The sequence below is a fragment of the Stomoxys calcitrans genome, chromosome 4, assembly GCF_963082655.1.
Source record: "Stomoxys calcitrans chromosome 4, idStoCalc2.1, whole genome shotgun sequence".
Lineage (NCBI taxonomy): Eukaryota > Metazoa > Arthropoda > Insecta > Diptera > Muscidae > Stomoxys > Stomoxys calcitrans.
This window is the reverse complement of record NC_081555.1, coordinates 183,905,088-184,193,445: the sequence shown is the minus strand read 5'-3', so window position 1 is coordinate 184,193,445 and position 288,358 is coordinate 183,905,088. Positions and strand designations below refer to the sequence as shown.

Genomic DNA, 288,358 nt, shown 5'->3' with positions numbered 1-288,358 from the left:
CATTTACAATCCCAACCGACCTACACTAATAAAATGTATTTGTGCAAAATTTCAAGCGGATAGCTTTACTCCTTCGAAAGTTTGCGTGCTTTCGACAGACATACAGACGGACGGGCAGACGGACGGACTTGGCTAGATCGACTTGAAATCACATGACGATCAAGATTTTATACACTTTTTGGGGTCTCAGATCCATATTTCGAGGTGTTACTAACAGAATGACGAAATTAGTATACCCACATCCTATGGTGGAGGGTATAATAATAAGGAATCATAAGTTGACATGACAACTGAAATGTTTCATTCCCTGTAGGATATGTCCTGGCTCGGACCCCACCCAAAATTGTTTTGTCCAAATAAAAAAAAATTAAATTAGACAATTCTGAACAAAAAATTTTAGTAAAATTTTCATTAATGACAAATTTTCATATTTGTAATATTGTATAAAGTGAAAATTTTGCTCCAGTCAGGGCTAAATTAATATTATTTTTCTTAAGGACAAAATTGTAATGAAATTTTTACTAAACTAATAACAAGGCACAGCCACCAGCGGCACAGTCTTGGATTGACGGAATCCTAGTATTGTCGTCTGGAAGACCATGTTACACGGATGGATCAAAGATAGGCGAAAGAGTGGGCCATGAAGTCTACATTGAGAACCCGAGGGCGGAGATCTGTTTTAGACTGCCTTACCATAATACTGTCCTGCAGGCAGAGATCCGGGCGATCACGGAATACGTGAGGTGGTGTGATACTAACGCGGGGACGTCAAGCGTGATCATCTTTACTGACAGTAAAATGGCCATAAGGACAATAACAACACGGACGGTAATAAACTCCTTACAGTCTTGGACTGTAAGGAGGAGATTAACGACTTCTCTGAGGATGGCACAATCCGCATCCTTTGGGTGCCGGGCCATAACGTAGTAAGGGGAAATGAAGGGGCAGACGATTTGGAAGTGCGACAAGTGATAGCATGTGGGGAGGATGATAAGACGTTGGAGCATTACCTATGTCATTGCCAGGCCTTTGCGGCTAACAGACACCGGTACTCAGGGGGGACACGATACCAGACTTTTTAGTATCTTAGAGTACATAACAAGCCGATTACTGGCTTAGGGGTATGTCTATAGTGGCATGGGGCAGATTACTATCTGCACCCTCTTTTCAACGTAACCTAATCTAATAACAAAAATTTAATGAACATTTTTCTAAACAAATATTAATAACAAAATTGCAGCAGAACTTTGTCTAACGAGAAAACTTCAGCCAAGGCTGAACAGCCTCCAAATATTTTTTTTTAAATTAAAATTTCATTACAATTTTCTAAGCACAAAATTTTTGTATACTTTTGTAAACTTTAAATTTCTTCTAGAGACTTAATTTTGATTATTTTTATACCCTCCACCATAGGATGGGGCTATACTAAATTCGTCATTCTGTTTGTAACTCCTCGAAATATTCCTCAGAGGCCCCATAAAGTTCATATATTCTTGATCGCCATGATATTTTAAGTCGATTTAGGAATGTCCGTCCGTTTGTCCATTCGTCTGTCCGTCCGTCCGTCTCTCCGTCCGTCCGTCAGTCTGTCTGTCGAAGACACGCTAACTTTCGAAGGAGTATAACAAGCCGCTAGAATTTTGCACGAATGCTTCTTATTAGTCAGTTGGGATTGTAAATGGGCCATATCGGTCCACGTTTTAATATAGCTGCCATATAAACCGATCTTGGGTCTTGACTTCTTGAGCCTCTAGAGGGCGTAACTCTTTCCGGATTTGGCTGAAATTTTGCATGAGGTGTTTTGCTTTGTTTTCCAATAACTGTGCTAAGTGTGGTTCAAATCAGTCCATAACCTGATACAGCTGCCATATAAGCCGATCTTGGGTCTTGACTTCTTGAGTCTCTAGAGGGCGCAATTCTTATCCAATTTGGCTGAAATTTTGCATGAGGTGGTTTGTTCTGACTTCCAACAACTGTGCTAAGTATTGTTCAAATCTGTCGATGATCTGATATAGCTGCCATATCTTATCCGATTAGGCTGAAGTGTTTTGTTATTACTTCCAACAGTTGTGCCAAATATGGTTTTAATTGGTCCATAGCCTGATATAGCTGCCATATAAACCGATGTGGGATTTTGACTTCTTGAGCCTCTAGAGATCACAATTATTATCCTATTTGGCTGAAATTTTGTATAACGACTTCTCGAATTACTTTAATTGACATTTATACTTTTATAGGAATCGTCGATTGCTTGGAGTAGAAGTTCGACAAATGTTTTTTGTTGTAATAGTTGGATGTAATCGTTTGGTGGAAATATGAGAAATCGGCAAATAAATGCTCCTTTTATGGGCCCAACCTTATGGGCCTTATACAACTCACCTTCCCAAATTTCATCAAAATCGGATAATAAATGTGGCTTTTATGGGCCTAAGACCCTAGATCGGCGGATCGGTCTAAAAGGGGGCTATATCAAGATATAGTCTGATATAGCCCATCTTCGAACTTAACCTACTTAAGGACAAACAAAGAATCTGTGCAAAGTTTCAGCTAAATATCTCTATTTTTAAAGACTGTAGCGTGATTTCAACAGACAGACGGACAGACGGACAGACGGACGGACATGTCCAGATCGTCTTAGATTTTTACGCGGATCAAAAATATATACACTTTATAGGGTCGGAAATGGATATATGGGGTCGGAAATAAATGTATAAAAATGTCATCAAAATACTGAAGCTGATTCACTAAAACTATCACTACAAAAGCAAAAAATTCGCAAAGACTAGCACATTTTGAAGAATTGAAGAATTTGAAAGATTAGGATTGGCCTATAAACAGTGTGATGGCAAGCAGTATAAAATTTGGCTCTGACTTTATAACCAAATGTCACCGGGTAGGGGTCCGTTCCTACGCCCAGTAGCAACCACAATTGTCAATACAAAATTGAAGGCATCTTTATAATTTGACAGTAACAGAAACATTTTGGAAATTTTTTAATTTAAAAAAAAAAAAAAATGAAATGAGCCCCACGCCAAAATAAAATCTCCTCTGCGTCCCTGGCTCCCATAAAAATCGATTTCCCGATTTGACTTCTTGTCTAAAAGTCACAATTATTATCATATTTGAATGAATTTTTGCCTGTGATGTTCTCTTCTTGTGGACTTTCATCATTCAGGCTTAGTATGAATTAAATCAATTTATAGACCGTTATAGCATCCATATAAACTGATCTCTCAATTTGACTTCGTGAGCCATTAGATGGCGCAACTACTATCCAATTTGAATGATGTCTGGCTACAATTTCCAATATCCATGCTGAGTATGAACGAAATAAGTCTACAACTTGATATAGTTCCTATACAAGTCCACCTAATTATTTGGAAAATACATTCAAAAAACTCCTCGAATGTAATCCACTGTGTAGGGTATGTAAGACTCGACTCGAGCGAAGTTAACCCGGTTTTTCGCATTTTACACCAATTGGGATGACTAAAAAATTTTTAAAAAGCTCGATGACATGAAATTTTAATTCACTCTTGCCAATGTTTAATAATTGAAACGCACTCAACAACGTTAATAAAATTTTTAGTAGATTTTGATAACTTTGATGTGTTCAGTCGTTTAGCAAACAAAGCGAACTACTACACGGACAATTGAAATGACCGATATGTTCGACACATCAGCCATGTGACAGTGACACTGCGGTTTGGAAACCACAAAAACAGCTCAACACATCAAATGTGGGTGCATGCTTGAGTAAGGGTTCAATTTCACGTCCATTTTCGCGGCATTTATGTGGCGAGTTTTTATTTACACAGACCATTTGTCATTCGGTCCGCAGGAGGAAGATATGAACGCTTTAATTATGGCCGCAGGCATGTCGCGTTCAAAGGATTGCTGTTGGGCGTCATAAAAAATGAAAGTGATTTCGGATTCACAGCCAATTATTTGTACATTTGGTGACCAATTAAGAATGGTTGTTGTATTTGTGCCACCGCCGACTTCTCTCTTCGTCCCCCAATGGGGTGCCAAGCAAAAGTGTGAATGTGTTAAACGTGAACAAGGATTACATGGTGCGTTGTGTCAACAACAACTAAGACCCCATCAACGGATGCAAGGGGAAAGCAACCCCTACGGCATTAGGCTCAGTGCGTGTGTGTGTGTGTGTGAGTGGGTGAATATTTGATTCAACTTTTCCACTCGCCACAAGACGTAGACATTCCAACAAGAATGGTGCGAAATAAAAATGAATAAATAATTGTCCTCGCTATCACTGTGCTCTCGTACTAATTGTTAAACTTGTTAAGGAGATTACATAATTTATTAAAAGGAAAAAAAAAGAACTGAAGTGTGAAAAAATGCCACAAACCGGAAGTTCAAGGGTTAAGCCCCTTTCCACGCAGAAAACCACCGGAAAGTCCTGAGAGGGGGTTACGAAGTTGGAGGGAGGCAACGCCATGGCATAAATGGGTGTTGGTTGGGCTGTTTAGTTGTTTAATGTGCATTAAACATTCATGGAGCTTTTACAAGGCTTACATTAAACATCAGTGTGTGTGTGTGTGTGTGTGTGTATTTGTGAAAATGCGTATGCAAAAGTGTGCGAACAGGGTGTTTGCGTGTCACGTCGCATAGCGTCGGCCAACAAAAGAAACACAACCAACACAATAATGTTGGCACGTCTTACAACGTGTGTTTAGGCGAGGCATGAGCACAGAAAGGTGGAATGGTTGAGTTTGTGTAACGCAGTGACAACATTTCGCAAATTTGTTCGACAGCCATATCATCGTCATCATTGTCGTCATTATCCTCATCATTGGCAAGGAAAGCAGGAGATTGAACGAGTATTTGAAGTATGGATATGGAGCGCGTTTTCATTGAAATTGCTGACGCTGACGCTGACGCTGACACTGCCACAGTCCACTGACTCCAAGAGACTCTCCCCCCCCTGGGTCCTCTCGTCTGCTGTGATCAAGACCCGCATCCAGAGCACTAATACTTCGATATCCTGCTGTGTCAATTTGCCTAAACGTTGAATGTTGTCTCTGTTCGAACATTCAATGTCGTCTCATTTTCTGTTTCCACTTGGAATCAGCCATCATCGTTTGTCTATGTCTTGTTTGTCCGTCCTTCCGTCCGTCTGTCTGTCTGCTTGCCGGCTTTTCCATTTGTTGTCCTTGGTACGAGTAAGACCTAGTGCCTCTGTGCGATTGACTTGGTGAATTTGTTTAACTTATTTTAATGAAGTTGTCAACATGTGCATATTGTGGGGTATTTATTCCGTCTCTTACTCACTTACACACTCTCTCGCTTTCTCCTTCGGAATGTATTTGTCTGTGTGTGGATGAGTGTGTGTGTGTGTGCTTAAGTTAGTTAAGCATATCGCTCGACTTCCACCATACTGAATACTCTAGGCAACATAAAATTTTGCACTTCACTCAGTAGAAAATTAGATTTATTTTGTAGGGCCAACTTGTTTAAATACAAATTTTAATTTTGAGCGGACGTGTTTCAACAAAGGGATGTACACACAAAAATGTAGTACAGCGTGCATGCAGTTGAGATGGCAGTTAATTTTATTATCGTTGATTTGTTGCCTTACAAAGTCAAAATCTTAAAGTAGTAATGGAAATAGAAAAATTACATATTAAGTTACTCTTGCATAACACATGTTTGTATAATTTAAACTTTATGTATGAAGGAAATTGGCTCAAGGGGGGATGGGAATGGATTTTCATGGATTCATTTGCAAAAATAAATTTCTTTCAGAAAACCCGCTATTTTAGTTTATTTTCGACGCATTACACCTAAAAAGTAACAAGAAAGACTGAACCTTCAAATTTGTTTGCTGTTACAAGGCGTGTTTAATGATCAACATATTTAAGGAGTTCATCCTCGGATACCCTTAGGTGTGGAGGCTTCAAAAGGCGACCATTGGTAAGCTGTACTCATATCGATGTCATTACGAATACCACAGTATCCAACACTCTTGTCACACTAGCTGGCTCTCTCAAATTTTATGTGGTTCAGTATTTGGCACTCAATAGACACTTGTGTTTATTTCGCATGCCACCTCAAAAATATGTTACATATCCCAGCAAAAACTCCTATTACCAAATAACCAGAAAGGTAAGCTCATTTAAAAACTAATAACTCATTATTTTTAGGTATCGTTTCTAATTTCTTTTACATGGCGATGTCCTAGGGGGAATGTCCTTCCCCACAAGAATACCAATAGTTCAAAAATAAGTACTTATGTTTATGCATACTAGTTGTCAAAAAATAATGGCATATTATCTTAGTTGAAAGTTGCTAAAAAATAACTACTCAGACTCAAACATATTCGCTCCTTCTCCCACCACTAAGTTCTCAATGCTCAGTTTCTTTGAAGACAAATTTGATATGCAAATTGCAAATGTTGCCCATGAACATTCCACTAAGAAGCAGAGGTAAACTTCTCACATATCAATGAGTGGAATCCGATTCAAGTTTAAGCTCAATGATAAGGGGGCTCCTGCATACCGCAGAGCGACACCTCTTTGGAGAGAAGTTTTACATGGCATAGTACCTCACAAATGTTGCCAGCATTAGGAGGGGAAAACCACCGCTGAAAATTTTTTCTGATGGTCTCGTCAGGATTCGAACTTAGGCGTTCAGCGTCATGGGCGGACATGCAAACCTCAGCGCTACGGTGGCCTCCTCAAATTTAATATGAATAATTCACATTATAAATAAAATTAAAACTTTACCTTCATCGAAGCCGAGAGTTGAACTAAGAACCTTCCGTATTCAAAGCAGACGCTCTACGCATTCATCCACATTACTATTGTTTGAATAATACACTATTTTTATACCCTCGACCATAGGATGGGGGTATACTAACTTCGTCATTCTGTTTGTAATTCCTCCAAATATTCGACTAATACCCCATAAAGCATATATATTCTTGTTCGTCATAACATTTTAGATCGATTTTACCATGTCCGTCCGTCCGTCCGTCCTTCTGTCTGTCGAAAGCACGCTTACTTTCGAAGGAGTAAAGCTATATCGGTCCATGTTTTGGTATAGCTGCCCGAGATCGATTTAGGGTCTTGAATTCTTGAGCCTCTAGAAGGCGCAATTCTCGTCCGATTTGACTCAAATTTTGCACGTGGTGTTTTGGTATAACTTCAAACAACTGCGCTAAGTATGGTTCAAATCGGTCCATGGTCGCAATTCTTGCCCGATTTGGCTGAAATTTTGCATGAGGTGTAAGCACAATATGTGCTAAGTATGGCGCCAATCGCAATATAAGCTGATATATTTGCCATATAAACCGATCTGCGATCTTGACTTCTTGAGGTGCAATTCTTATCCAATTTGGCAGAAATTTTGTACAACGGCTTCTCTTATGACCTTCTACATACGTGTTTTATATGGTCTGAATCGATCAATAGCCTGATACAGCTCCCATATAAACATAACTCCCGATTTTGGTTCTTAAGCCCCTACAAGGCGTAATTCTTATCCGAACGAACTGAAATATTACACAATGACTTTTACAATGTTCAGCATTCATTTATGGTCCGAATCGGACTACAACTTGATATAGCTCCAATAGCATAACATTGCTTATTCGATATTCATTGTTTGCCTAAAAAGAGATACCGCGCATAGAACTCGACAGATGCAATCCATGGTGATAATTTAGTTAGTAACAAGTAAAAATGCGTTAAGTACGGCAGGTCCGAACTTTGGATACCCACCACCTCGGGTATATATGTAAACCACCTTTCTTCAAAATCGAAATAATAAGTACAAGTAATTGTTCAATTGTGTATAACGTAATATTGGGCTTTTTAGTAGGTATATCTAAAAATAAACCAATCTGAACCATAAACGTCACAGATGTCGAAAAGCCAAACATTAGTCACTGTGTCAAATTTCAGTGAAATCGGATTATAAAAGCGCCTTTTATGGGGCCTAGAATCCCATTTTGAGAAGGGGGCCGAAAAATAATTTTTTTACAAAATAATCCAAAATATTGAATTGATGCAAGTTCGTGCAACTGAAATTTACCGTTTTTCATTAAAAACACTTCACTGGAGAACACTGAAAAAGAATACTGGTGCCCCAATTCGGCCCTTTTTAGGTCCACTAAGCTGAAAATTTAAATTTTTACAGTTATTGCTTTATTTTTGCCTCTTATTAAAACAAACCGTACTAAACATATGTTCATGTCTGTGACACCTGCCGCTGAAAAAAACCTGTGAGTTATGTCCGTTTTAAAATCTTATTCTATTTGCGTTCCCCAATTTAAAAAAAAAAAAATCAATTTGCTTACATAAACAAAAGTTTTAATTTTTTGAAGAAAATATTTAGCATATATTTGTTAAAAAAAAACTTCGTACGAAAACATCGATTAGTTGGAGGGGGATCTCAAATATTTGCTTAAAAGAAAAATTTCATAACAATTTTCATTTTCGATTTTTGCATTTTTGTGCACACTGTACGCCGTTCGGACTCGGCTATAACAAGGAGGCCTTTGAACATTGATCTTAAACTTGAATCGAACAGCACTCATTGTTAAGTGAGATGTTTGCCCCTGTTCCTTAATGAAATGTTTATGGGCAAATTTGCATTCGCATAGAAGCCACACTTCCACCACATATTTCTCTGTTCGATTGCAGACTGCCCCTATAACCTCACCTATTTTTCTATAAATCCGAACATTTTCTAGATGCCAAGGCAGACCCAACATCACCTGTGTGATTGTGATTAAACCATTTAATCACAAATAAAATTTCTTCATAAACTATGTGTTTGGAATGATAAATTGTTGTTAATTGTGTATGTGTTGCTGAGTGTTGCAGATGACGGTTTGTTTATTGCCGATATGGGTATATTGTGGTGTAGATTGAATTCGAAAGTGCCCACATGTACGTGGTTGGAGCTTTGCAAATTTACCGAAACATTTTCATTGAACTTAACTTTGTCCATCTGCGTAACATGTAAACGAAATTTATTTATTTCTCCTCAGAGCTCAAGCATATCTGACTGCCAGAATGATAGGCCGAGGGAAAATTGATTTACTGTGTCCCTTAATGTAGTATTTGCTGTATAGGGTGGCCCAACGCTCGCCCATCCATATGCGAGTGGGGGAGAAGAAGAACATGCAAATTTGTTTTCTGATTGTCTCGTGGAAATTCGCCATCAATGATAAGAAAACATCAATTCGGCATAAAGTCTAGTTCTTCGAAATTATAGAAGGTAAACATTTAATAAATTTGAATAATTCATGTTGGTCCTTGTTGTCGAGTGACTAATGATTGTTGGTCGTTTACATGTCAGATATGACTTCTGGGACATTTTGTGTAGTAATGAAAATTAATATTTAGTTCGATTTAAGAACATAGATATTATTAATTTATAAGTTAATCTCAAGCAAAGACTTTTTGCCTTCCTACTAATAAAATTTGCAAGAGGTGGTCTAGTCTACACTAAGCGATTTCATATATGATATATTGCCGTAAAATGGATATGATAAAATAATTTCACCGAATAACCTTTAAGAGAACATTTTCCATTTCAAGCTTAACAAGTAAAAAGGCGTTAAGTTCAGCAGGGCCGAACTTTGGATAACCACCACCTTTCGTCAAAATCCGGTGAAAAATGTATACCTTATGCCCCATAGCAGCGATATAGAGAAATATGTTCCGATTTGGACCAGATACTAATAAGTGCAAGTCAATATTCAATTGTGTATAAACAAAATATTTGTTTTTTAAGTAGCTATATCTAAAATTAAACCGATCTGAACCATATACGGCACGGATTTCGAAAAGCCTAACATAAGTCAATGAGTCAAATTTCAGTAAAATCGGATTATAAATGCGCCATTTATGGGGCCAAGACTTTAAATCGAGATATCGGTCTATATGGCAGCTATATCCAAATCTTGACAGATTTGGGCCAAGTTTCAGAAAAAAGTCGAAGGGCCTAACACAACATACTGTCCCAAATTTCGGCGAAATCGGACATTAAATGCGCCTTTTATGACCCTAAAACCTTATATCGAGAGATCGGGGTATGTGGCAGATATATTTAAATCTGGACCGATCTGGGCCAAATTGCAGAAGGAAGTCGAAGGGCTTAACCTAAATGACTGTCCCGAATTTCGGCGACATTGGACAGTAAATTCGTCTTTTATGGGCCAAAAACCTTAAATCGAGAGATCGGTCTATATGGGATTTATGGGCCTAAGAGCCCAAATCGGCGGATGGGTTTATATAGCAGCTATATCCAAATCTGGACAGATTTGGGCCATATTGTAGAAGGAAATCGAAGGGCTTAACCTATTTCACTGTCCCAAATTTTGGCCACATCGGACAATGGGCCCAAAACTTAAATCGAGAGATCGGTCTATATGGCAGCTACATTCAAAACTGGACCCATCTGAGTGAAATTGACGAAGGATGTCGAAGGGCTTAATGCAACTCACTGTGTCAAATTTCAGTAAAATCGGATAATAAATGAGGCTCTTAGGACCCTAAATCGGCGGATCGGTCAATATGACAGCTATAACCAAATCTTAACCGATCTGAGCCAAATTAACGAAGGATGTTGAAGGGCCTTACACATCTCACTGTCTCAAATTTCAGTAAAATCGGATACTAAATGAGGCTTTTATGGGCCTAAGACCCTAAATCGGAGGATCGGTCTATAGGCAGCTATATCCAAATCTGGACCAATCTGGGCCACATTGACGAAGGATGTCGAAGGGCCTTACACAACTCACTGTCTCAAATTTCAGCAAAATCGGATAATATATGTGGTTTTTATGGGCCTTAGACCCTAAATCGGCCGATCGGTTTATATGGGGGTTATATCAAGATATAGTCCGATATAGCAGATCTTCGAACTTAAACTGTTTATGGACAAAAGACAATCTGTATTTGCACAGATTGTCTTTTGTTCAGATCAATATCTCTATTTGTAAAGACTGTAGCGTGATTTCAACAGACAGACGGACAGACGGACAGACGAACAGACGGACGGACATGGCTAGATCGTCTTAGATTTTTACGCTGATCCAGAATATATATACTTTATAGGGTCGGAAATGGATATTTCGATGTGTTACAAGAGGAATGACAAAATGAATATACCCCCATCCTTCGGTGGTGGGTATAAAAAGAGTTGGATATCGTCTCACGATAGCGTTCACCATTCACAGTTATGTTACGATTCGCATCATATTTGAAGAACTACAGTCCAATGATGACGCCAGACCATAAACCGCACCATACAGTGACTTTTCCTGGATGCTTTGGTAGCTCTGGCAATGTTTCTGCATTCGGAATCATTGTTCGTTTGTAAGATGGTTAAATTGTCAACCAAACCGAAGATGTTTGTCAGTGAAACCAAACACGAAACGTGCATGAGCTTTTTTAACCAATGGTGACAAAATAATCTTAAATTCAATAATATCTTAAATTCACCCTTGATATTGGTTTTTATTTCAATTGATTAAAAATTGGTCAGGTGTATTTGAAAAGGCTCCTTAGAAACCCATCAAGCAAGGTCGTTACCCACTTTTTCACCATCTAGAATTTACCTTATTGGAATAGTTTTTTTTTTTCAAGGCTTTAATAATCAGGGTTTAAACGATTCATGTTTATGTTTACGAAAACTGCAATATATATTTAAACTGCACCCCAAGGAGATTTTCTGAGCCTAAAATGCATTATTTGCAAACAAATGCATGCATCCACACATCCTTAAATGATAGTTTGCATAAGTTATTTTCGCAAACGAGCATAAAGTCCATCAATGGGTCTTTTGATAGCTTTTTTTGTGAAATCAAGACCAACATTAGGCCATGGGTATAACCATTGTCCAAAAGTGTTGCAATTAAACGAGCATACACACACACACATCATTCTTGAGGCATCATCGATGTCAGTTTCCGGATTCAATAGAACTTTGTTCTTTCATCAAAATGCAATTTTTTCTATGGAAATAAAAATCTACTACCAGGTAGATGGCCATAGTTGTATATGATAAAGCCAAATCGTCAATTACAGGAACTGAAAGAATGAATAAAGAGATACTGTTTGCACAAAACCTAAGAACATTTGGTTTGATGGTACCATATGATTGTGGTTGCCTTACCAGTTTCATTTCGATACATTCATGGACTGAGGCAAAACTATTTACCCATACCAATACACAACACACTCACACTCTCAGAAAACACCTGGGTGGATTTTAATCAAAGATAAAATCCCATTTCGTTATATCTGACCAAGAAGTTATCTTCCAAAACGATTGGATTGATCGAATTGGACATCAGCTTAAAAGAAGTTTACCTTTGTGTTTTTGTTGCATGCTGCAAAATGCCTCAAATAACTGAAACTGAAAGGATACACACAGATGCACACTCACTCACCCACTTAACAACTGTTTCGTTGATGGAACAGAAACCAGTTTAACCTACAAGTGAAATATTATCGAAGGACAAAAAGGAATATTCAAATCAGGGCATAATCAATCAAGAGATAGATTTTCATGCTATCTTATTTAGATAACTATCATCATCCCTGCTGTCGAACGGAGTGCAGAGATGAATTGTATTTGAAGAACTATCGTCTTAAGCCATGAATCTTGTAATTTATTTCCTCAAACAGATGGAAAAACGAAATGAATTTCGGAAATACCTTGGCTCCCTTACTTGACCCAAAAATGAACTGTTGTCATGGGGCAAAAACGAACTTCAATGTTTCCTTTGAATTTTGAGTGGGAAATGGAGGAGGGGCTGTTGACTATTGGGAGGGCCATAAAGGTAAACGGATGACAGAGATTCCTTCTTGCATTTCAATTACGCTTTAATACTTTTTTTGTTCTATTTTATTTTCTTAGTTCATGTTACGCCAATGTTATTTGCCTGTCACAAAGTCAACGAGGTTCCCAAGTACCCAAGTATCAAGAAATCGAGATATGTATACATTTCAAAGGAGATGAGCTATAAATATTAAAAGCATCTCTCTCTCACTCTCTCTCTCTCGCTGCCAGCATGCACCGAACGACCGACTGACTGACTAAGTACACCAGACAACAGGTTGTTGCCATGGCTGCGACAGTGTCAATTGTTAAGGTTATTTATGACCTTGTTCGGTGATTCATTTCTTGGGGGAATCGACCGTAAATCTGAAATTACCTTTGTATTGGTATTGAAATGGAAAACCATCCATCTGCAGCTGGCGACAGTGAGACATGCCCGCCCATGCCCCCCATGAACTGGCAAAGGGAAATGGATCTCGGTGGGTGGTATATCTAAACAATCGTAAATATGTTCGATAAGCATCGATGTCAATATGTTTTGGCTTTGGGTGTGTGTGTCCGTCAGTTTTCAGGGGAAAACCCATGGCACAGGGAGGGAGTAAAATGCTTTCCGTATAAAAACAATTTAACTTTCTTATATGCCCAAAATAAGAAATTAGAAAATGCCAGAAGCACAAAAAGTGGTGAAAGCCAATTTGAAACGGATCAGCTTTGGAATATGAAAATAGTTTTCAAGATCCTACTTTTTAACGATTTTTATAAAAGCTTCAGTTGGTTTGGAGCAATAATATGTAGGGATATGACATGTTGGATTGACATTGCAACATTTCCATAAACCTTTAGGAAAAAATTAATAGGCGTTAAGTTCAGCCGGGTTGCAACTTACCCTTCACCATAAATTGTATTATTAATTAAGTTTTTTAATAGAAATTTTATAGGCAGATTTAGTGGTTTGTAACGAAGCAATAAAATAAGTTCGATTTGGACTATACTTATCATAGTTGTTGGAAGTCATAATAAAAATCTTTTTGCAAAATGTCACACAAATTGGATTATAAGGGTATTTTAAAGCAAGATCGGGAGAAAGGTTTAATGGGACAGACAGATGAATAATCGAAGAGACAGACGGATAAGGCTAGATCAACTTATAATGTTAGTAAACAGAAAAAAAAAAATAATATTCGGTTTCAATCACGAAATTAATTGATCAAATTAATTTTTAATTGAAACTGCTTCAATCACGAAACATTAATATCAATCATTGTTTTTGAAAAAGTGATTGAAAAATTTTTTGAATAAAAATTGCATATTTTTAGTTTTTTAATTGATGCAATTAAAATTGATGCAATTTTAAAAATGATTCAGACTTTTGAAATATCCAATTAATTCTTTAATTGGATCAATTAAAAATGTAAATACAAAAAATTCAAACTTTTAAACTATTTAATTTTTTTGCGAAAAGCGAGCTATATAGGGCATACCCTCGATTCATCGTGGTTCACATATGTAAAACTCCTAAAACACGAATTTGAGGTTTATGTTTGGGTCCATGATCGCTCCTTAGAAACAAACACCTCCGGGGAGTTTTGAAGCGAGAAATATTGTTTCTCGAATTATATAACCAAGTTAAAAGGCGTTAAGTTCGACAGGGCTGAACTTTGGATACCCACTACCTCGGGTATATATGTAAATCACCGGTGAAAAATGCATACCTTATGCCCCATAGCAGCTATATCAAATACTAATAAGTACAAGTCATTGTTCAATTGTGTATAACAAAATATTGGTATTTTAAGTAGCCATATCTAAAACTAAACCGATCTGAACCATATACTACACGGGTGTATAAAAGCTTAACATAAGTCACTGTGTAAAATTTCAGTGAAATCGGATTATAAATGCGCTTTATGCGGCCAAGACTCACTGTCCCAAATTTCGGCGACTTCGGACAATAAATGCGCCTTTCATGGGCCCAAGACCGATCGGTCTATATGGTAGCTATATTCAAATCTGGACCGATCTACGCCAAATTGAAGAAGGATGTCGAAGGGCATAACACAACTTACTTCCCAAATTTTTGACAAAATCGGACAATAAATGCACCTTTTATGGGCCCAAAACCTTAAATCGATAAATCGGTCTATATGGCAGTTATATCCAAATCTGAACCTATCAGAGCCAAATTGAAACATGTCGAAGGGCCTAAGACAACTCACATTCCCAAATTTCAGCAAAATCGTATAATAAATGTGGATTTTATGGGCCTATGACCCTAAATCCGAGGACCGGTCTATATGGCAGCTATATCCAAATCTGGACCGATGTGGGTCAAATTGACGAAAGATGTCGAGGGGTTTAACACAACTCATTGTCCCAAATTTCATCAAAGTCGGAAAATAAATATGGCTTTTATGGGCCTAAGACTCTAAATCGGCGGATCGGTCTATATGGGGGCTATATCAAGATATAGTCCGATATAGCCCAACTTCGAACTTAACCTGCTTATAGACAAAAAAGAATCTGTGCAAAGTTTGAGCTCAATATCTCTATTTTTAAAGACTGTAGCGTGATTTCAACAGACAGACGGACGGATATGTCTAGATCGTCTTAGATTTTTACGCTGATCAATACTTTATAGGGTCGGAAATGTATATTTGGATGTGTTGCAAACGGAATCGTAAATAACACCATCCATCGGTGGTGGGTATAAAAAATTATGGAATCAGTTATTCTTTTAAATCAAAATTACGAGATTTCAATCACGATCGTAATTGAAAAAAAAATCGAGTTTCAATTAAAAAAATGATTGAATTATAAATGAAAATTGTCAGAATTTCAATCACGATCGTAATAGAAAAAATCTGGATTCAATTAAAACGATTAAAATTATTGATTATTTTTTGAAAAAAATTTCCTTATATTTTTTTTGTGTACGATCAAAAATACATATACTTTATGGTCTATTTTTTCGAAAATCTACAAACGGAATGACAATTATCCGTTTGTAGCGCTTTGAACTATGCTAAGTTAGGGCATGCGGATGTTCAGTTCACTTGATGTTGGCCGTATATTGTTTCGCTTAGGGCATCATAATTACTAAATTTTGGATTTCGATACAAAATTGAACTTAAGCCATCTGTTTTTTGTATCGCCTATAAATATAAGAAATATTCACAGTTTTGCACAGATAAGTTTAAGTGGTATACGACGTTGGGTATTTTGCAACTTGGCCACATCGGTTCAAATTTATATATAGCCCTCATGTAAGTCGATTCTCGGATTTTCGGAAGCCTCTAGAAGTCTCAATGTCTGTTCTTATTGGCTGAAACTTGGTGTGTTTAGTTAGTTTATAGCCTGCAACACCAACATCAAATACCCTACAGATATGTAGGTCCATAAATAGATATAGAACCCATAAGCATGGATCCGGAGCGATTACTTTTCTTATCCGATATGGTTGAAATTTTGCATAAAACTTTCTATCCGTTTCTAACTTGATACGAGTATTGCAAATTTGTCCGCCTCCACCCGATATCTAAAAATTAAATAGCCTATGTTTCCTTCCTGGAGGCCAAAGTAGCCCAGAGGTTAGCATGTCCGCCTATGACGCTGAACGCCTGGGTTCGAATCCTGACGAGACCATCAGAAAGAATTTTCAGTGGTGGTTTTCCCCTCCAAATGCTGGCAATGCCATATAAAACTTCTCTCCAAAGAGGTCTAGCACTGCGGCACGCCGTTCGGACTCGGCTTTAAAAAGCTTAAAGAGCTTAAAAACTTGAATTGGACTGCACTCACTGATATGTGAGAAGTTTGCCACTGTTCCTTAGTGGAATGTTCATGGGCAACGTTTGCAATTTGCATGTTTCCTTCCACACAAACGTACACAATCTATGAAAATTGTAAAAAAAATCAGTTCAGCCAAGTACTGTATAGTCATAGTGGGTAGGATGGCATTTTTGAGGGGTGGCTTGAACCCCTATACTTCGATCTGATTTTGTATACCATTTTCGAAATCTATACCGAATACCTTTCATTTGAGCCTCATATGGAAATAAACGTCCAATATGTCTGTTTGGGGGAGTTTTGGTGTTGGGGCGGCCCGATGGGTACTTAGACTCAAATTTTAATACCATACTTGTATTCTACTCTCCAATACCTTTCATTTGAAACCTATATTGTCCCGATCGGTCCACTTTTGATTTTGGGTGGTGTATTTGGGGCAACGGTGGAGGGTCCGACCCCTTCCGTTATCAATAAATTATAAAACCTTTTCCTACTTCCTGACCACATTTGTAATCTACCCCAAATACCTTCCATTTGAGCCACATATTGTCATGATCGTCAAATAAACCTATTTTAAGGGGTTTGGAGCGCCCCCCCTCCCAGGTACTTAGGCCCAACTTTTATAATGAACCTTTCATTTGAATCCCATATTGTCCCTATCGGTCCACTTTTAGTTTTGGGTAGTACTTTTGGGGTAAGAGGAGGGCCCCCCTCCCGATATCAAAAAATTATATAGCCTTTGTTTTCTTCCAGGCCAACCTACACAATCTGTGAAAATTTCAAGGTAATCGGTTCAGCCGTTTTTCAGTCTATACGGAACAAACAATTAAATTCTAACAAAATAACTGGAAGATAGATGAAAAACATGCCAACACATGCAGACTTATTTTTAAAAATTATTTTCAAAAATTATTTAAAAAGTGCAAAACTGAGTGCATATGCCAACTTTGTTAACCATTTTGTGTAGGGATTTTTCGTTAATTTTTTAAATCGACTAAGAAAATGTTATTGATTTTGTTCTATTTTTGATTTTTAATATTAAAAAGAAATGCAAGAAGTGAATGATCCACTCGGTTTTGTTTCCCACTGTACATATATGATTATCTTTTTCGAATTGATATGACTATTGAAATTATGATTTAAATGTCTTTTTCGCCTTACTCGTTTATTGAGTGAATATATGTATATGGTATGAAGGGGGTTTCTGCTTCAATTATGCGGATTGAAGAGTATGGTATGCATTTTCATTGAAATGCAACACATTTCTATTGAGTATAACCATGAGAGAGTGTCTTTCTTCACAATGTTCAGCCTTTTGTTTGTTTTTATATTTCTTCCAGATTTACACCACTTTAAAATTTTTGTACGATACTTCAATTGTTGTACTGTGCAATATGTATAAGAGAATAAAGTGGATAAAAACTCTATTAAGAATTATAAATGAATGCATTATTGCAAAAAGTTTGATTTATTTGTAAAGTTCAAACAAAAGATGAGGAAAGAAATGGCAGGTTGTTAATCGGAAAGAAGAAATTTCTATTTAGTACACCTACACCAAGGAACTTGATTTTTTATTTGCTTTTACATTGTTTTCTTAAACATAAAATTATAACTCAATCATCAAATTTCAATATATAGCCAATGAATAAGTTGTGCGCTCCCTTTTATTTCTTTACTTCGTGAAATGCTAGCTCATCCATAATTGTTCAAGTGAAAATGCTATTAATTTACTGACTAAATTTACGGAGAATCTTGTAAGGGAAAAGAGGGAAAACAGTTTTACTTGTTCTTAATGCGAGTTGGTATTTGTCCTTGTCGTATAGATTAGATTTGCCAAATATTTCGGAGAATCCTTGTATGTATGTCAGTGATTTATAAATTTGTCCTTTTGCATTCTGATTTCCGTCAATTATTTTCCCAAGACCTTGCTTAGCTTTATTTAATAGTGTATTAATTGTCCAAATGGGGAAGAAGATTTTCCTTTATTTTCCTCTCGTTTTCTGGACAAAAGTCTGGATCTCTTATACTAAATACTCTTCTAATAAAATTCGTGGCCGTGTTCATTATTACTCTTTTGTGGTGTTTGGAAGAAAAATTAATCAATCTTCCAGAGGGCGTCGATTTTTGATACCAATCCACTTTCAGCTGTTTGCCATGTCTATAAACTTAAATTGCGAATTTTTGCAAATGTAAATGCAAATTTTGCCCATGAACATTCCGCCAGGATTCGAACCCAGGCGTTCAGCGTCATAGGCGGACATGCTAACCACTGCGCTACGGTGGCCTATAAACTACTGAGTCCAAATAAGGTAGTTTGCCATCATATTCCTCTTTTTTCGTAAATTGAATGAATTTGTTGAAGGAATTGAGTGTCTTGAGTGTATCTGTCACGTCTGATTTTTTCACAATCGCGAAAATGTCAATATCCTAGTTTTTACCATTTTGTCAAATGTGTCATTCAGAAGTTCCTCCATTACAATATCAGCAATAATGGGAGAAGCGGGGGATCCCATTGGCATTCCTCTAAGCTGTTCATACAGCTTGTCATCGTATTTAAAATATTTACTGTCCTTCATGTAGACTGTTAGTAATTCTTTGAAAATTTCCCGTGGTATATTGGTATATTTCTCAATCTCTTCCCATTTATTCTCAATTGTCCTAAATGGCAAATTGATTGGAATACTTGGGAACAAGGACACCACATCAAAAGATACTAAAACTTCGTCATTGTCTATGGTGATATTTCTTATATTCGCTTTAAAATCCACCGTGTCTTTAACATTATATTTGGAATCCTTTGTGATATTTTTCAGAATTTTTACCATGTACTTACATAGATGATAGGACAGTGCGTTTATTGATGAGCATATTAGTTTCAACGTTGTATCCTCTTTATGGATCTTTGGGAAGCCATATATTCGAGGGGCCAATGCGGTCCTGCTGGTCAATTTATTCTTTTCCTGGATATTTATGAGGTTCAAGTTGTAAAGTTTTTCCACCAATTTGTTGTTCCTTGTCTGCAGCTTAGATGTTGGGTCAATCTTTAACCGTCTATACATACACATATCATGTATAATTGCCTTCATTTTATTCCCATAGTTAAACTTTTATTCAACATGCTGTGTATGGTGTTATCGCCAAATATTTTTCTCAGTGTATATACTAATATCTTTCACAAGGACTGATGCCATTGTATGTGTCGTCGAAGATTGGTGGTCGTAAGCTATGTATTGAAATGTCTGCCACATGATACGAGTATTAATTTGAACAACAATACTTGACATCATAATAGCACATAGGCCATACATAGATGATGTGAGGTCGCATCTTGACGTGTGCATTCAGGTATAATTTGACAACTATTCCTACATTAACATTATTTGTCTCGGAGATGTTTGTGAGAAGGATACCGTAAAGAAATTAGAGATATTGAGCTGAAACTTTCCACAGATTCTTTTTTTTTTATCCATAAGCAGGTTAAGTTCGAAGATGGGGTATATCAGACTATATCTTAATATAGCCCCCATACAGACCGATCCGGCGATTTAGGATCTAAGGCCCTTAAAAAGCACATTCATTATCTGATTTTGCTGAAATTTGAGACAGTGAGTTGTGTGAGGCTTTTCGACATCCTTCTTTAATTTGGCACAGATCGGTCCAGATTTGGATTTAGCTGCCATATAGACCGATCTCTTGATTTAAGGTATTGGGCCCATAAAAGTCGCATTTATTGTTCGATTTTGCCAAAATTTGGGGCTGTGATTTGTGTTAGGCCCTTCGACATCCTTCTTCAATTTGGCCCAGCTCGGTCCAGATTTGGATATAGCTGCCATATAGACCGGTTTTTCGATTTAAGGTTTTGGGGCTATAAAAGACGCATTTTTGTCCGATGTCGCCGAACCTTGGGACAGGGAGTTGTGTTGGGCCCCTCGACATTCTTCTTCAATTTGGCTAAGATCGGTCCAGATTTAGATATAGCTGCCATATAGATCGATCTCTTGATTAAAGGTTTTGGGACCATAAATGGCGCATTTATTGTCCGTTAGGCTCCTCGACATTTTTTTGAAATTTGTCCCAAATCGGTCCAGATTTGGATATAGTTGCCATATAGACCGATATCTCGATTTTAAGACCGATATCTCGCCATGAAAGGCGCATTTATCATCCGATTTCACTGAAATTTGACACAGTGACTTATGATAGGCTTTTCGACATCCGTGTCGTATATGGTTCAGATCAGTTTATTTTTAGATATAGCTACTAAAATGACCAATATTTTGTTATACACAATTGAACAAGGAATTGTACGTGTTAGGATTTGGTCCAAATCGGAACATATTTCGATATAGCTGCTATGGGTCATAAGATTTGCATTTTTCACCGGATTTTAGCGAAAGGCGGTTTACATATATACCCGAGGTGGTGGGTATCCAAAGTTTGGTCCGGCAGAACTTAATGCATTTCTCTTGTTTTTGTTTTTGCTCGTCGTAAAATTCGTATTGAGCTGAAACTTGGTACCGACAATTATTTAAACAATTCATATACTAAACTAGAGGCCGTGTTTCTTAATGGATTGTTCGTGGGCAAATATACATATTAATCACGAAGATGAGTTATATACCACATGCCTTAACATAGCCCTCATTTCTAACATATTGGATTCATAACAGACAAAAGACTTATTCGATTAAGCTGAAATTACAGATTAATTAGTTCTCCCAACATCTATACGAATAAGATCTCAATGGCGCTGTATTTTGATATTACTACCAATTTAAGATCTTTGTCACTTTAAGAAGCATTTCTATGCGACTGTAACCAAATATGGATCCTCCAGTAATTTTGGACCCTGCGACATTTTTGCTGGAATGGTCTTGAATAGACTATAGTTTGATACGAGATCTACAGCAAACTATTATTTGATACGAAATATCGTAAACTTTGATTTTTCGCGAACTACATATGAACGGTTTGCGATTGTTTTGTGACGTAATAGGTATTGGTACTCATATCCCTCAGACATGTCAATACGGAAATTCTTCCTGATTCGGCTTAGCCAGGTCCTTCGGTCTGTGTAACTCTCTATGCAGTTGATCTTTCGTTTTATTGTTATCAATATGAAAATCGCATTTGGTAACCAATCATCATATGTAGACATAGTTCTCATACTTATTTTTATCGTCTATTCGACACGCTCAATGCTACAATGATTTAATTGAATGTACAATAGTAGTAGGTACAGCCAGTGGTATATGGTGGTGGTGTTATATAATCGGCACTTTCTTGTGAAATCTGAACTTAATACCCACCTTTACACTAACGATGCACAAGAACATTTTGCATTCACAATATTTTGGTAATATGCAGCTTTTGGAGTTCACTTGAAGTTTAGTTTTGCTTTATAATAAACATAAATATTCCTCTCTCCAAAGAAAGTACTCTCATTAATTTACCACTCAAAGTATCTTTTGAAATAAGGACTTATCTCCTCAGTGTATTTGTCAAGTGTTATAGTCAAATTAAACTTTCAAAGAAATCAAAGGCTGTAAACTCTATTCAAGGCCTTGTCTTCCATCTTCAATGGAAATTAAACTGGTTGCTTGCTTTTTAGCCTTTAGTTTCTAGTCCATTATGCCACACAGGGAAAGCCATTTCAACAGTTGCACCGCTCCCTAATACAATTTAAGCCCACCAATGGAGGGGGTATTAGAGGAGTATTCTTTAGCCCTTCCACTTTGTGCAAAAGCCGTAAAAAGCATTTTCATTCCAAACTAATCTTCTTACTTGGCTGTAAAATAAATCTTTAGTGTATTTTATAAACTCTTTCAATATGCTAATTAGCATTGTGTGCTCGGTGAAATGGGTATGGCCAAGCCCTCTATCTTACCGAGATTCGCTATATTAATCATTAAACTGGTCGGTCGTTTGGTCAGTTGGCCAAGAGGTCGAAAGCACAAGCAGCAGACACCAGACAAACTCCAAAGGGTCGTTAAACAATTTGTGAGGCCTTAAGTAACCACATTCACGGCAATTGTGCCAGGGTTTCCTTCTTCTAAGACTACGCACACACACACACAGGCACACACGCATATTCACATAGGCCAGACTGAATCGCTACCCAAAAGGACAACAAAGGTCAGGTGCTTTGAGCACAAGTAAATCGATAAATGATGAGAGCTCTCGAGCGGACAGAAGACCGTGTTGGACACCCATGTATCTTGGTGTCGATGTAGAAGGTAAGCTCCACGAGAAGTGTCTTCGGGCCAAGTAATGAATATAAAATGCCATAACATTTATCCTTTTTAACTCACTCCATTAATTAGTCGAAGCCATCAGTTAAACGTTCATAATGAACTCATTCAAGGTTGCATGTACTTCCCCTCCGCCGCCCCCAAATAATGGAAGTAATAAGGGTATAATCTAAACCTACATCTTGACAAACGCAACGACTTCATGTGGAGAAGAAAGCTGAGGGAATCTGCTGCAAGAGCCCCTGTAAATATGACAGATGTTCAGCCATCTGTAATCAGGTAATTACTGTTAACAAACATTGAGTTAATGATACCCCATTAGAGCATAAGCGGCATCCGTACAGAAGAGTCATTTTGAAATGGGATCATAACCCCATAACCCAAAGAAATAGGCCACTGATAAAATTTCTCCCTTACTGCTTGGCCTGGCTCATAACTAAGAATAAAAACAACACTCACCCATGCACGCACACGCACACGCACATACAATGCTAGGCAAAGAGAGTGAGATGGCACAGCAACCCTCATCTATATCAAGAGTACAACACTTGGCCCCAGCATTCACTCATTCATCCTTCCCAGTGGCAGAAGCAAATGTCCGTCCGACCGCTCTTCTGCTTCCCAAATGGTTCTGCTTCCTCTCCATGTAAAATATCACCATAAAGTTGCGTTCAAAATATTAAATGGGAAATCTCAGTTATAATTAATTTACTACAATACAATAATGAAACACAATAAAAATAGCAACACTAACACCAGCATCGACTCGAACACCAACACCAGCCCTCAGACAGACAAAAAGCTACAGCACACAATGGCCAAAGCAGATACTGAAACAGAAGCTCCACAGTAAAAGCAATCAGCCGCCCGGGCCAAAACAGTAGCCGCGGCATCAACAATAACGGCAATAATAACAATAATGGCCATAACAGAGACTACGGCTGAAGGAAGCATCAAGCAAAGCAACTCCAATAATAAACCGTAATAAATGCTAATGAAGACAATTTCAAAATCGAGCAAAACAATAGAATTCGCTGCTACATTGCACGGCATCTCGACGAGTGGTCCGGGAGGGGCCTTGCTGTCGAGCGCGCACATCCGGCATCAATGAGGACGATAAACGATGATAGCGGTGGTGATCCTTTAACCGTTGTTACCGCGAAGCCCAACACCAGCCGGTGCACATCAATGCCGTAATTTGTAGGGTGCCGAATATGTATTCAATTAACACCACACATTTACGCGCCTTTGTGCATTTGTGTTACTTAACGAGGCAAAGTCCCAGACCCAAAGTTGAAACACCCCCCCATCTACCCCACAAAGTCGTAGTACAATCACATGTTGTTACAATAACTGCCACACAATCAAAGTGTGTTATTCCACGGATTTCGATGGCGGATGCCGGCATTAAAGCGCACACACACACACACACTCACTGCCACATACGCAACACAAATTGCATTACTCTGATTGCCAATTTTATAACACCGCTGGTGGTGGTTTTGGTCTGTCAGAGAAGTCGTAGGCCCCGGGATGGATGACCACAGTTTTAAATTTTACATGGAAATGGAAATTTAAAGCAATCGGCACAATTTCGCATTGCATCTCAGATTGCGGGGAGGTGGGTGTTAGTTTGCTAAAAACCAGTAAGGTAAGGCAAAAGTCGAACGGATTCGACTTTATAATATCCTTCACCACTGAGTCTACCATCTACTTTTAAAATATGGAAACTATGTTAAATTCTAGTCAGATTTAAATTTTGCACACCTATTGAATGATTGAGTAAAACCTTGTAGAATTTTCTTACGAAAGGATGGAAATTGTGGCTGCTACAGCCTTAAAGGGTCATATCGGATGAAAGATATATAAGGAAGCTTTATCTTAATTTGGACCGATTTTGATGAAATTTTGCACACGTACTACGACTTTTAACAAAACACCTCACGTTAAACTTTATAAAGCGCAAACTAAAATTTTAGCTTCTATAACCTTAATAGGCCATATCGGATGAAAGGTATAGATGGGAGCTATATCAAAATCTGATCCGATTTTAATAAAATTTACCACACGTATTGGGATGTCAAATAAAAAATCTCGTCCTAAATCTTGTAAAGATTGGACCAAAATTGTGGTTACTACAGCCTTAAAAAGCAATACAGGATGAAAGATATATATGGGAGCCAGGAGCGTAGCCTGAGGCGGGGGACCTCGGACCCAAGTCTCGCCTATTTTTTAAAATTACGAAATTTCATATTTATAATATTCTACAAAGACAACATTTTGCTGATGCCAGGTCCGCCTTAAAATTAATTTTCTTAAGGACAAATTTGTAATGAAACTCTTATTAAAAACTAAATTTTAATGAAATTTTTCTAAACTAATTTAAATGAAATTTTTCTAAGACAATATTTTCTGCGTAATAATATTATTTTATGACAAAACTTTATCACGGGCCGGACCACCCTCAAAATTATTTTTTAAAAAGGCAAAATTTTAATTAAATTTTTTCTAAAGACAGAATTTTTATTAAAAAAAAATTAAATTAAATTGGGATGGACAGACAGACATAGCTTTATCGAATCGGAAGTGATTCTGAGCCGATCAGTGTTCTTATCAATGGGTATACCTCGTCTCCTTCTTAGCGTTGCAAACAAATGCACAAAGTTATAACACCCTGTACCGCAGTCGTGGGGTAGGGTATAAATATGATAAAGCAAGTAAATGGCAGCCATATGAAGATCTCAACTGTGTTAAATAAATGCAAAATGTTCTTTATTTTGCTTATTTATTATTTATTCGGAGGATATAAAATGCAACAAATTTTTCTATGGACATTGCATTTAGGGATACTTATCGCATATCCATTCCGATTAATGTTTGAGCTAAATAAAAGACAATTCCTCGTACAGGAGTTTTATTCTTGGCTGGATACCTCAAAAATATCCAACGCATTACTGAGGGGATAACTATAGCTGACATTTTCTTCTGATGTCCGGGACTCGAACTCAAGCGCTCGGCGACATAGGCGAATATGCAAATCTCTGTGTTCTAGAGGGGTGGTTTCTTTTGATATTTATGGTATATAGCAACCACATCTCTAGTTTCTGCGCGTTGCGCTTGCAATCACTATCCTAGGTTCTTTACTTATTAACCCGAATTCGCTGAAATTTGAAACAGTGGGTTTTTTTTTGAGCCTCCCGACCTAAATTTGGTTTACATCGGACTATATTTGGATATAGCTGCCATATAGGCCGACCTCCCGATAAAGGGTCTGAAGCCCATAAAAGCTTTATTATACCCTCCACCATAGGATGGGGATATACTAATTTCGTCATTCAGTTTGTAACTCCTTGAAATATTCGTCTAAGACCCCATAAAGTGTATATATTCTTGATCGTCGCGACATTTTATGTCGATTTAGCCATGTCCGTCCGTCCGTCCGTTCGTCTGTCTGTCGAAAGCACGCTAACTTTCGAAGGTGTAATGCAATCCGCTTGAAATTTCGCACAAATTCTTCTTATTAGTGTAGGTCGATTGGGATTGTAAATGGGCCATATCGGTCCATCTTTTAATATAGCTGTCATATGAGCCGATCTTGGAACTTGATTTCTTGAGCCACTAGAGGGCGCACTTCTTATCAGATTTGCTTGAAATCTTGCAGGAGGTGTTTTATTACTACTTCCACAGGAATCGCCTGTGCCAAATTTCGTGAGAACCTGTTGACAAAGACCACATTATGGCAATATTAGCCCAAAGAGATTTCTGTAATAAATTTCAATTTGATGCAATTAAAATTGGGGTTTCCAAGAAACATTTGTTGACAATTTGAAAAATTTTGGAAAAAATTTTGCAACAAAAAGAGTTAATTGAAAATTTAAATAAACCAATAACAGATTGGTATTTAAACCAATTCCAGTTCGGTGATAAGGCTAGTACCAAACTGTACTAATCACTTTATAAATCATCCATACTGTTCGTGTACAAACCTTTTGTTTTTTCTTTCCAAGGAATGTACAATTGGCACTTTTAATTTTCAGTTCACAAATTTATTATGTATCAAAACGATGGGTAAGTGCAATATAGTAACAAAGGTGCAATATAATTTGGGTTAAATCAATTCGTGCAATAATAGTTTTAATAATTTTAACTTTCAACAATTTAAGCAAAAAAAGTTAAGTTTTAGCAGACTAGGCAACACTTAGCAAGAATTAACAATTCAGGTAAAAATTAATTTGTCTTTTTTTGTATTTTTAACTTTTCTTTCAGATGGTACATTTGGGTGAGTATTTTTGTTCAACAGTGTAAATGGCTTCTTTAATTTTTATGTATTTATGGTTTAACATATATAAGTAGGTATAGGCATGTAAGTACACAGGCAGGTAAGTGTATAGCTTGGTAAGTATATAGGTAGGTAAGTATATAGCTTGGTAAGTATATAGGTAGATCTCTTTTTTTAACATAGGACAAGTGCAATTATAGGTTAGATTTTTATATATTTTAACACTTAAAATTCAAGGGAAAGTGCAATTTTGATATGGGGTTTCAAAGGTATTTTTTTTCACTTTAGCGTATAAAATTCATTTTCATTTTTTTTGTTGTAATTTGAGATTTTGAACTTTGTTATTTTCCAATTTTTGTCTTTTTATTAAACTTGTTTTCTTTTCTTTGGTTTACAAAAGTTGATTTATGTACATTTTCTTTTTTATACACTTGGTTTCACATTCACATTTGTTCTTAATTTTCAAAAATTCTAATTCCCTTTTTTGTTGCTTTTGTTTGTTGTCACGGGGAGAGCGAACGTTTTGTTTAAGGTATCGATCACTAATAATTATTTTGACTTCTTCTTTTGTCACTGAAGCCGGCTGCTGATTGAATTCAGCAGACGGCAACAACAACCATGAGATGAAAAAACTTGTAACTAGCGGCTGCTGACACACACACATACATTGCATATGCATGCAGTGACAACCCGCTAGTTATAGTTATGTGCAAAAGTTTAGCACTACAGTGCTGAGCAAAAGTTTAGCACTATGCTAAACATCTTGCCCCCCCGTGACAAGTGTAATTCTTCTAAAATGTTAGCTTAGTGTCTAGGCATATTCCGGATGGGGCCGACAAAGACGTAGCCAAGAGTGGTCTGGAATGCGTTGACATCCCCAATGCCGGCAAAGACATGGCCATCCCTCTGCAGTCTCGGATAGACATCCGCGCCCAATTCTAAGTCTATTGACGTGTTGGCTCTAGGGTCTGTATCAGCAAGGGTGTCTTGCGCTAAATCACGGGTCGGGTCCTCCAAAAGTGGGTCTGAGTAGGGTCGGAAAGGCAATGCATCTGTGATGAGTGCATTAATCTTAAGTGCCCAGTTGCTATTTGGGCTGCGATGCATCAATCGGAAGGTTGTAAACCTGTTGCCCTGGTATGTACACGATCGTAGTCCAAGTCGCCGGAATGTAGAATAGGCCAGCCGAGACATTGTAGATGATTGATTGATCAACGCTCGCACGGTGGTCCAAGTATCGACCCCATCCTCTGCTATTCGTACCATGGCAGTAGGCACAAAGACAAGATCCCACTTAAAGGGTGGGGATGCTGTGGGTGCAGGTCTGGCGTTGTTGGCAGGAGCAAAATCATCGGCGGGCCTCTCCATGTTTTCAAGCTGCGGTGCCCCATGCAGCAGCGTGTGATGTCGCTCCTCGCAGCGACGGCAGCCTGCGATGGACTGGCAATCAGGTGCAAGATGACTGCGCGCCAAGCAATTACGGCAATACCCCCGCCGCTCCACAGTTTCGTAACGTTGGTATGGGGTCTGGTCCCGGAATCGGCGGCATGTGCTCAGCGCATGGTCATCTTGGCAGAGACCGCAAGAGTACTGCCAGAAAGTGGGTCTTCCGCGCCGATCTACATGATCGCGGTCGCGATTTCGAGACGGATTTCGTTGGGGCCGGGGTTCCGCTCCTCGTTCGTCCCGATGACGACGCTCTTTTCCTTGAGGCCGCTCGTCTTCTGGACGGGGCAAGTAGGCTGCCATTCCTGAAAATAAAAATTTTGGAGGAGTACTTTGTTTTTTGATTACTGGGCGAAAGCCTAGTCAGGCGGAAAAAAGTTTGACCAGTTTCGTGATGGGTCTGCTCAAGGTGCCGTGAGATGTTCTAACATCGACAACGCGTGTATTTTGATCGGATCCAGGATAAGTTTTTTCCACGCGACCCATTACCCATTCGGTTGGAGGGAATCTGTCGTCTCGGATTACAACTAGGTCATTTAGCGCGATGTTCTCTTGTGGATACTTCCACTTAGTTCTACGATGTAGTTCCTTCAAGTATTCTGACTTCCACCTTTGACAAAAATATTGCGAAATTATCTTCAGTCGTTTCCATCTATTGGCGAACGAGACATCCTGATCAGAAACATCAGGTTCCGCTGGTGCAAGAAGCGAAGTACCAATTAGAAAGTGGCCTGGGGTTAAAGGCGAGAAATCATTTGGGTCGTCGCTGGCTGGACTAAGGGGTCTAGAGTTTAAACAAGCTTCTATTCGAGTCAAAATTGTGGTTAATTCCTCGAACGTAAAGTTCATTTTTGGTATAAACTTGCGCAAGTGGGATTTAAATGATTTGACACCCGCCTCCCAAAGGCCACCCATATGAGGGGCACCCGGCGGTATGAATTTCCAAACAAGGTTTTGATAAACGTTTTGTTGGGAAGCTTGATTTTGGAGAGTTTTCAAGAAGTCTAGGCGATCCTTTTTCAGTAATTCTGAAGCGCCTACAAAGTTTTTCCCATTATCAGAATAGATGCAGGCCGGACAACCCCTGCGACCGATAAAACGTGCCAAGGCTGCTAAAAACGATTGTGTAGAAAGGTCCGTAGTTGCCTCCAAGTGTATGGCCTTTGTCGCGAAACAAACAAAAATACAAACGTATCCCTTTGTGATTACACAAGCTCGACCTGAATAGTTTTTAATGTTAAAGGGTCCAGCAATATCAACCCCTGTATTGGTAAAGGGTCTTGAGAGTAAAGTCCGTTCGGGAGGAAGGGATGCCATTATTTGTGATTGCGCATGCTTTTTGTACAAAATACAAGTTTTACAATTATGTATTACTTTTTTGACAAGAGGCTTTAATCTGAATATCCAAAATTCAGAGCGTAAAATCCGAGTCATAAGTTGATTTCCGCCATGGAGAGTTATTCGATGGGCGAAATCTACTAGAAGTTGTGTGAGTCTTGCATCGTATGGTAACAGAATGGGATGTCTCTCGTTATAAGTTAAAACAGGACACTGTACAAGGCGCCCATTAGCCCGCATTAGTCCACTTGAGTCTATAAATGGATTAAGACCTAAGAGGCTGCTACTGGGTGAAATTCTAGATTCCTCTTGTAATTCGTGATATTCAGAGGCGAAATAATGTTTTTGGGTCACAATCAGTAGACGGCGTTTTACATCTTGAATTTCCTCAGCTGTGATCTCCAAAGATGAAATCCTGAGATGCGATCGGTTGGGCCCCGTATTACGCCAGATTCGTAAAACATAGCTAATCACCCTATAGGCGCGCGACAAAGAAGAAAACCTAACTAATGGGTCTTCAAAGGTTGAAGTAGCAAAAACCTTTATCGCTTTCGCCTCCAGGTTTGTGTCTTCAGGAACTTGATAAGTTGGCCATCTGTCTTTCGGAAACTTTAACCACTGTGGGCCATGCCACCATAAACAATACTCCTTTAAGTCTGAAGGAGTGCATCCTCTACTAGCAATGTCCGCAGGGTTGCTCTCGGAGTCTACGTGGCGCCAATTTTCATTGCCAACATTCTCTAAAATTTCTGAAACGCGGTTTCCAACGAATGTACTCCAAGCACAAGCCGGTTTCCTAAGCCACGACAAAACGATTGTGGAATCAGTCCAAAACTGGGTCTTAAAATTCATAATCTGAAGATTGTTCATGGTTGCTGAAGCTAATTTTGAGAGAAGTACTGCCCCACAAAGTTCGAGTCTCGGCAAGGAAATCTTTTTGATGGGAGCAACGCGGGTCTTTGCAGCTAATAGAAAGGTGTCGGTTTGGTGGTTGTCATGTTCCACCCTAATATACAATGCTGCACCATATGCACTTTCGGAGGCATCACAGAAACCGTGTACTTCCACTTTGGAACCAGGTGTGAAGCGTATCCACCTTGGGATTTTAACCGATTCCATTGCCTCTGAATTTTTAACAAAATTCTGCCAATTTATCAACGTTATTGACTTTAGCGTATCATCCCAGTCGATTTTGTCTAGCCATACCTGTTGCATGACTAGCTTTGCTACAACAACAATTGGGGCTAGCCACCCACAGGGGTCAAACAATTTTGCTATGGCCGATAAAACTTCTCTCTTCGTATAAGACTCTCTGATTTCTAATGCCGGTTGTGTAAAGGTGAAATAATCCCCAGAAATATTCCACCGGATGCCAAGAGTCTTTGTTGAGGAGTCTTCCGAAAGCTCCAGCCAATTTACTGGAAGAAGTTGTTCTGCCGGTAAGTCTTGTATAATCTTATGATCATTAGATGTCCATTTCATGAGCTGAAATCCAGCCGAGTTCAAGGCCGCGATCAACTCTTTTCTTGAAGTTATGGCTCCATCGATCGTGTGAGCCCCGGCTAACACGTCGTCAACATACAGATTCTCCCGAATAATCTTTGATGCAAGGGGGTATTTGTCCGTCACGTCTTCCGCAAGTTGAAGAAGTGTCCGGATTGCAAGGAAAGGTGCGCAGTTTACTCCAAATGTTACAGTCAAGAGCTCAAAATCCTCAACTGGGTCCTTTGGAGATTTTCTAAAAAGTATTCTCTGGAATTGTGTCTGACTAGGGTCGAGAAGAATCTGTCTATACATTTTTGTGACATCCGCATTAAATACGTATTTGAAGAACCTCCACTTCAAAATTTGTAAAACAAGATCTTGCTGCAGAATGGGTCCAGCAAACAAGTTATCATTTAGGCTCCTTCTGTTCGACGACGGACTTGACGCGTTGAAAACTACCCTAAGCTTTGTAGTGAGTCGGTCTGGCTTAATGACAGCATGATGCGGCAAATAGTAATTCGGAGTCTTTGTTATCTCCTGTGCCGTAATTTTCCTTATGTGTCCTAGTTCCAGATATTCCAGAATGGCATTGTCGTACTGTTCCTTGATCTCAGGTGTCTTTTGGAGCTTTCTTTCCATTCTGTAGAACTGTGCCATTGCGATATTCCTCGAGTTTCCCAACTCTTCACAGTTCCTAAAAGGGAGGGTCACAATATATCTCCCATTAGAGTTGCGCCTTACAGTGTCTTTAAAGTTTTGTTCGCAAAACATGTCCTCTTCTGACCTCAAAATCTTTTTGGGGGCCTCCTCCACCTCCCAAAATCGTGTGAGTTTTCTTTCTATTGAGATGGTGTTGTGAAGAGAAACTCGGTTACCACCCGCAGCTTTCTGTGCAATGGGTCCGCCAACAATCCATCCAAAAACTGTGTTTTGTGCTAGTAGTGCACCGATTGATTTCATCGGGGACCCAATGTCAAAAATAAGGGGTCCTATGTCCATTCCAATTAGAAGATCAACCGGTTGGCTAATGTAGAATTTCGGATCTGCCAAATCTAGATTGGCAACATCTCGAAGTTGTGCTAGGTCTAAGTTATGAGGCGGTAAGTTAGAAGGAAGGGTCTTCAAGACAGGCGCCCAAACTTCTAACTCAAATCTAGGTTCTATACGAGAGCGTAAGGTGAATAGACAAGCCTTATTTGAAGTCTCAGCTACAATTTGGCTAAGTCCTGTAACGTGTACTAAGTTTCGTTTAGTTGGAAGACTCAACTTGTTTTTGAGTTTTTCCGTAATGAAAGTGGACTGCGATCCAGAGTCAATAATTGCCCTGGCATCGAATAGCTGTCCTCTAGATTCTATTTGCACTATAGCAGTAAAAAGTAAGGTTCCCCCAGGATGATGCTCACAAATTCGATTATCCTGAAGGGTCAAAGTTGCAATGTTATTCTGTTGTGTGTCTGGTGTGGACTGTATACGAGTTGTAAGAGCTGCAGCACTAGTACTAGGTTGTGCTGCATCTCTAGCTGAGTCTTGATTACAAGGTTGGTTCTCTTGTCCCTTATGTAGCATTGTATGATGTCGCAAGTTGCATTCGCGGCATGTAAACTTGCTCTTGCATTCCTTTACACCGTGATTCGTCGACAGACAATTGTAGCATAAGTGCGAAACTTTCACTACGTGAATTCTGTCATTGATATTCTTTTCAATAAATTTCGGACAATCCCTAATAAAATGTGTGGCCTTACAAATTTGGCAGCATTTTGTATTTTGGGTCCGAATTGTTGTATTTTGCTGTGTATTGCCGCTATTGTTTGTACCTGAGTTTTGTGTCTTTTGTGAAACATTGGTGTGAAAACTGTTGACGAACTTATTATTTTTGTAGTTATCTTGCCTATTATGGTTTTGCTTACTGAAAGACGGCTTAATATTCCCGACAGATTCGAGTGTCTTAAATTTGTGGGTCAGAAATTTATCAAATTCTGCCCATTTTGGAAGGATCTTGCAATCTTCCAGTGAATTCTCAAACTCCTCTAGAAATTGCCTCGGTAATTTTGCAGAACAAAGATAAATCAAAAGTGGGTCCCATCCTTTAACATCTACTCCAAGTGTCTCCAGTGTCTGTAGACTTGTGTTAACAATTCGCTGTAACTTCTGAACCGTTTGAGAGGAGTCTATTGTAACGTTTGGCAGGTTAAAAAGATTTTTTAACTGTTCGTTGACTTGCATCCTTTTGTTCTCATACCGATCAGTAAGATTGGCCCAAGCTAACAAAAACCCATCATTTGTAAGAGGAACATGACTTATTATTTCCCTTGCTTCCCCAGAGGTCTTCTGCGTAAGATGGAAGAGCTTCTCAACATTACTCAGCTTTGAGTTCTTGATGTAAATGGCACTGAACAGGTCCCTAAAGGTAGGCCATGCTGTGTACCCACCTTTAAAAGTGTCTGTGTCACAAGGTGGAAGCCTTGAAACTGGCGTGAAGTCCACATCCTGCAAAGATTCCCTCTCCTTCTTCTCTTGGTTCGCCTGATCCTTCAAAGCCATAATGTCCGCATTTAGGGCGCCTATGGCTCGCATGTAGCATTCCCGCGCGTCCTTGTAATGAGATCGAAGCTTGTTCTTATCTATGGCGGTCTCTTCCGCCGCGGTGATATGATCGCGACTGTCTAAGTACGATTTCTTGACGTTGTCCCACAATGAATCTAACTCCACCCTTAGAGCCTCAAGACTATGTATATTATCATCGGACTTTGCAGCTGCAAATGTGTTGTCGAAATCTACTAAATCGTTGACGCTATTCGCAAATCTATCGCTCTTAGACTTTGCCTTCTCCATTTTGTTTAAAATTTCTTCCTTCAAGCTTTATTTTTATCCAAACCAAAGAATGAGAAGACAAAACAAAATGTTAATCTCAGTCGGTGTATGACCACTATTCAGAAATTTACTTTTTGAAGGGTCAGATCCCGATTTCTAGGCACAAAAAATGGAAAAATTTATTCAATTTTCGCCTTGGTGGGTTAGAAGTAGGCTTTGGAAAACGTATCAGGTATTCTACTTCACAATGTACAAAAACAGAAGATGTAAAACCAGAGTGTCAGCAATCACATCAAACAATCAGAAGAATGAGTTCGGTAGAAAGGGTCACATAAACATCAATTCCAAAAATTCCGCACAGGAAACGAAAAAGGTTCCTCAGATTTGTAATCCGAAACAAAACCACAACAAACAAGTAAAAGCGTGCTAAGTTCGGCCGGGCCGAATCTTATATACCCTCCACCATGGATCGCATATGTCGAGTTCTTTTCCCGGCATCTCTTCTTAGGCAAAAAAAGGATATAAGAAAAGATTTGCTCTGCTATTAGAGCTATATCAAGATATGGTCCGGTTTGGACCACAATTCAATTATATGTTGGAGACCTGTGTAAAATGTCAGCCAATTCGAATAAGAATTGCGCCCTTTGTGGGCTCAAGAAGTAAAATAGAGAGATCGATTTATATGGGAGCTATATCAGGCTATAAACCGATTCAGACCATAATAAACACGTATGTTAATGGTCATGAGAGAATCCGTCGTACAAAATTTCTGGCAAATCGGATAATAATTGCGACCTCTAGAGGCTCAAGAAGTCAAGATCCCAGATCGGTTTATATGGCAGCTATATCAGGTTATGAACCGATTTGAACCATATTTGGCACAGTTGTTGGATATCATAACAAAATACTACGTGCCAAAATTCATTCAAATTGGATAAGAATTGCGCCCTCTAGAGGCTCAAGAAGTCAAGACCCAAGATCGGTTTATATGACAGCTATATCAGGTTTTGGACCGATTTGAACCATACTTGGCATAGTTGTTGGATATCGTAACAAAACACGTCGTGCAAAATTTCATTTCAATCGGATAAGAATTGCGCACTCTAGAGGCTCAAGAAGTCAAGACCCAAGATCGGTTTATATGGCAGCTATATCAGGTTATGGACCGATTTGAACCATACTTGGCACAGTTGTTGGATGTCATAACAAAACACGTCGTGCAAAATTTCATTCCAATCGGATAAGAATTGCGCACTCTAGAGGCTCAAGAAGTCAAGACCCAAGATCGGTTTATATGGCAGCTATATCAGGTTATGGACCGATTTGAACCATACTTATCACAGTTGTTGGATGTCATAACAAAACACGTCGTGCAAAATTTCATCCCAATCGGATAAGAATTGCGCACTCTAGAGGCTCAAGAAGTCAAGACCCAAGATCGGTTTATATGGCAGCTATATCAAAACATGGACCGATATAGCCCATTTACAATACCAACCGACCTACACTAATAAGAAGTATTTGTGCAAAATTTCAAGCGGCTAGCTTTACTCCTTCGGAAGTTAGCGTGCTTTCGACAGACAGACGGACGGACGGACGGACGGACGGACGGACGGACGGACGGACGGACAGACGGACGGACATGGCTAGATCGACATAAAATTTCACGACGATCAAGAATATATATACTTTATGGGGTCTCAGACGAATATTTCGAGTAGTTACAAACAGAATGACGAAATTAGTATACCCCCCATCTTATGGTGGAGGGTATAAAAACGACGCCAATAAAAATGTTTGATTTGGGTCACTTCACCATATAGTATAAGGCAAGTGCATACGTGGGGTCGCTATGAAATTCTTTCACGAAGTTACAAATTTTCAAAAATGAACTTTATTTTTTGTTAAAATATTTCTTTAATCTCGGCGAAATGTCCTCTTTACCAAACGACCATGATGGCGGTGTCTGTCCCAAAAAATGTTTGCGAAAAGCAATTGTGATAAGGTTAGTTCGTTTTATATAAAACCACGCAAAAGTCACAAAAAACAAATTCAAACGTGGCAACTTTAAGACAAGGGTCAAGGATTTTTACCGCAAAAATTTATGTATACGGGTCAAACAAATTTCCAATTTTAAAAACTGCACGGGTCAAACATACAAAATATACAGGGTCAAGCAAAGGGCAGGAACAATTCCATCCATACAAATGTAGGTGGAGATTTTTCTAGCAGCAACCAGTATATTTCGTTGGCTTGTCGCGCCAAAAACGAAAAACAAGCTTGTACTCACTTTGATCTCTTTGTGTCTGTGTGTATGTGTAAGAGAGTGTGTGAAGCTCCTTTGGTTGCAGTGGCTGAATTAGCGGTACTGTGGTAGCGGAGCTGTAGACTCTTCTATACTCTTCTAGAACTCTTCAATGTTCAATTTTTTGTAAATTTTGTTGTTGGGTTTTACCGAACCGTACCGCGTTTGGTTAAAGTGGCTTTGAATTAATTTGTTCCGCTTTTTGCAGCACTTAAATTTCACTTGATCTTGTCTGGCTGTTGCCAGCTCAGACTCACAATGTTTTTGTTTTTGCACTTTTCACGAATTCTTGAGGTAAGTAATTTTTTACAAATTTTGCAGGAAGGTTATTATAAAATTTGGTAAGTATCAACTCTTTCAACAAGGTAAGTAACTTTTTAACAATTTTATATATATATATATATATATATATATATATATATATATATATGTATTTTTATTTTTAGATAGAAACGTAAGTGTCACCGTTTTATGGGGTATGTATATGTATATTTTTTTGAACTGACTATATAATTTCCACACAAAAAATTAAACGCACTTGTACATTTGTTGTAAAACAAATTCACTTATTCGGCTTCGAATGGACCAAAAATGTTCGTGTACAAACCTTTTGTTTTTTCTTTCCAAGGAATGTACAATTGGCACTTTTAATTTTCAGTTCACAAATTTATTATGTATCAAAACGATGGGTAAGTGCAATATAGTAACAAAGGTGCAATATAATTTAGGTTAAATCAATTCGTGCAATAATAGTTTTAATAATTTTAACTTTCAACAATTTAAGCAAAAAAGGTAAGTTTTAGCAGACTAGGCAACACTTAGCAAGAATTAACAATTCAGGTAAAAATTAATTTGTCTTTTTTTGTATTTTTAACTTTTCTTTCAGATGGTACATTTGGGTGAGTATTTTTGTTCAACAGTGTAAATGGCTTCTTTAATTTTTATGTATTTATGGTTTAACATATATAAGTAGGTATAGGCATGTAAGTACACAGGCAGGTAAGTGTATAGCTTGGTAAGTATATAGGTAGGTAAGTATATAGCTTGGTAAGTATATAGGTAGATCTCTTTTTTTAACATAGGACAAGTGCAATTATAGGTTAGATTTTTATATATTTTAACACTTAAAATTCAAGGGAAAGTGCAATTTTGATATGGGGTTTTCAAAGGTATTTTTTTTCACTTTAGCGTATAAAATTCATTTTCATTTTTTTTGTTGTAATTTGAGATTTTGAACTTTGTTATTTTCCAATTTTTGTCTTTTTATTAAACTTGTTTTCTTTTCTTTGGTTTACAAAAGTTGATTTATGTACATTTTCTTTTTTATACACTTGGTTTCACATTCACATTTGTTCTTAATTTTCAAAAATTCTAATTCCCTTTTTTGTTGCTTTTGTTTGTTGTCACGGGGAGAGCGAACGTTTTGTTTAAGGTATCGATCACTAATAATTATTTTGACTTCTTCTTTTGTCACTGAAGCCGGCTGCTGATTGAATTCAGCAGACGGCAACAACAACCATGAGATGAAAAAACTTGTAACTAGCGGCTGCTGACACACACACATACATTGCATATGCATGCAGTGACAACCCGCTAGTTATAGTTATGTGCAAAAGTTTAGCACTACAGTGCTGAGCAAAAGTTTAGCACTATGCTAAACACATACCATGCGGTAATGATTTGTAACCATACGGTGTTGCTTTACCATCAACACCGTATAGTACTGAAATGAGCACGTTTGGTATCAATTTTTCTCTGGGTGTAGAGAGTTGGATTCACAAACTTTATTAATAGGCCAAAAGAGTGTTTGCAATTTAAGTCTAAACATGGTCTAAGAATAGAATTTTCGGATGCTATTCGAATCAAATTCGTCTTGTTTTAAAAATAAAAGTTGACATTTAAATTTGTTCTCAAGTTTATTCTCCTTTGACAGACTAAATATGAACGGTTATCTTATAAATGGCCTTTGGTGTATGGAAGAGCTACCAATTTGTCTCTAACCAACAAAAGATACCTCTTTTCCAAATGAAAAATGGCCATTATAACAAGTATGCTTGCATCGCTTTTGTGTTGTCATTATTTTGATAGTGGCTAAAGGGTATAGGAGAAACTTTCTAATTTTTTGAAATTGGATTGTTTCCCTCGTCCTTGTTGCTCGCGCGCTCCTCTCTCCTCTCTCCTTCTCTCTCTCTCTCTCTGAGCTCTTCCGCTTAAAGTGGGGCTTATGAAAGGATGCTATGGTGCTGAAGTTGAATGTGGATTTGTGTCGATCTGGAGCCTGGAGCTGAATGTTGAAAGAGTTTTCAATTTCATCATCGTTGTGATGGACAGGACCAACAGCAAAGCCTTGTTCAAGGGAAGTCAATTTCCGCTTCCTTTGGCAGTGAGCCTCGAACTACATGCGCATACACACAAACATACATCAAGAAAGCCGGCTTTTCCCATTCAACATTCAGCATTCGTCTTGCGTTTGGTTTCGCTTGGATATTCTTGCCTTTGTTTGAAATTCTTATGGTTTTTGTGCCGGGTTGTCATCCTTTTTTTGTTTCCTCGAGACGAATTGCTATGTCCTTGATTTAATTTTATGATTTAATGGTTTTTGTGTGGATGTGTTCCATTTCGTTTGGTATCCTTTACGCTTCCTTTCGCCTTGGGTCGCACTCCCCCTCCTCCGCCCTCGCTTGAACTTCTATTTGCAACTTATAATTAGTTTGATGAGAGCATGAAAGTAGACTTTCTACAGAGTTTCTTAATAAAGTTTTGTTATTTCAACAAAGTCACAGTGTGCAAAAAAACACACTCACACACACACCTACCACCTTGTACACCGACACAATGTCCAAAGAGTTCGCTGAGGCAGGATGTAAGAGGGTTGACATGCCATTGGTCTACTGTGGACAAATGTTGGCACTCATATATACACACACGTAAACACATTGCGTTAACGCCGAACACTCAACCTCAACCCTAAAAACTGTTCCAGTTAGGAAGTGTTACTGCTGAGCCACATGCTTTGATTTCCTCATCCATAACGGCCGATGTCCCAGAGAGCTGATGACTAGTGCTGTAGTTGACTGTGACGGTGGCTGCCATGGTGCTGTTACTATTCCAGAAATGGATCATCGAGAGCGTTCGCCTGTTTCGCATTTATTGCGAAATTTTTAATTAAAACTCATTACTTTTACTTGGATCACTCGCTCGGAGCCCTTGCCGTTCTTTGTGTCGCTGCCATTGCTGTTGACTTGCAAGTTGCAATTTTTGCAAACGCTTTGTTTTTGTCTTGTTTGCTTACTCGTATAGGGGGGCATGGATGGGAGTTATAGCCCCCAGGGCTGCTCATGACTTTCACGAGATGGTGTGCATTTAGTGTGGCTGCACCAATATTGGGAATTTCGTCTCAGTCCTTTGTTCCAAGAGATCGCTTCCAATAAAATGTATAATTTTTGTAATAAATTGCTGGATTGTTTACCTTTTTGTAAAACTTGTCGTTTTCAATGCTTTTCTGTCCATATTGTTGCGTTCCAAGTTTCGAGTTCACTGCTCAGCCACTCATTCATTTCAATGGCAAACGAACGTTTGCGTGAGTTACATCCAAAGTGCCTTTGGGGACTCACCAAATGGGAGCGACAACAACAATCACGTGCATATATTTTTAATTGAATTGTCAACTCGGATGGATGTTGACTTCAATGGTGAGGTTGGGGCCCAATAGCGAGGGGCTGCTGCTTTATTTGTGAAATTATGACTGTTTAAAAAGCAATCAGAGAAAAGTTTCTGCATTGCCTGCCTCACGTGCATTACGATTCCATTTCCATTGAATTCAATTCGATATTGCAACAGCAAATGGCATTTGTGGCAAGCGAGAAAGTTACTCTTATTGAAATGTAATTATTTGAAGAACAACTTTGCCCAAAATGTGCCCGCATGGGGCGTAAATGGGTATATATACAGTGTACATGGTACAATAGAGTGTCCCAAAAAAAAACTGTTTTTTGTGGGACACTCAATTTGATCCACATAAACAAAATACAAACTGTGGTGATGATCAGTTAAGTTTAACACGTACCGACCCGACGCACAGTGGGGTGGGGAAAAAAATTAAATGAAATCAGTGTGTCATGTTTTAGCGGATAAAAATGTCTCCATGAAATAAAAAATGCAGTCCTCTTGAATGCGCGCGGACCCATTCATAGTTGATCACTTCGGCCCTACAACATTTCGTTTTTTTGGAATTATTTTGGATTTTTTTTTTAAACAAACAAATCAAGAAACCAGTAAGGAAGGGCAAAGGTCGGGCTGTGCCGACTGTATAATACCCTACACCTACCCTATAAGTACAATGTGGGACCTATATCCAATTCCGAACCAATTGTGATGGACCTCGGCGAGCAAATATGTTCCAACTGTAAAAACTATGGTAGACAAATAACAACATTAGGGCAAATAACCCAAAATCTGACGAACGTATATATGGGAACTATATCTAATTCTGAAGGGATTCCGAGCAAACTTCTCAGAAAATGTGGTAGTCGTCGAGGAAAGCGTTGTGCAAAATTTTGGCAAGATTGTTCAATAAATGCGCTTGCAGTGGCTCTTAAATCGGGCGATATACATATATGACAGCTATATCTACATTTGGGTCGATTTCTGTAAGAAAGTCCTTCCTGCTAAATTTCAACAGAATCGGATAACAAATGATCACTTTTTTCCAATATTACTCAAAATCAGACGAACATATTTAAATCTGAACCGATTTCTATGAAATTTACCAGTAATATTGAAAATCGTTCCTGCCAAACTTCGAGAGAATCGGTTAATAAATGACAATGACTTATTACCGCAAATAGGACTAACATATATATGGAAGCTATATCCAAATCTGAACTGATTTTTTTTCCAATTTCAATAGGTTTCGTCTCTAGGCCGAAAAACATGCCCATACCAAATTTGAAGACCATCGGATGAAAATTGCGACCTGTAGTTTGTACACAAATTAACATGGACTGACGGACAGACAGACGGACATAGCTAAATCGAATCAGATCAGATTCTGAGTCGATCGGTATACTTATCAATGGGTCTATCTCTCTTCCTTTTGGATGTTATAAACTAATTCACTAAGTTATAATACCCTGTACCACAGTAGTGGTGTAGAGTATAAAAACAACCAAAAAGGCGACCGAACATTCGATTCCCACTACCTCGGGTACATATGATGTGCCCCCATAGCCACTTTATCGAAAAATGGTCCGATTTGGACCAAATTTGCCGCGGACATTGACAGTATAAGTCATTGTTCAATTTTGTAGAACAAAATATTGGTCTGTTTGGTAGCTATATATAAATATAGACCGATCTGAAGCACATAGGACATGGATATCGAAAGGCTTACATAAGTAACTATCCCAAATTTCGGCGAAATTGCGCCTATAAATGGTCCTTTTATGAGTCCTTCAATCGAGATATCGGTCTATATCGAGATATCGGCAGCTATATCCAAATCTGGACCGATCCAAATTAAAGAATGATGACGAAGGGCTTAACACAACTTACTGTCCCAAATTTCGACGACATCTGACAATAAATGAGCCTTTTATGGGCCCAAGACTTTAATCGAGAGATCGGTCTATATGGCAGCTATATCCAAATCTGGGCCGATCTTAGCTAAATTGCAGAAAGATGTCGAAGAGCCTAACACAACTCACTATCCAAACTTTCAGCGAAATCTGACAAAAATGCGCCTTTTATGGGCCCAAAACCTTAAATCGAGAGATCGGTCTATATGGCAGCTATGGCCAAATCCGGACCGATCTAAGCCATATAGAAAAAAGATGTCGAAGAGCCTAACACAACGCACTGTCCCAAATTTCGGCAACATCGGACAATAAATGCGCCTTTTATGGGCCCAAAACCTTAAATCGAGAGATCTGTCTATATGGCAGCTATATCCAAATCTTAACCGATTTTAAGTAAATCGGACAAAAAATTCGCCTTTTATGGACCCAAAACCTTAATCGAGAGATCGGTCTATTTGCCAGCTGTGTCCAAATTTGAATTGATCGGGGCCAAATTGAAAAAGAATGTCGATGGGCCTAACAAAATTCACTGTCCCAAATTATGGCAGAATCAGGCAATAAATGCGTCTTTTATGGGCTCAAGACCTTAAATCTAGAGATCGGTCTATATGCCAGCTGTGTCCAAATCTGAATTGATCTGGGCCAAATTGAAAAAAGATGTCGAGTGGCCTAACACAACTCACTGTCCCATATTTCAGCAAAAACGGATAATCAATGTGGCTTTTGGGCCTAAGACCTTAAGTCGGTGGACCGGCCTATATGGGGGCTATATTAAGATATAGTCCGATATAGCTCATCAACGAACTTAATCTGCCTATGAAAAAACAAGTAAGAGAGTGCTAAGTTCAGCCGGGCCGAAACTTATATACCCTCCACCATGCATCGAATTTGTCGAGTTCTATGCGCGGTATATCTTTTTAGGCAAACAAAGAATATTGAATAAGAACTGATATGCTATTGGAGATACATCAAGTTATAGTCCGATTCGGACCATAAATGAATGCTGAACATTGTAGAAGTCATTGTGTAATATATCAGTTCATTCGCATAAGAATTGCGTCTTCTAGGGGCTCAACAAGAATCGGAAGATAGGTTTATATGTGAGCTGTACCAAGCTATTGATCGATTCAAACCATATTAGACACGTATGTTGAAGGTCATGGGAGAGGCCGTTGTACAAAATTTCTGCCCTATCGGATGAGAATTGCGCCGTCTAGAGGCGTAAGAAGTCAAGATCCCAGATCGGTTTATAAGGCAGCTATATCAGGTTATGTACCGATTTGCATCATACTTAGCGCAGTTGTTGGAGTTATACCAAAACACCACGTGCAAAATTTCAGCCAAATGGGATGAGAATTTCTCGCTCTATTGGCTCAAGAAGTAAAGATCCAAGATCGGATTATATCGCAGTTATATCAAAACATGGACCAGTTTGGACCATTTGCAATCCCAACCACTAAAAATAAGTATTTGTGGAAAATTTCCAGCGGCTAGCTTTACTCCTTCTAAAGATAGTATGCTTTCGACAGACAGACGGACGGCATGGCTAGATCGACATAAAATGACATGACGATCAAGAATATATATACTTTATGGGGCCTCAGATGCATATATCGAGGTGTTACAAACAGAATGACGAAATTAGTATACCCACATCCTATGGTGGAGGGTATAAAAAAGAATCTATTCAAAGTTTCAACTCAATATCTCGATTTTTAAAGACTGTAGCGTGATTTCAACAGATAGAGAACAGACCGAGGAACATGGCTAGATCGTCTTAGATATTTCGATTTGTTGCAAACGGAATGACAAAATGAGTATACCCCCATCCTTCGGTGATGGGTATAAAAATAGGGTATACGATTCCCTATTTGAAAAATCGAAAAAAAATTTAGTGTGGGAGAGTTTAATGAAAATATATATTATTTTGCTAGGAGCGCGATTTTCTATGCCTCATTTATACAATGCCTTCTTAATCAAAATTCCAAAACGATTTAGACATGTGCGTCCGTCTGTGTGTCGCTTAAGACATCATTAAATTTAAAAATACACTTTTCAAGAAGAAAATATTGACTTAAATTTTAGTAAAATTGGTTTTGCTAATGATCCAAATCCGACTATTTGCAAAAGCTTCTTTAATTTTCATATATCTTGGTTATTATGAAGATTTGGTTTTTCGGTTTGAAAACGTTTGTAAAGTTCTTTGATAAGGTAAAGATACTTTACCAAAACACGTCTTAATGCAGTCTGACTATCATTGAATATACAGATCGCTCGTTAAGATGGAGGCCATTCCGAAAATGCTGAAATCGTGCCGCAAACAAAGAGCAAAAACCGATGTTGAGATTTTCGCAGTCATGCTCTTCAACCATCCATTTTCAATCCAATTATAAAATGTAGTACAATGAATGAATGGCTTGAACTTAACACTGTTTTATAACCAATCAACTCAATGTCAATGGGTCAATGGGTTTTGGAAATTTTATGTCTACAGAATGTAGTTCAATGTTCAATTGAATACAAGTCTTTGCTATGATATACTATGATAACTGGTGGAAAACATCGCCTTGGTTTCTTAAGAAATTTATCTTCTTTTAATCTTCACCAAAAATCCATTCGATTTCTGCAGCAATTGATTATGTATCAATCAACACTTTACCCAAGTTTCATATTACTTTATCAATAAAGTTTGTTAATTTTTTGTATCAACAGGTTTGCTGGTGATACAAATTTGCAGAATTACATAACTTTTCTAATATATTTCTAAATAATTTTGAGAAATAACTTGGAAGGAGAAACATTGGTATTTACTTAAACTTTTTGCGTGCCCTTATCTAAAATGGATGCTCGCCTTCGCTTCGGCTCCTTTACTCCCAATAAAGTGGAGAAACTAACTAGGGGGTAAATAAGGAATTCCCAGTAATCTCTAATAATTCCATAAAGTAGAAAAAAAAAAAAAAATAAAAAAAACTATGAGAATATATTGTAAGCGAAGAGTAAACTTTATATTGAGCTCAATAATTGATTGTGGTTTTTGTCGCACACCTATCATTTTTGTATGCAAGCTGAAGGCGCACATACATATGTTGAATGGTGATGTAAGCAAGTGTTGCTGTTGCCGTTGCCGCAAGCCTTAAGTATCAAATCGAGTTGAAAGAGGCAACCGCGGCTTTTCACTTTCATTTAAAATTCGCTTAACTTTTTACTTCAGTTTTCCTATTCCACAGAACATTTTCGGTATCCAAGGGAAGGGATCTACCTCAGTCCAACGTGTGATTGTTTACCTTTTGATGGTTGTGAAAAATTAACGATGTACACATCCATTTGTTGCTTCATCAGCGGACGCAGACCGCAGTTGAGTGATTTTCGGTGTAAAACAGAACTCCTAGATGTGTTTGGGTGCTGCGAGTGCCAAAGAGAGTGAGTGATTGTATTTAAACGCAGCTCATTTAATTGGCGGTTGACGAGTTTACCGGCATTTCTGTTGGCGGTGATATCTCAGTGTGATGGAGTTGTGCGAATTCCATGGCACTCATTTTTAAATCTTGAATAGCGGCATGAATGGAATGCCTTTAGAATACATTTCAAGGCAAAATGCTTCATTATGTGTAACCAAATTTAACAACATGTTCATGGTGACAACAAAAGGAAGCCGACTAATGCCCACAGAAAATCATTTCTACATTTAACCGTTATGTAATCTTTGAAATGATACCCTTTCCAGGATTCTTGATCAACTTTACCCAACATCAAACACAAGTTGTTCAAAAAAGTAATGATTTTAAATAAAATGTAGGAATTTCCTATACAGAAGTGATTCTGTGTGATGGCCATGACAATATGAATATTTATACCGCATAGATAGGCAGTTACGAAGTGCTCCTGTGAATGAAAAAATACAAGGAAATTGACACACTTCACATCTTATCTCTATGTGGAGTGTCTAGATTATTTATGTAGAGAACTAGCCGGTACTAGCCCAGCAAAAAATTATATTACTGGGTCAGTCCGTGGGTATCCGGAAACAAAATTCTGTAACCAATTACTTTCAAATCTTTGAGGACAGAAATCTAAAATGAAGGTCAAACTGTGCGACCCTTCGTCTGTCTACCGAAATCACTATAGAGGTCGAACGAATAAACCTACCAACGGTTCATATTTGGATGTAGCCCCATAAAAACCGATCCATCAATTTAACTTTTTGGGCCTTTAAGGAGAGCTATTATTATCCGATTTGGCAATAATTATTTTGTACAATGACTTCTCCTACGAGCTCCTGCATCTGTGTCAAGCTTGGTGTTAATTGGCCCATAATCTGACATAACTCCCATATTAACCGATCTTCCGATTGTACTTATTGAGCCCCTAGAGGGCGCATTTCTTATCCGATTAGGCTAAACATTTTCACAACATCTTCTAAGTAGTTGGAACGAAATTGGTTCAGATTTATTAATTTTTTTTTAGATTTGTATTGAACTTCCATACACATGACCCTATCTGCACATTTAGAGCTGTACACAGAAAAAAAAAAAATTGAAAAAAAAATTTCAATTCAAAATTTAATTGATTCTATAATTTTTTAATCGGATATGAATTTTTATACCTACTACCGAAGGATGGGGGTATATTCATTTTGTCATTCTGTTTGCAACACATCGAAATATCAATTTCGAACCCTATAAAGTCTATATACTCTTGATCGTCGTAAAAATCTAAGACGATCTAGCCATGTCCGTCTATCAGTCCGTCTGTCTGTTGAAATCACACTTTAGTCATTAAAAATAGAGATATTGAGCTGAAACTTTGCACAGATTCTTTTTTTGTCCATAAGCAGGTTAAGTTCGAAGATGGCTATATCGGACTATATCTATACCCCATTTAGAACTATCCGCCGTTTTAAGGTCTTAGGCGCATAAAACCACATTTATTATCCGATTTTGCTTAAAATTGGGGACAGAGAGTTGTGTTAGGTCTTTCAACATCCTTCTTCAATTTGGCCAAGATCGCTCCAGATTTGGAAATATCTTGGGCCCATAAAAGGCGCATTTATTGTCCGATTTTGCTGAAATTTGGGACAGTGAGTTGTGTTATGCCCTTCGACATCCTTCTCCAATTTGATTCAGATTTGGATGTAGCTGCCATGTAGACCAATCTCTCGCTTTAAGGTCGTAGGCCCTTGAAAGGCGTATTTATTGTCCGATTTCGCCGAAATTGGGGAAAGTGAGATGTGTTAGGCCCCTCGACATCTTTCTGCCATTTGGTTAAGATCGATCTTTCGATTTGGATCCATAAAAGGATCATTTATTGTCCGATTTCGCCGAAATTTGGGACAGTAAGTTGTGTTAGGGCCTCTGACATTTTTCTTCAATTTGGCCTTGATCGGTCCAGATTTGGATATAGCAGCCATATTGACCGATCTCTCGATTTAAAGTCTTGGCCCCCTAAAAGGCGATTTTGCTGAAATTTGACACAGTGACTTATGTTAGGCTTTTCGAAATCCGTGTCGTATATGGTTCAGATCGGTCTATATTTGGATATTGCTACCAAAAAGCCAATATTTTTTTTCTACAAAATTCAAAAATGACTTGTATTTATTAGACTACTCAATGTCCGTGCCGGACCATATTTCAATACAGCTGCTATTGGGGCATAAATTATGCATTTTTCACCGAATTATGACGAAAGGTGGTTTGCATATATACCCGAGGTAGTGGGTATCCAAAGTTCGGCCCGGTCGAACTTAACGCCTTTTTACTTGTTTTCAATTATAGTCGTGATTGAACATTTTGCCATTTCATTGATTTATTGCCAATCAATTGAATCAGTTAATTTTTTAATGGAATCTGAAAAATGTTTCAATCACAATTGTGATTGAAAATTTTATAATATTCGAAACAACTGCATTTTTGAGCACTCAACACATCGATTGGATGAGTCATCCGCCGTATAACCCTGACTTGGCACCGAATGACTTCTTTTTATTCCCGTACTTAAAAAATAAAATGAGAGGTTAACGTTTTTCGACATCTTAAAAAGCGGTTGATGCGTTCAGAATGCATTTCTTGGAGATACCGCAATCAGAGTGCCAAAAGTACTTCGACAATTGGTTTAAATGCTTCCAAAAGTGTAGAGATCTTAATGGAGAATATTTTGGGAAACAAAAAGGTGATTTTCTATGATTAATATTTGTTTATGTGTTCTCTAATCCCAAAATATTAGAGGCAACCCTCGTATCTCCCTAAGTCAACCGGTAATACGTCATCAAGGCCTGGTCACTTAAAGGAGTCGAAACTTCTTATTGCCCAAAGGATTTTCGGCTCACACATAATTTCCCTAATAACCTCCGACGAATGCATACAAGTTACAACCTCCTGTGTATCAACTAGTAGTTCTAGTGCTATCTTACTAGACATTGTCCATACATTCTCCGACTTCTGAATATATCCCACAGTAATAGGTCTAGAGAACAGAATCTTCCTTAGCCTAGAGGCCTCCAAAGTAGCTGTAGCGGAGCTGCAGAATTCTACCCAGGATTTGGTCTGAGCCTTTCTCGGCTCGCCTTTATATTTTCTTAGCTCAGCCTTATAGAGCTAAGAAAATATAGATTAACCAAGATTAGTGACGACTGTCCTCTACCATTCACTGCCTTTCATTCCCCATTACTCCGCTATGGCCATGCATCCAAACGATGCAGATCGCGTCATTCTCAGAGAAAAATAGCAAGACTGTTCTTGTTATCGCCCCTATGTGCTCTTGTGGCTTTCGCTCTGTTGAAGAGTTTTCTGCAGTCCTTCCCTAGATCATCCATCTCTGGTCCACCATGGGGGTTGCTGTTTGCCCATTAGCACTAGGACATACTAATAACAGCAAGTCATTCAGGGCCTTCGTGATCCCGTTGACCACTATGTCTACATCCTCCGCAGTTTCCTCTTCCTTTTCTGGTCTCGAAAGGAGAGACGTGCAGAATTTGTGCCAAAAAATCGCAATCCGGCTTTCTTCTGTTTGGCCGAGCGACCACTTCTGCAGTATTTTCTCCAAAGTTGAATCTTATATAACGATGATCAGAGAAGCTGTGGTCATCCCAGTCGCATATTCTTGCGCTTATATCTTCCGATACATAGGTAATATCTAGTTCCTGCTGTCTGTTCTTGGTAATAAAGGTCGGTTTATCCCCTTTATTACAAATCGCCAGATTGCAACTCACCCCTTTCGTTGTCATCCGAACTTCCCATATCTGGTGATATGCATTGGCATCACTTCCTAGAAAGAGGCTCTTTTTCCATGCAGAAGCAGCTTCAACAAGCAACTTACGGCTTCATCTCTGAATCATGTGCCCTATATAGGCAAACCAGCCAGTTATGAAAGTAATTTATTTCAAGGCTGGCTGCTACTGAATGTTTAAAGCTTAGCGACGGAAGAAGAAACACATTTAGCCTACTCTTTGCAAGAACACAGTCTCTGTGTCTCCCATTTCCCGTACCCTTGAGTAGTTTAAATCCCGGAATTCTTAGTTTACGAATCATTCCTCCTCCCACCCATGGCTTTTGAATAAGAACCACAGAACCACGTCAAATCCTCTTGTCATCAGAAGCACCTTAGTGCCGCCGAAGCGGCCTTACAATGATGGAGATTTATCTGCCGAAACCGCACCATAGTCGGGATTCAGAATTTCCACCACTGCGTTAGCCTCGGCTTCTGATTCCGTCAGGAGTTCATCTTCACAAGATTCGTTAGATCTTGTCATGATGAGCTTCCGTACGCATCCAGGGGCAGGTGAGAAAGTAGCGGAACTACTCTTCCTCAGGCCACTGGACATTTGCGGTGTGGACGATATCTCCTTAGATGCTTCAATAGCTGCTGCTGTCGAAGTACTTTTTGAGTGTCCTTTCACAACCGGAGTCCAGTCCAACTGGATGACCCACCCACACAGGGCTTGTCGGGTCCTCTTTCGATGCCTTCCCCTCCTGTTTCGATGGTTTTAGAACATAATACTAAACAAAGACAAACCATTGTCAGCTCTAGGGAAGAAAAGAAGAGAGAAGAAAATGTTGTTGTATTGAAAGAAATAGAGGGACGGAAAATTCAAAATTGGCTCTATTGCTATCCGATTGCAGCGGTGACAAAGATGTCATTTTCAGAATGTCCTTTATGGGCATTTGACTATCAGTTCGTGGAGGAATGAGTCTCGCCGAGCTTTTCAGAATCAAATGAGGTCTCAGAAATGCAGTTCTGTCGGCCCACTGGATGCTCTACAGTAGTCAATATTTTAAAAAAAGCTGTTTGTGCTTTTTGGGCATTGCATAAAATTTGGCCTCATGGCATTCAAAAAAACAAGTTTAATAGGACTTGAAGCGTTATACGTGTTTTTTTAAATGTAGTATATTTGTTTTTCTGCACAATATGGTCGGATTTCAAAATTTTTACGAGCCTTAGTTAATCAAATTCATCTACTAAAGGATAATCAACAAGGCTGTTAGATTACTTTGATGTTAGAACAATTTGCTCCACTGTCATCCAAACTCCTTTTTCATCTCTCATTTGACAAAAGGTATGCAAGGAATTAAAAAAATGGTCGAAGTGACAAATTTGTGTATGGAAAAAATAAATACGAGTACGCTCGTACCTCTTTGGCCAAAGAAATGTTTAATTTGGACACGGGATTACATTAGAGGTGACACTATAATGATGATGTTAGAGCTATTAATAGACAAATTTCTTAACGTTTGGCTTCAACTTCTTATTTATTACTATCTGCATGCCTCAAAGTAGTCGAGTGTGGCAAATTTAATGAGGAGGACATAAATTAAAAGTACACTTTGTAAAAGCCGCAACGGTGCTTTCGTTACGCAGCATCTCTCGACGGAGCATATGTGAATGGTAAGCGCCGTGAGTTATGGCTACGTTTAATGTGCGGAGTGAATTGTAGCCGAATAGGAAGAAATAATGAACAGCTTGCCAAGCAAAACCCCTAAGCAGACTCTTGCAATAGTGAAATAGTTTATGGTGACTTGAGATTCTCTCTTCAAGATACCTATGTGTGTTTGGGTGTGTGTGTGTGGGTGCGTTTTGCTTAACTAGTACATAATGATGGCGATGATGACGATCTTGAAAATGTAGGTGTCGCTGCGTTAGTCGCAAACTTAACAGAATGCAAAATAAATTATCTGTTCACAACACAACATGGAGAGATGAATTTGGTAATTTGTTGCCATTTTGTTGCTGGCTGCCTGCCTTCATTCGTGGCACATACGCCAGTCTGAAATGTATAGAACAACAACACTTGTAGACAGTGTTGCCACTGATTAAGACAAATCTACATTGAATGAAACCGTTTTTATATATTTATACCCTACACTAGCACTGTGATACATGGTATAATAACTTTGTGCATTTGTTTGCAACGCTTAGAAGAGCTAGACCCATTGATAAGTATACCGATCGGCTTAGAATCACTTCTTAATACGATTTAGCTATGTCCGTCTGTCTGTCCAAGTATTCTTGTGATCAAGTTATAGGTCGCATTTATTGTCCGATTGTCATGAAATTTTGCGCAAGTCTCTTTATTGGTTCAAGGACGAACGCTTTTGATTTTGAACAAAATCGGTTCAGATTTAAATATAGCTCCCATATATATCTTTCATCCGATATGGCGCTTTAAGGCTGTAGAAGCCACAATTTTTGTTCGATCTTTACGAAATTTGGCATGGGGCGTTTTATTTAACGTCCTTATATGTGTGCAAAATTCCGTCAAAATCGGTCCAGAATTAGATATAGGTCCCATATATAACTTTCATTCGAAATGGAATTTTATGGCTATAGGGGCCACAATTTTGATCGGATCTTTACAAAATTTTGCACGAAGAGTTTTTTTTAAGTTTCAATACGACTGCAAAATTTTATAAAAATCGGTTCAAATTTTGATATAACACCCATACATATTTTTTATCCAATATGGAGTTTTAAGGCTGTAGCAGCCACAATTTTACTCTTATCAAAGAATAAGAATCATAAGAATCGGTTCAGATTTAGATATACCTCCAATATATATCTTTCATCCGATATGAACTTTAGAGGCTGTTGTAGGCACAATTTTGGCCCGATTTCTACAAAATTTGTTGATATGTTTCCAAACGAGACGACCAGTTGGGTCTGGTCATATCGAGATGGAATGGCCAAGATATAATGTCAAACGACGATTGGCATAAATATCTGCTCAGACAGCCATTAAATCTCTAAGGAACATATTTCGGAATTCAAAAACAGCCATCGAATAATTCCAACACATTTTCCAATGCATATTCCTCTCTTCCTAATGCTTCTATTAAAAATAATTTATTATTTTGCTGTATCGATTGTAGTGATGTCATATTTGCACTTGCAAAATCAAACGCAGTGGATGAACTACTCCAATTTGCATAAATCATTTTATACTGAAAATCGTACCTAGTATAACACATTTGCTAAACAACATAATTGCATTGTCACTACACTTTTCCTAGTAAATGGAAACTAGCTTAAATGATCCCAATACCCAAATAAAATAACAAAACCATAGCAATTTTATAATTTTTTCTAAAGTATGAGAACTCTTGGATAATCTCGTTACTTAAAAAGGATAACTTATTGACTGAAAACTAATCAGGATTCAGGATGAAAAGAAGCTGCACCAGCACTTTTTACCATGTCAATGATGATTTTCGCCAAAACCAGGATAATAACATGACATCCTTGCTCGTTGTTTTAGATCACAGCAAGGCCATTGACATGTTATCGAAACTTAAGAAACTCTTTTATTTTACCGCTTTAGGGTTCTAGGGTTCCATTCTCGATGCTTTGTGGTTTACTCTTTATATGAATAACCTTCCCGACGTAACTGATGCATGAAATATACAAATGTATGCTGATGATGTACTGATTATACGCAGTACTAAAACCGCCAATATTGGCAATTGTATTACAAAAATGAACAATGGTTTGAATGGGCAAATAATAACTGGTTGAATTTTAATCCATCAAAATCGAAGCTGATAGTTATTGGTAAAACTCAAATCTCCAAATATAGAATTAAACATGTCGCACTCTGCAATAGAACGAGTGGAATCTTCCTGCAAACTGGGTTTAACTCTCAATACAAAATTGGCATGGTTTTGTGCGAGCTTCTGGGAATGTATATGGCATGTTAGGAAATTTGTAGGCTGTACGGTCTTGCACTCCTCAAAATATTCGGATGCTGCTTGCTTAGAAGTATTTCCGTGGATATTTGACAAACCAATATTTAACGCTTTCACTTGTTCCTGTGTAGTTTCGGTACTTATCCATGGTTTTTGCGATCGTCTAGCCATGCTTATGAGTTTGCCGTCTCCGTACATGTTGCTGTTGTGCTATGCTGTTATGTCGACCCATGTCGGTGATTTATTGTAGCTTCTCGGTCAATGCTGTCTGGTAATTCGTGGACGATTTGATTACGGGTGTTCGGTTGGGGTGTTCAGTTGTACAGCATTGTACCATAGATGTTTTGCGGAAATTTGAATTTAATCTGGTTGCCATGATGTGCTCACAAATGACATTGTATGATAGAAGAGCTCGCTTAGCTTTCGGCGACAATAAAAGACCGACCATATTTATTCTTTCATTGCCTGAAAAAATTAAGTGTAATCGTGTTTTAAATGGATGGCAGATTGAGCCAAAGCATCGGTACCTAATATTGGGGCCTCCAGCGATCTTCAAGGCCGCACTTTTTTAATGGTAATTCTTTTGAAAATCTTCAAGAGCCACCATTTGGCATTTCTTAGCCTCATTCGTATTCGTGCAAGCGGAATACCCCCTGCTTGTGTAAACTATTTGGTTCGCCCCGATAACTGTATTACCTGTATTAACTGTGGTACCCATATATGTATATATCGCCCGATTTTCACTCCTAGAACCACTGTGGATAGAGGAAAGCTCATCAGATATGACGGGTACCGCAGAAATACAGTTTTCGGGGCGAACCAAATAGTTTACACAAGCAGGGGGTATTCCGCTTGCATGAATACGAATGAGGCAAAGAAATGCCAAATGGTGGCCCTTGAAGATCTTTAAAACAATTACCATTAAAAAAGTGCGGCCTAGAAGATCGCTGGAGGCCTATATATATATATATATATATATATATATATATATATATATATATATATATATATATATATATATATATATATATATATATATATATATATATATATATATATATATATATATATATATATATATATATATATATATAAAACTATATATATATAGTTATATATATATATATATATATATATATATATATATATATATATATATATATATATATATATATATATATATATATATATATATATATATATATATATATATATATATATATATATATATATATATATATATATATATATATATATATATATGTAAAACGGATACTTTCGGGACAATTTTTCTGTATAATGTATGTTTCGAGGACATTTGTATACTTTGGGGACTGTCCCCAAAATTTCCGTCTATATTATGGATGTTTTGAGGACACCGATACATTGGGGACACTTTTTGCTTTACGATTTTATGACTTTTTCTAGATTCTCCATAATTTTTATCATTAAAATAACACTTATTTTTCATATATACTCTTGTTTTCTATAAAAAATAAGTGGTTTTTTAATTTTATTTTTGCTCATCGTGTTGCCAGAATGGTATCGTGTAAAACAGCAACCTACAAAATCAACCCTGTTGTTTCAATGTTACCACCTCAGGGTGGTAGTTCAGAGTATTGCCGCAATGTCGCCAAAGTCACACAGATTTAATATTGGAATAGTTCGTGTACTCGCCGCCATTAAAACAGAGCGCTGTAATGAATTCGGCTATTTTAGTGCCACGACATCTACTTTTTACACGTGTAGATTTTTTGGGGCTCATTGTAACTATAACATAGAAAGCAGAATCGCTCTGTATATAAAAGTCATAGTGTGTTTCCTTGTCTGTTTATTCGAAACTCGAAAACGACCAAACCGATGTTCTTGAAATTTCCACAGATTGTGTAAAATGGTCTGGAAGGAATAATAGGCTATATACATTTTTGATATCGAAAGCGGGTCGGAGCCTTTCCCTTACCCTAAAAATAACCACCAAAATTAAAAGTGGATCGATTTTAACAATGTTGGACTCAAATTAACGGTATTTGGGAGTGGAAAATAAAACATATTAAAATTTCAAGCTAACCACAATAATCCCAAACGCACATATACACCGATCGAGGCAACATACAGTGGGATAGAACCGAAAAAAACTAGTAGGAATTATGCCATGTGAGATCGGATAGAGAAAACTATTTGAATTTTAAAGACCAAAAATAAAATCTGCTCGAAACTTTCTAAAGAGAAACGCATAATACCCATTTTGGGCGGAGATAGTTTCCAAATCGGAATTTTTTAGTACATTTTCTGTGAAGGTCGCCCCTCCACAAAAACCTTGAACGAACATATGGACCGATCGAGGCAACATACAGCGGGATAAAATCGAAAAAAAAAACTAGTAGAAAACATGCCCTATGAAAACAGATAGAGATAACTATTTCAATTTTGAAATGGTCAAGGCCCTACGTAGTGTAAGCGTTTTGCCGCAAGACCCTTAAGTTGGTCACCACGGAATTAAGAAAAATTGTTCGGGCTGCCAAATCATCATTTGTGGTCCAACTTCCAAAATTCTTTTTTTTTTTGCTAATTAGCGCTGAAAAATTCTAAGAAAAACAAGTAAAAGCGTGCTAAGTTCGGCCGGGCCGAATCTTATATACCCTCCACCATGGATCGCATTTGTCGAGTTCTTTTCCCGGCATCTCTTCTTAGGCAAAAAAAAAGGCTATAAGAAAAGATTTGCTCTGCTATTAGAGCGATATTAAGATATGGTCCGGTTTGGACCACAATTAAATTATATTTATGTTGGAGACCTGTGTAAAATGTCAGCCAATTCGAATAAGAATTGCGCTCTTTGTGGCCTCAAGAAGTAAAATAGAGAGATCGATTTATATGGGAGCTGTATCAGGCTATAGACCGATTCAGACCATAAAAAACACGTATGTTAATGGTCATGAGAGAATCCGTCGTACAAAATTTCAGGCAAATCGGATAATAATTGTGACCTCTAGAGGCTCAAGAAGTCAAGAGCCCAGATCGGTTTATATGGCAGCTATATCAGGTTATGAACCGACTTGAAATTTATTTGACATAGTTGCTGAAAGTAACAATAAAAAACGTCTTGCGAAATTTCAGCCAAATCGGATAGGAATTGCGCCCTTTAGAAGCTCAAGAAGACAAGTCCCCAGATCTGTTTATATGACAGCTATATCAGGTTATGAACCGATTTGAACCATATTTGGCACAGTTGTTGGATATCATAACAAAATACTACGTGCCAAAATTCATTCAAATTGGATAAGAGTTGCGCCCTGGACCATACTTGGCACAGTTGTTGGATATCATAACAAAACACGTCGTGCAAAATGTCATTCCAATCGGGTAAGAATTGCGCACTCTAGAGGCTCAAGAAATCAAGACCCCAGATCGGTTTATATGGCAGCTATATCAGGTTATGGACCGATTTGAACCATACTTGGCACAGTTGTTGGATATAATAACGAAATACGCCGTGCAAAATTCATTCCAATCGGATAAGAATTGCGCACTCTAGAGGCTCAAGAAGTCACGACCCAAGATCGGTTTATATGGCAGCTATATCAGGTTATGGACCGATTTGAACCATACCATATTTTAAATACACTTATATCTGGAAATATCAAACAGAATTATTAAGATATCTTTATTTGTTTTTTTATACCCTCCACCATAAGATGGGGGGTATACTAATTTCGTCATTCTGATTGTAACTACTCGAAATATTCGTCTGAGACCCCATAAAGTATATATATTCTTGATCGTCGTGAAATTTTATGTCGACCTAGCCATGTCCGTCCGTCTGTCTGTCGAAAGCACGCTAACTTCCGAAGGAGTAAAGCTAGCCGCTTGAAATTTTGCACAAATACTTTTTATTAGTGTAGGTCGGTTGGTATTGTAAATGGGCCATATCGGCCCATGTTTTGATATAGCTGCCATATAAACCGATCTTGGGTCTTGACTTCTTGAGCCTCTAGAGTGCCAAATTCTTATCCGATTGGGATGAAATTTTGCACGACGTATTTTGTTTTGATATCCAACAACTGTGCCAGGAATGGTCCAAATCGGTCAATAACCTGATATAGCTGTCATATAAACCGATCTTGGGTCTTGACTTCTTGAGCCTCTAGAGGGCGCCATTCTTATCCGATTTGAATGAATTTTTGCACGAAGTATTTGTTACGATATCCAACAACTGTGCCAAGTATGGTTTAAATCGGTTCATAACCTGATATAGCTGTCATATAAACCGATCTTGAATCTTGACTTCTTGAGCTTCTAGAGGGCGCAATTCCTACCCGATATGGCTGAAATTTTGCATGACGTATTTTATTCTTACTTCCAATAACTGTGTCAAATAAGGTTCAAATCGGTTCATAACCTGATATAGCTGCCATATAAACCGACCTTGGATCTTGACTTCTTGAGCCTCTAGAGGTCGCAATTCTAATCCGATTTGCCTGGAATTTTGTACGACGGATCCTCCCATGACCATCAACATACGTTTTTATTATGGTCTGAATCGGTCTATAGCGCGATACAGCTCCCATATAAATCGATCTCTATATTTTAAATACTTCTTGAGACCCCAAAGGGCTCAATTCTTATTCGAATTGGCTGACATTTTACACAGATCACCAACATATAATTTAATTGTGGTCCAAACCGGACCATATCTTGATATCGCTCTAATAGCAGAGCAAATCTTTTCTTATATCCTTTTTTGCCTAAGAAGAAATGCCAGAAAAAGAACTCGATAATTGCGACTCATGGTGGAGGGTATATAAGATTCGACCCGGCCGAACTTAGCACACTTTTACCTGTTTCAATTAAGAATAAATAATGAAAATACTCTTTTTGACCAAAAAATGCAAAAAACTATTTTTGCGCATTCTTTGATTTTTAAGCTGTATAACTTTTAACTGAATTATCGCATGTGGACACTTTTTGCAGCAAGTCATTGTAAATTTTGTCACCAATCCAAATCAAAATGAAAATCAATCTAAAAATACCGTTTTAATGTTACTACCTCAGAGTTGATTTTTGCACTAGTTCAGAGTATCGCCGCAATGTTGCCAAAGTCATACAGATTTAATATCGGATTAGTTCATGTACTCGCCGCAATAAAATCAGAGCGCTATAACGAATTCAGATATTTTAGTACCACGACATCTACTCTTTAACGCGGGTCAATTTTTTTGGTCCCATTATAACTATAACATAGAAAGAAATATCTCTCTATATACAAAAGTCATAGTGTGTTTACTTGTGCGTTTTTTTGAGATTCGAAAACGACCGAACCGATTTTCTTTAATTTTCCGCATATTGTGTTGGATGGTCTGGAAGGAATAATAGGCTACATAAATTTTTGATATCGGAAGCGGGTCGGAACCTTGTCCCAAAAATTACTACCATAAATTAAAAGTGGATCGATTGTAATAATATTGGACTCAAATTAACGGTATTTGGGAGTAGAAAACGAAACTTATATTAAAGTTTGAAGCTAATTCGCCATAAATAAATTCTGGCCAAAACTATTTACAGAAATACCCAAAATACCCATTTCGGGCAAAAATAGTTTCCATATCGGTATTTTTTAGTAAATTTTCTGTGGAGGCTATAAATATGGTTTGGTTCAAAAAATTTTTTCCATGAGTTTAGGAAACATATGAAGTAAAAAATATTAGCCCTGCGGGAGACTTAGCTGAAAACTCGCGGGGTTTTTCTAATTGTTTTAATAAAAACTTGCCTATTTTGAGGCATATATTGCACCCGTTTAGGTTGACATATTTTGTTCAAGTTTCACTTGAAACGTATCTATAATATGCTTTTTTAATAAAGACTAATCAATGAAAATACTTTTTATGACCAAAAAAAAAAAAACGCAAAAAAATCATATTCTTTGATTTTAATTTTAAATCCACCAGTTCAAATCATGCATCAAAATAAAAATTAAGCTAAAAATCGTTCAAGTTACTCTAAACAACACAAATATCGCTCGTATGTCGAAACGTTCTGAGTACGTATATCTTCAAAAATGTCAAGCTTTACGATAGAGCTGTCAGTTGGGAGATTACACCACAAGGGTTGTCCAATCCCGAAATATAAAAGACAACCCTCGTATGCAACAAGTGATGGGAACGTGGTCTAAAGAAAGAAAGGGCGTTTGAGTGAGTCTCTAGATGAGATATTGTTGGAATAGAATTCTGGGCGAACCGTGTAGGATTTGGAGGATAATAAACATATACACAGGACTGATTTTGATATTTATAAAGTACGTTCCCGTCGGTGTTATTCATTACACAATTCCAGCTTGTATGCTGTGCGTTAAAGTCGCCAAAAATTAAAACATAATTTTTTTGCTATTTAACTTTATTAAGTCATCTTTAATGTTAGGCTTCTAATGTGGGGTATAAGCAGATGTTATTAGAACATTGTTCCCATTAATTAAATGTATCTTTAGCCAAAAAATTGTGCTCTAATTCCAATGAACACACAGCCGCCATGAGTTAACCGATCATTACTGTAGATTTTGTAGCCTTCCATCTTGAATTTATGATGAGGTTTGAGAAATGTTTCATTTAAGAGAAAAACATATGATTTTGTTGTAAAAAGCAAAATTCAGCTGCTTAATTGCTGCATTTTGTCGTTATGCCTTGGCAATTTCTGTGTATAACATGAATCTGATTTATGTTGAATGAATTATAAAGCATGACGCAACATCATTCCTAAAACTCTGAATTTATCATACCTATTCTGCACTGTTGTAGGCGATCAAAAGCTTCAAAGTAAATATCATCATAACAAATTCATCATCGTTAAGTCGTCCGCATCGTCTACTTGACTGCCTTGCCTTGTAACGTTAGAGTATAGGTTGCAATTGCCAAATGGTTGAGTACTAAAATTTCTAGCTGATTGACGGCCAGCTGTTTGAACGTATGGGGTTCTTAACCCACTAAAATTTAACCACCCTGTGTTCTAGATTAACATGTTGGACTATCAACAGCTGATCGAGAAGACAAACCTTTGTTTTTGTAACCAGCTTGAGGGAAATCATCTGGTTCTATGTAATATTCATACACATCGTGTACCACAGGAAATTTTAATCCTAACTCGATTACGCATTTGCATGTAATCTTGTCTACATGGACATTTTGGATCATCAGCCTTATGGTTCACATTATTTGGGTTTCTCTTGGAACAGTTAAAATATTTATACACAACAGGACCATCGCGTTGAGTCTGATTTAAAGTACAAACTGGGAGATCATGGTTACCGGCGCATGCAGGACAGACAACTGTTCGGTGACAATTCCTAGAGCCATGACCAAACATTGCACATTTCGCAAATTGTGTGGGACCTTTCTTATTTTTAATTGGGCCACTTCACAACGATTCCATAGAAAAATCTAATTGTGCGGATTTCCTTTTTTGAAATTTGATGACGGCCGTATTCATTCATATATATCTCGTCGTCTTGAAATTACTTTTGTTCCAATGGATATTTTTTGGAGCTAGTACTGCGACCTCAACCAAGCGATTATTTTAGAAAAGATCATAGTTTGGCCAACAACAATTGGTGAAAACGTATCTCATGTTATAGTAATTTCACCATCTTCTTTACTTGCTTATTCCATATCATCTCTATCGAGCGCTTGATATCGATTGGCCGAATCGAGAACTGTAGCTTTTTTTAGATATTTGAAAGGCATTCGTTGGAAACAAACGCAACTCTACGTTTATTATTTCTTAGAAATACCATAATTTAATATTTTAAGGAAAACATTTTTAGCGCAGAAAAATTAACATGTGGTATCAGCTGATTACCAGAAAGGACTGTGATATTTTCATTTAAAATTCAGATAATTTATCTGATATTAAGATATTGGACTTGAAATTCAGATATTCCATTTGAATATCAGAATACCTCACTTTCAAGTGTAATTAAGAAAATACCAATTAAAATTTAGAATTCCGTTTGTAATTCAGAAATTTCATTTAATATTTTGAAATTTCATTTGAAATTCTAAATTTCATTTGAAATTCAGAAATTTCATTTGAAATTCGGAAATTTCATTTGAAATTCAGAAATTTCATCGGAAATTCAGAAATTTTTTTTTGAAATATAAAATATTTAAATTGAAATTCTGATACTTTATTTGAAATTCAGAAAATGTCAATTAAAATTCCGAATCTTTCATTTGAAATTTAGAATATTTCAATTGAAATTCAGACTATGCCACTTTCAAGAGTGATTCAAAAACTAACAATTTGAAATTCAGAATATATTTTTTGAAATTCAGAATATTTCAATTAAATTTCAGAATATTTGAATTAAAATTAAGAATATTTCAACAGAAATTCAGCTTACACAACTTTGAAGTGTAATTCATAAAATACCAATTGAAATTCAGAAACCCATTTCTTATTCAGAAAATTAATTTAAAATTCAGATATTTTATTTGAAACTCAGAAATTCTATGTGATGTTCAGACACTCTATTTCAAATTCAGAATATGTATTATTATAAGGGGCTATGTTTTAAATGCTGTGGGAAAGTTTTTTTTAAAAAAAGTTCAGAAAAATGCATTAAATCTTTACTTGGGTCGATAGAACGGTCCATATAATTTATTTCATGCAAACCTTGACCGTGGCTGCGCCTCAAATGGTTCATCCGCTTAGTCTAATTTTGGCATACTCTTTCCAACATTTGGCCGGTATCTCACGAATAAATGATTTAATGTTGTCTGTATAGACATGACATGCGTTAAATCGCACGATATAGGCGGCCAATTGACCGGTCCCGAACGTGAAATAAAGTCCTTACCTAACTTGCCTCTCAATAAGTCCATTGTTACGCGTGCTGTTTGGCATGTGGCACCGTCTTGTTGAAACCATATGTCATGCAAGTCAAGCTCTTGTTTTTTGGGCAAAAAATGTAGCGCTCACTATTTACATGTACGTTGCGATTCGCATCATCTTTGAAGAAGTACGATCCAATGATGCCACTTGCCCATAAACCGCACCAATTTTTGACTTTTTCTGGATGCAATGCTTCTGGCTGATCTTCACTCCAAAATCGACAATTCTGCTTATGACGTATATAACGTATTATAACAACGTATATAACGTATTATAACAGTTGTTATAATACGTTATATATTATAACAGTTGTTATAATACGTTATATACGTTGTTTTTTTGCAATACGATTCATGGTTAAATTGTAGACCAATCTGAAGATGTTTGACAGTGAAACAAAACACGAAACATGCATGAGCAGTGAAAACCAGTGTTGTCGAAGAGATAATAGTTAAAAAATCACCATTTATTGTATGAACTTCAAAATATTTCGATTGAAATTCAGATATTTTGAATTTCAAAATATATTATTAAAAATTCAGATATTCCATTTGATATTCTATTCCAGATATTATATTTTATATTTAATAATTTCAATTAAGATTGCGATAGTTTTTTGAAATTCAGAATGTGTTTATTAAAATTCAGACATTCCATTTGAAATTTCAATTAGAATTCAGAATATTTCAATTGAAATTCAGACTCCATAAAATACCAATTGAAATTGAGAAATTCAATCTGTAATTCAGAAGTTCGCTTGAAGTTCAGAAATTCCGTACGATATCTATACAGTCCTTTTGAAATTCAGAATAATTCATTTGATATTCAGATACTTCTTTTGAAATTCAGAATATTTCAATTCAAAGGTAGATATTTTATTTGAAATTCAGAATATTTTATCTAAAATTCAGAATATTTCAGGTCAAATTCAGAATAGTTTAATTCAGACTGGTGTAACTTTCAAATGTAATTCAGATTAAACCTACAGAAATTGATAAATTCCGTTTAAATTAAGAATTTCATTTAAAATTCAGGTAGTAAATATTTGAATTTCAGAAATTCCATATAATATTCAGATATTTTATTTGAACTTCAAATACTTCATTTGAAGATCAGATATTTTATTTGCATTTCATAAATTCCATTTGAAATATTAAAAATTAAAAAATTTCAATTGAAAATATTCCATTCGAAGTTCAATTATAATTTATAAGATTCCAATTGGAATTCTGACCACACCACTTTTAAGAGTATTTCAGAAAATACCAATTTAAAAATTAACAAGTAAAAGCGTGCTAAGTTCGGCCGGGCCGAATCTTATATACCCTCCACCATGGATCGCATATGTCGAGTTCTTTTCCCGGCATCTCTTCTTAGGCAAAAAAAGGATATAAGAAAAGATTTGCTCTGCTATTAGAGCGATATCAAGATATGGTCCGGTTTGGACCACAATTAAATTATATGTTAGAGACCTGTGTAAAATGTCAGCCAATTCGAATAAGAATTGCGCCCTTTGTGGGCTCAAGAAGTAAAATAGAGAGATCGATTTATATGGGAGCTGTATCCGGCTATGGACCGATTCAGACCATAATAAACACGTATGTTGATGGTCATGAAAGAATCCGTCGTACAAAATTTCAGGCAAATCGGATAACAATTGCGACCTCTAGAGGCTCAAGAAGTCAAGATCCCAGATCGGTTTATATGGCAGCTATATCAGGTTATGAACCGAATATTTGGCACAGTTGTTGTTCATCATAACAAAATACTACGTGCCAAAACTCATTCAAATCGGATAGGAATTGCGCCCTCTAGAGGCTCAAGAAGTCAAGACCCAAGATCGGTTTATATGGCAGCTATATCAGGTTATGGAACGATTTGAACCATACTTGGCACAGTTGTTGGATATCATAACAAAACACGTCGTGCAAAATTTCATCCCAATCGGATGAGAATTGCGCACTCTAGAGGCTCAAGAAGTCAAGACCCAAGATCGATTTATATGGCAGCTATATCAGGTTATGGACCGATTTGAACCATACTTGGCACAGTTGTTGGATATAATAACAAAACACGTCGTGCAAAATTTCATCCCAATCGGATAAGAATTGCGCCCTCTAGAGGCTCAAGAAGTCAAGATCCAAGATCGGTTTATATGGCAGCTATATCAGGTTATGGACCGATTTGAACCATACTTGGCACAGTTGTTGGATGTCATAACAAAACACGTCGTGCAAAATTTCATTCCAATCGGATAAGAATTGCGCACTCTAGAGGCTCAAGAAGTCAAGACCCAAGATCGGTTTATATGGCAGCTATATCAAAACATGGACCGATATGGCCCATTTACAATACCAACCGACCTACACTAATAAGAAGTATTTGTGCAAAATTTCAAGCGCCTAGCTTTACTCCTTCGGAAGTTAGCGTGCTTTCGACAGACAGACGGACGGACGGACGGACGGACGGACGGACGGACAGACGGACGGACGGACGGACAGACGGACGGACATGGCTAGATCGACATAAAATTTCACGACGATCAAGAATATATATACTTTATGGGGTCTCAGACGAATATTTCGAGTAGTTACAAACAGAATGACGAAATTAGTATACCCCCCATCTTATGGTGGAGGGTATAAAAATTCCATGTGGTGTTCAGATATTCCATTTGAAATGAAGAATATTTTATTTTCAATTAAGACACCCCATGTGAAATTCATATATTTTATTCGAAATTCATATATTGTATTTGAAATTCAGATATTTTATTTGAAATTCAGAAATTTTATTTGATTTTCAGGATATGTAAAATGCAATTTAGATATTCCATTTGAAATTCAGAATATTTCTATTAAAATTAGGAATATTTCAATTGAAAATCAGACTACACTTTTAAATATAATTCAGATATTCCACGTACTAATTGAAATTCAGAAATTCCTTTTATAATTCAGAAATTTCATTGAAAATCAGATATTTTTTTTGAAATTCATTTGATATTCAGATATTCCTGTTGAAATTCAGAATACTTCTTTTGAAATTCATGTACTTCATATGAAATTCGGAATATTTCAATAGAAATTCACTTATTTCATGAAATTTTAAATATGCTAATTAAAATTTAATATTCCATTTGAAATTCATCATATTTCAATTTAGAATATTTGAGTTGAAATTCAGAATATTGCAACGAAATGGGGTGGTCTGACACAATTTTCAAGTGTAAGTTCGAAGAAACCAACTATAATTCAGAAACTGCATTTATTAATCAGAAATGTCATTTGAAAGTTAGATATTGTATTTGAAAGTCAAAAATTCCGTTTCATATTCAGATATTCCACTTGAAATTCAGAATATTTTATTTGAAATCCGGACACACCATTTGAATTGAATATTTTATTTGAAATTCAGAAAATCCATTTGATATTCAGATATTTCATTTAACGTTCATATACTCCATTTGAAATTCAGAAATTTCAACTGAAATTCAGATATTCCATATCTTAATTTGAAATATTTACATTGGAATTCATAATATATCATTTGAAATTCAGTTCAAATGTTTCTATTGAAATTCAAACTACACCACTTTCAAGGGTTTTTCTGAAAATGCCAATTGAAATTCAGAAACTCCATAAATTCTGAATAATTCGTTGGGAAAATTATGCATGCAAGACGAAACGCGTCCCATAGTGGTTGGTGTGTGTTGCTATCTTTGGCTTTCCTTTTCCACTTTCAATTTCTGACCATTCATCTCGTCTCGAAAGAGAAACAAACAAAAAATTTCTGTTAAAATTCAGATATTCCATTTGAAACTCAAAAAATTTCAATTGAAATTCAAAAATTGCATTTGATTTTCAGAATATGTTAAATAAAAAATCTTAACTCAAGACCCAAATCGGGCGCAGATTTCCATGCAACTTATTGTGCCAAATTTCAGCGAAATTTATCAATAAATGCGGCTTTTTGAACAAAATACCTTTAATGTGGAGATCAGTCTGTTTGGGCGCTATAGTGAGATACAGTCTGACTTAGACCATACTCAGTAAGGAAATTGAAGATTGTACCGCAACTCACTGTGTGTGGGAAATCAATGCTACTTTTATGTAAGTCATTAAATCGGGAGATCGGTCTACATTAAGATATAAGTAGTCCTTCATCGAAGGACAAAAGAGACAAAATTTGACACGCTGTATCTCTACCTATATTAAAGTTTTTTGGCCAACAATAGCCAAGAATGAAATTTGGAACGGCGAGACCTATCTACAACTGTGCCGAATATGGTCTTAATGGTATTTATTGCGTAAATAATGCGGTCGGTTTTTATGTGTAATGATGACGGCAACAAAAACTAACTGGTCTATAATTTAACCATGAACCGTCTTACAAACGAACAACGCTAGCAAATTATTGAATTTTATTATCCATACTCTATTAAATAGGTTCATCGTGCGCTTCTTCGATTGAGCAACGAAGATAATTTTTGGCTCAATGGGTACGTAAATAAGCAGAATTGTCGATTTTTGAGTGAAGGGCATTCAAAAGCATTGCAAGTGCTACCAATGCATCCAGAAAAAGTTTATGGGCTGGTGGCATCATTGGACCGTACTTCTTCAAGGATGAAGCGCATCGTAACGTAACTATGAAAGGTAAGCGCTACTGTGAGGTGATACCCAACTTGTTTGACCAGAAATGCATGAACTTGACTTGCATGACATGTGGTTTCAACAAGACGGTTCTACATGCCAGAAAGCACGGGTAACAATAGACTTATTGAGAGGCGATGCGGTGAGCATTTTATTTCACGTTCGGGACCGGTCAATTGGCCGCCTATTTCGTGCTATTTTACGCCTTTAGACTATTTTTTGTGGGGCTATGTTAAAGCTTTTGTCTATACAGAAAAGCCCGGTTTAATTGACGCAATGGAAGACAACATAGAAGCATTTATTAGTGAGATACCGGTCGAAATGTTGGAAAGATTATGCCAAAATTAGACTAAGCAGATGGTCTATTTGAAGCGCGGTCATGGGCGACATTTACATGAAATAATCTTCAAACATTAAATTATATGGATCGTACTATCGATTCAAATAAAGATTTCAAGAATTTTTTTTTTTGAAAAACTAAAGCTCTTAAAAAATTACCCTTTATGTGGTTACCCTTTATTTGGTTTTTAGCAGTGACAATTTATTTATAACGTATTTTAGTTACCACGACCTCATTTATGGCTGGGTTATGGCGAAACATTTCTTAAATTGTTGGAAACATATTAACATTCAAGTTAAAATAAGAAAATCACCGTGAAACTTTTGAAATGAAGTAAAAACAAGTAAGGACGGTCTAAAGTCGTCCAAAAACGACCTTTTGATACCATACACCACATGGGGTATGCAGTATAGGCGAAGTCTTCGAAATTTAAATTTGCTTACAATTGAAGTGACGAATTTCGACCAAACTTTTGTTTGAAAATCGGTTCATAAATGAGCTTGCAACGGCCCAAAAACTGAAAATGAGGAGATATATATAAATGTCACATATATCTAAATCTGAACCGATTGTTATTATATATACTAGTGATCCGAAGAGTTGCAAATAACACAAATAATCAAATTATTGCAGTATAAGTCAAGATTGGACAAAACTTTATATGGGAGCTATACCTAAATCTAAATCGAACAAAATCGGCACACATAGTAAAAAAACAGTCATAAAAGTATGCATTGTGCCAAATTTTGAAAAAATCTGTCAAGAAATACGCTCACCATGGCCTTAAAAGTAACAAGTAAAAGCGTGCTAAGTTCGGCCGGGCCGAATCTTATATACCCTCCACCATGGAGCGCATTTGTCGAGTTCTTTTCCCGACATCTCTTCTTAGGCAAAAAATAGTATAAGAAAAGATTTGCTCTGCTATTAGAGCGATATCAAGATATGATCCGGTTTAGACCACAATTAAATTATATGTTGGAGACCTGTGTAGAATGTCAGCCAATTCGAGTAAGAATTGCTCCCTTTGGGGGCTCAAGAAGTAAAATAGAGAGATCGATTTATATGGGAGCTGTATCGGGCTATTGACAGATTCAGACCATAATAAACACGTATGTTGATGGTCAAGAGAGGATCCATCGTACAAAATTTCAGGCAAATCGGATAATAATTGCGACCTCTAGAGGCTCAAGAAATCAAGATCACCGATCACAGTCATAAAAGTATGCATTGTGCCAAATTTTGAAAAAATCTGTCAAGAAATACGCTCACCATGGCCTTAAAAGTAACAAGTAAAAGCGTGCTAAGTTCGGCCGGGCCGAATCTTATATACCCTCCACCATGGAGCGCATTTGTCGAGTTCTTTTCCCGACATCTCTTCTTAGGCAAAAAATAGTATAAGAAAAGATTTGCTCTGCTATTAGAGCGATATCAAGATATGATCCGGTTTAGACCACAATTAAATTATATGTTGGAGACCTGTGTAGAATGTCAGCCAATTCGAGTAAGAATTGCTCCCTTTGGGGGCTCAAGAAGTAAAATAGAGAGATCGATTTATATGGGAGCTGTATCGGGCTATTGACAGATTCAGACCATAATAAACACGTATGTTGATGGTCAAGAGAGGATCCATCGTACAAAATTTCAGGCAAATCGGATAATAATTGCGACCTCTAGAGGCTCAAGAAATCAAGATCACCGATCGGTTTATATGGCAGCTATATCAGGTTATGAACCGATTTGAACCATACTTGGCACACTTGTTGGATATCATAAAAAAACATGTCATGCAAAATTTCATTCCAATCGGATAAGAATTGCGCACTCTAGAGGCTCATGAAGTCAAGACCCAAGATCGGTTTATATGGCAGCTATATCAGGTTACGGACCGATTTAAACCATACTTGGCACAGTTGTTGGATATCATAACACAACACGTCGTGCTAAATTTCATTTAAATCGGATTAGAATTGCGCACTCTAGAGGCTCAAGAAGTCAAGACCCAAGATCGGTTTATATGGCAGCTATATCAAAACATGAACCGATGTGGCCCATTTACAATACCAACCGACCTACACTAATAGTATTTGTGCAAAATTTCAAGCGGCTAGCTTTACTCCATCGGAAGTTAGCGTGCTTTCGACAGACGGACGGACGGACATGGCTAGATCGACATAAAATGTCGCGACGATCAAGAATATACATACTTTATGGGGTCTCAGAAGAATATTTCGAGTAGTTACAAACAGAATGACGAAATTAGTATACCCCCCATCCTATGGTGGAGGGTATAAAAATCGGGTGATACATATATATGTTAACTATATCTAAATCTGAACCGATTTATTTAAAACACAACAACATTGTCAGGAGTTATAAGGAAAAACTACTTGCCAACATTTTGGGAAAATGGTATAGCAAATGACCACATTATTGCAACATCATTCCAAATCGGACGAACATATATGGGAGCTAAAAAAGATCTGAAATCTGAACCGATTTTAATAAATTAACATGCATGGATGGACAGACGGACATAGCTAAATCGAATCAGAACGTGATTCTGGGTCGATCAGTATGCTTATCAATGGGTCTATCTCTATTCCTTCTGGGCGTTACAAACAAATTCACTAAGTTATAATACCCTGTACCATAGTAGTGGTGTAAGGTATAAAAAATGGCCATATTGCCTTTAAGATAAAGGGGTTGTTTGATTTTGAAAAGATTTAAATTAGCATTTAAAACTTTTCCAATTGGCTCCGCTTTATAAAAATGGAAAATAAAAACGTTAATGATTTGATAACCAAAGTTTACGAAAACTTCAAGTAAATAGAAGTATATTTTATGGAAAATTTTGCTAGTTTTAGAAAAACAAAATGTCTTTCATGTTAAAAACGATGCCATATTTAAACCGCTAAATATATTGGAATGATAATTTTTTTATATTATCTATACTATACTGGCACAATTTGGGTGAAACTTTCAGTATATAGCTAAGAAATTGACGGAGTTATAAAGAAACAACACTGAAGAAACCAATGCAAAATTTTGATATTTGAAAACTAAACTGTTCATATCTCCCCAACGCTAAGCGATGGCATAGGACATTTTGCATGTTTTTTTAGACCTCGTCAAACTCTTTCTCCAGAGTCCTAAACCATGCATATCGGTACAGTAGATCAAAAATTATAAATCTTGAAAGGTTGGAGAAGTGGAAGTGGTTTATTTTGACAACCTGCATCTCACCCAGTTTCAAATATATTGACCTATATTTTCCATTTTCCTGAAAGCCTATGTACCCTATATACTCAAATGTCTAGAACATTTTTTACCGCTCAGATCAACAAATAAAAAGTAGCTGATTTATTTAAATTTTTTTTTGCCGCTTGGCCCAGTGTGCAACGCCATCTTGCGTTTTAAATTATCCATAAAAGACTTTTTCGATAGATAAAGGTTGAAAGGCAGAATAAATTAGAACGCAAAGTTGATAATACAATGGCTGAAAACTTGACTAAATGGATATGCAATGATGTATGGTTGCAGACTAGACTAACTGATAAGGCAGAGTTGATTTTTTGAAAATCAGAATGTATAAGTGAAATGTGGCAAATTTTTCACTTGTTAATAAAGTGTATACATCGAGGACATGTCCCGGAAGTAAACATTTTATATAATAGTGTCCTTATAGTATACGTTTTATAATAAATCTGATATATGTTGACATTTTGAAGTGTTAGAGTGGAAAAATGGGCATACGTCGCATGGGAAAATAAAAACGAAGCGATGTATGCCATAATTTTCATAGGTTTTTTCTGTCCCCAAAACATCCATTTTACATATATATATATATATATATATATATATATATATATATATATATATATATATATACATATATATATATATATATATATATATATATATATATATATATTTATATATATATATATATATATATATATATATATATACATATATATATATATATATATATATATATATATATGAGAGCTATATCTAAATCTTAACCGATTTCATGGTATTCACCAGTAATCGAGAGTCGTAAAAAAAGCCTTTCTGCCAAATTTCGCGCGAATCGGTTAACAAATTACCATTCTATTGCATTATTACTGAAATTTGGACGAATATATATGGGAGCTATATCCAGATCTGAACCGATTTTTTCCAATTTCAATAGGTTTCGTCTCTAGACCGAAAAACATGCCTGTACCAAATTAGAAGACGATCGGATGAAAACTGCGTCCTGTACTTTGTGCACAAATTAACAAGGACAGAGAGACGGACGGACAGACAGACAGAGAGACGGACATAGCTGAATCGAATCAGAAAGTGATTCTGAGTCGATCGGTATACTTATCAATGGGTATATCTCTCTTCGTTTTGGGTGTTACAAACAAATTCACTAAGTTATAATACCCTGTACCACAGTAGTGGTGTAGGGTATAAAAACAAAACAAAAGAGGACATGTTGCCCTGCCACTAGTCCTGACAGGCCAACATATTCACGAATCTATACAATTCTTTGATATCGGAAGGGGACGGATCCTTCCTCTTACCCCAAAAGCACCACCCAAAATGAAAAGTGAACCGCTGGGGACTAGATGGGACTCAAATAAAAGTAAGTTTGGAGTAGAATACGAATTTGAAATGAAATTTGTCGTCACAATTCAGAGTGGTCGCCCATCCCATGGGCACTCCAAGAACTCTTTAATCTGACATGGAGACTGATCGGGATAATATGGAGCACAAATTAGAAGTTTTGAGTGTAGAATATGAATCTGATACAAAAATTTACCGTCACGTCGTACGTAAGAGGTATTTGAGAATAGAATATGAATTTGATATCAAAATTAAACATCAAATATCAGGGTGAAACCACTTCCTTAAGATCACCCTCCACTAATAGTGTCCCTCCCTTTAAAGCCTCCCAAAAAGAAAAGTATTTTGATTAGGGAATAGGGGACTCAATTGAAAGGTATTAGGTTGTAAGTAAATTTGGCTTCCAAGTTAGGGAGCTCATTGACACCAAATTAACACCATTGACATCCACATAAATATCCGGACAGCCGCCAAAAAACCGAAAAAAAACTGATATGTAGGTCTACGGGAACAATATGCACTCAAAGAAATTAGTCTGTTGATATCAGCAAAAACAGTCTGCTATAAAAATTTGAAATTTTTGAATGAATCCACCCAAAATTTTTAACTTCTAAACAACAATTGGGGTATTTGCTATATATTAATAAAGCAAATTTGCCAATTTTGGGGGTTGATTTTTTGTTTAAAAGCATAAATATATTTGTAGTAGTTATTTTTTCTGCTGCTATTGAAATTCGTTTAAAACTTAGGAAATCATAGAAAATTGTAAAAAATGTTACAGATTACGTCTGTAGCATTGAAAGATAAGATGGAATATTAAAATTTTTGAAATATTTATTACACTTTTAAGCCTTTTTTATTTAAGTTAATATCATTTGAAAACAGCAGAAAATGTTTGCTGTTTTAGCAAAATATTAATGCTTTCCCATTTTCATCAGACTTTCTGCTGGTACAGCAAACATTTTTGCTATTTTTACTAACAAATTTCTCTGAGTGTGCACTTAAAGGAAAGCAGAGTACGGGACTAAGTGTCGGAGGTCCGACAAATATCCCGCAAACACTCATACAGAATGACCGAAAGAGCGTTTGACTTAAATGTAAGATTTTTGGGGATATGTATGAATCTGACATCCGAATTAGGAGACGGGTATACGGAGTTCACAACAAACCCCGTTATTAGGGTTTATCTTCTTCGGGACAAAATAGCATCCAAATTAATAATAAAATATTTTAGTAACAGTGAATTTTGCCACCAAAAAATGTGTCTGGCAACTGCATGGTAGGAATCATTATAAACGTCAAAATCATTACAAACGTCAGAACGGCAACACTACTTGTAGTGGAACAGAACAAACAAACATACACACCGATTTAGTGTTGTTAGCACACATTTGTTCAGACAATAGTCAAACATGTGCTTGGTCAGAAACAAAAGGCACAGAAGAGAATAGTCTGTGCTGTGCGGCACCATGTGCTAGTTTGGACGTAAGAGAAGACATGGGAAAATGCTTTTCTCTTAAGCTGATTTGAGGAAAATACTGGGAAATTGTGACGGCAACATCAACATCAGTTTCAGCATCCTCGTGTGTGTCTGTTGTGCCTCACAGATGTTCCATCGATTTTAGTTCGTGTTGGATGCTTTAAGCGAAACGTTGTTGTCGCGCGACAATGCTCCAATGATACGCGTCGTGTCTCTTGTACTTCAACACTGGAATCTAAATTTCACGCAACAACGACGAGCCATTCGACAAGACACAAACAAGTCAAGCATTTAAGATCATTGCTCGTTGCAAAATTAATTAAAATTCTGTAAGTGTTCGTGTGTGTACGTGTGAAAAAAGTTTGCGGGCGCATTTATGTCTGTGGGTGTTCATGTGTGCGTGTGAAGCAATGCAAGTTGCATTCCTTGAGGGGACACACAACCAGAGAAGAATTGCCATAGAGAACCATCCATGGGTTGGATGATACAGTGAATGTGGCGTCAAGTGAATTAGACAAACATTAAAGCGTCGCACTCATAGCGTCCCTTAGATGGTGGCACCTTCAAGGTTGACTTTGCAGTTGCTTTCACAAGTTACGAACAAGAAGCCTAAGTTCAAAACAAACAAGAAAATTGTCTGTGTGTAGGTTGCGGTTCATAATGGTGATAGTATGCAAACATTTCCATGTCCCTACAGTTTTTTTCCCCTTGTTGAATCACATTGAACCGTTACTCGCTCGTTGGTTTGTTTGAAAGTGCCAATGTTTAGTGAACGCATTTGAAAGCAAATACAACAACAACAACAATAAAAGCTTTTTGGCCGGCAGCTCGAACAAATTCTTTCGAAATTACGTCGCGTGCTAATATTTCGCGTAGGGAGAATGAGAGCGAAACTATCTCAACATTTTCGGATTCTTGGCCTGTTTATCTTGAGTGTGGCTGGCAGGCGGGCTGAGTGTGTGTTGTCGGTCGGTGGCGTTTGGTGGGCTGTGTGTTGTGTAGTGCCTTCATAATCGATGGCGTATTTTTAGTAAATTGTGAATCTCAACGCGCCGCGACATTTTGACGACATCGCATTTTGGGTTCAAAAAGGAAGAAAGAAAGATAAAGGAAAATAAAAAACAAACAAACGAAAATAAACCCAAAACGAATTGAATTTTCATTTTATTCGAAAAGGCAACAAAATCAAAGTGGAGCGGAATATTATGCATCTGCAGTTCTTCTTTTTTTGCTCATCTTGGAATTGATTTATTTATACGTGCAGTTATTTGCTACCCTCCCATATGTATAAAAAATGTATATGGGTATTTTTTGAAGATTTATTTTAAACACACACACACACACCCATTTGTGTGTGTGCGACTTGGTGTGCAATGGAAATGTCTCGTTGTGTGTGTTAAAGTGCTAAAGTTTTTGTATAAATCATAGCGAAATTCATTAAATAAATGTACAAATATTTATGGGAATTAATTCAAAAGTGACCACAAGAAATAATGAAAGTGTAAATAAATGAATTTATTGCCGAGAAAGCACAACGACAACGACGACTACATCTCAAAGAAAAAGGCACAGTTTAAAGGCTTTCATTCTTTCACAATTCCAAAATCTGAGCATCTTTTCTTATTCACACTCACATAAGTGAGCAACGACGACACACTCCCCTTCTGCCCCACAGCGACCTTCTAATGCTTACAGTGTGCATGTGTTTATGTGCGTGCGTGTGTGTGTGCTGTACATAATAAATAAATATATAAATAAATAAACTACATAAATATTTATATCACACACTCAGCTTGTCTGTGACATCTCAACGGCTGGCTGCATGTATGTGTGTGTGTGTGTGTGTGCGTGTGTTTGGCTATGGCAAAAATATGTCTGTGCGTATGATTTTTTAATGGGCGAGTGTGAGTGCCACCAGTCTTATTGGCATCATTTCTCAGATTCAGAATCTAGTTCAAGTGCCAACGAAAAATAATAATGTGAAGAAAAAGTCTATGTCGAAGAGCCGCCACATAAAAAACAGCGACCAAAAAGAAGAAAAGAAAAAAAAAAAAAAACAACAACAAAATATAATCAACAAAAAAGTGTGAAGAAATAAATAAATACAAATAGCAAAACGTCTGTCGCTTCAATTTCCCCTTACCTCCAAGACTGAGCAGTGGGCACTCATTACATTTGTATGACATTAAATGCTAATCTATGTCCTCGTAGGAATGTTTGTATGCGTGTGTGTGTGTAAGGGTGGCTCTCACTTTTGTGAATGAATGACCTCAGCACAATTCAAAGATTGAATAAAATAAAAATCAGTGCACCTGCTGCCAATAAACGAACGCCATCTATGCCATTACATTTCCTTTGGCTAGCAAAAGCAACAACAACAACAACTTATACAACGACATTAACATCAATGCTCAAAAGACCTTGTGAGACATACCGGCGAAATCATTAACCCGCACACTAAGTGGCGTTATTGCTCAAATACCATATCAAGACCACGAGAACAACAGCAACAGACAGCAAAAGAGAGGGAGAGAAAGAGAACGCTTCCCTTACTGCACCGGATGGAATCTCGGGTATGTCAACTATTCAATGCTGAGTAGGTCCCCCATGTTGGGTACTTTTGTAAATGTCTCTGTAGTAGTGGCCCATTGAATGACTTTGATACAGTTTTGCACTTCCTGACCCACTGCAGTCACAGTCACAGTCGCTGTTGCATTCAATTGTATTGAGTTGAGTTCAGGAAACGGAAATGCTTAAATTAACTTTTAAATGCTTCTCACAACTTCATCCCAAGGCTGCGGCGATGGCATTTTAAAAGTAAATGAAAATCGTTATTGAATTTTCCCCAACTATTGGATAAGTCATTGAGGTGAACAAAGGGTAGGAGTATTTTATTGCGGAAAAGAAAAGTTGTAAGTTGTTAAGTGCTCTGAGGATAGTATAAATAAACGATTTCTTTTGGAAGAATAGAAAATGATTTGAAAACCATTAAAAATGCAAAGCACGATGGGCCACCGCAGCTCAGAGCCAAGCATGGCAGCCTTTGACACTGAAGGCCTGGGTTTAAATTCCGTCGAGAATAGCAGAAGGAAAACTTCACAGCGGTGATTATCCCTTCCTAATGCTGGCGACTCTTGTGAGGTATTTACCTTAGGTAATCATCCGTCTAAATTTCGCTACTAAGAGGTGTAGCTCTGTGGCAAGTAGTTCTGATTCGGCAATAAAAAGGAGGTCGGTTATCATTGCGTTGCATTAGACAGCACTCATTGATATGAGAGAAGCATCACTGCAGTTTAGTAATGTTATTTTCAAGGACAAGTATTATTAGGCATTGCCTATTTTCTTAAATTAAGCACATAAAAGCGTGGAAAGTTCACGGCCCGGCCGAATCTTATATACCCTCCCCCATGGGTGGCTTTCGTCAAGGTGTTTGCCCGATTTTTGGACCGATTCATGCTGTACTTGATTTGGATGTTGGAGACCATTGTGGAAGTCATTGAGCCAAATTTCAGCCAAATCAGATAAGATTCGGCAGTTCGGCTTATATATGAGCTATATCAGGCTATAAACCGATTTAGGGTATACTTCTTCCAATAAGACGAAACAAAACACTTATTGCAAAATTTCAGCTAAATTGGTTAATATTTGCTCACACTAGAGTTTATGAATCGATTTAGACCATACATGTCACAGTGGTTGGAAATCATTACCAAACACCTCGCGCAATATTTCAGCAATAGCGGACGAGAATTACGCCTTCGTAAGGCTCAAGAAATCAAGTTCCAAGATTGGTTTATATAACAACTATACTAAAACATGGACAAATTTGTCTCATTACGACTGTCTGGCTCTCGAAAGCATGCTAACTTTCGAAGCCACCCGCTTCAAATTTTGCACAAATACTTCTTATTAGTGTAGGTCGGTTGGGATTGTAAATGGTCCATGTTTTGGTATAGCTGCCATATAAACCGATCTCGGGTCTTGACTTCTTGACCCACTAGAGGGTACAACTCTCATCCGATTTGGCTGAAATTTTGCACGAGGTGTTTTATTACGACTTCCAGTAACTGTGCCAAATATGTTTCAAATCGGTCCATAACCTTATATAGCTGCAATATAAACCGATCGGGGATCTTGACTTCTTGGGCCTCAAGGGGGCGTAATTATTATCCGATTTGGCTGAAATTTTGTACAACGGCTCCTCCCACAACGTCCAATATACGTGTCAAACATGGTTAGAATCGGTCTTTAGCCTGATACAGTTCCGATATAATCCGATATCCCTTTTTTACTTCTTGAGGCCCTAAAAGGCAAAATCCTTATTCGTGGTCTCCAACATTCAATTCAATTAGCACAATTCTTTTCTTTTATCCTTTGTTTGTCTAAAAAGAGATACGGAGAAAGAACTCGACAAATGCGATCCATGATGGAGGGTATATAAGATTCGGCCCGGCCGAACTTAGCACACTTTTACTTGTTAATATTTTTATTTTACGGTCGGCCATATGTTTTGATTACTGTGGGCATTTTTTACAAATGAAGTCCAGCTAAAGAACATCTGAAATTATGTTGAAAGAGAAGATTTTAATTTGTGGAATATTACTGAAATGAAATTATCTGTTCAACAGATCCTTGAACGCATAGACAGTGTGGGTGGATGTATTTCAAACTATTTTTGAGTTTGATATCCCTGCAAAATTAATAAAACTCTGCAGGATGACACTTGCTGACACACGTTCCTCAGTGAGAATTGGAGAGTCTCCCTCCGAACCATACAATACCAAACGAGGTTCATGGCAAGGAGACAGCTTAACGTGTGATTTATTTAATATCCCGCTGGTGAAGATTATTCGAGATGCAGATGTGAATATATATGGCACACTACTCACAAGACATCACATGCTGCTTGCCTATGCCGACGACATCGATATCATGGGTCGGCCACTGCAGCCTTTGAAAAAATTGAAAGGGAATCACGATGGTACACGCAAACCGGGAAGGCCAGAATGATATTGAGAGGTTGAGTGGTGAAGACACCTCGAACCTTATTATCAGAAATCATGGAAGATGCATAGAAGATCGAGGTGCTTGGAATTATTTTCAAAGTTCAGCTAAGGAACAAATGTTCTGTCAAAGCCAATTAAAGTAAAGCATTATATCATCAGGACTATCAGTGCTTTCATCAAGCAGTTGGGTCAGTCGAGTGGAGTATGCCGTTGTTGTGTTTTCAATGTCCAACTTTCGGGCAGTGTCAGATAGTGCTCTTCTCGCCATACTCAACTTGGTATTCTCTCTCTAGACGCTCGAAGAAAATATCCTTGGTCTGCTCGTCATTGTCTTCCGTCGGGGCATGGACACAAATAAGGCTGATGTTGGAGAATTTGGCTTTTATGTGGATTTTGACTAGCCTCTCATCCACTGAAGTAAAGCTGGAGACATGGTGTATCAGTCTCCGACTAACCACAAATCCACAACCAAATTCATGCCTCGTGTTATGGCAGCTATAGTACAGTTCGTCACATTTTGGTGTTGCCATGACGCCATTTCCGGTCCATCGAACTTTCAGTAAGGCGGTAATATCTGTCTTGTACTTTCCCAATACATCCGCTAGTGCTTATACTGCACCTTCTCTATAAAGAGTATGGACATGCCAGGTGCAGATCCGCAAATCATGGTCTTTTTTTGCATCCCTCATTTGCGTGTGTCTTTAACGTTAGGGTAGTTCGTTTTTTTTATACACACCACCGAAGGTTGGGGTATATTCATTTTGTCATTCCGTTTGCAACACATCGAAATATCCGATCCTCCGATTTAGGGGTCATAGGCCCATAAAATTCACATTTATTATACGATTTTGCTGAAGTTTAACACAATGTGTTGTCTTAGAACCTTACACATCTTTCTTTAATTGGCCCTGATCATTTCAGATTTGGATATAGCTGCCATATAGACCGATCTCTCTATTTAATGTTTTGGGGCCATAAAAGGCGCATTTATTGTCCGATGTTGCCGAAATTTGTGACAGTGAGTTATGTTAAGCCCTCCGATATGTTTCTTCAATATGGCACAGATCGGTAAAAATTTGGATATAGCTGCCATATAAACCGATCTCTCGGTTTAAGGTTTTGGGGCCATAAAAAGCGCATTTATTGTCCGATGTCGCTGAAATTTGAGGCAGTGAGTTGTGTTAGGCTCTTCGACGTCCTTCTTTAATTTGGCTCAGATCGGTCCAGATTTGAATATAGCCATATAGACCGATCTGTCGATTTAAGGTTTTTGGGCCCATAAAAGGCGCATTTATTTGGGACAGTGAGTTGTGTTAGGCTATTCGACAGTTTTTTGCAACTTGGCTCAAATCGGTTCAGATATAGCTGCCGTGTAGATCGATATCTCGATTTAAAGTCTTGGCTCCATAAAAACACATTTATTAGCCGATTTCACTGAAATTTAACACAGTGACTTATGTTAGGCTTTTCCTTGTCGTGTATGGTTCAGATCCGTTTTTTTTTTTTTCAGATATAACTACTAAAAAGACCAATATTTTGTTATACACAATTGAACAATGACTTGTACTTATTAGTATTTGGTCCAGATCAGAACATATTTCGATATAACTGCCATGGGACATAAGGTATGCAATTTTCACCGGATTTTGATGAAAGGTGGTGATGGGTATATATGTATACCCGAGGTGGTGGGTATCCAAAGTTCGGCCCGGCCGAACTTAACGCCTTTTTAGTTGTTATTCTTTTGTTTCTTACAGTAATTCTCATATTAGGTTGCCTAAAAAGTAATTGCGGATTTTTTAAAAGAAAGTAAATGCATTTTTAATAGAACTTAGAATGAACTTTAATCAAATATATAATTGCCATTTTGTTCGATAACCTTTTGCCATCTTCCTGGCAAATTTAGTATTCCACGCTCATAGAACTTCTGGCCTTTATCTGCAAAAAAACTGAACCAAGTGCGATTTTATAGCCTCATCATTGCAAAGATCGAAATAAATGGTAGACTGATGGTGCAAGGTCAGGGCTATATGGTGGATGCATCAAAAGTTCCCAGCCAAGCTCACTCAGTTTTTGGCGAGTGACCAAAGATGTGAGCGGTCTAGCGTTGTCCTGGTGGAATATGACACCTTTACGATTGACCAATTCTGATCGCTTCTCCTTGACGGCTGTATTCAATTTGTCCAATTGTTGACAGTAAACATCCGAATTAATCGTTTGGTTCCTTGGAAGCAGCTCAAAATATACCACACCCTTCCAATCCCACCAAACAGACAGCATAACCTTCTTTTGGTGGTGGTTTGAGCTGGTTCACAATGCTTGGACCATGATCGTTTTCGACTAACGTTGTTGTAAACAATCCATTTTTCATCTCCAGTTAAGATTCGTTTTAAAAATGGATCGAATTCATTGCGTTTAAGGTGCATATCACAAGCGTTGATTCGGTTTGTTAAATGAATTTCTTTCAATATATGTGGTACCCATATTAAAATTGACGCCAAACAAATAAATGTAAACAAAATTTCGCGCACTTTTTTTCTAAAGCAAGCTAAAAGTAACAGCTTATAACTGACAGAAGAAAGAATGCAATTATAGAGTCACAAGCCGTTGAAAAAATTTGTCAACGCCAACTATATGAAAAATCCGCAATTACTTTTTGCGCAACCCAATAATTTTTCGAGGGCGTGCTACTGCCCCAGCGCCCCAACCGCATGGGTTTTGTGGGATGGCAAGTGTATCCCTTGATGTCGCGAACCGCTTGCTGCAAGATCTGATGCTCCTCTCCAGCCTCTCCCAATCTATGAAGGCGCCAATAACACGCCATGTCATCTCGAGTTTCATTGGTACTCACAACAAGAGCCAGTGCCACCTGCTCCTCTCCCCTCGAAATCGCTGTCCGCGGCCGCATTTGCAGCTACTTCGCATAAAAACGAAGCTTTCCACCAACCGCAACATGCGGACGCGCCCGGTAGCTTTCAGCTACGCTTCCCGTGATAACCATGGACACCAGTCGGAGCTCAAAGTTCTCGAGTATTTTTTTTTTTAAATAATACAAATCCAACACAAAATGCGTCAAGTCTCAAAACTCTGGTCCAACATTGATATAGCTCCTGATCGTTGGATTTGACATTTTTTATTAACGCATTTCTAATATCATTTTGAATGATATTTTCCACTTAGTGGTTTGTTATGACTTTCAACATGCATGGTGAGTACTGTCCAAATCGATGTATGCCCTCATACAACTCCCATATAGATCATCTTAACTGCTTATGGATATATCGTTCCAAAAACTTGATAAGCGCGATCCATAGGGGAGGGTATGCAAGATTCGACCCGGTCGAACTCCTAAGATAAACATATATTGGGTTGCCCAAAAAGTAATTGCGGATTTTTCGCAGCTTGTGACTCTGTAATTGCATTCTTTCTTCTGTCTGTTATCAGCTGTTACTTTTAGCTTGCTTTAGAAAAAAGTATAAAAAAGTATATTTGATTAAAGTTCATTTTAAGTTTTATTAAAAATGCATTTACTTTCTTTTAAAAAATCCGCAATTACTTTTTGGGCAAACCAATATAATCGGGCCTTGATATCATATTCGTCGCCGCTGTATGGTTCTTTGATTTGTCTTAATCTCAATGAAACCAATTTCAATAAAATGTTGAAGTTTTTGTTGAAAGTACTTATCAAAGTGGCTCACAGGCTGATGATGTGAGAGAAATCTTTCCGATGTTTCTTATTGGAGTATTTGAATTTTTAAACTTTTCTATGTTGAGTATGACAAACATTTTCAATTGATTGCTATTTGTTTTAATCGTTACAACACCAAAATTTACCAATTAGTTGATAGGGGACCAAGCGAATTTATGTATGGACTATTGGTCTATATGCCAATACCCCTGTATGGTTTATTCTCTTGCCATTTTGAGTTAACTCCTTCCTTTGCAACAACACTAAGTTAGGTGTTAATGTATCTTGGAAAGTAAAAGCATACTGTGTTATCCGTTGCAAAGGTTAGTTCGTCATCGCAATGCTTGAGATTACCTAAATTTTTAACTGCCAACATTAACATTAAACCCATGAAGAGCATAAAAAATTAGTTGCTCACATCACTCACGTACTCTGGAATTCATCACAAACAAATTGAGTTTTTTTAGGAGTCCATTTTGAGCAACTTGGCCAACACACAACCCCTGCACAAAGGCTACATTCATTCGTTCATTCGTTGTTGAGGATAGATTTGGGTGTGTATGTGTGTGCGTCTCATTTAGTGGCCATCTACTACACATATAACAATTGTAGGTAGTGTAGTCATGTCCATGTAGTACAAGGTAGGCATGTGAATTGCCGTGTGTCTGTGTAAAGAACTTTTTTGTTGTGGTCGTATAGTAGTGGTGGTGGTGGTTGGTTGTGCTCGTGTTCGTGTGGTCGCAACTAAAACTAAAATTTCTTTTTGATACAATTACTCATAGAATTAACCGCAAATAAAACCACTTGTTATTGTTGCTTTTATGCTTGCTGTTGTGTTTATTTTGTGTTAGTGTGGATGCTCTTTTTATGGCATGGACATCCCAGGACCCGTAGTACTAGGTATTCATCACTGGGCCATTGAATGAAAAATAAACTAAAAGTACATTGGTGTGTGTGTGTGTGTGCGAATGGCATGCAAGTGGTTTGTTGATGTTGAATGGAGCACAACTATTCGTACATCACATCCTTTTTGGGGAGAAGAAGATGAGAGGACATAAAATATTTGATACTTCTGACATTTTCATTATTTTCTTTGTTCGAGACTTACCCCCTACTTGCCACTACACAAACTAAAGAACTGGTGGTGGCGAAGAGGAAATCTACTCGCTTCGAGTGTTTGTCTAACCGATACACAAAGGACTCTCGAGTAATTTGTTGTCTTAGGCAGAAAGGATGGTTAACTCCATTCGTTCGCCAAGCAGTCAGTTCATAATACGGTCGTAATCAGATTTGGAGTCCGGAGGCTGACAGCACTCTGGGGAAGGCGGCGAATGACTTCAATTCTTGGTAATAGTTGAAGTTACCGTTTTCTTCCCATTCCGAGTTCAAAAGCTGCTATTTGAATAAAAAGTTTGCCCCAACGCAAACATTTAAGTGAATTTGACGAAAACGTGTTTAAGGTCTAAACATCAAAGTTGCTCTGTTCTGTTGCTTGTTGCTCGATAGGCCAAGTCTTTAACGTCATAAAAAGTTGGCAAAGAAATAATAAAACGCCACCTCTTCACACCAACAACGTGGCATAAATGTTATCCTGGCTTTGCATGGTTGTGGGCTGGGGGAATGGGGTTCCTTTGATTGTAGCAAAGCGACTGATGCCAATGACGATGTGGTGGAATGACAAGAGCATTGGCCTTCGCTCTTGCCAAGCGTCTCCTTGAATGGAATAACTTTTGTTTTAAACACTTAATACCTCGCGGCATCCACTCGCCTGCTCGCTCGCTTGCGTCGTTGCCTCGATTGTCGCCCATTGTTGTGCCGGGGTGCTGAGTGGGATAATGAAAAACTACGGCGTGAATGTAATCACCGAGGAGGCAACGCAGCAACGAGTGCGACCGAAAGATAAACACCATAATGTTCTGTGCCTTATCCGTGTCATCTCATCTCGTTTTCTATCGCTGCTTGAACAATAGAATGTCGCGTGTAAAAGCGAAAGTTGTCGCTTATCCGGTCGTCCGTTCATCCGTCTTGGTGCAGACATTCTAAGCGTTGCAATTCATTACGGCGAATAACAAGGCCCATAAACATAAACGGCCAGATGTGACACAGAAGGACATTGACAATAGAAACCACGACAGCAAAAAACAACATAAAAAGAAAAAAAAAAACACAATAATGAATATAACCACATCAACATGAAGTGTTTTTAGACACTCTGACTCTTGGATATTCCTCTTTCACACACACATACACGTACAGAAAAACGCACTCAGCATGTTTGTCTGTTTGTTCCTTGCACCAAGTTTAATAATTAGTTGAAATTGCCCAAGCATGAATTCATTTACGGCAAACAACAAACACAAAACTCTCTCCAATTGGCAGTTACTTGTTACATTCTATGGACATTGGCGCTCAGCTGTTACGAATCCTGCACCACTTATGTATGTAAATAAATGGCCAAATGGACACATGAACAGTCCAGCAATTAAAGTAAATGAGTGAGAACTTGTGGATGGATTTTTGGACAAAATTTGCCTCTACAAATCTGTGGCAGGTGGTGCTGGAGACGTGAGTTGGAGTAATTAACATTCTCTCCCGCTCCCTCAACTGCCAAATAAACACTTGCCAATGTCAGAGCCTACGGAAGTAAATGGGCCATTTTTGTTGGAGAGATTTAGGTTTTAAGAGACCAAATGCACAAATTCATGACATGTAGTTAACTTTGAAAGCCATGAAAACTAAACGAATTTCTGAATTGCACATGCTGTTTGGTCTTAAGAAAACGGTATTCAACAGCAGAAAATGTAGATCTGTATTCGTCTCTTTAAAGTTAAATCTTAAACTTGATTTTCCAAATGTGGCATTCTGAGAAGTTAGTACAAATTAATCTGTACTACGACCTATAACTGTAATTTTTATACCCTCCGCCATAGGATGGGGGTATACTAATTTCGTCATTCTGTTTGTAACTCCTCGAAATATTCGTCTATGACCCCATAAAGTATATATATTCTTCATCGTCATGACATTTTAAATCGAACTAGCCGTGTCCGTCCGTCTGTCCGTCCGTCCGTCTGTCTGTCGAAAGCACGCTAACTTTTGAAGGAGTAAAGCTAGCCACTTGAATTTTTGCACAAATACTAATAATAAGTGTAGGTCGGTTGGGATTGTAAATGGGCTATATCGGTCCACGTTTTGGTATAGCTGTCATATAAACCAATCTTGGATCTTGAGCCGCTAGAGGGCACAATTCTTATCCAATTTGGCTGAAATTTTGCATGAGGTGTTTTATTATGACTTCCAACAACTGTGCTGAGTATGGTTTAAATCGGTCCATAACCTAATACAGCTGTCATATAAACCGATCTGGGGTCTGGACTTCATGAGCCTCTACAGGGAGCAATTCCTATCCATGTTTTGTTATGACTTCCAACAACTGTATAAAGAATGGTTCAAATCGGTCCATAACCTGATGTAGCTGCCATATAAACCGATCTGGGGTTTTGACTTCTTGAGCCTCAACAGGACGCAATTATTATCCAATTTGGCTGAAATTTTGCATGAGGTGTTTTGTTATGACTTTCCACAACTTTGCTAAGAATAGTTCAAATCGGTCCATAACCGATCTGGGGTCTTGACGGCTTCTCTTATGACCTTTAACATACGTGACGAAAATGGCATGAATCGGTTTATAGCCTAATGCAGCTCCCCTATAAACCGACTCCCTATTTTACTTCTTCAGAGGTCGTAGTTCACTCCAAGACGAATTTCGTGAAGGTCGTCAAAAATCAGTTTTTGTTCCAAAAACCATTGATGCTGTGCACCAACTGTTATTGCAAGATCGTCCTGTGACCTATCGTGAGATTGAGACATCCTTAGGCATTGGTGGGACCAGCATACATTCAATATTGCGTGAACATTTCACCGTCAAAAAAATTTTTTCGCAATTTGCCAATCGCTCAAAAAAAGGCTCGTGTCGATTGGTCCAAAGAAATGCTCCAAAAATACGAAACAACTACATTTTTGAGCACATTTTAAGTCGGTCTAACTATGTCTGTCCGTCCGTCCGCTTATCCGTCCGCTTGTCCGTCCGCTTGTCCGTCCGCTTGTCCGTCCATCTGTCCGTCCGTCTGTCGAAAGCACGCTAATTTTCGAAGGAGTAAAGCTAGCCGCTTGAAATTTTGCACAAATACTTCTTATTAGTGTGGTCGGTTGGGATTGTTAATGCGCTATATCGGTCCATGTTTTGATATAGCTGCCATATAAACCGATCTTGGATCTTGACTTCTTGTGCCTCTAGAGGGCGCAATTATTATCCGATTTGGTTGAAATTTTGTACAACGGTTTCTCTCGTTCCTTCAACATACTTGTCAAATGTGGCCTGAATCGGTATATAGCCTGAAACAGTACAACAGAGATACCGGGAAAAGAACTCGACAAATTTGATCCATGGTGGAGGGTATATAAGATTCGGCCCGGCCGAACTTAGAACGCTTTTACTTGTTGTTAATGTGTTCTCTAATCCTGAAATATAAAAGGCAACCCTCGTATCATTACATTTAACCCAGGTTGGAAAGGAATTGCTCTCTCTATAGACTCAAGAGGACAAATCGGCAATTCGGTTAATATGGGAGCTATATAAGGTTATGGTCCGATTCAGACCATACTAGGCATCAATCATTGTGTTATTGTGCAAAATCTCAAACAAATCGGATAATCGTAATAATAGCGCCCTCAAGGGGATTAAGTAGTACAATCGGGAGGTCGGTTTATATAAGAGCTACATTAGTTTATAGATCGAAATAGACCATACTTGCTAAGGGTATTGTAGATCATAAGATATGTCATTGTAGCCGACTAGGGTAAGATTTAAGCCCACTAGGGGCTCAAGAAGGCAAATTAGGCTATCAGTAAATATGGCAGCTACATATTAATATGCACCGATTCGACCAATTTACAATCCCCAACGACTTACTTTCGTATGCAATACCTGTGAAAAATTTCAAGCGAATGGGTTTATTCACGTAAACGCTAGTATAAGTTTCACAGACGCACGGAAAGACTGACAGAAAGATCGAAGGACTGACTAGATCGTCTTAAAATATCATGTTGATCAATATCGGGTAGCAGATCAATATTATCAATATATGGAAAAAATAAATGTCTATTCCCCCACTCTATGGGCGATAGCATACAAATGATAAAAATTTAACATAAGTATATGGCAAATGCTTTTATTATCGTTAAGAAGTTAAACAAGTAAGAGCGTGCTAAGTTCGGCCGGGCCGATTCTTATATATCCTCAAACTATGCGAGTTATATGCGCAGTATCTCTTTTTAAGCAAACAAATACAATAAACTGTTTTGCCATTGGAGCTATATCACGTTATAGTCCGATTTGGATCATAAATGAATGCTGAACATTGTAGAAGTTGTTGTGTAATATTTCAGTTTATTCGGATAAGAATTGCGCTTGTAGGGGCTCAAGAAGCAAAATCGGGAGATCGGTTTACATGGGAGCTGTATCAAGCTATTGATCGATTCAGACCATATTAGACACGTATGTTGAAGGTGTCATGAGAGAAGCCGTTGTACAAAATTTCTTCCATATCGGATGAGAAATGCGCCCTCTAGAGGCTCAAGAAGTCAAGATCTCGGATTAGTTTATATGGCAGCTATACCAGGTTATCGACCGATTTGCGCCATACCTATCACAGTTATTGGAAGTGATACCAAAACACCTCATGCAGAATTTCAGCCCAATCGGATGAGAATTGCGGCCTCTAGAGGCTCAAGAAGTCAAGATCCAAGATCGGTTTATATAACAGCTATACCATATTATGAACCGATTTGTTGGAAGTGATAAATAAATTCCACGTGCAAAATTTCAGTCAAATCGGACGAGAATTGCGGCCTCTAGAGGCTCAAGAAGTCAAGACCCCATATCGGTTTATATAACAGCTATATCAGGTAATGGACTGATTAGAACCATACTTAGCACAGTAGTTGGAAGTGATATCAAAACACCACGTGGAAAATTTCAGTGAAATCGGATAGGCGCTCGAGAAGTCATATAAACCATATAAACCGATCTTGGGTCTGATTATATGGGAGCTATATGATTGGTTTATATGGTAGCTATATCAAAACATGGAACGATTTGGCCCATTTACAATCCCAACTGACCTTCACTAATACAAAGTATTTGTGCAAATTTTCAAGCGGTTAACTTTACTCCTTCGGAAGGTTAAAATTTATTTTGTCCAATTTTTAGAAAACGTTCTGGAATGCAAAAATGAAAAGGAATTTACAATTTTTAACACTGCTTAATTTTCTAGCTTATAAAAGCTTCTCAGCTATTGTTATTATTATTCGAATTTTTTGAGGAGCTTTTGCCTAACATTAATTTGGCCTAACAGAATATCCAATATGTTTGAGCCACCCTAATATAAATTGCTTTCTTTAAAGAAGGTGTAAAAGAAAAAGTCAGTCTGACTGTCTATGCTGCTGTTCGAAAATGCACATTAAATGCTCCTGATTATGTTCACAGCCATTCATAAAACAATCTTCGTGCAGTTGCTAATAGGAAAGTCGTTAAATATTAACACAGAATATTGCTCATTTCCTGTAGGGGGTAACTCTGTTCCGCAACATGCCAATTGGCGAAGCGATGATGTAGGCTTCAATTTGTAATTTCCTGAGCGCCCCATTCATGAGCCAGTCAGCCAGCCATCCAGTCAACCAGTAGTCAAGTCAGCAAGACAGCAGAATAAGACATTTAATTTGTTTTTCCAAGGTCGGCACCGAAAGGGAAATCATTAAAGTGTTTGTGTTAGCTTCTACTATGCCATTTCTAATAAATTTACATTTCGGAAAGGAAAACAAGTGAGTTTGACTCGAAGCAGGAGGATACTCTACCATTTTTGGCCATTCATATTTAATATAGTCGGAAGGAACAGTAACAGTAACAGTTTGGTGAATAAATATAATTATTAATATTCATGAGATGGTAATGAAAACACACTCCCAGGAGATCTTCTTGGGATGTGCTTCAATCAACAAAGTCTTCTTTTCAATCGAACTGAACTAGAATTACAGTTGTGTAAACACTTCCTCAGAGTTTAGATTCAAACAGTTTCTCTGCAAGTGGGGTGTGAAATTGGTAATGTTTGTGATAATTTTAAAATATATTGAAGGCATTTAATTTCCGTGTTAGATATTGGGCTTAGTTTCTCCACCCACAGTCAAGACCATTACAATGGGATGTGGTATTTAGGGGACAGTTGCCCCACATTGTAGTCCCATATTGTCATAGTAGGTCAAATAAGCCATTTGACTTATCTTTAGGAGGAAAAGCGCCACCTAGACTTGAACGCCAAGTTTCATTTTCGTAATCTACTCCCAAATACCTTTTTTTTGAGTCCCATTTAGCCAAGGTCGGTTAATATGTTAATATGTACCAATATGGCTAATGTTTTATGCCATATTTGTAATCTACTGCCTAATACTTTTCATTTCAGTTCCATATTGACATGAACTTGGAATATATCTGTTTAGAAGAGTTTTGTGGTTGGGGGAGGGGGATCGGCCCGCTGGGTACTTGGACCCAAATTTTAATACCATATTCGTTTTCTGGTCTCCAATACCTTTCATTTGATACCCTTGTTGTGTTTGATACCCTTGTCGGAACACTTTCGGATATGGGTGCCGTTTTTGGGGTAAGGGGTAGGGTCTGCCTCCACCTGATATATAAAAATTATATTGCATATGTTTTCTCCTAGACAAGCGAACACAATCTATGAAAATTTTAAGAAAATCGGTTCGGCCAAGTATCATCTAGTCATAATGGGTCTAATGGCGTTTTTTGAGAGGTGGCGTGACCCCCTATACTTCGATCTGATTTTGTATGCCAGATTCGAAATCCACTTCCGAATACCTTTCATTTGAGCCCCATATTGAAATGAATATCCAATATGTTTGATTGGGGGAGTTTTGGGGTTGGGGCGACCCGATAGGTACTTTGATTCAAATTAATATATTGATACCATATTCGTATTCTACTCTCCAATACCTTTCATTTGATACCTATATTGTCCTGATCGGTCCAATTTTGATTTTGGGTTGTGTTTTTGGCATAAGGGGGAGGGTCCGTCCCCCTTCCGATATCGAAAAATTATATAGCCTTTATTTCCTTCCAGACCACCATACACAATATGCGAAAATTTCGAGAAAATCGGTTCTGCCGTCTTTCTATACGGTCTATACGGAACAAAAAACCGAGTCCCATATATCCGTGTTTGGCTAATGTGTCCAATTTGGGTGTTTTTAAGTGGGTGGGTGACCCCCTATACTTCGACATGAATTTTTTATGCCAGATTCGTTATCTACTCCCGCATTCTTTTCATTTGATACCCATATTGTCGTTATCGGTCCACTTTTGATTCTGGGTGGTATTTTTGGGGTATCGGTGGAGGGTCCGCCCCCTTCCGTTATCAATAAAATATAAATCCTATTCCTACTTCCTGGCCATATTCGTAATCTACTCCTGAATACCGTCCGTCTGTCTGTTGAAATCACGCTACAGTCATTCAAAATAGAGATATTGAGCTGAAATTCTTTTTTTGTCCATAAGCAGGTTAAGTTCGAAGATGGGCTATATCGGACTATATCCTAATATAGCCCCCATATAGACCGATCCGCCGATTTAGGGTCATAGGCCCATAAAAGCCACATTTATTATCCGATTTTGCTGAAATTTGGAACAGTGAGTTGGGTTATGCCCTTCGACATCTTTCTTCAATTTGGCCCTGATCGGGCCAGATTTGGATATAGCTGTCATATAGATCGATCTCTCGATTTAAGGTTTTGGGCCCATAAAAGGCGCATTTACTATCCGATCTCGGCGAAATTTGGTACAATGAGTTAGGTAAGGATCTTCGACGTCTTCCTGGAATATAGCACAGATCGGTTTAGATTTGAATATAGTTGCCATATATACCGATCTCTCGATTTAAGATCTTCGCCCCATAAAAGGCGCATTTATTAACCAATTTTGCCGAAATTTGGGACAGTGAGTTTTGTAAGGCCCTTCGACATCTTTCTGCAATTTGGCCCAGATCGATCCTGATTTGGATATAGCTGCCATATAGACCGATCTCTCGATTTGAGGTTTTGGGCCCATAAAAGGCGCATTTATTAACCAATTTCGCCGAAATTTGGGACATGAAGTTGTGTTAGGCCCTTCGACTTCATTCTTTAATTTAGCTCAGATCGGTTCAGATTTGGATATAGCTGCCTTATTGGCCGATCTCTCGATTTAAGGTTTTGGAACCATAAAAGGCGCATTTATTGTCCGATTTCGCCGAAGTTTGGAACAGTGAGTTGTATTAGGCTTTTCGACATCCGTATCGTATATGGTTCAGATCGGTTTATTTTTAGATATAGCTACTTAAAAGACCAATATTTTGTTGTACGCAATGGAGCAATGACTTGTACTTATAGGTATTTGGTCCAAATTGGAACATATTTCGATATAGCTGCTAGGGGCCACAAGGTATGCCTTTTTCACCGGATTTTGAGGAAAGGTGGAGGGTATCTAAAGTTCGGCCCAGCCGAACTTAACGCTTTTTTACTTGTTTATCTTATAATTGAGTTTTAGTTTGAATCGGACAACACTTTTGTGATAAGTTTACCCTTCTTCCTTAGTGGATTATTAATCTACGATTTTTTTCGTTAATACGTGGCATATGTTCCAGTGCACAAAGAGACGAATTACCTAAGTAATCTTAAGAGTAATAAGGGTATCCTAACTTGGTCAGACAGATAACGGACTAAATCGAATCAAGAAGTGATTCTGAGATGATCCGTTTGCTTATCAATTTTCTTCCTTTTGGTGTTGCAAACAAATGCACAAAGTGCTAATACCCTATACCCATTAGTAGTGTAAGCTATAAAAATGTCTAGTAGTGGCTAACCCCTCACTTATGCTCGCACCATTGGTGAGGTCTTCAGCCATGTAAAGGTTTCTCTACGATTTTGTTTCGCTTGGTTAGTGAAAAATACCTCAGCTTTACCTTAATGGAATATTCTTGGGCAAATATGCGCAAATATATAATCCACATATAATTCATACGATTTTGTGAATTTCACATTAAAAAAAAAACCAAACGCTTGATAACATTCCAACTATTTTGTAGGCCACATTCCTACGTCATTGTCAAAGATTATTGCCTATTTGAGTTTATCTCTCTAGGATTGAAAATCCATATTGCTATGATCGTAATTTCCTCGATGTACTTAAAATGATTGCATCTTCGTCTATGCACTCTTAGCAAATATTCGTATATGGACTTTTAGGCCTGTGTGCCGTATTGCTGAAAGTACATTTCAAGATTGCAATTTATATGGGTATGGTAAATTGAATTTTTCCATATTAACCACACATTTGGAAACTTCATTGGACTACTGAGACCATATTTTGAAGCCAAAATAAGAGCTGGCATTTCTATGAGCAAAAACTTCCACTGTCCGTCCTGATGCATATTTGGCCAACAATAATTGACCACAAGCAGAGTGAAGTAAAATGCTTGGCATTACCTGTATTTGTCGCTCACAAAGGGACGAGGGACTACTAGACCACAGTTTATTGGATGGGGTTTCTTGCATAAAGTTTTGGTCCATAATTGCCCCCCTTGCATTGGACGTAATGAAAAATGGGAACAAATTTTTGTTTGAGTGTTTCCTTCGGAAGTGCTTTTACGACGAGTTGGGCATTTTACAAATTAAAGTTCGCCTCAAGTGGAGCTCTTAAAATGACCATTTCTTGTAAAGCTAGTAAGGCCCAACAAACATTATTTTTGAATTATTGCCGGGCAAAAGAACACAAAGTGCAACCTTTTTGCTGTTTAGTTGGGCGAAGGGAAATGCGAGTGTGTCACCGGCCCCCGGCCAACTTCCGTTGGTTATAAATGAATTTTTCAAATACTTTTAATGTAATTTTGCTCCGATGCCTGGTCCTTTTTTACTCTTTTGCATGCACAGCAAGTAGCCCAAGAACGATCAACAATTTGTTGTTTTCCTTTTAATTATGATTTACATAGCATTAAAAAGCCTTGTGACACACTCCAGTTTTTTCCTCTCCCACCGCCTTTCAAGCCTCGAGCCGATGTGGCATAGGCCCAATGATGCTGTCCGACAAGATGATGGGTTTCATCAGGGCTGCCAAAGCAAAGAGCATCACTGGACCTTTTTCGAGTGACAAAGTAAAGATTTTGTATTTTTTTCTCGCTCAGTTGCTGTGGGCCTGGCCGAAATGACAAAAACTTTCTCCGCTTTCTGTGTATGAGGAAGAATGACATCCTTTTTTGTTGCTAAATGAGATAACTTCCGCAGGAGACGTTTGGGGTAAAGGTGGAAATGGAAATGGTTGTGCCAGGGAATTAGGAGTAGGAAATTTATCATAAATCCAAATATGTACATGCACACGCCGACAAAGTTGGATACACAAAGCGTATTCAAGACCTAAAAAAGAGTCTGTTTGTGTGCGCGCGCGTGTGTGTGTGTGTGTGTGCGAGTCGCAGGGTTGGTAATGCCATTTCTTGTTGCAGCCGGCGACGGGTTTAATGATTTTCCATGGTAAAGCGAAACACAAACTCTCAACACATGCCAATTATGGTTATCATTATATTTTTATATTTTATGTCTACGCCAACTCGCTTCGTTTCTTTCCTTTTATATACCCTCCACCATAGGATGGGGTTATATTCGTGTTGTCATTCCGTTTGCAACACATCGAAATATGCATTTCCGACCATATAAAGCACATGTATTCTTGATCGTCGTAAAAATCTAAAACGGTCTGGCCATGTCCGTCTGACTGTCTGTCTGTTGAAATAACGCTGCACTCTTTAAAAATGAAAATATTGAGCTGAAAATTTGTACAGGTTCTTTTTATGTCCATAGGCAGGTTAAGTTCAAAGATGGGAGATATCGGGGTACATCTTGATATAGCCTCCATATAGACCGTGTAAAGTATAGTCCACATCGGACCATTATTGAATATAGCTGTCATATGGACCGAAGACCCTTTAAGTATTTAGGTCCAAAAAAATCCCATTTATTATCCGATCTCGGTGAATTAGATATATTAGACTTTTCAATATCCGTGCCAAGTAGAGTCCAGATCGGACCATTATTGAATATAGCTGCCAAAGATCCGATTTAGGGTTTAGGGTCCAAACCGTATTGGGTTGATAAAAACAGCATTGCCTGGTTTTGTTGAAATTTAATACAGTATTCATTCATTCAACTGATGTGGCAAGTGTAGTCCGAATCAGTTTAAAACCATTTATAACTACCATATATAACAATATCCCGGTTATATTTCTTGAGCCTGTAAATGGCGAATTTTTTATACCTTCCACCATAGGATAGGGGTATACTAATTTCGTCATTTTGTTTGTAACTACTCGAAATATTCGTCTGAGACCCCATGAAATATATATATTCCTGATCGTGGTGACATTTTATGTCGATCTAGCCATGTCCGTTCGTCCGTCTGTCCGTCCGTCTGTCCGTCCGTCTGTCCGTCTGTCTGTCGAAAGCACGCTTATTTTCGAAGGAGTAAAGCTAGCCCCTTGAAATTTTGCACAAATACTTCTTATTAGTGTAGGTCGGTTTGGATTGTAAACGGACCAAATCGGTCCATGTTTTGGTATAGCTGCCATATAAACCTATCTTGGGTCTTGACTTCTTGAGCCTCTAGAGGGAGCAATTCTTATCCGATTGGAATGAAATTTTGCGCGAAGTGTTTTGTTATAATGTCCAACAACTATGCCATGTATGGTTCAAATCGGTCCATAACCTGATATAGCTGTCATATAAACAGATCTGGGATCTTGACTTCTTGTGGTTCTAGAGGGCGAAATCAGTTCAGTTTTAGATATAGCTCCCATATATACGTTTGTCCGATTTGCAATAATATTGCAATAAAATGGTCTTTTGTTAACCGATTCTCTCGAAATTTGGAAGGGAGGAATTTCTTATGACTCTCGATATTACTGGCGAATTTCATAGAAATCGGCTTAGATTTAGATATAGCTGTCATATATATATTGGGTTGCCCAAAAAGTAATTGCAGATTTTTCATATAGTCGGCGTTGACAAATTTTTCCACAGCTTCTGACTCTGTAATTGCATTCTTTCTTCTGTCAGTTATCAGCTGTTACTTTTAGCTTGCTTTAGAAAAAAAGTGTAAAAAAATTATATTTGATTAAAGTTCATTCTAAGTTTTATTAAAAATGCATTTACTTTCTTTTAAAAAATCCGCAATTACTTTTTGGAAAACCCAATATATATATCGCCAGATTTTCACTCCAAGAGCCGCTGCAAGCGCATTATTTGACATATCTTCTCAAAATTTTGCACCACGCTTTCCTTGATGACTACCACATTTTCTGAGAAGTTTGCTTGAAATCGGTTTAGAATTAGATATAGCTCCCATATATATGTTCGTCAGATTTTGGGTCATTTGCAAAAATGTTGTCATTTGTCAATCGTATTGTTTGACCACATTTGATCGCCGAGGTCCATCAAAATTCCCATCCCACATTGTACTTATAGGGAAGGTGTAGGGTATTATACAGTCGGCACCGCCCGACTTTTGCCCTTCCCTACTGGTTTGTTATTGCCACATTGGTTTGATGCCTTACATGAACGTTATTTTTATTGGGAACAAAAAATGCTAGAGAGTTGGCGGGGTGATGAGTGTCCCACACTCAGGAAAAGTTCTTAAGTTGGGACGACTTTGCATCCGGTTGTGTTGTTGTTTGCTTGGCGTCGGTTTGTGTGTGTGTGTGCGTTTATTATAAAATCATATCCTGCTTAGGAAAATTATTCAAAAAGTTGTAATGCGCTGCGGAAACAAATTTTCAAGTTACAATTAACAGGAACTTGATTAAAATGTTGTCAACAATGCACGCATCTGCGTTTGCGGATTTGTGACGGTAATTACAGGGAAAATAACAGGGCAGGAACCGGGTTTGGATAATGAATAAATTATGCCACAAAAACTTGTTTCAACATTCCGATGACTCTGTTTGTGTGTGTGTGTGTGTGTGTGGGGTGGGGGTCTTATAACACACATCCACTTGTAATAATCTTTCATTCACTTCCGACCTTGTTCCAATTTCATTTGCCACAGTTTTTTTGCACAGGAAGCCTGCGAATGCGTTTCTGGTATTCGCTTCCTTAGATTTTCAGTCTGGCCTAATTTGTGTATCTTTGGCAAAACATTGCCGTGTCATGGTGGGGAAGATAATCACAACATTTCAGCAGTCACAAAAAGGTACGGTTTGTGTGTGTGTGTGCATTGAAAGGTTGGAGCTTCTGCACCACAGACACTCCTGCTTACTGACTGTATCATGAAAGTTGGCTCACAATAACAGGAAGTAATGCTGCCGTTGAACGCAGCGAGCAGCGAGTTGTTTATAAGTGCCAGAATAAATATCAGTCAGAGCCGGGGCGATGGAAAAAACAACTACAAATAAATTATATAACTACTACAATGTACAAAATCAACTTTAACAAAAATGTTTTAAGAGCAAAAAGAGAAGACCTCAAATGTCTACAAAAAAAAAAAAAACTTTGATTGCACACGTTCTTTGGGCAGGCATACCTTGCAGTTGGGTGAGATTAAATAGCAGTTCTTGATTTGCAGTTGAATGCACCATTTAACTGCGATCAACATATTGTTGCCTACCACTTATAGAGATATTTTTATTGACAGCATTCTAAAACTCTTTCCCTAAGCATGGCAAATGTAATTTTAATAAGTTCTGGAAATGTTTCAGCAATTCGATATGATACTTTAGATATGAGAGAACTTTTTCAGAACTTTATACCCTATCAAATCGACTTTCTAAATTCTTAAATGTATTCTGATTTTGGTTTCACTTATTTAAAATGTTATTTATTTTATTTCAGCTAACTCGCAGGCGACCTCCCTCATGCTTTCAGTGCATTGCGTTGGCAAGTGAAAAAATAGGAATTAGAGAGGGAAGGCCGGGTCTACAGCCTCTTCGTTTATAGACATTAGTTTAAAATATCTGAATGTCATAGTTATTGTGAGATGCGTTTCAACAATGTACGGTCTTTGAAGCCTCCACATGCAATGAGGTTAACAAGTTCCCACAAGGGGCGAAATGCGTCTCAAAATAATGGGTGTGTGGTTACCTCTAGCTTTTCTTTTCCATTGCAAGCAATTTTAGATTATCAAGCAAAAATGACCGCCCTAGATTTGAACTTGGAAGATAAGTGTAACATCGAAAGTCATTGCCGTTATCTCAGCGTTCAAAGTCATTAATACAACTTTCAAAAGATGTACAGCGAACATGTGTATACCATGGAAGCATTTGAAGTTAAATGGACAAAATATCCTTCCTTACAACTCAAAAATATGCATTGGAAAGACACAGCTGTTATAACAAGGTCTTAAACTTGACAAGTGTTGTACTCACCTTCAACATTAGTGGTGAATTTCATAGAAATCGGTTTAGATTTAGATATAGCTCTCAAATATATATACATATATCGTCCCATTTTCACTCCTAGAGCCACTGCAAGCGCATTTTTCGCCAATCTTGCCAAAATATTGTACAACTCTCTCCTCGATGCCCATCACAATATCTAAGAAGATTGGTCAACATCGGTTCAGATTTAGATGTAGCTCCCATAAATATGTTGGCCAGATTTTGGCTAATTTGCTCGAAATTTGATTGTTTTTGCAGGAAGGATTTTCTTATGACTCTCAATATTACTGGTGAATTTCATAGAAAACGGCCCAGATTTAGATATAGAGCCACTGCAAGCGCATTGTTTGACCAATCTTGGCAAACGACGCTTTTGTCAACGACTACCACATTATCTGAGAAGTTTGCTCGAAATCGGAATTAGATATAGCTCCCATATATATGTTCGTCAGATTTTGGGTAATTTGCCATAATGTTGTCATTTGTCAACCGTAGTTGTTATAGTTTGAACATATTTGCTCGCAGAGGTTCATCAAAATTGGTTCAGAATTTGTACCTATAGGGTAGGTGTAGGGTATTATAAAGTCGGCACCGCCCGACTTTTGTCTTTCCTTACTGTTTTTAAACAAAATTTTGTGATTTTGAAACCAATCCTGATTTCACTTAGGCCCAAATGATCTTTTAAAATGGTTTTCCCTGATCCCTTCGATATCTCAATGTCGAAATTCGAACACCAATTTCTTGATTTCATTGACATGTTTATCATGAGTTGATGTTGATGATTCATCGTCACCTCGACTTCTCTATAAATGAATTGTACCAAACCAAAACACTTTCTCGCTACATACATTTATCACCGAAGCCATTTTGCAACATTCGGAACGTGTCGATACCAGATATTTCATTCCACATTCAAAATTTAATTGAACGATTTTGTTAAATAATTTCACTCATAGTAAAAATCGCCGAACGCACTTGTTGTGCTTCAGAAAGACAAGCGTATACTTAATATAAATGGTTACTTTGATGTTACATGCGGGTGTCACAATCACACATACGTAAAATCATACCAATGTAGAAAAAACAAGTAAGGGCGTGCTAAGTTCGGCAGGGCTGAATCTAATATAACCTCCACCATGGATCGCATTTGACGAGTTCTTTACGCGGTATCTATTTTTAGGCTAATAAAGAACTGTTCTGCTATTGAAGCTATATCAAGTTATAGTCCGATTCGGACCATAAATGAATTGAATGCTGAACATTGTAGAAGTCATTGTGTAATATTTCAGTTCATTCCGATAAGAATTGGGCCTTGTAGGGGCTCAAGAAGCAAAACGGGAGATCGATTTATGTGGGAGCTGTTTCAAGCTATAAATCGATTCAGACCATATTGGACGCGTATGTTGAAGGCAATGGGAAAATCAGTTGTACAAAAGTTCTGCCAAATCGGATGAGAATTTCGCCCTCTATAGGCTCAAGAAGTCAAGATCCCTTATCGGTTTATATGGCAGCTATATCAGGTTATGTACCGATTTGCGCCATACTTATTACAGTTGTAGGAAGTCATAACAAAACACATCATGCAAAATTTCAGCCAAATCGGACAAGAAGATTGGTTTGTATGGCGGCTATATCAAAATGGACCGATTTGAACCATACTTAGCACAGATGTTGGAAGTGATACCAAAACACGTCATGCAAAATTTCATTCCAATCGGATAAGAATTGCGCACTCTACAGGCTCAAGAAGTCAAGACCCAAGTCCGGTTTATATGGCAGCTAAATCAAAACATGGACCGATTTCGCCCATTTACCATCCCAACCGACCTACACTAATAAGAAGGATTTGTGTACAATTTCCAGCGGCTAGCTTTACTCCTTCGAAAGTTAGCGTGCTTTCGACAGACAGAGGGACGGACGGACATGGCTAGAACGACTTAAAATGACATTACGATCAAGAATATATATACTGTATGGGGTCTCAGACGCATATTTCGAGGTGTTACAAACAGAATGACGAAATTAGTGTACCCCCATTCTATGGTGGAGGGTATAAAAATGTATATTAAACTTGATTTTACAACGTGGTGGACTTCATGCTGACATGACCTCAAAATATTTATCAGTAAAAACCAGTAAGGAAAGGCAAAAGTCAGGCGGAGCCGACTATATAATGCCCCACACCACCGAGTATACGTAATACTTTTAAATGATAGCACTCATATCCAAATTTAGTCAGACTTTAATTTTGCATACCTATTGAAATATCGAATAGAACTTTATAAGATTTTTTTACGATGGTACGAAAATTGTGCCTTCTACAGTCGAAACACATAAAAGATATATATGAGAGTTTTATTTGAATCGATTTCGATGAAATTACGCACACATATTGGGATATAAATTAAACCATCTCATGAAAAATTTTGTAAAGTTCGGATCAAAGTTTTGGCTTCTACAGCCTTAAAAGGCCATATCGGATGAAAACTATATATGGGAGCTATATATAAATATGGACCGATTGTTATGGAACTTTGCACACATATGAGGACGTTGAACAAAACGCTTCCATGCCAAATTTTGTAAAGATCGGACCAAAATTGTGCCTGCTACAGCCTTAAAAGACATTATCGGATGAAAGATATATGGGAGCTATTTATAAATCTGATCCGAATATGATGAAATATTGCACACATATTGGGACGTCACGAAAAGCACTTCGTGCCAAATTTTGTAAAGATCGGACCAAAATTGTGCCTTCTACTGCCTTAATAGGCCAAATCGGCCGAAAGTTCTGTATGGGAGCCATATCTAAATCTGAACCGATTTACCTGAAATTTTGCACACATATTGGGACGCCACAAAGAGCACTTTGTGCCTAATTTGGTAGAGATCTCACTAAAATTGTGACCTATAGCTTTAAAAGGGCATATCGGATGAAAGATATGTATGAGAGCTATATCTAAGTCTGGACCGATTTCAATAAAATTTTGCAAGCATTTTGGATCGTTAAAAAAAGCAGTTCGTGCCAAATTTTTTAAGCATCGGATCACAATTGTGGCTTCTACAGCTTTAAAAGGGCACATCGGATGAATGATATGTATGGGAGCTATATCTATATGTGGACCGATCCTTGGACCAAAAGGAGACTTATGCAAAATTTTATGAAAATCGGACAACAATACCTTGATTACAACAATTCATAGACAGACGGACATAGCTAAATCGAATCAGGAAGTTCGACTCGAACTAGTGCGCTGTTAAGGAAAAGTCTATAGTTTTGTTTCAAAATTTAAAACCCTTATGAAGATCACTGGCGGTGGTCGAAATATTGGTAAAAATTCAAAATAAAACAATTATATGAAACACCAACACCTGTTTTTGTAAATTTTTCGATGACCTCGAGCCAAACCAAAAAGATAAAGTTACAAAATCTATTATCTTAAATATTGGCTTTGTCGCGAAACGCGATCTTAGTACCAGCCTTTATGGGTTATGGAAAATGTATTTACATCTTCATTTTTTTCCAGTTCCTTTTAGTGTGTTAATACGCGATTTGGCCTTGTATCTTCAGAAGTGGAAAAATGTGGCAGGATAAGCAAATAGCATGACTGTTATTATGAAATTTGGGTGTTTGGCCAAAAATGCAATCAACAAATACAAGGCAAGAAAAAATGATGTTTTGTTTAAAGTTTGCGATGGGTGCTAAGCATGAATCAACAAAATTCATTCACATAAATCCTTTCAAAATGTTGAAGTTTTTTTTTTCTTTGGCATTATCTGCATAAACAAACGGTCTTTGTAGTCCAATTTGAGTTTAAAACCATTTGTGCTACAGCAATCACTTTGCTATGCGTAACACAAACGTGCCAGGTGGGAGGGGAGAAGGCAAGACTACGAAGACGACGACAAAAAGATTGTTTAGTGTACTTTTATCCTTTCATGCGAATGTTGTTACATAAATTTATGATGATGCGTTTCTCTTAGTTTGAAAAAGAGTTTCTTATTTTTTATTCCGAGAAGCGGGAACAGCAGGAGCTGCAAATGCTGGGAAACAGCAAAAAGCAGACACTACTTCTGAAAAACATTCCGATTTCAGCTTTGGTTTGAAGCGCAAACGGAAATGGCAACTGGGCTAAGTGTGTGTGTGTGTGTGTGTGTGTTAGCCGTGCCAAAGGAGCTATGGCACAAGAAGGATAGCAAAACACTTTACCTTGAGTATTATTGCTGAAGATGAAACAACAATTTGCACTGCATATCTATACACACACTGACACATGCACACATGTACATTCATGAATGTATGTGACTTGGCGTGTTCCTTGGCTCTTAGACACATCTTACCAAAATCGTAATCGGTTTACGGATGAGAAGACACCCTTCACTCTTTACGAGATTTGTCTTGAAGTTGCTTTGGGACTTTCATCATCATTTAAGGGCGATTCTCTCCTTGAAAAGCAAAAAAATTCAAAATCAAATAGGGATTACTTTAAATTTAGCGGTTTCTTGCAAAAGGACATGTAAATGAAAAAATAAATTTCACTTTTGATTTTATTAAAATAAACATAACGGATGCTCGCCACATTCGACCACATACACATTTCCATTACTTTTAATTATGAATATTTTTTTTTTTTTTAACTGGTACCATCTATAGGATCTTAGCAAAACGGGACGCCTTTTTCTCTTAACAAAGTTTCAAGGATTTATTTTTTAGGCAAAACTTGAGCAGAATACTTTGTGACCTTTTGTGGCATGTATAATGAAAGTCATAGCGAAATTCATTATGCCCTCCACGCTCTCCAGAAGTAAAATTGGAAAGTCAAATTTCATGGGAGCTATATAACAGTTGATAAACCATTTTGGGCCCTATTTGGTGTGGATGTAGGAAAACGAGTGGGTGTTTTATATTAAGTTGGTTCAATTCGGCCCCATTGATTGAGTTTGCAAATGTGATTAGAGGAAAATTTTCCAGAAACAATCCATTCAGGAAAAGTTAATTGAGTTTTTTTTTATTAATGAGTGCTGCCTGAAGTTTCAAGTTCTCAGTTCGGTTATATGGGAATTTTTATTGAAGTGAAATTTTGTAACGCTGAAAACTGCCTTAATATTCTCTCTTAGAATTAAGCGTCCAGCGTTTAAGGCGAATATGCTAATCACCGGTGGATCGAATGTTTGCCGGTCATCTGAATTAACTTACACAGAAGAAAAACGATTTTTGCAATGAAAACGAACCAAAGAAGCAAAACTTTAAAATAAAGATGATACCTTTAAATTTGATTTCCTATTTATCAAAGGACGCGAACATCCGTTTCATTCTCCAATTATATTTTTTTTTGAAAAATTCTTATTTTAACTTAAAAAATTTGGATGTGTTCTTTGCAACCTACTCTAGTTGGGTTGGTATGTAAAGCACCATGATCCATTTGACAAACTCTGCTGATGAAGATTTTTGGCGAATCAGAAATCGCGATGCAGATACCAGGTCAAATGCTTTTAAAGAACATCATACATTTTGCCTTACTTTTTAAAGGTTTTTTGCTTTGCTTTCCTTGAATAGAAAGCATTGAACGAAATGGTCTATAGCCGAACAATATCCCGCAATGGAAAACTAAACATTTTAAGGCGCTCTTATATGTAAGGCTGTTTTGCGATTTTAACCAATCTACACTGTTCTCTGTGCCAAAGTCAATTTCCTTATTATCAACGATATTTTGAACTTCAGGTTAGTTTTTTGTCTTTACTAACAAGACTCAAAGTTAAAAATTTATTAGGTTCTGTAAGGTTGAAAAGAGGGTGCAGATATTCATCCGCCCTATGCCGCTATGGACATACACCTAAGCCAAAAATCGGCTTGTTGTGCGCTCTGAAAACTAAACCATAACCTTGAAAAAGAAAATGTTAAGTTAGGAATTTCGTGCTATCATAAGGTCAAAACTTTGTTCAGTGTAAATATTCTCGGAAAGCGTTGATTTTTATCTGATTATACTGACATTTGGTAGGTTTTGAGTATTTATGCCTGAAAATAGCGCATACCCGAATAGCGTGAGCCGGGGAAGATTCTGCGGATGTCTTAGCGTTTTGAAGATATCAATTGGATAGAAATAAGATCGTGCTAAGTTCGGCCGGGCCGAAGCTGTATCAAACTATAGATCGATTCAGACCATATTGGACACGTATGTTTAGGGTCATGGGAGAAATCGTTGTACAAAGTTTCTGCCAAATCTGTTGAGAATTGCGCCATCTAGAGGCTCAAGAAGTCAAGATCCCAGATCGGTTTATATGGCAGCTGTATCAGGTTATGAACCGATTTGAACCATACTTAGTACAATTGTTGGAAGTGGTACCAAAGCACCACTTGCAAAATTACAGTCAAATCGAATAAGAATTGCGCCCTCTAGCGGCTCAAGAAGTCAAGACCCATGATCAGTTTATAAGGCTATAAGGCTATATCAGATTATATACCGATTTGCGCCATATTAAGCAAAGTTTTTGGAAGACATACCAAAACACCACGTGCAAAATTTCAGTCAAATCGGACGATAATTGCGCGCTTTAGAGGCCCAAGAAGTCAAGGCCCAAGATCGGTGTATACGGCAACTATATCAAAACATGGAGCGATTTGGCCCATTTACAATCCCAACCGACCTACACTAATAAAAAGTATTTGTGCAATATTTCAAGCGGCTAGCTTTACTCCTTCGAAAGTTAGCGTGCTTTCGACAGACTGACGGACGGACGAACGGACGGACATGTTTAGATCGACTTGAAATGTCATGACGATCAAGAACATATATTCTTAATGGGGTCTTAGACACATATTTCAAGGTGTTATAAACAGAATGACGAAATTAGTATACCCCTATCCTATGGTGAAGGGTATAAAAAGAGTTGACATATAGACCGATGGGGAGAATATGGGACGCAAACGAACAATATTTCGGTAGAAGAGTATGAACAAGACATCAAATATTTAGACTTGATGATCTGGTGCCTCATTGCCCCTAAAATTCCTATTGGGACAATGTGGAAATTAAATGAGAAATATTTGGTGATGGAGGCCACCGTAGCTCTGAGGTTAGCATGTCCGCCTATGAAGCTGAATGTCTGGTTTCGAATCCTGGCGAAACTATCAGAAAAAATTCTTTCTGCGGTGGCCTTCTAATTCTGGCTACATTTGTGAGGTACTATGTCCAGTAAAAACTTCTCCCCAAAAAGTTGTTGCACTGTGGCACGCCATGCGGACTCGGCTATAAAAAGGAGGCCCCTCATCATTGAGCATAAAAACTTTAATCGGACAGCACTTACTGATATGTGTGAAGTTTGCCCCAGCTCCTTAATGGAATATTCATGGGCAAATTTGCAATTTACATTGTATTTGGTGATAAAAATGGCATTTTACCTTAGGCGAAGGAAGGACTTGTGGGTTTTGAATATTAAAATATTCATATTAATATTTTAACAATATTACCGTTTGTTCTGGCTGTGAACAAATGTTAACTGAAAATCACTTTAATTGTATGCCTCGTTTGATTTCTCTGGATTGAAGCCTAAGATTTCGGCGATTGCATCCGAAATTCAAGTGTTACAGGGAAATGCTTGCTTCTCTTTATTTTGTCCCACTTATGCTATGCGACTGTGGTTGTGTATGTGTCATTCACTCATTAATACAATGGCCGCCCATTGTATATGTGTGCCAGACGATGGAAATGTTTGTGCGTTTAACTACATGGTAAATTTAAATATTTAAATCAAATGTTGAATTAAAAAAAAAACAACAAAATGAAAGTTTGCCTTTCTTCTCGTTTTGTCTCTGTCGTTGTCGCATGCCAAAAACACTCACAGACTTTCACATACTCGCTGCCAGAGATGTATGAGCAATGATGAACCTACAAAGCCGCTTTATTATGGCTTATGAAATCGCACTCACGTGTGAGTGTGTGTAAACACAAAGTTTGGTCTCTGCGAATGCCCATAGTGTGTGTGTGTGTGTGTGCGGGTGTGTGTCAGTATACGACCAACAAAAAAGGGGTAACTGCAGATTTCGCTGGCTGTCGGTGTATATATATTTCAACACGCAATAAATTTAAAATAAATTGCTTAAGAGCTCTTAAGCGTTGCCGTGAAATTCACACCGACAAGGAATGTGAGACTCTAGAATTTGCTTCTTTCGGGTCTGGGGTCTGGTGTTCTCAACATACATGTATATCATGGAGCAGCGGTACCAAAGTTGGCTTGCACAAACGAATAACGTTGGTAATTGTGGAAGATGATCACGCCGATGATGCTAAAAATGATGGCGTATGGAGTCATATATTCCCACACACGGATGCTAGCCCCTCACACTCCCACACACAGGGTATGCTTGCTGCTGGCTGGATTTATTGTCGGGTTGGGGGTAGAAAGCAATCCGATTAAACAAAGCAGTAAAACAGCAACGTGTATTACTGTCACTTTAAGTACAATGCAACATTCATTATCCTCTTTTTTTCGTTTCACGAAGAAAGTGCTAGGATAAATGTGATGGTCCGCAGGATAGCGTAAAAGTAGGTGTTTTTGTTGCCGTTGATATGGATGTGGATGTGGATGTTGCTGGTGCTGTTGTTGTATGAATAAATGTAACTACTTAAATGTATAAAATAACCCGGCAGCAAGCACGTTTATTTTACCATAATATAAATTTAAGCGACAACAACAAACACACACACACACACACACACATGTGTCAGCAACAGCCACTGTGTTGTATGTCGCTTAAGAGAAGCAAACTCGACATAGCATGCCATGACTTGGCATGTTATGGAATTCACTTCCTCGTCTTCACAGTTGCCATCACTTGTCTTTTATAGGTGTGGGTGGGTGTTGCTGAGCTGTCCCAATCGGTAGGAGTATCACTGCGAGCAGACCACATGGCATTCAACATATCCAGCTTACACACTCACCACCACAAGCTTACAAACTCTACGATTGTTTTTATTTACGATTACATGGCAGTTGGTTTCATATGAAAGTTACATTTGCTGTTATGCTGCAGGCGAGAGTGTAAGCGCGCACTTGCACACACACACACACAAACACCCACGCAGGCAAACACTCACTTTGTGACATGAGTGTGACATCACAAATTAATCTCATATAATATGTAGCCAAACAGTTTTTATCCTTTTTTCCAAAAGCAAAGCAAAGCAAAGGAAAAGTACTGAAACTCTCAAGGATACGTAGACGGCTACACTATGACCCCTTAGACATTCTTATGTCGATACAATTACCTCAACTACACAGTAGGCTACCATGCCGATATACTGCTATGTACCTTGTATGGTGAGACAATGTGAATTTTATGTGGGGATGTTAAAGTTATGCTGCATTGTGTTACACATAACCATAAACTTGAATTCCGATATTTCATTTATGCTAGATGTGAGATTATGACAGCGGAGATGAGGAGAAATTGAACTACCAGGAGGATAGAAACACATCTCAACTATACTAAATGCTAATCAACTAATCGATATGGGCAACTTCAACTTTTCACACTTTCATATACTTAATGTGATGAAGAGTGAAGAAGAATAAAAGCTAGAGATTGTCAAACCAAAAAGGGTATGAAGAGAAGTCTATTAAGATTTAAACCCATTAATGGCGAATGGGTAGAAAAAATAGCCAACAATACCGCTGTCTTGGAGAAATTCTAGCTCGAGCTAGGGAAGAGGTGTTTTAAAGGATAGGATAAAGTAAACGAATTAAACTGGTTAAATAAATTTTTTTCAAAATTGTATGCAATACTCTTTTCTACAACTACCACAATGTGTATTGGTTTCGTTTTAAATCAGTTTTGATTTAGACCATTCGGAGTCCGAACGTGCCGCAGTGCAACACCTCATTGGGGAACATTTTTTGCCTCACAAATTTCGCCACCATTTAGAAGGGATAAGCACCACTGACAATTTTTTCTTATGTTCACTCCAGGATTTGAACCCATGTGTTCAACGTCTGAAGCAGACATGCTTACCGCTGTGCTACGGTGGCCTCCTCCCATACATATATATGCATCGACTGAATTGGATATATAGTTCATACAATCATATCGTTCAATCTATACATAAGGATAGGTGAAGGTTTTTTTTACAGTGGGTACTGCCAGACTTTTGCCCTATCTTATGTGTTTTAATTGATATGCTATTCCCTTGCCCTTGTATTCATGCTAATGTCGTTTCATTATTTCTCATATGTAGTCATAGGCTCAAACTGGGGTTTTTATAACCCAAAAATTGCGTCCGTTATGGATATATTGACTTTAAACTAAACAGCTCAGAATACGCTTTTTGAAGTTTTAAATTTAGGAACCTTTTTTCACGTTCTAAGTTTGAAAAATTTTATTTTAAAGCTAACTACAAAGTTGAAAAGAAAAGAAAAACCTCCAAATGCGTTCGTTGATGGATCACCCTTAATCATCTCAGCTAGCGGATCCCACTTCAAGTGAATAGATGCATGGGTTGGAAGGCAATGGAGGGCCAAAGCTTTCTTTCTTTATGCCCATTGCTGGCTGAGCATTTCATTAAAAACTTCTGTGTCTGGCTGTCCAACACGCCACCTCCAACATGGTCCTGGGAACATCTTGAGTAGAACAATGAAATAGATTCGCAAGCAAAACTCATGGATTGCGTGCATTCTTTCATTTCAAGAAGTTTGAGCTGATGACGACAATACCATATCAAATGATTTCACATGTGTTCCTTTCTTCTCCTAAATTTTCAATAAAAACCGAGGCAGAGAGATGGTGGGAGAAAAATTTGCCAAATATGAAAAAGTTTCCTTTTGCTAAAGGCAAAGCCAGAAGACTGTTATTCCTTTCGTTTTGTTTTTTCTCTTTGCTTCAAACTGGAAATTGAACCACAAGCAAGGAAAACAATGGCAAAGTTACAAATAAACATACTCCAGCATTGTTATGTTACTAATATTTGTTCGTATATTGAGTTGCTTGCAAACAAGAAAATATGCTGCCACCCATCCATTCGATGTTATAGAGAAGAGAGTAAATAAATATTTTTGGTTAATGTCCCAAAGAAACCATGTGAAACTTACTAACCAGAAAGATGTTTTAAAAGTAAATGATGTTGCAATTGATGAATTGGATTTAAAATGGCAATGCAGTGTGATTCAATTTGCGGCATTTTAAATTTAAAAAGTTTCCCTAATTTATTGTTCTGGATTTATTGTATTTTATTTATAACTCATCAGAGGTGATGCAACTATCCTCCGTTTTAGTTGTTGGTCGGGCCCGCAGTTCTCTTTGTCTTAAAAGCGGCATCACAAATTTTAGTTTTTTATCAAATTATGACTACTTTGTGACTTCCTTTAAATATCCAAATGCTTCAAATTGGTTTAAAACAAGTCTCATCTCTGCATGAAGCAAAGAAAAGAAATCATACGAAATGTTTCTCTCCTGTGTTCTTCCTTTATGGTGCTAAACCTAACTCTGCTCGGTGATGAATTTCACTTTTTTGCCATTCTTCCAATGCAGTTCGTTTGTTATCAAACACTCAATAGGTTCCCTTTTTTTCATACAACCTGTTTTCGCTTTGAAAGAAAGTGCTCTGGGCAAAACGAAAAAAATCACCTGCTAATTCAAAGGACTTATTCTTGGATGTTTCACATTCCTTACATATCAAAATGAAGAAGGGATGGTGGGTGTTGGAGGTATTCGATACCATATCTTCAACCGATATGCTGTTGGCAAGTTTACAACCTTTGGACATGTTATGAACGGCTTCTACAGCTGTAACTTAATATGAAAGAACTTATATTGCTTTAATACAAGTCGATCTGCCCCTCGGCGAATCTGCCAAAATGCGGTATTTCTACAAGGAATTAAGCTTCCCACAGCAAATTTAGCTTCAATAGTTATTTTTGTTCACTCTACAAGGTATTATAACATAGTGAATTGGTTTGTGGCTCCAAGGAGAAGGAGAACACATAGATGCAAATTGCAAATTCGCCCATGAACATTCCATTAAGGAACAGTGGCAAACTTCTCACATATCAATGAGTGCTGTCCGATTCAAGTTTTAAGCTCAATGATAAGGGACCTTAATTTTATAGTCGAGTCCGAACGGCGATATAATGTTCTCGCCAGGATTCGAACCCAGGCGTTCAGCATCATAGGCGGTCATGCTCACCTCTGCACTACGCTGGCCTCCACTAGACTTAGGAAACTGCTCTAAAGCTTAGGAGAATGTGTGCATAATTTCAAACTATTTACTTATTTACTTACGCCCAGAGAAATAAGTCTGCTGATATCAGCAAACACTGTCTGCTGACATTAAATTTAAAACTTTTGAATGAATCCATACAACATTGAACGTCTTAACAACAAATGAGGCATTTGCTATGTACAAGTAAAAAAAAATTTTCATTTAAGGCGTTCATTTTTGGTTTAATAGTATTTATAAAATAGTAATAGTTTTTGTTATTTGAGTTCGTTCAAAAATTAGCAAATTGTTGAAAGTTGCAAAAAATTGTACGTTATATGCATGTTAAATTGAAAGATAAGTTGGAGTATAAAAATTTTTCGTTTTTTTTTTACTTTTTACCATTTGCAAACAGCAGAAAATGTTTGCTATCTCTGAGTGTACTAATTTATTTATTTAGGACCGGCGATTAAGGCTACTGGCTTAACCAATTGGATGGGGGTATACTAATTTCGTCATTATGTTTGTATATATATTATTCATCGTCATGTCCTTTAAGTCGATCTAGCCATGTCCGTCCGTCCGTCTGTCTGTCGAAAGCACGCTAACTTTCGAAGGAGTAAAGCTAGCCGCTTGAAATTTTGCACAAATACTTCTTTTTAGTGTAGGTCGGTTGGGATTGTAAATGGGCTATATGGTTCCCTGTTTTGATATAGCTGCCCTATAAACCGATCTTGGGTCATGACTTCTTGAGCCTCTAGAGGGCGCAATTCTTATCCGATTGGAATGCACGACGTGTTTTGTTATGATATCCAACAACTGTGCCAAACCGATCTGGGGACTTGACTTCTGAGCTTATAGAGGGGCAATTCCTATCCGACTTGGCTGAAATTTTGAAAGCTAAGCGCTTGATAATTTGTACAAATAGGTCAGTTGAAATTGTAAATGGACTAAATCAGTTCATGTTTTGTTCCCGAGTAGATTTCTTTAGCTTCCATGGGGCGTAATTCTGACAAAAGTATGACTTCCAACAAATGCGACACGAATGGTCTAAAGCTCTGCCATATAAACCGATCTACCAATTTGATTTTCTGAGTCTCTGGAGGGTGCAATTTGGTTATAACAAATATACAAATTTTATACCTTGAATACTATATACGCAATTTTAAGACGGGCAACATAAATTCTCTCTTACTTCCTGTCATTATCATATCAAAAAATCGTTTCCCATAACGATAAGTGAAACCCCAGCATACATAGTTTAGCAAGAGTGATAAGTGGAAAAATTCTCTAGTTTACCTAACTTGTATGCCATTCTGTACGAATTCTCCAAGCAAAAGGAAGAAATCAGCAAAAAAAAAAAAAACTCAAAACACCCTGCCAAATGCCATCAGAATGTAGCAAAACAACATTATTAATTGAAGATAACTTTCATTTCACATCAAAGATCTGTTCAAACTTTCGTAGTTTGTGTCCTGTTATGATTTGGACACGAACACTATCCTTGTGCAAGGAGATGAAAACTTTTTCTGCAGACGTGTGCTGATAAAGAACTTCTGAATGAAACTCTCCGCCTCAACTTCTTATGCGCTTTAATTATTCAGCACAAATTTTTAGTTTTGCTCAAAGAGGGAAAGTGGGAAGAAAGAATCAGCATGCAGTTGCTGGTACGAATTGGAAATGTAATGCAAAAACTGGAAAAAAAAATTGCATGGCGAATGAAAATCTTTTTGTTCTATTCATGTATATTTTGTCTGCTGATTAATATTGGATTGTTGATGCTTATGCTGATTGTATTGTTGTTGTGCTGAGTTGCTGCTACTTATTCTACTCCACTTCCATTCTCGTCGCATTGGTGGGTATGCAATGATTTCAACGCTACACCGTTGTATGTAGAATGTGTGTATGTGTGTGAGTGTGCGTGTATGTGCTGGCTCTGTCATCGTAATGGAATTGAAATGAAAGGAAAAATTACGTGGAGAAGGGGAAAAATGTCCAAAAAAAGCAGAAAAAACAAATTCCAACTACCAGCATCGTTCTGCTTGTGGATAATTTAATATGACAAGGTTAACATAGCTGTCCTGTAAGCCAAATTGAGAGGAGAAAGTAGAGGAATGTAAAGAAGACAGTCAGCCAGGCTGGCACAGGCATAGCATCACAACATCATTTGTGATTACACCCAATCTCATTATTTTCAAAGTCACCAAATCACACCACACCGCATTCAACAAGACTGCCAGACCCACAGCATGTTTATTAACAATGAATAAGGTGGTGCGAGAGGGAGAGAGAGTGGCGTAAATACTTTGACTGTAACGGTAAAATGCCTCATGTGCTTTCTTTAATCAAATTAAGGTTTTGTCTTTACACAGCATTCCTTTCCCCCAAAGTCCTGCCAAGCCTTAGGCATCTTCGTTTTTTTTTTTTGCTTTTTTGGTTTTAGGCCATCCTGTTGATGTTTAGATTGAAATTGATTAAATCGCCCAACAAAGACATCCACAGCATTCGATGTGTCTGTCCTAACAATCATGGGGCTCATCCTGTTTGTTTTTCCTTCGCCACAAACCGCAGACATTTGCCATTGAAGCCGCCCTCATTGAGTGGCGATGGTCAACAAAGTTTCCTAGTGGCCAAGAATGTTCTTGACATTGGAATTGGAAGTATGAGAGAATTAGTATGGCATGTCGGCATTTCTGGATATTTGTTTTAAATTTAAGGAAGCATGCAAACAAACGATGCGCTATGGCAGCTTAAATTATATGACAGTCATAGCAATTAATATTTTTTCTATTGAGATTTTCCCAAAAACTTACAAAGATTGGAAGCAAAGATCCTTTGAAAAGCTTAAAGCCCACAGATTTAAAATATTAGTAAATCATGCCATCAGTTTATGATTTTGTTTGTTTTTGGAATTGAAAATATTTATTTTATTATTTTTGTTTTTTGCGAAGATCACAATTGGTTAGTTTTCTCTTTCGATTCGAGCTTAAGTATTATTGTATATTTTTCTCCAAAGAAAATCGAGATTAATGAGCATGAGAATTTAATTGAAGGGAATGATACTAAAAAGCTAGAGGACCCCACTGTGTTTTCTACATTGAGGGCGTCTACATTGAGAACTGAATCTGTTTTAGACTCCCTGACCATAATACGGTGCTGCTGGCGGAGATCTGGGCGATCACGGAATGCCTGAAGTGGTGTGGTGGTAACGCGAGGACGTCGAGTGTGAACATCTTTACGGACAGTAAACTGGGCATTTGGAGGCCACCGTAGCGCAGAGATTAGCATGTCCACCTATGAAGCTGAACGCCTGGGCTCGAATCCTGGCGAGAACATCAGATACAAATTTTCAACGGTGGTTATCCCCTTCTAATGCTGGCGATAATTGTGAGGTACTTTGTCATGTAAAAACTGCTCTTTAAAGTGGTGCCGCTCTGCGGCACGTTGTTCAGACTCGACTATAATAAGGATTCCCCTTATTATTCGGTTTAAAATTTAAATCAGTCAGCAATCGGTGATATGTGAAAAGTTGGCCCATGTTCCTTGATGGAATGTTCATGGGCTATTCATTTCATTTAAAAACTGGCCATCAAGGCCATAACAATCAGAACGATAAGATCACGAACAGTCTTCGAGTGTAAGAAGGAAAACAACGTATTTTCTGAGGATGGCACGATCCGTTTCGTTTGGTTGCCGAGCCATAGCAAACAAACGACACGGTTTCTATGACTTAAATCGAATTGCGTTGAACCGAAAGGCTTAGGGCAAACCGAGTTAACTAACGGCAGTCTTCTAGCCTTCAGCGTCAAATCGTCTGCTCTTTTATGCCCTCCAACCAGACTCATGTCGTTTGGTTGGAGGGCATAAAAGAGTAGACGATTTGACACTGAAGGCTAAAAGACTGCCATCAGTTAACTTGGTTTGCCCGAAGCCTTTCGGTTCAACGCCATTCGATTTAAGGGCGTGGGGGAAACGGTCAGTAGGAGGACGAAAATCCAGTCGGGAGATCCGTATCATGAGAAGATGAGGTTATTACAGAAAGGATGTAACAAGTGGGTCAGAATAGCTTTCGGAATCATAACGGTCCACATAGGACTACGAGCTTACTTATGCAAAATTGCTCCGGCAAGTGTAGGAGATGTGGGTAGGATTATGAGACGTTGGAGCATTTCCTAAATCATTGTCCGGCTTTCGCTGCTGACATACATCGGCACTTATGTGGGGACACAATATCAGACATGATTCTACTTAGGGGCGTGTTATGGAAAACAATTAGGAGTTTTGTTAGTAGCATGGACTTTTATTTTTCGAAGTTATTTTTCAATATTTACTGGCTTAGGTGATCCTTGAACATAGACACAGCAGCCTTTAGTAGACTTTTGGAAAGATGGCTAGGCATTCTTTTAAAAAGCACTGATATTGAAAATTAAAGCTTAGTCATCATTTTAATTTTGTTCTCAGAGGAAATTGTATTGAAAATATATTCTTAGAACAAATTTTAAAAAAACTAATTTGAAACTCATTTCCTGCTTAAAACTAAATTTTACATTAAGACCGCACTTCACGAACCGTGTGCAAATAATTTATTCCTAATTTGACTAACTTGTACATTGAGACTACGTTTTTTGAATCGAGTGCAAATAATTTATTGTAATTTTTTTTAGCCACGGTTATGTTGAAAACGGTTTTAGTATATCTAGGAACTATTATATAAAAATATACTTTCTGTTCTTAGTTGACATGTTACTTTTATCACTAACTTTTTTCGCTGAACAAAAATTGAGTTTATATAAAAATATTATTTAAGTTTTTTACTCCTTTCTCATATCTGAAAGGTACTTCCTTTCAGTATAAACATTTTGTTTTATATTGATTTGCCATAATGTCATCAGTAGTGGAAACGGTTCTAGCTTACGGTTTTATAGTTTAATTTGTATTGAAAATGGCAACATGGTAACTGAGAGCCAAAGAAATTCCATTGGAGCCTGGGTAGTTCTATATTTTAGTTACTTTCGTGTGAGACAAAGTGGTAGGAGTATGATTAAGTGCTGTCATTAATTATTTCTGTGGTGCTCCTTTGGAAGGCTGGAAGATTGATTACATGTTTCAAGCATTCTTTTAATTTGCGTTGTGAATGAGATGTTTGGTCCTGTGACACAGTGTAATGATGCCACCAATAGTCCAGATATTGAGAATCATTAGCAAAGTCAGCAATGACAATGATGGTATTATTCAGGAATGTAAATATTTTAATGGATTCAGCAAAAACGTGGCAATGTGCCAAGCATAACAATGAGCCTTACCCCCCGCTCCTGCCACTTTACCTATAAATTATTAATGCTTTTTTTGTTGGAGTTGGCCAGCAAAACAAACGCTTTAACAAATAGAGTTCATTATATTCAAACGACGTTATGAATTTGTATTATATTCAAATAACATCCATTCATTTGTGTTAAGGTGTTTTCAGAGCAATGGTCAGAGAAATGTGTCCTCAGAAATTTCCAAATAAATTAACTTGTGTTTAGATACAACATTTAGTTAAAACATTACTAAATAAATTAAAAATTAAATTATTAATTCAATTTTAAATGTTGTTTATGTAAATGCTGTAAATTCAATTTGCCAAAATAGAAATAACAGCTACAGCTGATTATTGTTTTTACAAGTCATCATACGCATTTGCTTCTGGGTTTATATAAAATGATAGTTATTAGAGGCTTAAGCTGATTGCGTTATATGTGGCTGGGAAATCACAATCGGCTTTTGTTGGCGAATGAAAACACCTCAAAGGGGACAAAATGTTTTTTTTTATCGCACCATAAGTCGTTACAATGATATTGTCAAACGTCATGGTGGTGGTGCAGAAAGAACTGCAATAACACTTTAAATGGTTCGATCAGTCAATCATCGAAATCCAATCCGAATTTTTCCCGTTAAAGCATACAACGTGTATTAAAAAAACGAAAGCAAAACAAGTAAAAAGGCATTAAGTTCGGCCAAGCCGAACTTTGGATACCCACCACCTTGGGTATATATGTAAACTCTATTTCGTCACAATCCGGTGAAAATTGGATAACTTATGCACCCAAATTCGCCACGGACACTGAGTGGTCTAATATATATGTCCTTATTCAATTTTGTAGGACAAACTATTGGTCTCTTTGGCAGATATATCCAATTATAAACCGATCTGAATCATTTTGAGGTCGGATATCGTGAAGCTCAAAGTCCCCTTATCGGCAGATCGGTTTATATGGCAACTATATCTAAATATAGTCCGATCAGAACCATATTTAGGTCGGATGTTGGGAGGTCTTAAGCTACTCACTGTTTCAAATTTCAGCCAAATCGGGTAATATAGATGGCAGCTATATCTAAATAAAGTCCGTATTTAGGTCGGGTGTCAGAAGGCTAAAAGTAACTAACTTTTTTAAATTTTTGCGAAATCGGTAAAAAATAAAATTTTTATGGGCTTCAGACCCTTTATCGGGAGATCGGTATATATGGCAGCTATATCTAAATATCGATCGCTCTGTACCGTATTTGGTTCGGATGTTGGGAGGCTTAAAACTGCACACTATTCTAAATTTTAGCGAAATCCGATAAAAATTAAAGCTTTTATGGCCTTTAGACCCTTTATCGGGAGATCGGTCTATATGGCAGCTATATCTAAATAAAGTCCGATCTGAACCATATTTAGGTCAGATGTCGGAAGGCTGAAAGAAACCCATTGTTTTAAATTTCAGCGAAATCGGGTAATAAACAAAGCTTTTATGGTCTTCAGACCCTTTATCGGGAGATCGATTTATATGGCAACTATATCTAAATATGAACCGATCTAATCCATATAAAGGTCAGATATCGGGAGGCTTAAAATAACCCACTGTCTTCAGACCCTTTAAATTAAATTAAACCTTTTATGGCCTTTAGACCCTTTATCGGGAGATCGGTATATATGGTAGCTATATCTAAATATAGTCCAATCTGAACCAAAGGTCAGTTGTCGGGAAGCCTTAAACTACTTCCTGTTCAAATTTCAGCAAAATCGGATGAAAAATAAACTTGCCCCACGTTTTAGAAAAATGTCGAAGATCCTAACACAACTCACTGTCCTAAATTTCGACGAAATCGGACAATAAATTGGACTTTTGTGGGCCCAAAACCTTAAATCGAGAAATCGGTCTATATAGAAGCTATATCCAATATTGGATCGATCTGGGCCAAGTTGAAGTCGAAGGGCCTAACACAACTCACTGTCCCAAATTTCGGCGACATCGGACAATAAATGCGCTTTTTACTGACCCAAAACCATAAATCGAGAGATCGGTATATATGGAAGCTATAACCAAATCTGGACCGATCTGGGCCAAATTTGAGAAGGATGTCGAAGGGCCCTACAAAACTCACTATCCCAAATATAGACAATATCGGATAATAAATGTGGTTTTTATGGACCTAAGACCCTAAAACGGCGGATAGGTCGATATAGCAGCTATATCCATCAATCTGGACCGATATGGGTCAAATTGAAGAAGGATGTCGAAGGGCCTTATATATCTCACTGTTCCAAATAGCAGCATATCGGATAATAAATGTGGCTTTTATGTGCCTAAGACCTTAAATCGTCAAATAGGTCTATATGGGGGCTATATCAAGATGTAGTCCGATATAGCCCATCTTCAAACTTGACCTGTTTATTTTGGATATATATGGGTATATACCCGGGTATACAGGGTGGCTGATGAAAGCCGCTACCAAAAAAAAAATGTAATAACTTTTTTTCTATTTAATAATAATAATTTAATAATTAATTTAATTAATTAATTAATTAATTTAATTAATAATAATTTAATAATTAATTTAATAATTTAATTTAACATGAATAAAAGAAAAATGTATTCCATACACCGAAAAAAAAATGTAGCAATATTCATCATTGTAGCAATATTCATCAGCCACCCTGTATAACCAATTTACCATCGCCTATCTCTATCCATCAGCTATACAAAGTTATCACTAAATCAAAAAATGTGATGGCGTGGAGTGGGTCTAAACCAAACATCATTCTTCAATTTGTTAAAATTTAAAATTCGCATACAGTGTTATTAAATGGAATTTCTCTTTCCTCTTGTGTAAAGTCGAACATAAAATGTCCATATGCCATCCTTAGATTGTCTTAAGATATTTCACGTTCTCATGAATTCTTACAAACAGAAAATACCCATATTTTTGGCTTAAACCGAAAACAGCAGTATATTCCCTCTCTACTCTAACTGGTTCTAAATAAAACTCAGAGTAATGTCCATTGGGAAAATTTACTTGGAATTAATCTTATGCTTCTGTCAAGGAGAAACACATAATTTACAGCGAACTTGCTCGAAGGAAATGGGAAATTTTTACGAAGAATCGCTGTTCTTTTAATATTTTGCAAGTGAGCAAAGAGTTCTCATGGTCGTACTCGTTTCGCCAACCAAGGCCTTGGATTGACAGATTCACTTTGCCTTTGGCTTGAAATATAAAGTGTAGTTTTTATGCGCACCTCTTAGAAAACAAAACGTGAAGCCACCACGTCGAAGGCCATTGAATTTTTCTTGGTTTTTTCCCGCTTTCCTCAAGTTACTCCTAATCATGCCCAATTTGAACTATGGAAACACTTGACATTTTAATGAAGGGACCATGGAACCATTCCGTGTGTTCATTGTTTTGTCTAAATGTAACGTTTACTCGCAAATATTTATGTGGGGTATAAGAATATAATTTAATTCCTACATGTGAGAAACAATTCTGTGGCGGTATTTGTCGTGTCTGATGACAAAACACTGCTGTGTGTCTTTACGGCATCAGTTTATTATTTAGTGATGTTTTTTGCCGTTGCCGTTGGCGTTTGTCGTTTTTTTTTTTCATTTGTTTCGTACGCACAAAATGAATTTCAGTGTAATTGCCCCAAGGTCTTTGAGCAAGGAGCCAATGTTGACATGGCCACCTCATCTCCCTCACTTGCTGGTCCTCACTCATTTGCAGGTACGAGTGTGTGAGACATTTCTTCAATGAACAAACATAAAATTCTTTAAATGAACAAACATAAAATTGTTCAATACGACAACTAAACGACAAACATATAGCCAAATACTCACAAATACGCACGCACATGTGCTTGCACATTCCCTCCAAACATTTTCTATCGTGCGAGTCACTAAATCTGCACTCAAGGAAGTTGAAAACAATCTCAGGCGATATCATTTTTTACCCTAATTAGTGTCTCGGTACGGGAGAAAACGTGCCACTTGGCGATACATACCCATGAGTGACTAAATAGGGACTAAAAAAAGTGTAAAATTCGATTATCAACGTCATTTATAAAAATAAATTTTTATTTGCCAAATGTTTTTTTTACCTTTTAGAGTGAGGCTAATTTTTATTTCTCTTTCAAATTTATTTCTTTTCCAAATCAGGATTAATAATCGAAGATTTTATTTGCAATGATTTTCCCTGACTGGGATTTGAACAGCCAACCTTACGATTGTGAGGCGTATGCTATCCCTCTGTGCTACCGGCCTTTCTTCATTACAGAAGGCTAAGTTAACATACATTCTCTTGTTTGGGATTTTTTGAGTTAGCGTCCAAAACAACAACAAAAAATCTATTTTTAAATTTGCAGCAATAACAGTTGATTATGAGAAACTAATTAGCGAAACATGAATGATAGAATTCCGACACTAATGTATTTTGTTGTTGTAAACCTTGAAATCTCTACAAACTATCATCCAAAAGGACCTAAAAAGTGACTATTCTGGGAGGGAGTGAGAAAGTCACTTCCAAATGTTTGGAGGGTTCGCAAAAGTAAAACTGTGTTATTTATGTCTGTGTGAATGGCAGGCCGACTCTATGCTGCTGCTTTACGTGTGTCTGTCTCTGTGAGGCTTTATGCGGTGTATGGTAAACAAAATAAATTATGGCAACTTTATAATCATACGCATCAATAAAAATATCAAATAATTTCGGCACAACCATGTACATTTGAATTGTGGACAGCAATTTCTCTCCCTCTCTCTCTCTGCTCCTTTTTTGTTTGATTTTTTATGGAGAGTTTGCAAAACGGATATTGAAATTCCTACTTCTTTGATCTGATACTTCCCTTAGGTTAGGTTGAAAAGAGGTTGCGGTTATTAATCCGACCCATGTCACCCGCATGGGAGGCCACCGTAGCGCAGAGGTTAGCATGTCCGCCTATGACGCTGAACGCCTGGGTTAGAATCCGGGCGAGACTATCCGGAAAAAAAGTTCGGATTTGGTTTTCCCCTCCTAATACTGGCAACTTTTGTGAGGTACTATGCCATGTAACCGACACCTCCAATGAGGTGTCGCACTGCGGCACGCCGTTCGGATTCGGCTATAAAAAGGAGGCCCCTTATCATTGAGCTTAAAACTTGCATCGGACTGCACTCATTGATATGTGAGAAGTTTACCCCTGTTCCTTAGTTCATGGGCAAAATTTGCAAAAAATTTTTAGACGTGTATTAGGGCCCTTTTTGTATTATAACCTTAACGGAGGACGGGCCGTGCCTAATATTATTCGATATATATTAAACTAGCTGACCCGGGCCCGCTCCGCTGCGCCTTTTTTTTACTTTATATGGAACAAAATTTTCCTTTAAATGTTTATTTTCGACAATTAAAGAGCTTTTAGTGAAATACCATACTACGAAAGTAGTATATAGCTTGACTAACAGTTTAACAATATAAGTGCCTTAATCTGAATCCCATATAATCTTTATTGGTCTACGAATTTAAGTTTGCATGTAAGTTGTACTTCATTCTTAAATTACTTTGTTTCTGGCCGATATTCCCATGATGTCCGATTAAGGGGTATTTTCGGGGTTGAGGTGGTCCCAGAGACATTTGGCCTTGAAAAATATCAGCATCGTACTCTTCTCTCAAATACCATTTATTTAAACCCCATATTGTCATTGGTTTAAGGGGAGTTTACACGAAGAGGCGTCCCCCAAACACATGACCCAAAAATTGGGTATCAAATTGGTTTTCTAATCTCAAATACCTTTAATTTAAGCCACATATTGACATGGTCGAAAAATATTTACCCTTTTGGGGGGTGTTTTGGGACTACCAAATACCTTTATTTGAGCCCCATATTGCAGTGGCCAGTAAAAAATTGCTGTTTGTGGGGTATTTTGGGAAAAGTGGTCTACCCCTTTTCTTAAAGAAAAGTGGGTATTAATTCTTGCTGTACCCACAAATAGCTTTCCTTTAAGACCCACATTGCACGTTCGGTAAATATGCCCGATTTAGAGGTGTTTTGGGAAGTGGGGTGTTCCCCCAAACACTTATCCCTGAAAATATATCAGCAACATGCTCCTTTCTCATATATCCATATATATTTTTTTTTGCCATTGGCCTCAAAATTGGATATCAAATTCGTTTTCTAATCTCAAATATCATTCATTTATACCCCATATTGCAAAAGCCAGCAAATATGTCCGATTTGGGGTATGGGCCCTAAAAACTATGAATATCGAGCTCCACTGTCTTGACTGTCCACTGTCCTATTTGGGGGTTGTTATGGTGGTGGAACGTCACCTAGACAGTTGGTCCCGAATGTTGATATCAAATTCATGGTTTACTCCCAAATACCTTTCATTTGAACCCCATTTTTTCATAGTCGGCAAACATGACCGTTTTGGGGGGTATGTTGATGACTTGGCCCTGAAAATATATATCCGATTCGTGTTCTACTCTAAAATACTTCTTATTACAGCCCCATATTGAAATGGTGAGCAGATATGTCCTATATGGGTGGGTGCCCTATATGGTGGTGGGGTGGCCCCAAACACACTTTTTCCCGAATATTGATATCAGATTCATGCTTTACTCCTAAAGATCTTTTGTTTGAGCCCCGTATTGCTATTGTCGTAAATTTGTCCCCTTCGGAGTTTGTTTTTAGTCCCACATTTGGATATCAGATCCGTATTCTACACATAAATACCTTTTATTTGAGCCCCATATTACCATAATCAGTTAATAAGTCCCGTTTAGGGGTGTTTTGCGGAAGGGGTGCACCCCCAGAAACTTGGTTCTACATTTGGATACCAAATTCGTTTTCCACTCGCAAATACTTCTCATTTGAGTCTCGATTAGGGGTGTTTTGGGGGTTGGGGTAGTCCCCCAAACACTGGGTCCGACAATTGGATAGCATATACGTTTTCTACTCTTAAATATCTTTCATTTGAGTCCCATATTGTCATGATTGGTCCATATATATATTTGTTAGGTTTTGGAGGTGGGGCTGCCCTCCTAGGTACCCCATCCGAAATTTGGATACCAAATTTTTTATTTTTAGGTGACTTCATGGAGTACGCAAAATTTCGCTTAAATCGCACTACCCATTACCGAGAGTGGGTCTGCCCTCCCCTTCAGATATCAACATATTAAGTACCTTTTCACCACGGGATCACTATGCACCATAAAAATATGACAAAATTAAGTACCCGATTTTCACCACGGTATCATTATGCACCATCTGTGAAAATTTCAAGAAAATCGGTTCAACCGTTTTTGAGTCTATAAGGAACACACTAACAAACATACAAACAAACAAACCGACAGACAAACTCAAATTGATTTTTATACCCTGCACCATAGGATGGGGTTATACTGATTTCGTCATTCTGTTTGTAACGCCTCGTAATATGCGTCTGAGTCCCCATAAAGTATATACATTCTTGGTCGTCATGTCATTTTATGTCGATCTAGCAATGTCCGTTGGGATTGCAAATGGGCGAAATTGGTCCATGTTTTGATATAGCTGCCATATAAATCGATCTAGGGTCTTGACTTCTTGAGCCTCTAGAAGGGACAACTTTCATCCGATTTGGCGGAAATTTTGCACGTAATGTTTTGGGATCACTTCCAACAATTACGCTGAGTATGGTTTAAATCGGTCCATGTTTTTTTATAGCTGCCATATAAACCGATCTTGGATCTTGATTTCTTCAACCTCTAGAGGGCGCAATTCCCGTCCGATTTAACTATTATTTTGAGCGTAGTGTTTTGGGACCACTTTCAACAACTGTGTTAAGTGTGATTCAAATCGATCCATAACCTAATATAGCTGCCATATAAACCGATCTGGGATCTTGACTTCTTGCGCATCTAGAGGGCGCAATTTTTATCCGATTTGTCTGAAATTTTGTACAACGGCTTCTCTCATGACCTTCAACATACGTGTCTAATATGGTCTGAAGCGATCAATAGCTTCATACAGCTCCCATATAAACCTATCACCCGATTTGCTTCTTGAGCCCCTACAAGACGCAATTCTTATTCGAATGAACTGAAATATTACACAATGACTTCTACAATGTTCAGCATTCATTTATGGTCCGAATCGGACTATAACTTGATATAGCTCCAATAACATAACAGTTCTTATTCAATATTCTTTGTTTGCCTAAAAAGAGATACCGAGCATAGAACTCGACAAATGCGACGATCCATGGTGGAGGGTATATAAGATTCGGCCCGGCCGAACTTAGCACGCTCTTACTTGTATATATATATATATACAAGATATGGGTTGCCCAAGAAGTAATTGCGGATTTTTCATATAGTCGGCGTTGACAAATTTTTTCACAGCTTGTGACTCTATAATTGCATTCTTTCTTCTGTCAGTTATCAGCTGTTATTTTTAGCTTACTTTAGAAAAAAAGTGTAAAAAAGTATATTTGATTAAAGTTCATGCTAAGTTTTATTCAAAATGCATATACTTTCTTTTAAAAAATCCGCAATTACTTTTTGGGCAACCCAATTTATATATATAAGATCTCCTATTTACTTACGGACATGACCATCCGTTTCATAATTGGTTCGCTGATTGATTCCTATTTCCCAATAGTGTTTATGCATCAGTGAACTTTTTTTAAAGTGTTCATGCAGACTGAGTGTTGTGTAAAGTCTACTTTAAGTTGCTTATTCCATTTGATTCATTTTAGTTCGTTTTCGCATTTGCCATCTAATCTGCTGCAATTTGTCCTTGAAGTGAAGATTGGATTATCTATTCCCTGGCCATTGCACACTCCATTGAGAATAATTTTTACAACTCAATTACAATTTGTTGGTATTAGTTACGAGCGAGCCTACAGACTATGTTCGAGTAGAATGTGCACATTTCTTTGGAATTTCTTGTGACTGGGCAACAAGGCACACTTGCACTATGCCCGTGTTCGTTGTGACACATTTTAGAGCTTCAATCATTTTTTCCCATACAAAGAGCATTCTTAATATACTTTTCATTTATGTAAATGTCTTGTACACTGTGACCTAGATTTCATGATGTGACTTTAATATGAAGTGGATTAAACATTTCGTGAGATTTCTTCTTATACATTGAATTTATGAAAAGCTCCTTTTTATTACCAAGCTAATTTAATTAAAGACAAAGAAAAATTGTGTCAAATAAAATGAAACCATTTTGTCATGTGCATACTTTAACAGATAAAATAAAATTTAAAAGAAATCCCATCCTTGAATTTCAAGAATGGGATTTCCCTTAGAAGTACAAAATGTGTGTTGAATTTGTGTGTGGTACGAAGAAGAAGAAAAACATTAAATTTTGTTTACGATAAAAGTACATGTTTTTGCGATAAATTCTTTTTTTGTGACAAATATAGTTTTTTACAATGTTATTCGGCGTCTCAACTACTGTTTCTGAACTTATAAATTAATTTAACTTTATGAATGTATATACCTCAAGTTCAATGTATTGTTGTACATATTTCTAACTCAAATTTTTACCAATTGTAAGCAGATTTAAGTTGGTAATTCAAACTCTTTTAAATTATATTTGAATTTATTTCGATGTGATGATACACATTTATATTAAAAGTCTTTGATGTTGCTCTAATCATTCTTGTCATTGGACATACCAATGGCGAAACTTTAAAAATTGTCAATTTGCGAGTTTCCATTCGTTTAAGTACTCATCCTCTCCCTCTCTCTATTTGTAGAGGAACAAGAGAATAATTATTGGTATGGTGAACGAATAATCGTTTGCGGCTATCGAAATACTTTTGCCATTAAAGAGTTTTTGGTTTTACAACAAAATAAAGGTACTTTTACCGTAGGCGAAGTTGCTAAAGGGTTTACAATAAACAAAGTTAGTAACATTCAATAATGCTACGTCTCTGGCTACCGTTTGATATGTTGAGGCGAAACGTTACATAGTTACAATAAAATAAAAACTTCGTAATAAAAGTATTTTGTTTCTCGTTAAATATGTGGGTATCCATTGTTCGGCCCATCCGAACTTAATGCTTTTTACTCGTTTCTTTAATTTGTATTTTTTTTATTTTTTTATTAAATGATATATTTTCTATGAAACGGTTTGCATTATTTGGATGCCTTTAATATCTCGGTATTGGACCAATTTTGTGTTGCAATCTGCCAACTGCCAACTCTATCGTAAAGCTTGACATTTTTGGGGTTATACGTACTCATGACGTATCTTGCAATATCAGTTGGCACTCACCATCAATGATTTTCGGAACAACAACTGATTTTGGACGACCTTACGATCAGACGATCTTCGGCCATCGATGTACTGTTGTTGAGTTAATCCACGTCGAAAGTTGTAAAAAACAATCGCACGAAAATGAATAAGTTACTATAAACAACACAAACATCGCTCGTAAGTCAAAAGTTGGTAAATCAAACCCTTTTGACATACGAGCAATAATGCGATTTTCGTTGTTGGTTTTCTTTTTGTGTTCTCTAATCCCGAAATTTAAAAGGCCACCCTCGTATATATTATTACTTTTCTTTGTGTTTCCTGTTGGGCAAATATTTTCTATTAATCGGTACCAATAGTCGTTTAAGTCGATAGTAAAAGGTCAACCACAAACGAATAAATCCAAAATAGTCCCCTTTGCTGCACGGGGAATGATACAAAGAGCCACAAGGCATCTGGGATTCGTCTTAAAAGAGTATTTTTTCCGCATCCAAGGTTTTTGGTGGCACCCACAGTACATTTGTGAGGGCGTCACACAATTCCTTCATTAGCAAGTCTAGACATAAGATGTTCAACGTTTGGTCTAACCTGCCCAACTGTTTGCGAGTAGACAAGTGGTGGCATCACATGAAAGAGACGTTTGGATAAGCAACCGGTCGTTTATGAGAATTCCAGCAATCTCTGCACATTTTTAACATATTTCCACATATCATTTGTTATTAGAAATAAACTTTAATGGAAATATTTTCCCATCCCTGCCACTAAGGGTTGAGGATGTGTGTACAGTGATAGTGAAAATATTAGAATGCCCCACTCAATTTGATCTGAGACAATTTTTTTTTTTTTTTGTTTCAATACCCACCACCATAGGATGGGGGTATACAAATTTAGTCATTCCATTTGTATCACCTCGAAAAATGTATCACAGATATTCTTGATCTGAGTCGATCTTGCCATGTCCGTCGTCTGTCGATATCGGCCAAACGCCTAAAGCTAGGCGCTTGAAATTTTGCACAGATACTTAATATTAATATAGGTCGTTGAGAATTGCAAATGAGCTATATCGGTTCAGATTTAGATGTAGCTCCCATATAAACCAATGTCCCAAGTTGACTTCTCGACATTCATTAACTATGCCAATTACAGTCTAAATCGGTTCATAACCTGATATAGCTCCCAAATAATCCGATCTACCGATTTGACTTTTTGAGTCCTTACGAACCGCAATTTTTTCCGATTTACCTGAAATTTTGCATACGGTGTTTGGTTACGACGGTCCAAATTAGTCTATTTCCTGATATAGCTCCCATGAAAACTGGTCTCTCGATCATCCCTGTTCGGTTCCTCGAAGCTTTAATTTTTGCTGGTTTAACAGAAGTTTGACATATAGAATAAAATTATGTTCTTTAACTAAATTGATTTTGTTTACATTTTTAGCAGAATCCATGGCCCGGCCGAGCTTAGCACACTTTTACTTGTTTATTATAAATATGTTAAAGTTTTTGAATGGGAAATATAAATATGTTGAAATATTGAATAGTTAGAGCTTAGGTATTAACGAGGTGATCTGGGAGTCTCTTAGTAGGCCCATAAATCCCAGTGATCCGATCCCAAAATACCAATTTTAGATGGAAGTTAGTTTCCCAAACGGCCTAAAATGGTTGTTTAGTGCAAAACAAAAGCGTATTTTGACGTTCATGTGTAAACAATAAAAACAAGTAAAAAGCAGTTATGTTCGGCCGGGTCGAACTTTGCACCTCCTCGGGTATATATGTAAACCACCTTTCGTCAAAATCCGGTGAAAAATTAATACCTTATGTCTCATAGCAGATATATCGAAATGTTTTCCGATTTGGACCAAATACTAATAAGTACAAGTCATTGTCCTATTGTGTATAACAAAATATTGGTCTTTTTAGGTCTAAAAATAAACCGATCTGAACCATATACAACACAGACGTCGAGAAGCCTAACATAAGTCACTGTGTCAAATTTTAGTGAAATCAGATTATAAAAGCGTCTTTTATGGGGCCAAAACCTTAAATCAAGATATCGGTCCATATGGCACCTATATTCAAATCTGAATTGATCTGGGCCAAATTGAAAAAGGATGTCCAAGGGCTTAACTTAACTCACTGTCCCAATATTTCGGCGACTTCGGATAAGAAATGCGCCATTTATAGGTCCAAAACCTTAAATCGAGACATAGGTCTATATGGCAGCTATATTCAAATCTGAACCGATCTGGGCCAAATGAAAGAACTCACTATCCCAAATTTAACTCACTGTCCCAAATTTCGGAAGAATGTCAAAGGGGTTAACTTAACGCCCTGTCTCAAATAAACGCGCCATTTCAAGGTCCAAAACCTTAAATCGAGAGATCGGTCTATATGGCAGCTATATCCAAATCTGGACCGATCTGTGCCATATTGCAGAGGTATGTTGAGGGGCTTAACGTAACTCACTGTCCCAAATTTTGGCGACTTCGGGCAATAAATGCGCCTTTCATAGGCCTTTCATAGGCAGCTATATCCAAATCTGGAGCGATCTGGGCCAAAATGAAGAAGGATATCGAAGGCCCAAACACAGCTTACTGTCTCAAATTTCAGCAAAATTGGATAGTAAATGTGGTTTTTATGGGCTTAAGAGCCTAAATCGGCGGATCGGTCTATATGGGAGCTATACCAAGATATAGTCCGATACAGCCCATCTTAGAGCTTTAGCTGCTTATGGACAAAAAAAAAAGAATCTGTGCAAAGTTTCAGCTCAATATTTCTATTTTTAAAGTGACTGTAGCGTGATTTTAACAGACAGACTGACGGATTTTCGATTTTATCCCACTGTGTGTCTATGTAAGCTTCTAAATATTTATTAGTAAAATACAAGAAAAATGTAAAGATGACTTTATTAAAATTTTGTGTTAAATTTTATTTTTGTTAAATATTTGAATAATTTTGTTCGTTTGTTATCTATCAAGGAACCTTTACGAGTATTTATTGGAAAATGTAGAAGGCACTCCAATATACATATCAATGTGCCCATGAGAACACATTTACTCATGCGGAATGACCGGAATGTGAATGGCTGTAATGAGGTTTATTGGTGTGAGCGTGCGTGTGCGGTCGACATAAATGGGTGAAAACCAATGTTTGTTCTTCTTGCAATCCTTGACATAAAATTTCATTTGGTCCATAAAGATGGCTATGACAACAAAGTTAGTGCCTGGACAGTGACTTGAAATAAAGTTAAAATGTTACTGCGAACAATTGATTAGAATAAGTATTTCTCAGTCAATATTTCATGGAAAGTGATGTTCCAAGTTATTTGCTCTCCCTCTCTCTATTTTCTCTGGGGAGCAGAGTCGGGAGGGCTTACATGGATTTGTAGAATTAAACCAACATTTTTAATACCCATTGTGTGCAGGCAAGGCGAGATTATCTATTATCTATTCAATAGTGTAGTGTAGTGTTCTGGGTATCTAGAGTCAAGGTTCATTGAAACATGCTTTATTGCCTCAGATGGCACGTTTTCCAAATGAGCTTTAATGTCTATTTTTAAAAACACCACCTCCACTTTGTTCGAATATGGAAATTTCCATCTTCCCCGCACACCGTTAAGTATTGCAAACCGAAACACATTTCACCTTTGTGGGTTTTTTGAATTGAAGCTGAAACGAAAACGACCTTTTTGCTTTTTTTTTCTTTTGAAGGGAGCACATTCGGGGTCCATTATCCCTACTCGAATTGGGAATACATTTTTAACAAGATAATGTGACACTAAACTTTTCTCCATGTGTTTTATGTTTTTACAAAACATTTTATGTACCTATGTCAAAGTCTTGTTGTTCTTTGGAAAGGTGTTTTTGTTTGCTTTCTATATGGCACACTTGCCGGAGAGATAGGGGACGGGATATTTTGCGGAATATTCGAGGGTCTGTGTAGCAAAAGTAAATGAGACGAAAAATTAGAGGACTAACCCTAATGCCACTACAAAGTCGCGCAGAATGCGCCTGAGATTTTGGCAGATTTTGTTGTCACTCCATTGGAGGAGGCATCAATCAGTCGTTAATTTACTGATTTCATCAATAGCCTTTTGATTAGAGCCGGCAGCGTCAAAATTGAGCCCTTTTCACAATTGCTTATGTCTAATCCCATTTTTATGGGGGGTCCCTCAAGTGTGTGCCTAATATGTTAAACATTTTCACAAAGCGAAAATGTGGCATAAGTTTCTGCTTCGGTAGCTTAGTTAAGACTTGGGCTAAGCTCCTTTATCTGTGCCTTTCGTTGCGTCTCCATTTTTTCTCTTGTCATATGGCAATGACTACAACAACAGCAGCAACAAGACCACATCCCATTGCCATCTTTCATGTGTGGATTTATGGCATCGATTGAAGCAACAGCCCTAGCTGCCAAAGCATCCTTTTATGCTTATATCCCCATTCGCATGAGAATCCCAAACACACACACACACACACACACACACACGTCTAAACAATCACAGACATGCGTTGTGCACTCATACCCTTGGCGTTGACGCCGAAGATGTTTGATCTTCTAAGGAGCTTATAAGGGTCAGCAAGTAACACGCTTGAGAGGGCGGCTAGCATGGAGACCCAACCGAAATCAGGGTGGATAATGTGGCTCTTCGGCAGGCGTTAGGAAAGCTATCCCCTAAGATAATCACATTTGGCTTGATCAATTCGGGGTTTTATCGATTTGTAATCAATGCCATAATTCGAGAAATCATTTTTCCCAGAATATTTTGCTTAAAAAGATACATGGCAATATGGCTCTTATCCAAAAGGGCTTAGAATATGCGAACAAAACTGAATACACAAAAAAAGAAAATATGCACAATTTTAGCCAGATACAGGTTTAAAACATAAAAAGAAAATAAAACAACCCTTCTCATCGCTTAGACGATATATAGCACAATCGGAATAGGTCATCATTATGCTTAGTTTAGGATAGTTTTCTGAGCTCTAGCAGATTTGTAGCTTCGTGATGCTAATATTTTAAAGTCCCTATGCCGAATTCCTTTGGTTATACTTACAGATATCAACAAAATGAGAAGATACTAAGGCATACAAATGTCGAAGTCACCCTTTCACCACTACCGAGTAGATGAAGGCTTTCTTAATGCATTCCTATAAGAAGATATTCATGAAATATTATTGTGAACAATTAGGAAGAAGCAAACGACGAACGATTTCTCAACGGTTTTTTTCGGTTGAATATGGATTGATATCAGCTTTTTGCAACGTTGAAAACCAATTTGTTGACTTTGCGACCCTATTCTCAAATAAAAAATCCAATTTGTGTCTGTTTGTTTGCATTTTTGATTGTTTGTCGGTTTGGTTGTTTGTTCCGTATAGACTTAAAAACGGCTGAACTGATTACCTTGATATTTTCACAGATTGTGTAGGTTGGTCTGAAAGGAAACATAGGCTATATAATTTTTGATATCAGGAGGGGGACGGACCCACCCCTTACTCCAAAAGTACTACCCAAAAATAAAAGTGGACCGATCGGGACAATATGGGATCCAAATGAAAGTTATTCAAGAGTAGAGTACAAATTTCAAAAAAAAGTAGGGTCCAGGTACCTGGGGGCTGCCCCAGCCCCAAAACCCCTTAAAATAAGTTTATTTGACGATCATGACAATATGGGACTGAAATGAAAGGTATTCGGGAGTAGATTATGAATATGGTCAGGAAGTAGGAATAGGCTTTTGATAAGCTATTGATAACGGAAGGGGTCGGACCTTCCACCGATAACCCAAAAACACCACCCAAAATCAAAAGTGGACCATTAAGGACAATATGGGTATCAAATGAAAAGTATGCGGGAGTAAATAACGAATCTGGCATACAAATTCATATCGGAGTATAGGGGGTCGCCCCACCCCCACAAAAATGCCAAAAATGGGCACAATAGCCAATCACGGATATATCGGACCCGGTTTGTTTGTTCCGTATAGATTGAAAAACGGCAGAACCGATTTTCTCGAAATTTTCGCATATTGTGTAGATTGGCCTGGAAGGAAGCATAGTCTGCATAATTTTTCGAGATCGGCACAATATAGGTATCAAATGAAAGGTATTGGAGAGTAGAATACGAATATGGTATTATAATTTGAGTCTAAGTGCCTATCGGGCCGCCAAAACCCCAAAACTGCCCGAACAGGAATATTGGACGTTCATTTCAATATGGGGCTCAAATAAAAGGTATTCGGGAATAGATTTCGAATCTGACATACAAAATTAGATCGAATTTCTTAACATTTTCATAGATTGTGTACGTTTGTCTGGAAGGAAACATAGGCAACATAATTTTTAGATATCGGCTGGAGGTGGACCCTCCCCTTTACCGCCCCCTAAACTCAACTTCATTTCCGTTGGGAATAAAGAACGACTTTGATATATATTTTCAGTAAAAAGGGCCAATGGCCGCCCCAGCCGCAAAACACCCTCCAAACGGTTCATATTTACCATCCATGGCAATGTGGGGCTCAAATAAAAGAGATTTGGAATTGCAGCACGAATTTGATATACATATTTGAGTCTAAATGTCTGAGGTGTCATCCTCTAATGAGAACATTACCTCCAGGAAGAACATTACCACCAGGAACCGAGAAAGGAAAAATTCTCTCAATGAGTGCTTTCCGACTCAAATTCAAACTCAATGATAAGGGACCTTTTTTTATAGCCGAGTCCGAACGGCGTGCCGCAGTGCATCACCTCTTTGGGGAAAATTTTTCAAATGACCATGCATGGCATTGTACCTCGCAAATGTCGCCAACATTAAGAGGGGATAAACAGGCTACAATGGCACGAATTCGATATCCGCATTCAGGGCGAAGTGTTCCCACCCTAAAAAGATATTAGAGAGTTAAAGAAGGCGCAGCGGAGCGGGCCCGATTCGGCTAGTAATATATATTTTCTTGATTGTCGATTTATCCATGCCCGTCCGTCCGTTTGTCCGTCTGTCTGTCTGTTGAAATCACGCTGCAGACTTTAGAAAAGAAGATAATTAGCTGAAACTTTGCACAGATTCCTTCTTTGGCCATAGACAGGTTAAGTACGAAGACTTACCTCCCGATTTAGGGTCCTGCACCCATAAAAGGCGTATTTATTACCTGATTTCGCTGAAATTTGGCACAAGGGCCTATGTTAGGATTTTTGACATCCGTTCAGATTGGTCTGTTGTTAGACATAGCTGCCATTTATACCGATCTTTAGTCCTTGGATACATAAATGCAGCGTTTTCGCTGAAATGTGACACAGCCTTACGATATCCGCATTCCATATGGCAGCTATATCCAATTTAAGACAGATGGGGGCCAAATTGAATGCGGATGTCATAGCGCCTAACACAGCTCACTGTGTCACATTTCAGCGAAAACGCTGTATCTCTCAATTTAAGGTCTTGGCCCATTACTGACACACTTATTATCCGATTTCACTGAAATTTGGTATAGTGACCTATGTTAGGCTTATATATCGGTTAATATTTTGTTATCATTGCATTTATCATTGCATTAAGAATGTTGCAATTTTTAGTGAATTTTATCAAAATGGATTCATGTTAGGACATAGCTTCATATGTATTTAACGCGTTATTATAACCGTAGTTATATTGTAGTCCGGACAGATTGTTTCATTACCTATCTGAAAGCTTACAGTATCCATATAGTGGTTTTGCACAATTTCCACTTAAAGACGACCTATTTTAAAGTGGCCACCGCTTGACTTTTGCATTTTCTTACTTGTCTCAATTCTCATTGCGTAACATTATTGTTATGAAATTATGGTCCCTTATTTAAGCAATGTTCGTAAGATCGCTACCATTATGTATTGTGGCCACCAGCGAGCAATGTCTTATTTGTCCTTGAAACTTAACATACTATAAACAATAAAAGTAAAATAAAAATCAGAAATTTTGGAATTTTGGGATTTTTTAAATTCAAAAGATTTTAACATTTATCCCTCACTCTCCGTGTACATGGGCTCCCATTGTTCGATTTTCTTTTTTCATTTGGGATTTTATAATGCTACTTCTCGCCATGTATCATTTAGTGAAACTTGTGAAACAAATTAATTTTAGATTACCAAGCAAATGCTTTATTGGCCAGCTTGTTCTTTACGATGAGACCAATTTACTCGTTTATTTTGCTTTCGCTTGCCTTCTTGCATTCCAACTTTGATGTATTTTAAATAAATATAGCAAAAATACTCTAAATTCAATTTGGGAATTTGGCATTAATGTGCCTTTCGAGGAAACAAAATATGTTAATTTTCCATTCGATTCGGTGGTTCGGTCGTTCCCCTTGTCGGCTGATCCCTTTTTGATTTCATTACCATTCTATCTGTGTGGGGGTCCACTCACTCACTCATCCAGCCCCACCAAACTTGGTCTGGCCAATGTAGCACCCGTTTTTTTTTTTACTTTTGGCTTCAGTTCGAAAACTTCTCACTTTAACAGTTTAAAGACACAATGATTAACTTTTTAAGATGTAAAATACACAAAAAATACTTGGAAAGAAGTTTCGTCTACGTTTTGCGAAGCTCCGCCAGAAAGCGAAAGGAAACAGCAAAATTCACCAAAGAAAATGGATGGAATCTATCCTCCGCTCCTTCCCCTGTTTCTATAAGTTGTGAAATTGTTTATTCGTGACCAGGGCGGAGAAGAAAGTCAAGAGAAAATATTTATTCGCTCGCTCACATTTGTGTCCAATACAACAGTTTGTTGGCCATAAAATTCATTGCCAAGTGAAAATTGTATTTATGAAACATGAAAAATTCATTCATAACAAACGAAATCAAAGCGGACAGAAGAAGCTGGAAGGAATCGGATGGAGCGGCACAGTGTCGACAGTCATTGGCAGAAACACCAAGCCAGAATGAGGAGTAAACAACAGACTATGGCAGCATAAAAAATGTATGGATAGATGGACGTTCTACTTGCTGGAGAATTTTTGTATGGGTGTAATAGTGTGTGTGTGTGTGTGAGTTTATTCAGAGCCTCAGCTAAAAGAAGATTCCTGCGTCGTAACACATTTTCAGCCTTGGTCAACTCTCTTACACACACACACACATTGGCAGGACAAACATTATGTATCAATCGTCTGTTAGGCATGGCAAGGATAAATGCTTTTTGTATCCTTGCACCAATTCTGGGAGGAGGAAATGACAACGTAGTTAGAAGGAAGCAACCGAATTGTTATTCAAACAACCCACAAAGATGGGCAACAAGCAAAGCCCCCCCCCCCCCCCCCATCACTGCTGGCACAAGTGCGGATGAGCGTTGTGAGAATGTGAGCACAGTGGAAGTATTAAACCTTGCCTAAACCTCAAGGATATATATATATTTTTTTTTTTTACTTATTTACGTCCTTGGCATGATATGCTTTACGGCCCTTGCTTTTCTAAGCAGACCGGCACATAGAAGTGACAGAATGGACAATTACGTCTCGCACCATCATTGACACTTACAAATTATCCGCTGTTTCTTAAAGCCAAACCCCTAAAAAAGAAACACAGCCGTCAGCAAGACCAAGATATTTAGGGATTTCCACAACGATCACAAATGACAGGAACAGGTTATAGCTACCAAAATCTGTGCAAACCAATGAAAATCTTTACGTATTTACATCGGAACACATAAATTTGCTTCAATGAATTGTAAACGGGATTTAAGAAAACATAATTTGGGAGCTAATAAAATATAATGAAATTTTTTCGTAGTAAAAACATGAAAGATTTAAATCAATTTTGATGGCTCAAATAGATGTTTAAGATAATCGAAGCAATTTATTTTGTTTATTTCTTCAAAGTACAACAGGCATTTTGTCCTTCGAAATTGATTTGTTAGCTGTCAGTTTTGCTTAGGGTATTACATGTTTTCCTTTGGCTTTCCTTTGAGATCGTTAGGTCGATGGACTGTTGGAGGTTGGAGCAAATTCAATGTTATAAAATAACAGTTGTTTCTTGCAGAACAAAAGTTTGTCCAAACAAGTGAGTAAGTGAAGGAAAAATTTAGGGTATTCTGTACCGAACTGTTACCTATTCAAACCAAGAGAATTTTGTTGTGTGAAAATATTTAATATTGATTCAAAAGACAAAAATTTGTAGATATTATCGATATTTCAGAATCCATTCACATTGGCCTAATATGGCCACCGTTTGCCTTGACTATTGCTCTGAGTCGGTCAGAAACGATTGTAATCGCCGATATTTTGGTCAATTTCCATGCAATGGCTTTTGCCAGCACATCCACACTGTAAGTCCAACTGGCTGGCTCCTGCAAAATGATGTGCGAAATATGATTTTTGTTTACAAGTACGTTTTGTATCTGTACCTAGTCTTGATGGCCTCGACCATGATCTACGACCGAAATGTTTGCGTAACCAAGGCTCCAAAGCAGTTTTCAAAATGTTTTCCCGACAACAAGTCGCCTTAACATTGACGCCAGCTGGATGAAAACGATTGTCGGTCACAGCTTCTATCATTTGAGATGAAAAATTCCCTCGGGTGGCCAGTCGCAGGCTCACATTCTCGAAAGTGGGCTCAGTGGAGTAATCAGGATCATTTTGGAAGTTGACGAAATTCGGAAGTTTTTCGCATCAGAAAACTCGAGGCTCAGAATTTTACCATAATCATGCAAGCGCATTTTACCATAATCATGCAAGCGCAAGTCCTACTTTTCCGAGTCTAACTTTTTTTGCTTTGGTTTAAAATCGTGTGTCCCATTCTAAGGCTTTACCTTGAGCTCGTTTTAAGCAGTATCGTGAGCTTCATCACGAAGAAGTATATTTTTAAATAAACTCAGAAGCAAATGCTTTTGGTGGCTTGTAAACATTATAAAGTGCTGTCAAAAAAACAAAAAACAAGTAAAAGCGTGCTAAGTTCGGCCGGGCCGAATCTTATATACCCTCCACCATGGATCGCATATGTCGAGTTCTTTTCCCGGCATCCCTTCTTAGGCAAAAAAAGGATATAAGAAAAGATTTGCTCTGCTATTAGAGCGATATCAAGATATGGTCCGGTTTGGACCACAATTAAATTATATGTTGGAGACCTGTGTAAAATGTCAGCCAATTCGAATAAGAATTGCGCCCTTTGTGGGCTCAAGAAGTAAAATAGAGAGATCGATTTATATGGGAGCTATATCAGGCTATAAACCGATTCAGACCATAATAAACACGTATGTTAATGGTCATGAGAGAATCCGTCGTACAAAATTTCTGGCAAATCGGATAATAATTGCGACCTCTAGAGGCTCAAGAAGTCAAGATCCCAGATCGGTTTATATGGCAGCTATATCAGGTTATGAACTGATTTGAACCATATTTGGCACAGTTGTTGGATATCGTAACAAAACACGTCGTGCCAAAATTCATTCAAATTGGATAAGAATTGCGCCCTCTAGATGCTCAAGAAGTCAAGACCCAAGATCGGTTTATATGACAGCTATATCAGGTTATGAACCGATTTGAACCATACTTGGCACAGTTGTTGGATATCGTAACAAAACACGTCGTGCAAAATTTCATTCTGATCGGATAAGAATTGCGCACTCTAGAGGCTCAAGAAGTCAAGACCCAAGATCGGTTTAAATGGCAGCTGTATCAGGTTATGGACCGATTTGAACCATACTTGGCACAGTTGTTGGATGTCATAACAAAACACGTCGTGCAAAATTTCATTCCAATCGGATAAGAATTGCGCACTCTAGAGGCTCAAGAAGTCAAGACCCAAGATCGGTTTATATGGCAGCTGTATCAGGTTATAGACCGATTTGAACCATACTTATCACAGTTGTTGGATGTCATAACAAAACACGTCGTGCAAAATTTCATCCCAATCGGATAAGAATTGCGCACTCTAGAGGCTCAAGAAGTCAAGACCCAAGATCGGTTTATATGGCAGCTATATCAAAACATGGACCGATATGGCCCATTTACAATACCAACCGACCTACACTAATAAGAAGTATTTGTGCAAAATTTCAAGCGCCTAGCTTAACTCCTTCGGAAGTTAGCGTGCTTTCGACAGACAGACGGACGGACGGACGGACGGACGGACGGACGGACGGACAGACGGACGGACATGGCTAGATCGACATAAAATTTCACGACGATCAAGAATATATATACTTTATGGGGTCTCAGACGAATATTTCGAGTAGTTACAAACAGAATGACGAAATTAGTATACCCCCCATCTTATGGTGGAGGGTATAAAAACAATATCATGAAGGTGTGAAGTGCGAACTTGGTAACACTTCGTACCAGCTATCTTGTATTGTAATGACCGTTTTTAAGTAAAACCAGTAAGGAAAGGCAAAAGTCGGGCGGTGCCGACTATATAATACCCTACACCACCTAGTGAATGCAGTATTTTTATATGTAGAACTTATCTCGAAATCTAGTCAGACTTTAATTTGAATACCAATTGAAATAGCAATTTAGAACCTTGTAAGATTTTAGATGTGACCAAAATTGTGGTTAAAAGTCCATATCGGAAGATATATATACATTGGAGCTATATCTTAATCTGGGCCGATTTAAATGAAATTTTGTGCACGTATTGGAACGTCAAATAAAACTTCTCATGCTAAATCGTACGAAAATTGTGGATTCTACAGCCTTAAAAGGCCATATCGGATGAACTTGGTGAAGAAATTGGTGAAGATCGGACTAAAATTGTGGCTTCTACAGCCTTAATAGTTCAAATCGGATGAAAGATATATATGGGAACTACATATAAACTTGAACGGATTTTGATGAAGTTTTCCAGATATGTTAAGACGAGTAGCAAAAGAGTCCGTGCAGATCGGTTGGCTATTGTAGCTTCTACGGCCATTTAAGTGCAAATCGGGCGATACATATATATGGGAGCTATATCTAAATCTGGACCGATTTTTATGAAATTTTGCACACATATGAAGACGTCAAATAAAATACCCCATGCCAAACTTAGTAAAGATCAGTAAAAATTTGTGGCTTCTACAGTCTTAAACGGCCATATCGGTTGAAAGTTTTATATGGGAGCTATATCTAAATCTGGGCCGATTTTCATGAAATTTTCCACACATATTAGGACATCAAATAAAATACCCAATGTCAAATTTTGTAAAGATCGGTAAAAAATTGTGGCTTCTACAGCCTTAAAAGGCCATATCGGATGAAAGATATATATGGGAGATATATCTAAATCTGGACCGATTTTCATGAAAATTTCCACCCATATTAGGACGTTAAATAAAACACCTCGGGCAAAATATTTTAAAGATCGGACTAAAACTGGCTTCTACAGTCATAAAAGTCCATGTCGGATGAAAGATATATATGGGAGCTATATCTAAATATCTAAATCGGAACCGATTTTTATGAAATTTTAAACACATATGTAGACCTCAAATAAAATACCCAATGCCAAATTTTGTAAAGATCGGACGAAAATTGTGGCTTCTACAGCCTTAAAAAGACATATCGGATGAAATATATATATGGGAGCTATATCTAAATCTGGGCCGATTTTTATGAAATTTTGCACAGATATTAGAACGTCAATTAAAACATCTCGCGCAAAATACTTTAAAGAACGGACTAAAACTGTGCCTTCTACAGCCTTAGAAGTCCATATCGGATGAAAGATATATAAGGGAGCTATATCTAAATCGGAACCGATTTTTATGAAATTTTCCACACATATGTAGACCTTAAATAAAATACCCAATGCCAAATTTTGTAAAGATCGGACTAAAATTGTGGCTTCTACAGCCTTAAAAAGACATATCGGATGAAATATATATATGGGAGCTATATCTAAATCTGAACCTATTTTTTTCAAAATCAATAGCTTTTGTCCTTGAGCCAAGAAAGTGACATGTGCAAAATTTCGTTACAATCGGACAACAAATACGACCTGCACTTTGATTACAAGAATACATGGACTCACAGAAGGACATGGCTAAATCGAATCAGAAAGTGATTCTGAGTCGATCGGTATGCTTATCAATGGGTCTAGCTCTTCTCCGTCTTAGCGTTGCAAACAAATGCACAAATCCATAATACCCTGTACCACAGTGGTGGTGTAGGGTATAAATATCACCTAAGGAAGAGGGTATCTCCACAGAACCCGGCGATAACGACAACTACAAATAGTTCAAACGTTTTATGCTTTAAAATATTTCCGTGTTGCTTGTGTTAGAGGTAAACACCAATACCTTTTACGTTTCATATGCACTAGCCACGATTGAAACAATAGTGAATAGCTTTAAATGTTGGCACATGGTCATAATGCCCTGCAACTACGGAAATGGTTTCCAAACACCGAGTATTGTTTGTTGCATTTTATTTTAGTTCTATCCAGTGCAAGTCAGACGTATTGAATTGAATTGCAGCGCAAAGTTGAACTGGATGGTTATTTATATCATTCGATAAATAATAAAAAGTGATTTGCAATGTATGGTACGAAAATGGATCATCAATTTAATATAAAGAATATTTTAATATGCTTTGAAACCATTTCACTAGTTACACTTTCGAATGCATTTCCTGAAATCCCCACACAATTGCGTTTCCTCTGTATCTGAATCATCCCATTAACAGTGTGATGAATTTCATTTGTCCTCTTTTAAGCGAACGCCAATTCTGCGAATGGGTAACAGTTCAGATTAACCAACTTTGTTGACTGTCTCCGCGCTTTTCTTTGTAACAACTTATTGAATTGGATATGACACAGAGAGACACAGAGCAATGGAATAAACAAAAAAAAGAAAAAAAAAAAACAAATTGATCCGAGTTTGATATGAATTTCATTACATTCCATTTGTCTCCATTTTGGTCGGAAAGAGTATTGAAGTGAATCTAAAAAGAAGAAATAAAAATTCTTGCAAAATTGATTTCCATATGTCCGCATTTTTCATAAAGCCACATCAACATTTGTTAAAGTAGCAACAAAAGGCAACTGCTGGATTCCTTCAGAATTCCCAGTGTCGACGACAACAATAAGCTAGACAAGAAAATCCTTTCTTGTAAGGATATGCATCAAGCATCTCTCTGACACTTGTGTATTCAAACACAAACATTCGTGAATACAACGGAGAACACCTACATAGTCACATGGGAAACTGGGATTATTCGTTGCCACATTGAATTCTAGCTTTTTGACAACATTTGAGAAAGACAGAATATTAAGTGGAGGTCGTTTTTTTTTTTTTTTGCGGGGGGGGGGGGGGAGGGGGGATATTTGTGTCATTTGGTTGATGTCTGAACGTAAATCTTAGACTCTTTATTTGTTTTTCTGGGTTGCTTTATTACAAAAAAACGTCTAAGAAACACACAGCTCTGTCCTTTTGTGGTATTCTTTTCATAAGTATACGATTTGTGAAACATATCGCTGCAGTCATGTCATTTTGTCAATACGCCATTGGATGAAATTGGAGAACACAGCGATTTTATTTTGTAATGAATTTCAAGAAATATAGTTTAGGGTATTTTTATTGAAGGACAAATTATGATTGAATGCGTAATGAGGGTGCGTATAAGCGACAATTACTTTTAACATGAAAACATAATTCATACGCACCGATGTACAAATACTTTGTCCATATTTTGAACTGACTCTGAGGTTGTTTTTACCCATGCAATAATGTAATAATTATACCCTACACCATAGGATCGGGGGTATACTAATTTCGTCATTCTGTTTGTAACACCCCGAAATATTCGTCTAAGACCCCATAAAGTATATATATTCTTGATAGTGATGACATTTTAAGTCGAACTAGCCATGTCCGTCCGTCTGTCGGTCGAAAGCAGGCAAACTTTCGAAAGAGTAATGCTAGACTCATGAAATTTTGCACAAATACTTTTCATTAGTGTATTTAAGTTGGGATTGTAAATGGGCTATATCGGTCCACGTTTCTTTAGAGCTGCCATATAAACCGATCTTGGGTCTTGACTTCTTAAGCCTCTAAAGGGATTTGACTGAAATATCGCATGTGGTGTTTTGGTATCACTTCCATAACTGTGCTAACTATGGTTGAAATCGATCTACAACCTGGTAAAGCTGCCATATAAACGGATCTTGTGTCTTGACTTCTTGAGCCACCAGAAGGCGCAATTCTCTAACGATTTGCGCGAGGTGTTTTGTTATGACTGCCAACAACTGTGCTAAGTATGACGCAAATCGGTATATAATCTGATGTAGCTCCCATATAAACCGATCTGGGAACTTGACTTCTTGAGCCTCTAGAGGGCGCAATTCTTATCCGATTTGTCTGAAACTTTGCATGAGGTGTTTCGTTATGACTTTCAACAACTGTACTAAGTATGGCGCAAATCGGTAGAAAATCTGATATAGCTGCCATATAAACCGATTTGGGATCTTGACTTGACTAGAGGGCGCAATTCTCATCCGACGTGGCAGACATTTTGTGCCACGTCTTCTCTCATAATCTTCCATTAAAATGTTTTAAAAATTTTTACCGACAGCTTTCTTCGTAGTTATGAGCAAAGCGATTCTCATTTAGGGATTTTTTGCCTGAGCATATTAAGTTGTTGATTGTCGGCATAATTTGCCGAAGAATACTGTTGATGAAGGAACGGAACCCCAGAAACAACAGTCCGCTTAACCTTTTGACCAAATTGTTGAAAACACATCTAATTTAAAACCAAATGGAGATTTTATTAATTAATAAATGAAATCACCCACATTTGCCAACTAATTCGTAGTTATCCATTGGCTTCGTAGCTATCCCTGTGGTAAATGCCAAACAAAACCATATGCTCTTATAGTTTCTTTTTTAAACGTTAACTTTGCGGTTATTCAACTCTTGGCAACACATCAGTTTGTTAGTCTTCCTATTTAATGCTCGTCGGCCTGTGTTCATCGTTCCCATCTGCCTTTTCCAAGAATTTATAAGTTTCAAGTGTGTTGGTGAAAAGTTTTATGGAATTTTTTTAGTTTCTAAGGGCAATGTGTAGGAACGATGTTTAACAAGTTGAGAACATTAAAAGGTTTCTAGGGAAACGCCACACAAAACGTTGCGAAATTTTCCGCATGAATTAATGTGCGACATGTTAAAGTTGGTTTTTTTTTTTCAAAGAATTCATTAATATTGTCGCCAAACATAGGGCAGTTAATAAAAAAATGGTTTTGATACGATTTTCTTATCGTTTCCGTTGGGTATATATTTATAGTTGGGTGCATAAACATCTTAAATGGTACCATACTTGTGCTTAATGTAGTCGGTAGGTAGCACTTATATACATATGTCAAAATTATTAGGAAAATGCGTCTGCGAAATGTACACGACACTTTACAACTTTGAGTGCTTGCCATCCAAGATGTCCATTTGTACATACAACTACGAATAATTCCATGGCATGGAATTTTTTTCAACTTTTCGCCTGCAACCTGCTACCCGACCACTGTAGTGTGTAGCACACGGAGATCCTTGAAATTAAAGAAGTGGTGGAATGACTATGATTTAATATCATAACGACGATTTGGCATAAATATCTTCTCAGAGAGCTAGGCAACCATTAATTATTCTGGGAACATTTTTCTGCAATCAATAACCGCCTTCCACGGTCGCAGATCTCTCAAAGAACAACATTTCAAATTTGAACTTCTGAACATTTGACAAGTAAGAGCGTGCTAAGTTCGGCCGGGCCGAATCTTTCATACCCTCCACCATGGATTGCATTTGTCGAGTTGCTAACAAAAAATATTCAATAAGAACTGTTATGCTATTGGAGCTATATCAAGTTATAATCCGATTCGGACCACAAAATGAATGCTGAGCATTATAGAAGTCATTGTGTAATATTTCAGTTCATTCGGATAAGAATTGTGCCCTGTAAAGGTTCAAGAAGCAAACTCGAGAGATCGGATTATATGGGAGCTGTATCAAGCTATTGATCGATTCAGACCATATAAGACACGTATGTTGAAGGTCATGAGAGAAGCCGTTGTACAAAATTTCTGCCAAATCGGATGATAATAGCGCCCTCTAGAGGATCAAGATGTCAAGATCCCAGATCGGTTTATATAGCAGCTATATCAGGTTATGTTCCGATTTGCGCCATACTTTGCACATATATTGGAAGTCATAACAAAACATCTCATGCAAAATTTCGGATGGGAATTGCGCTCTCTGTTGGCTAAAGAAGTCAAGATCCAAGATCAGTTTATATGACAGCTATACGAGATTATGAACCGTTTTGAATCATACTTAACACAGTTGTTGGAAGTGATACCAAAACACTACGTGCAGTCAAATCGCACGAGAGGCTCAAGAAGCCCTCTAGAGGCTCAAGAAGCCGAGACCCAAGATCGGTTTATATGGCAACTATATGAAAACATGGACCGATTGGAATCATACTTAGCGCAGTTGTTGAAAGTGATACCATAACACCACGTGCAAAATTTGAATCAACTTATGAATTGTGCCCCCTAGAGGCTCAAGAAGTCAAGACCCAAGATGGGGTTTTATGGCAGCTATATCAAAACATGGATCGATTTGGCCCATTTACAATTCCAACCGAGCTACACTAATAAAAAGTATTTGTGCAAAATTTCAAGCGGCTAACTTTACAGCTTTGATAGTTAGCGTGCTTTCGACAGACACACGGACGGACGAACATGGCTAGATCGACTGAAAATGACATGACGATCAAGAATATATATAGTTTATGGAGTCTCAGACGCATATTTCGAGGTGTTACAAACAGAATGATAAAATTAGTACCCCCATCCTATGGTGAAGGGTCTAAAAATTCCCCTGTTTTGAGTGTCGGGCCACAGAGATATCCCTGGGAATTGTAGAATAGACGAGCTTGTGGGACTAGCTACTACCTAATACATTCCAGGGGAACTGGAAACTATGGGTATACATCTCTCGAGGGAGTCACTAAAAAATTATGCGGCTTTATCTAAACTTGAAGAGGTCTACACCGCTTTTCTGTCACTGATTAAAATATTTTTCTCTTTCTGGATAAGCTGAGTTTATTTATTTGTCAATTTCTACACAACAAGACAAATATCTTAAAAATGACAGTGAAGTTTCATAAGTATAGTTACAAAACCAATAAAAGTTAATATAAATTAAATTTAAAAGAAAAACTAAAACTTCAAATATAAAGGAAATACATTTTGGTACTAAATAAATTCTGGTTTGGTAAAAATTACATTTGCGAATAAATTATATTTTGGTATAAATAATCAAGTACGAAACAAAAACAAAACATGTAAATAATTTTTTGCTGTAATGAAGGTCTGTAATGGTCAGCTTTAAAATCGCGTTCTCTGTATGCTATCCAATGCAATTATAGCACACCATATTTTGCCTTAAGTTTTTAACACTAGAAAAAAAAAATTAACACTAAAAACAAAATTGTAAAAAAATGCTTTGTAGCAAACAAACCGTTTCGTTGCCATTGCTGTTTTGCAGCTTACCACTCTCTCAGTTCAAACATTGTAAAGTTTTTATTTAATTAAGAAAATTAAATTTTTATGCAAAATTTAAGACCTGGTATGCTGAATGCAATTTTCCCACATCCCACCCTGGTTGGGTGCCGACATCATAAGCAAATTGAAAATTGCAAATGCGATATCCATTAGGTGATTAACTTTCAATCTTTCAAAAGGATTGCTTTGTGCAACTGAAAACTCTTAAGCCATTGAGAAATGTCGTTAAAAGCTGTTCAATGCTGCAAATTAAATGTGCTAACAAGTCTTAAATATATTTTAATGCAAAAAGTATCTTCTTCGGATGTGTCCTTTGAAAAATATTCTCATGAATTATAAACTCCTACTCGAAAATTGATTAAAATAAATTATGTGTAAGTTCATTCCAGTTTTTTTTTTCTCCAAGTTGATGCCCTGAAAATAATTTACTTTAAAGCCCATTATGCTTTTGGACACGTATACAATAATGAGCAATAGTATGTCTGTATTTGCCCACCACTGTTAAACTTTACGATAGGTGTATGTACATACAGAATTGCACATTTCTGTGTAGAACATAAGCCCACTGGTATTGGAAACAATGTGCACATGTGATTGTATGTTTATCATTGCTTTAAAAGCAAATTTATCTCTATACACAAAAAAAAAGGTTCCTTTCACATAAAAGAAAATTTCGCCAAGTGAAATTTTTTCCGAAAAACGTTGGATTTTGCTTACGACAAAAGTTGAATTATAACGTAAACAAGTAAAAAAGCGTTTAGTTTGGCCGGGTCGAACTTTGGATACCTACCACCTCGGGTGTATATGTAAACCACCTTTCATCAAAATCCGGTGAAAATTCCATACCTTATGTCCCATAGCTCTTATATCGAAATATATTCCGATTTGGAATTAAAAATTAATAAGTACAGTAGCTATACCTCAAAATAAACCGATGTGAAACATATACTACACGGACGTTGAAAAGCCTAACATAAGTGAAATCGGATTATAAATGCGCCTTTTATGGGGCCAAGACTTTAAGTCGAGATATCGGTCTATATGGCAGCTATATCCAAATCTGAACCGATTTGGGCCAAGTTGCAGAAAAATGTCAAAGAGCCCAACTAAACTCACTGTCTCGAATTTCAGCGACATCGGACAATAAATGCGCCTTTTATGGCCCCAAAACCTAAAACCGAGAGATCGTTCTATATGGCAGCTATATCCTAATCTGAACTGATTTGGGCCAAGTTGCAGACAAATGTCGAAGAGCCCAACTAAACTCACTGTCTCGAATTTCAGCGACATCGGGCAATAAAGGCGCCTTTTATGGCCCCAAAACCCAAAAACCCAGAGATCGGTCTATATGGCAGCTATATCCAAATATGGATCGATCTGCGCCATATTGTAGAAGTATGTCAAAGCGCTTATCTTGACTCACTGTCCTAAATTTCGGCGACATCGGACAATAAATGCGCCTTTTACGGCCCCAAAACTTTAAATCGAGAAATCGGTGTATACGGTAGCTGTATCCAAATCTGAACCGATCAGGGCCAAATTAAAGAAAGATGTCGAAGGGCCTAACGCAACTCACTGTCCCTAATTTCAGCAAAATCTAATTAAAAGTGTGGCTTTTATGGCCCTAAAACCCTAATTCGGAGGATCAGGCTATATGGCAGCTATATCCAAATCTGAACCGATCTGGGCCAAATTGATGAAGGATGTCAAAGGACCTAACACAACTCACTGTCACAAATTCCTGTAAAATCGGATAATAAATGTGACTTTTATGGGCCTAAGACCCTAAATTGTAGGATCGGTCTTTATAGCAGCTATATCCAATTCTGGACCGAACTGGGCCAAATTGATAAAATATGTCGAAGGACCTAACACAACTCACTGTCCCCAATTTCAGCAAAATCGGATAATAAATGTGGCTTTTGTGGGCCTAGGACCGCAAATCGGCGGATCGGTCTATATGACAGCTATATCCAAATCTGGACCGATCTGTGCCAAATTGATTGAGTATGTCGAAGGGCTTACACAACTCACTGCCCAAATTTCAGCAAAATCGGATTCGATCGGCGGTTCGGTCTATATGGGCGCTATATCAATATATAGTCCGATTTAGCCCATCTTCGAACTTGATTTGCTTATGGACAAAAAAATTATCTGCGCAATGTTTCAGTTTAATTTCTCTATTTTTAAATAGTGTAGAGTGATTTTAACAGACAGGCGGACAGACGGATGGACATGGCTAAATCGTCTTAGATTGTTACGCTTATCAAGAATACGTATACTTTATAGGGTCGGAAATGGATATTTCGATGTTTTGCAAACAGAATGACAATATGAATATACCCCCATCCTTCGGTGGTGGGTACAAAAAGCGTGCCACACAAAAATTTCTTAATAACTTAATTTTGAAGTAATATGTTACTAATTTCTGTGGTGGCATGCTAATCAAGCATAGGTGTATATTGACTGTTTTTCATAAGTGTCTATTTACTTTGCCTTAATGTAGCATATTTTCCTTGCTATTCCTTATTTAAAGCTCAAACTTATGTTTTGCTCATTTAACGATTTAGTAACATGGTAATGGCTATTTATTTCATAATGCCATTATTCCTTTCGTGCCGCAGTGAATACATCATGGGAATGGCAAATCACATAAATAACGGAAAGTGCAGTCGCGTATTTCCTTTGTTCGCCTACACATCTCACGATGGTAAGGAGAAGGAGGCAGAGGACGGAGGCGTACCTAAACATTATTTCTTTTTATTAACTAAACAAAACCAATCGGACGTGTCTTAGTTTTCCCAGGTCGTTACGCGAGTATTAAAATCAAATTGAATGAGGGTAATGGCGCGGAACTGTCGAACATTTAATAGCTCATTTAAAATGAATCAAGGTTGTTGCTTTTGCTGTCGCAGTAGCAGTCGCAGTCACCGCGCCACCGAGGAGAAAGAGCTTATTATTTATTTCAAATATTAATGCAGTAAAAATGCTTTAATGCGTCTCAGTAAGTGCGAGCGTGTATGCTGCGAGAGCACAAGAATGTCTTCATATTGCTTCCTAATGACTTTACGCTTCCATACTGCTTTGTGCTGGCGACGCGATGCCTCGCCCCGAGAGATGAGCGGATATTCCCCAGCAGCATTTTGTTTATGACTTTTAAGCTTGTTTGACATGCTTGCCATCAGGATTAAATTTTAAGTTGCTCTTCTCGACTAACAGGAAAGAGAGCACCACAAAAACAAAAACAAAAAAACTTCATTCATTAATGTTTCAACGTGGAGCATCATCTGAATGCTTGTTGATGCCAGGCGGATGTAAGAAAATGCACAGGTAGGGGAAACTCGAAATCTGCCACAAAATAAGAAAAAAAAAATCCCAGCTTCCTGTGTTGGCCATCATTGTGGGGGAAATTAATTTTCTTTTTCACCTACATTTGATTTATTATGGCCTTGCAAAGCATTTTCAAGCACTTGCACCTCATCGGCGTGTTAATATAAATTGCCGATGATACCCTACGGAAGTCTGCAGTCAGTGTGGGCTAAGGCAAACAGCAAGGCAATAATGTGCCATCTTCCTGTTAGTCCATTTTTTCCCGTTTCTTGTTTTTCCTTTAATGCGGCAAAGGCCAAAAAGCAAAGCAATCACTTACAGATTACCGCCGATCTGGATTTTATGTAGACCTTCGCTTTGAGAGTATTTGATTCGCTGCGCAAAAAGATGTGGCGGACTTAAACGATTATCTGTATTGAACCTCCTACGTTAATAAGTTAATGAGATTATCACTTTGCTTTAAAGGAAGCCGTTCTCTGTATTTTCGACCTGAATACATGAATCGATTTTTTTGTGTATGTGTGAGTGAGAAGAAGCAAAATCGAGTGATTGCTTCACATATTTCATTTCCTTCGAATATTAAAATTCAAAATAGAGCAAAATCAATTGCTGTTTTTTAGTCTAATTCTCTTCCCGTTATCACATTTTGATAATAACTACTGAAAATGGGTAACATAAAAGAAAAGTTCCTGCAAAACAGGTATTTACGAAATTGGCACATGCACTCAGTTTTGCATTTTTTCGATAATGCTATGTTGAAGAACCGATCCTACACAAGCTTTATAGATGAGCAAAGTTGTTCTGGTCCATACGGGGCAGTTAGTCAAAGCCATTTTGTAAAATTTCCGTCAAATCTAGTAAGAATTGCGCACCGTAGGAGCTGAGGAAGTAAAATAGGGAGATCGGCTTATAGGGTAGCTGTATTAGGCTATAACCCAATTCATGCCATATTCGACACGTATGTTAAAGGTCATGAAAGAAAAAGGCTGTACAAAATTTTAGCCAAATCGGATAATACTTGCGCCCTTTAGAGGTTCAAGAAGTCAAGATCTCAGATCGGTTTATATGGCAGCTTTATCAGGTCATGTACCGATTTAAACTATTCTTAGCACAGTTGTTGAAAGTTATAACAAAACACCTCATGCAAAATTTCACCTAAATCGGATAATAATTGCGCCCTCTAGCGGCTCAAGAAGTCAAGATCCCAGATCGGTTTATATGGCAGCTATATGAGGTTATGGACCGATTTGAACTATTCTTAATACAGTTGTTGAAAGTCATAACAAAACACGTCGTGCAAAATTTCAGCCAAATCGGATAGGAAATCAGATAGGGATTGCGCACTCTAGACGCTCAAAAAATCAAGACCCCAGATAGGTTTATCAGGTTATGGACCGAGTTCAACCATACTCGGCACAGTTGTTGGAAGTCATAACAAAACATCTCATGAAAAATTTCAGCCAAATCGGATAAGAATTGTGCCCTCTAGCGGCCCAAGAAGTCAAGATCCCAGATCGGTTTATATGGCAGCTATATCAAAACGATATAGCCCATTTACAATCCCAACCGACCTACACTAATAAGAAGTATATGTGCTAAATTTCAAGCGGCTAGATTTACTTCTTCGAAAGTTAGCGTGCTTTCGACAGACAGACAGACGGACGGATGGACGGACAGACGGACATGGCAAGTTCGACGTAGAATGATATGAGGATCAAAAATATATATACTTTATGGGGTCTTAGACGAGGAGTTACAAACAGAATGACGAAATTAGTATACCCCCATCCTATGGGGGAGGGTATAAAAAGAGAAACGCAGAGAGAGAATGATCTAGTTGACCACTTTATGGAACGAAGAAATCCGTTTGTTGTTGTTGTTGTAACCTCATTTGTATGTTGAAGTGCCGATCCTCCTCAAGCTTTATAAGTGAGCAAGGTTGCTCTGGTTCATGCGGGGCAGTTAAGACCGTCGGTTTTTTAAATTCGCCAATAACTCGGCTTGTCATATTTAATATCACAGACATTCAATACTTAAGCAAGAGCCGGTTCCACCCGGCCCTTCACTAAAACTCTCCACTCGATACCGCTAATTGTTCGCGACTGCAGTTTTAGTTACTCCGCATACAGAACATTTCACTATTTGCAGGATGTGGACGCGGTCGCAGCTCTCAGCTAAGTTTCTCGAGATTACGATTAACATTCCACAAATCGGAGATGTGTTCCCAACCGTGTTATGTTCTTAGCCATCCAGAGCCAGGCTGATTTAATTCATTCTCTTCAATCAGTGGTTCTCATAGCCTCTTCTTCAGTCAGTGATTCTCATCGCCACAGGTTCTCCTGCTCGAGAGAATTCGACATTATTCCTTATTTTTTGCATTGCAAGTCTACGTTAGGTAGGTTAGGTTAAAGTGGCGATCTTCCATCAGACTCACTTAGACGTTTTCGTCCATTTTGACGAAAGAGGGAATATGCCTTCTAGTTCTACGTTAGGTTAAAGTGGCGATCTTCCATCAGATTCACTTAGACAGTTTCGTCCATTATGACGAAAGAGGGAATATGCCTTCTATTAGTTCCTACTGTTTAACCATGCAGATCGCTTTAAAAAGCCTAACAAATTGCGAATTTTCACATCCACTAAATCAGACAGGTTCTCAAAGAAATGAGATTCTAAAGTGGAACTCCTTCTGAATGCCATGCGGAACACACTCACAGAACGTGTTCTATAGTCTCGTCTTCTTCGATGTCCTTACAGCTTCTGCAAAAGTCGTTGCTGGCAACCTTCATTCTGTCATCATGTTTTCCGATTAGACAGTGACCTGTCATGACGATCATAATGACTGAGACGTCTGTTCTTGCCAATGACAGCAAACCGATAGACCTCTTCATGTCGAGATTAGACCGTATAGTGTTGAAATGCTCACAGACCCCTCTTTGTGGCCATCTATCATTCGTTGTCTTTCGGGCCTGGTCCTGAAAAGATAGCTTACAGGTCGATATACACCCCAAATCCCACCAATCATCAATCATCCATATAGAAGTCTATGTAACTTCTATTACCAGGGATATCTTAGTTCCAATCGGTTCTATCACGAATAGTGGTACAGTACTTTTTATCAAAAGGCGGCTCAGATAGAGTGCAATCCACACTGCCTGGATTACACCCTGCACGTAGAGCTTCCTGAAGTATATCTCTTGGAGCGCTGGGAAACTTTCCCCTAACCGCAACTGCCACGTCATCGGCATACGCGACCAATTTTACACCTTTTTTTGATCCATAATCGGCAGATCGGTTTATATGGGAGCTATATCCAAATATGGTCCGATTTGGTAACATGTGGGCAGCAAAAAGACGTATCTGTGCCAAATGTCAGCTCAATATCTCCATTTTTTAGGGATGTAGCGTGATGACAAAAGACGAATAGACAGACACGCGGACAACGGTTAATCGCCTTAGAATTTTACGAAGATCGGAAATATATATACTCTGTAGGGTCCAGAAATGAATATTTTGATGTGATGCAAACGGAATGATTAAATGAAGTGGTGGGTATAAAAAGTTTATAAAATTTTGTCTGCAGAGAATGGAATGACAAGAATAGTCTGCCGCTTTTATATGGTGGTGGCTTTTATAATAAAAAACAAAAAAGATTATGTATTTTCCTTTCAAATAAGCAACCAAAGATTTATAATGAAAATAAACACTGCGTCCATATCATGTTTGTGGGAGGAAATTGATTAAAAATGATTTTTCCCATTATCTTGAGTGGAGTTGTAGGAGATATTTTTCCACAACGAGGAGGATCTTCCCCCCAGGGTACTTAACCTTTACACAAAGTGGTTTAAAAGTCACTTCGTTCATAATGTTAGCATTTACATGTCTCTTCCTGAACTATTTATAGGGTGCACTACTGTTAATGGCCAACCCCAAACGGAGGCAAATGTAGTTTTTTTCTTTCTTTTTGTTGCCTTTCCCCCTCTTTCTATAGCAGCAATGATTTTTTCATAATTCTCCCGTCTTTTTCTTGTATTATTTATGTTTTGCAGATTATACCACCGCAGGCAAGGCAATAACGCAAGGAAGAGATATTAATTATGAGTCAAAGGATAAGAAGTAGACGTGATGAGGAGCTAACCAGAGAAGCTGCCGCAAAAAGTCCAAAGCAACACTAGACGACGGCGCCATAATTTTCCAGCCAACATAGCACAAAGTGATAATTATTTCATGCAACGAGTTGCAGGAAGTGCGAAATCATTGTGTGGCACCATCAATTAAGCCATACGCAAAGAGCGAGAGCCAATTTTGCAAAAGAAGTTCCGGGTATTACGTGCAAATTTTCCCTCATCGTTGTAGCCACGAAAGCATCTCTCAATCATTTCTAAGCCATTCACACCAATCAGCCATAAAATTAAGGAAATCTTAAGAAGAGAATAACCAACCGATCACTTGTGGCGTATTCCATGGATGGTGGCCGTCCACCAGTTGCAATTGACAGACAAAAAATAGGGGACTAGAAGAGCTCTGCAATAAAACTATTACTTCCGCCAAGGACAATCAGACTCATCAGTAGAACTGATAGCGGGACGGACGCACATAACCATTGAAATCTTTTGCACACGCATCCATTAACGCCTACGAGCAGTGTTGAGTCTGTTGGATGATAGTTCGTCACTGGCAACTGAGGGTGTCAAAACCAGACAGCCAGTCAGTCGGGCAGGCAGCCAGCATCACGTTTGCCTCTTCTGTTCTTAATACACTCCATAAATTGCAAGAGGATCCCGCGTTTCGAGCGTTTGCTCGAAGTGAATGAAAAAACGAACGGATGTCTTAAGTGTCCTCAAGCCTTTTTGTGTGTGAGGGTGTGTGTGTGTGTGAGTTTGTGTGTACGTGTTGGCCTGCCAAGCTGCCATTATCAGGGAATTGCAATTGTTTTAATACATCAGCCAACCATTCAGCCAACAAAGTGGACCACTATTGGTGGTGGTGGTCGGGCATTGATTGTCCTCACCAAGGGGCTTTTGGAGAAGTACAAGGCGGCACCTACGAGTGTGTGTAGGCTGGAGCTGGTGCCCATCGCCGTGTACACAGGGACCCATTGGCACAGTATAGAGGCGTTGGTGCGCACTTACCGTCAAGTACCGGGAGTCGTCAGACTGTGGTCGAAGCTGTGGCTGACTCCTGTCAGCAGTGATAGTGGGCCGTAGTGCGCGCGTGCGAGCGTGCTGCGTGTGTATTAGCTTGCTGATCCACATCGAAGTGGCGGGGGAGACAGCACACACCCGCTGGCGTTGTCTCACAAATAATGAAGCTCAGCAGTAGCGCGTCGTGTGGTTGCTGTTTCTGTTGCTACTGCCGCAGTTGGCTGATGATGCTGTTAATGGTCTCCAGTGTTATTCACGGTAAGTGATTCCTTCCCTAACACTTCCCTTTCCTCTTCTCCACACCGCATTGTTTTTCTTTTGGATGTGTTTTATTGCACACTCATGCAGGGCATTTCCCCTTTGCTTTACTTTAGTTTGGACATAACTTCTTGTCTGCTGTGCATTGTTTCGTTGAATTTATGACTACAATTACGGGCGTACCAAACGAGGGTTGGTTGCACTGACACTGGGAAATTTGTGCCAATGTTGCGTGCAACAAGGATTGTGTAGCAAAACTACATTAAATATTTATTTTGATTTATTTCTCATCACTCGATATGAATACCTGGTGTTCTCAAATCTCTATGTTTAGCATATTATGCTGATTTAAAGCTTTTAGTTTTGACGGTTCAAACCATGGGTATCTACCCACTCCGAACGGAATGTGAAAGTAAAGTTTTTTCAGACTGAAGTATATTTGTTTTTGTCCTAATTTTTGAAGCGTTAGAAAAGGAACTCGGAGGCCTTCCCGGCGCAGAGGTTGGCAGGTCCGCCCATGAAGCTGAATGCCTGGGTTCAAATCTTTGCGAGAACATTCGATAGAATTTTTAGCGATGGTTATGCCTTTCTAATGCTGGCGACATGTTTACTATGCCATGTAAAAACTAATTCCCAAAGTTGTGTTGTACTGCGGCACGCCTATAATCGACTACAATCGGACAGCCCTCATTGTTATGTGAGAATTTTGCCCCCCGGTCCCTAATGGAATGATCATGGGCAAATTTGTAAAATATATATACAATAAACTCATCAGTAGGCCCAGGATAAATTATGGTAGAGGACCTATGCACCATAGGTTAACACTCCTGCTATTAGAATCTTTTCGTTTATTGCTTTCCTTTCGACCATTCCATTAAGAAACTCTTCCCTCATATCAATGAGTGCTAAGGAAAGGCGTGCCGCATAGCGTCAGCTATTCGTCGAGAAGTTTTAGTCGACTGAATACCTCACAAATACCTCCCCACGCGTTAGCAAGGGGATAACCACCATTAACCACCATGTTTCTGATATCCACGACGGCATTTGAACTCCGTACTCCAGAGCCATAGGGGATCATGCTAACCTTTCAGGCATGGTGGCCCCGATCGATTTATGATATTGAGACCATAAACAGCAGGCTTAGTTTTTTTTTTCAATAGAGCTGACCCTTTTGGCTTCCGAGGCAAGTAAGGATAGAAAAATATTTCTCACATTTAGGATAATTTTTATGCCCTCCGCCATAAGATGGGAGTATACTAATTTCGTCCTTCGGTTTGTAACACTTCAAAATATGCATCTGAGACCCCAAAAAGTATATATATTCTTGATCGTCATGTCATTTTAAGTGGATCTAGCCATGTCCGTCCGTCCGTCCGTGTGTCTATCGAAAGCTCGCTAACTTTCGAAGGAGTTAAGCTAGCCGCTTGAAATTTTGCACAAATACTTTTTATTAGTGTAGGTCAGTTGGGATTGTAAACGGGCCAAATCGGTTCATGTTTTGATATAGCTGCCATATAAACCGATCTTGGGTCTTGACTTCTTGAGCCTCTAGAGGGCGCAATTCTCGTCCAATTTGACTGGAATTTTGCACGTGGCGTTTTGGTGTCACTTCCAATAACTGTACTAAGTATGATTCAAATCGGTTCATAATCTGGTATAGCTGTCACATAAACCGATCTTGGGTCTTGACTTCTTGAGCCTCTAGATGGCGCAATTCTCATCTGATTGTAATGAAATTTTTATTATGACTTCCAACAACCGTGTCAAGTATGGTTAAAATCGGTTTATAGTCTGATATAGCTGTCATATAAACCGATCTGGGGTTTTGAATTCTTGAGCCTCTAGAGGGCGCAATTCCCATTCATTCGATTTGGCTGAAATTCTGCATGACGTATTTTATTATGACTTTCAACAACTGTGCCAAATAAGGTTCAAATCGGTACATAACCCAATATAGCTGCCATATAAACCGATGTTGGATCTTGACTTCTTGAGTTTCTAGAGGGCGCAATTCTCATCCGATTTGGAAGATATTTTGTACAACGGCCTTCAACATACGTGTCCAATATGGTCTGAATCGATCTATAGCTGGATACAGCTTCCATATAGACCGATCTCCCGATTTTGTTCTTGAACCCCCCACAAGGCACAATTCTTATCCGAATGAACTGAAATATTACACAATGACTTCTACGATGTTCAGCATTCAATGCATTTATGGTCCGAATCTAACTATAACTTGATACAGCTCCAATATCATAATATTTCTTATTCAATATTTTTTTGTTTGCCAAAGAACTCGACCAATGCGATTCATGGTGGAGGGTATATAAGATTCGGGCCAGAACTTAGTACGCTCTTACTTGTTTTTATATGTTCTGCGGTAAATTTATTTGGTCTTGATATAATTCATACAATCGGATATTGCAGGTTGCAGACCATAGGGTAATCTGTTTCTATTACAAATAGAAAACAAAAACCCCTTGCTTTCAAAAGTTATACAGATGTATGTGTTTTTTGCTTTGTAATAGCATTCGACTGGATTCCTAGATCGCGATTTCGTTTGGAACCACCCAAACTCGTAGGTGGGATTTGGCAAAAAGTTCGAAAATGTGTTTTTGCTTTGTAGTAGCATATGACTGGTTTTATAGGTCGCAATTTCGTTTGGTACCACTAAACTCGTCAGTTGGATTTGTCAAAAAGATATGTCTTCTAGGTTGAAACTATATTCTTAAGAGTATTTTCCCTGCTACCAAATTAAGACATCCAAAGCACACTTGCACAACTGCTTCTCTAAACAATCGTCGATTGCCATAAGAGTAAGTTTTCAATGTAAGCATATTGCAGCCTACACTGATTGCGGTGTGCCGTTCATTCACACGTTTTGCGCTAAATTTATTCGGCCTTGAAATAATTCACACAATCGGATATTGACTGGCTGCAGAAGGTTGCGTTGTCTGTTGATACTACAAATAGAAGAGCAAAAACCCCTTTTTTAAAAATAGGCAGAAAATGTGTTTTTGCTTTGTACTAGCAGTTGACTGGTTTCCTAGATTTCGATTTCGTTTGGTAACACCAAACTCTTTTTTTTCAAAAAAATTTCTTCTACAAGCAAGAATACATTATCAATTCCATTATCAGCCTGGACAATTCTCGTCCAGGTTCAAACAGAAGCCACTGACGGATATACTAACCTCTGCTTCGAGACATTTTTAACATTCGGATGAAATCACCATAGTGTAACGATAAACATTCAGACAGACAAATGAAGACACTCGTATATGGGTTTCAATCTACTGTCACATCATATAATTCCATGTTGGTTTTACTATCTGTTAAATGCATATTTGTAGAGATATTAAATAAATGGATTTTTTTAAAAGAATAAAACGTTTGCTGTCATACTCGATATCTCAACTTCAAAATCGATTTACTGTAGTCGGAAGTTGTCTGGAAGTGTTTGCAATTTTTTGTGTAACCAAGTTTATCTATTCATACTTATCTTTTGCCCACCTAACCTTTTAGGGCCACAAGCTTTTAAGAAAAACATTTTATTTTCAAAGTCTGGTAATCTGATTGCAGATTCTGTACGCCCTCGCCTATCTTGAGCATTTTGCTGGTTAAATGCCATTATTTAATAGACTTGCTTCCGCTGCAATGGTCTTAATTGAATGATTCAATTTTGCCATCAGTCTTGACTTTTTTCCTTGTCACCTTTCCAGGAAAATGGGGAGAACGAAACGAACGAAATACTTACACAAAGAGAGCGAATGTCTGTGGTGTTGTGCTGAGCCGAGAGTTTGATGTAGCTACCAGGCTATGTAGTTGTGTGTGTGTGTCCTCTGTTAGTGCTTGCACGATTTTTGTTCTTACGAGATAAAAGGGAATAAAAAGGAATAATTGTTTGGTAATTAATTCGTACTTTCTTATGCATCGATGAAAATGCTTCGCCATTAGCTTCAACGTATTCTCATTATTATGGATAATAATTAAAATTTCAAATTTTTGTTAATCTCTCATCAACGGATGGGAGGTAATGCGATTGTGAGGGGAGAAGAAGGAAGAAGCTAAAGAATTAAGCTGTGTATTGTTTGCGTGTATGCAACAAATTCAGCCACATTGTGCAAGATGTTACAAACGGAGTGACAAGCTTTGCTTGGGTACCTCAGTTGGGGCCGCACGTGCCTCGCACCATGGTGGCAGGGGCTGGGAGGACTTGACTGGTTGGCGATTACTATGTTAACTGTGGCATAAAATGCTTTGAAATTAAATCTGCTTCGGCTAACATAATTTCCATCTCAAACCATTTTGGCATCAAGGATCTTTGCCTTTCTTGGTGTGTATGTCTCCATCTCACCTGACGTTTATGGCTAAACAAGAGTTTAAATCTACCTCCCTATGTGGAGGCGAAGGATGCTTGGGGAGGGGGCGCGAAAAACTGTTGCTGTTAAAAGTTTCACTTATTTTTTTGTTTCTTCTCAACTTTTGGGGAGTAATGAATAAAAACACCCACAACATACCTCACAAGTACGGCTCCTTTTGCTGTGGCTCGCACACGGTTTCTTCCCAGTCTTGCTGGGTGAATGACAGGCACACGGATGACTGCTTGGATGGGTATACCACATCTTGGAAGGAAATTGAAAATGTTACAAATTTGATTAGGATATTGTACGTAAGACACATACACTTAAGCCCACAAACACAAACAAACAAGTCTTACAACATAGACCGTCAGTCACTCTCTGTCGGCATGCCGGATGATATGCAAATACGTTCGTGTTCCATTACACAACCCCTCACGGAACTGCTCACCTTGGAAAATGGAAAATTTCTCTTCTCCCAGGGAATTCAGTTTTCGTGCTTTTGGCCACTTAGTTGAAATGAATTGCAGACTCATAAATACAAAGTCCATTGTCGATGCACACAAGCACACGAAAAGCAATTGCCATACCAAAAAACGAACACAAACTTAAACTACACAAAGCGAAAAGAACATCAACATCAACTGTTATTAGCTACAGCATATTTTCTAATTGCTCCTCCATTCGAAGATAAATAGCAAACACAAACATTAATTTATAATAACACCCAGTGTGCTTAACGCCTTTAAACTACTCAAATGTCCTTCCAACAATGCTATAGAATGGCAGTCTTTACCAATTCCCTATTACTAAACAACAAATAAGCAGAAGAGAAAGAAGATCTTGCAGATGTTATAAAGAAAGGTAAAAGTCCTTTAGGACTTAAGTCATCGACACAGTGTTGCTTGCGCAAACTTGCATTTATACACTTTGGTCGTGTGTGAACCGTCGTAAACGCCCTCTTTCCCTTTTATACCCACCATCATTGTGGGTATAGTCATGTTGTCATTCCGTTTGCCACACATCGGAATATCCATTTCCGACACTACAAAGTATATGCATATCTAACCATCGCAAAATCCCAAACTCTTTAACGATGCTTGTGTGCCTGAGCATCCGTCAGTTGTAATCATGCATTCAGCCCTAAAAAATTGAGATATTGAACTGAAAGATCTACAAAAATCCATATTTTCCATATGCAGGTTATGTTCTTAAACCGGTCATATCGTACTACATTCGGAATAGCGGCCATGTAGACCGATCTGCCGATACAGTGTCTTAAGTCCTTAAAATCTTCACTCATTACTCAATTTCTCTGAAATTTGGAACAGAGAGTTGCACTAGACTCCAATATGGTCTATATTGAACCATATTTGAATAAAGCTGCAACATATTTGAAAAATATTTCGAATGCTTCGACGATCATTTGATTACCAGTCTTTGAATTCCGTTGAAGTACAAGTCATTTTTAACAATTGAAGAAAATTTTTGTCACTGCTTCAGACAAAAATGAAACTAAGCTCAAAGTCAAGATACGTATTGGAAATTCCCAATCCATCTGACAACTGCAAAGTTTATATTTTTATCCTGATATAAAAAGAGTGAATGCAATATGAACAGGCAAATGAGAGTTCCGTTTGCAAGCCTGTCCCCTTTCAACAACCTCCAAAGGATGGGGGAAGATTCGCTTAATTTGTAACGCAACAAGAAATACATTTTTTTCGACCCTATAATATATAAACCATCTTAGCGCAGAGGTTAGCATGTCCGCCTATGATGCTGAAAGCCTGGGTTCGAATCCTGGCGAAACGATCGGAAAAAAATTTTCCAGCGGTGGTTTTCCGCCGCCTAATGCTAGCGACGACTTTGTGAGGTACTATGCCATGTCAATCTCTCCAAAGAGGTGTCACACTGCGGCACGTCATTCGGACTCGGCTACAAAAAGGAGACCCCTTATCATTGAGCTTAAACTTGTATCGGACTGCACTCATTAACATGTGAGAAGTTTGCCCATGTTCCTTAGTGGAATGTTCATGGGCAAAATTTGCAATTTGCAATATATATATATAGTTTGTAGTTGTTGAAAAATCTAAGACGATCTATCCATGTCCGTCCGTGTGTCTGTTAAAATCACGCTACAGTCTTTAAATATTGAGCTATACAGCTCAAAACTTTGCTCAGATTCTTTTTTGTCCATAGGAAATTTTTGTCCATGAGAATATTTGTTGCCCTTCGAAGATTGCATATATATCGGACTATATCTTCACAAAGCCCTCTAATAGACCGATCTGCCGATTGAAAGTCTTAGGTCCACTAAAACTGCTCCACAGTGTTACACAGCGTTCGTAGCCCAAATTCTTAACTCGTGCTGCGTCGACCCGAAATGCTTGGGGTTAACCAAGTTTGTTGACGGTAGTCCTCTGACCTTCACTAAAAAACGTCTGCATTTTAATTCGCACAGCACCCAAACGATGCGGATCGTGCCCTCCTCAAAGAAGACGTTAATCTCCCTTTTACATTCCAATTCTGCTCGTGACCTTACCGTCTTGGTTGTTTTTGCCCTTATGGCCAGTTTACTGTCCGTAAAGATGTTTTACACTCGACGTTCTTGCGTTAGAACCACACCACCTCATGCACTCCGTGATCGTCCGAATTTCCGACTACAGAACCATATTATGGTCAGGCAGTCTAAAACAGATCTGTCCCAGGGTTCTCATGTAGACCCCAGGCCTACTCTATGCTCTAGATTCGATCCATCTGTGTAACATGAGCTTTCAGATGGCAATACTAGGGTTCCGTCAATCCAAAACTGTTCCGATGGTATCAGTGCCTCGTTCTCGATCTCAAGTGTCATCTTAGGTATCCGATCGGAAACCTCTTCACCTCCTTCCAGGTTTCCTATCGTGGCCTCGATTAAACCGCGATGGCATGACCTGCTCCTATCCTCTATTCATTCTCCCAACGCCTAAAGTCTCATAGCCGCAATGGCTGCCTCTCACTGTATCTGTATGTCCATGGGTCGGATATCTAGAATAGTCTCCAATGCTCTAGTGCGCGTGGTCCTCAACGCTCCGCCTATGCCAAGATAACATGTTCCCTGAACCTACTGAGACGTTAGAAAGTATCGGTCTAATCACGTCCCTGTAGAGCCTCGGATTCACGCCCCATATCGAGCCTACGGCCCGTTTGTTACGACGACATTATAATAGTCCTAAGGGATAAGGATCCAAACCAGCTATACAGAAGGGCCGAAAGGGTCCTGCAGATGGCATACGACTGGACTAGACCCAGGGGTCTCAATGCAAACGCAAAAAAGACCAAAATCTGTTTGATCACGAGGAAGATAAAAGTGATAAATTGGTCCACCATTGTCTTCCTCGTTTCCTCAATAGAAGGATTTCGATATCTGACATGGTCAAATACTTAAGAGTGATCTTGTACGAGAAACTAAACTTGAAGTGTCATATTCAGGAGCGTACGGAAAAGGCTCGCTCACTCCCCATATCGAGCCTAGTGTCCAACATCTGTGAGCCTTCTCGGTCCGCTCCTGAATATGACACTTCAAGTTTAGTTTCTCGTCCAAGATCACTCCTAAGTATTTGCCCTTGTCAGATATCGAAATCCTTCTATTGAGGAAATGAGGAAGACAATGGTGGGCCAATTTATCACTTTTGTCTTCTTCGTGAACAAACAGATTTCGGTCTGTTTTGCGTTAGCATTGAGACCCCTGGGTCTTGTCCAGTCGTATGCCATCTGCAGCACCCTTACGGCCCTTCCGTATAGCTGGTTTGGATTCTATCCCTTAGGAGTATTATAACGTCGCCTGCGTAGCAAGCGGGTTTAAATCCCTCCACAGTCAGCAACCGTAATAGGTTATTTATGGTGTTAACCCATTGGAGTGGCGATAAAATGCCGCCATGTGGCGTGCCCTGAGCCTCATTTTTCCTTATATTTATGTTGTGCGACCCACAATTTCTCCATTATCTATTAGTATGTTCGTTGATATGCCAAAAAAGGTGTCATATAATCGATCTCCCGATTTAATGTCTAAGGCCCATAAAAGGCGTATTTAGTAACCGATTTCACTGAAATTTAGTATAATGAGTTGTATTAGACCTATCTCGACATGGTGGAGATCAGACTTTATTGAGATATAGCTGCCATATGGTCCATCAAATTGTTTTTCCGTCTAGATCAGTGAATTGTATTAGACCTTGTTTAGTCAAATTGGGACCATATTTCGATATAGCTGCTATGGGCTTATAAATGATGCATTTTTCACAAGATTATGACGATATATCGACTTAATGCCTCTTCTCTAGTATTTGCTTCGTTTTCTCTTAAAATTTACCTAATTTGACTTTATTCAGAGTGCTAGGTGGACTGTCAGTTTTGATTTCCCAGGCCTATTATTATGAAAATATTTAATAAAGAATTCATTCATCAGCACCATTGTCCCTTGACAACAATTTAGACAAATCTTTGCTGAAAATGGCATGTTTTGCGCCAAGACTAATTAAACTAATTCCTAACTCATTTCAATAAGAGGTTGGTCAATTTTTCACTTGGTTGCAATCACGTTTACCAAGGGATCAGTTTTCGCTACACACCAGTGCATATGTACACATTGACAGCTTGCATCGAGAAATCTGGTTGTTCGTTTAAATTCGCTAGGACATTATGCAGTGACGTGTCTGTTTCTATTTTGGCTTTAAAAGCTCAAAAGGATGTACGTGCCTGGGTTATTTCCGCAACTGAAAGTTCATGCAGTATTCAAGAACCACCGGAATTGCCCTTGGACCGTTTGCTAGTCCTTCCCATCATCATCGACAGAGGCGTCTTTATTTAGTAAATTGTTCTTTACACTCGTTCATTGGGGAAAATGTCAATAATGTTGCCCCACAGCCAACGACACATCATAAATTTACATTTACAACAACCCACTAACAAAAGGAAGAGCAATAACCACCGAGGAATAAATTCTGAAGTGTCCCATTCTCGATCGTCTACACAGCGATGTGTGTTTTTCTAGCACCAACTCGTATCTATTTGCTTGTATTTGTTTTGCTCAATCCTTAAATGCGAGTATATTTCAAGTTATATGTGTTGGAACAAAGTGTGTTCTTCAATATGCACATATATATGGACGATTGTACATTGGGTGAGGTCGAATGCTAGCATAGGACAAAACAAATATCAGAAACAAGGTTAAAGAAATTTGTGAAACAAAACATAATTACAATGGGTGAAATATGTTTGGGTCTATGATAACTCCAGAGACAAAAAACATCCCCGCAGATGTCGGAAGAGTGTTGATATAAATTTCAAGTTTCTTGCCTGTTAGGGCGAGATCTTTAAATTTTACAATTTTGGTTTGTTTCTCTTTCGAGACGAGCTCAATGATCGGAGATTGCAAATGAAGAAGGAGAGCCAAAAATAGCAACACGCAATTGAAAAAATTTTCGTGATATTTTTTTTAGTGTAGTGACTCAAAGTGCAGGAAATCGAGACATTCCTCTTCCTTATTAGTTCCAAGTAGCGATTGGTTAATTGCGTCGGGAAATTGTTCTACAACTGTGACACATGATCTTATAATTTAGGGCATGGATTTGTCAAGTAGTTAGGAAAAACATATCCAATAGAGTACCGATAGGTTCAGATTTCCCCATGTCTAGAGATGGTCGATGGGTGGATACCTAAAAGATATTAGAGCGGTAAATTTGGTAAATACCCAAAAGCTGGGTATTTATAATTTGGCAGATATCTTTGGTATGAAAACATTTTCTAAACAATATTTGAAGATTTCTTATTCTTTGTATATAAACTAAACCTTCTAATCTCATAAAATCGGAATTTAGTTACATATAGCCGCTATGACTTATCTCCAGACTTAATGTCTGAGGCAATAAATTGGTAATTTTTCATTCGATTTCGATGAAATTTGGAACAGTAAGTTCTGATTGGTAGACCTCTACCCTTGCACCTTTTTGTTGAGTATCGCGCAGATCGGACCATATTTGAATATTGCTGCGATATAGACTGATCTTCCGATATAGAGTATTGATCTCATAAGAGTAGCATTTTTCATCCAATTTCGGTGATATGTGTCGCAGTGAGTTTTGGTACTCCTCTACACCTTTTTGTTGAATATCGTCCAGATCGGACTGTACATGTACTCAAAAAAAAAAAAAGGAGTAAAGGGGTTCCAAATCTCATTGTTTTAAATTTCATCGAAATCAGTTGAAAAATGCTCCTCTTATGTGCTCAATACTTTATATCGGAAGATCGGTCTATAGTATGTATCCGGTAGCTGTATCCAAATCTGAACAAAATTCAACAAATAGGTGTATAGATAAATATCGGAACTCAATGCGCCAAATTTCAACGAAATCGGATGGAAAATGACAAATTTATTGCCTCAAGACTTTAAGTCTGGAGATCTGTCTATATAGCAGCTATGTATGTTTATAGCTATGTCGTGTTTATATTCAAGGTATACGAAATCTTCAAAAATTAATAAATATCCAAACAAATACCCAAAAAAAGGTATTTTTTTGGGTATATCCATCCCAGTGTTCACATGTACCAACACTGGAATTTGGGTTTGTGGTTTATTTATGTGGGATTTTATCCTTTTGTCGTGCTACGTACAGAATAACAATGGCCAAGGACTGAAGTGCAAACAGCATAGAAAGCGAAGCTACAAAAATCTCCAATAAATGAAACCTGCCCTAAAAACAAGACATCAAAGGAGAGAAGGAGAAAGTGAAGTGAATTATATGAAATGATTCAGGATTAAAGGCAAATTAGGAAGTATTCACTGTTGAATACGTCTAAGTAAACACAATACTCATGTAATGATGTGTGAGTGTATCGATATATGGAGTCGCCCATCATAGCAAAAGTCAACAGTGGCGGAGAGGGATAGAAAAAATGAAAGCTATGTTGACTCCATGGGAGATGCCATGCCACGGTGTTCGTTTATTTTCCCCTGTGCATTGAGTATGGAATCATGTGAATTGTGCAAATCGAGAAAAGCTAAATTTTCCCATGGATTCCATTGAAGTTGCATTCCACAGCGCCATGGGGAGCCTTTCTTAATTCTCTAGAAACTGTTCACTTCTAATAAGACTACCTTTGTGAATTTATGATTTTTGATGGAATTGGAATTTTTTTTCTATTTTTCTTTCTCTTGTGTGTGACATGCGTTTGTCTGTGTTCAAATGAGGAAGAACATGTTCATTTCAAAAAATCTTGTTAACCATTCTTTTTTTTTCTTGTTGTGAAAAAAAACCGAAAATCCTATTTTGCGGCAAATTAAAACAAAACGATATGACTTGCTTTATATATGTAAAGATGACGCGTTTATTTTGTGGTTACTTTGAACACATCTGAAGTCTCTAAAAGAAAAAGAAGTAAATTTGTTAGAATTTGAGGGTTTGTTTCAATGTGTTATTTATATTTATTACTAGCTGGACAGGGCCCGCTCCTCTGCGCCTTCTTTAACTCTCTAATATCTATTTAGGGTGGGGAAACTTCGCCCGAATGTCGATATCGTGCTACTGTAGCCTATGACCGCTTATGACTCTGAACGCCTGCGTTCGAATCCTGCCGGAACTTCGGACAAAATTTAAAGCGGTGGTTACCCCCTTAATGCTGGCGACATTTGCGAGGTGCCATACCAGGCTATAAAAAACGCCCCTTCTCGTTGGTAAACTCAACTTAAATCGGAAAGCACTCATGAAAGATTGCCCCTGCTCGGTTCCTTCTACTCCCAAATGCCTTTCTTTGGAGCCCCATATTACTGTATTGATAAATATTTCGGGTTAAGGGGGTATTTCGGGGTAGTCACTTAACCATCAAAGTAAATATAAGATTCGTGCTCTTCTTTCAAAAACATTTCGTATCAGTCCCATAATGGCATGATCGGTAAATAAGTTGTGTTTTAAGGTGGGGTGGACCCTAGGGTCTTTGTCCCGAAAATGAATATAAATTTCCCGAAAATCAATAAATTTCCACCCCACATATCTTTTATAAAATAGGGAGGTATTTTAGGGTAGGGCGGCTCCCCAAACACATGGCCCTATATTGTCGTGATTGGTCTATATGTAAACTGGGCAGTGGATATCAATGGATATCAAATTCGTTTTCTACTCTCAAATACCTTTTATTTCCCACATTACCATAACGGGTCAATTAATCTATTCGACGTATTTTTAGGAGGAAAAGAGCCACCTTGACTTCAACGCAAATTTTAATGTCATATTTTTTAATCTACTCCCAAATATCTTTCATTTGAATCCTGTAAAGCCATGGTCGGCTGATGTGCCCATTTGGGGGTATTTGGGGTGAGGCTACCTCCTATTACTTGGACCTAATTTTTTATTGCATATTTGTAATCTACTGCCGGATACTTTTCATTTGAGTGCCAAATTGATAGGAACGTCGAATATTTCTGTTAAGAGGAGTTTTTGGGTTGGGGCGGCCCGCTGGTTATTTGGACCCAAAATTTAATATAATATTGATTTTCATTTGATACCCATATTGTGCCCATCAGTCCACTTTTGGTATTGGGTGGAGGTTTTGGGGTAAAGGGGAGGGTCAGCAATCATCCGATATCTAAAAATTATATAACCTATGTTTCCTTTTTTTGATTCTACGAAACAAACAAACAAACCGAGTCTCATGATTGGTCATATGCCCATTTGGGGAGTTTTTAGGGGGTGGGGTGACCCCCTACACTTCGATTCGTAATCTGCTCCCGAATACCTTTCATTTAAGCCCCATATTGCTATGGACGACCAATTTGTCTGTTTTTAGATATTTTGGGGTTGGGGCGACTTCCTGGGTACTTGGACCCAATTTTAATACCATATTCGTATTCTACTCTTCAATACCTTTTATTTAATATCCATATTGTCTTTATGGGCCCACTTTTGATTTTTGATTTTGGGTGTTTTTTTGGGGTAACGGGGAGGATCCGCCCCTTCCGAAATCAACAAATTATAAAAAATTTTTCTTCTTTCTAACCATATTCGTAATCTAATCCCGAATACCTTTCATTTGAGTCCCATATTGTCATGATCGTCAAATAAACCTATTTTTTGGGGCTTGGGCGGCCCCCCAGGTACTTGGACCCAACTTTTATTATGAAATTCGTACTCTACTCTTGAATACCTTTCATTTGAATCCCATACTGTCCCGATCGCTCCCTTTAATTTTTGGGTAATAATTTTGTGGTAAGGGAGAGGGTCCGCCCCTTTCACGATATCAAACAATTATATAGACTATGTTTCCTTCCAGACCAACCTACACAATCTGTGAAAATTTCAAGGTAATCGGTTCAGCCGTTTTTGAGTCCATACGGAACAAACCGACAAACAAACACAAATTGAATTTTATATATAAGACTAGCTGAACCGGGCCCGCTCCGCTGCGTCTTCTTTCACTCTATATTTAGCAAAATTTTCCTTTAAATATTTATTTTCGACAATTTAAGAGCTTTTAGTGAAATTCCATGCCACGAAAATAGTATTTCGCTTGTTTAACAGTTTAACAATATAAGTGCCTTTATCTGAATCCCATATGATCTTTATTGGTCTACGAATTGAAGTTTGGATGTAAAATGTACTCCATTCTAAAAATACTTTATTTAAGCGCCATATTCTCTTGATATCTGATTTAGGGATGTTTTCGGGGGTGAGATGGTCCCCCAGACACTTGGCCCTGAAAAAATATCAGCATCGTGGTCTTCTTTCAAATACCATTTATTTAATCCCCATATTGCCATTGGTTTAGGAAAGGCGTCCCCCAAACACATGACCCACGTTTTCTGATCTCAAATACCTTTCATTTGAGCCACATATTGGCATGGTCGAAAAATGTTTACCCTTTGGGGGGTGTTTTGGGTTAGGGGTGATGCCCTAAATACATGGTCCTACATTTGGATATCAAATTCGTATTCTACTCCCAAATACCTTTATGGTATTGTTTGTGGGGTATTTTAGGAAAGGGGTATACCCCCAGAATATTAGTCCCGAAAGTGGGTATCAATACCTTTCAGTTGAGCTCCACATTGACATTGTCGGTAAATATGCCCGATTTAGGGGTGTTTTGGGGATTGGGGTGGTCCCCCAAACACTAAGCCCGGAAAATATATCAGCAACGTGCTCTATTCTCATATAACTATATATCATTTATTTGACCCCATATTGGCATTGGCCTCAAAATTGGATATCAAATTCGTCTTCTAATCTCATTTAAACTCCTTATTGTAAAAGTCAGCAAATATATCCGGTTTGGGGTATTGGCCCCAAAAACTATAAATATTTAGTTCCACTCTCTTTAAGACCCAAATTGTGTTGGTGAGCAAATACTTCCTATTTGGGGATTGTTGTTGTGGGGAGACGTCCTCTAGACAGTTGGTCCCGAATATTGATATAAGATACGTGGTCTACTCCCAAATATCTTCAATTTGAGCCCCATATTTCCATATTCGGCAAATTTGACCAATTTGGGGGGTTTTTGGAAATATATATCGGATTCCTGTTCTACTCTAAAAACCCTGTTATTTAAACTTTATATTGCAACTGTCAGAAAATACTATTTCGGTGGTGTTGTTGGGGTGGGGTGGCTCCATAGACACTTTTCCCGATATTGATATCACATTTGTGCTTTACTCCCAAAGACCTTTCATTTGAGTCCCATATTGCTGTGGTCGTAAATTTGTCGCCTTTGGGGGATGTTTTTGCAGAGAGGCGGGCCCCAAGCACTTGGTCCCATATTTGGATATCAGATTCGAATTCTACACTCAAATACCTTTTAATTAAGCCCCATATTTCCATAATCAGTAAATGAGTCCTGTTTGGGGGATGTTTTGGGGAAGGGGTGGACCCCCAGAAAAGTGATCCCACATTTGGATATTAGATTCGTATTCTACTCGCAAATACATTTCATTTGAGTCGCATATTGACATGGTCGGTAAATATGTCCGATATAGGGGTGTTTTGGGGGTTGGAGAGATCACAATAACACATGGTCCGATAATTGGATTTTAGATACGTTTTCCTATTCTAAATGCCTTTCTTTTGAGTCCTATATTGTCGTGACTGGTAGAAGTATATGATGTGTAGTTTTTAGGATGGGGCGGCCCCCCTAGGTTCCCCATCTGAAATTTGAATATAAAATTTTTATTTTTAGGTACAAAATTTCGCTTAAATCGCATCTCCCATCTCCGAGATCTGACGTTTCTAAAATTGGGGTAAGGGGCAGGGTCCGCACACCTCCTCCCCCTTCAGATATCAAAAAATGTAGTACCCTATTTTCACCACGGGATCATTATGCACCGTCTGTGAAAATTTTAAGAAATCGGTTCAGCCGTTTCTGAGTCTATGAGGAACACACAAACAAACAAACAAACAAACCTACAAACACAAATTGATTTTTATACCCACCAACGAAGGATGAGGGTATATTCATTTTGTCATTCCGTTTGCAACACATCGAAATATCAATTTCCGACCCTATAAAGTTTATATATTCTTGATCAGCGTCAAAATCTAAGACGATCTAGCCATGTTCGTCCGTCTATCCGTCTGTATATTGAAATCACACTACAGTCTTTAAAACTAGAGATATTGAGTTGAAACTTGAACAGATTCTTTTTTTTGTCCATAAGCAGGTTAAGTACGAAGACGGGCTAACTCGGACTATATCTTGATATAGCCCCCATGTAGACCGATTTAGGGTCTTAGCTACACAATTTGATACAATTTGGATCAGATCGGTTCAGATTTGGATATAGCTGCCGGTCTGGTCCTCCGATTTACGGTCCTAGGCCCATAAAAGCCACATTTATTATCCAATTTTGCTGAAATTTGGGACAATAAGTTGTGTAAGGCCCTTCGACATACTTTATTAATTTGGCCTAGATCGGTTCAGATTTGGATATAGCTGTCATATAGACCGATCTCCCGATTAAAGGTTTTGGGCCCAAAAAAGGCGCATTTATTGTGCAATGCCGCTGAAATTTGGGACAGTGAGTCGTGTTAAGCCCCTCGACATACTTCTGCAATGTGGCATATATCGGTCCAGATTTGGATATAGCTGTCATATAGACCGATCTCTGGATTTAAGGTTTTGAGCCCATAAAAGGCGCATTTATTGTCTGATGTCACCATAATTTGGGACAGTAAGTTGTAGTAATACTTTCGATATCATTCTTCAATTTGGCCCAGAATTGGATATTGCTGCCATATATTGTAGACCGATCTCTCGATTTACGGTTTTGGGACCATAAAAGGAGCATTTATTGTCCGATTTTGCCGAAAATTGGGACAGTGAGTTATGTTAGGCTCTTCGATATTTATCTGCAACTTGGTCCAAATCTGTCCAGATTTGGATATGGCTGCCATATAGACCGATATCTCGATTTAAAGCCTTGGCCCAATAAAAGGCGCATTTATAATCCGATTTTACTGAAATTTGACACAGTGACGTATGTTAGGCTTTTCGACATCCGTGTCGTATTTAGTTCAGATCGGTTTATTTTTAGATATAGCTACTAAAAAGATCAACATTTTGTTTTACACAATTGAACAATGACTGGTACTTATTAGGGTTTGGTCCAAATCGAAACATATTTCGAGATATCTGCTATGGGGCATAAGGTATGCATTTTTCACAGGATTTTCACCGAAAAGTGGTTTACATATATACCTGAGGTGGTGGGTATCCAAAGTTCGGCCCGGCCGAACTTAACACCTTTTTACTTGTGATATATAAGAAGATTATTTAAATGCTTTATTGATGGAAGAAGACACGAGTTTGAGACGATAGATTTATAAATTGGCTCTACATGACAGTTAGTTTAAGTGGAAGAGGTAATACTAATTGGCAAAATAGTTGCCAAAACGAAAATGTATTGGGACCTTTAGAATTCAAATCGGTAGATCGGTTTATAATGAAGCTACATCTAAAGGTCGCCTAAATCTAAATACTCTTCATCGATTTGCCCCGTTTAAAATCCCGAATGACCTGCATTGACAAGAAGTATCCGTGCAAATTTTCAAGCGAATTGCTTTATTCCTTTAGGCACTATCACATTTTACACAGGCGCACATGGTTAGATCGACTTAAAATGTCATGACGATCAACATTATATATATATATATAATTTAAAGGGTTACAGATTTAATAACAATCTTTAAAATTTATAAGGAAACATTTTATATGAGCAAAGATTTTTAAGTTGAAATTAAGGATTTTTTTTCTTAAATGGTAATTATTACACTGTGAACGAATTGCAGGGTCATGATCTGGGAAGTCAGTACTCTATTCCAATGTGCGTGGTACGTTATTTCAATTTGCTATGCCTCAAGAACCACCTGTACTAAATTTCAAAAAAATTCAAGTAAAAGGTGGAATCTGTAAGTTACAAATTCGAAACAGGAAGTGAATCGGAATCTGTCGGTGTGAGTGACCAAGGGTCTATTTCATCCCATTTTGGGTGTTACAAGCAATGTTACTACTAACACAAAAACAAAAATAAAATCGATTTCAATCTCGAAATTAACTGAACCATTTAAATTTCAGTTTAAACTGCTTCAGCCATGAACATGAATATATCAATCATAGTTTTTTGTAGAACGTGATTGAAAAAATTTTCATTTACAATATTGAAACATCAATTAGAAAAATTATTGAAAATGATTCAAATTATCTATTAATTAGAGCAATTACTAAATTAATTAAATACATTGGAAATATGCAAATTAAAGTCGTGCACAATTATAACTGAATGCACCCGTTTGGTCGTTTTTCAACTTACAGTGCATATAAATAAGTAGAACGTTGTTTCAGTTGCCAGTGATTACTGTCATATTTCAACGAAATAAAGAGTGAGTGAGTAGAGAGAAAATGAGAGCAACAAACCTATTTTCCTATGGTTGCTCAGATAGGTTTAAATAGATGTCGGTGGTGATACAACAATTGTTTATTGTGGCTGAAGTTAGAAAAGCGTTTTTATACCTACCACCTAACACCAAAGTAAGGTGTATATTAATTTTGTCATTCCGTTTGCAATACATCAAAACATCCAGTTTTGAGCCTACAAAATATATATATTCGACATAACGGCCTCTGGGGTGTGGACTAAGCACCCAAGAGAAGTTTTAGTCAAAGGGATGATATTTAATAGTTAATATGTTGCAAGTTTTGCTATAACTTTTGCGTTTCCAGTGATATTGAAAATAGCTGGATTTAATATTACGCCAATACTGTTAGTTACAAATCAACCTTCTTATTGATAAAATAAGAAAATATTCACCATGATATTGCGACGTTGTGATAATGCCACTCATTTCAGTTCTTTCCTTGAGTGTTACATAATGTCAATTATTTTCGGTTCATGCATTTCATCATTTGTTTGGAAATTGTGTTCATACAGGATTTCATTACAATCTCATTGGTTATATTTTTTTTCTTTTGTCTCTTTGCAGTGTCAACGGATATTAGGACAACAACCACAACAACAACAACAACAAATACTGATTTAAATAATTACTACAAAGCCATGATTAAATCTGCAAAGTTCAATACAAAAGTATCTGGTCGAACGAGAGGGACCATAGATGCTTCACCGACTGCAATGACCCTTCTTTCAGATGCCAACAAAGGCAGCAGGAGCAAGAACATTCACGAATTTCATACTGCATTGCAACTCAATGTTGTTACCACAAAAGCCAGAGGGCAAGCACCAACCGTCAGTGTCAGAACACCAGCAGAAACAAAGACAACGATATCATCTGCACCTGAGTCCATTGCAATTCAAAGTCAAAGTTTGCACGAAACATCACCAAGCCGGCCCCGAGTAGAGAGCCAAAGGTTTGCACACAACCAGGTTCAGGGGCCATCAAGTGACACCTACAGCCACAGCTTAAGCCCTTTGCCCACGGGTGATAATTATGACGCTGTTATCCCAGCAACACATGCAACAGATTCTTTGCCCCAAACTACAGAGAAACTGAGAGGTGTTACTGCAACGAACCATGTACAAATCACCATCCTCAATGGTGACATCATCAACAATGACAGCAAAACCCTTAAATATCCTAGAGTAGAATCAAATGCCAGAGAATATCATGGAACAGCAGAAGCATCAACAGAAATCTCCACCACAAGGCAACATACGAGACGTGCCACCAGCAGACCTGAGGGTATTCATGCTGTGCATGAAACAAATCAGAACTACAACAATGGACAAAAAGGACGAAACTCCAAACCAGAACTGGCCATCAAAGCAAAAAACTCGTCTATGACAAAAACTAACCCTGCCACCGTAATCAGTAGAAGCAACAGCAACAGGAACAGCATTACCCATGTAACAAGCACCAATAGCTTTGACGACGATGTCATCCCAGAGATGACCAGCATCAGCACCGCTGACGACAGCTTTTTCGTTACACATACGCCGGAGGTGTATTCTCCTCATCTGCAGAGTCGCCACACAGAGTTGCTGCATTTGGAGTACAATCAATTAAAAAGACCAGCCCTTCTAGCCTCCACCTCTCCATCTATTTCGTCGTTGCATCGACGAGTGAGACAAGTGGAGGAAGATCCGGTGGACAAGTGCCGTTTGTTTGAGCAGGGCGATCCCGAAAAGATGGAGCTTTACAGCCCAGATTATCCCAATGTCTATCCCAAGAATATAAATTGCACGCGTGTCATAACAGGTGAGTGCCTACAGCATAGCCATGAACATCAACCACAATAGCCTTTTTGTGGGGCAGGTTCATGGAATCCCTCATTACCCATAACCTAATCCTTTGTGGTGAACTCGCGATGCATTTCCCTGCGAGACCAAATGCAAGCAAGCTGATCTTAATTAACATAACAACGAAAACATTTGCATTCCATCTGTACTTGTCCCATGTCATAAGCCTCACAACTGTCAATGCCTTATGTGGGCCTTTTGTCAATGTTGGTACAATAATAAGAGCTCTAAAGCTCTTATACTTTGCAGGTTTAAGTGCAATTAGTTGCAGGTTTATGGCCGCTTGGATGCACACTCTCTGCTTATGCATTGACGATTGCGTTTCCTATGGAAGTCGAATGTGCAGAGAAACCCAATTTTAATTCAATTGAAGCACAACAAAGATAAATAGCTCTTTGTCGTACTCGAATGGCAAAGATTGAATTAGACATAAAGAAGTCAAACTGCATTTAATTACAACCATGAGGCTAGCTTGAGACCACACTTAACAGGGTGGAAACAACAGATTCTGGCAATGCATTGTTACAATACATACAAGTCCTTTGTTTAAAGTTGGTAACAAAGTGTCGAAAAACAAAAGTTGGTTTTGGGATTTTGAAAATTTCAGTTCAATTCAGTTCTAGTCCAGCCTCTTGATTCACAATAAGTCAAAACAAACGATTATTGCATAAAAATATATGCATACATTAACAGTCTCATTTGAACTACATTTGCTGCAAGTTTTAGACCGTGTAATTTTCCTCTTACTGCACTTCCAATTCGTATGTTCCATTGCGATTTTTGTCTTCCTTCCGACCACTTTATTGCTAATCGTAACATTTTCCATCGCGCGCTAAATATCTTGCCAGAACACACCAAAAAGTGTGAGTGCGAAAGAGGAAGCACCCGCTAACGCCCGTGCATATTTAATCGGTCCAATATTGGTCTATATTTTGTCTGTGTGGGGATTGAAAATAGGCCATATCGTTTCATATTTGGATATAGCTCCCATATATACGGATCAACCGATATGACTTCTAAAGTCCCTAGAGGGCGCAATTATTACCTGATTTCGCTGAAATTTTGCAGTTCTAACTTTGACCATACATTCAAAGGTTGGTCCAATCCAAATCTTTACCTCTATATAGCTCTCACATGTAGCGATTAACCGATTTGAAGTCTTGAGCCCCCAAGGACGTAATTTTTATCCAATTTGGCTGAAATTTTGCACGATGACTTCCGTTATGGCTTTCAATGTACATGCCAAGTTTAGTCTGAATAGGTATATAACGGTATAATAACCTAGCTAAGATTTTACAACCGTTGACTACCGATGTCCACTTTATGACTATTTCAGAATAAACTACATTCACAGTCGTGGTCGTTTATATATGTAAACCACCTTTCATCAAAATCCTGGGAAAATTGCATACCTTACGTCCCATAACAGATATATTGAAATATGTTCCGATTTGGACCAAATATTAATAAGTACAAGACATTGTAAAATTGTGTATAACAAAATATCTAAAAATAAACCAAACTGAACCATATACCACACGGATGTCGATACGCCTAACATAAGTCACTGTGTCAAATTTTTTGTGAAATCGGATTATAAATGAGCCTATATGGAGAAAAGTTGCAGGAAAATGTCGAAGAGCCGAACACAACTCACTGTCCCAAAGTTCCGCGAAATCGGACAATTAATTCACCTTCAAAACCTTAAATCGAGAGATCGGTCTATATCGCAGATATATTCAATTCTGGGCCGATCTGGGCCAAATTGAAGAAGGACGTCGAAGAACCTAAGACAACTCACTGTCCCGAATTTCAACAAAATGGGATAATAAATGCGCCATTTATGGGCCTAAAACCTTAAATCGAGAGATCGGTCTATATGGCAGCTATATCCAAATCTGAACCGATCAGAACCAAATTGAAGAAAGCTGTCGAAGGGCCTAAGACAACTGACTGTCCCAAATTTCAGCGACATCGGATAATAAATGCGCCTCTTATGGCTCCAAAACCTAAAACCGAGAAATCGGTATATATGGCAGCTATATCCAAATCTGGACCGATCTGTGCCATATTGCAGAAGTATGTCAAGGAGCTTACCTTAACTCACTGTCTCAAATTTCGGCGACATCGGACAATAAATGCGCCTTTTGTGGGCCCAAAACCTTAAATCGAGAGATCGGTCTATATGGCAGCTATATCCAAGTCTGAACCGATCACAACCAAATTGAAAAAAGCTGTCCAAGGGCCTAAGACAACTCACTGTCCCAAATTTAAGCAAAATTGGATAATAAATGTGGCTTTTATGGGCCTAAGACCCAAAATCGGAGGATCGGTTCAATCTGGTTCAAATTGACGAAGGATGTCGAAGGCCCTAACACAACCCACTGTCCCAAATTTCAGCAAAATCGGATAATAAGTGTGGCTTTAATGGGCCCAATACCATAAAACGAGAGATCGGTCTGGGCCAAATTCAACTGGGATGTCGACTGGCCTGATACAACTCACTGTCCCAAATTACAGCAAAATCGGATCATAAATGGGACTTTTATGGGCCTAAGACCCTACATCGGCCAATCGGTCTATATGGGGGCTATATCAAAATATAGTCCGATACAGCCCATCTTCGAACTTAACCTGCTTATGGACAAAAAAAAAAAAGAATCTGTGCAAAGTTTCAGCTCAATATCTCTATTTTTAAAGAAGTCACGCTACAGACTTCAACTGACAGACGAACGGATATGGCTAGATCGTCTTAAATTTTTACGCTAATCAAGAATATATATACTTTATAGAGGGTCGGAAATGTAAATTTCGATGTGTTGCAGACAAAACGAATAAACCACCATCCTTCGGTGGTGGGCATAAAAAGATTTTCTTCGAAATTAATAAAAAAATTGCAAATTGTCAAAAAATAAAAATAGATTTTTTTTTTTTTTTTAAAAAATATTATAAAATCAACAACATTTTAGATATAAAGCAAGAAAAAATCAATCTTAACAATAGTGCATCATAACATTTATGTAGGAGTGTGGAAAAGTTAAATTACCACAACATCCCAACTAGTGTGACCGGTTGAGATGTTTTTCCAAACGACATAAGGCAATACAAATTTCATTGAAAATTTTTAAACAAAAATTTATTTAAATTTTCTCAACAGAAAAAAATTGTATTCAAATTGTTACTTCGAAAATGTGATTTCAAGTGGCCCAGGGCCCTCGCCAAATTTCCAAAATGGTGCATTTTTTTTTAATTAAATTTTGTCCTATGTAATATTTCAATGAAGTTTTGTTTGTAGAGAAAATTTCATAGAAATTTTGTGTGTAGAAAACATTTTATCTCAATTTTGCCCTTAGACAAAATTCCTTGGCTACGTCCCTGATGGGAGCAATATCTAAATCTGAACCAAATTCTATGAAATTCACTTGCGATAAGAAGACTCATGAAAGAAACCTTCGTGCCTAATTTCGCTAAGATCGGTTGACAAACTACGATAAAATTCCAGTTTTAGTCCAAATCGGACAAACAAATGTATATGGGAGATATATCCAAATCTAAACCGACTTCTCCCAATTTCAGTAGGCGTCATCTCTAAGTCAAAAAATATGCCTGTAATAAATCTTTACACAAATTAAATCAACATAAAGACAGACCCACGGACGGACAGACAGACTGACATAGCTAAATTGAATCAGAAAACGATTCAAAGTCGATCGGTATGCTTGTTAAATGGGTATCTCTCTTCTTTGTAAGGCAGTAGTGGTGTAGGATATAAAAATATTAAAAATGTGCACCCTTTTTTTGAATGAGCTCAGATTTAAAACAGTTTGAAAGTCCATACCCAGAATTGAGGACGAAATAATTCTTAAGTATTTTAAAATTGTTTAGTATTATAAAGTAAAATAAATCTGGACCAAATGACCCATTTGCAACGGCCTACATCAATAAGAAGTCTCTATGAAAAATTTCATACGGACGGATAGCCTCTTTCGTTCGAACGCTATCGTAATTTCGGGTATCTGTTGAACGGATGGATGAACCATGACTTAACCCATTAACGACGAATGGGTAAACAAATAGAACTGTTTTAGAAAAATTCGGCCGGGCCGAATCGTATATACCCTCCACCATAGATCGCATTTGTAGAGCTCTTTTCCCGATATCTCTTTTAGGCTAACAAAGGACAAAAGAAAATAATTGCTATAATATTGGAGCTATATCAAGTTATCGTCCGATTCGGACCATAATTGTTATGAATATTGGAGACCATAGTAGAAGTCATTGTGTAAAATTTCACTTAATTCGAGTAAGAATTGCGCCCTTAAGGGGCTAATGAATTAAAATAGAGAGATCGGTTTATATGGGAGCTTATCGGGTTTTAGACCGATTCGGATAATACTTAATACGTAGGTTGAAGGTCAAGAGAGATGCCGTTGTACAAAAATTCAGCCAAATCGGATAATAATTACCCCCTCCGGAGTCTTGAGCCTCCTCAAGATCCCATATCGATTTATATGGTAGTTATATCAGGTTATGTATCGATTTGGACCATATTTGGCACAGTTATTAAAAGTCATAACAAAACACGTTATGCGAAATTTCAGCCAAATCGGATAAGAATTGCGCCCTCTAGTGGCTTAAGAAGTCAAGATTCAAGATCGGTTTATATGGCAGCTATATCAGATTACGGATCGATTTGGACCTTATTTGGCATAGTTGTATGAAGTATATTTTGTTATACAAAACACCACATGCAAAATTTCAGCCAAATCGGACTAGAATTGCGCCCTATAGACGCTTAAGATGTCAAGACCCCAGATAGGTTTATGTGACAGCTATACCCGGCTATGGACCTATTTCACGCCACTCAGCACAATTGTTGGAAGTCATAGTAAAATTCCTCATGCAAAATTTCAGCCAAATCGGATAAGAATTGTGCCCTCTAGCGGCCCAAGAAGTCAAGATTCCAGATCGGTTTATATGGCAGCTATATCAAAACGTGGACCGATATAGCCCATTTACAATCCCAACCGACCTACACTAATAAGAAGTATTTTTGCAAAATTTCAAGCGGCTAGCTTTGCTCCTTCGAAAGTTAGCGTGCTTTCGACATACAGACGGACGGACGGACAGACGGACGGACATGGCTAGAACGACTTAAGATGTAATGACGATCAAGAATATATATACTTTATGGGGTCTTAGACGAATATTTCGAGTATCGAATATTTATACCCTCCACCCATCCTATGGTGGGGGGTATAAAAATTTCATATCATAAAGGGTGATTTTTTTGAGGATAGGATTTTCATGCATTAGTATTTGACAGATCACGTGGGATTTCAGACATGGTGTCAAAGAGAAAGATGCTCAGTATGCTTTGACATTTCATCATGAATAGACTTACTAACGAGCAACGCTTGCAAATCATTGAATTTTATTACCAAAATCAGTGTTCGGTTCGAAATGTGTTCATTCACCGTAACGTTGCGTCCAACAGCATCTTTGAAAAAATACGGTCCAATGATTCCACCAGCGTACAAACCACACCAAACAGTGCATTTTTCGGGATGCATGGGCAGTTCTTGAACGGCTTCTGGTTGCTCTTCACTCCAAATGCGGCAATTTTGCTTATTTACGTAGCCATTCAACCAGAAATGAGCCTCATCGCTGAACAAAATTTGTCAAAATTTGAACACATTTCGAACCGAACACTGATTTTGGTAATAAAATTCAATAATTTGCAAGCGTTGCTCGTTAGTAAGTCTATTCATGATGAAATGTCAAAGCATACTGAGCATCTTTCTCTTTGACACCATGTCTGAAATCCCACGTGATCTGTCAAATACTAATGCATGAAAATCCTAACCTCAAAAAAATCACCCTTTATAAGCTCATGATTTGCTGAAAATTGGCTTGTCGAAAATCGGCAGTTATAGCTGAAAAATCAAACAAAAAATGTTCTCAAATTTATTAAGAGTGAGATTTTTGGAGTCTTGTTGCATTTGATGGTTTATATATAAAAAAACTTAATTAATGACTGCAAGCTTACTGCTTTTGAAAGCAGTAGCGGTTTATGTCAAAGTCAAAGTTTCCTTAAATAGTTGAAAAACTGATAATCATTCAATTAAGTTTGCTTATCTTTGGCTTGTATCATTAAAATTTTTCAGTGCATACACCACTTTAGTTGGGGACAATCTGTAGCTGTCAATACCAATATTCGATTAGATACAATTGTAAACTTTTTTTTCTTAACAGTTTTTTTACTTAATTTTTTTGCAAAATACTTTTAGTTGTTGAACGTGCGAATCGCTGTATTTTTGCTTAAAGGCAAACAAATTAATTATCGTCCTTTTTAATTGCTCGTATTAAGCAACATAAACGGAAATGTTTTCATTTTAATTAATTTGCAATTCGCACAAGTGCGTGTATGTCATGTCTCTCTCTTATTAATGAAAATGCAATCGAATGACAAAATCATACCGACAGCTGTCACAACATTTTATTGGATTTTTTCCATCGTAGGCATTGTTAGTGGGATATATGACGTGCTATCACGCCCTTGCTAAACGGTTCCCTAGCAAAGCATTTTAAAACGCCAACTACAGCCTTAGCCTCGAGACAAGCATCTCCACGAACTTGCATAGTTGCATATTTGACATCTGATCACGGTGCTTGTTGTTGGACACAGAGACCCATACTTGAAATATTGAAAATCAATAATTATAATAGACGCCAAAGATGAATGAGTGAATGAAGAATTATGACCATATTTTTAATATTTTATTAAAAAAGTTTACGATAACATATTGGAAGTGTATTTGTAATCGTGTGTTTGTGTGTGTTTTTCTGTCAAGTGGCGGCATTCTTTTGTGGTTCCACTCCAAAGACTTTTGCGGCGGTGGCGGCATCGAACGAGGAGGAGAAGAAGACCATAAATCAATTCATCCAATGAAAAATCCATATCCGTCAGGCTCCTCCAGATACGATGACAGTGTTTATTGAAATTCATTGTTGACATAGAAATGATACAAGGTATGGATCCATGAGCGTGCACGCACACAGACTCCTGCAGACTCCTACACCCGCACAACACATCAACACAATCCAATACATTCGAAATTGTTTTATGGCAAAATATAAAGATGAGTAAAAACAATAAATTTTACATATGCTCATGTGTTAGTGTGTTAGACGGCACGGCACGGCACGCCACGACACGTCTTTTCCAATTTGACGCAAGGAAAGACGTTTGTTCCCATTCAACATTAAATCGGCGGAAATGCGACGAAACTCCCCCCTCGTTAGATGTCTGAATGGAAAATGTTGTGAGTTTTCTATACTCGCATGCCTCCAATTGGTGGTATTGGTGTTAGGGCGGTAACCTACATATGTATGTATGTACGGAGCATGCAAGCGAAATACTGGAATGTATGCCAAAAAGCGATATGTGTGTGTATGTGAATACTCAAATAAGCTAAAGCGATATTCAAATAGGCTTCATATTGTTTCGCAGCAAGTTCACATTACACATTCGCCCTCAAAATTAAGTTTCTCCCTCAAAATTAACTTTCTTTGAAGGGGCAAAGAGCAATTTATTTGAAACAATATAAACTGATTGAACTGATGCTTGAGGACTGAAAAAGATGTTTTGCCGAATTCGCTGCAAAATAAGCTGCCAATCGCACTTTACCACCTAAAGTGTGTGCAAAAACAAATAAAGCCATAATTCAACCTTCAAAATAATATCATAGGCTTATTAGGTTACTTGAAATTACAAATTCATTTTTAGGAGGAAAAATCATAAAATACGTGTCATTATATTAGTACAGAATTTTCCCTCTAGTGGGGCAAATATAATGAAAAAAGGCAAGTAGACAGCGACTAGACGATGAAGCAGATTTACGTTTGAGACAAACGATCTCTCCGCTGCCTACATTGACCTCAATTGTATATCTTCAACGGTGGAAGTTTCATGTTGAATTCATTGAACCCGCAAGACCGATTTCTGCGTTTCTTTTCATTTGGTTACTGTGCTGCTTTGGACCGCACAATTTCATGCTTCGAATTGTACATAGAATAGCGATAAGTTTTTTATACCCTCCACCATAGGATAGGGGTATACTAATTTCGTCATTCTGTTTGTAACTCCTCGAAATATTCGATTAAGACCCCATAAAGTATATATATTCTTGTTCGTCGTCACATTTTAAATCGATTTAGCCATGTCCGTCCGTCTGTCTGTCGACAGCACGCTAACTTTCGAAGGTGTAAAGCTAGTCGCTGGAAATTTTGCGCAAATACTTCTTATTAGTGTAGGTCGGTTGGGATTATAAATGGGCTATATCGGTTCATGTTTTGGTATAGCTGCCATATAAACAGATCTCGGGTCTTGACTTCTTGAGCCACTAGTGGCCACAATTCTTATCCGATTTGGCTGAAATTTTGCATGAGGTGTTTCGATATAACTTCCAACAACTGTGCTGAGTATGGTTGAAATCAATCCATAACCTGATAAAGCTGCCATATAAACCGATCTCGAGTCTTGACTTCTCAAGGCACTAGAGGGCGTTTACTTCTTGAGACCTTAAAGGACACAATTCTTACTTGAATTGGCTGAAATTTTACACAATGACTTCCACTATTGTCTCCAACATTCAGTTCAGACCGGACCATAACTTGATATAGCTCTAATATTATAGCAATTCTTTTATCCTTTGTTTTCCTAAAAAGAGATATCGGGAAAAGAACTTGACAAATGCAATCTATGGTGGAGGGCATATTAGATTCGGCCTGGCCGAACTTAGCACTATTTTACTTCTTTCAATTTTAAATGGATCAGAAAATGGATGAACATACTTACACCCAATCACTTTATTTTTAATGAAATATGCAGTGGAAGCATGCCTTTTGGAATTGGAATGTAGTTCTTATGAGTATAAATATCATAAATTTTATTTAAACTTTTTGGGTATATCCATTAATTTGCCGATAGAAAGATCTCCAAAGCAAAAGGAGTTGGCAACTTTACTTTGGAATATGACCGTTGTTGTTTCTAAAAAACATGGGCATGAAGGTTGGCCGAGTGCAGATCTACAATTTTATTTCATAACGAACTTTTGCAAAATTGGCTATTTGATTGCATTCGATCAAAAGTTAAATCGTGAATACTCCACTTTCGTGGAGGCCACGGTAGCACAAAGGTTTGCATATCCGCCTATGACAATGAACGCCTGGTTTCGAATCCTGGCGAGAATATCATAAACAAGTAAAAGCGTGCTAAGGTCGGCCGGGCCGAATCTTACATACCCTCTACCATGGATCGCATTTGTCGAGTTCCTTTCCCGGCATCTCTTCTTAGCCAAAAAAGGATAAAAGAAAAGATTTGCTCTGCTATTAGATCGATATCAAGATATGGTCCGGTTCGGACCACAATTAGATTATATGTTTGAGACCTTTGTAAAATGTCAGCCAATTCGAATAAGAATTGCGCCCTATAGAGGCTCATGAAATAAAATAGAGAGATCGATTTATATGTGAGCTGTATCAGGCTATAGACCGGTTCAGACCATAATAAACACGTATGTTGATGGTCATGAGAGGTCCCCAGATTGGTTTATATGACAGCTATATCAGGTTATGAACCGATTTGAACCATACTAGGTACAGTTGTTGGATATCATAACAAAATGCTACGCGCAAAATGTCATTCAAATTGGATTAGAATTGCGCCCTCTAACTAAATACCCAAGATCGGTTTCTATGGCAGCTATATCAGGTTATGAACCGATTTGAACCATACTGGACACAGCTATTGGAAGTCTTAGCGAAACACGTCGTGCAAAATTTCATTCCAATCGGATAAGAATTGGGCCTTCTAGAGGCTCAAGAAGTCAAGACCCAAGATCGGTTTATATGGCAGCTATATCAGGTTATGGACCGATTTGAACCATACTTGAAACAGTTGTTGGATATCATAACAAAAAACGTCGTGCAAATTTTCATTGCGCCTTCTAGAGGCTCAAGAAGTCAAGACTCAAGAACGGTTTATATGGCAGCTATATCAGGTTATTGACAGATTTGAACCATACTTAGCAAAGTTGTTGGAAGTCATAGCGAAACACGTCGTGCAAAATGTCATTCCAATCGGATAAGAATTGCGCCCTCTACAGGCTCAAGAAGTCAAGACCCAAGATCGGTTTGTATGGCAGCTATATTAGGTTATGGACCAATTAACCGAAAGATAGCGTGCTTTTGACAGACATACGGACGGACATGGCTAGATCAACATAAAATATCATGATGATCAAGGCTATATATACTTTATGGGGTCTCAGACGAATATTTCGAGTAGCTATAAACAGACAGGGTAAAAAAATTATCAGCGGTGGTGTTGCATCAAATTGCAAAACTTGAATAATATTGAATTCTTTGCAGTGAAAATCCGTGTAAGGATCTTTCATTTATTAATTTCAAGCTCTTATAATCCGCCTAACTCGATATCTATATTGCATAGTAATCACATTTCGCCATTATTCAATGCTTTTAACTCGTCGAAACTTCATTCCGTTTGTAACACATCAAAATATAAGAGGCGGATTTATTATCCGATTTCGCTGCAAATTGGCATAGTGAGTAATATTAGGCCCGCCGAAATCCGAACCAAAAATGGTGCAGATAGTGTTACATTTAGATATATCTGCCATAGAGGCCGGTCTTCAGTTTTTAGGTCTAAAGATCACAAAAGGGGCATTTATTTTCCGATTTAGGGTCTTAAGCCTATATAAAGCGCATTAATTACCGGATTTCGCTGAAATTCAGAAAAATGAGTTTTATAGCCCCGCCGATATCCGAACCAAAAATGATAAAGATTGAAACATTTTTGGATATAGCTGTCATATAGACCGATCCGCCGATTGTGGGTCTTATGCCTATATAAGCGCATTTATAACCCGACTTCGCTGGAATTTGGATCAGTAAGCTGAACCAAGACTCCACCCTTCAATTCGGAACATGGTTCAGATCGGGCTATATTTAGATATAGCTTCCATAGGGATCATAAGTGAACATTTATTCTCCGATTTTGCTGAAATTTTAAACAAAGAGTTGCCCTAGACATCCGACCTGAATGGTGTATATCGGACCATATTAACATATAGCTGGCATATCGAACGATATGCCCATTTAGGGTCTTAAGCCTATAACAGGTGCATTTATAACCCGATTTTGCTGAATCTCAGAACAGGCTTATAAGAAGCCCATTTATTACCCGACTTTGCTGAAATTTGGAACAGTGAGTAGTAATAAGACTCCCAACATCTATCCCGAGAATGGTCCAGATAGGGCTATAATTAGATATAGCTGCCATGGAGACCAATCTTCAGCTTTAGAAACTGAAGACCATAAAAGGACCATTTATTCTTTGATTTTGTGAAATTTTGAAAAAGTGAGCTGCTTTAAAACTCCCAGCATCCAAACCAAATATAGTCCAGATAGGACCATATTTAGATATAGCTGTCATAAAGATCACATGAACGGCGTACTTGTTATCCGATTTCGCAGAAATTTCGAACTGTTCCTTGTATAGAGCTTTATTGGATATTAATATGGATATGCAAATGCAAATTTTACCCATGAACATTCCACTTAGGAACAGGGGAAAACTTCTCACATATCAATGGGTGCAGTCCGATACAAGTTTTAAGCTCAATGATAAGGGGCCCCCTTTTTATAGCCGAGTCCGAAAAGCGTGCCGCAATGCGACACCTCTTTGGAGAGAAGTTCTACATGGCACAGTACCTCACAAATGTCGCCAGCATTAGGAGGGGAAAACCACCGCTGTAAATTTTTCTGATGGTCTCGCCAGGATTCGAACTCAGGCGTTCAGCGTCATAGGCGGACATGCTAACCTCTGCACTACGGTGGCCTCCATTAATATGGATATAGAAGTGTTATAACGAATATGTCCATGGAGGTGGGCATCACGGAAATTAATCATTTTTTACTTGTTTTATATAGAATCCATAAAATGCAACAAATCTAAAGACTATGAAAGACCATCACCAAAGAATTTTCAGTTTCATTCCGCCTTACGCCAATATAAACTTCATTGAAACGCAGGATGCGCCATAGAAACTTAAATAATAAGTTTCTATGGCGCAATCTGCATTGATCGGTCAATAAAAGCAAAAGTCATTCAGTTACTGTTTTAATTCTTTTTCCAGTTTGAGAATACAATAACCCAGTACCCATTTCAAGTCTATTGGTGGGTATTTTTCTACTCATACCTTGTTGATGGGTTAAATATCACGGAAGGTTCTTAATCTACCATAAAAATAACCTCAGATATTTTTTTTTGTTGGTATATATTTTATGAATATCTTTTTATTTGGTATAGTCACCGAAAATAGAATCTCTTTCAAATGTGTTGGTATCAAATACAATAAATTTTCTTCTATTCTATTCAAAGCATAATGTAATATTTTGAAATATCATTCAATTTAATATAATCGTTTAAGGATAAGTCAAAACTCAGAGCATTATTGGTTATCATCAACCTTAAGAGGAAGACTTGCCATGGCTTTCGAGTAATTGTGATCTTTTTCCCAAAATATGATTTTGTTTTTGTTACTGAGCAGCATTTCTAAAAATTAATAGAAAAATAAATAAAAAAAAAACAGAAACCGTAAACCTTTGCCGTTGGCTTGTGGCAACAATAAAACCGCATAATCTGCTTCCCATTCCCGCACTTTGGGAAAACCATGAATTGTAATCAATCCTGACATTTTTGTTTTCGTAAACGCCGTTGGTGGTCTTTGATATATAACAAATATGGGATACAAAACAAGAGAGTCTTTAACCAAAAGTAAAGAGCATAATAATAGCAAAAATACAAGGGAAATGTAATCTCTAACATGAAAATATGTTCTTGTTTCTCACAAAAAGTGTGTATCACTTCAGGTTAATTTTACCATAGAAAAAAATTAGATAGAAACAAGTAAAAGCGTGTCGAGCCGAATCTTGTATACCCTCCACCATGGATTGCATTTGTCAACTTCTTTGCCCGATATCTCTTATGGGCAAACAAAGGATAATGGATAGGAATGTGCCATTGAAGCTTTACCCAGTTATGAACCAATTGGGCCATACTTGGTTCGGCTGCTGTACCAAATTGGAAGCATTGTGCAAAATTTCATCCAAATCGAATAATAATTGCGCTCTCTAACGGCTCAAGAAAAAGGTTAATACAGGAGCTATATCAGGTTATAAGCCGATTTAAATCACACTTGGCACAGTTGTTGGAAGTTATAACCAAACACTTCATGAAACATTTCAGCCATATCGGATAAAAATTGCTCACTTTAGCGCCTTAGGAAGTCAATATTTGAGATCGGTTTATATGGAAGCTATATCAGGTTAAAAACCGATTTGGACTATACTTGGCATAGATTTTTGAAGTTATAGCAAATCACTTCATACTAAATTTCAACCAAATCGGATAAGAATTGCGCTCTAGCGGCTCAAGAAATCAAGATCTGAGATGGGTTTATATGGGAGCTGTATCAGGTTATAAAGCGATTTAAACCATACTTGGCACAGTTTTTGGAGGTTATAACAAAATAATAATAGGATAATAGTTGCACCCTCAAGCGTCTTAAGGAGTCAAGATCTTATGAAGCGATTTGAGTCATACTTGCACAGTAATTGGAAGTTATAACAAAACATTTTGTACAAAATTTCAACCAATAATAGTTGCGCCCTCATGTGCCTTAAGAATTCAAGATCTAAGATCGGTTTATATGGTTGGTTTATATGCACAGACCTAAATCGACTTAAAATGGCAAGACGATCAAAAATATATATATACTAACTGGACAGGGCCCACTCCGCTGCGCCTTCTTTTACTTTATATGGAACAAAATTTTCCTTGGAATATTTGTTTTCGACAATCAAAAAGCTTTTAGTGAAATGCCATACTACAAAAATAGTATATCGCTTGACAAACAGTTCAACAATATAAGTGCTTTTATCAGGACCCCATATGATCTTTATTGGTCTACGAATTTAAGTTAGGATGTAAGGTGTACTCCATTCTTATTACTTTATTTCAGCCCCATATTCTCATGATGTCTGATTTAGGGGTGTTTTCGGTGGTGAGGTGGTCCCCCAGACACTTGGCCTTGAAAAAATATCAGCATCGTGCTCTTCTCTTAAATACCATTTATTTCAACCCCTTATTGTCATTGGTTTTGGGGGGAGTTTACAGGATGAGGCGTCCCCCAAACACATAGCCCCAAAATTGGTTATAAAATTCGTTTTCTAATCTCAAATACCTTTCATTTGAGCCACAATGTTTACACATTGAGGGTGTTTTGGGGAAAGGGTGATGCGCTAAATACATGGTCCTACATTTGGATATCAAATTCGTATTCTACTCCCAAATACCTTTATTTGAGCCCCATTTTGCGATGGTCAGTAAAAAATTGCTGTTTGTGGGCTATTTTGGAACAGGTGTAGACCCCCAGAAAATTGGACCGAAAGTGGGTATCAATTCTTGCTCTACCCCCCAATACCTTTCATTTAAGCCCCACATTGATGCGTCCGTTTTAGGGTTTGGATCTTAAAAACTGTGAATATGGAGCTCCACTCTCTGGAAGACCCAAATTATCTTGCTGAGCAAATACGTCCTGCTTGGTGGTTATTATGGTGGTGGGACCTCCCCTAGTTTCATGGTCTACTCCCAAATACTCGTCAATTGAGCCCCATTTTTCCATAGTCGGCAAACATGCTCGGTTTGGGGGTGTTTTGGGGGATGGGGCGGCCATTCAGTGACTTGGCTTTGAAAATATATATCAGATTCGTGTTCTACTCTAAAAAACCTTTTAGTTGAGCCTCATATTGTAATGGTCAGCAAATACTCCCAATTTGGTTGGTGTTATGGGGGTGGGGTGGCACCATAGACACTTTTCCCGAACATTGATATCAGATTCGTGCTTTACTTCCAATGACCTTTCATTTGAGCCCCATATTGCTGTGGTCGTAAATTTGTCTTCTTTGGGGTATGATCTCGGGGATGGACGGCCCCCCAAACACTTGGTCCTACATCTGGATATCAGATTCATATTCTACACTCAAATACCTTTTTTTTAAGCCTCATATTGCTATGGTCAGTAAATAAGTCCTATTTTGGGGGTGTTTTGGGGAAGGGGTGGATTTCCAGAAACTTTTACCCAAATTTGGATATCATTTGGATACCTTTCATTTGAGTCCCATACTGCCATGATCGGTAAATATGTCCGATTTTGGGGTGTTTTGGGGCTTGGGGTGGTCCCCCTGGCACTTGGTCCGACAATTGGATATCAGATACGTTTTCTTATCCCAAATACCTTTCATTTGAGTCCCATATTGTCGTGATTGGTCTAAATATATGTTTGGTAGGTTTTATTGTGGGGCAGCCCCCCTAAGTACCCCATCCGAAATTTGAATACCAAATTTTTATTTTTAGGGTACTATATGAGAGCACACAAAATTTCGCTTAAAACGCACCACCCATCTCCGAGATCTGGCGTTTCTGAAAATTACGGTAAGGGGGAGGGTCCGCCCCCCCCCCCCCCTTTACAGATTTCAAAAAATTTAGTACCCTATTTTCACCACGGGGTCATTATGCACCATCTGTGAAAATTTCAAGAAAATCGGTTCTGCCGTTTCTAAGCCTATATAGGGAAGACACAAACCTACAAACAAATACAAATTGATTTTTTTTATATAATATATATTTTTGGGCCTCAGATCAATATTTCGACGTATTATAAACGGAATGACAAAATTAGTATACCCCCACCCCCATGGTGGAGGGTATAAAAAAGTATTATGGAAAAAAGTTTTTTACACGATCTTGTTTTTGCGTAAACAATTGTTGCAGTTGAAATAAAAATAGAAATTTGTAATGAATATAATCTGCAATGTAAAGAAGGGTCCAGTTACGGGTAATTTGTTTTAAATTTTTTTTATTGAATTGCTCCTTATAATTAGCTGCACAATTTTCCCCTTCTGGCCATATGTGTATAAAACATTTATTTATTTTTCTGACTAAATCAAAACATGTGGTGTCCATTTGGAAAAGTACATTTTATTAAATCACATAAAAAACAAAATGTAAAGCTTTCATTAGCTTTAAACTTTAAAAGGGTTACGCAGAATTTCTATCAGTAGGAGGTCATCACGACGAAATATGTCACCAAATTTCTACTTATTGAGCTGTCGCTACTGAAAACTAAAAACTGCAATAAGAGCTAAATCTGAACCAATGACGAAATGCTGAAATTTAGCAGAGTCTTTCAGATTGGTAATGATGCGTTGAAAATTTTATTTACCCTGTCCTTGTAAAAGTAAATTGAGCGAATTAAACTGAATTGGAAGTGTCACATTCAGGAGCGTACCCAGAAGGTGTGCTGTTTCCCGTTACAAAATCTTCTGCTAGTCGCCTTGGCTGAAATCCTACCATTGGATATTGGATTTCCCCGCCGCAATGGCTTGTGCCGATGTGACTGGCCTCGAATCAATTGCTGGCACATGTGAATTGATATGGACTTTTGTAAATAATTGGAAAATATTTAATATTTATGCTAATTGCGGTTCAAACATTGTTAGGCTTCAATGTAAATTATCTCCAGCATGGGTAAATTCACTCATGTGTAAAATTACACTACCAATTCCTGGGAGCTTTATGGGGTGTCCGAATATGTTATTCTGTAATAGTATCAGGTCCCCCTTGCTCGCTCCATCGTCTGCATTATGTTGTAGGTCGTAAAAACAAATTTGTTTGTTTGCTCCAAATATGTTTACGTCAAAATGATTTACAAATCGATCTATTTGTAGTGCCTGCAGACGTGTGCATTTCATTTAATAGACTCGTTTTCCCCCCTGAATTGGCAGACAAACATGTATGGATGTATGAAAACATGGATATATTTAATAAAACCACAATCAAAAGGCCCACAAGCTTACACACATAGACACATACACGTAGTATGTCTGTAAATGGGGGCTTTCGTGCAAAAAATGATGTGGGTTTCTATTGAACAACATAACCGATTGAATTGTATGAAAGTCCTTTGGGTCTAGTAGGCGATATAAGCCTCACACAATTTTCACTTGGCTTCTTTTTAAATTCCTCAACTAGTCGCATGGCTACGTTCCTTTGCTGAGGGAGAGAGCAAATTGTTGGGGGGGCAAAACATTTGTTACCGTTGCGACAAAGGCTCCCTTGAAAAGCGTTTCTCACAACGCACGCACACACACAGACTCAAACATCATAAAACTAGAATTTCCACAAAACTCCACAAAAAAGATATACGACTGTAACTGCTGACAGTTTATTTTATGCGATTTTAAGTACAAAACCAACATATGGACCCTTACGAGTGGCCAGAAATGAACTGGGCTGGTTAGTATGTGTGCTGACATTGCATGTAGGCCGCCTCCATCCGGTTTGGGACGGCCATACATTTGTCTCATGACAACCCAGTTAAGGCATGGCCATGTCAACAATGTAACTCTGGCGCCGTTACTTCAAATGCAAATGACCTTAAGAAACTTAACAAATGTTTCGTCTTAAGAAAACAAGCAAATCCAAGAAAAGGGAAGGTTGTTTAATTTTGACATTGCATCTAGCGATAATATTTGCATTTATATTCATCTAGAAAAGTATTGTCAATTTTAAGGACTTTTTTAACTATTAATGCTCAACTTTTAACAGCAAACTTTGTGTATTAATACATTTTGCATTCTACCTAAACATATGTGAACACAACATGTCGCATTCAACATTCTTGCAGAGTGCTGAAATCACCCAAGTGTCCATGTGCGAGCCAACACGTTTTGCATAGACAACAAATTTAAAGTCTGCGTTGCAGTTAAACAACCAAATCACAGAGAATTTGGAGAAGTGTAAGCGATATTTTAAATCCTATGACATTGAATGTGATTGCAAATGTTATATTTAAATCCTTCGATGATGTTATATACCATTTGTTTAAGATTCATTACAATCTCGAATGCAAAATTCAATACACAGCACAGATACGTAAATATGCCATAGTTTAATTTCCACTCAAGAGTCAGTTACCTTTACTTACTCATATTAACTTATTCCGTCCTTCTCGGAATTCGCAGTGTAGTGGCTATTGCAAAGCCATTTTAAGGAAACTTTAAGTAATTCCACACATATGTTTTATTAGGCGATGGTTGTCGTTTAATGGGTCGAACTTGTCGTGACTATTTGAAGTCATAAGGAAATCCAATTTTTGCCATGAACATTTCACTAAGAAACAAAGGCCAACTTCTCGCATATCAATGAGTGTGGGTCCAATTTAATATTAAGCTCAATGGTAAGGGGCCTCCTTTTTATAGTCGAGTCCGAACGGTGTGCCGCAGTGCGACACCTCTTTGGAGTGAAGTTAAGGCATAACACCTCACAAATGATGCCAGCATTAGGAGGGGAAAACCACGGCTGAAAATTATTTCTGATAGCGTCATAGGCGGGCATGCTAACCTCTGCTGTACGATGGCCTCCAAATTAATCATAAAAAAAATACTGCCACGATTAACATTTACCCAAATAGTTGTGCCCCCTAGAGGCTTAAGTAGTCCAAATAAGTATATAATCTGATATAGCTTCAATATAAACCATATTGGTCCTATTTGGACCATACCTTACATATCGGGAGAAAGCCAAAGCAAAACTTTACATGCTAAATTTCAGCCAAATCGCGATGTAATCGAACCTTGTAGAGGCACAAGATGTCACTATAAATATCGGTTTATATAGCAGCTAATCAGGTTATGCAGCAATTTGAACCATTCTAGTCAAGAGCCTAGCTTTATACCTTAAAAAGTTAACGTGGTTTCGACGAACGGACGGAGGGACGGACGGTGGGACGGAGATGGCTAAATCGACTAAGAATGTCAAGTCGATCACGAAAATATATACTTTGTTATGTCTCACAGTAATATTTCGATGTGTTACAAACGGAATGACGATATAAGATTTTTTTTGCACAGTTTTTATACCCTCCCCCATAGGATGGGTGGTACTATGGGGGTGGGTATAAAAACTGTACAAAAAAAAATCAAATATACTACGTTAATATAAATGCTTTAAGTAATGAATCCATGAAATTTCATTAAATTGAGACAAGGGAATCAAGAGTTCCGCATTGTTGTATTAAAGACAAATTTTTAGCGAAATTTTTTCTGAAGGCCTTTTATTAATAAAATTAGGCAAATTGGTTTAGAGGCCAAATTTTACTGAAATTTTCTCTTAATCAAATCTTCAGCCAAAAAATGGTGGAAATTGTAAATTATATTCCTCATAATTTCCTTTCATTGAAGTTATTAAGCAGAAAAATTTTTATTAGTAGTAAAATCCTTCCCAATAGGAGCAAACTCAACCACAACACACTTAAATGTTGTTGTTTTGAGAAATCGAATATGGTACAACATGAAGTAGCATCAGCATGGTTTCTTTCAATTTTCCTAAGAATCGCTTATTTCCTAGCAAGCGCTTTATCGAAAAGACGTCATTCTCTAACAAAAAAAAAGTTTTTATTTCCATGGTTTAATGGGAGATATAAAAGGAAACAATGACACGTGAAATAAATTGTGATTTAGCTGCCATGGCAACATTAGTAAATTTTGCCCCTCCCTAATGTTCTTTTAATATTTTATTTTAGAATTTCTTTTGTTAGCCCAAGCCCCCTTCCCTATTAGATTTTACATCGTTCATTATTCTGTCATTTTCTGGGAAGCTTATTGTCTGTATGCAACCAGTTAACGACTTTCTTCATACCTATTTGCCTAAGCCCAATCCCACTTGTAGAGGATAACGAAGGTGGTTTTGTTAAATTTAATGCGGAATTCTACATTTTGTATGGTTATTCTTTATTTTACTTGGACATAAGGGAGCTCTGACAGTTTTTGTACGATTACTCACTCGTGCACAGTCATTATTGACCAATGTTTGTTCTTAAATTAAGGGAAAACAAGTAACGGAGCTTAAAGTTCGGATGTTTGGAAGAATCTTCCAAATATTCCATGTTGAATGTGAAAATAGAAGTCATTGTGCAAAATATCAGTCATATCGGACTAAAATTGACTAGGTTCTTAAGAATTAAAACCAAGGTTGTCGTATAACCACTTTTTAACCAAAAATGTTTTTTTTTGAAAATTTTATATACTGTTGTAAGAACAACTATATTGCCATATTGCTAACAAATGCCCCATCTAATAATTTTGTTTCTTACCCTAATAGACACTTATACAATTGCGTTTCAGCCATTTTCTCATATTTTTATTGTACTCCTTTTATATCTTTGTAGCACAAAAGGGGCAAATAATTCGCCTGGACTTTCGCAATTCATTTCACATAGAAGAGAAGGAGGACTGCAAATTTGACTTTTTAGAGGTAAGTCTGCTAAAGCTCAAGCATAGAAGAGGCAAATGGTACCATGTGTATTTTAAACTAAATTTCTCTCTAATGCCGAGTTCATTTACGCCATCGAAAAAACAGCCTTGGTTCATTGACTTAAAAATCCTCATGACTTAGTACTTCAGGGTTTTGGGAAAAACAGATTAAGAAACCAGTAAGGAGGGGCAAAAGTCGGGCGGTGCCGACTGTATAATACCCTACACCTACCCTATAAGCACAATGTGGGACCTATATCCAATTCCGAACCAATTTTGATGGACCTCGGCAAGCAAATATTTTCAAACTGTAAAAACTACGGTTGACAAAATGACAACAAATTTCTCAGATAATGTGGTAGTTGTCGAGGAAAGCCTTGTACAAAATTTTTGCCAAGATTGGTCAATAAATGCGCTTGCAGTGGCTCTTAAAGTGAAAATCGAGCAATGTACATATATGACAGCTATATCTAAAGCCGATTTCTATGAAATTCACCAGTAATATAGAGAGTCATAAGAAAATCCCTCCTATAAAATTTCGACAGAATCGGATAAGGAATGATCACTTTTTTTCAATATTTCTCAAAATTAGACTAACATGACATGAGAGCTATATCTAAATCTGAACCGATGACCAAACTCTATATATATTGTGGTAGTCATCGAGGAAAGCGTTGTGCAATATTTTGGCAAGATTGGTCAATAAATGTGCTTGCAGTGGCTCTAGGAGTGAAAATCGGGCGATATATTCAAATGAGAGCTATATCTAAATCTGAACTGATTTCCATGAAATTAGCCAGTAATGTCGACAGTCGTAAAAAAATCCTTCCTGCCAAATTTCGTGAAAATCGGTTAACAAATGATCATTTTATTGCATTATTACTGAAAATCGGACAAACATATATATGGAAGCTATATCCAGATCTGAACCGATTTTTACCAATTTCAATAGACTTCGTCTTCAGGCCGAAAAACATGTCCGAACCAAATTTGAATACGACCGGATGAACACGCGACCTATACTTTGTACAAAAATTAACATGGACAGACGGACAGACAGACGGACGGACAGACAGACAGACGGACATAGCTAAATCGAATCAGAAAGTGATTGTGAGTCAATCGGTATACTGATCAATGGGTCTATCTCTCTCAAACTAATTCACTAAGTTATAATACCCTGTACCACAGTAGTGGTGTAGGGTACAAAAATATTAAAACCAAATGACACTGATCGACAAAAACGTAAAAGTTGGAAATTTTGGGAAAAAAGTGACCCTGGGTGCTCAAGAGATCAAATGCAAGGGTGTCGATTATATGGAACTTTGTCGTTTCTATTGAAGAGAAGTATATCTTTGCCAAAATTATGCTCCATCCATATTAATGGTAGATGGCATAAAAAAATTAAAAGTTTCTGCAGCCACTTCGAAGTGAGTACATGTTTTCCATCGCAATCAATTGTGGCAGTTACAATTCAAACAACCTTAACTGTAGGCATGCCTAAATGGAAGTTTCTGCCATTGTGGGTGTAATAAAATGATTGTAATTCTTTTTTACCCCCCTCCCATTTCAAATAGAAACTAGTGCTGCTTTTATTTGGAAATGTTTATTTGTTCAAAACACCAACATTTCAGACGCTTTATTTCCCAGCATCTTGGCCGTGTTGCTCCGCCTTACCCTTGCCCGTTGTTTAGCTCGAAGGGTTTGTTCTCTAAGTTTGCTTGCAAATGGGGCCAAGAGAGTCGAATGAGTGTGGCGCAGCGTTTACCCGTTTTAATGGAGCAGCCGAAGAAGCCTTTCAAAAGTTGCCATTTTTACAAGCGCTGAGTGGGTCAAGGATTCTTCGGAGTAGAAGGCTACATAAAGAAAAACAAAAAAAAATGGATGTTTTTTGAAATCTGTTGAAGGAAGGGAGGATTATGCCTGTCGTGAAAATGGCTTGGGAAACTAGAATATAGTCCATGGCGCTGTATCAGTGCAGTGGCGCTTTGCTTTTGGATGATATTTTGTAAAGGGATTTGTAGGCACATTTTTTTCTTGGTTTGCTTGGGAAATGCCATTATTGGCCAGGGGCTGTGGTGGTCTATCAGGAAATGATATCTCTTTTATTACAACTCTTCAAGTAACCATTAGAGAGGAACACAGCTGAATACTTTTTTTGTGGTCAATGGAATTTCTACAAAGCCATCTCTTTGTGTTAAGCCTTAAATTTACAAAATAATAAAATGAAATGAAAAGCTAAATTGCTCATTCATTGAGATTTTGCTCCTTTTAATGCAACTTGTTAACTTCATTGGGATTCAATGCTGTAGAGTTTACCATTTGTTTGGTTTGCCTTTTTCTTTGTGACAAAGACGGTTATGCAAACATTGACTGAGGGAGCGTATAAGCAACCCTTGTCCGATTATGTATACGCCATAGAGTTGGATAAGGGAGAGTTTTAATAATCTGTGCATTAGTATTAGCGTTATGGTAGTTGAGTTGATGGCCCACGGCCACTGGTTTGTTGGCAAATGTTTAATGTGTTTTACTTATCGACCCTCTGGGGCCCATTTCTCTTTCTGTGACTAGCCATTGTAATACATTAAAAGCATAGTTTAAACACTAAACAACGGTTCTATGGATCAAAGACAAACGAAGCAAGACCCACTCAACAATTATTTCGAAATTGTATATAAAATTATCTCAAACGCTTCGCAATGGTTAAAAATGTAAAAATTTGTATTGGATTTTGTTATAATAAGACTATGATACAAAACTTAAAAACAAATATTCAGGGGTTTTGATATGCCAATTCTGTTTTGTTGGAGTTCATTGAAACTGGAAATACCTTTGGTTGTTTTAGGCCACCTTATAGGATGTGCAAGTGAGACTTGCATAAGGCACTCATTTTAACTAATTTCTAAAGAAAGAACAAATAGGTTCAACACAACAAATTGCATAAGTCATCTATTTTTTTTAAATAATTTTTTTAATATTATCCACTTTCGAAAGCTTGTTTAATTTTCTTTCTCATTATATTAAAAATACGTATGAGGCATTCTCATAAGAAAAAGTGATCATATTGTTTTTTTGGCAATTATATATGTTTTAGTACAGGTAAAAACCAAAAAAGAGCATCATTTTAAGTCCGTCTAATGCAGGTAATTTCGAACCGCTATAGCTTTAATACAAATGAGTGGATTTAGGAATTTCTATTGAGCTGCTTCTGCAAATTTTAAAATTATATATCACAAATTAAAAAAAACAATTAAGAGCGTGTTAAGTTCTTCCGGGCCGAAACCTTTATACCCTCCACCATGGATTGTATTTTTCGAATTCTATGCGCTGTATCTCTTTTTGGCAAACAAAGAATACTGAATAAGAATATGCTATTATGTAATATTTCAGTTCATTCGGATAAGAATTGCGCCTTGTAGGAGCTCAAGAAGCAAAATCGGGAGATCGGTTTATATGGGAGCTGTATCAAGCTATTGATCGATTCTGAGAGAAGCCGTTGTACAAAATTTCTGCGCGCTCTATTGGCTCAAGAATCCAAAACCCCAGATCGGTTTATATGGCAGCTGTATCAAATTATGAACCGATTTGAATCATACTTAACACAGTTATTGAAAGTGAGATCATAATATATATATATCCGGGGTGGTGAGTATCCAATGTTCGGCCCAGCCGAACTTAATGCCTTTTTTCTTGTTAATCCTATGAGGAGCAAAGAGCCGTTAAAGCTTTCAATAATCATGGTTTTGAGACCAGTGACTCATTGGGCCAAAAATTCGATCCTGGTGTTGGGGCTGCCAACAGCGCAACCAGGTTTGCTTTTAGGGTTAATCCGCCCAAGGTCGGACGAAAGTGCTTTGTTAGCGTTAACAAGGGACACCAAGTCCTTACAGGACAGTGGGTGAGGTTGTCTTGGAAAGGAAAGTTTGTAGATATGTGATATTCGTGCTCGCGTCACTCTCCCACTTATATATATAGGGCCCCTATATACCGATCTTTCAATTTGGTTTCTTGAGCCCTAGAAGATCCAATTAAGTCCATTACCTAATAAAGCTCTTGAGTGCCTGAAGGAAGCAATTCTACTCCAAATTTATAGTACAAAGTCCATGGGATTTATTGCTTTACCTCCCATTATTGTTTAGTTTCTACTTTTAAAATGAAATCCTGCAAGAACTTCACGCAAGCGACCCATGGTAGAGGGAATAAAACATTCATCCTGGTCGATCCTAACACGTTTTAATTTGTTATTTTTTAATTTTGTTGACATGTGACTATTCCTTTGCTAATATTCCTCTAATCCTTCATCTTTCTTTTTCAGATTCGTGATGGCCAGTATGGATTTTCCAATCTCATTGGAAAGTTCTGTGGTACAGATTTCCCCCCGGAGATAACATCAAAGGAAAGATACCTGTGGCTACATTTTCACTCGGACGAAAGTATAGAATATACAGGATTTACGGCGGTATACGAATTTATGGATAGAACACGTGATGGTAAGTTTTTTAGTAACCAATTCAAACATAATGGCTCAAATCATCATGTCTTCATCATATTTGTTTGTTTTAAGGGACCCTTTTGCCTACAGCTATGTAGGTTCATTATTTATTGTATTTATATTGAAGATCTTCCGATCTTCCCACAATTTTGCACAGCATTTTGTGTCCAACTATTTCTGAACCCATACATGTGTAGTACTCGATTTGCCTTTTTGAAGTCATAGAACGCACATTTATCACCTCAGCTTCGCAAAGATTTTTACAGAAATCCCCTTATGTCTCTCTGCCGCTACAAAAAAATATTGCATTTCAAATTTCGGTATAGCTGTCCCATTCATATATTCGCTGCCTAATTTTTAGTTACGTAAAATTATAAAATTATATTCCACTAACCTCCTTTGGACTACTTCGACTTACAATCACTGTGGTGCAAGATATCAATAGTTCAACTTTAATTAACTTTAGGACTATCATACTGATTTAATATTATACTACATTGTGGAACGCAACAAAAAATATCAGAAAAAATTGCACTGATTATAAAAGAAGAGCTAAGCAAAAAAGGCACGTATATCGGCGTTTTGAAAATTTACGTCTAAAAGCAACCTCCTTAGATGGGGAAAGTACACCCAATCTGGACAATTTTGTAACTATCCGGGATACGATTACTAGTAACCCTTTCATTTTATGAATGCAGTGGCTTCGGCGATATTACTTCCAAGGTTGCAAGAAAAAGGTGGTAAACTTTAACCCCCCAATCAACTCACTTAAGTGGTATTTTAGGGCTCTTTTTTAAAAAGATTTAAAAGCTCATCCAAAATTAATTTGTGTCTACAAAAGTATTTGCTATGAAATTTTACAATACAAATTGTAAGAACAGGGACAAACTTCTGACATATCAATGAGTGCTGTCCGATTCAAGTTTAAGCTCCTTTTTAAAGCAGAGTCCAAACGGCGTGGTGCAGTCGGACACATTTCTGGGGAGAATTCAAAAACGAAAATGTTCCCTTTATAACATTTGCTTAAATTTCTGTCGTACTTTTTACGACTTTGTGCATGAAAGCTACATGAAATTTCATTTAAAATGGATCAAGTTAAAAAAAAAATATTTTGCATCAAATTTCACTGTTAGTCATAAAATAGAGCATGACAAAATTTGTACTAGTCAATTTTTTTTTAAAGTAAAATACTCCAAAAAGTATAGAAAAATGCATGTGGTATACAATTGCACAATATTCATAAATATTTTTATACCCTTCACCATAGAATGCGGGTATACTAATTTTGTCATTCTTTTTGTAACTCCTCGAAATATTCGTCTAAGACCCCATAAGCTTGACTTCTTGAGCCTCCGATTTGGCTGAAATATTGCACGACATGTTTTGTTATGACTTGCAACCACTTTATTAAGAATGCCATATAAACCAATCTGGGGTCTTGACTTCTTGAGCCTCTAGAGGGCGCAATTATTATCCGATTTAGCCGAAATTTTTACCAATTGTGATCAGATCTCAGTTGGTAATTCAAACTTTTTCAGAGTTTATTTGGATTTATTTCGATGTTATGGTTTACAATTATGTTAAAAGCCTTCCATTTTCGCACAACTCCATTACGCTTTTGAATTATGATCTGCTGCCTTCGTTATGCAATAAATAAAACCAAAAAATACTTATGGGAGTTGCTGTTTTCGCACATGCAAACTTCATGTACCTGGCAGCCATTTGTCTGTTGCTCTAATATTGTTTGCCATTGGTCATGGCCGCATTTTTGTACCCAAGGCGAATTGTCACTCTCCAAGTTTACCATCTGCACTCGACCGAGCTGCTTCATACACTGACTGCTCTTTGCTTAGATAAAAAAAGTATGTTGTGTGTGAGAATGTGTCTACCCCAATGACGAGAACATTGCAATTTTTTCGATTAAGCTGATATCCCAAGATATGTGCGTTACATATGTGTTTTTTATATTCATAAGATTTTCCTTATATACGTCAAAAACGAACAAAGTGCGTTCTAATCGACATGTATTCTCATATGTATACATGTGAATGTTGCACGAAATAAGAGTCAGTTTTAATCGAAAAAATTGCATATTTATTCGATATTTCATTTTTCATATTAAATTTTTCGTATGTATCACACGATATGTACAACATTCACAGTTTCTATCTTTGAAAATACATATGACAATACAGATCGTGTAATAGAAACTTCAGGATTATTTTATGGTGTATGAACACAGTAATTTACAATAGAGTGAGTAGTCTAGTCAATAAGAAGAAAATATTTATTCCGGTAAGCGAATAAACGTTTGCTGCTATCTCTTTAATTGCTTCCGCAAAGAGTTTTTGATTTTACAACAAAAAGGTCCTTTAACCGTGGGTGAAGCTGCTAAGGGTTAGTTACGTTCAATATTGAATGTTCAAACGAAATGTTACACAGTTGCAATAAAAGGAAAACTTCGTATTTAATTTAGTTAGATTATCGTAATAATGTTCCAAATTCATTTTAACTGAATATTTAAACCTTTTTTAAACACGGGACCTAAAAGACTCCTCTAGTGAGTCAATTGAGGGCTAAAATGTTCCATAACAATATTCCTGGCAACTTGGCCAGTAATAGTTCCGAAGACGACATATTCATATGAAATGAAAGGATTACGAATAATTGTACACCAAATATTTTCATAAATTTCCAGAAGGGTGAAATTTCCTCCTCTTGTAATATGCTTCTCTTTTTGGCTCTTCTTTCACAATGTGTTCAGTTACTTTCTGATGTTTTCGAAAAAATTCAGTTTTGTTTCACTGTGTTTTTATAGCCAATTATGGCATGGACATAGACATCTGCCAATGTCATGTTATTGAATTTTCACCCACACACTAAACAATGCCAATCACTGTAAAAATTTGTTTTTTTTATTTAAACAAAATATTATGAGCGTTCATATTGAATTTGGCCTAATTGTGGGTGGGGGCTTTATAAAGCATTTTCTTTGGCGGGGGGAGGTGAGGTTCTTATCATCACATATGCATTGAAGTTGACAGTATACAAATGGCATACACTTAAGGGACCATAACCACTGAATGGAAAATATTTTATTGGCTACTTTGTCAACTCTGTGCACCCACACATTGTGAAGCCATACGCCCTTGTACGCTCGAGCTCTCAGCGTCCCTTTTCGTTGGATGTATGGAAGTGGAATATTCCACAAATCTTGACAAACAATGGAAAAATCAACGAAGCAATAAAACATAATTCTCTGAAATAGAAAATCCAAATCTCACAATTCGTTATTCAGGAGAAGAAAGAAAGGCAGAACGCAACGCAAAGTCCTTATTGGAAATTGATGAATATTTCATTCGCCACATATTTTGGTAAACAAAATTGGGGCCATTCGTTACGATAAGCCGGTATGCACAAACATGAATTATCGCTCGCAAACGTACCCGAATCATCTGTATTATAAAGCCATTATGTCTATGAAAATAAAACGGCATTCTCATGCAAATGTCTTTAATAATTCTTTTGACACTTTCGTTAGCTCCAAGTACGGATTTGAACTGCACCATCGAGAAGCACGGCGATGAGGGTTTCGTCAACAGCACCGATGTACCGACAGAGATCAGGGAAATTGTAGCAGCCAACAAAATTGCCTTAGACTGTATGTGGCGCATACAGGTGCAAGAGAAGTGGAAGGTAGGTGGAAGATAGTCGGCGACATCACCATCGACGTTCATATGCTAATCGAAAGTGACAAATCTGTCGCATGGTATACATCCATTTGAATTTCAATTATGATTGTTTTGCCACATTCGCAGCCTTGTGCTCGGCTGCAAACACACATGAAACTTAAAATTCTTATTGATTTGTATGGTAATATATATATTTTTTTCTTTTTTAATGCGTTCTCGCCACTATTGACGTCCAAACCAGATTCAGGTGAAGTTTATAGACTTCAAATTATCAAAGCCCAACGATTGTGATGTGAATTTTCTCGATATTTTCCCTGAACAAACGGTTATGCCTCTGAGGTGAGTACGATTTACAAATGATATTTGCATAGCACATCATAATGCAAGCCTAGCCAATTTTGTGGGCTTTCATGTATAGACTTAATATTGAATTAAATGCTTTCAATTATGCTGAACTTGACAGCTGGAAGTGTTGCAGAAATCCGAGCAAATCAAGTTGTATTCGAATCACTCGCAAATTTCATTAAAAACGACTCCAAAGGACCAAGTGAAAATGACCCTGGTTTACCAGTCTCACACAGACACAAATGGTTGTTAGTATTGCCAGCAAATTGATAGAATGCCCGCAGATGTCAAGGAATACACGTCACTGGGGTGCACCGTTGACATATATTTTGTTTGGTTTAACATCAGTGTGTTGTTGAAGTTTGAATAAACTCCAAGAAGCCAGCCAAATGAGCATCTTAATTTTTTTCGTAAAATAACATAAAAATATATAAGACCGCTATAAGAATTAAGTAGCCAACATCCTAGCCAGCGCATGGGTGAAAGTGTAGACCTACCAGAACACAAATTTCAAAGACAACTTCAAACTTTTCAAATGTATACTGCTCTGAAGTAAAACAAACTCATTTTGATTGAAAAATGTATTTAAGTTTCATTTTCAATTTCTTTAATTAATTTCTTTGATAGTAAAATAGTTGTTCCATTGGCCATAATTGGAAATTTGCAAAACGAAACATAATGTTATTCAACAATTGGTTTATTAAATGTGGTTGCATTTCGGTTCAACCTTATATCTCATCATAGCTACAAGCAGCCAACATTCAATCAAATTCTATGTTGTCGAGAAACTATTCCGACAGTTATTCAAACTGCTTGGATGTATGCCAGGCAAGTGGCACTCCAGTTCAAAACTATTGCTGCAATAGGGCTGACAACTTTAGCATCTGCACCAAAGGCATTCATAGTTTATCGCCGCTCTGATTGATGGGGGCGCAAACAAGCAAACAAAATATCAAACAAGAGCTTTGCACTGTTGCTCACACCGCTGCCAACCAGGGCAACTGCCAATGTTGCTTTTTGTTGCTCGTTGCGTTTTGTGCAAAACACAAAGTTCACTTGATAGCATCGTCTCAAAATCACGGTCTGACCTTTGCCCATGGAGTTGGTAGGTCTTTGCCGTGGTCATTGGTTCACGCCCGCTAAGGAGAAAGAATTTGCATGAGTTGCACTCGTTGCAGTGATTGCGAATAATCCGCTCACCCACATCGTTGTTTCAATTTATTTCTCTTTTTTTCTTTCCGCCATACTTGCAGAGTGAAAAACTTTTGTGGATCGGCGGGAGAGGGCATTACCTCGGAATCGAATGTTTTGCATATGCGCTTCTATGCGGAACAACAAGCCGTCAATTCAACATTTGCCATTCTGTATACCGCTTTTCGAGAAAAGGGCAGTGGAAGTAAGTAAAAAGGAATCTGTGTGTGTGTGTGTCTGCATGTGTGAGTGTAAACTAGTTTAACTGTATTATGCGAGAATGCGTACGATTGATTGTGTGGAGGAGTATACCTAGTGTGATATAAAAAACGAACTTTCAGAGGACTAAAATTTTTCATGATTTTTGATCATGATTATTGATAACTGATCATTAAGATTCGATTAAAATACTGGATTACATAAAAAACTTCAAACATTGACTATTAGCCATATTCTACTTATAAGGACTCTAAAACAAGAATAACGAATTAAGGATTTGTTCTACGTTTAAGGCTGATGACCATTAAGAGTATTGAAAGTCCAACGGAACTTTAGCAGGCGAATGAAGGGATTTGTATATACACATACAGTGGCACAGAAATGTCTACATACTTCACCCAACTACACAGTTTAGCAAAAATGAAATCGGCATGTGATAAAAAATTCACTTAATAAATAGAGTATAGCTTATTAAAATAAATTAAAGTATTCATAAAGACTTGTAAAACGTTCTTTGATAAAAATAAGAAAACTTCCTTTTTAAGACAGAGAATAGTCTACACGAATGAATTTTAACAGTAAATTAGAGATATTTTAAAATGTATGGTTAATGATTGTATGTCTTTAAAAGGTTCTTAGTACGAGCATATAGTAAGTCCGCCATTCAGAGTTAGTACGTCACTAATTCTGTTTTTCATTAAAAACATCATCTTTCAGTTACTTCTTTTGTAATCTCATTTCCTTTTTCACTCTGAGCATTTATTCTAGATCCAGCTTGCTTGTTATTAGTCGATTTCGAATACGATGTCCCAATTCACTCCACAAATGATCTATGGAATTTAGATCCGGCGATTGCATTGAATAATGTAGTTGAAAAGGAACATTATATTGAAGACATTCCTTTACATTCGTCTACAATGGAAGACTCCGCTCAGAATTTAGACATTTTTTTCCGTCGATTGCTTGAAATACATCTCATTCGTGTCGATAAGCACCATACATTTAATTCCAGCCGCAGATATGCGAAACCATGATTGTGTTATGTTTAAAAGTGGTCCAAATATCAAAAGTTGATATAACTTCTCAATTATATATCTATTTTTCTAAGCAGTGCAAAATATATTTTTATGCCCTCCACCATAGGATGGGGGTATACTAACTGGGTACTTGGACCCAAATTTTAATACCATGTTCATTTTCTAGTCTCCAATACTTTTCATTTGATACCCTTGTTGTGCCCATCGGACCACTTTCGGATATGGGTGGCGTTTTTGGGCTAAGGGGGAGGGTCCGCCTCCACCCGATATCTGAAAATTATATAGCCTATGTTTTCTTCCAGATAATCGTACACAATCTATGAAAATTTTTAGCAAAATCGGTTCAGCCAAGTATCATATAGTCAAAATGGGTCTAATGGCATTTTTGAGGATTGGTGTGATCCCATATACTTCGATCTGATTTTGTATCTACTACTAAAGGTAATCTACTCCCGAAAACCTTTCATTTGAGCCCCATATTGTAACGAACGTCCAATATGTCTGTTTGGGGGAGTCTTAGGGCGTCCCACTGTGTACTTAGACTCAAATGTTAATACCAAATTCGAATTCTACTACTCCAATACCTTTCATTTGATACCTATATTGTCTCGATCGGTTCAATTTTGATTTTGGGTTCTGTTTTTGACATAAGGGGGAAGGTCCGTCCCCCATCCGATATCGAAAAATTATATAGCCTATGTTTCCTTTCAGACCAATCTACGCAATATGTGAAAATTTCGAGAAATTCGCTTCTGCCGTTTTTCAGTCTATACGGAAAAAACAAACCGAATCCCATATATCCGTGATTGAGTAATGTGCCCATTTTGGGCGTTTTTGTGGGGGTGGGGTGACCCCCTATACTTCGACATGAATTTGTATGCCAGACTCGTTATCCACTCCTGCATACTTTTCATTTGATACCCATATTGTCCTTATCGGTCCACTTTTGATTTTGGGTGGCGTTTTTGGGGTAACGGGGGAGGGTCCGCCCCCTTCCGTTATCCATGAATTATACCGCCTATTCCTACTTGAGAAATATAGGTGGCAACATTTGTTGCTTACATTACTGTTTTATAAATTTTTATGCTTTGGCAGTGCTATTGCCTTTCGGTGGCTTTTGCCTAAATTGTCCTTAAATAAGTATTATTTATTTTACCCAAGGATTATTCCATATTCCGTTTCAACTGTCATGAATTCCATTAGCACCTCCATATCCCACAAATCTATGCATGTACATAAAACAACACGCGGTGTGTATTAAAGTTAATAAAAGTTGAATTTCTGTGGCATTCTAAACTTCTTTTTTTGACTTGCGTGAGTGAGTGTGGTTTTGGTTTTCTTTTTCAGAGTGTACCGAAGACGAATACGATTGTGAGGATGCCACCTGTATTGCTGCCTACCTGAAGTGTAATCAGCGCGATAATTGCAAATTCCGATGGGACGAAGAGAGCTGCGAGGTATGTATGGTTAAAACGGATCTACGGAATTCTTTTACATTCAGTTTCATTAGTCTAGACCACAGCGAATACGGGTTTGCCATATAAGTGGTATAGCATTTCCTCCATCAATTGGGAAGGTGAATATTCATGGACGACGACGAGTATTGGGAAAAATCTTAATTCGAATTGACGAATAAGAGCTAATTAGAGAGCAGGGAGCATTTCTGTGGTAATTTTCCAAACGCAACACCATGGCAATAGTCTTAATTGAATTTTGTCAAACTCATTTTTGTTGTTTTTTTTTTTTTGTATAGAAAGAAATACACACCGTAGGAAGGGGAAGAGATCTAAACCGAATAACAAGATAAGCATATTTGGCTTAAAGTTTTTGAAAGATGATACTTTTAATTAAAGCGACTACCTTCACAGTCACACTAAACTCAAAAGCATAGCTTACTGATGATTTGCATATGAGCCATTCTCATTAAGAAGGGAATGAAGAAAATTTATGGGACTTTTGTTGACAACGGTCACGTTTTAGAAGCAAAAAAAAAGGACATGATCTTTCCACATAGGAACAAAACTAAAATATCCACTCCACAATTAAAAGCTCAACAAACTTTTGATAAAACATCATACCAATGAAATTTAAGCAATTTTATCATTTTTTTTATTACTTCCACATGGAAGCTATTGTATTATTTTAGACATTTGTTTAGTTCCCAAATAAAACAGGATGATGTTTGGAATTTTAATTAGTTGATTACTCTTTTAATTGACTTTAAGCAAACAAATAAAACATCGCAATTTACTCTATCCACATCAACTACTGGAGATTTACATTTAGGTTTTATCGATAGTTCAGTTAATATGTCAGCTTTAAACAAGTAAATTCTGATTGAGACCATACATAGGACATAATATCATCAATAACGAAGGAAGGAAAAAAATCACTTTTTCAGAGTTTGAGACATACACATTTTAAGAATTAAATCCGTCCGTCTGTCTCTCTGTCAAAAGCATGCAAACTTTCAAAGGAGTAAGACTAGATGCTTGAACTACAATGTGTTGGGATTGTAAACAAGCTTAACCGGCTAATGCAATTGATTTTATTAACTTCCACAATCCGTGCAGAGTATTGTCTGAACTGGTACACAATCCGATTAAGCTCTCGTATAAACCGATCCACGTTTTGATTTTATCATCGTTTTCAGATCGTAATTCTATTCAAATTGTATGCCTTGGAAACTTTGTTATGAATGCCAACTACAATCGTTGTAATGTTTGTCTACAAAAAAAGCCTCTGTAAAAACTTCAAAATGCAATCCATGGTGAAATGTATTGAGTATCTTATCTAAAAACATATGAAATATTACAGCCATGTTTGTGACTGCTATAAATATGGCTCTACATGACTTCCGTGGCTGCAAGCATGTTAACTCACATGCTATTATCACCTTACTATCAATTATTTTCTCATTTTTCATGAATGCTTTTCTGTTTGCATTCGTACAAATGTGATTTGCACATTCTGAAGCCGATATGACAGTCTACCTGTCTGCATTAACTTCGCTCACAATGACGAAGTCATGCCTCTGTTGCATAAGAGAAACCTGAAAAGAAGACTAAATCACTTAGACATCCTTGGATAGCTGTGATATCCTCCCGCCTGACAAGCCGTCATGTAAAGTGTTTGAAAACCATGTAAGGATACAGACACGTTCGCAGCGAAGGCTGGCACAGCAAAAACACGTATCGTTGGAAAAACAAACAGAAGTCAACAATGTAAAAATGCTCCTTGGCACAACAGAGAAACAGAGGAATGAGAAATAGATACACAGACCGGGAGTGCAGGGCGGTGTTGGCGACCATAAAATGTGGTCACCCATATTTACAAATCTATTGCTTTTTCCCTGTCCTAATCGTATTCGTATTCCAGCGACAACAATTTATTTCAATTGTATTTCTACTACGTGTTACATCCGCATTCTAAACGATTTCATTTCATTTTATTTTCCTTTTGTCTCTTCTCCCACATGTTCATCCTCCATGTGCTGCTAATGTCTGCGATGGTTGTCGGTGGTCGGTGTTTAGCCTGAGACTAAGGGACAATCGGAACATATGACTATTATCATCACCGTATTTGGCTTGATCCTGGGCGGAATGGTCATAACATTCCTGGTGAATTGTGTGCGCAAAATTATGCATGACCAAAAGATTATACGGGTAAGTTATCATTTCATATCTTTGTGGTAGATATCCTTGTATGTCTGTACGTCGTACAACCCCCCCAACTCCTCTCAGAACTCGTGTGTGTGTGTGTGTGTTATCCGGCATTTGTATCTCTATTTGTCAAACTATTACACAATGTACACAGCCATAGACAAACTCAGCGTCCAGATGCAGATATGCAGCGACCTTGCAGCAAAAGCGATGACAACTTCCTTTAGCGAATAGAATATGAGAAAAGTTTTCATATCATGTTTTGCTTTGAAAAATTAATTATTAATTAAGTTATAAATTCATAAAGGAAAGATTTTTTGAAAATTTCCTAAAGCTCACCACATATCATTGAGCTTAAACTTGAATCGTACTGCAGGCATTGATATGTGAGAAGTTATGGAATGATGTCACAATATTCTATACAAAAGATGTAAGTGGTCAATAGTGGGAAATTGCAAATCAAAGGTAATTTTATCATGTGCGTAATGCGTAGACATATTGACAAGGTCTTTTGATTTTGTTGTAACCAAACACAGGGTTTTCTTAGAATGGTAGATTACCTTAGAAAGTTTAAACTCATTATGTTTGCAACAAATCGACCCTGGAAAGTATTAAATTTTGATAGCCGTTAAACTCTAAGATGATCTGATGATGCCTATAACTATCTGTCTGTGGTTATACATCGCACTTTTTGTAGGTGGGTATAAAAGCAAACCATAACATTGACATAGAACTAATTATATTCAAGATTATCGACAGAAAAGGATTATTGGCGAAATGTTTTGTAAACAAACCAATTATCCTCCGCTTTGTAAATGGTTGGATACGTTCTTAAGAAGTAAACCGCAATGTCTGCATCTGTACGTGTGTTTGTGCTCTGACTTTAATGTGTATGTCGAAAGTGAAATCAAATCATTTGGTGTTTAGATAGCAAAGCACTGTCTTTCTTAGAATCCTTCCGTAATGCACCATTCCTAAACAAAAGCAATCGGGGAAAAAGAATATCGTCATCGACCATTTCTCCTTATAATCATCCTCTTAGCATATCTCAATTACTTAGACTTAAGATTACAGCCATGAAGACAGTAGCAATTCATCAGTTTTGAAGTTTCATTCATGGTTCCAGAGGCAGCAACAACAATAGATATGTGTTCCATAGGTGTAACAAGCCTAAATCGTATTTTTTTCCTTTTCTTATTTAATAATTTTATTGCTTCTATTAAAATAACGCTTGGAATAAATTATGTTGTACGTTGTTAAGTTTGATATATTCTATTGACTGTTTAGTATACAGAATAGAATATTTAATTCATGAATTCTGTTGTGATAAGAACACTTTACATTTACACAAACAATTACTGACAATTGGATTCATAGAAAAATTCATGGAAATGAGAACTAAACTTGGAATAAATTACCAAATTCAATTCAAAATTGGACTAATTGGACATCAATACCAATTACGCAAATTGAAGTAAAAATATTCGTACATACATTATTAGTCTTTAAGAATAGAAGATTTTGTGTAAGATCTTTTTAATTTATTTATGAACTTTCATATTTGTAATATTTTTATGGAGTAAGAGAAGCATAAGGACATATCGCCCATGTACTTGAAGAGTGACATTGATTAAAAAATGAATTTTCTAGTTAATTATTTATAAATATGCTCAATATGCTCCGCACAATGTTTTACCTTGCGTAAAAGATTCAACTTTTTATACCCATCACCGACCTTTTGTATGTTATGCTCTGCTATGACCTCCAACGATCGTAACAAGTATGGTACAGATGAAGCTGTAATTTTTTGTGCGATTTTGCGCGTTGTGTTCTTTTACGACTTTCAACAATCGTGTCAAGTACGGCTCAAATCGATTTTTAGCCCGATATATTGGGTTGCCCAAAAAATGATTGCGGATTTTTTAAAAGAAAGTAAATGCATTTTTAATAAAACTTTGAATGAACTTTAATCAAATATACTTCTTTTACACTTTTTTTTCTAAAGCAAGCTAAAAGTAACAGCTGATAACTGACAGAAGAAAGAATGCAATTACAGAGTCACAAGCCGTGAAAAAATTTGTCATCGCCGACTATATGAAAAATCCGCAATTACTTTTTGGGCAACCCAATAGATCCCACATAAACCGAACCCCCGATTATCCTTGGTCGGCTCCTTGAAGTTTTCATTTTTGCCTGGTTTGGCAAACATTTGGAACGTAGAGAAAAATTATGCCGTTCAACTAAAGTTATTTGGTGTAAATTTAGGCAGAGTTCCTTTATGCAGCCCGGCCGAACGTAGCAAATTTGTACTTGTTTTAATTTTCTTTTTTTAGAGTTGACATTTTAAAATGCATTTTCTGCAAAATTGATATTTGAATTATGTCACTCTTCAAATAGCCACTATAGAGTGGAAGGCATTTATTTCAATCTAATTAAGTCGTTTCTAGCACATGCAAATATTAAACCACAAAGGATATAGATTTTTGGTAGTACTAAAATCGTGTGACTGCCTCACTGCCTGCCTGTATGTTGTAATCGCGCTGCACCTGTCTCTTGAAATCACTTGGTAGATATGCATTTTAGAATGTCCTATAAGACTATCTTAGAAGATTCGTGAACACTAGACTGCACAAACAATTTGACCAAAATATTATTTTTGCATAAATGTTGTTCAATTTGAAATCTTAATAGAAATTTTTGTATAAAAAATAAACTTAAAAACAAATTATTTTAATACCTAACACCGTCTATCTATTGTACTTTTAATACATGGAGTCCATGTCTACACCTGGTCCGGCTTAAATTTTTTATACCTATTGATATATTGAACAGAACCTTTCATGATTTCTTACGATCGGATCTAAATTGTGGCCAATAAAGTCTAGAAAGCGCATACCCCTTCAAATACGTATGGATTTGTGAGCTAAATGTATATATGAACCGATTTTGATGGGCACACGTATTGGGACGTCAAATAAAGGTCCTCCTGCAATATGTTCCAACGATCGGATTAAGTTTGTGACTACAATTTGCTACAGTCTTAGAAGGCCATATCAAATGAAATAAATGTATGGGAGCTATATCTAAATCTGAACCGATTTTGATGAAATTGTGCACACATATTGGGGCATTGAAGAAAACGTCTTGTGCAAAATGTTGTAGAGATTGGACCAAAGTTGTGATCAGTGCATCCTTAATGTGCTATATCAGATAATATATATAAATGGGAGTTCTATCAAAATCAATAGCGTTCGTCCTTGGACCATAAAAGTGACTTATGCAAAATTTTACGACAATCGGACAACAATTGCGACCTGTACCTTGATCACAAGACTACATGGATGGACAGACAGCCGGACTTAGCTATATCGAATCAGGAAGAGATTCTAAGACGATCGGTATACTTATCAATAGGTCTACATGAATAGACAGACAGACAGACGGACTTAGCTAAATCGAATCAGAAAGTCTTTTCCTTCTTAGCGTTGCAAACAAATGCACAAAGGCGACAAACTCAGTGCAAGAGTAAAGACAAAAGGCGGTCATATCGAGCAAAAGTAAATTGATTTTTTGAAGTCAATGTGGCTCGAAAGCTTGAACTCAAACTTTTTGTAACATCACCAAACACTCTAGGAAGTTAAATATCCACGTTGTCATTGGAGAGTTTGAATCTTAGTGGGAGGTTGTCCTTGTTGCGGCAGGAGTAATATAAGTCCTGCTCCGGGCTATGTTGATTACAGATTCAACTTTTTTCCAGTGTGTCTTCAAGCATTTGACAGCTTTAGGATGTTCATTCAGAGCTACAAATAGTTCTTCAAAATCTTCAGCGTGAAAAAATTTACTTCTCCACCACTGATCACCCCATGTGAATAACCTGTTCCGGGTTTCAGACGTCAGAATAAACGCATGATGAACAAGAATGGCAAGAGAGAGTTGCAGCATGCTTTGCAGATGTTTGGGATCTGGTTAAGCTTTAACAAAGGGAATTCACTACTCTCAGTGAAGTGACAGAGGACACGAGTGTGGTGCAAGAGAAGCTTTATGTCGTCTCTCCCGCAGTTTGTTTGTTCCAGTTTTTCCATTTCTGAAAGCTGCTTTGAATTCATCATAATTACTCATCAATTCCTGCACAAAAAAGTACTGAAAGTTTGGTGATCTAGTTGAATCTTAGAGCAACAACGCGAAGAACGCTATCCAGCACCTGAAGCTGGCAACTGATGAGCTTGGGTGTGGGGTGACCTTTCTTTTTCGAACTAAAACTCCTGTCTTTTTGCCGGTATTCACGCTTGTTGTATCGGCAACAATCATCGCAATTGATCCCCAAACATTGAACTTATCTAACATATTTTGGAGTACTTCTGCGATTGTTTGAGCTTTCCCATCCTTTAGTGCAGTCAATTTTATTTCTTTGGATTCATTCTTGAGGACCACGACCTGACATTTAACGTTCTCAAGGTGTTAGCCGTCAAAGTGCATGCTTCATTTCTCCAGATAAAGCGAGCTTACCAATTATTTGTTCATCCGAACTGTTTTTTCGTTGAAAAAATCATATCTTTTGAACCGAAAAACATAATTGAATGATTTAAACGGCATGAGAAGACTGCTAAGACTTGTAGGTGCTAAATTACTTTAAGTTATCAAAAAAAATTTATTTTTTTTTTATTTTCTAAAATATTGTTATCACAATTCGTTATTTAGTTTTTTTCGGAAATTTTTAGTTGTGAAGCGGATAACTTTAAGTAGCAAAACACAATCTTTCAGTGTTGTAGATAATCTAGTAGTTGTAGATAATCTAGTGTAGTGTTGCTCTCTAACCTCCCGAGAAAAATAGAAACGATATTGGCACATGAAAAGATATTGATCCAAAGGCTGCAGGAATTAGTTTGTGGTAACCAGGGACAGCGAGTTGTGTTAGGCCCTTCGACATCCTTCTTCAATTTGGCCCAGATCGGTCCAGATTCGAATATAGCTGCCATATAGACCGATCTCTTGATTAAAGGTTTAGGGCCTATAAAAGGCGCATTTATTGTCCGATGTCGCCGAAATTTGGGACAGAGATGGCAGTGAGCACTTTGGCCTAGATCGATCAAGATTTGGATATAGCTGCCATATGGACCGATCTCTTGATTTAATTCCCAAAAATCAAGATTTTTACTAATTGATGTTAAATGCCCCAGCGGCAAACGTAAATATAATATAAAACTTTCTCTCATAGAAAAATCTGATTACTGGAATTTAAAAGTCTGATTACTGGAATTTGACTCATCAAATTGCCTTAAAGTTTATCGTACATTACTCTTAAGAAAATCATTATTCGCAAAATATTTCATTGTAAAATCATTTTCTTGGAAGAAATTGAAAAATTTAACAAATCGAAAGAGGAACAAACAAAATTGTAAAATTTAATGATATTCGCCCTAACAGGCAAAAAACTTCAAAAAAATCAAAAAATTAAATTTTGAAAATTTTTAAAAAAAATTTTCACTGTGCCCTAATATACGGTCAAAGCATACAGAACTAATATATTTGTACGAGTATGAGCTCTGCTTTCTATTGACTGGTAGATATCGACCCTTAATCACTACGAGCTCCGTAACAATTGTCTTAAATACTGTATTGTGAAATTCCAAGAAAAACAAACGAAAATTTTTGAAATATTATTTAAAAATGTAAATTAATCAGGGTCGTTTTAGCTTAAAGAGCATTTTAACAATTTTTTATTTAAAACTTTTTAAGTCAAAACTTTTATCTTTTGAAGGAATTACACTGCGATTCGGTCTTTAAAGAAAATTTTATAAAAATTTTGTATTTAAAAACATTTTTTTGAAATTTTTCTTTAGCAAGTTTTTTGAAAAGATGCTATTGAAATTTATTGAAATTTTCGTTTTGCAGAATTTGGCAGAATTTCATTCATTCGTGCATCAGGAAATAATTTTTAAGAACAAAGTCAAAAAAGGTCATTACCCTAATGTACATTGAAAAAATGTTTGTCATAACTTAAAGACTCTAGCCAAAGACAAGCAAACTGTATTTAAAAATGATAAATTTTCCAACTTTTAAAGAAACTTTTCCTTTGGAGAAAGATATTTTCCTTGGTATGAAAGATTGGTAGGTTAATAAATTCTAAAAAAAAGGTTCAAATGTCAAAATATCGTTAAAAGTTAGGAAATTTACTTTGGGATAAGACAACAGTGTACTTTAGTTAAAGACGCAAAATGGTTTTACAAGTTTGAGCGTCTTTAGATTTTTTGTATTTTTTCTTTTAGATTACGATGCTTAAAAAATGAATTTTTCAAAAAATAATAATTGGACAGTCATTTGTGTAGTAAAATAATCTGTCAGCGATCGAAACTTACAAGGGATGTTCGTGTCTGTTAGTAAATAGGAAATTTAATTTAAAGATAGCATCTTTGTTTTAAAGTTTCGGTTCTTTGGCTCATTTTCATTGCAAAAATCCTACGAACATGGAAACATCTTGAACATTTTTCAACCAACGTTTTTTCTGTGTTGTAAAAGTTGCCACAACTTTCAAGCTTACATAACAAACTTTTTGTGCAAATTTTTTTACTTTGTATCTGGATACATAAGCTCATTAATATGGAATTTGGTTCCTATTTTTGTTTTCATTCGATTTATACAAACATTTACTATATTTATTGTCAATATTCCAACATTTCCTATGATACCCACAAATATAATGTAGGGTATTGTATGGTCGCAACCGCCCGACTTTTGAATTTTCTTACTTGCATATGTTTTCAAAAACTCGTTATTAAACAAAACCATTCTCATATTCCATACAGATTAAAGAGTTCATTTCTTCTATTTCTCCTGGAGTCATTGTATATTTTTTGTTGTTGAGTTATTTGTCTTAGTAAGAAGCTTATGGAAGATGGGCCATTGTTCCATCTGTCTTCCTCGTGTGTAATGGATCACCTGAGCACTTTATATGCCATCACTTGTTATTAAGGTTATGACGAACGGAATTATATTTACATACCTACTGGCATGAAGTAACGAATGAGTTGTTGTTCCAGCAAACTTATTAAAAATATATAAACAGTCTTTTGAAATGAATATTTGTTTATTTATCGTTTTTTAAAACAAAAACCCCAAATATAAACAACAAAGTTGAAGAAATAAATAAAATAATTACAAGGCAACAATAAATGATGATATGTGTTGTCCATAGTGAGAGTGAGAGAGATAATACATCCTGAAGAATGAGTTTGGTCTTTAGGCTCATTGATTTTGTTGTCTAAATATATAAACAAAGGTGAGAAAATAAATAAAATAATAACAAGGCAACAATGAACGATGATATGCAAAGAGGATTGAAATAACTGAGAAATGTTTGTGCTCTTAAAATTTTACAGCAAATGTCAAGTTTATAGGTGTCGGTAATTATATTATATTTTCTTCAAAACAAGAAGCTCTGCCGAAAAAATTAAAAAAATCATGTTTACAGAAAAAGAAAAAACAAAACAAAAACACAAACACAAAAATAAACATTAACATTATGCATAAAGGATAAAGGATATTTTACATATGATGAGAAAAAAAGAAAGGCATGCCAATGGGCGATAATCGTCCATCTCTCCGATAATCGCCGATATTGTAACGGAAACCTTACTAGAAGCTTCAATTGAGAAAATGACAACAAAATCAAGATTTCTGACTAAATACGTGGATGATATATTTTGTGTATTGGAAAAAACGGATGTGAGAAATACTCTACAAGTTCTTAGTTCCTTCCACCCACAAGTCCAGTTCACAATGGAATGTGAATCAAACAACAAATTGTCATATCTTGACACCGTCGTCACCCGACATCAAAATAAGTTAAAGTAAAATTGGAATCAAAAAGAAACAGCATCTGGGAGACTTATAAATTTTTATTTAAATCATCAGAAAAGAATAAAAATAGAATCAGTGATAAAATATATCATCAAGAAAACGAAACGAAAATTCAACAAATACTTCGATTAAATGACTTCCCAAGCAAAGCTATTATGGACCTTTTAAAATTCGTCAAGAATAGAACAGCGAACAACGAAGTTGAACCAACACCAAAAATCTTCAAGAAAACAACGTATATCCCAGGGTTTTTGGAAAGGCTTACCAATTCCAATATATACACCAGCTTACTTTAAAAAGCCACAACACACTTAACAGTATATTCAGCAGGACTAAACCAAGTATGAAAAAGAGAACTAATCAAATGTAGTTTATAAGATTAAATGTAATGGGGATGAAACTATTTTATGTCAAATGACATATGTAGGAACAACCAAAACTAAATTAAAAACATGATTATTATCTCACAAAACTGCCAGAAAATGAAAGACAAACCTTTAAAATAAAAAAAACTGCACTTGCAGCACATTGCACTTTAAGAGGCCATACACCAAATTTTAAAGACGTAGACATACTAGCACAATAATCCAATCAGAAAAGACGAATTACATTAGAAATGTTAGATATTATTGACACCCCTACAAACAAACGTATGAACTTTAAGAAAGACGCAGACCATTGTGCTCAAATTTACAGGAATTTGGTACAAAAATACAGACAAAAATGAGAGAGCTTTAGTCGAATTAGTGCGCTGTAAAGGAAAAGTCGATAGTTTTTTTGCGAAATGTAATTATTTTTATACCCACCACAGAAGGATGGGGGTATATTCATTTTGTCATTCCGTTTGCAACACATCGAAATATCTATTTCCGACCCTATAAAGTATATATATTCTTGATCAGCCTGAAAATCTAAGACGATCTAGACATGTCCGTCCGTCTGTCCGTCTCTCTGTTAAAATCACGCTACAGTCTTCAAAAATGGAGATATTGAGCTGGAACTTTGCCCTGATTCTTTTTTTGTTCATAAGCAGGTTAAGTTCAAAGATGGGCTATATCGGACTATATCTTGATATAGCCCCCATATAGACCGATCCGCCGATTTGGGGTCTTAGGCCAATAAAAGCCACATTTATTATCCGATTTTGCTGAAATTTGGGACAGTGAGTTGTCTTTGGCCCTTCGAAATTCTTTGCCAGTTTGGCTCAGATCGGTCCAGATTTGGATATATCTGCCATATAGACCGTTCCTTCGATTAAGGGTCTTAGGCCCATAAAAGCCACATTTATTATCCGATTTTGCTGAAATTTGCGACAGTGAGATGAGTTAGGCTTTTCGATATCCTTTGTCAATATGACCCAAATCGGTCTAGATTTGACCAGATTAAATAAAACTCCAACACCTGTTTTTGTAAATTGTTCGATGACCTCGAGCCAAACCAAGAAGACAAAGTTTTAAAATTCCAAAGGTCAACAATAATTCCCATGAATTCCCATGGCACAATGCACGTATATAGGGTTTCGGCAGTTGTAGCTTCCAATATATGTATCTTTATCTTTTTGCTGTAAATTTGATGTTTTTTTTTATATTTTCGGCAGAGCTGCTTGCTTTGAAGAAAAATAAAACAGTATCCTATAAGCTTGACATGTGCTGTCTTTTTGAGAGCACAAAATTTATTTCAATCCTCTTTGAGAGAAAACATCCAGAAGAATAAGTTTAATCTTTAGATTCATTGATTCAAAATTATGCCATACTCCTATTGCTTGCAAATGTGATTCTTTTATTTGCCTCTTTTACTTTTGTTTCGTAAGCAATTTCAATTAATACGCCTGTCTGAAGGAAACACTTTCATAGCAGCACTATTTCAAAATTCTTAATCATGAAATTATTAACTTTGACCAGCAATTAGAACTCCCATTAAAAACTTTGCATGGACCATTAACATTTAGCATCTGCAAACATGGTTCTCCTTCGGCCTTCGTGTGAGAAATTAAAAGGTGAGGTGTTTTTGCTTCCGCTGCCGCTGCCGAATGTTATGATTATACATTTTAAACTTTATACGCATTTGGGCTTTGAAATGGCAACTTTGAGAAACTCTGCCGGCGTTCTCACCGATCGGTATAAGTCATTGTCTGACATCTTCGCCAGCAGATATGAGCCGTTTTAAGTTGCGCCCCTGTTTTGCGATTTATTTGAAAAAGTTTTACTTAGGGGTTAAGCTGTTGCTAATCGTCTTTATATGGAAATTGTAATGAAATTGAAACTCCCACCCATGTTATTCTCAACATTTTGCTCGTTACCAAACATTGTAGGATTTGACCAACTTTTTAAATGCTTTTTAAACTTTCACTGCAGTGGTGGCTTGTCCTTAACGGAGCATATTTGCTCTAAGGGACCGATGTGTTGTCAATGAGGCTGATGGCCATCGGCCATCGATTAAATTTGTATCCTCATTCCCCGGGGGTCTTTGAGGATGGCACAGTTACACTTGCTTTAACAATAAAACAACCCCATCCCAAAGGCATGCAGACAGCAACTTCAACAAAGCCAATGACCAGCCAACGTTGAATAGCCGAACTGTTGAAGAAATTCCAATAGTCCTGCCAAACTTTTAATTAAAGTCAATACAGTTGTCAGAGCTGGTATAACTTTCAGTAAAAATAGAGTATCTTGAGACTGAATACTGTCATCGAAAGAAATATGCGGATGCTAATGCTATAGGAACGATGATTTCAAAAGGCAAATTCAAATGGAATAAAAAATTTAATTATGAAAATTAATTTGTAGGTAATATCAAAGAATGATAATAAAATGACAACTACAACTTTATGGAATATAAAACTATTAATAAACCAGTGAAAGCGTGCTGAGTTCAACCGAGCCGAATCTTATAGGTCTTATTCACAAAACTTAATGTAGATTTATTACTATATTTTTTGATATTTTGATATTATTTGATATATTTCCTTTATAGAACTGTCAAATAAACCTTTTTTAAAGCTTCATAAAGTTTGGTGAATAAGGCCGAATATATCATGCTTAATGGATATGATTTATCATGTTCCTTGCCAGGTATCTCTTTATAGGTAAAACAAGTAAAAAGGCGTTAAGTTCGGCCGGGCCGAACTTTGGATACCCACCACCTCGGGTATATATGTAAACCACCTTTCATCAAAATCCGGTGAAAATTGCATACCTTATGTCCCATAGCAGTTATATCGAAATATAATCCGATTTGGACCAAATACTAATAAGTACAAGTCATTGTTCAATTTTGTTGAATAAAATATTGGTCTTTTTAGTAGCTAAATATAGCTAAAAATAAACTGATCTGAACCATATACAACACAGATGTCGAAAAGCCTAACATAAGTCAAAGTGTCAAATTTCAGTTAAATCGGATTATAAATGCGCCTTTCTTGGGGCCTAGACTTTAAATCGAGATATCGGTCTACGTGGCAGCTATATGCAAATCTGGACCGATTTAAGACAAGTTGCAGAAAAATATCGAAGAGCCTAACACAAAGCACTGTCCCAAATTTCGGCGAAATCGGACAATAAATGGGCCGATTATGAGCCTAAAACCTTAAATCCAGAGATCAATCTATATGGCAGCTATATTCAAATCTGGACCGATCTGGGCCAAATTGAAGAAGGACGTCGAGAGCCTAACTAAACTCACTGTCACAAATTTCAGCGACATCGGACAATAAATCCGTTCAATATGGCAGCTATATCCAAATCTGGACCGATCTGTGTCATATTGGAGAATTATATCAAGAGGCTTAACTTAACTCACTGTCCCAAATTTCGGCGACATCGGACAATAAATGCGCCTTTTATGGGCCCAAAACCCTAAATCAAGACATCGGTCTATATGGCAGCTATAACCAAATCTGGACCGATCAGAGCCAAATTGAAAAAAAAAATGTCGAAGGGCCTAACACAACTCACTGTCTCATATTTCAGCAAAATCGGATAATAAATGTGGCTTTCATGAGCCTAAGACCTTAAATCGGAGGATCGGTCTATATGGCAGCTATATCCAAATCTGAACCGATTTGAGCCAAATTGACAAAGGATATCGGAGGGCTTAACACAACTCACTGTCCCAAATTTCAGCAAAATCGGAAAATAAATGTGGCTTTTATGGGCCTAAGACCCTAAATTGGCAGATCGGTCTATATGGCAGCTATATACAAATCTGAACCGATCTGAGCCAAACTGACGAAGGATGTCGAAGGGCTTAACATAACTCACTGACCCAAGTTTCAGCAAAATCGGATAATAGATGTAGCTTTTGTAGGTCTATATGGCAGCTACATCCAAATCTGGACCGACCTGGGCCAAATTGACAAAGGATATTAAAGGGCCTAACACAACTCTCTGTCCCAAGTTCCAGCAAAATCGGATAATAAATGTGGCTTTTATGGGTCTATGATCCTAAATCGGCGGATCGGTCTATATGGGGGCCATATCAAGATACAGTCCGATATAGCTAATCTTCGAACTTAACCTGCTTATGGACAATAAAAAGGAATCTGTGCAAAGTTTCAGCTCAATATCTCTATTTTTGAAGACTGTAGCGTGATTTCAACAGACAGACGGACAGACATGACTAGATTGACTAAATAGGGTCGGAAAAGAGAGTACTTTTTGTCATTTTCCGTTTGGAATTATCAGCATATATTTCAACTCAACCCACAAAATTGGTATTTTGACCTATGAGTAATTTGAAGTTCGATTAACGTCAATGTATTACTGTGTTTGGGGTCAAACTAAGGGTTTTGCCTTTCGAAATAAAAAATCAGAGGGAGAATTAGGTTTAAAATTCAATGCTGTTGTAATGGTTTATTGTGTTTGTTGCTCATTTCATTATTTATAAGTAGTAAATCGAATTCAGTCTTTTGTTGTAGGTAAATTTAGATAGACAATTGTACATGTAGCATTAAGTAGTTAATTTCTTTTAGGATGAAGTAGCACAATTTATTCTTAGTTTAAGTAGCGAATTTTACTTTTAGTTTTGGATAGGAAATTTTAACTTTAGCTTTAAGTAGGAAAATTTAATTTTAGAGGGTAAGTAGGTTATTTCACATTTTGATTTTGGGTCTAAGGATATAGGAATTTGTTGATGGTGTGTAGAGTGGCCCGCACTTGTGTTTATTTTTGGTGTCCCGCACTTTGATGGTTTAACCATGTGTTGTGTTGATTTTGGGTCTTCTTGTGGGTTTATGTTGTATCTTAGTGTCTTCTTCACGTCTGAAAATTGAGTTTGTTAATTTTTGTTTCACTGTTTGTAATGTTCTTTTCTTTAACGATTGTTTATATGTATATATGTAAGATCACTTTTTTGCTTTTCACTTCACTTGGGTTCACTTTGAGGGGGAGAGAATACGATGCGCGGGTTTGAGATTTAAAAGCGAGACTGATCTTTTTTTGGTTGTTGCTTGTCACTTGGACCCCGCGAAAACGGTCAACTTTCCAAGCTACAAGCAACAATTCCAGGTAAACAAATATGAAGTCAAGGCGGAATCAGCGATTAAGAACTTACTTCAATGTACCGTTATGCACAGTGGGTCATGTGCATACGTGAACGCATGTCTGCACATGGGTGCACATGACTTCATGTTCAAACGTACTTTGAACATTCTCCCCCTCCAAGTGACGAAGTGACATCTTACCTTTTTAATTTTGGTTTCTTGCCTGTGAGGTGACTGGGCCGACGAACACGTATCCCCAATCTGTCTCCTGGGCGAAGACGGCTCCCAATCCGGGTTGTACAACACCACTCCTCCGGAGGTGGGCGTAGGCATCGGCCCCTACCTCTACATCGATTGGTTCGTTGCCCCTAGGGTCAGCATCTGCCAAAGAAAGGGATCTTAGGCTGCTTGTGGGGTCGGGAATGATGGGATCTGAATAGGGTCGTCGCGGCAAATCCCGGGTCACCACTGCCCGGATGGTATACATGGTCCTCCTCGACGCATGCCTTGACCGAAGTCTTATTGTTGCCAGACGGTGCCCTCTGCGCTCTCTCGTTGGTATCCCCAGGCGAGTTACTGTGGCTGCCGCGATTCGGGTGATGGTCGATGCCTGGCACAAAAGTACCCGTACCCCAGCCCAATCGTCCTGCTCCTCGGGTGCCAATTCCACCATCGCCGTGGGTACAAAAACAGTGGCCCGGCTGTAAGGTATCTCGACCGGGGGAGGGCCTTGGACGATGGGCATCTGGTTGGCTGGTTCGATTGCAAGTTGCCGTGGGTTGGCAATCTCCATTGGGGGCGGGCTGTAGCTGCCGTATGTCTCCCTAAGCTGTGGGGCTCCATGCAGCATTGTGTGATGGCGGTAGTCGCATGTTCGGCAGGCAGTGACCACGGGGCAGTCTGGGGCCAGATGGCTGCGCGCCAGACAGTTCCGACAGTAACTCCGTCTCTCAACTGTCTCGTATCTCTGATACGGTGTCATTTGCCGGAACCGCGGGCATGACCGTATGGCGTGGTCCTCCTGGCAGAGGCCACAGGCATACTGCCAAGATGCGGGGCGATACCTGGGTTCCCGTGGGTCGAAGCGAGGGCGTGTGGGTCTGGCGGGTCGTGGGGACTCTGGGCGAGGTAAATATCCGGCCATTATCTGTAACCAAAATCTCGTGAGTACCGTGTTTTGATGTGATTATGAATTGCTAGGGGTGTCTGAGAATAATTTGACAATCTTAGTTATGGGTCGACTGACTATGCCATTGGAAGTTCGAATATCTACAACTCGAGTGTTCTGATCAACACCGGGGTATGTTTTAAAAACTCGTCCTAACTTCCACTCGGTGGGATATCTCTCATCCCTGATGACAACTAAATCATTGACCTGTATGTTATCTTGCTGATACTTCCATTTGTATCTACGGTGAAGCTCATTTAAGTACTCTGACTTCCACCTCTGACAAAAGTTTTGGGATATAATCTTTAATCTCTTCCACCGATTTGCAAGCGTTATGTCCTCCTCTGAGATGTCGGGTTCTGCCGGGGTCAAAAGGGAAGAGCCTATAAGGAAGTGAGCTGGGGTCAAGGGTGCTAAATCGTTAGGGTCTTCAGAAGCTGGACTAAGGGGTCGTGAATTGAGGCAGGCCTCGATACGTGCCAATATGGTTGACAGTTCTTCGAACGTGAAGTTCATTTTGGGCATAGACTTCTTAAGGTGTATCTTGAATGATTTAACTCCTGCCTCCCACAATCCCCCCATATGGGGAGCTCCTGGAGGAATAAATTTCCACTCTAAATTCTGATGAGCATGTTGCTGAATGGCGCTGCTCTGTAAACTTTTCATAAACTCTTTCTGATCTTTCTTGAGCATTTCTGCTGCGCCTATAAAATTCTTTCCATTGTCGGAATATATCTTTTCTGGGCACCCTCTCCTTCCTATGAAACGAGCTAATGCCGCCAGAAATGATTGAGTCGATAAATCACTTGTTGCTTCTAAGTGGATGGCTTTTGTCGCAAAACAAACAAATATGCAGATATAACCCTTGGTTATTAAACACGCTCGTGCTGTTAAGCTTTTGATTCCGAAGGGTCCTGCAAAATCTACCCCTGTATTCGTAAAGGGTCTGGATAAAGTAGTACGCTCGGGTGGAAGAGATGACATAATTTGGGTCTGAGTCTTTAATCGATATAGGGTACAAACTCTGCAATTGTGTATAACTTTCTTGATCAACTGTTTCAATCTGAATATCCAAAACTCCGTACGGATGAGCCGGGTCATAAGTTGATTGCCTCCGTGCATTGAGACTTTATGAACAAATTCCACTAGAAGGAGTGCAAATCGCGAATCATATGGGATTAAGATTGGATGACGTTCGCTGTACGTCAAAGCTGGCGATTGAACTAAACGACCATTGGATCTAATTACTCCTTTTCTATCTATGAAGGGGTTGAATGGTAAAAGACTACTTCTAGGTGAAAGCCTTTTCTTTTGGGTCAAAGAACTGTATTCCTCAACGAAGTAATGTTTCTGAGTTGCCACTATAAGACGCATCTTTGTGTCTATGAGCTCTGGGCTGGTTATTTCTTGCGATGAAATTTTAAGTGAGGATCTAGTTGAACCTGTGTTACGCCAGAACCTAACTGCGTAAGACAAAACACGATATGCTCTAGCTAAAGACGAAAATCGAGTCAAAGGGTCATCAAAAGTGCCTGTTGCGAATACTTTAACTTGTTTTGCTTCAAGATTAGTGTCTGTATTAACTCGGTCTTGCGGCCACTGATCATGCGGCAATTTGAGCCACTGGGGTCCCGTCCACCATAAATTATGAGATATTAAGTCGTCAGGAGAACAGCCACGACTTGCTACATCTGCAGGATTATATTCTGAGTCAACATGTTTCCAATTCTCACCACCGACGTTCTCTAATATCTCTGAAACCCTGTTACCAACGAAAGCGCTCCATGAGCATGGTGGCTTTTGTAGCCAGGCTAGAACGATTGTAGAGTCGGTCCAGAAATGGGTCGTAAACTTTGATAATCGAAGCTTAGGCACAATGGCATTTGCTAACCTTGACAACATAACTGCACCGCATAATTCTAACCTTGGCAGAGAGATTTTCTTAACTGGGGCTACTCGGGTCTTGGCTGCTAGAAGAAAAGTGTCTACAGTTTTATCGATGTGTTCAACGCGTATATAAATTGTGGCTGCATATGCGCTTTCTGACGCGTCGCAGAATCCATGTATCTCCACAATACTAGCAGGTGTAAACCGAACCCATCTTGGTATCGATACAGTGTCTATAGAATGGCTGCCTCTCACAAAGTTATTCCAGTTCATTTGAGTCACTTGCTTCAACGAGTCATCCCATTCTACCTTATCTAGCCAAACCTGCTGCATGATTAACTTGGCTACAACAATTACTGGCGCTAACCATCCACATGGGTCGAAAAACCTTGCTATCGTTGATAATACTTCTCGCTTGGTGCTCATTTGCTTTTCTTCAACTGTAGGGGCCGTAAAAGTGAAATTATCACCTGATATATTCCAACGAATTCCTAGGGTCTTTGTCGAAGAAGCTTCGGAAATATTTAACCAATCTATTGGAAGAAGCATGTCTTCATTTAAATCCTTTAACAAACGTGTGTCATTTGACGCCCATTTTCTTAGCCTGAAACCAGCTGATTCTAATGCGGAGGCTAATTCTTTCCTAGCTGCTGTAGCTTCTTCTATGGAGTGTCCGCCCGCTAATACATCATCGACATATAAATTTTCTTTAATAATTCTTGATCCTAACGGATGAGAATCTTTCACGTCTTCTGCTAACTGGAGAAGGGTCCTAATCGCTAAAAATGGGGCGCAATTTATGCCGAAGGTAACAGTTAAGAGTTCGTAATCCTCAATTGGGTGGTTTTCTGATTTGCGAAAGTGGATCCTTTGAAATGCTGTTTGATTGGGGTCTACTAAGATCTGACGATACATCTTTGTCACGTCTGCATTGAAGACGTACTTAAAAAATCTCCAGTTCAACACTTGTACGACAAGGTCTTGCTGAAGTATGGGTCCTGTATGTAAGATATCATTAAGACTTTTCTTGTTTGATGTTGGGCTAGATGCGTTAAAAACCACTCTAAGTTTTGTGGTAACCCTATCTGGTTTGATAACTGCATGGTGAGGTAAGTAGTAGTGAGGGGTCTTGTATACGCTGTTTGGGTCTACCTTCCTCATGTGTCCTAATTCCAAATACTCTAATATGGCTGCATCATAATGTGCTTTAATATCTGGGGTCTTAGACAACTTTTTCTCCATTCTATGAAACTGTGCCAATGCGATGTTCCTAGATGAACCGATCTCTGAACAGCTTTTAAAAGGTAAAGTTACGATATATCTCCCCGCCTCATTACGTCGTGTTGTATTTTTGTAATTATTTTCGCAATAAATATCTTCTGCTGACCTCAAAACCTTTTTTGGGGTCTCTTCCACCTCCCAAAAGCGAGTGATTATCTTTTCTAATGATGATGCACTATAAAGTGTGATTTGTCTGTCGGATTTAGGGTCTTCCGTAATGGGTCCTCCTATGATCCACCCAAAAACGGTGTCCTGCGCTAAAAGTGATCCACAGGATTTCATAGTACCGCCTTTTGTGTATATAAGGGGTCCAATATCTAATCCGATTAACATGTCCACGGGTCGACTTTCAAAGAATCGAGGGTCCGCGAGACTAAGGTGTGCAAAATCTCCAAATTGATTTTGCCTTAAATCGTGTGTTGGTAAATGAGAAGGTAGGGTCTTTAAGACTGGTGCCCAAACCTCCAGCTCAAAACTAGGATTTACTCGTGAGCAAAGATTGAAGACGCAAGCTTTTGTCGATGTTTCAGAAACTGCGTCGTTTAAACCTGTGACGTGAATTAAATTCTTAACTGTTGGAAGTTGTAGTTTGTTTCTAATTTTCTCTGAAATGAAAGTTGATTGTGACCCAGGATCGATGATTGCCCTGGCATCATATCTATGTCCTCTAGATTTGATTTGAACTATTGCTGTGAACAAAAGTGTCTCTTTGGGTTGCGGAGTGGGTCTGATTTCCTGAAGTGTCAAAGTCTTTGAACAAGGTGCTTCTAAACAAGGTGTGGACTGTATATTTGGCGATACCGATGGTTGTACTAGGGTGGTTAAAGCGGCAGCACTGGTACTAGGGCGTGCGTATTCGCTAACCGGTTGAGCTAGGGTGGTAGGATCAGTAGCACTGGTGCTAGGTCGTGCTTCCTGTCTACCGGGTTGAACTAAAGTGTTGAGAGCGGCAGCACTTGTGCTGGGTCGTGCTCCGTCTCGTTGGAGTGTGCCTGTTGTAGGGTACTGGGTCTGGTTGCCTTTATGTATCAAACTGTGGTGTCGTTGACTACATTCCCTACAACTAAAACGACTTTTACACTCCCTGACTCCATGATCCGAAGAAAGGCAGTTATAGCAAAGATGACTGGTCTTAACAATGTTTATTCGATCGTTGATCGACCTTTCTAGAAATTGAGGACATTCTCGCAAAGAATGATTGGATTTACAAAGTTGACAAACCGGTTTGTTATTCTGAGCATTATAGTGTGATTGTGTGTTGTTGCTGGGTCTTGAGCCCGTGTTCTTGAAATTGGGATTTACATTTGTTTGAAAACTATTAACTCGCTTTTCCCGCTTATCGTACTCCGATCTGGGTTGATTATATCTCGAATATTGTGGCTTGATATTGCCGACTGATTCTAGGGTCTTGAATTTATGGGTCAAAAATACATCTAGTTGATTCCACGATGGAAGAGACGAACAATCTGCTAGGCTGCTTTCGAATTCTTCTAAAAATATTCTTGGTAGTTTGGTTGACACAAGATAAACTAAGATTGGGTCCCATCCCCCCGTTTCTACTTCAAGGGTCTGTAAAGTTTGGGTACAACTACCTATAGTGCGCTGTAATTTCTGGATTGTTGACGCGTTATCAACGGAAACCGAAGGTAAATTAAAAAGAGCTCGCAATTGCTCATTTACCTGCATGCGTTTATTTTCGTACCTATGAACGAGATTTCTCCACGCTATGTCGAAACCCTCATGGGTCAGTGGAACATTGGAAATTATTTCGCGGGCTTCTCCTGCTGTTTTCTGGGTTAAGTGAAACAACTTCTCGACTTTACTTAATTTTGAATTGTTAATGTAAATTGCTGAAAATAAATCCCTAAAGGTAGGCCATTCGCGATATCCCCCTTTAAAAACATCTGTGTCACAGGGCGGCAATCTTAGAGCTGGTGAAAAATCATTAGTGTCTCGCTGTTGGGTCATCGATATTCTCTCCTGTTTTTCTTGATCTTGTTGCTCGTTAAGGGCCAAAATTTCTCCGTTAAGAGAGCTTAAACACCGTTTATAAGTTTCTAGTGCCTGTTTGTAGCTATTTCGAAGCTTAGTTTTATCTATAGGTGTCTCATCCTTTTCCGGAATGCGATCCCTACAATCTAAGTATGCCTTCTTGATTTGATCCCATAAAGAATTGAGTTCTACCCGCGTGATTTCTAACGAATGTATATTATCATCCGACTTAGCCGCGGAGTAAACGGTCTCAAAATCCACTAAATCATTCACACAGTTTACAAATCTTTCGCGTAAATTCTTATCCATTTTGTAATTGGCTTGTATATGTTTTAAATAGGGTCAAAAAACTATAAAACCAAGGAAAATTTTACAACAAAATGTCCTAAAAAAAAACTGGTTATTTGTAGAAATCAAATCTATTTCAAAAAAACCTAATGCGAGGAAAAAAAACGTGTGTCTTGATGATGGGTCAAATATCTAAGGGTCAAACCTGAAACTTTTTACAAAATTCGTAATAAATGTTTTATCTGGGTCACTAGAAAAAAAAACAGGTTAATATTTCTGATGATATCGATTATACAATAGCGGCAAAAAATTGTAAGAAAAATTTTCCTTTCAAATCGCAATACACCAGCAATTTAATTCCGCTCGAATTAAAGTTGCAAAAAAAATTTATTTTTCTCCAAAAAAAATTAAACTTTCACTTTTCAAAATTTGGCATACAGAACTAGATGATTCTTTACAATAATACTGCTTTGACTCGTTGGGTCAATTTGCTTTCTGTATAAAAAACAACAAAGGATTGCACAAACAACCACAGTCCTTTCCGACCGTTTCCACTTAAATTTGTGCAATAGAATGAAGTTTTAAAATTTCGAAGACAAATGAGGCCAGCACGCAATATTATTTTCGTTATTTCTCACACAAAAACAATTCTTGATAAAAAAAACTTCTTCTTTTCTAAAAGCACTTCGATTTTTCTTAGACACTTTTCCTTTTCTTTATAAAAAATTTCAACAAAAAATCTCGTGGATGTCTGTCCCGAAAATCCTACACACTGCCTTGAAAGTAGGGTCTGCTATATTGGGTCAAATTCACTTGGATCAAATTAATTTGGGGCAAAATTAATTGGGTCAAAATTTATCAGACAACCGAATTAGCGATTCATAATCAGAAAACGATCAAAAACAATATTAAAGTACGCTGGGTAAATGTATGAACTTTTCCTTTTTTGAAAAAAAAGTTATGTATGACGTAATACCCAAGCGCACTTTAATAGAAAAACAAAATGGTACTCACTTTGAAGCTTCTTTTTTGATGTGTGTGTATGTGTGTGTGTGTGTAGGTGGGCGCTTGGCTTGGGTCCAGAATTGTGTGTTGGCGCCTTTTGCAATTTTTGTAGCTTTGTGTCGTTAGAGTCTTGGATTTTGTTGTTTTAGTGTTTTTGATTTGATGAAGTTTTGGGAATTTAACCGTTGTAGCGGGTTTTTCCGTTTTTATCCCAGAGCGTAGATTTTTTGTTTTTGTGTTTTTACACGGAACGCACGAATTTGATTTTGTTGGGGTTTTTTGAAAATGCACAATATTTTATGTTTGATAGAAAAAGAAAGAATTAGTTTGGGATAAAATTTACAAATTTATCGAGCAACCCATAATTCTGTTTTAACACTCTAATTTGTTTTTTAAGTTAAAATACTGAAAAATTTATGATTTTTAGAGAAAAAAAATTTTTCAAAATATGTAGAAAAAAATTAACATAAATTTTGGGTTGGACGATAAATTGTTAAATTTTTCAATTTTTTAGCTCTTTTTTTTCAATTTAACACAAAGAAACTTCTTTAAACAATTTAAAAATTTTTGATTTTTATAATTTTTTTTTGAAATTCCACTTTTTTCCACTTCTGTTCCACTGTGCGGGTCACTTTACGTTTTTTGGGTCTTTTGCACACTTCTTTTTTGATTTACCACAACTTCTAATGATTTTGGGGTCAATTTTTTGCACATTAAAATTTAATTAATTATTTTTTTTTTTTACACGGGTCACCCTGTTAATTTAATTAGTTTTTGTTTTATTTGAGTCTTTATGTACTTTAATTGTCACTTTGCAATTTGGTTATTATTTTCTTTTGTTATTTCGTTTTGATCTTCATTTGGTTGGAATATTTTATCAAATTTTCAATAAAATAAATGCCACAACCAAACGAAGAACACTGAGAGCCGCTATATATTTTTTAATTTGTGATTTGTGTATTATTTTGTTTTTAATAAATTGCCAAAACTGATCTTTTATGTGTTTTGATATTTTTGTGTTGGCCGTCCGTCCATACGTGTATGTATGTACGGTTGTGTGTAACCAACCCTTTTTTCGCACTTTTCTCTATTTCATTTGCTTTTAATTGTTGGGTCACTGCACTTTTGTTGTTGCGAATTTTTTTGTGTTTCGGTCACTGGGTCTTTTGAAATGAAAATGAATTATTTTTGGGCACAAAACAGAAAAATTTTTTTTTTTTGATTTTTGGTTTTTTAATTATTTAAAAAAACCACTTATCCGGTTCGAAGGACCAAATGTTTGGGGTCAAACTAAGGGTTTTGCCTTTCGAAATAAAAAATCAGAGGGAGAATTAGGTTTAAAATTCAATGCTGTTGTAATGGTTTATTGTGTTTGTTGCTCATTTCATTATTTATAAGTAGTAAATCGAATTCAGTCTTTTGTTGTAGGTAAATTTAGATAGACAATTGTACATGTAGCATTAAGTAGTTAATTTCTTTTAGGATGAAGTAGCACAATTTATTCTTAGTTTAAGTAGCGAATTTTACTTTTAGTTTTGGATAGGAAATTTTAACTTTAGCTTTAAGTAGGAAAATTTAATTTTAGAGGGTAAGTAGGTTATTTCACATTTTGATTTTGGGTCTAAGGATATAGGAATTTGTTGATGGTGTGTAGAGTGGCCCGCACTTGTGTTTATTTTTGGTGTCCCGCACTTTGATGGTTTAACCATGTGTTGTGTTGATTTTGGGTCTTCTTGTGGGTTTATGTTGTATCTTAGTGTCTTCTTCACGTCTGAAAATTGAGTTTGTTAATTTTTGTTTCACTGTTTGTAATGTTCTTTTCTTTAACGATTGTTTATATGTATATATGTAAGATCACTTTTTTGCTTTTCACTTCACTTGGGTTCACTTTGAGGGGGAGAGAATACGATGCGCGGGTTTGAGATTTAAAAGCGAGACTGATCTTTTTTTGGTTGTTGCTTGTCACTTGGACCCCGCGAAAACGGTCAACTTTCCAAGCTACAAGCAACAATTCCAGGTAAACAAATATGAAGTCAAGGCGGAATCAGCGATTAAGAACTTACTTCAATGTACCGTTATGCACAGTGGGTCATGTGCATACGTGAACGCATGTCTGCACATGGGTGCACATGACTTCATGTTCAAACGTACTTTGAACAACTGTATACACAAATTCCGTTTACTGCCTATCCTCCCATTATCTTTTTACTTTCTGCCTTTAAACAGAAATCGTGTATAGAACGTCACAAATACAACACATGATGGGGGCATATAAAATTCCAACCGGAGGAACTAAGCACGTTTCGCTATTAACCACAAGCAAAACCGGACTGACAAACAAGTGAAAACCGGATAAGTTCGGCCGATCGAAACTTGTATAGCCAAATGGATTCTGCTACAAAATGTAACATATTTCAATTTAAGCAATCAGATCGGGTAAGTTTGCTTCTAGAGACTCATAAAGTCAAATCAGGGATCGATTTATATGGGAGCAATATCGGGTTATGAATCGATTAACCATATTTGAATGGGATATTGCAGGTAAAATCAAAAATTGCAAATTTGCCCATAAACATTCAATTAAGGAACCGGGGCAAACTTTTCACATATCAATGAATGCTGTCCGATTCAAGTTTAAGCTCCATGATATGGGATCACTTTTTTATAGCCTAATCCGAACGGCGTGCCGCAGGGAGACACTCCTTTAAGGCACAGTACCTCACAAATGTTGCCGGCATTAGGGGAGTACCACCACTGAAAATTTTTTCTAATGTTCTCGCCAGGATTTGAACTCAGGCGTTGAGCGAAATAAGCGGACATGCCATCCTCTGCACCACGGTGGCCTTAATAAATAGCAGAAATAATCGTGCAAGATTTCAGCCGAATCGGAAATAATTGCTCCCACTTAGGGCCCAAAAAGTAAAATCAGGAAATCGGTTTACATGGCAGCTATATTAGGTTCCGGACCGATATAGCTCCCTCCTATCATATGATGGGGTCACAAATCTCTATTGTTAAAATCGAACGCATCTACCTAATTTCTATTGAAACTTAATGTGTGAAATGTGCTTTATCAAATGGCGGAGCATACAAATTTTATTTAAGGTGGTTTCAAAGGAATCACATTTCAACAGACATGTATTGTAGGCAGTTAAAAGGGATAGGTGAGGATCTGATTCAATGGGTGCTTGTTTGTGTAGTAACATCGCTGTTTTCATTTGTAAACAATTTCTAAAATGGAAAATTAACCCTTGCGTTTGCTTTAACGATTTTATTAGAAACCTTTTGGTTTCAGTTTTTTCCCCCCCAAAGAACATCAAAAGCTTTTGGTATCGCGAATATTTGGTGTGGCAGTCGATTCAATGGAAAAACGTGTCCAGCATGTGGAAGCCAGACAAAGAAAAAGTCTTCAATTTATTCGGCACATCTCTTTGTGTGTTTCATTTACGACACACCACAGTACAGGGAGTAATCGATTTTAAAACCAACTAAGAAACGTAGATGAATTTTTGGAGCTCCCATTGTTTGTAACGCAAAAAAAAGTTACGTTAGTTGAGTGAGAGAGTATGTATCGTTGTGTGATTGACTGTGTGTGAATGAAAAAAGAAAAACGATGTCAAAAGAAATTATTCATCAAAGGAAAAAGTATCTAAACTCACACCACGCCACCCCAGGCCAATGGCGCTATTCTCCACTCTCTCACATGTTGACTTTTAGCGTAAGCGTGTTTTTTGTGGCCTGATGGCCCTTCATGAATACCCTGTTCCATTCCATTGTTTGAATGTCGTATACACATATCAATGCCTATGGATGAAATTAAATTGATTTGTAAGGATGGCTGATGTTTTCGAACACGTATTGATTTTCCAAACTGTGAAAATAAAATAAACAATTTTTAGCCGCGATTACCGAGAATACCGCAACAAATACCAACGGCAAAGACATCACATCACACAAATTGGCAGAGCAACAAGTCTGATTAATGTTAACAAGTAAATAATTCCAGGAATATTTTGGAAAATTTAATCCAGAAATCCTTCCACCTACCATACCAAGCAACCATCACTAATAGAATTTTTCGCGTGCTACCTTCTCCATGCAGGATTTAGACGGATGCTCTCTGAAAACGGAGCATAATTAAAGTAATCCTTTGTGATTGCCATTTAGGTTCTGGAGGTTGAGGGTGAATGGGTGTGTGTGACTGTGTGAGTGTGTGTGGGCGCCTGTATCAGTTGCCACAAGTTAATACAGTGCTAAGCAGCATCATGTATCACTTACACATAAAAGTAAGTGCTCGTATTACTTGAATGTATTTCGCAAATGAGGGGAGAAATGAACTTGAATACACTGTAAAGTTGAATCAGTGAGTGTTTAGTGGTTTGATGTTTTGTTTATTGATCTCATTAACCGCAACGATTTGAGGGCGGAATAATTCCAACATGGTAATCAACACAGATTGCATACCATACTATTAATTAATCGGAATTCTATGGCAACGAAAGCGACTTTATGCATTGAATGTGGAGATCAATGAATTAGAAATCTAGTTCAGATTTTCTATAGTAGAGCCTTTAATGGTATCATTGGCACCACAATCATTAACTTCAATCCCAACTTCAATTGAAGTAGTTGAAATAGAACAGGTAGAAAAAAAAAAAAAAACATTCCATAGTGCCAACTTGGAATCGCAATTCTTATCCGGTTTGACTAAATTATACATGTGCTTGTGAGCTTTGACTTCCAACCCCTCTAATTAATAATGTCCGAATAAGTCCATACACACAAAAAAAAAATATTTTTTTTGTGTGTCTTTATCACAACTGCGGAGTCGGAGTCTGAGTCGAAAAAATTAACCCGATTTCAACTGCAGACAATATAAAATTTGAAAAAATTTAAAATGAAACAAGTAAAAGCGTGCAAAGTTCGGCCGGGCCAAAACTTATATACCCTCCGTCATGGATCGCATTTGTCAAGTTCTTTTCCCGGCATCTCTTCTTAGGCAAAACAAGAAGCAAAATAGAGAGATCGATTTATATGGGAGCTGTATCAGGCTATGGACCGATTCAGACCATAATAAACATATATGTTGATGGTCATGAGAGGATCAGTCGTACAAATCGTATAACAATTGCGCCCTCTAGAGGCTCAAGAAGCTAAGACCCAAGATCGGTTTATATGGCAGCTAATCAAAACATGGACCGATTTGAACCATACTTGGCACAGTTGTTGGATATCATAACAAAACACGTCGCGCAAAATTTCATTTCAATCGGATATGAATTGCGCCCTCTAGAGGCTCAAGAAGTCTAGACCCAAGATCGGTTTATATGGCAGCTATATCAGGTTATGAACCGATTTGAACCAAACTTGGCACAGTTGTTGGATATTATAACAGAACGCGTCGTGCAAAATTTCATTCCAATCGGATATGAATAGCGCCCTCTAGAGGCTCAAGAAATCTAGACCCAAGATCGGTTTATATGGCAGCTATATCAGGTTATGAACCAATTTGAACCATACTTGGCGCAGTTGTTGGATATTATAACAAAACTCTTCATGCTAAATTTCGTGCTGATAAATATTTTATGGAATGATTGCAACGCCTTCATGATACTCCCAAGGAAAGTTTACACAAATAAAAGCGTCAAAAGTTCGACCGGGCCAAATCTTAGTCTTCTGCTTGTTGAAATCACGCTAATGTCTTTAAAAATAGAGATGCTGAGGTTAAACTTTGCGCAGATTTGCGCAGATTTTTGTCCATAGGCCCATAAAAGCCACATTTATTATGCGATTTTGCTAAAATTTTGGACAGTGAGTTATGTTAGGCCCTTCGACATCTTTTTTCAATGTGGCTCATATCGGTCCAGATTTGTATATAGTTGCAATATCTTGATTTAAGGTTTAGGGCCCATTAATTTTTTGTCCGAATGCGTTGAAATTTAGGACAGTGAGTTGTGTTAGGTCCCTCGATATCCTTCTTGAAGATGGCCCAGATCAGTTAAACCTTGGATAAAGTTCCCATATCTCTCGATTTAAGGTTTTAGGCCCCTAAAAGGCGCGTTGTTATCCGATTTCGTTGAAATTTGACGCAGTGACTTATTTTAGGCTTTTTGACATCCGTATCCTTTATGGTTCAGATCGGTCTATATATAGGATATAGCTGCCAAAAAGACCAATATTGAAACAAAGTAGAACAGTGACTTGTATATACAGAACACTCAAAGTCCGTGCCGAATTTGGTCCTAAACATACCATATTTGGATATAGCTGCTATGGGTGTATCCATTTTTCAGAAAGGTGGTGCAACTCATTGTGCCTAAAAAGCAAAATCGGTTAATAAATTTACCTTTTATGGATCTAAAACCTTAAATGAAAAGACCGGTATATATGGCAGTAATTGGCGTAGCTAGGGGTTCCGGGGGGGTTTAGTCATACCCAGAGAATCTGGGGCCCCCAGAATTTTCGTCCATACATATATTTTTATACCCTCCACCCTAGGATGGGGTTATACTAATTTCGTCATTCTGTTTGTAACTACTCGAAATATTCGTCTGAGACCCCATAAAGTATATATATATTTTTGATCGTCTTGACATTTAATGTCGATCTAGCCATGTCCGTCCCTCCGTCTGTCTGCCGAAAGCACGCTAACTTTTGAAGGAGTAATCTCGTATAGGTGCCATATAAACCGATCTGGGAGCTTGACTTCTTGAGCCTCTAGTGGTCGCAGTTATTATCCGATTTGCCTATAATTTTGTACGACGGATCCTCTCATGACAATGAACATACCTGTTTATTATGGTCTAAACAGGTCTATAGCCTGATGCAGCTCCCAAATAAATCGATCTCTCTATTTTACTTCATGAGATAAGTATGTGTTACCCAAGGCAGCTCACAATTAAAGAACAAGGGACAAGGGACATTTTATGTGACAAAAACCAACCCTATGATTTAATTTTTAGAACATAATGACTCGTTATGGTGGCAAACGAGTCGTTTTGCCGTATAAAGCGTTTTCAGATCATTTTAATGGGAAAACGAGTCGTATACAGCTTTGGTCTGAACATAGTGTAGGCAGTCGAATTAAAAAAAAAAAATTTTTTAATTTTTTTTTGGTTGGATTTAAATCGAATAGCAGACAGTTATGTCTGCTATTTAAAGACAGTTATGTCTGCTATTTAAATTTAAATGTGGTTATGTATAATTTTGTATGCGCGTGTGTGTGTGTGTGTGTATTTTTTCCAGTGTAGATTAGAACATAAACTAACATAGATTCCATACAACATAATTTCTAAACATGAGAACATACGAAATTATTTACTAATGTTGGTGTCTCGTTGTTCGTTGCTTAATTCCCTCTTAAATTTCACATGCTGTCATGTGCAATTTAAGATGGCGCTGTCATGGCGCATCCTTTCAGATGTCATTTACGGCTGTCATCTATTAAATTCCCTGCAACTATTCTACGCGTATGTATTACAAAATTCTCAAATGTATCTTTGTGGGTGGTGGTGGTGTTGAGGGTCGCTCCTCGCAATCCTCACTCAGCTCTCGCCAATATTTGGATGATGTGAATGTACCATTGAAGAAAACTGGGCTAAATATGTCAGGCCTTTTACTGGGTCCTGGTGTGTATGCATCTGTCAGTGTGTGTTGTACAGGGTGGCTGATGAATATTGCTACAATGATGAATATTGCTACATTTTTTTTTCGGTGTATGGAATACATTTTTCTTTTATTCATGTTAAATTAAATTATTAAATTAATTATTAAATTATTATTAATTAAATTAATTAATTAATTAATTAAATTAATTATTAAATTATTATTATTAAATAGAAAAAAAGTTATTACATTTTTTTTTGGTAGCGGCTTTCATCAGCCACCCTGTATATGTATATGAGATTACCATACAAGAGCTCAGCCTGTCGGCATATTGTTCAAATATCTGTTTACGCAGAGTACGTTTTTCGTTTTCTACATTATTACTTGGGATTTGTACATTCATGCATTCATTCATTCATTCATTCATTTGTTCATTCATTTATACGCTCATTCTAGTTTACTGTGAATGTGCATTTTGCCTTGTCCTGGTTGCTACAACGTCGTCTGCGTCGCCCATTTTGCACTATGCATGTTTTCAAAAATAATTTGTGTTCTGTTCCGGCTACTTGCAACATGGCCCTTAGCCACGAAAACTGTATGATAAATCAATAGTTTTTATGTGATTATCACAGTGGTCTAACAAAAATATTAATTATAACAATAGCTAACTTTGTATTTCCAAGTTAAGCATCACCAGTTTTTCTGATTTTTGACAGAATTGAAGCATTGCAGCGAAGCAATAGATCTTAAAGCAAAATGTCTGCGAAAACTACGTTTTTTTCCACTATCGCCCTCTTCCCTTTCTACAGTCACTGCTTCCCTTGCTGTGAAAAATGTTCCCCCTTATTTCCTATGTTTGGCAGTTTTTTTTTTGTGATTGACATTGTGATCATTAAAAGCTAACAGATAAAATGTGATGTTTTGGAAATGTGGTACTTAAGATAGAGTAAAACACAAAATATGACATAGTCAATAACAACCAAGAAAGGCAAACGTATCATTGAGACGAGGAACATTGCTCCAGTTGTTGGTGGTTTACTCTATATATTCCCTACTTAGATACGCACAATTCAGAATGCACCATTCACATCACATTGTAAACGACTGGCAAGGCATCTTCTTTAAGGAGCCATCCCATTCCCAATATGCACAAGTTGTATGAGTTATCACACATCAGTAATAGTCCACATGGTACATGCATAAATATGCTGTAATGGGGGTGCATGACATCATGTGCTACAGTGGAACCCCCTTGATAAAATATCGATAACTTAGACAAAGTTACAAAACAGTTGTAGCAGGGAACTATTTAATAATATTGAGAACACGACAGCAACATTAGAGCTGGTATATTAGTTACTTCGTATTTTAATTTAAAAGTACAACATTCTGTACGTCAATATTATACATTGGTCAATAATATATGGATATAAGACCGTCCTACAGTGGGAGAAAATCGAAAAAAAGTTAATGAAAAACATGCCGTGTAGAGATATCTCTTGAAATTTGGAATGGTTAAAGCGAGATCGTGTGCACAATTTCAAGGCCCTACGTGGTCCGGGCGCCTTTTGAAAGGCCTCTAAATTTGGTCACCTCTGTATTTCGAAAATTTTGATATTTTTTTTGCTGGATAGTGCTCAAAAGTCCCTACAAAAAAGTCCGCTTGAGGGGTACAATACCTCCCTTGTTTTCTTTTTATTTATTCTAGGACGTAAAATAATCAACTGAATTCCTTCACAAGCATTACATCCAACTTTGGACATCATGTCGGCACGAGTTGTCATGATCGCCGGAATATTTGATACTTTATGGGCCAAACCCTTAATCGGCGGATCGGTGTATATGGCAGCTATATCCAAATCTTGACCGATCTGGGCCAAATTGAAGAAGGATGTCGAAGGCCCTAACACGACTCACCGTTCCAAATTTCAGCAAAATTGGATAATAAATGAGGCTTTTATGGGTCTAAGACCCTAAATCGGCGGATCGGTCTATATGGGGGCTATATCAAGATATAGTCCAAAAAAGCCCATCTTCGAACTTATTCTGCTTATGGACAAAAAAAGATCTGTGCAAAATTTCAGCTCAATATCTCTATTTTTAAAGACTGTAGCGTGATTTCAACAGATAGACGGGCAGACGGACGGACATGGCTAGATCGTCTTAGATTTTTACGCTGATCAAGAATATATATACTTCATAGGGTCGGAAATGGATATTTCGATGTGGTGCAAACGGAAAGACAAATTGAACATACCGCCACCTTTCGGTGGTGGGTATAAAAATTACTTTTTGTTTTTTGGGACGCTCAAATGATAAGGTTTCATATGTGGCATACATAATATGCTCAGGAGTAGACAAAAGTACGCCCAAATAACCCCAGAGATCGAAGGTGAGGGAGAGCAGGTTAGGTTCGGCTGGGTTAAATCGATATTAAAAGAGTATAGTTTGATTTGATAACTGAAGTGCACATGGTAGTTTTTATACCCTCCTCCATAGGATGGGTGTAAACGAAGGCGGTATTCTAATATCATAACAGTCCTTATTCAATATTATTTGTTTGCCTAAAAAGAGATATCGAGCATAGAACTCGACAAATGCGATCCATGGTGGAGGGTTTATAAGATTCGGCCCGGACGAACTTAGCACACTCTTACTTGTTTTCATTAGCCCATAAAAATTGAGTTCAATAGGTGCTCAAGAAGTCGAACTGTAAGATAGGCAGATAAGAAAGCTATAGTATTACGTTTCCGACCGTTCTTGGCATTAATGGATAGGAATACCGCCTTCTGTATCGCAAGGGAACTTAAATCGCATTTTGTAGCGATACTTGGTCTTTAATATTATCGTACTAACAGATTCGTAAACTACATCTAAGGAACTTTCATTTCTTGGAAAATTTTCCCACATTGTCGTAATCGAAGAAGGGCTGCTCCCCAACGTTTGATCCCGAATTTAAATGCCAAACATGCACTCTACTACCTAATACCTTTCAATAGAGTTTTATATTAGCCCGACTAGACTACTTTTAAGTTTAAAGGGGGTTTTGGGAGAGGAAAATTTTTTATTTGATTCTTTTTCTATTCAAACTTATGCCATAATTGTTATTTTTTTTTTTAATTTTATCGGTCCCATGTATCTCCATAAAATAAATTTTACACTATAAGGATTTCTTGCAATACAGCGCCCACTGTATACATTTTTCGTCATATTCCTATCTTCTAGGGGACACGCAATGTCCTGGAACAGTTATTTTTAACATGACTTCTAACTCTTGATAAATTCAAGTCTTTCCCAAACGACGGGTAATCTTCTTAGAGGGGAAGCTGCACATTTATACATGTACCATATGTGACAGTGTTGACAGTCTTAGACTGTGGCCGGGATATGCCGTATGCAAATTCAATTAATCATCATGTGAACTGATATGGAGCATGACATTTGAACGCATTCAATTGCAAAATGGGAATTGAGTTTATAACAGTCTTGTCTTTGCTCTCTAACAACGGCATAGGGAAACTCATGTTGGAATTCCCATTTCGATGAATGCGATAACCCACATAGCAAACTTCCCTTCTAGAAAGTTTAGCTTAAGTTAAAGCTATTTATGTAGGAATGTTGTAATATCATTAGTGCATATTAGAGTGTAACGTTTATAAAATCAATTCAATAGGAATACACAGTCAGTCAAAAAATTTACGTACACATGTGTCTAGCAAATACAATGGCTATGTTCCCACCATTAATATAAACATATTTATGTTTTATGGACACTAATCTTCAATGAAATATACATCATTTCATTTATAACCAAATTCAACGAGGTTAAACAAATATAGCGAAAACCCTAAAAATAATATCAAATCTTGTGATTTTGGATACTTTTTTCGAGTGATTCTCCGATTTGCTTTATCGGATTCAATGCAAATGCTCTTACGGGCATACTATGTCCCGTACACAAGACGGAATGTTTGAGACAAGAAACAGCACTTCGTCTTCTGGACGTTAACGTCTACTCTGTTCATTCTACCCCACTAGGAAATGGCCAACAAATCCTGGGAGAGTGTCTCATCCATAATGCGCCTCCTGTTCACAATTTCTTGAGGACTGGGCTTATGGTCGAATGAATATGAATGACACAGACTACTGTCATCGGCAAATTAATAGACTGGATTCGAAGTCTGATCCAATAGATCGTTAATGAAAATAAGATAAAGGGAAGGGAAATGAAAGGACTACAGAGGAATAAGTTTCCACCCGTACTGTGTGAAAGATTAAAACATACAGTCCATGAGATAATTGGACCCTATCAATGTGACTTTAGCGCTGGTAAATCCACCATAGAACAGATATTCACACTGCGCAAAATCCTGCAAAAAACTCGAGGTGGACAAGTCAATGGCTATCATCATTTTGTTGACTACAAAGCCGCTTTCGATAGCCCGATACATTCTAAGGTATTTCAAGGCATGTCTGAGTTTTCTATCCCTGCAAAATTAATAAGACTCTGCAGGATGGTACTTGCTGAAACACGTTTCTCAATATGAATGGGAAAGAATCTCTCCGCACCGTTCAATACCAAACGAGGTTTCAGACAAGGAGACAGCTTACCGTGTGACCTCTTTGCTAGTGTCCATAAGATGCGTATCTGAGTAGATATGGCACACTATTCACAAGAAAACACATGCTACTCGCCCATGCCGACGACATCGATATCATGGGTCAGTCACCGGAAGTAGTAACTGCTGCCTTTGAATGAATCGAAAGGGAATCGGTGAAAATGGGTCTGGCAGTAAATGGAGATAAGACAAAATGGATGTTATCAAACCCCCTTGTACAAACGAGTAGATAAAGAAAATTGGGAAATTTGAGAACCATAACTTTGAAATAGTCAGCAACTTTGTGTACCTCGGCACCGCCATAACCGACACGAAAACACCAAAATAAAGCGAAGAATAATACTAAACATATGCTAATTCGGATTAAGTAAGCAGTTTGGAAACAAGGTCACCTCTCGAAAGACGAAGATTATACTAGACAAGACACTGATACCACCCGTGTTGTTATGTGATTGCGAGACATGGGTACTTGTGAAAGCAGACATGGCAGTGCTTGGAGTTTTCGAGAGAAAGATTCTTCGTAAAATTTATGGACCAGTTTGCATTGATGAAGAGTACCGACATCGCATAAACCACGAACTGTATAAGCTGTATGACGACGTTAGCATAGTTAGCGTAACAAAATGCAACGGCTGCATTGGGTAGGTCATGTTGTCAGAATGAATGAAGAAGCTCCAGAGATGAAATGTTTTTTAATGGCGATCACGCCCAAACCGTGCCGACCACAAGCCCGATAGGTAGATCAAGTGGTGAGAGACAACTCTAAACTTGTATTCCAAATTCGGCTAATGGAGCAAATGTTTTGTCATAGCCAATTAAAGTAAAGTGAAATAAATGTGAACAAGTAAAAACGTGCTTAGTTCGGCCGGATCGATTCTTATATACCCTCCACCATGGATCGCATTTGTCGAGCTCTTGCCACGGTATGTTATTGGAACAATATAAGGCTATGGTTCGTTTCGGGCCATAATTGAACTGAATATTGGAGACCATAGTAGAAGTCATTGTGTATAATTTCAGCCAAATCTTGTAAGAATTGCGCACTTTAGGGGCTGAAGAAACAAAATAGGGAGATCGGTTTATAGAGGAGATAAACCGATTCATGCCATATTCGATACGTATGTTAAAGGTCATGAGAGAAGCCGTTGTACAAAATTTCAGCGAAATCGGATAATATTTGCGCCCTCTAGTGACTCAAGAAGTTAAGACCCCAGATCGGTTTATATGGCAGCTTTATCAAGTTATAGACCGATTTGAACCATTCTTAATACAAATGTTGAAAGTCATAAAAAAACAAGTCATGCTATATTTCAGCCAAATCGGATCGGAATTGCGCACTCTAGACGCTCAAGAAGTCAAGACCCCAGATCGGTTTATATGGCAGTATATCAAAACGTTGACCGATATAGCCCATTTACAATCCCAACCGACCTACACTATTAGGAGTTATTTGTGCAAAATTTCAAGCGGCTAGCTTTACTCCTTTGAAAGCTAGCGTGCTTTCGACAGACAGACGGACGGACAGACAGACGGACGGACGGACAGACGGACGGACATCACAAGTTCGACTTAAAATGTCAAAATCAAAAATGAATATACTTTATGGAGTCTTAGACGTATATTTCGAGGAGTTACAAGCAGAATGACGGGAGTTCTCAGTAGGGGGTATTAAGCTTTTGCTACTTTTGTGGAGGTCGTGACAATAATTAGTCATCTAAACAATAACACAAAACTCTTTCAACCTAAGAGAAATCCTTTTTATTTTTTTCAAAATTGATCTCACTTTCAAATGCACTGTTCGATATGTCACAAATATACCGAGTACATATTCAACTAAATCATTTACTCAATATCCATTATCTAAATGTTATTTTCGAGACTATCAAAGCCGTAGCCTTTATTCACCTAGCAGTTGTATTTGATAGAGTTCGAATAAAAAATGTGTGAAACAACGTATCGCAATGGAGGATTATGTACTCGTACGTGCCATAAATAGCTGGGTATGCTTGTCCGTATCCAAACAATAGCTAAAATTTTGTATTAAGTGTCGACTTAGCCACACGCCGTTTAATGCTTGACTACATCTGTTGTGACCAAAGCTTTTAAAAACACCCATAAATTATTCACTTAAATGCTTATCGAGCAGCGAATAGAAAAAAATCACAATTTTATAGAATTGTATGTTGGCGAAGCCATTTCTACTGTGTTTATTTTATTTCCCTCTTCGTACATTATGCCACTATGGGAGAATGGCCAAAACAAAATTATTTTCAATTGCAAAAGGAAGGGAAAGTCAAGCCGACAGCAATTTACCTTAAAATAAATTTCCAATACATTACAAAAAAGCACACTTCTTCCTCTATGCACAGGTCCTATGACAAATGCGACGATGTATAGGCAACTATTTGTCATATTCCACAAATCCAAAAAGTACTTGCCTTACAGCAGAAAAGGATTCATGTGTCTGTGTGTGTGTGTGCATGTGTGTTAACGTACTGACTTTCATTTGTATATGCCCAATGAGTTATGTGTTGTTCTTACTATCCACATGAAATGCTGCCATTGTGTGCCCAAGAGGGTCAAGAGGATGTTCAAGCATTTTTTATTGAATATTGTATTGATTCCTACTGCTATGGCCACTATGAAAGCATTATGAAGCATTTGTACCGCATTGTTAATTGCCTTCCAATGATTTTGGGTTTGATCTGGACAAAGTCTGCTACTACGGATTTTGTCCTTGTCCGTTTGGGATACAAGTTATGCTCTTGGGACCCAGGGACGTTATCACACGATGGGCAGCAGCATTAGCGGGAGAGCTCTTCTGGAAAAGCAACCAAATTTGGCACTAGACTGTAGCAGCAGTTGCCACACATTGCAGTCAACTATAAAGTTACTATAATGGTCAAGAGCACATTTGAAACATGAAATTATTTGGAAGTAGTTCAAACCATATGTACTTATTGCCATGACTTTAGGAAAAAGCCATCGTGAGTGAAGTGGAAATAGGATGAAGAGGACGCCGCCTCATGCTAATTTATCATATATGGGAAATCTGTAGCACGAATATTGATAGATTGTGGTAATGAATTGATTTGCCCAACATGGGCAGAAATAAATATTTTAAGGCATACTAAATTAATCAAAATTTTGCCATCCAAATATATACATTATGTTATAACATATATACAACACTACCATAGTTAATATGTTCCACTCATACACTTGATAGTCGTAAACTTCCAAAGCAATCTCAGTATGTCTCTTCATATGCAAGCAATTCAGTTGCAATCACGATGCAAACCTTAAAAACAAAGATATTGAGAGGAAACTCTGCACAAATTCGTGTGTCTAGACCAGTGTTGAGCACATGCGCCAGTGTGCACAATATTTCCTAGTTCATGGGTAAAATTGATGAAGGATGTTGAAGGGCCTAACACAACTCACTGTCCCAAATTTCAGCAAAATCGGATAATAAATGTGGCTTTTAGGAGCCTAAGAGGCTCCTAAATATCGGACCTATCAAGATATAGTCCGATATAGCCCATCTTCGAACTTAACCTGCTTATGGACAAAAAAGAATCTGTGCAAAATTTCAATATCTCTACTTTTAAAGACTGTAGCGTGATTTCAATAGACAGACGGACGGACATGGCAAGAACGTCTTAGATTTTTACGCTGATCAAGAACATATATACTTTATAGGGTCGGAAATAGTTATTTCGATGTGTTGCAAACGGAATGACAAAATGAATATACCCCCATCCTTCGGTGGTGGGTATAAAAAACTTGCATGCGTACCTCTGGCTTGGCCTGCAAATGCACTCGTTTCAGTTTCTATGTTAGAAAAACACTTCCAAAGTTTTAATTTTGTTTATACAGACATGGAGGGTACTTAAAATTCGGCGCGGCTGAACCTTACACTCCATTTGTTGTTTTTTAGTTTAATTTGTTCTAGTTTATTCGCACTTTAAATTTGGATAACTCCAAAATGACACGAATTTTCATTGAGTTTAAAAAAATATGAGGCTTCAGCGGCCAACACAAACTGTTTACAATAATTTTATTATGAATGTTTTATGTGCGACAAAGTTATAAAGTACTTTTAATTTTTGTGGACCATGTCCTCTAAATGAATTACTGATGAGTCCCATACACATTATCCTCAAATCTGATTGCCTTGTTTTTAAAGAATAATTTTTAAATTCGAAATATTTATGAGCGAAGCAAAAACCATTGCCATTTGTTCTCCATCAGATAGTAATCGTGCAGCGAGAATAAAAACAAAAACAAACACAAAACACGAATCATCCAAATACAATTGGTTGCTCACACAAAAGAACATCCAATTGTTATTTTTCAACTATTATTGTTGGCAACAACGAAAAGGGAAAAACACAAACAGCGAAATCCCATCAATATCAAAAATTACATTTATTTATCAATAAATGTGTTTTACGAGAAGATATTCCTTGCTCATCGTCTATTGTCAACTTTTATTACAAACCGCGACACACTCAGAGCAACTGCCGCACATCAGCGCCCATCTGTAGGAAACGTTTTTTTGTGTGGCGACCTCCCCTCAAATGTCACAGCAACTCTGCGAATCCAAGAGGACATCAGCCACTATTATCATTAATTTGCTCTGCGACATGGCTTCGGGAGCTCAACTTATCATCGACCATCTCGCTGGCATTGACAATGGCCGAATTGAGCTCACACCCAGAGCAAAGCCCAGGGAGCGTACAATAGACAATGGGGCAAAACAGCCATCATTATTATTTCTAGTCCTCCTTATCGGATGGGCAGGGGTGAATGTCAGCAAATACAATAAGTCCGTTGCCAAGAAAAGTTTGAGTTTCCTTCATGAGGAACAGGAAGCCGGCTTGGACCAGCAGTTGATCGATTCATGTGACTCAATTAGGGAGTAGGAGGAAGAAGTAATGAGATTGTATGAGTGCGAGTTAGTGTACTTCCATAGTTTATCCTATCCTATAAAACTTAACAATTGGAATTTCTACTTTCATTGTATTCGAATACGAAACAATGGTTGAGTTGGTACTGCTATTAGTCCTTGGCACTTCCTTACCCTATCCTTGGCGATGCTTTCATTTCGGTAGATCCTGCTTTTAAAAATTTTCGTTTAAGAAAAGTGAAAAGAAGTTTGTTATGTGGGTTGCTTCAAAGTGCCCACCATTACGTATACACTATGGCAGTGCTCCTATTGAAATAAATCATACGCAATCCAGTCCAACCAAATAGAGAAATTAACATTTTTTCATTGTTGGTACTTGCAATGTGACTTTGCACATATTGCAAAGCTATCAGTACTGAAACACTTTTTAAGGTAAATTCATTTAAAGGATATCCGAAACGGGTCTTAAGCCCGCTACAGGCGCATTAATTTTCCCATTCTGCTTCAATTTAGAATAGTGAGAGGTTTAACGGTCAGGGTCGAATATTAGCATGGAATAGTAAAGTTATAATAAAATAGGATTATGGTCGTGGAAATCCAAAGGCACGGCCAATATTAATGCGTTTTTACTTGTTCTTAATTGTCATGGCCATTGGTAGTATACAAATTTTTATTGAAATACTAACAGAGTATTTGACCTATATCAATAGAGTTTTAAGGATATAATACGCCATCACATAAGTCGAATATCGCTGAATTGAATGGGGGAGGGGTTTTAAGGTTTAAGTGACAGTCTGCCATCAGAATCCCTTAAACGTTTTCGTCCATTATGATACCAATGGAACTTAAGAAGGAAGATAAAACTCTGAGACGATATAACCATGTCTGTCTCTTCGTATATCTGTAGTTAGCTGCAGTCTTTAAAAATTAAGATATTGAGCTGAAACTTCGCATTGTTATTTGTTTTCAAAATATACAGCTCAAGTTCGAAGAAAGGCTTTATCAGGCAATATCTGTATATAGCTTCCATATAGATTGATCTTCCGTTTTAAGGCAACCATAGCAACCATATATATAACCTGATTTCGCGGATGCATATAGGCCGATCACCCGATTTAACATCTAAGCCCACAGAAACTGCATTTATTACACGATTTCGCTGAATTTTCGTAGAGTAAGCTCTGATAGAGCTTACACTCAGTGCAGAGTATGGTTGAGATCGGACCATATTTGGGTATAGCTGTCATATTTACCGATCTTCTGATTTATGGTCTTTCACCTGTATATTACATGATTTTTATACCCACCACTAAAGGATGGGTGTATATTCATTTTGTCATTCCGTTTGCAACACATCGAAATATCCATTTCCGACCCTATAAAGTATACACATTCTTGATCAGCGTACAAATCTAAGACGTTCTTGCCATGTCCGTCCGTCTGTCTGTTGAAATCACTCTACAGTCTCTTAAAATAGAGATATTGAGCTGAAATTTTGCACGGATTCTTTTTTTGTCCATAAGCAGGTTAAGTTTGAAGATGGGCTATATCGGACTATATCTTGATATAGCCCCCATACAGACCGATCCGCCGATTTTGCTGAAATTTTGGACAGTGAGTTGTGTTAGGCCCTTCAATATCCTTTTTTAATTTGACCCAGATCGGTGCCGATTTCGATATAGCTGCCATATAGACCGATCCTACGATTTAGGGTCTTAGGCCCATAACAGCCACATTTATTATTCGATTTTAATGAAATTTGGGAGAGTGAGTTGTGCTGGCCCCTTCGACATCCTTCTTCAATTTGGCCCAGATCGGTCTAGATTAGTATATAGCTGTCATATAGACCGATCTCTCGGTTTTAGGCTCATAAAAGCTACATTTATTATCCGATTTTGCTGATCGGTCCATAATTGGATATAGCTGCAATATAGACCGAGCCTCCGATTTAGGGTCTAAAGCGTATAAAACCCACATTTATTATCCGATTTTGCTGAAATTTGGGACAGTGAGTTGTCTTAGACCCTTCGACAACTTTTTTCAATTTTGCTCTGACTGGTTCAGATTTGGATATAGCTGCCATATAGACCGATCTCTCGGTTTTAGGTTTTGGGGCCATAAAAGGCGCATTTATTGTCCGATGTCGCCGAAATTTCGGACAGTGAGTTAAGTTAAGCCCCTTGATATACTTCTTCAAGTTGGTCAAGATTGGTTCAGATTTGGATATAGCTGCCATATAGACCGATCTCTCGATTTGAGGGTATGGGCCCATAAAAGGCGCATTTATTGTCCGATGTCGCCGAGATTTGGGACAGTGAGTTGTGTTGGGCTCTTCGACATTCTTCGTCAATTTGGCTCAAATCGGTCCATATTTGGATATAGCTGCCATAAAGACCGATATCTCGATTTAAAATCTTGGCCCCATTAAAGGCACAGAGTGACTTATGTTGGGTTTTTCAACATCCGTGTCGTATATGGTTCAGATCGGTTTATGTTTAGATATAGCAACTTAAAAGACTGACTTGTACTAATAAGTATTTGGTCCAAATCGGAACATATTTCGATATAGCTTCTATGGGGCATAAGGCATGCATTATTCACCGGATATTCACGAAAGGTGTTTTACATATATACCCGAGGTGGTGGGTATCCAAAGTTCGACCTGGCCGAACTTAACGCCTTTTTACTTGTTATATTTAGTACGGTGAGTTGTATTAGATTCCAATGCGGCGTTGCCGAATATGTTGCCAATCGGATCATATTTGGATATAACTATCATATACTCCGATTTACGGTCTTTCACCCATAAGTGGCATATTTATCACCCGATTTTCATGAAATTCAGTAGTGATCAGAAGTGTCATAAGAGAAAACATCGAGCCTTATTTCGCGGATCGGTTGACAAATGACGATATTATTGCATTAGCAGTTCAAATCGGACAAGCATATATATAGCTCCCATATACAAATCTGAAACGATTTCTTCCAATTTTAGTAAGCTTTTTCTCTTGGCTAAAAAAATGCCTGTGCCAAGTTTGAAGATGACAGACAGACAGACAAAAGGAGGGGCAGACAGACAGACGGACATAGCTAAACCGAATCAAAAAGTGATTCTGATTCGACCGGTGTACTTATTAATGGGTCTATCTCTCTTCCTTCTGGGTGTAAGAAACAAATTCACAAAGTTTTTATACCCTGTACCACACACCTAGAGAAACTAGTAGGCTGATATCAGCAAACACTGTCTGCTGACATTGAATAAAAAATTGTATACTTTGAATAAAATTTTTAGACTTCCAAACAACAATTGAGGCATTTGCTACATACAAATAAAAAACTGCATATTTTAAGTTTTAATTTTTTGTTCAAAAGCACAAATATATTAGAAGTATTTATTTTGTCTGATGTTATTTAAATTCGTTAAAAAATTTTCGAATTGTAGAAAATTGGAAAAAGTTTTACGTAACGTGCTTGTAAAATTGAAAGATTAGATGGAATTAAAAAAAATTTTAAATATTTGTGACATTTTTCAACTATTTTTGGTTCATCGGAAAACAACAGAAAATGTATGCTGTTTAAGCAAAATATTACTGCTGTCCTTTTGCAACAGACTTTCTGCTGTTACAGCAAACATATTAATTCAATTTCTCTGAATGCAGCAGTGGTGTGGGGTGTAGTAATAATAATAACAATTAAAACATTCTTTAGATTTTTGACGTGACGTGATATTGGAGGCATATCCACCTGTGACGCCGAACGCCCCTTAAAAATGCTGGCTACATGGGTAAGGTATTCTGCCATGTTAAAATTTGTCTACCAAGTGGTGTTGCTATGCGGCACTCCGTTCGGGCTCGGCATAAAAAAAGAGTCTCCTTTTCATTGAGCTTAAACTTTAATCGGACTGCACTCATTGAAGTATTCCCTCTTCCTTAATGGAATGTTCATGGGAAATTTAGTATTAAGTAGTATTTAGCATAGATATGTGATGTGTGTGTTCTTAGGGGTTATGGTAATGCATGATTCCCCAATGCACTTGAAAGTGATCATAATTTTTAATTTTACCATCAAATAGTTAAATTCTTCTCCTTTCCCGTCACCCTGTCATATCACGCATTAAATCTCCTTCAAACTTGTCAAATAACCCTAAAAGCCAACATTAAAACAGATGTAGCGAAAAGGAAGACAAACAACGACAATCCCATCGGGGCTAAATTAAATGTGTTTTTGTGTATAGCAAAGAAGTAAAATAGCTTGCAATTGTTTATTACCTAGTCCTTGTTATCCCTTGCCTTCTCTTCCTTTCCCGTTCTATGCAACATCCTTCTTATTAGTTGTGCAACCACAATACCCTGCAATGGTTATTTCTCTCAAATAGTCATGTTTAGAAATTTTTACGCATTTCCTGCTCCTTAGATGGCGACAGGGGATGTGTACAGAAAGCCTCCCTTTAAAAGCATCTCTACCTACACCTACATCCGCTCAAACCTAATTTAACTGTCACAGTTAACATCAGCAGTATGTCCTTGCCGTTCGTTGTCTTGTTGTCTAGTTTGTGTGTGTATGTGTTAGCTCTGTGTGTATAGGACAAAAAGAAGTCGTGGCTTCCGCCATTCCGTTTCGTTTCTATTCTGTTTGTGTTTTTATTTTGGGTTTCTGTTTCTGTTCCTGTTTCTTTTTCTTGTTGTCTTTATGTATTCTATCCACAGGATGTTCCGGTGCTAAGCGATGGCATTTATCATATTGACTCGTTTGTCTTGGGCGCTCCGAAACCCGCCATATTTGTGGGTTTACAAGATGATTACAAACTGAGATATAGTCTCGACCCTGCGGCAGCAAATGGTGGCCATGAAAACACACTGGCTGTGGATATGAATGACGACGGCGTAAGCTCCAGCTCCAGCTTTGTCGAGGACCCCTCCTATTCGGACACATCTCAAATGGAGGCAAACTCAATTAATTGTTATACGGCTTATCCGGTTGGGGACACCTTAAGCAGCCCCAACCCCGCCAGCCAGGATGGAGTCATTCACTTTGACAATGACGAATTCATCATTGTGCCCCAAGTACCACAGAAACTGATTACGTCGCACTGCAATCTTCACTCGAGGATATCGCCATCCCCATCCTCTTCTATGGACTCATGCAACAATAGCCTGCAATCACACGGCTCCCATTCATCGGTTGAAGAGAACTATGGTCCAGCCATGGCCACATCATTGTCGCTTGCTATCTACCCCGATGCCGCTGGGTCATCTAATCACAACTTTATGCAAAAATGTGCCCAATGAGCATGCCGTCGTTATAATACCACGAAATTCTTGAAATTTTCATATCAAAGAGAGTCAGCAAGAGAGAGGAGTCAGCCTGCTGGCGCTGTATCATTTCGGAGACGCAATGAATTGAGGCAATAGCGGATGAGAGAAAACAGTGCACTTCACAAAGGAAGCAACCAATACTCAATGCAAACACAATAGCAAATGCACTATTCTCAGAAACAACTACACTAGGGTGTACCGAAGAGAATAGCTTACGTGATGAGGGATATGAGATATTTGAAAACTAAGAAAAGGGATTTGATTAGATTTGTTAGGTTTAGAAAAAACTTCGTGAAAAAAGTTAAAAACTCACTTAAATAGAAACCTTAGAAATTGAAATAAAACAAAAAATAAAATTCATTAAACCAAGGACGCAATCACACAAGCACACACCAAAAATAAAATATGGTCCCCACTTTAAAGATCTGAGCCAAAGATAACATAGTTAATTACAAGATGCCCAAAGTTCCAACTATTTAAGGAAGCATTTTATTACCAAAGGCTTTAAAGTTAGGAAATTGACTTGGGAACAAGGACAACGTAAGTCAAAGATGCTTAGCCCAGCAGCTGAATTTTCCAAAGGGTAAAAAATTGAGAGTCATCTGTGAAACAAAATGAGTGGAAACGGAATGAAACGGAAGGTTGTGTCCGTTAGCATATAGCGACATAGATTTAAAGATAAAGTCTTCTTTTTAAACTTTTGCATCTTTGGCTCGCAATCATTGCCAAATCGTTCAATCAAGGAACCAGTTTTAAAATTTTCGACGGTATGAAATAATGCCCTAATGCAATAAAGCCCCAAACGGAAAATGAAATAAGGCCCCATCAAACAAATACAATGATAATTAAGGCTTTACCTCAGTTTTTATACCCTCCATAATAGGATTAGGGTATACTAATTTCGTCATTCTGTTTATAACTCCTCGAAATATTCGTCTAAGACCCCCTAAAGTATAGATATTTTTGATCGTCATGACATTTGAAGTCGATCTAGCCAAGTCCGTCCGTCCGTCTTTCTGTCGAAAGCACGCTTACTTTCGAAAGAGTAAAACTATCCGCTTGAAATTTTGCACAAATACTTCTTATAAGTGTAGGTTGGTTGGGAGTGTAAATGGGCTATATCAGTCTATGTTTTAATATAGCTGCCATATAAAGAGGAGGACGCAATTCTTATCCGATTTGGCTGAAATTGAAAATGCACAACGGCTTCTCCCATGACCTTCAATATACGTGTCAAATATGGTCTAAATCGGTCTTCAGCCTGATACAGCCCCCCTATAAAAACATTTCCCTATTTTATTTTTTGAGACCCTAAAAGGCCCAATTCTTATTCGATTTCGCTGAATTTTTACACATAAACTTCTTTTATCCTTTGTTTGTCTAAAAAGAGATACCGGAGAAGAACTCGACAAATGCGATCAATGGTGGAGGGTATATAAGATTCGGGCCGACCGAACTTAGCACGCTTTTACTTGTTGGGGTTACATTTAGGGCTTAATTTCATATGAAATAAGACATCAATATTTAAGTATATGTATTTAAACCTATTTTGTCAGGAGTTTCTTCATGCACGGAATAATAGATTCATGTTCTGTGCCTACTTATTGGGGCTTTATTTCATTTCAAAATTGGTTTATTCTTTATACCCCTTAATTCATTTATAATTTTTTCTTACATTGTCACGGAGGTTTCATTTCATTATGAATTAAAGCCCCATTTTTGGGTTTTAGTTCCATTGTAGGTTTAGTACTTTATTGTGTTGGGGCCTTATTTCATGCCGTCAAAGTTTTAAATATTTTTAAACCTACCCCTAAGTGGTGCGGTCCAGTTTAAATGGTTGAGAGATAATTAATGCTCGTACTTAGCCCTGTTATGCTACAGCTCGAGAATATACATTGTTTAGTTTTAAATAGGTTAACATTGATTTTCATTAGCTTTGTCCAGTCCTCTCCTACGGCGAGAGTCTTAGTTCCAATAGAAAGTATGGTCTTGTAAGGTATGCCACAAACTGTGGTTTGGTGAAGTATATGGCGGATAAATTGTCAAATAGCTTTCCCACATGAACGCGACATTTTCGCTCCTTAAGGTTATACTTGAGCAATCCTATCTTTAATGTGAGCATAATGTTTGCCATAGTTTATTCGCCAGTTCCATAGCAAATTGCTAACACAGTTTTTAATGGCACGATGGTTTAGCTTAAACTTGTTAAGCATTACGCTAAATGTGTTTACTTGAAACAACATTAGAAAACTATGCCGAATGGAAAATGCAGGTTGAAGAAAGAAAGTTTTTCAGGAGAAAAAGAAAGTTTTTCAGGAGAAAATCTCTAGTCCAGTTTTTATGGAGTTAACCCAATAAGTTTTTGTGGTTGTGGACCAACCCTCAAAGTGCCCACATCAAGGAATTTAACATGTTATGCAATTAAAATCCACTTAACTTGTAGTGGCAACCCCAAAGTAATCATATCAATGCTAATTGGCTAGAGAAACATCCTTTCAGCGAAGCTGTTCTCTTCAATACAACCTACAACACATGTACTTGTACACAGAGATTATAGTCCCAACATGAATATGAATAATAAAGCAATCCAGATTATTGTTATTTTACTTAAGAATAAGCGCAACTTTTATTGAAGACAACGAAAGCGAATGCGATAACCATCGAGACATCGTAATGATGATCCACTTTGCAGAGATAAGGCGGCCAACTTGAAGTTTCAATACCGGCTGAACCGATATCAGTGTACAACCACAATCACATACCCACCCATCAATGCACATCCTGCAAAGCCATACTGAGTTATGAGTTATGCATCCACAGCATTATGTTGTTTTTTTTTTTCTTCTTCTTCTTTCCTTGGTTGCTCGATACATGCAGGCAGCCGGAGCTTTATCAGCTTGGCTATGCCAACCATTTTCATTTTTATTTCCGTTTATCCGTTTGTCTTTATTTTCCTCTTTCCGGTTACTTTGCGTAGTAAGTGTAAATAGTTGTTATCGATGTGGATGCAACTTATGTAGATTATGTTCAACATTGATTTGCTGTCAAATTGGTTCGTTTCTTTTGGTTTCGTTGGTTTGGTTGTTTTCGGTTCATTTGATTTTCATTGTTGTCTACAAAATTGTCACATCACTTGGTTTCGATTGGCATTTTTTGCTCATGCCAAAATTATGGAATGAGCAACGTTTCTCTCTCTCTCTCACTCTCTCTTCTTCCCACACTTTGATTTCCTGTCAAACTTCCATTTCACATTCTTGGCTAGTTGCGTTCGAAAAGTGTTTTTGGCGAATTATTTTTAATGGGGTTTTGCTTCATTTTCGGCATGAGCTGCTTTGCCATTGAGACAGACTTGTTAATCGGATGACTAATCGGATTTATCACTCACCACAAATACAAAATTCTATAAATCGAAAATCAAAACTGTTACCACATCAACAAATACATCATCGTGTGGAGAAAAAGAATAATATTTTCTCGCCTGGGGGCATTTAAAGTTCGAGATATTACACCGGCATACACGCTCTAAGCAAATATGTGGGGAGCAAACAAATTTGGCCTATGAAAATCAATTTGAAATTTCTTAATTATCCCCTGAGTACCTACATGTTTGTTTGCTTTAATTCCGCCTGGCAGATAGATGGTCTTAAAAACAAAATATTTGCTTCTTTCAGGAACATGTGCGCCAATCCAAAGAAAGCAAACTGGACGAAATGGGTCGCAACTCCAAAGCCCGGTCTCGTGACAACATATCCATTATGTCTCCCAGGTATGTCTGCCCTCCATGCCATTTGTTTTTACTCCCCTTGCTTACGCTGTTTGCTCATATCGCCAATAATGTGGACTATTTGTTGAACTGAACTATTCCATTACAGGCAAAAACATTCGCAGACATCGTTACAGATACTCGATGATGTTTCCAATCGCTATTATCGTGAAATGGAACTGCAGGCCAAAGGCAATTTCAAGGAAAAGGAACCCCATCACATACGACGACACGACATGATTGTTCAAACAAGCCTTTGTAGTAATGATGACTCTTCCACAACAACGACAGCCGAGCAAGCCGTTGCTCCAGGGCCCTGTGACATGGCATGCCAAACAAGGTAAGTTTTCCAGGCCATCGAATGGCAAGGCAAAATTAATGTCATAAAATTGTATGCAAACTGTTGGTGTTGTTGCTTCAGTGTTCTTCCATCGATAATGACTCGCCTGTAAATGCGTTCAATGTATTTATCTGTTTATAACCTGCATACATGCATGCATGCATACATATGTGATACAGTAGGGCGTTGATTTAATATCCTAACCACCTCAACGATATTGTCCGACTTTGGTCCGTTCTAGACAAAATGGGGTCTATATGGCAGCTGCATTGCAATATGATTCGACCTAAACCATTTTAACGAAAACTGATTTAGTTCGAAGCTCTTGATGTTCTGGGCATGAAAATACAAAGTGATGTCCGTTGAAGTGTCGAAAGAAGCACTCAAGTGCTTAGGCTTCCTTAAACGGTGTAATAATTACTTCACTCCGTCTGATGTTCTTAACATCTACACCACTTTCATCATCGTCGCAATGTGGGTTGTTTGGCGCTGTTCTATCGGTACTTTCATGGTGTGTGCTCGTCTGATATTCGTCTTCTTATTCCTGATGTAAGGATGTATGTCAGGGATACTAGACATTCTAGGAACTCACACCCGTTTGTAATTGATTGGCCAGCGGACTGCACATTGTATCATAGAGAGAATTCTTATTTCGCCCGAACCGATCGTATGTGGAATCGACTTCCGGCTAATGTTTTTCCCACCCACCTTGACATCCAAAGATTTAAGACAAATGTCAATAAACACTACATCCTTTTCCCCCCTCCAGTTCCTAATATCCTCTCGCCAACGCAATGAACTGCATTCATAGGGGACATCCCCTGCGTGTTGGCTGACAGAAAAAAACCTATGTAACGTTTCGCACCAACATATCAGACGTTTGCCATAATCGTGGTATTATCGAATGTAAAACCAGAGCCTTATGTCCGAAGGGGCATGTTTGGAATCATTTTCTTGCATAGAAACGAATGAAGTGAACCGAAAATGCATTCTTTGCATTTTCCATGACATCTCTATGGAAATTGTGATCCATTTAACGTGTACTGAGGGTGTCTTGTTTGGAGACGTCGTATATATTTTTTACCATCTAAGAAACAAGAAACTTCACGCTCAGTACGCACGATCTTTAGATTTTACTACTTGAGCAGAAAGAACGTCCGTATTTCTTGATTTGACTTCCAATTGAACTTTTTTCCACGGTATGAAATAAGACCCCAATGCAATAAGACCCCAAATGAAATAGAGACCCAAAAAAGGCGCCTTATTTCATAATGAAAACTAAAAATGAAATAGGGCTACAACGAAATGAAAAACCAGCCCAAATTAGAATAAAATAAGATCCGAATATTTGGACTATTATTTCATATGAAATAAAGCCCCAATTTAAGAATGATCTCCCAGATAGCAATACAAGATATCCATCAATCCAAGACTGTGACTCTGGTAGCAGTGTCTCGCACTCGAACTCAAGTGTCTTCTCAGGTGTCCGATCGGAAGCCTCTTCTAATCCATCCGGGTTTCCTACCGTTGACTGAATTATACCGCTATGGTAGGACCTTCTCCTATTCTCTATCCATTCTCCCATCGCCTTGAAGCTCATAGGTGCAGTGGCTGGCTCACACTTAATCTGTATATCAATGCCCATGCCATGACAACATATTCTCTGATCTTGTTGTATTATCCTCACGTTATACTTTTTCTCCATCGCAGTCCACCAAACTACTGAGGCATAAATAAGTATTGGTATAATCGGATGCAAGCGCCATTGCGACACTGAATAAGACACTTCCAATGATGTTTATTGTCCAATATCACTCCTAAGTAATTGAACTTGCCAGATATCGAAATCGTTCTCCTGGGGAAACATAGGGCGTCAAATTGACGCATCTTCGCCTTTCTCGTAAACAGGCAGATTTTAGCCTTCTCTGGGTTAACATTGAGACCCCACCATCTAGCCCAGTCGCATGCCATATGCAAGACCCCTTCGGCCCTTCGGCATAGCTGATTCGGATACTTACCTCTCAAAAGTATTATAAGATCGTCTGCGTAGCAGATGGGTTCAAATCCCTCCTCAGTCAACATCCGTAAAAGTTATTTATGGTGATGGTCACCCATAGAAGTGGCGATAAAATGCCCCCATTTGGTGTGCCTTGTGCCACTTTCTCCCTTATATTTGTGTCATAACATATAAATTATACAGTCTCTAAGGACCCGGTCCACCCGGTACTGGCCTAAGGATTGGACCAGTGTGTATGTCTGTATAAAAGTTTGGAGCCTTATTTCATTTTCTGTTTGTGTCCTTATTTCATAGGGACCTTAACTTAATACCACCTTTTTTATATCCTCCACCATAGGATGGGGTATACTAATTTCGTGTTTCTGTTTGTAACTCGAAATATTTGTCTCAGAACACATAAATTCACATTCTTGATCGTCATGACATTTTAAGTCGATCTAGCCGTGTCCGTCCGTCCGTCCGTCTGTCGAAAGCACATTAACTTTCGAAGGAGTAAAGCTATCCGCTTCAAATTTTGCACAACTACTTCGGTTGGGATTGAAAATGGGCCATATCGGTATATGTTTTAATAAAGCTGCCATATAAACCGATCTGGGATCTTGACTTCTTGAGCCACTAGAGGTGCATGAGGTGTTTTGTTATGATTTCCAACAACTATGTTGAGTTTGGTTCAAATCGGTCCATAAACGGATATAGCTGCCATATAAAACGTGTTTCGTTATGACTTCCAATAATTGTGCCAATTATGGTTTAAATCGGTTGATAATCTGATATAGCTGCCATATAAACCGACCTTGAATCTGAACTTCTTTACCCAAAAGATGGCGCAATTCCTATCCGATTTGGCTGAAATTTTGCATGAGTTGTTTCGTTATTCATGTTTTAATAGAGCTGCCATATAAACCGATCTGGGAACTTAACTTCTTGAGCCACTAAAGGTGCATGAGGTGTTTTCTTATGGTTTCCACCAACTATGTTGAGTTTGGTTCAAATCGGTCCATAACCTGATATAGCTGCCATATAAACCGATCTGGCGTCGTGACTTCTTGAGCCTCTAGAGGGCGCAATTCCTTTCCGATTTCACTGAAATTTTGCACGACGTGTTTCGTTATGACTTCCAATAACTGGACCAAATATGGTTCAAATCGTTATATAGCCTGATATAGCTGCCATATAAACCGATCTGAGATTTTGACTTCTTGAGCCTCAAGAGCCGATTTGTCTGAAATTTTGTTCAACGGCTTTTCCCATGACTTTCAATATACGTGTCAAATATGGTCTGAATCGGTCATTAGACTGACACAGTTCCCCTATAAACCAATCTCCCTATTTTACTTCTTGAGCCCGTAAAAGACCAATTCTTATTCGATTTGGCTGAAATTACACATATACTAATACTGTGGTCTCCAACATTCAAAGCAAAGCAATTCTTTACTTTTATCCTTTGTTTATCTAAAAAGAGATACTGGGAAAGAACTCGACAAATGGTGGAGGTATAAAAGATTCGGCCCGGCCGAACTTAGCATGATTTTACTTGTTTCTACCTGTTGATAGAGGATAACTCTATCAACAAACTTAATATTTATGTTGGACAAAAACCACATTATGGTAAAGGTAACTTTTCCAAGTTTATTTGAAGAAAATGCAAGACGGAGCCAAATCACTGTGACTGGTTATCCAACATATTGTATATCATATACATCGATTTTTTCAACTATTATCTAAGCCATATGAAAGATAAGCAATCGGTCAGTTAGCATGCTTTATATTAAGCTCTCGTTGTAATTTGTAGATATGTCGTTGTAAAGTGTAGCCATAGTTGTAGATTCATGTCGATCCATTACTACTGTTATCTTATAGCGACACTCTACTGTTATTTGGTACTCATAATTTGAAACTGCTTGCGCATGATACCATAAACACTTTCGGAACTTTTTTTTACATTGAACCAATTGAGTAAAGAATGTTTCTTTTTATGTTTTTGTATCTTTGTCGAACAGGGAATCGTTATTTGGGACTGCTCCATTGCTGCGTTCAAAATCGAAAACATCGTCTATGGTTGGAGGGCATCGCAGCATAGATGGGGTACCACCACCGCCACGGTTCTCTACGTTTGGCTATGATGCAGCACAAATGGCAGCTGCTGCACCAATGGCACCTGCGGTGGGAGCCCCATCTACATTGTCGAGACGCAATATGCTCATGCCACAGGGCTCCATTGATGCGGAACATCCACCGAATCAGGACCAGGGGCCAATGGTGCCCACCACACAACAGCCTCAACAACATCATCGACACTTACATCACAGACCTTCACAGGAGATCTGTCATCACCATCATCAGCATCAGCAACAGCAAGCACAGAAACAAACGTTGCCACGTCATCAGCATCAACATCAGCATCAGCATCTGCAAGAACAACACCACCATCCCTCATCGACGGGGCCACACATCACCACGATGCCAGCATCTGGCACAACGATAGTCACAGCCATATCAGCTGGATCCAGTGCGGCCAGAGCCAGAGATCCAACGGCAGCAGCTGCTGCTGGTCAATCTGGAGCTGGAGGGGCTTCTAAAAACAAACAAACTAAAGTTGATGAGTCAAAGTTGTTCATCGACATTAGAAACTCGGCACCGGACGTCATAATTATGACATCCCATTGACAATTAAGGAAATCCACACCAGTCCCCCCAAAAAACCAACAACACCATCACACAACAACTCATTTGTACAGAGTATTGCATTATACTTCCGACCAGTCCCATGTCCTCGCCTCCATCCTTCTTTTGTTATGCTTCTCCTCTCATGCTGTAAACAAAATCTTTATTTGCAATGTCTAGACACGGCCCCGGTTGGCAACACTGGATTTCGGGGAAGTTTCTTCTACATGACTCGTAACTTAATTTAGTTAATATTGCCAGTGTCATTCTTCGGAACAACTCTTCGATCGATAGATGGATGGATGGATGGATGGATGAATGGACGGATGACTGCTGATTCGCTGCGGATTGTGGCCATGGTGAGCTACCCACAGTGACGAGTGAATAGTCAGACGTCACCTCCATCTCAATTCTGTCATAGGCAGGAGGCATGCAGAGGTGGGAGCAACTGCCCAGCCCCCGCCCCCACTCTGTCGTCCACATTTACACAGCAATTATCGGCAACATGACCTTTGTTCAGAACCCATGTTTTGTAGGCCTGGCGTAACATGTTTGTTTGGTCATGTTCCTGTGCCTGTGCCTGTGCCTGCGCCTGTTCTCCTCATGCTACCCTCAAACCGGAAACATAGCATGCTAAAAGCCGACAAACACAACATACCGCACATGATGTATAGTCAGAAAACAGACGATGACACCAGCGTGCTGGACATCAGGGGCAGCAGCAGTAGCATAAACGGTGCCTGCATCAAGTGTCATATTTGTAAGGGAGTTTTTACCGATATGCCCCATAGGAACGAATTGTGAAGTAGTACCACACACATATTGTATTCTTGTACAGGGGGGTTGTCCACGTGTCAGCATGCATATGTTATGTTCACTTGCGTGTGTGTGTGTGTGTGTGCGAGAGAGTGCTGGCTGCGTGCGGAGAGAAGTATTCATCAATTTTCACTATTTGTGCATGTTGATGAAAACAACGCCATTCATTATGAATACGTCAAAAATGGGCATAGTTTTGCCTTACCCAAAGGCAGCCTACTACATAACAGTGCCCGGCCGAGGTTTGTAAAAAGCCAGCACTTGGAAGAAATAACGTGGCATTTCTCTCCAATGTGCCGTTGTAAATAGTTTCACATGTCTTTTTCTCTAAATATTTTTAAACGTGGACTAATTTTATTTAGCAGTTTGCGAATTGAAGTGTTGGAAACCTTTGTTTCGATCCCATCTTTCCATAACATTTTAAATTACATGGCAGACGCGGCAAGAAAACTGAAATTGGAAATAAATTAATATAAAATCCTAAAATAGCATAAAACGAAGCATACGCTGAAAGTTTTTTCTTAATACCATTCGTAGTCAATTGCGTTTTTGTTGTATAGATAATTATCAACTCATTAAACCATTTAAAATGTTAATTTAAAATCACGATGTACATTTTAATTGTTAATAAATTGCATAGTTTTATATATATCTACTAATTGGAATCATTGTAAATTTTAATGAAAAGTCAAAAAACCAAAGTAACTCAGTTTTTTATGTGATAAATCACTAAATTCACAATTGCTTGTCCATTTTTCACAATTTTGAAGGATACAAAATGAATTTTAAATTGGGTCAATTCTGTGGGCAATTTTCAGTAAGGCTGCACTGAGCAGGATACGTTTGAATGCATATCCATTATTTCATAAACGATTTTCTGATTCATAGAATCTTCTTATAATTTTTGATACCAGAAGGGGGCGGACTCTCCCCCTTACCCCAAAAGCACCACCCAAAAACAAAAGTGGACCGATCGAGGCAATATGAGACTCAAATAAAAGGTATTCAAGAGTAAAGTACGAATTCTATATTAAAAAGTGAGTCTAAATAATTTGGGTGCCGCCCCAGCCCCAAAACCCTTTAAAATAGGTTTATTTGACGATCATGACAATATGGAACTCAAATGAGAGGTATTCGGGAGTAGATTAAGAATATGGCCAGGAAGTAGGATTCGGCTTCGTAATTTATTAATAACGGAAGGGGACGGACCCTCCACCGTTACCCCAAAAACACCACCCAAAATCAAAAGTGGACCGATAATGAAAATATGGGTATCAAATGAATAGTATGCTGGAGTCGATAACGAATCAGGCATACAAATTCATTACCAAGTATAGGCGGTCACACCACCCCCACAAAAACGCCCAAAATGGGCACATTAGCCAATCACGGATATATGGGACTCGGTTTGTTTGTTCCATATAGACTGAAAAACGGCAGGACCGATTTTCTCGAAGTTTTCGCATATTGTGTAGGTTGGTCTGAAAGGAAACATAGGCTATATAATTTTTCGGTACCCGAAGGAGGACCCTCCCCTTATGCCAAAAACACAACCCAAAATCAAAAGTGGACCGATCAGGACAATATAGGTATCGAATGAAAGGAATTGGAGAGTAGAATACGAATATGATAATTAAATTTGAGTCTAAGTACCCATTGGGCCGCCCCAACCCCAAAACTCCCCCAAACAGTCATATTGGACGTTCATCTCAATATGGGGCTCAAATGAAACGTATTTGGGAGTAGATTTTGAATCTGACATACAAAATCAGATTGAAGTATAGGGGGTCACGCCACCCCTCAAAAACGCCTTTAGACCCATTTTGACTGTGTGATACTTGGCTGAACCGATTTTCTTAAAATTTGCATAGATATCGGGTGAAGGCAGACCCTCCACCTTACCCCAAAAACGCCTCCCACATCCGAAAGTGGTCCGATGGGCACAATAAGGGTGTCAAATGGAAAGTATTGGAGACCAGAAAACGATTATCGTATTTAAATTTGGATCCAAGTACCCAACGTCATATGCTAAAATGGCACGAATTCGATATCCGCATTGAGGGCAAAGTGTCCCTATCTTAAAAAGAAGGCGCAACGGAGCGGGCCCGGTTCGGCTAGTAGTTTATATATTTCGACTGGTTTCTTCACAAACCAAATATTTGTTTAAAGTACCGATCTAGCGCTTAGAAAACCTCACGAACGCATTCAAAGGAGATACAAGTATAACGCGTTTTTTTCAGTTGGGTTCTTTTTAGGAAAAGTAACGTGAATAATGGTTGATACTCTATGCGGCTTTTCACGTGAACAACTGTCAAACTCCATGTAAAGAAACATTGAAAATGAAAAATGTGTGGAAAATTAAAATACTTTTTTTAGGCTACTTACCCAAAAGAAGCAATTTGGGACAATTAATCCTAGTGTTATATGATGGCAGGGTTGTATTGGTGTAGAAAATATGCCGAAAATTTGTTTAAGTAAAATAAGATATTTTTTAAAGTTTTTCACAACTAAAAACAGAGTACCCTGGATTATCACCAATTCTAACATTTCCATTGGAAAGTTTGACATTGACTCGGAACGTTTTGACCCAGCTGAGAGAATTTGATATAAATTGGATTGAATTTACCGTACCAAAATATAAACTTCGAAATAAGTATTTTAAAAATTCAGTTTGCTGTTGTTATGGTTTTTTAACTTAGGTTATAAACTGGCACGCGTCTAACAATCTTATTCACCATCAGCTTCATTCAGCTTCATTGTGCCGCCCCCGAAAAAGATTCAAAAAGCGCAGAAGAACACTGATAATATTTACGTCAGTACAATGGAGGCCACCGTAGCGCAGAGGTTAGCATGTCCGCCTATGACGCTGAACGCCTGAGTTCGAATCCTGGCGAGACTATCAGAAAAATTTTTTTCAGCGGTGGTTTTCCCCTCCTAATGCTGGCAACATTTGTGAGGTACTATGCCATGTAAAACTTCTCTCCAAAGAGGTGTTGCACTGCGGCACGCCGTTCGGACTCGGCTATAAAAAGGAGGCCCCTTATCATTGAGCTTAAACTTGAATCGGACTGCACTCATTGATATGTGAGAAGTTTGCCCCTGTTCCTTAGTGGAATGTTCATGGGCAAAATTTCCATTTTTATAGGGTTGCCCAAAAAGTAATTGCGGATTTTTTATATAGTCGGCGTTGACACATTTTTTCACAGCTTGTGACTCTGTAATTGCATTCTTTCTTCTGTCAGTTATCAGCTGTTACTTTTATCTTGCTTTAGAAAAAAGTGTAAAAAAAGGATATTTGATTAAAGTTCATTATAAGTTTAATTAAAAGTGCATTTACTTTCTTTTAAAAAATCCGCAATTACTTTTTGGGCAACCCAATACAATGCCATATATTAGAATGAAGAAAATTAGAAGCCAAAATGCATGACAAAAACGGCCAGGGGGTCTGAAGAAGTTCCCTCTAAGTTCCCTGCTTTAAAGCTATAATAACCTAATGAAAACTATTTAAAATTGCCATCTTGGTGCTTTTGTGGATAAAGCCTCTGGAGCTAATTGGAATTTTGAATATTTTTAAATATGTGTTTTCTTGCTTAACACTCAAAAATTAATACACTTCTTTCTTCTTGTTCTGATTGACGGAAGCGAATTTGCCGAACATTTCAAACGTCATTGCGAATAACATTTTTTCGCTTGTACGCCCAAAAAGATGCTTTTCTGTTGCAATTCGCCAACGCCTTTTGACGTGGATTATCTCGACAAGTGTGCATTGATGAACTTCAATCTTTGTATGACTATGAAGCAATAACACTGCGAAAAACTGGTTTAATGAATTCGGTCCTGCCCGACGCTCGCTTACAGTCGAATTCCGTGAAGGTCGCCCAAAACTGGCAGCTGACTTATAATGGACTTATAACGGAAGATCGTCATGTGACATACCGTGAGATTGGGGCATCCTTGCACATTTCTTCCACCAGCATATATGCGACATTCCATGAAGACCTTGCCGTTTATTTGATAATCTCTCAAAAAGACTCATATCGATTAATGTGAAGAAATGTTGGAAAAATACCATCGCGGTGCTTCAAAATACGTCATAGAAGATCAATCGTGGATTTATACGTATGAGCCCGAAACAAAACAACAATCGATCGTCTGGGTCGAAGTCGAGCCAAATCCAACGAAAGTTGTTTGTGAATGAAACCCTTTGAAGCAAATAGTCGCCTGTTTCTTCGGCAAAACTGTTCATGTGGCGACTGTTCCGCTTGAGAAACATAGGACGGTCAATTCTGAGTGGAACATCATAATTTCTTTGCCTGCAATCTTGGAAGAAAACGAACAAGAGGAGATTGTTCTTCACAAGCACAATACGAGCTCTCACACATCGGCTCAAACCAGCGCATTTATAACCGACCAAAACCATGAATTGATGGGACATTCGCCGCACAGCTCTGACTCTAAGTTGGCCAATGACTTCTTTCTATTTCCGTGCGTGGTCAACGATTTTCGTTGCGCAAGAATATGCTGTTGAATCGTTCAATAAATATGTTTTGGAGGTGTCTCAATCGGAGTGGGAAAAGTGCTTCCACAATTGGTTAGAGCGCATGCATACAAAAATTCATGCAAAAATTGTCGTTTTCATGATTCAGCCAGACATTTTTATAGCAGCCCTCGTATCTTTCCATTCCTTGGTTTATTTCAATATAATAAGCCGCACATATTTCCTTTGGTCTCTCTTAACAATTGACTGGCTACTGTTGTCTCTTGTGCGGATGTGTTAACGTTACAAATGACCCGCTAAACTAATGGCCTGGACATGAAATCAATGATTGTTACTTCTGCATACAAACACACATACATGGCCTATGGAAGCGTGTTTTGCTTCTGTGCTTTGTATCGTATAGTCATCCACTCGTCATTGTTGATGGTTACCAACAAACGCACACTTCCACCAGAAACGAAACGATGGCGACAATGTCATTGTCGTTTGTGTCATTGGTGTATGTTCCTATGTCGATGTTTATGCGAATGTGTGTGTGTGTGTTTTGCATGTCGCCTGTGTGTAATAACAGACGTTGCAGCAGATGCTTCCTTTTTTATTTACAGCACACACACACGCATAGCCAGAAGGAAGAGGACATGGACAAACAAGTCAGGCAAAAAAAACACTCTTTTGCATATCATGCAGCATGCAAGGACAATATTCTTTTAACGTGAGTAAATATTGAACTGAGTTAATAGAAGAGATTGAAGGTTTTTGTCAAAGTTGCTCTTCCACCTTGAGTACACGGCAGTAGGAAACCTTAATAAACTGCTACTGACTACAGGATATGCAGCAAAACGGAAAAAGGGAGACAGAGACAGCCAACGGTAAAGCCATTCAAGCCATCACACGCTCATGCTATGGATCACAGCAATTTATATTCACGCAATGTATAGCCATTAAAGCCAACAATCACTTATTAACTGTCCATGCAATTCCGTGCTTCACCACTTCTATACTACGCCCACATGCACCGCCTACCGACCCACCCACCATACACTGTGATTCAGTTGAGTATGGTTTCAAATGAGTAATTATATATTAAGTTGGCCACTCTGTGCTCAAGTTGAGAAAGGTTTTTTGAGCCCATTATTAATAATTCGATAAATGATTTTAACAAGTATTAAAGGCCGAAACAGAATGAACGCGTTGGGCTATGTTTTTAAGCGTCGCGTTGCAAAAATGTACACAAATCCCACCCGATTTGGACTATAATTGCTTTGTTGTGCACATCTGTCAACCAATCTTCACGAAATTTGGCACAGAACATTTTCCTAAGACTTCTTATATGGCTGTTGCATATTATAGAAATCGGCTCATATTTAGTATATGCATGCCCGATTTTCACTTATATGGCCAAAGCAAGCAGATTTATTAACAAGTATTCCCGAAATGTAGTAGATTGCTTTCTTTAGAATCTGACACATGTACCCCCAAATGTCACTTATGGATCCATAACACGCAAATTTATAAAGCGATGATTACGAACATTGCTACATAGAATTTTTTTGCAACTCTAACAACAGATGGGGAATTAGGTTGCAATCGGTACACCACCACTGTGGTACAGGGTATTATGGTATTATAGATTTGTGCATTTGTTTGCAACGCCAAGAAGGAGAAAAGCTAGAACCATCGATAAGTATACCGATCGGCTTAGAATCACTTCCTGATTCGATTTAGCTATGTCCGTCTATCTGTCTCTCCATGTATTGCTGTAATCAAAGTACAGGTCGCATTTGTTGTCCGATTTTCACAAATTTTGCATATGTCTCTTTTTTAGTCCAAGAGAGAACGGTATTGATTTCGAATAAAAAATCGGTTTAGATTTAGATATAGCTCCCATATATATCTATATATCCCATAAGGCTTAGGAGGCACAATTTTGGTCCGATCTTTACCAAATTTCAAACGAAGTGCTTTTTCCTAGCATGTGTGCAAAATTTCATCAGAATCGGATCAGATTTATATATAGCTCCCATATATATATTTCATCCGATTTGCCCTTTTAAAGCTGTATAAGCCACAATTTTCGTACCATCGCAGGAAAGTTGTAGAAGGTTCTATTCGATATTTCAATAGGTATGCAAAATTAGAGTCTGACTTAATTTGGATATAAGTGCTATATATTAAAAGTATTACGTAGACTCGGTGGTGTAGGGTATTATATAGTCGGCCCCGCCCGACTTATGGCTTTCCTTACTGTTTCTTTCTTGTGTGAGAAAAATATTGCTCACGTCCACTTTTAACTGTGAGCAATTTTTCCAAATTAATGTTCAATGCCCTAAAGTATGCTACGAAAATATTTTTTCCATCACCAGTGTTGCCACTTTTGCTTCTACCTAAATTCCTAAATATTCTAACAACACCGCTAAATGATTCATAAATAGGGTGTGCCAATCGGTAGCAATCTCCTTGGTGAAATATAAAAATGACGTAGGGGTGTTTTTTTACTGGGGTGGGAAAAAAATTAATATTTTGCTGTGCCAAACGGTAACTGTCCCATTATAAAAATTTTTGACATTTCGACTTGAGCAACAGCAGGCCACGCAATTTAAATAATCAAGATTTATTGAAAATTGCCCATGACTTGCTTAAAAACAATTTTTAGTAAACTTGGAATAAGAACAATTAAATACTTGGGCATTGTTCATAGATAAGAGTCTATTTGGATTAATGATTTTAATTTGCTTTGCTTCTGTCAAAAATCTTACTAGCTCCTGGGCTACTCAAAAATTATTCACCACACTGAACGTCATATTTTTACAAACCCTACAACTTTGCTATCAATCTACCCACCACCAAAACATGGGGATATATTATATTGTTATCGATATATAATCTGTGGTGATCGAATATTTAAGCTTAATTATTATATTAGACTACGAGTATATTTTAAGACAATTCGTACATACATAGTGACATTCATTCGACTGTATTTAAATGATCCAGTGTGTTGTTGATAATTGGAAAAACCTCGTTTAATCATCGTTCAATTGCTTGAATGACTCAATAGCCTCGGGAAATCACACAATTCGCCAGAGGACATTATTTTCGCAAATTCCTATCATCATGGAAGATAATTTTCCTCTGAACAAATAACGCATGACATACTGACTATTCATGTGCCCATTGAGGCCAATTTAGGTCATACAAATACAATCAATTCGAATTTGCTCATAACAGGACACAATGAAAGCAAACACCCACACTCATGCACACCCACATCCATCACGTCGACACTTGTAATCTGAGTTGAATTGCATTGTGAGGTAAATTGACTGCACGTACAATTTATTTACAAATCTCTGGTGTAAATCTAGTTAGGCAACCAAGATTATGCGAATTTGGAATCTATCCAAATCGTTGGGCACATAGTAATCCGTTTATATAAAATAGCTGGTAATCATCTGTTCGTTTAAATGTTTAAACGATCAATCAAATAAATGTAAGCAATTGCATTTTTCTATTTTGCATAAAGGATTGTAGAGTGATGAGCATAAATGAAGAAACTTAAATAAAATTGAAAAAAAAAAATTTGTATATAGTGTCAACAATTCAAAATTTGTTGAATCTTAGTGAAAAAACAGAAGAACTAACCCATAATAGTTGTGTTTTTTTCATGAGCATCTTGGAGCACAGAGTGTAGTGCCATTGAAATTGTCCATTATAGCCTGTATACGCTAAGTCCTTTAAGCGATATCACTTTAAGAGAAGTTTTGCATGGCTGAAGATCTCACAAAACACAATTCTTCAAACAATAGTTTTGATGGTTATTTTCGCAAAGTGATTGGATGTTAAGTGAGAGAAGTCTCAAGTTGACACACCATAGGATGGGGGATTTACTAATCTAGTCATTCCTTTTGTAACACCTCGAAGTATTGATCTGCGATGTAAACCCATTCCCCGATTTGATTTCTTGAGGCCTCAGAAGCTTCAATTCTTATGCGATTTAGCTGAAATTTTGCACGAAACGGTTTTATACCTTCCATCATAGGATAATATGATGATACTGATATCGCCACCTCGATATATTCATCTAAAACCCCATCAAGTATATACATTATTGATCGTTATGACATTTTAAGTCGATCTTCCCATGTCCGTCCGTCCGTCTGTCCGTCGAAATCACGCTAACTTTCGAAGGAGTAAAGCTAGGCGCTTGAAATTTTACACAAATAGTTAGGTCGGTTGGGATTGTAAATATAAACCGATCTTGGATCTTGACTTCTTGAGGCACTGAAGGGCGCAATTCTTATCTGATTTGGCTGACATTTCGCATTAGGTGATTTATTATAACTTGCACCTATTGCGTTAAGTATGATTCAAATCGGTCCATAACCTGATATAGCTGCCATATAAACCGATCTGGGATCTTGACTTCTTAAGCCTCTAGAGTGCGTAAATTTTTCCAATTTAGCTAACATTTTGCACGAAGTCGTTCAAATCGGTTCATAACCTGATATAACTTCCAAATTAACCGATCCCCTGATAACAATTTTTGAGTTTTCAGGGTGCGAAAATCATTACCGATTCTGCTGAAATTGTGTACAACGACTTCTTCCATGATCTTTAACATGCTTCCCAAATATAGTCTGAATTTACAGCCTGATACAGCTGCCATTCACAATGACTTGTACTACGTTCACATAAACTGAACACATGCCCGTCAACTAAGATCATTTGCGCACATTCTTTGCAGAATTCAAGATAGTTGGTTCCTAGGCCTAGTGTTTTTTTTTTATTAATTTATTAAAATCATTATTTATACATATGGCGCTGAGGCCATATACCAAGAGATAGTTTAGTGGCTAGTTGTTAAATATAAAATCATAAATAATTTTTATTAACTATATTTTTCTTATTGTAATGTTTTTATTGATGCAAATTATGTCAGAAGTTCATCCATATTGTATTCTTCTTATTCTTTTAATTTTTTTATTGATAAGTTTGTTGATGACGTTAGATCTAAGGGCAAATTATTAAAAGCTTGACTACCAGAATATTCAATCCTTTGTTTGATGTTTCAGTTCGACAAAACGACACATTAAATTGATTAAAATTCCGAGTATTAAACAGGTGTTGTTGTATTATGTAAATATTTAATGAATAGGCAAAACTGTTGGAAAAACTTCTTTTTATAATAATAACGTTGAAAATCTCATGGGCTAATTAGCAACAGCCTTCAGTTCGTTGTTTTACAACCTCAGAAGACTTTCAATTGAGTTGTTTCGTCATGTCCATAAATTATTGCCAAACAATTGCAGTGATTCTGAATTGAGGCATGAAAAAAAAGAAATTTACAATTTGCGATTGCATTTATTTTTAAACTTGTATAGAGGTCCAATCGCAGGTGAAAGCTTTGCCGTTATATGAGCAATATGTTTATCCCATGTTAGATTACTTTGCAAGAAAAGTCTTCAGTACTTGACAACATTTATTTCACGAATTTCATTTCTATCAACATGGATACTTAATAACACTTACTGCGCCTTCCTCCATACTACAACCTGTCCTAAAACCAAATTGATAATCACAGAGCGAATTACAATACTATCATTACAATACATTGAAAGCATTTCATATACAAACTGAAAAAGGGCGAAATTTCCCAATTACACAACAATTTTTTTCCTTCGGTTTCGGAACTATCTTGAGGATTTTAAATATTTCAGGGTTGTAGGATCATTCTATTTTATAATATTTTCACCATATACGGAACCAAAAGGTGGGAACAAGTTTCAAAAACTTCCACAACTTTCACCCTTTTTCATATTTAATAACATATTATCAACTACAGCATTGGAGGACGAATGATGTAGAAACTGGACGGAAAAAGGGCGAAATTTCTCAACTACACAAAAATTTTTTTCCTTCGGTTTCGGAACTACTTTGAGGATTTCTAATATTTCAGGGTTTAAGATTCATTCTATTTTACAATAATTTCACCATATACGGAACCAAAACGTGGAAATAAGTTTCAAAAACTTCCACAACTTTTTCCCTTTTTCATAATCAATAAAATATTATCAACTACAGCATTGGAGGACGAATGATGTAGAAACTGGGTATGAAAGAAGTTCATAGTTAGCAAAGAAATGCAATGTTTAATGTACGCCAACAACACAGTGTTGATCACTTATCTTTCAAGTGGCCCTATAGGAAGAAGTGGGAAGGTGTTATATCACAAGATCTAGGTGGCCAATTGTAATCACATCTTCCAGACATAAAACGGCCCATAAAAGAGCGATAGTTTCGTTGCCCCGTCTTGTTGAAAGTAAACATTGTCCAGATCAATACCATCCAAGTCCGACCACTTTCTACAACTACACAATCCACAATTCATCGTAGCTGTTGATCCAACTTTATTTGGGAAAAGTTAAGGTCCAATGATCTCGCCGGACCATAAACCGCACAGTTTTGAGAACTGTGATTGCAAGTATTTTTATAGTGAATTTTAATAATTTCAATGCGTTGTTGAAGTTTTTAATTGTCAAATATCAACGAATAAAAGCATCAAAAATGACAGCTACCGATAGGCCAGACGATTCAAAATAATACCTCTTATTGAAAAACCCTGTATCAATGAGCTCTATCCGATCAAAATTTAAGCTGAATGATTAAGGACCTCCTTCTTATTGCCGAGTCCGAGCGGATTGCAGCGGAGTGGCACCACTTTGTAGAGAAGTAAACAAGGCTTGATTACCTTCGGTAATTACATCACAATTGTCACCAGCAGTAGGAAAACACTACCAATGCTGAAAATTGTCAGATATTCTCGGCGGGATTTGCCTTTGGGGGTCACGTGAACGGTATTTGGGAATATAGTACAAATCAAACATCCCAATAAGGGGATGCATAGTGAGCGCAAAAGCCAAATTGATCCATGCTATTCTTAAATACCTACCTAATATAACTAAATAACGATTGAATGGTAGGCAACATTTTATACATACCTTTGGGCTATCCCAATCATTCTATCCTCACCCACACATGGCAAATGGGTACTTTAGTTGCGCATATTGGTAAACATCAACTTACAGTGACTGCTATCCTAGAAACGTCAAGAAAGTTTGAAAAGAGAACGATTTTGTTTTAATTTTACTGGATTAACACCAAAAAGTGGCAAAAAAAAACTCTAAAATACTATAGAAGTTTAAAAAAGTTCTCCGTTTTTTCTCGCTCTATGAAAATGTAAACAGTTGTTTTGGAAGTTTGTCAACATCTACCTTCAAAACAATGCTCCTTGCACAGAATAAATGTGTTTGAATTTCTGAGCCAAAATAAGACAGCACTTCTTTTGGAAACACACGTGGTGAATTTAGTGAACAAAACCCATAAATATATTATGTTCTTAATTATTCCAACACTCGCATGTATCAAACAAATAATATTTATATTGCAAAAAAAGTTTTCCTCAACACAGTTAAGTTTTCGCAACCATACATGAGTTTCAACATTGCTCGCTACTGTAGCACATGAAGAATGCTGGGGAACAGTGCAGTGAAAACAATTGCTGTTAATCAGCATCCTTTAATCAAACCCACCAAAGACCTATGGCAGTTGTAAAGGGTAAATCTGGCGTAATTTCATTTCATTTAAGTCAAATCCCACAGCTTCAAATAGAAAATGATGAAGGCAAGAACATGGACTGGCATAACAATTTTAATAAAGAACCAACAACAAAAAAACAACAGCATTGTAATCTAATTGTGTTTTTGTTACCAAATAGTTTATAAATTATTTTAAAAAGGCATTAAATGTGCAGAAATGCTCAAAATAAGTAATTAAAAAAAAAAACCTATAATGCATTGTAAATGTATTCGTATTTGTTAAGATAAAATTGTAAAAAGTAATCTCTAGGATTGTAGTTAAAAAGAAACGCAGGCCAAAAGCCTTGAGATAGTATTTATCAAACTTTTACATAGAATTAAAAAAAAAACAAAACGAACACACCCATACTCTCGAGTACCGAGAACTAAAAAAAAAACAAACAGAACAACATCACACACATTAAACTTGTTATAAGTAAATGTTTTTAGTAAGATTTAAGTTGATTCTTATTTGTAAGGTAAGAGAAACCGACAAAGGCCGTCTGCATTTTGTTTGTCATCCAACTCATTGAAATGCATGATGATGTTATATTAAACCGTTGACTTAACTGGAAGAGCAAGGAACTTCCATGCGACTTTGTTCTATTCACTTTTATTGATTTAACACTTTGTTACCAGATTATTCTCCGCTGGCGCTACTCAGTGGAGTGGAGTGTATATTTTTAAAAATGTAATAAAATCTAAAATAGAAAATTAAACCACCATGCCAATGTGTTTCATTATTCAAGTGCATTGACACATGTCGGACGGCTTATACTCCATGTACTATGGCGCATCCTTTTCAATCCCGTGCTAAATTGCGAGGCCCATCATGATTAGTATCCTCGTCGTCGGCTTCTCCATACAACAATTGGCTTAATGTCCTCTAATCGTAGTCATGTACTTGTTGTTATAGTCCCGGCGTCCGACTACATTTATCAGCATTTACAACTGCCACAAAGTGAAATTGCCAGAAATCATTGGAAAAAATCCCCATCCTCTGACTGGCATTGCAGACAGACAAATGCTAAATTTATTCAACAGTCATCCCAGAACCAACAAACAAGACCAAAGGACACATTCCAATACTGAATGTTCAATGCAATGATGCTGGAACTCGTACATGATACAAATGATGGCGCCACATTCTGAACGCCATTCATAAATGCCATCTAGTTAGTCAGGCAGGACACGCCATCGACAGCGAGCAGCCTTACGCAAAACAGCAGCAGCAACAGCAGCAGCTCTCCCATATGGCAAACACTCGTACCCATAAACCAAAGCCACTTCAGCAAATAAGCGCCAGCCAGAATTCTACATTGGCATTTGGAATTCCAAAACAATCTCTTAGTTGTAGGGAGGTTATCGTGAAAATCTGCTCCCTTCAAATGCCATACACCCTCCACAAAAAATATTCACACAGGTCATGACACCAAATTTGTATTTACCGAATTGCATTTGCATTTTATTAATCTAGTAAATGTGCGACAGTGGTTCACAATGTTTTCTATTATTGTATTACAAAGGAAAATTTTTTCTTCCCTTCATTATTCCATTATGAAATTAAATATACAGGCCAAAACAGGTAAGTAATAACATTAAAAACTATTTTTAATATTTGATAAAACTCACAAAATTGAGGTCAACTTGCAGTTAATGACTGTTAGCCTAGGTTAGGTTAGGTTGAAAAGAGGGTGCAGATATTAATCCGCCCCATGCCACTATGGACATACACCTAAGCCAGGAACCGGCTTGTTGTGCGCACTGAAAACTATAAGTTACTTCTTAGAAGAAAATTTTAAGTTAGGAATTCCGTGCTACTTACAAAATCATTAATTGTTTTCCATATCACTCCCCTAAGTAGGTTCATGTCTGATATTGTGTCTTCACCTAAGTACCGGTATCTGTTGGACGTGAAAGCCGGGCAATGACAAAGGAAATGCTGCAACGTTTCATCATCTTCCCCGCATGTCCTACACATGCTATCACTTGCCGCAACGATTTTACATAAGTGAGCTCGTAGTGCTATGTGTCCCGTTATGATACCAATAGCTATACTGACCTCCTTCTTGCTTCCTTTTAGTAATACCCTCGTCTTCTCACGATTTAGATCCCCCATAGGATTTTTGCCGTCCCACCGGCCGTTTCGCTGTTCCACAATGTTGCATGCGCATTCGTCGCCCACTCTTTTAACTCGGACTGCGTCGACCCGAAAGGCTTCGGGTTAACCAAGTTTATTGGTCGCAGTCCTCTGGCCCTCACCACCAAATCGTCTACCCTTTCATTTCCCCTTACTCAGTTAAGGTCCGTCATCCAAACGATGCGGATTTTCCCATCCTCAGAGAAGGCGTTAATCTCCTTCTTACACTGCAAGACTGTTCGTAACCTTACCGTCCTGGTTGTTATTGCCCTTATGGCTATTTTACTGTCGGTAAAGATGTTCACAAGCGACGTCCTCGCACTAGCACCACACGACTTCACGCATTCCATGATCGCCCGAATCTCCGCCTGCAGGACCGTATTATGGTCAGGCAGTCTAAAACAGATCTCAATCCCTGGGTTCTCAATGTAAGCCCCCAGGCCCACTCTGTCCTCTAGCTTTGATCCATGCGTGTAACATGATCTTCCAGATGACAATACTAGGGTTCCGTCAATCCAAGACTGTGGCGGTATCCGATCGGAAACCTCTTGCCTTCCTTTCTATAGTCGCCTCGATTATACCGCGATGGTATGAGCTGCTCCCATCCTCAATCCATTCTCCCATCGCCTTAAGTCTCATAGCCGCAGTGGGTCCCTCACACCTCATCTGTATGTCAATGGGTCGGATATCTAGAATAGTATCCAGGGCCCTAGTGGGCGTGGTCCTCATCGCTCCGCCTATGCCAAGACAAAATGTTCTTTGAACCTGTTGTATCGTCCTTATGTTACACTTTTTCTCCATAGCAGTCCACCAAACTACTGAGGCGTAAGTAAGTATTGGTCTAATCACGCTCCTGTACAGCCAGTGGACTATCCACGGACTCGGGCCCCATTGCGAGCCCACGGCCCGTCTACATAGTGCCCAACATCTGTGAGCCTTCGCAGTACGGTCCTGAATGTGACACTTCCAATTCAGTTTCCTGTCCAAGATCACACCCATGTATTTGACCCTGTTAGATATCGAAATTGTTCTATTGGGGAAACGTTGTGCGTTAAATTAACCCTCCTTCGTCTTCTCGTGAACAGGCATATTTTCTTCTTCTTCTCTGGGTCTAGCCCAGTCATATGCCATATGCAAGACCCTTTCGGCCCTTCTGCATAGCTGCTTCGTATCCTTACCCCTTAGAAGTATTATAACATCGTTTGCGTAGCAGACTGATTCAAATCCCTCCTCAGTCAGCATCCTTAATAGGTCATTTACGGTGGTCACCCATAGGAGTGGCGATAAAATGCCCCCCCTGTGGCGTGCCCTGTGCCACTTTCTCCCTTATATTTATGCCATGGGACACACAATTTATCCACCTGTTCCTTAGCATATGGTTTATCCAGTCTCTCCGGGTCCATACGGTACTGGTCTAAGGATTGGATCGATGTGTGGGTCCGCATATTGTTAAAAGCCCCCTCGATGTCAATTCATACCGCCAGGGTGTACGTTTTGGCATTGAAGAATTTTTGTATTGTATTCACAACCTCGTGCAGGGCAGTCTCCACCAACTTCCCTTGACATAGGCATTCTGCTGCTATGTTCACATTTCACTTTTCTTAGATAATAGATTTTGAAGCAAAAAACTGAACATTCCCTATACTAATTTCGTCATTCCAATTTTAACATATTGATCATAATATTGATCTGAGATCCAATAAAGTAAATATATTTAAATCGTCTTGACGCTCTAAGTCGATTTAGCCATGTCCGTCCATCTGTCAGTCCATCTGTCAGTCCGTCTGTCTGTCCGTCTGTCTATCGAAAGCATGGTATTTTTCGAAGGAATAAAACTAGGCCCTAGAAATTATGCACAAACATTTTCTATTAGTGGTGGTCGGTTGAGATTGGAAATGGGCCATATCGGTCAATGTTTTGATATAGCTGCCATATAAACCTATCATAGATCTTAACATCTTGAGCCTTTACTTATTATGCAATTTGGCTGAAACTTTTCATGAAGTGTTTTGCTTTGACTTTCAACAACTATGTCAAGTATGGAATAAATCAGTACATAACCTGATATAGCTCCCATATAACCCGATCTCCTGATTATCGTTCTTGAGCCTCCAGAGGGTGATTTGGCTGAAATTATTTACAACGACTTCTTCTATAAACTTCAATGTACGTGCCAAATATGGTCTAAATCGGTCCAAAGCTCAAATAGCTTCCATCTCCTGATTTTACATTTTGAACCTCTAGAGTGCGCGCAAATATTATCCGATTAGACTGAAATTTGGCATGAAGTGTTTTGTTTAACCTTCCAACAACAGTGCCAAATATGGTTCAAATCGGTTTATAGCCTGATTCAGCTGCTAAATAAACCGATCTCGGATCTTCCACTATTGTCTTCAACATCCAAATCAAGAACGGCCGAATCGGCCCATAACCTAATATAGCACCAATAGCATGACAATTAATATCCATTATCCTCTGTTGGCCTATAAAGAAATTCCAGGCAAAGAACTCGCAGGGTATAAATGATTCAGCGCGGCCGAATCCAACGACGCTCTTACTTGTGTTTTTGATAATAGATACTAGATTTAAACAAGAAAACTTGCTGAATTCATTCAGTAGGACATTCCTGGAAGCATCAACAATGCCGGAACTGATTTTCATGCAATTTTCATAGATAGTAGAGTTAAACCCCCCGGTGAAAATAGCGTATGATTTTGATATCTGCGAATGAAGCGGATGCTCCCACTGAGCCCAATTTAAAAAACACGCCATATTCCGGAGATTTTTGTATCGATTTAAGTGAAATTGTCTATGCTCTATGGCAACCCAAAAACTCAAAATTGGTATAAAATTTTGGTGTCAAATAACCGTGGGGGACGACGCACAGTGGGAGAAAATCGGAAAAAGCTTGTACAATATGTCATTTGAGAACGGATATGGATAACTCTATGACATGGTTTAAACTGAAGTGTTATCGAGAAATATGAAGTAAAAAAAAAAAACATGTGCCCAACTGCGGATCTGGCGGGGGCTTTGGAATTTGTGGACAGTTTTTGAAAGTCGAACTACAAAAAACATAAATTGCAAAATACGAAGCCAATCTCGGTCAAAAATTAAACAATTAAAAAGTTAGACTCGTATATCCCCGAAACTAGTGGATATATTGTTTACCTCAACAATATTTTTTTGTATGGATAAAAAATACAATGTCATTTCAAATAATTTGCAGTTTCTAATTAAACATTCAAATACCTTTTATTTAAGCCCCATATTCTCATTGTCAGTAAATAAGTCCTGTTTGGGGGGTGTTTTGGGGCTTGGGGTGGTCCCTCTAGCACTTGGTGCGACAATTGGACATTAGATACGTTTTCTTATCCTAAATACCATTCATTTGAGTCCCATATTGTCGTGATTGGTTTAAATATATGTTTGGTAGGTTTTAGGGTAGGGCGGCCCCCCTAGGTACCCCATCCGAAACTTGGATATCAAATTTCTATTTTTAAGGTACTATATGAGAGTACATAAAATTTCGCTTAAATCGCACCACCCATCTCCGAGATCTGGTGTTTCTGAAAATTAGGGTAAGGGAGCGGGTCCGTCCAAACCCCCCCCCCCCCCCCCCCCCTTCAGATATTAAAAAATGTAGTACCTAATTTTCACCACAGAATCATTATGCACCATCTGTGAAAATATCAAGGAAATCGGTTCAACCGTTTCTGAGTCTATAAGGAACGCACAAACAAACAAACACAAATTAATTTTTATACCGCCCACCGAAGAATGGGGGTATATTCATTTTACCATATCGTTTGCAACACATCGAAATACCCATTCCCGACCCTATAAAGTATACATATTCTTGATCAGCGTAAAAATCTAAGACAATCTAGACATGTCCGTCCGTCTGTCTGTTGAAATCACGCTACAGTCTTCAAAAATAGATATATTGAGCTGAAACTTTGTACAGATTTTTTTACATAAGCAGGTTAAATTCGAAGATGGTCTAAATCGGACTATGTCTTGATATAGCCCCCATATAGACCGATCCGCCGATTTAGGGTCTGAGGCCCATAAAAGCCACATTTATTATCCGATTTTGCTGAAATTTGTGACAGTGAGTTTTGTTAGACCCTTCGAAATCATTCCTCAATTTGGCCCAAATCGGTGCAGATTTGGTTATAGCTGCCATATAGACCGATCCTTAGGGTCTTAGGCCCAAAAAAAACACATTTAGTATCCGATTTTGATGAAATTTGGGTCAGTGAGTTGTGTTAAGCCCTTCGACTTCAATTTGGTCCAGATCGGTCCAGATTCGGAATGAAAGGTGGTGGTTTTTTTACTTTTTATATATAAGAAGATTCATACTCTACACCTTAATATCTTTCACGTGACTTCCATAATGTCTTAATTAAATTTCTTACGAATTTGAGGGATTTTCCCTGCGTTGTATGACGTAACATTTTTTATTATTTTTTTTTTTTTTTTTTTGCCATGACTCAAGAATTGAAAAGCGGGTGATGGATATGTGTATACGGCAGCTATATCTAAATCTTAATCGATTTCGAACAAATTCTGTAGATATAGCTTTCTTTAGATTTCTACTATTGTCTAATGGAATTTTCATGGGCCACCTTTCGTTCAAGTAATATCCCCTACATACTTTGGATTCAAAAAATCAGACAAATCACTGTTCAACAGCGCTTGAAACTGCCACAGCTCCAAGTATGGTAAACTAATGTAGCCCGCCAAACTTGGGGATTGTCATACGTTTGCACGACTGCAGTAGGAACGATGGGAGTATTCGTGTTCGATTTGTGGTTGAAATTGATTCTCCTAACCCCTCAACCTTCAGGTAACCTCAACGGTATGGAAATGATGGTTTTCCGTTGCCTCTTCTGACTATGCTGTGCGTGTGAGGCGATTTTGCCCTAATGTCCGAAATTGTTTCAATTGTTTAATTTGAACATCCGCATGGACAGCAACAGAGTTTTGCAATGCAGACAGGTCGCGCAATGGCTGTGTTTCCAAAACGCAAATGCCAGGACATTTATTGTGGTTGTTTTTGTCTGAAAATGGGCATTAGATCAGAGCAAATCCCCAATTAAATTCGTGCAGGATTATGCATTGCTGGCCAAACATCAATAACTCGTAGAAGCCACCAATGCGAACATGGTCCTTACCATGGGTTACAACGTTCATTCGGTGTGCCAGCACCGACGGCTGCCAGTGCCCGTGGGCTGACTCGGATGCGAATTAAGTTGAGATAAGATTTAGAGCGAAATATTAAATTGTAATGCCTGCATTGTTTGCGAATACTTGTTTGCATAGCATGATGTTATTGAAACATTTTAAAATATTTAAATTACACTGGATTCATGATATAACGTACACTGCGAAATCAAATCGGGATGATTAACGGTTTAATGGGGCGGTTTATATGGGCCCAACCACTCTAACCGAAATTTTTAATTCAGGTTTCAAAAAGGACATTTCTGATAGAAGAACACTACAGAGTCTTTGAGACAATTTATATTTCATTGTCATACCACAGTAAAGAGAGACCAAGGCGTCTAACGTAATTGAAAAAAAGAGTCGAAAAAAACGTACTAACGACCACTTATTAGAAATCCGAGATTGCTAATAACTCGGTTGCAGGTGCTCTCTTTATCTGAAATGATGGAAGTAATTTACGAAAGCCCTAACTTTAACCAATTTAGCTAAATTGTGTTTTCTAGATGTTTCAAATTTTGAAACTTAAAAATAAAAGTAATCTGAAGTTCTTAAATGAAATTTTTTCTTAATATTTATGTGGCAAAGCTACGATAGTGCATTGACGATAAACCACACACGAACAGGTAAAAACCCACCACCTCGGGTATATATGTAAACCAACTTTCGTCAAAGTCCGGTGAAAAATGCATACCTTATGCCCCATAGCAGCTATATCGAAATATGTTCCGATTTGGACCATATATTGTACTAATAAGTACAAGTCATTGTTCAATTGTGTATAACAAAATATTGGTCTTTTTAGTAGCTATATCTAAAAATAAACCAATCTGAACCATATACAACATGGATGTCGAAAAGCCTTACATAAGTCAAAGGGTCAAATTTCCGTTAAATCGGATTATAAATGCGCCTTTCTTGGGGCCAAGGCTTTAAATCGAGATATCGGTCTATATGGCAGCTAAATTCAAATCTTGATCGATCTATACCAAAGTGCAGAAATGTGTGGATGGGCTTAACTTAACTCTCTTTTGCAAATCCGATCAAGGCCAAATTAAAGAAATATGTCGTAGGGCCTAACACAACTGACTGTCCCAAATTTCGGCGACATCAGACAACAAATGTGGCTTTTATGGACCTAAGACCCTAAATCGGAGGACCGGTATATACGGCAGCTATATCCAAATCTCGAGCGATCTGAGCCAAATTGACGCAGGATGTCGAAGGTCTTAACACAACTCACTGTCCCAAATTTCAGCAAAATCGGATAATAAATGTGGCTTTTATGGGCCTAAGACCCTAAATCGGCGGATAGGTCTATATGGAAGCTATATCAAGATATAGTTCGATATAGGCCATCTTCGAAATTAACCTGCTTATGGACAAAAGAAGAATCTATGCAAAGTTTCAGCTCAATATCTCTATTTTTAAAGAAATACGTTGGCTATTGTTTACAATGAAAAAACATGTTTAGCACCACTGTGGGAATGAGAGATAGATCCATTGATAAGTATACCTATCGACCCAGAATCACATTCTGTTTCGATTAGGATATGTCCGTCTGTCTGTCTTTCCATGTTAATTTTTGTACATTTACTTTTTATACCCTCCACCATAGGTATACTAATTTCGTCATCCTGTTTGTAACTACTCGAAATATTCGTCTGAGACCCCATAAAGTATATATATTCTTTATCGTCGTGACATTTTATGTCGATCTAGCCATGTCCGTCCGTCTGTCTGTCGAAAGCACGCTAACTTCCGAAGGCGTAAAGCTAGCCGCTTGAAATTTTGCACAAATACTTCTTATTAGTGTAGGTCAGTCGGTATTGTAAATGGTCTTATCCGATTTGAATGAATTTTGGCACGACATGTTTTGTTATGATATCCAACAACTGTGCCAAGTATGGTTTAAATCGGTTCATAACCTGATATAGCTGCCATATAAACCGACCTTGGGTATTGACTTCTTGAGCCTCTAGAGTGCGCAATTCTTATCCGATTGGAATAAAATTTTGCACGATGTGTTTTGTCATGATATCCAATAACTGTGCTAAGTATGGTTTAAATCGGTTCATAACCTGATGTAGCTGTCATATAAACCGATCTTGAGTCTTGACTTCTTGAGCCTCTAGAGGGCGCAATTCTTATCCGATTTGAATGAATTTTGGCACGACGTGTTTTGTTATGATATCCAACAACTGTGCTATGTATGGTTCAAATCGGTTCATAACCTGATATAGCTGTCATATAAACGGATCTGGGATCTTGACTTATTGAGCCTGTAGAGGTCGCAATTATTATCCGATTTGCCTGAAATTTTGTGCGACGGATCCTCTCATGACCATCAACATACGTGTTTATTATGGTCTGAATCGGTCTATAGCCCGATACAGTTCCCATATAAATCGATCTCTCTATTTTACTTCTTGAGCTCCCAATGGGCGCATTTTTATTCGAATTGGCTGACATTTTACACAGGTCTCCAACATATAATTTAATTGTGGTCCAAACCGGGTCATATCTTGATATCGCTCTAATAGCAGAGCAAATCTTTTCTTATATCCTGTTTTGCCTAAGAAGAGATGCCGGGAAAAGAACTCGACAAATGCGATCCATCGTGGAGGGTATATAAGATTCGGCCCGGCCGAACTTTGCACGCTTTTACTTGTTTAGGTTCAAATTTGGATATAGCTCCCAAACCCATATACTATATTTGTGCGATCTTGCTCCGATCTTCTCAAATGACTTCATACTGCATGCATACTTGGATATAGCTCCCGATTTTGACTAATACGGCAAAAACTTGGTCATTTGTTAACCGATTCCTACAATATATGATACGAAGGTTTCTCTTAAAACTCCTCCGATCACTAGTGAATTTCGTAAGAATCTGTTCAGATTTAGATAAAGCTTGTATATATATCTTCCGATTTTCACTTTTAAGATCTTTGCTTATGCGCTAATCATCAGATCTTCTCAAAATGTTCCACAACACGTTTTTGACATTTCAAATTTAAACAAATTTTAGATTCGACGACGAAGCCTGCATACCCAATGTTGTGTTTGGTAAGAAGAGATCGCCTTCGCTCAACTTTAGTCAAATCTTAATTGTTTTGTAATAAATTCTTGAAAGAATTCATGACAAACAAAAAGTTTTTTTCCGCCTTGACAATTATTGATGGTCTTAACATTCTGAGTCAGTTTAGCCATGTACGTCCGTCTGTCGAAAGCACGCTAACTTTCGAAGTAATAAAGCCTGACACCTGAAATTTTGCACAAATACTTCCCACTAGTGTAGATCGGTTGGATAGTAAATGGACTATATCGGTCCATGTTTTGATATAGCTGACCTTGAATCGTGACTCTAGAGGAGGCTCAAGAGGGTTTCTTATCCTATATTGCTGAAATATTGCACATGACTTCTATTATGGTCTCCAACATCCATACTATTATAGTATATATATATTAGTATAGTCCGTATCGGTCCATAACCTGGACCTGGCATTTAACGTCAAGCATATGTAAATGCATATTCTTTTTGTACCCACCACCGAAGGATGGGGGTATATTCATTTTGTCATTCCCTTTGCACATCGAAATATCCATTTACAACCCTGTAAAGTATATTTATATTCTGGATCATCGTAAAAATCTAAGATGATTTAGCCATGTCCTTCCGTTCGTCTGTCTGTTAAAATCACGCTACAGGTTTTAAAAATAGAGATAATTAGCTGAAACTCTGCACCGAATCTTTTGTTGTTTTTGTCCACAGGCAGGTTAAGTTTTAAGATTTAGCTTTAATTGATCTCCGCAATATGACCCCCATATTGCTGCCAAATATACCGATCTCCCAATTTTAGGTCTCGGGCCTATAAAGAGCGCATTTATTATCCGATTTCGCTGAAAATTGGCATAGTGAACTATGTTAGGCTTTTCGGCATCCGTGCCATGTATGGTTAAGATCGATTTATATAGGGATATAGCTGCCATATAGACCAATATTCTGTTTCACCAAGTTAAACAGTGAATTGTATTTATTACGTGAAATAAAATGTTCACCGAACTCGCCTCTCAATAAGTCTATTGTTGCGCATACTGTGTGACATACGGCGCCGTCTTGTTGAAACCACATATAATACAAGTCAAGCTCTTGCATTTTGGGCAAAAAAACGTTGGATATCATATCACGGTTGCGCTCACCATTCACAGTTATGTCCAATGATGCCACCAGACCATAAACCGCACCAAACTGTAGCTTTTCTAGATGCTTTGGTAGCTCTTGCAATGCTTCTGGCTTATCTTCACTTCAACATCGACAATTCTACTTCTTCCATGAAATGGAACAGTGAGTTAAGTTAAGCCCCACTACATATTTCTACAATTTGGCCTAGATCGATCAAGATTTGCATATAGCTGCCATATAAGCGATCTCTCGATTTAAGGTTTTGGACCCATAAAAGGCGCATTTATGGGTTGCCCAAAAAGTAATGCGGATTTTTTAAAAGAAAGTAAATGCATTTTTAATAAAACTTAGAATGAACTTTAATCAAATATATAATTGCCATTTTGTTCGATAACCTTTTGCCATCTTCCTGGCAAATTTAGTATTCCACGCTCAAAGAACTTCTGGCCTTTATCTGCAAAAAACTGCACCAAGTGCGATTTTATAGCCTCATCATTGCCGAAAGTTTTACCATTTAAGGAGTTCTGCAAACATCGAAATAAATGATAGTCTGATGGTGCCAGGTCAGGGCTATATGGTGGATGCATCAAAAGTTCCCAGCCAAGCTCTCTCAGTTTTTGGCGAGTGACCAAAGATGAATGCGGTCTAGGGTTGTCCTGGTGGAATATGACACCTTTACGATTGACCAATTCTGATCGCTTTTCCTTGATGGCTGTATTCAATTTGTCCAATTGTTGACAGTAAACATCCGAAGTAATCGTTTGGTTCCTTGGAAGCAGCTCAAAATAAACCACACCCTTCCAATCCCACCAAACAGACAGCATAACCTTCTTTTGGTGGATATCAGCCTTTGAAGTGGTTTGAGCTGGTTCACCATGCTTGGACCATGGACTATCGTTTTCGACTAACGTTGTTGTAAACAATCCATTTTTCATCTCCAGTTATGATTCTTTTTAAAAACGGATCGAATTCATTGCGTTTAAGGTGCATATCACAAGCGTTGATTCGGTTTGTTAAATGAATTTCTTTCAATACATGTGGTACCCAAATATCAAGCTTTTTCACCAGTCCAAGACTTTTTATGTGATAATGAACGGTTGATTTTGGTATATTTAACTTCTCTCCTATCTCACGCTCACTTACATGACGATCCAATTCGATTAATGCTTTGATTTGGTCATCATCAACTTCATTTGGCCGACCTGAATGTGGCTCATCTTTAAGTGAAAAATCTCCAGAACGGAATTTTCGAAAACAATTTTGACATTGTCTTCCTTTTAAGACTTTATCACCATATACATCTCGTCACTTTTTAGCAACCTGCTCCGCGTTTTTTCCTTTACGGAAATAATAAAGTAAAATATGACGAAAATGCTCCTTTGTGGACTCCATATTAAAATTGACGCCAAACAAACAAATGTAAACAAAATTTCGCGCACTTTTTTTCCAAAGCAAGCTAAAAGTAACAGCTGATAACTGACAGAAGAAATAATTCAATTACAGAGTCACAAGCCGTTGAAAAAATTTGTCAACGCCGACTATATGAAAAATCCGCAATTACTTTTTGGGCAACCAATATTTTCCGATGTCGCCGAAATTTGGGAGAGTGAGTTATGATAGGCCCTTTGACATCCTTCTTCAATTTGGCCCAGATCGGTCCAGATTCGAATATAGCTGCCATATATACCGATATCTCGCTTTAAAGTCTTGGCCCAATAAGAAGCGCACTTATAATCCGATTTCACTGAAGTTTGAAACAGTGACGTATGTTAGGCTTTTCGACATCCGTGTCGTATATGGTTCAGATCGGTTTATTTTTAGATATAGCTACTGAAAAAAACCAAAATTTTGCTATACACAATTGAACAATGACTTGTACTTATAAGTATTTTGTCCAACAAACAAGGTATGCATTTTTCACCGGATTTTGACGAAAGGTGGTTTACATATATACCCGTGGTGGTGGGTATTCAAAGTTCGGCCCGGCCGAACTTACTTTTTGTACTTAAAGTAAAACTTCAAAAATGTTCATTTTCCGACTTTACCATCCGCGCTCGACCCACCTGCTCAACATATTAACTGCTCTTTGCTCAGTCAAACAGAAATGCAAAAAATTTTGTATGATGAGCACACAATTGACATTATTTGCAAGCCCACGGGTTTGTTTGGGATTATTCCCTATGTATTTATACAGTAATGTGCAATAGTGTGAGTATCTTTGAGCATCACGCTCAAATATTAGCCTTTTCTCTAAGAGGAGAGACACAAGAGAATAACAATTTGTCCGGCAGCGAGTCATCGTCTGCGACTATTGAAACCCTTTTGTCGTTAAAGAGTTTTCGGTTTTACAACAAAAAAAGGTCATTACCGTAAGCGAAGCAGCTAAAGAGTTTACAGCAAACAAAGTTGGTTACGTTCAATAAAGCTACGATTATGGGTATCGTTTAATGTGTTAAAGCGAAACATTAGACAGTTACAATAAAGTTAAAACATCCTAACCAAAGTATTTTGTTTGTCGTAAAAATGTTAATGTGAAGTTTTCGCATGTGCGAAAACATAACAACAACCTATTACAATAAAATAACAAAAACAAATGTTAATGGATTCATTCGAAAATTAATGGCTTTAATTTTTTCTGCAATTATCATAAAATCCTTATTCATGCTACAAAATACGTTTGAATTAAAAAATATTTTTTGAAAGATAATTCCCTCTAAAGCATATATATTGAGACAAACCTGTAATAATTCCTAAAAACATGTTTCATGCATTCGGAGTAAATGGTATTGTTTGCGAAACTTTGTTATAGTCACTAATGCTTGCATGATTTGATTATAAAATGTGCAATTTCATCAACGTTTCTCACAAACGAAGTTTACTTGCCGAAAATTTAATTTATGGCTAATGAATTATTTTTTGCGTGTACTTTTGTACCATGGATTAAAATATGTCGAATGACGAAGACTGAATCATTTTTTTACAAGAGACAGCAGCTAGAGAGGCCTTCAATGTTTACTTTTTTTGCTATTCAGCAGTCATTTTGAATTGGCAAAGCATTGAT

The 288,358-nt window shown here is 37.8% G+C and overlaps 4 protein-coding genes across 19 annotated transcripts; 1 reads left to right on the top strand and 3 right to left on the bottom strand.

Annotated features, from left to right (window-relative positions):
* Positions 1–8,784: 8,784 nt before the first annotated feature.
* LOC131997096 (uncharacterized) lies at positions 8,785–19,688 on the bottom strand. Its single transcript, XM_059367394.1, has 2 exons — positions 19,041–19,688; positions 8,785–8,976 (listed from the first exon to the last, which is right to left on the bottom strand). The coding sequence occupies exons 1-2, from the start codon at positions 19,686–19,688 to the stop codon at positions 8,785–8,787; spliced, it is 840 nt and encodes a 279-aa protein (XP_059223377.1).
* A 7,271-nt stretch (positions 19,689–26,959) lies between these two features.
* On the bottom strand, positions 26,960–38,171 carry LOC131997235 (uncharacterized). 8 transcript variants are annotated; one of them, XR_009398134.1, is made up of 4 exons: positions 37,831–38,171; positions 37,125–37,285; positions 27,546–28,883; positions 27,041–27,300 (listed from the first exon to the last, which is right to left on the bottom strand). XR_009398134.1 is itself a non-coding variant. In XM_059367867.1 (2 exons), the coding sequence occupies exon 2, from the start codon at positions 28,879–28,881 to the stop codon at positions 27,937–27,939; it is 945 nt and encodes a 314-aa protein (XP_059223850.1). In that variant the 5' UTR covers positions 28,882–28,883; positions 36,503–36,791; the 3' UTR covers positions 27,446–27,936. The 8 variants fall into 8 exon arrangements, 1 of the variants encoding a protein (XP_059223850.1); XR_009398137.1 differs by lacking the exons at positions 27,041–27,300; positions 37,125–37,285; positions 37,831–38,171 and adding exons at positions 26,960–27,000; positions 36,503–36,791; XR_009398133.1 differs by lacking the exons at positions 37,125–37,285; positions 37,831–38,171 and adding an exon at positions 36,503–36,791.
* A 35,223-nt stretch (positions 38,172–73,394) lies between these two features.
* LOC106088334 (uncharacterized) lies at positions 73,395–274,146 on the top strand. 6 transcript variants are annotated; one of them, XM_013253799.2, is made up of 14 exons: positions 73,395–73,559; positions 75,442–75,803; positions 152,019–153,371; positions 172,231–173,463; positions 193,880–193,965; positions 198,280–198,454; positions 201,998–202,152; positions 202,390–202,487; positions 203,747–203,889; positions 206,288–206,397; positions 208,474–208,605; positions 255,682–255,776; positions 255,883–256,113; positions 260,131–274,146. In XM_013253799.2, the coding sequence occupies exons 3-14, from the start codon at positions 153,275–153,277 to the stop codon at positions 260,795–260,797; spliced, it is 3,222 nt and encodes a 1,073-aa protein (XP_013109253.2). In that variant the 5' UTR covers positions 73,395–73,559; positions 75,442–75,803; positions 152,019–153,274; the 3' UTR covers positions 260,798–274,146. The 6 variants fall into 6 exon arrangements, with proteins under 6 accessions (XP_013109253.2, XP_013109251.2, XP_013109249.2 ...); XM_013253797.2 differs by having other exon boundaries at positions 75,171–75,803; XM_013253795.2 differs by having other exon boundaries at positions 74,659–75,803.
* Positions 221,278–231,697, bottom strand: LOC131997371 (uncharacterized). Of its 4 annotated transcripts, none has more exons than XM_059368302.1 (3): positions 231,623–231,697; positions 229,569–229,688; positions 221,278–223,085 (listed from the first exon to the last, which is right to left on the bottom strand). In XM_059368302.1, the coding sequence occupies exon 3, from the start codon at positions 223,080–223,082 to the stop codon at positions 222,144–222,146; it is 939 nt and encodes a 312-aa protein (XP_059224285.1). In that variant the 5' UTR covers positions 223,083–223,085; positions 229,569–229,688; positions 231,623–231,697; the 3' UTR covers positions 221,278–222,143. The 4 variants fall into 4 exon arrangements, with proteins under 4 accessions (XP_059224285.1, XP_059224283.1, XP_059224284.1 ...); XM_059368300.1 differs by having other exon boundaries at positions 231,418–231,685; XM_059368301.1 differs by having other exon boundaries at positions 231,438–231,685.
* Positions 274,147–288,358: the final 14,212 nt, after the last annotated feature.

Excerpts from the sequence above, each read along its gene's own strand:
- LOC131997235 (XM_059367867.1), bottom strand. The coding sequence starts at position 28,881 with ATGGCAGCCTACTTGCCCCGTCCAGAAGACGAGCGGCCTCAAGGAAAA.
- LOC131997096 (XM_059367394.1), bottom strand. The coding sequence starts at position 19,688 with ATGAAGGCAATTATACATGATATGTGTATGTATAGACGGTTAAAGATT. Across the intron at positions 8,977-19,040 it reads ATGACACATTTGACAAAATG|ATGGACAAAGTTAAGTTCAA; the intron begins GTAAAAACTAGG and ends CATGTTACGCAG.
- LOC131997371 (XM_059368302.1), bottom strand. The coding sequence starts at position 223,082 with ATGGCCGGATATTTACCTCGCCCAGAGTCCCCACGACCCGCCAGACCC.
- LOC106088334 (XM_013253799.2), top strand. The coding sequence starts at position 153,275 with ATGAAGCTCAGCAGTAGCGCGTCGTGTGGTTGCTGTTTCTGTTGCTAC. Across the intron at positions 202,153-202,389 it reads AGGTGCAAGAGAAGTGGAAG|ATTCAGGTGAAGTTTATAGA; the intron begins GTAGGTGGAAGA and ends CGTCCAAACCAG. Across the intron at positions 206,398-208,473 it reads GGGACGAAGAGAGCTGCGAG|CCTGAGACTAAGGGACAATC; the intron begins GTATGTATGGTT and ends GTCGGTGTTTAG.